Raw genomic sequence first — 288358 nt, 5'->3', positions numbered from 1 at the left:
CCAGTCATCTAGTAATGCAACAGTCGGTAACACAAGTACATACTGCAGTATTTGTACAGTCGGCTTCAAAAAACTTTTTTAGGCATAGAAATAAATTAATTCATAGTAATATTATAAATTACAAAGTGTATCTGGCTGTTTGTTACCTATTTAAGGCAAGGACCTAGAGCATAGGCTATCTTTTAACTTAAAAAAAACAGAATTCAGAATTCGCGGATTACAAGTTGTAAAATATATCTACAGATCAATTATCTGTATATAAGTGTAATATATTTTTTTAATAAACAAATTCTATACTACTTGTACTTACTCAAGTTTAAAATAAGCAATCACAATTTACATTATGTACGATAAATTTTCTCTCCAGAAACATAAAATAAAACATCAGTCATATTTGATCAGTACCTAGCGCAAGACATGTTCCGTTTACTTTTAATGAGTTTTAACGTTTCCGCAACTCGGTATGATTTTGAAACCAATCAAACTTCTTGTCAGTCGATATCGCAATAAAATGTCAAAATAATGATATATTTATATATGAAAGAAATAAATATTCACTGTAAGTACGTAATGTAACTAAACTGTAATCTTAAAAAGAGGTAGTACAAACTCTATCGAATCTTACGATTTATCATCAGAAAAATATAGTAAAGTTTAATCACATAACATTTTCATATTGGCCGGATTCTAAATACAATTTTTTGCATTTAATTAGAATGTCAAACGGGTTACACCTCTCAGGTGTAATCATCATCTACATATGTAGTCTATCATCATATACATGTGCTATGTATACAGTTTAGCCTGCAAAAGAATAAATATACAAATAATTATCTCTAAATTATGACCCAACTGCAAAAAATATTTCAATTTAAATCTCGCGTGAACTGTGTGTTGACAGTATATTTGGAAATATATGTAAAACGAAGAATTCTTGTTCATGTCTAATTCTTATTAAATTTTATATCTAAAATTCTCGTGTCACAATATTAGTTACTATACTCCTCCCAAACGGCAATAAAAAATTTTATTTTAATTTTATTATTATTTAGAATTGACAAGTTTTAAGCCTTCTAGCATGAACCCCAATTTTTTAAATGCGGTTTTAATTTATATTGCAAAACAACGTTTGCAGGATCAGCTAGTAATATATATATATATATATTATTTATTAGAAGGGATATGGTGATGGTGATAGAATTTAGAGTTGTATGTATTTTTTTATGCCACATTATAAAGATATAAATTTTATCCTAAATATAAAATAAATTTGGGGTGGACCACCCTCATCACGTGGGGGTACGAAAAATAGATAGTAGCCAATTCTGAAACCTACAGAACATGCATATAAAATTTCATAAAAATCGGTCAAGCCGTTTCGGAGGAGTATGGTAACTCACATTGTGACACGAGAATTTTATATATAAGAAATAGATAACACCTTCTCGAAAAGATAAATATATAGATAGATATTTGCAACATACAGTAAAGAAGGAGCACAAACAATATAACAAAGTATACATGTATCGTTACAATAAAACAAGTAACGTCTGAAAAAATATTTTATATTGTTATGTTTTTCTTCTCTTTTTTATAATTTTTGCACATTCTAGACCTGTAATACATTTTTTAAAAACGAATATAGTTGTTTTTCCGAATAGTATATAAATTTAATTATACACACAATTTGTGTTGTAAAAAAAAAACTTAAATTACAGCAATGCAAATTGAAATTACATTAGTACAATAGACACATTAGCAATAGCGTATAGACGTCCTAGTCAGTTAGTAGATGATTGATCGAATTCTGCCTCTTCTATATCGAAGCCATTGTGATCACGTAGTAGGCGGTAGGCGTAGAGAGCGCGACGTGTTGGCGTGAATGGACGTCAACGGTACGCGCCAGAACACCGTGCATTGCGGTGTTGCGTGTTCTGTCCTCTGAATCGTGTATGCACTCAAATGATGTCCGATTTGATAACTTTGCCATTTCGAATCTAGAGCTCTCATTGCGTTTATACGTTAGATAGACACATGCCGTACAATATTCATGCAGTAAACTTTACGTAGCTGATATTATGTTTGATAGTGGTTGGAATTTTTGTATTACAGCTAAGTAGGTGTACTTAGATGTTCGCAATATCGCTAATAGAAATGACATATACAATATTTAAAATAATGACCGACACTATAAGTGATAGAATATTTGGTTAGAGATTTCGTCAATTCCCACTAAATATATATTTTCTAAACTTTTAGACTTGTTCAAAATTAAGTAGCCTATTCTAATTAAAGCAATTTTATCGGCTGGGATTAGAAATAGGAATATTCATAATTTTTTCTTCTATAATATAAGTGAACATTAAGTTATAATGGGCAGGTACTTCTTTAGAAATAAGAAGTAACGATTTCCAGACATAAGCAACTGCGGTAAACAGGTACACGTAGTATATTTCCTTGTTTGGTGCAAATAATCCGCATACGTATCCAATATCTCCTATACAATTTAACGACTAAACCCCTCAGAAGGCCAATAATAACGAGGGTAGTATGGAACGTCGGTCGGCTTCGGTAACATTTATAAAGTCCGCAGACGAAATAACGATTATGAGCGTACATAGCGGGCGGGCGGCTTACCACTGACTGCTTAACTTTGTAAGTCTACCACAATTACTTCTACGATCGCTTAATAAGCCAACCTGAGAGAAACATTCAGAGGATTTTTAAAATTTTCCACGCAAGCTAACTACGTCCGGACTTGTATGAACTCAGTTACACGTACGCTCTCCTTAATCCTCTCAATGGGAGCAATAGTGCATTCGCTTATTGGAATTTCTGTATATATACGTTAATTATTTCAGTTTAGTCTTTTAGTTAGTAGTCTTTTACTAGTAACTAAAAGTATTAATAATTAGTAATAGTAAAATTCAAATTAGAATACAGATGGCACTAAATATTTGTTGACAGTAAAATACCTTTATTAACCACAAGGAAATATAGTTTTTTATTGCTATATACGAATGCATATAAGACCGTACTAATTAAGACATGAATTCGATAGTATAGGAACAATTATGCAATATCTTAGATTTCTAGAAAGTAACTAAGTAGAATATTTGCCCATTATAGTAACAAACCGTGATGTTATACATGTACTTAAACATGAGTTGTTCGTTTTTTATTTGTAGGTGCATATTTGGAAAAGTAACTTAATGTTCATTTATTAAAAACTGTCATTATAAACATATATTCATCTATACATATAAATAAAATTGGAGTGACTGTTTGTAATATTGAAATAACAGTTTTTACTACGTGCATATGAATATAAATGCGGTATATACACCAAAATAACATTTTTTACAATTTTTATCTGTCTGTCTATTTGTACCGGCTAATCTCTGAAATGGCTGGACCGTTTTTGACGGGTCTTTTTTTGGCAGTTAGCTGATGTAATAAGGAGTAACTTAGGATACATTTATTTTAGAAAAAATCTTTTATTTCAGAAACATAAGGTTAAATTTCACGCGGTAGAAATCGCGGGTAAAAATAAATATAAATTTAATGTTTATGATATTATTATAAATTGCAGATATATTTTGCTGACAATAATTTCATACCAATTAACAATTACGTATAATGTTGTTTCTGTTATACGTCTCTACAAATAATAACAATTAAATCTATCTCCTGGCCGATCTTCGATAGTAAATTTAAGCGGTTACTTAGTAAAGTCTTATCTGTCCGGGTCGAAGCAATTGCCTAGAGACCTCTTGCCCTAACGAGCCAGTGGCCTTTGTTGTTTCGACCACAACCTGCTTCCGATCTTGTTGCATGTTGCTTTGATAAACACGATATCTCACAATATAAATTGGAATGAATTGATTTAGAGACGCTTATATTATAATTCATTATTGAATTTCAAACCTCAAACGGATTTCAGTCTCTGTAAAATTAATGTGACTGATTTAGAAACTAAATATTTTCTTATGAAGATAATAAATTGCTTACCCAAAAGCTACTTGGGTATATTTAAATCTTATTAATATAATAACGGCGAAGGTTTGTGAGTATGGATAGATGGGTAGATGGACATTTGTTACTATTCCACCCAAAAACAACTGAATGTATGGATGAAACTTTACAATATATCTTATACATCAGAATAACTCGTAGGCTATAAATATCACGCATGTAAAACATCGAGTACTGTTAATTCAATATAGTTTTTGGTACTGGCCTGATACGTATACGACTCGCAATACGTATTTCGAATTAGGGTCGGAGGACCCTCTTAAATTATCTTTAAAAATAATTAGTGCCATTAAAATAGAAATTCGAATTTCTTCAATAAAAAGGCAGCAGACACTTAATACTATAAGTGAATTCTTGAATATAATCTGTAAAGAAATACGGCTATAACACAACAGAAACAACAACAATGTCAACTTGCAAATATTATAGTTTTAAATTAAAAAATATACTTGAATAGATAGATAACGTAAAGGTAGATTTATACGCGTTTAATACTGAACTGCATGAATTCAAAAACTATTTAAAGCTGTAGACAGTGCAGATATCCGCAGGTTTCATTGTCCCCAGAGAATACCGCTTTATTGCCTGTGAAACCACATAACTCCCTTTATATCGGAGTTTTATATCAAGCCGCCTTAATATTCAAGCGACATGATACAGTGTTCTCGATAAACAAAATATTCACTTTACATAATAACAAAAGCTCTTTGATCTCTCAACAATATCTTATAAATAATAAAATATAAAAAGAATTATACGTACATTTCATTAAATCTTGCTATTATTACAACTGTGAAAAAATAATTTATTTTACACATAGGTACTTCATTAAGTTTTGTATACACTTAGTTTTAGAAACTATGTAGTATTATCCAAGTACAAACGCTCATGGAGATTCTTGGGAGGTGTAAAAATCCCAAGTGGAAAAGCAAAACCTTAGATAGATATATTTTTTCATAAAGGAAAGTGCAAAGAAACAGATGGCAGTGCAAAGAAATTATAAAATAAGCTAATTGGCACCACCACCTATAGACATGAACTACCTTATGTGCCACTCCTAGGATCTAAGGTGTAATGACTCTGTGCCCTTAAATTTCAATACCATATATTATTATTAAAAGAAAAATAGCTCATAACGCTATCTTCTTGTCGCCTGAAATAGATGTTACAACGTTTAAGGAAATTATAACTTTCATAAATTTTCCTATAATGCAAAATCTTCATGCATATTCTTCAGACATATGCTTACCGATGAGCTGTAAATGTAACCAGCTACTAGTGTTATACAAAGCAACATTTTTACGAGTGAAGGTCCCCCTAACGCGTACAGCGGGCCCATATAGGTGCTTTGTGAAGGAGTAGAAACTAATGAGGCGTGTTGTGTGCCGCGATGCAACTACCGGAAATAATGTCAAAGCTTTCATTGTTTCCGAACGACCGACGGGTGGCGCACGCGCCGCGACCGTCTATGTACCGACATTCTTCCATGCATTGTGCACTGATTTTAATTGAATGGAACTAATCGACCATTGACAATATGTCTGTCTCTTTTTGTAATTTTATTGGAACAAAATATTTCGATTCGATATTTCCTTTTACATATTACGTAAAATATACTGTTATGAATTGAATGTAGTTTAATGGTATTATTTAATTAAATAAATGCTCACAGCCTATTATTGCAGTAAAGTATAACCACAGATAACATAATATATAACTATAAATTCAATATCCAAATTCAAAACCTTAATTGATCCCCCTATATTTAATTTATAATTTGATATGTATATTATAAAAAACGCATTTCTTTTATTTGTCAGTATATAAAAAGACATATTTAGCTAAATGTACCAACTAAGCATTAATAAACAAATTACGAATTATATTTAAAATTAAAAAGAAATTACAGTTAAAGTATTATAAACAACGTTTAACCCTAGCCGTATGTTTTATTTATTTATATGCAGAATACATTTACAAGTAGGTCTTACAATATGACTATTCGTTCAATGTATTCAGCCTGCTAACAGGCGTGCAAAATTTATATACATTATTACTTTTATAAATTGGATTAATTTTTAAAATATTTCTAATAATTAAATTAAATTGTTTATATATTAAAATATGTCAAAACTAACAATATTTTACATGCCAAAAAAATCCTTAATACTATAAAAACAATTTTCTAATAACTAATTATAAAGTCTAGATTTAAAAAGTCTAAAATTTTGCATTTTTATATCAGTTGGTAATTTATTGTAAATTTTAATCATCATGTTGTAACTATTTTTTTCAAAGATTGCACTTCTATATATTGGTTTTAACAATCGTGTTGGGTCTCTTGGTCTAAGTAAGGGATTATTAGATTTAAGTTTAAATATATTAGGGTGAGTTTTCACAAAACAACTACACTGATGAATATATAAACCAGATAGGGTCAGCAATTTATATTTTTTAAATAGGGGCCGAAATGACTCTGTCTGTTTCAAATTGGCTATCGCTCTGATGCATTTCTTCTGAGTTATGAAAACTCTGTTGACCAGAGTACAATTGCCCCATACAATTAAACCATACCTATGTAAGTACAGAAGCTACAAATCCGTGGTATGCTGTAAGAGCAGTTTTTTTCCCCTGCTGTATTCTTAAGACGTCTTAAGACATAAATAAATTTTTCTAATTATATATCTAGAAGTATAATTATATACTATAGGTATATTACCAAAGCATATGTATGCTCTATCGGTTAGTTCCAAATCGGTTACTTTTTTGAAAAACTAACCGTTATTGTTAAAGATTTATTCGATAGTGTTGATTACGTTTCCAAAGAATTTAATTGCAATCGATATTGAGATTAAACTGCAGGTAGAAAAAAAAATAATACTAGCATATTAATCCGTTCAGTCCCGTCTCTAATCAAGGTAGATCTGTAGTGTAAAGCATCATCTATTTACTGTCGAAGTCGACCCAATTTAGCCTCGAACTCGAACCTCGCACCATTACAGGGACCCTTCGACAGCACAATAAAAATGATTTATAGAGCTTCGAGATCGTCCGCTCAAGTATATAATACTACTTTATTTATCACAAACGAAACTGATAATAAACCGTCTGGTTGTTACTGCTATAACTTTGTAAATATATACCTGTACAATTAGAAAATGGATAGCACTCAAAAGATTTCTTCTTAATTTAGATATCTTTTAATATTCAGAGGTTCTGTGAGACAAAATTTGTTATCAAAGATTGACAACTCACAACCTAAGCGAAGCGACTAGAAACATAATTTTAAAGTTAGAATGGCTTTTTATATGAAGGCTAATAAAAATATTTTAATAACGACATACCTAAATTGAATTTGAATGTCTCTATATTCACCATTTAGCCTATAGTTAATAAATAAAATATTGATACAAATATTTAACATTGCTTAATGACAATTGTGCATTTTAATTAGAGACTACTATGCAAAAAATTATCTTAACAAAATAGAATACCTATGTAGAAATATGATGAAGCATCTAGAATGGCCATTATCGACGGTCATAGTGTGGTTATTATTGGAAGCATATTTTCGGCTCGGTGCGCGGCAAGCTCGGTTACTGAACAAACTAATCTGAAAATTACACGCACTCCCACCCTCACACCCTCTTCTTACCCAGTACTACATGAAGCGGCAAACTGAACAAAACATTGACAAACTACCGCATTCACTACCTATTTAGTAATAATGACAAGTACCTATCATATTGTTCGCGCGGATAACACTTCAGAATATTATGAATGTGAAAGCCCTTTCGTTCATTACTTTTAGAGACGGAATGTCTGAAGGGATATTTATGAAATTTGACGTGAAGATAGATTACGAGACGGACACAGGCTAATTCTTAACTGAAAAAAAGTAGACAAAGTCACGAGTAATAACTAGTTATGTATAAATGTGATAGTGAGTTCATTTGTTACTCTTTCACTCCTTAAATGTTTAAGCAATTATGTAATTTTCATTTCAGTAAGAGTCGTTCATTAGAGGCGAAGAATGACATCTACCATTCCATTACAGTCGCGTCACAGTCAGTCGTCGTCAAATTATTCACATTTCCGGTTGTTTGTCCTTACCAATATTTATATTTTTACCTTAAATTTATATTTAAACTTTCTTTACATCTTATAAGTCAGCAGATAGTAAAGCTCTATGCTTTTTACTTTTAATAATAACTACACCTAATAATGGTATACTTTACAAGCTAAATTATCATTGTTTTCTTTTCTCATAAAGCATTTTTCTAATAAAATCAGATAAGCAGCACCACAAAGTAGAAAATTCTTCGTTGTGAGGTTGAGACATTAATTTGCAGCAAGCAATAAAGGGGCAGCGAGTTGTCTTCACCGCCGCGCCGCCGTACGATATAGCGGCAGATGCGGCAACGGGGACTCGCACGGTGACGCTCTTAAACGCCGCTCTATAAATTTCCCAATAAAAACCTCATACCCGGGACAGTTCACCGCAAAATGAACTTTCTAGACCCAATCTAAGATATATTTCCGGGCTCTACGGCTCTAGAGAGATGTGCACTTTCACAAACGACGCTAAACGGGGAAATAATTTACTTTGATATGATTCTCCTTCCGTACATGCCAGTCATGCAAAAAGATAGCTTAACCCTTTCTCAGAGAGTATGAAGTCAAGCGATTAACATCCAAGTAAATACAATTTTTGGCAATTGATTTTAGCAAGGAGATTAACGCCGCGGCTTTAGCCCGCCGCGTCGCCTCGCCGTGTCGTAAAATGTAAGCGAGCCTTATTCAATTAAATTTGGTGACATTATAACGATCTCAGCCAACTCATTTGGGACGTGGTGACAGCCTTACCTTGTTCATTGTCCTGATTTGATTGGCTGATCAGAAAATTCAACCTTATCCTTAGAGTTCTAATAACGTCGAATTAATTTTTGCATGTGATCGTTTCTAATACATTCATAATATTAAACAAATTTTAATGAAAATAGAAAGATTCGTCATTCTTTGTTTAGATTTTTTAACAAGAATATTTTTCTTAATTGGATATTGAGCAATCCTACGTTTTGTAATCGGTTAAAAACCTACCGACACTCGCCATAGAAGACTTCAGGTATCAGGGAAGAAACTTTAGTAGCCTTCTGACACTTTAAAATAACAACTACCCATTAGGCAAGCCGTCTTTATCCTGTTGAAGGAAAGGGCTTGTTGATTTAGAACTCCGTACCTGCTTTAAAACCGCACCACCACCACGAATTTACCGCATTTTAAGAATTAGTGTATCTACGTATACACTACTACATAACTTAAATAATAAACTAAAATGGTCAATACTATCTAAATACAAAGTTTTATAACATTTTTTTATTTTGGAGACATTACCTATATGTTGCCAGCTCTTTGCGATTCTTAAATACTGTCGCACTATTGGATAATTTAAATTTAGTAGTTTTATTTTTAAACAATTTGTATTTTTAGTCAATTATAATAATGATAATAAACAGCTTTTTATTTCATCTCTGTATTATATTAAGATAACATTCTAGTTTCAGATTATATGATAATTGAGGGAAATCTGAAGCTCAAAATAAAGATAATATCCCTAACTAATCCAAAGCCTGTATATAATATACAGGTTATGGGTACTAAGCCTAATAATAACTATATTATAGTGTATAATGACATTAGTTTGAATAGATATTATATTATTAGATTTCTAATAAATATATAATAGTTCAAATAAACTAAAATTTCTAATATCACAATATTACGACATTTCTAACTGTATAAATGAATAGACTAAGCTAACAATAAACTGAAAATTAATGCAATAAGCATCTGCGACATTAGAACCACATTTTCCAGAAAATTGTTATGGATGCGACGCGACACGACGAACAATTGTTGTAATTTGCAGGCAGTCGGACCTGTGGGTTATATCTAATCGATTGCAATTGTGAGGCTTGCACTGTTCAATCTACCAATGCTCCATAAAAGTTGCACACTACTGATACCCTCTGGGCTTCTTTGCAATACCTACGAATCTCTCCTGTGCCGCCGTAATAGGCCATCGGTGAGCTTATTACCCGACGCCATCTATTGAGAACGGCTTTGCAGGGAAATCCCGAATAGGTTGTAGTCGACGCTAAAGTTAATAATACTTGCAGCGCATTTTCTACTTTCGTACCTGACGATATTATCTACCAATGAAATTATTATCTCCACTAATGCCAATATGACGTGAAATACTTTAATAAAATCTTATAGCATAGAAAAGTAAAGGAATATGCTTTAGATTTTAATTTTAGTATCATATTTTTTATCAATCATTAAGTTATTAACTTTACTTAGAACTATCTTCTTTAAACTATAGATATCAATAAACTTATATATTCCTTATAAATTTTGCTAAAATATAAATATATAATAAACTCAAATACATATTTATTAATTATAAATTACCGATTACTTGTTCACCAACAATTCTTTATTACTTCAAATTCTTTACGCGCCGTTGCGAAACTTTGTTTTGCAAAAATAAAAACACTGAAATATTCGATTTATTATCGAAAGATCCTTTTCTCCTTTCTTGGTCTTAGATTCAACAACTTGTGACTTAATAAGCGCAGTAAAAGGAGAGTAAATACTAATTAAAGTGTTGCGAAGTTCGGCAGTCGTTACGGCATCCGTGGTCAGACGCCGCCATCCCGACGCAAACTTTTATCCCTGGTGATGCCAGAACCAACTTCAGAACTAAGGAAATGGCTTCTGCTTACGAGCACTTAACTTGACGTATTCGTTAATGAATTCATGTGGATAGAGAATTATAATTAAAGGCTTTGGAAACTCACAAAGTTATAGCGGCTACTGCATATTTGTGTTCCGCTCTCCGTTAGACTGAACCGGACACAATTACAGGCAGCAATCGTCGTCAATGACCATTGCGGAGTATGGAAATATATAAGCTTTCATCTGTAATAGACGAGCTCTCTCATTATTGTGTCGCGTTGTGAGACCGGTGACAATGCACCTTTAGACTGCCAGGTTTTCTTGCTATCGTTTGAACGGGCAACCTGAACGATGTTTGAATAATTTATTATGGTAAATTTATAATACTACGCATTAGTGTATACGTACAGATTATAATAATTATGTACACTATACTAAAAATAAAACGGATAAAGCTATATTTTATGTAAAAAATTTAAATCGACGAATTCTAATTTCATTTTTTTATTACGACTTAAAACATTAGGACATGTACCTGCCTTCTTATCTGCCATGTTTATAAAGAAATACACTATTTATCACTTTGAGTCCTAAACAAGCAAATTCTAATTATCTGCATATACATAAATTATTTATAAATTTGTTTCTTATAGATAAAACAATTGAATCTCAATAAAACATACTTACTCAAATAAATATCTTAAAATAACAATAATCTGTAAAGTTAAATAAATAGATGTATATGTAAATACAATTCGCATTTGACCGGTATGGCATATACCTGAGTGTATGCTAAATCTACGCCAACACTGAACATATTTTTATTATTATTATTGCAATTTTGTGTGGAATTACGACAATAAATCCTATTGCAAGAATACCTAACTAATTTTGTTGCGATTGATCTTTTTTATTCATGGAACAATGTCATGTTGAGTAATTATTATAGATCTCGGGATTAAAGTATGGAAATAAAAATAATAAAGTAGTGGTGACAGAATTTCATCACATGTAGCTCAAATTATTGTGGTCAATTATATCAAGGTTTTACATTTGTATGCTGGTACACGATTCACTATCCCCATTTTATTGTAGTGGCCTTCATATGAAAGCCAACACACCACGCGTGGAGTGGTTAATGCGCCCACCGTAATATCAATAAAGAGGGGAGGAAGGCGAAATAGGGGTAGTGAACACCTGTCTCCTTCGCTTGGTGTCGCCTTCGTGTCGACTTTCCTTCGATACTTAAAATATGGCCGTGTCATCTTCCCGGCTCTAGTTACTCGTTTGTACAGCAAGATTTGTACAATGGCTGTTACATGAATATTATATTATAATTACACAGTTTTATTTTCCTCTTACATTTTTTCATAAATAGCCACTGTCTGGTGGCCTATGTTATTGAACAGCATAATGGACTTTACTTCGTCATATGACACCCGCATTGCCTCTTATGCGTTGCGATTCGCGAGGTCCTAGATATCATGCCTCTGAATTCTGTAAATACTTATATTGCCGTATATAATAATAATATAATAATCCAGGACAACTCACAACCACAAATAAAATTATCAAAAAAAAGGCTGTCTTAAACAATTACGATAAACTATTCCAAAAGACTATTTGGTTATAACTAAATAAGGAAGAAAACACCTATATGTATTAAGTTATGATTTAAACTATATATGTGCTTTCATTGGGTTATTATCTGTAACGATATTTAGGTATGAGTAAGAAAATGGATGGCTGAATGCCAACACGTCATTAAATAAAAATAAGTTCAAATGTTTTGCCATAGAGAGAAATAATGTTTTCAAAATAGTTAAAGTTTTACAACTTTATAATAATTGATACTTCATGATATTTTTATTAATAATTAGTATCTATTATTTATTTTATTCACTCATATTAGCGTTAACCTTTATAGAAACGTATATATAAACTGAAATATTTGTAAATGAGTAAAAGTTTCATTTATTTAGATTCCGCCCTTTTACTTGGTTCTTTAGTTCTGTTTGTTCTCACAGCTGTATTGTTTGCCTATTTAAATATGTGTCAGCGAATTCTCCCCTATAAAAAGGGTGATAAAAGCCTGCAATGTCAACACTGTACAAAAGTAATCTTAACATTTTTTTTCTCCTTTCTTTTCTCTCCATCTTTTCGGAAAATAGTCTAATAATAATATTAGATTTAAACTTTCACCTTGCATTGTTGTAGAAAGCTTATTATGTCAAAGTCTCTTTATTAACTTCTGTTCAATTAACTTTTCACAGTTTGTAATATATCTGTAAATAAACCTAATATTAACTTGATGCATATTTTAATGCATAAAATATCGCGAAAGGGAAATGAGAAAATTTCCAGAGCCCTCTATAAAATTACCATCAAATTTATCACGGCGTAATTAATCACTAAATGCAAATGCTTAAAAATAACTCGACGATATCCAATTTAAGTTTAATTTTCAAACCATAAATTCGGTTTAGCTCCCCGGTGCGGAGCGGGATTGAGCCGTGGCCTCTCCGTAAAATTGCAACCAACATTTTTATCCCTTTGTATTGTAGTTGGGAAATTTAAGAGAGATCCTTTAGTCTTTGTAATTTTGTAACTCGTTTTGATTGTCTGTCGATGAAACGCGGTGCTCATTGTGGTTTAGAGCCGCTCTTGTTGAAATTTAAACTTTTACAATTGTACAATTCGTACTGCTTGTTTAGAGTCATATAATTTTCACAAACGCAGAAACAATTTATTAACATCGTCAATAATATATCATCAAATAATACGAATCTACTAGATATACGAAAATTATTATCGCAAGAATCTTGTTTGTTCTGTCTGTCCGGATTTAATTTATTAATACTTGTAATATTTAACTGTTTAATGACGTGACGTATTGAAGTAATGACGATTTTATTTGAATTTAATTTAATGCAGCTGCATAGATAACAAGTACGATGAAGAAGGTTTTTCATAGTTAAGGTTTGTTTTAAACTGAAATGTACCTACTTTATATCACTAATCAAACACGTGTCGATGCTACCAGTACTTATATAACGGTTTTTGCTGTAACAATACAAGTGCTTAAGATACTTATAAAACATTCGTGAATAATGGCTTCCTCTAGATGTATACTGCTATATTCCAACAATAAAGTTCTATAGGAGTAATATGAATAATACGAGCTTTTCTCAAAGTCTTGTTACTATTAATACCTGTAAACTATATATATATATATATGTTTTTAAAGACTTAAGTATCCTATTCCCACATAAAAGACTCAAATTATAATACGTAAAACTTTTTACATCCTGTTAATCTAAAAAGAAGAATTTATTTGAAATTAAGTACCACAACACTCCATTATTAATAAAATAGATTTGTACATTTTGAAACGTGAAATCAGAAGACACCTAAATCTATACAATACTTAAACTGAATAATGTTATGTTACTTATACACAGTTTATCGGTAGTAGGTACCTAAGTAGTTTTAATATAATCAATTATGTTTCCTGGATTTGTTACTTATATGTGGTACCCTCCCAAAAACCTCTGTTTACTTTATTACGTACTTTTTGGTGACTCATTCGTCAAACCTAACTTTATCTCGGGTAAATGTTATTATTTTTTCATATGTGTTAACACCTGAATAAGTAATTAATCCTCTAGAAATGAGGCTTCTTGAGAGTCTTAATTCTCAATAAATATATTTTAAAATTTCCTAAATATTATACAGCTAGTACTGACTAAGAAAATTACCATATCGTCGCTGAACACATGAGTTAACACGCCGACTCACAGACGCAGCGTGACATTTAAATATGAATATGTCTCTGCATTGCATCGCATACGAGTAATAGCTAATAATCTCTGATTTTTCCGCACATCTGCCTCCACACTGTAATCCCAACGCCTCTTGCTGCCAGTAGCGAGTCGCAATTAGCCAAGCTGCAATGCACAACCACGCATCACTTACATTTTACTTCATTTTATACTTAGAAATTTCTAAGTATAAACAAGCTTTAGTTTATCGATATTTATAACAGTATAGCAGTTTTTTAGAAAAGAAATATGAGACATCGTAGAAAAAAATCTTCATTCCATTCGTAGTTAGGAAGTTTTGCAACATAGCACACACATTTCTTATAAACTTACGCGATAACAACCCGGTGACAGACATTTGTTTGGGAGTAATTCGAGTCACTGGGAGAAAGCATTTCACACAAATTGACGTCACCCCTCGATAAAACTTTTGATTCATATCCCATATGCGGGGTGACGAACACACAAATGTGTTTCTATATATATAAATATGGCAATAACTGAAAAATCAATTGCTAAATAATTATACTTCAAGTTAAGACTCCGCAAAAATAAAGTGGTCAAAGAAGTCCGATAGATAGATGAGATAATTAAACAAAATCATTTACAAAATTATTTTAATTAACTAATGGGCATTTTGTATTTGTATTTTATTTCAAGCTACTTTATAATAAATCACACATACTGAAGTCATTATGGTGAAATTAACTAACTAGAATATAATCCTACCAATTGATTCTCTGAATATATTTACATAAGTACATAAGGAAATTTGAACATATTATTTGTCTATATAATATGTTCAAATTTCCTTATGCACTTTTTGCTAGGTAATATTGCAAAAGTCAAGTTTAGTTTATTTAATTATGATACTTAAACAATTTTTTTACTATTGTGTTGTTTGTTATCCATCATCCTGAAATTTAATAGACTTGGTAATGTATTTAATAAATAATATATCCTCTCATTCCTTAGAATTTACAAAATTATCAATTCAAAAATGAACTCTTAAGATTTTTGCAACAATTATATATAAATTATCAATTCTAACTATATATCTAATATATATCTAATGTCTAAATTCCGAAGTAACAAATGTAAAAAGTACCTTCGCAACATCCAATAAACTGATTCCAGCCAAAGGAAGCAAGAAGATAACCTACTTACTGATCCGGCGTATTCTATTTGCCTGTAATAATCGCGATGACAATCTCATATTACATAAAAGATTTGCCCTCTTTTCGATCGAAATGCGATTTTCTCCCTTCAGAGTTATTGCCGGCTCGTCTCAATTTTTTCGCTATTGAAAAAGGAGCGCTACTACTATGCGAAATTTTTGAATGTATTCGAATGAATAAGAAATTTTGGCGCCACGGAGAATGCATAATACGAGGCGAAGAGTTGGGGTGGCGGAGACGGGGCGCGAGGCGGGCGTCTTGGCGGGAGCTGTCGGGCCCACCCGGTATCCTCCGAGGACCACACGATTAGCTAATAGATAATGGGCCTAATACGATTGTTCGTTCAAATAATTTACTACGTTTCCATAGCCGGACCAAATCGTTTATTTATATTTGTAACTTCGTATTGAAATTAAACCACTTGCAGAAGACGTTTTAATTTCATTCTGGATCTGTTTAGTGAAATTATACACCATCAATTAACTGTTCACAGAGCCTGCTAATTAATGAAATGTCTTCTCGGGAATTTTCGTTTAAATATTTGTTAGAAATTTTGACCTACCTATTCCTGAAGGCTGATTTCAGATAACTCTGTACAATTGTGTAATACCTACCTGCTTACATATTGTATAAATTTAATAGTTAATAAATAGATACATATTATGTACACGGTTATGATTAAATCATTGTTATAGTACAAGATATTGTAATAAAACAAACTTGACATCGATTACAATGTACGTGACTAAATTTACTTCTGTGTGTCTTGATATAACTCGGGTCCTTCGTCAAACAACCCTCACTAAATTGTGCTAATGTGAGTACACATCCAATATACTATTCAAACAAAACTAGGCCGATGGGTTTTAGACTATTATATTGTCGCGTCGTGCTTTTAATGTAGGTGCGGCGTGACAATCGGGAAGATAACGTAGTGAGCGAATTCGGCAGTCGGCATTTGTAGCATTAGCCTCGGGAATAAGTTTGTTCATTACGAGAGGGAACAATACGCTAGGCTCGACGGCTGCGGAGGAAACGTGCGCCGACGCCGCGACAATAGCTGCCGCCTTATCGCGCCGGAACGCGTCGCCCGTCGCTCCCCGCGCCTCCACCGCGCCGCGCCGCGCCTGTACCACACCCCCTGCCTTTCGCGCTACTTGACGTATGAGCACTGAATAAATGGGAAAACTTTGAGCGGTTCCCGTTATGGGAGAACGAACAATTGGTCATCTGTTGAGTGAGAATGTATGCTTAGACGTGCGTTAATCTTGAAGGGCAGACGGACGACAGCCAAAACAAACTCTTCGTTCGATTAATTACTTACAAGTGTTCTTGTTTTATGTTCGCTCTATACTATTAACGTAAAACATTTACAAAAGTAACATGCAACATAGGATTTCACAATTGCTAAAATTCTATTTCTATACGTAATCCTATCTTCTGAACGTAATTCGAACGACCATTTGCATTGTATAGTGAAGCTGATTTTTATTTAATTGCTTTAGAACGGAGTACTGATACTAACAGTATTTAAAAATATTTTTTCTAACAGTATTTATAGTATGTTATTTATTTAAATTATACAGAATTGTAAAAATTTCATATCTATTTCAGATCGGAATTGTTTGCTGTTGACATTGTGGTAAAATTAATATAAAAATTATATTAGGCATATTTATAAGATTAAGATTATGATACCGGATTTGGTACATGTAAGCACGGGTACCTCAGAATTAACGACAAGACGATGAGCGACGCTACTCCTTCACTGCCCAAAGTCGCCGCCAGCCAACACGACGCCGCGCCGTTTGTTTACTAAGCAAGGACAAGCCTAATTAATTAATTGCCCATCCATTCCTTAATTAAAATAAGGGTAAAGTATATTTTGCACAAAGACTAATCATAATTTTCTTCTCATAATTTAAAAGCTATGTCAACCTCTATCATTTCTTCCCATTTCCTAATTTTATGAAGCGAAAGTAATTATTTTTAAGCTTACTATTAAATTTAATAATAATTTAAAAACTTACTATAAGAATTGAATATACTAGAATAAAAAATCATTTATTCAAATAATTTTACATTGAAGCACTTTTGAATAGTCATCACATTTTTTTCAATAATCTACCGCGCATTCGGAAAGTTGTCTCATCACAAGATATGATTATGTAAGCTAGATATAAGTTCTGATAATATGTACTTAGAATTGAACATAATACAAGTTCATATAATTGAGACTACATAATTATAAATAGTTAATATGTATCTTTTACTATATAAAAATTTAATAAGCACTCATATCCTGCAAGCAATAATATCCTGGTCTTGTGATCCTTATTAATCGTAATTAGAAACTCATTAAGCAGTGGAGCATGTGAAGAAAATTATTAATATACAAATAAGTTACTCATAATTGTCTATAAGTAATTTCCATTTCTAATGATTTATTTGTTAACAATAAATATATTTTGATTTAATTTTTATTAATTAGAATAAATTAGTCTCAACTTACATCCAGCCACGTCACAAGATTGACGCTGAACAGTTCAAAAAGGTCCAGAAGAAGATACTTATTGAAAGAATCCGCACATGATTCGGGTTTCGGGACGATGTAACCGTGAAATTATTTGGTTCGTTGTCGACGAAACCTGCAAAATGTGCGGTGAACCTCTACATTATACTACTGAGTATGGAATTACCGGACAAGGCTGGCTTATGAAGACCGCACACGCCGAGTCAACCATCACACTATACTACGTTCATACAATCGTTCTACCATCATGAAGCCACAAATGTAATTGGATTGTTCAAGAAATAATAAATTGAATTCCATGTATTTCTAATTAATAAATTTACTAATATATCCTGTTATTTGTATTCTATATACTTTATAAATGTATTCTTATTATTGATATTTAAATGTAACGAATTGTTTTCTTTAGTGAAATATGTGTAATTTTTATATTTCTTTCAGATATTGCGGCCGCTACAAATTTTTCTTTTTTATTGTATAAGTATTACAATTTACAATATACATGATAAGTATAAATATATTATGTATTCCTTTCGTACAATGTGTAGGTATTGTCGTGTTTATTATTGTAATGAGTATTCTATTTTCCAGGAAACTATTGTAGTGAAAATTAATTATATCTATCTAAAAATAGCTATACCTAATAAAAAATGTGTCCATTTTATGTACAAAAGCTGTATTATTTAACATGTCCTAACATAATTCGATACGTTTTCTTTATTTTATTTTGAATATGCAAGTGCTTTTTAATTTGACAGGTGAACGAACACGCCTTACTCCATCTATTGTGTTGTAAAAGTATCGAAATTGAACGAGCGCAGTCCATTTGGACGTTGTATGAGCCGACAATAACGGCCGGCCATCCGTTTCTCGCTCTGTGAATATTCAAATCATTTTTACACGATTTCATTGCATTTCGTCTACGTGCCATTTACACTGATTCGCGCGCGATTTTCAACGTATGTTTCGTGATAAGTTAATTCATCATATCAATACACAGATGTGATGACGTAACACTTTGATATTTCAATTTCATTTCCAGATTACGATACAAGTAGACATAATCATTGTACATTAATACATAATGGTATACGTAAATAAATACTCCGATCATAATTTAATTAAAAATTAAAAGAGGATTACCATTTATGTTCCATCCTTAAATTAGAGTGTTTGATATTAAAATTCATAACACATACTCTTACTAATGATATGCAAACAATAAATTTGTAATTGCATCAGTGTCTGTCTAAATAAATTATGTAACATAGAGCTATATTATTTATATATGATTAAATCGCGGTAATTAATATATAATTAAAAATAGAAGTGATTTAAACAGTTGATATTCCAATTAGAGTCGGATGGTGTTTTAAGTTGATGATAATAATTACGATTTCCTAATGTTACAGAGTAGATATCAGGAGATATTTAGTAAATATTTTCAGAGTTAATTGTGACCAATGTTAATTATTACGAGCTACAATTGATAACATGGTTAAGAAATCTTCTTTTACATTCATACTGTCATAGAATAGCAGAACAATATTTTGCAAACTTGGAGTCAGGTCAGTTAGTCAATCTTGGCGATGTCTCCAGAAATTAACCACAATAGCTTTTGTAGTACATTGCCAGCGTCGGTGACACTGGTCTTTATTAAAATCTCCTCCCCCCTTCTCCATGCGTATAAGGTCAAATAAGCGTAGATTTAATATCGGCTTGAGCATATGAAAGTTTAAACCTATTCCATTCGATATCATTGTTAAAACGATAAATTTAATTAATCTGAACGGATCCGGAACCACATCTAGCATCCAGAATCAATATCTAAATGCATCTGAATAAATATTGCTACTAAAGCATTGAAATTGAACTCATACTTTGTACAACCACAGAGATTACATATTAGAGATTTTCAGGATCGAACGACGATCAGTCTAACAAACGAATAGTCCCTATATCAAAGTCTTATATACGTACTACTGCTTTCAAGCGTCTATCGGATATTTAAATTTAATGCAGTTCAATGCAGTGGCGATACTTCTATATATAGAAGCAGAAAATCCAAGCTTATGCCACTAAAGTACATAACATACCATAACCGGAATACAAATGTACATGTACATGTACAGCATTGAACTAAATAGATACTTTTAAATGTCGGATATTTTTATGACTGAAAAGAAATGCTGCATCCACCTGCGTTAACAGTATACACTGGCGGAACACAAGTAGAGAATGATATGATGAACATGAAGTCAAGGCAGTAATCCTATCGTAGTGTATCTACTACGGTACGAATTAACCACGGTAGTTTTCCAGTGAGCAACAAATTCCATAATGACGTAATACTTGACTTATTTAACTTATGTGATACGACTACGACCACAACTGATTTTCTCTCATTTAGTTAGTCAAACATTTGGTTGTGTATTTAATATTTTGACTCTAATGTTAGTTTCTTTTATTTACACATTTTAACTTAAATATTTACAATTATTTAAAAACACGCAAATTTCTTGTTCATTCTTCTTGTGATGAGACAGCTTTCTAGGAAAGAGTGGTACATTAAAAAAGTAAGTACGAGTGTTAAAAGTGCTTAAAATTTTGTTTATTTAAATAAATTATTATCTATTCTATTCTATTACCCACTAGATGTAGGTACTCATAGGCACAATAAGTTGAGAATAAAATAAAAACTTTATCCTGCTTATGAAATATTCATCGCGCTGATAATAGGGTATCTGATGGAACAGAGATTAAGTGCATAGCGGTTTCAATGTTGATTGTCGCATGTCTACTCTTATTTATTAAAACATTATTTAAAAGATCAAACAAGTTTCTTGCTCTTTCTTCTTGTGATGAGTCTGCATTCCGAATGAGCAGTAGAATAAAAAAACTTGACTATTCAAAAGTGCTTACATTAAATTGATTTAAATAAAGATTATTTTCGTTTTCTATTTCTATTTGTACATTGACTGTAGAGATTTTGGAATGAGTATAACATTAGAGGTAAACAGAAAATGTCACAATTTGAAAGGTTGTGCATGCATGGATACAACAAGTGACAAAGATGCGCTCTCGATACGCTCGCTTCAGCGGCTGTATTTCGACTAGCCAAAGATTTGACTCATTGAAATTGAACCACTGAAGGTATAATTACTTAATGGATTTATATCATTTTGTTGAATTGGGCTACAGGTCAGGGCTCCATACTGAATATTTGTGGTCTCACGCATGCTAATGGCGGCGGCATTAAATAAATAACATAAAACAAGTAATGAAATGGACTTCCGTAAAAAAGCACCTAATTCGACAAAAAAAGAATATTTAATTGAAATTATGTACGCCGACATAAATGTTAATAAAATGCCTTTTAATTATGTAGACCTTTAATAATATACTAAAACTTTAGTAGTAAACAGCAAAATATTGCTTCTAATATTTTCTGAAAAATAACAACGAAACTATTGAAGTTGCACTATTAATTAAAATAACTTAACTTTTTATTTGCCTCAATTTAGTGAATGTGTCCTAAAAAAATTGTTTGTTATTCAAGTTTGGTTATTTCCAGCGTAACTCAACTAATTTAATTCAGTTTTTTAAACAATAAAAATAAGGTGATCTCGTGGCGTTAAAATATCCTACGAATATATATATATAATAAATATTATATAGATATATATATATATATATATATATATATATATATATATATATATCATGTTGGTCTATGGATGAGGATGCACGGTTCATCTATACAATCTTCAACGTTTATAATGTTAGTAAGATACGTAAGATATTTCATTTTATTTACTTATTTAGCTGTTCAATATCTCGAGTACTCTCCAAGCTGATATCGAGTCATTCACAAACAAATCTACAGTTAAGTGAATTTTCAAATTATAGGCTCCTATCGTTCCGTTATCTAGAACCCTTGAAGTCCAATTTTATAAAGTATTGGATATCGAATAACATCAGTTTGTTTGCTATCGCCCGCAGTTTCACATCATCGATCTTATTTATCCGTCCAATTGATTTTTGGATTAAAAGCATCCTTTTACTTTTTCTTTACTACACAATATCAAAAGTAAAGACCTAAATCTAAATAAATATGAATCATCTTCTCTTAAAAAATATTTTATGCATATAAAATACTTTAAGACAAGATCATTCATATTAGTAAGAATTAAAAAAAAAGAACATTCAGATTTATTTAAATAAAATTATTTAAACTGTATTAAGCCGCGGGTACACTAATTAGGTGTACTATATATGAGCGCCCGTAACTTCTACCAGTTCCGTTAATAATTGTAAAATTAACTATTTAAAAAATTTAATTTAATAAAGTATTTAATAAATTTATTATATTTATTTACAATTTAAAAAATCTAATAGATTTTACTTAGTTAAAAACCATCTCAATCACTTTAGCTTTTAAAAACTGCATTAAAATTGATCCAGTCGTTTAGGACCTACGATGCCACACAGGCTACTAACATAAAATATGGCAAATTTACTGCATGGCAAACTGTAAAAAGGTGATGCCGATGAATCACCTTTTTACATTGCGAATTAAAAAAATACCTATCCAAAATCATATGACAGTAATTAGAACCAATGACAACATCGTGCTAAACGGTGTTTTCGTTTTATTAGTTGTATTAATTTATTTTAATAAATTTGCTATACTCTCATATCTATATATCATTACTCGTCTGTATCGAATCTGTATGCCTAAAACAATATTAAGTAAGCCTATTCTATATCAATATCAATCAAATGATAGCATTTCAATGCAAATACTACGAAATCAGTTAATAGAAGCTAATAACAATGGATCAATTCTCTATGTCTAATTGGTCTATGATCACCTAACTTACTTGGTCAGCTATTACTGCATTGATAAATAGGTGCTCATTGATAGTGCCTTGCGATCACAAGTAATAATTTGGGCGTACACCAATGCAGATCACAATGAATGGCGATCATTAACCTCTGGTCGACAGAGAATCGTCATTTACATAGACATTTGAAACGTTGATCACATGCTACACCTAATCCTGTAATTCAGTATCACGAAGATATGGTTCGCATGTAAATTAATAACAATGAATGTCGCCTTCGATGGTCTAGCGATTTAAGACGCTAACATACCTTCCAATAGTTACCGGATCGATCTCCGCGTATTATAAATATTTGTATTCGTTTAAATGGTTTTTCTACACGTAGGTGCATGGATTTAAAAAAAAGTCAATATTTTAGTATGTGTATGACAGGTTTGTATGACTTGTCCAAGTTTATTTGTTTAATGTACCTATTAAAAAATACAACTTATTAGTTATCAGCTATTCAGTTTTTACTACTCCCCAACATTTCCATTTGGCCCACACACTCCAAAAGCTAAAACAATTAGTGAGGTCTGTTATCATGCCAATCATTTTTTTTATAACAAGACTTTCACTTCTATTCGTACAACTGCAATGTCTCAAATTGATTACTGTATTTCTTTTAATTGATTGATCAAAGTAATCCCTTGTAGGTAAAATAATTTATGTCTCACCTATTTCTATTTCGAAACAGCAATAATTGTAAATTTATGTTCCGGTTTGACAATTTTGACATCACACCATAGAAATACAACTAAACTAAACATACAAGTAAACTAAACTAAAAGTTGAAAATTATTTTTTTCATTTTAATAAAAGGGCAGCAGCCAGAGTTAGCAAATTTTACTGAAAATATTCACTGTAAAGTAAATTTATTTACTAAATATAAAACAAATGTCGCTGTTTACATTTCCTTTTTCGCTTACTTCTTCTAAATCCGTAATGGATTTTAATACAGTTTACACTATCATTCAGAGAATTTCTATTACTATGCGACCTCTGTCACATAAACTGTACATCCGTACGAAGCCCAAATCGCTCACTGCAGTACCTACGAGTATATTGTAAAATTAAAATATAAATGATTTAGATTGGATTACTGTCGCAATATTTTATGATAGAACATTTGTTGTAAATTGACAACAATCATTTCCTCTCCAATCAACATATACAGTTTGAGTATTTTTTTAAAGATAATATATTATTATTCAATAATACTACATTCTATAGTGTAATATAAAAAAAATCGGTTATATTTTCTTCAATCAAACACCCGCAAAAACATTTTTTTGTTGTTGTTGTCTGATTTAATTAACTGTATTTAAATGTTACAGGAAGCCAATGGATGATGGTGACAGAAGATCCAATATTGTGACATGAGGTCGCCTAATATACACCTATGGATAGGTATATATTCGTTATTCTAATAACGGTCAAAAGATAATAAATTAACCCAAACTCGATGGAGTCGCATTATTTAATAATTGCATCCTTACAATATTATATAAAATCCAACTTAAATCATCACCATAAATACTAGGGATATTAGGGATGAAAGGGATTGTGATCTAGTGATCTAGTGTAGTCTCTTAAAAGCAATGTGTCATGTAAGATCAACCTTAAGTCATTAATTTCTGGTAAATTCGCCAAAATGGTGTAACTGACTCGACTTTATGCGAGTATCGAGTATTAGGTATCGAGGCTTAGGAAAACACGCCTCAATTTTTCGGGCAGAAATCTTGGTTTTAATATGACGTTTAGAAGTAATTCTAAGCCTTAACTACATCAATCAGAATATATACGAACTATGCTAGCACTTCACTCGAACGAAATGCGATCCAAACTCACTAGAAACTAAATCTTGCTGCTAAATAAAATAGAAAGCAGAAATAATATTACGTTGAGGTCCCTGGGTCACTTAAATATCAAAAAAGGTAAAGGCAAAGGCAAAGGTACTGGTCTGGATGATGAGACCCATAGGTATTTCATCTTATCATCGTTTCATTTAATCATATATACTAAATGAACTATATACTATATTTGGAACGAAACCGGACGATGAACGGTACAAAACCAGTCCAGACAGAAAATATTATAGAGATATTTCCATTGCTGATATGGAATTCGAAAATGTAATATTAAAAATAACTAAAACTAAAAACTACTATCAACTATTAAAATACATATTTCTTTTATTTAAAATCATTTTTCACTGCCTTGGTGCAATCTATCACCTATTTTCTGTAAAAACAAACAAATAGGTGATATATTGCACCAGGGCAGTGAATAAATATTTTAAATAAAAAACATATGTATTTTAATTGTTAGATTATAATTAATTAATAACTAGCGAGCATAATGAAGAATACATATCTCCATTTTCCATAATGACCACATGTGGAATTATGATTAAATAATTTTGATGACAACTTTATATAAAAATATCTTTTTTAATTTTAGTAAAAACGTATACCTTCATAATAGGATATAACCTCACAAATAGCTTAAGCGTAACTTTCGCTTAAAAGGTTTACAATGTTTCTCAGTTCATGAAAGTTACGTGTTTAGGAAGGCTAAAATTCAGTCTCGGGAATTTGCGTGCTGTACAGTAAAATAAATTAGACAGCAGATTTCCACACTTAACTTTCCAAATTGAATAAAAATGCAATTTCGTACAGATTGCCCTGTAAAGAGAGATAAGATTTGTATTCAGTGGGGGCGAGTTTAGTGATTCGCGAGCGTACCCACTCCGGTGCCATGAATAGGGTGCCATCTACCGTACATGCACTGTGCATACGTCGGCTGGTTGCATCACATGATTCACCTGCGATAGGCTGAATGCAGAGCATGCCGTCGTCCAATTTCGCGCGCTAAATTGTTCATAACGGAAGTTCATATCCGGACGTCGGGCCGCCTACGCTCCCGGCGAGATTAGGCGGTAATTACCATTTCCCGTAGCAGCGGACGCAGACAACGTTCGAGAAGAAACGCTTCTCCTCGACTTGTTCCGCATTCGGCGCCGCTGCCGGAAGGAAACACTACAATTACAATAACCTCACTCACTCCAATAAAATTGGATTTCACATTTGTAGCCTTTTATTCTTAGAATCAACCTTGTGAAAAAACAAAAGCTTCTAATAATCAATTTCTACTTGCCTAAAGATCATTTAGGCAAGTACATATGTACTTGCCTAAATGTTCTTTAGGCAAGTAGGAAGTACTTACAAGCCTATAAATTGAGTATATATAGCATTACCGACTGGGAAGAACTGATTATGTAGTACATACGAATTGAGTGGAGTGCAGAGTAAGGTTCCGTTGTTGTGCGGCGCGCGCGCCTCCTACGATATGATTGAATAAGCGAACGCGCTGTTCCCTAATGAAACATATTGAACGTGTATCGAATCACTTAGGCACCGGGTGCGCTTCTGCACTCGCTTTTCGGGGCACGCCAACAAGCCGTAGGTGAACCCTATAAATAACATTACGGCGGAGTCTCGTTTTAAGAGAGACAATAAATTGAATTAACTCTGACAACTTTGAACGTCAAAGGAGAGTAAAAAAATTCAACTTCATTTTACGGAACATAATTTCACGCGGCATCAGCGCGCCTTCCTTTGTGTCGCTTAGAAAATATTTACGCAAAGCTCTGCCCATAGCCACAAAAGGGAGTATCTTAATTAATTCATTAATGTCATTATAATTACGACATTTGTGGCATTTAACGTGCATTACTTTCAATCTTGTTTAATTTATTTTATACCGTCTGCATATTTCTTGGATTTAGATATCTAATTACACTAACAAATCCAAAGCATTTGCGTTGGATTTGTTAGTGTAACCACAGTTATAAAATTTTGTTATTATAAACTGTTGCTGCATTAACTTTGTTTAAATAATAAATATATAAAGTTAATTAGTAGTTTTATTTAATATTTAAATCACACTTTATTTAGTATAAAAGCAACCTATTGCTTGTATCGGTTTTCTGTATTTGACAACCCAAACGATTATACCTGATTATACGTTTATATGAGCCAATGATATCTTTTTCATATAAATGGAATGGCAGACAAGCTAACGGCCTACCTGATGGTAAGTGGTATCCGTCACATAAATACAAGAAAAGCACTATGGAAATCAAGTCTTCATGTGCCACCCGTGATCACGCATTGTCATTCCAGAGGACTATGATATCATGCCTTATATCCTGTTATTTCACTGCCTTATCAAACTTTCAACCGTAATACAGTTTACAAAACCAACTGCTTAGCAAGTGAGTTATTTATAGTAAGAAGTCTAACTAGATAAATGCTTCCTATCATTGACTTGCTATCTATGTGCCTATCAATGATCAAAATCAAAACGAAAATAGTCTTACATACGTCTTATATAATTTTCCTAATATATCAGTAAAAAAGGGATTTCGTTTAAATAAAATGTTCTAAACATACTGAAATAAATCTGAACTCTTTACATAGTTACATTTACATTGTTGCTAGAAAAATATCTCATCAGTAAACAACAAAGTTGCTTAATAACTAACAGCAGATAGATAAGGTAGAAAGAACTGAACTAGTGTTGTGTACCAAAATTGGCAAAATCGAATCACCTCGACGCTCACCGCTCGTCCATCTATTTAACCATCTCTTCTCACAATTTCCGCAAGATATATATTAAACTTAACGTAGTTATGACAATGAATTGGCCTATAATCAGTATTATATGAACCACTTAAATATTTAGATAAAAGTATGTATGTATTTTATACATATTTTAATTACAACTTAAAAATTTAAGGGTAATTATTTTTATTTCATACTATTTACTTAAATACACATCTCAGATGGAATAGTCAGGACTTTGTCAACAACCGTTGACTATATAAAACATGATAAACGCAACACTATACATGTTCACAGCACGCTGGTTATATTTGGGTCCTACCAACAACAATAAGTTATTAGCTCTTAAGATTTAAGATGACAAAGAGCAAGCCTATTGCCGTCTCTGGGATTCATTTAATTTTTATCGTGTTTCACTTGACTATTGGAATCGAAGCTTGTTTCTAATTAATTTATTTTAATAATTATTTTATTACTTTTTTTTGTCTCTACAAAGTACGGTTATATTTGGGTCCTACACTGAATAGGTACTATACTCATTCAATTACTTTATTTATTCCTTACATATCAACTTAAATAGTATATGTACGTGTTTATTAGCATACTAAAGCAACTTTCTAGCAATTTAACTTTTACAACAAAAACAAAATACTTATGAGATAAAAATCTACACATATTTTAAAATGTAGAAGTATATATACATATATACGCACCTGAAAGCTGATTTACTGATTTCCTAGCGTTTTCAATCAGGTTGCAGACTGTGTAGGCATAGCGTCACTAGAACAGCTCACGCCTGACGTACAAACGCTGCGGTCGACAGCAAAGCTTTGAACATGTCCGTGCCTGCAAACTAAAAACCCTGTACTACCTTTGTAAATAACTTTGATACGACAGTAATCAGTTCCTGTAGTGATGGTATAAATGAAAAACATTCAGTGTACGGATCTCGCAACATAAATCTTTAATAACGATATAATTTATTTCAACATGCTGTTCAATAATTAGTGTTACTATTTTGATTGAAGTTTGTCGCTATTTTAATCTAATCTAATATTCTAAAAAGAAAAGATTCAATTTATTTACGATAGTGGAATAAATGAAAAAAATATTAATCTTATTATAAAAATACTTTCACAAATAAAAAGCTTCTTATTTGGAAGATACACTGTTATATATCAATGACAAAAACAATTAAAATATTCAATTCACTATCTGTCCATTCATATCTATGTAACTGCAATAATTGCACCCTTAGAAAGCCAAGACAGATCGCTATCATAAAGTTCGTTCACTTTACGTTGATTGCGGGTTAAGACCATCCCCACTACATTTGTTTTCTCGTGAAAATTACAAAAACCTCTTTAAAGTCAGACAAAATACGTAGTAAAAAAATCATTCATTTCAGAAGGACACAGAGTTTCAGATCAAATATGTTTACATTGTAGTTAGCAGATGTGTAACTTCTATTATAGATGGAATAAATAATGGATAATATTATCTTTATTGTAAATTATAGGTACATGAAACTTTGAGATATTATCCAGGTATAGAAAAACTTTATATAATTTTTTAAATAAAATATTTTAATTTTTAAAAAAAATATTTTGACTAATTGTAATGTATAGTTGTCCTAGTGTTAGGCATGCTTAAAATTAAGTCTAAAGCAAAAATGATACAGTGAGAGTATTTTGTCGTGACTATGAGTTCATAGTAGTGGTGACAGTATACGAAGAAATGGATTGAGAAAACGGGGAGACAGATTTGTTTCGGGAACTTTCAAATAGTATTATTGTAATAAATATCTCATTTATATAATGTGTACAATTCTAAAAGTCTGGTCGTAGACACCTGGAATCCGAAGAGTACTAAAAGTTATGTCTTGATAAAAGCGTATTATTATAACAAAGTGACGGTCCACCTGATGATACTACCCTGATGACCTACCAACTGCCGCCTAGCTCCACAGACAAGCGTTTTCATTCCGGAGGACCACGATGTTAGGCCTCCGTACGTCTTTTTCTGTAATTGTTATAAATGAAGTAGGTATGTTTCCAATTTATACTTATATCCACGTATGTAGATCTATAAAATAAAAATATGACATTATATCTCAGAATATAGTAAACTAAAAGAGGAAAGTAGCCTTTCAGGAGATTAAATGATATCATTGTAAAGGAGGAAAATGAAAGACTAGTATCCTGAGACGTAATGCTGGCAGCTTGTCCACCATTTTTTATTATTTATTTTATTTTTTATATTTTAAGTTTGTTACTTTTGACTACTGACTTTTTCGCTGTAGGCTCTTTTGGGAACTATACACATTCATTACAATTATTAAAGATTTTTATTAATAGTCGTTCTGTTCCCGCTCTAGTTACAAGACGAAAGCTAAAAAAAGGCACCGATATAACCGCAAATATTTTAGTGACTGAATGTCAATGTATGTAAACAAAATAATTACTATAAAAACAGACAAAATATAAGATATATTATACAACATAGTTTCCAACAATGATAGATATGCCACCGACATAGTTCATTGGCCGTTTTATTATTATAATTAAAAGATTCCACGTAAAGTTGCAGGTATCTGTTTTACGCAGATGATCACAACAAGACACAATATTGTGAGTCGTGCAATATAAATTAATATTTATATTAGCGCGAGGACTGAACGCCCGAACGAAATCACCGAAATTCAGTAAGTGGCGTGTCGAGGATGGTGTTCACATAGTAGTAGTCATTTCGTGTTTACTACGTATAAATTTTATTGTTTTATTTTAGTGAAACAATAATAATATTTTATGGTAAGTCTAACCTTAATTTTTTTTGTAATTTCTAAACATAACAGTGCATTATTAATCTATCGATATATTAACAGTTAACATTTTATTTCATTAAAATCTATAGAAAATTCTTTATTAATTTCTTTAAATAGTAATCTGAATTTAACCAAATTACATTTATTTATCCCTTTACAATTATTTAGTATCAAATTATTTTTATTGATACGGATCTTTTACAGACACCTAATAAAAATATTTATATATGCAAGATCTTCATTAAGCATATGTAATAATTGAATGATATTAAACCTTAAAAATATATATTACTGCTACTATATAGGTATCACTGCTACTACATACCTACTTTTAATCAAAATTATATTTAACATAATAGTCAATTAAGGAATCGTAAACAGATGAAAATTATACACAAATCAGTTTATGAACACAGTACCTAATTTGAGTTATCGCCGACAGAATCACTGCACCTATTTAATTTTTTATGTACTTAAATATTATTCTATACCGGCATATTTTAGGTATTTCCTTGCATATACTTATTATTTAGATATATTATTCAACCTTTTTATTTGGATGAAGTCAAAACAAGTGGTAATCATAAATCAGTATTAGATGGAAATACTTAAATAATATTAAATAATTTGCAATGCATAGTAGATCTCACCTATATTTAGTAATATTAACTCGTCGACTCGATAACAATCATTCATTGTAGCTTTTCTAATTGTTTCTTTACTAACCTAATTTTGCTTACACTTTTTGTGTATCATTAACTTTATACTCTATTCATTTCAATGTGGCTAATTTGATAATGGCACAGAATTAGGCCAACGATAAATATATAAGTAATAAATATACTACACTATAAGTACAATATTTGTTAGGATATTGGTATTCGTTACATAAACAAATAAATTAAAAATAAAGTAGCTGTACTTGTTGACCAACCTGTACAGTTTATAGAGTTACGGCTTATAAAACTCGTAAACTTGAGAATAGATTCTTTATGAGACCTTTTTAATAGCCAACTTTTTAACTTTGAAGAATTATGCGCTTAACAGTTTGCCATTCAATATTGTTTGCCATTCTAGTTCCATAAACTGGAATGGCAAACTGTCCAACACGGACCGCTCAATAGCAAAAGTCAACCTTCATAGATATATATATATATAAATATGTCATCTATACATTTTATACATTTATGTATAAATAATTGATCGACATTAAAAATTCTAGTCTTTAGAGGGTGGACACACTGCCCCGTCCGAATTATAGACCGTTTTGTCTCAATTAATTACCTCTAAGTTATATTATAATCTTGTAAATAAGTAAATTAAATAGAACCATCATTTTACTTATTTCTGCTATGAAACCTGTACGCAATAGTGTAGATGGATGATTGTGCAATCTTTAACTACGTAGTCACAATACCTTGGTCCTCTACAGTAATAACAAAGTATGAATGATGCCATGGGCGACACGTTATGTACACGATATTATGATTTTTATTTTGCAGACTTATTTGATTCTTTATACTACGATGGTGGCAAACAAACATGCGACCCATCTGAAGGTTACCGTAGCCTATGGGCGCCTGAAACTCCAGGAGTGTCACATGCGCGTTACTGACCCTTGATAATAAAAACATTCGCTTTTCGCTGTCAATACATCGCCTCATTACGTAGTATAAAATAAAATCGCTGTCGCTGTCTGTTCCTATGTATGCTTAAATCTTTAAAACTACGCAACGGTTTCTTTTAGAGTGACTCATGAGGAAGTTATATATATATATAATACATGTACACCTGTGCGAAGGCGGGGCGAGTAACTAGTAAAAGATAAATGACCCAAACAGTTATTAAAGTGCTCGACTTTGTCAATTTAATAGAACTCAGAACAATGACTGCTAGAATATTTATCTGCTTGCACAGGCAAGCAGATAAATATTCTAGTCGCGATAATTGCAGAAACTTCTTAACCGCTAGTATAAAATAAATTGAAATACCTACCTACTTTATAGGCAATTTTCAATGTATTTATATTTATGTTTTAAGTTTATACATACGAGTAAGTACTGGTGTATGTTCGTATATTATTTATAAGACTTATTATAAGTCGGTAGATATAATATCCACTACTGTATTGATGCAAATTGGAACTGATCACGACTCACGGTGTTAACAAGTGCAGAGTGCTCTATGTTCAATTATGTTTAATATCACATAGTTATCATATAATAGTGTATAAAACACGCACAATGTTTTTATATTATGTAATTATACCATTAAAATCTAATATCTCCAAGTTTAAAACAACGATTCTAACATTTTAAATTTCAGTAGTCTATTCATTCATTCATTTCGTGACATACTATTTTTTTTTGTTGAATATGTCTTGCTGTTATATTTAAATTATTGTAATATTTTATATACTTAATTATTGAAGTGGCACACGATCTGATCTCCCACCTGATGGGAAGTGACGTGTACACTGGAACTGTCATGAAACACCACAAACATTAAGTGATCATATGACGCCCGCTGTACCCCACAATCGTTGCTATTCGGGAGGACTAATGTCGTATGCATACTCTATTACTTTCAGTGCCCACTTATATTTCTAGATAATGTTTTCTTTTCAGAATAATTTAACTTCATAATACGTTAAGGTCACGCTAATATTTACATCTTGCATAATAATTACATCATAATTTTATAATGAAAATTACTGGTTGAAGTTTAAAATAACGCCGAAATTTTCGGCTATTTTCGGGGAAATTCATGCCTATAATATTCGATCAACAGATAAAAAGGTCAGTTATTTTGGTAGGTATATTGGTTCTCAAAAAATATACTGCAGCCAACTTTTATTTTAACAGTTTGGATGAAAATGTGTAATTACTTATTGCTTAATCTTGAAATGTATCTATATTTGCTCAAATGTTTGAACTGAAAAAAAGATACCCTCCACATATCTAGGTACAAATCATCACTTAACATCAGGTGAGATTGCGGTCAAACGCGCTCAAATTATGATATAAAAAAAAAACTTAAATATTCGGCTACAATTTATTAGACGGCTTTACAGCTCATCGTTTAAAGACTTTAAATATGTAGTAGAGAAGGTACTACATAATTAAAGTTTTTATTGTTTTATACATAGTTATATATAGCATTTTATTATACTCACTATAATTAGTAAATAATAAAATAATAAATACCGTTTGTAGTTTAAATACGTTCTATAGCTCTACATTTTAAAAAAACTTAGTAAATGAGTAGATTACTTAAATGGAACATTTTAACAAAATTTATGTACGTTTATTATACTCGGTTTGACAATAATTTTTATTACAATTGAGTACGCAAATATATTAATTACGTTGAGCACGAAATTAACATATGACTACGTACTATAAAAAAAAAATTATTACCAACTTTTGTAAATGTCAAAATATATTTTTTTAAATAAGTATATTCATTTGTGAAAGTATCGCAACTATTCGAACTTTTAGGCACAAAATAGCGGTAAATGGTAAAATGGTGGACAAATTTAAATGTGAAAATAAAATACAAAATTCCAGTGGCCTGTTTAGAAGTTAGTTTTTACATCAATATTTGCAAGCGGCTTTTTGTTTACGTAAATCACAGAAGTTTAAAAGTTTAGAGTGCAGCGACACCGCGCGGCATCAGGTGCGATACATTCACGCAAATATTTTATGAAAATACCAACAATCTCAACCTTAGTGATGCTTTAATATCGATACCTGTTCGCTATGTTGAGAGGATGCAATAAAATAATATAAATAATAGTACTACAAAATTCTAAGACTTACTACATGATACTTAGTAGATGGAAGTACGTGCCTACATAAAATTTTAAAATAATAGTAACAACAGACAATAAATTTGCAAAGATTTCTGTTTAAACCATAATTAGTTTAGTAGAGTTTCCTAATATTATATTTATATGATTATAATTTGATGCAGTCCTGTGTAAAAGTTGTTGGACATGTTAATTATTCCAGGTGTTGTATTATCTATATCGATGAGAATAATAGGGTTAAACGAATAACACGAACTTTGCGTACCATAATAATTTTAATTAAGTACAATGCGAATAAAATATTATCAGGATAACTATTAATATTTACATAATTACTTGTCATATATGGTATTCTGAATTGTGACACAAAATCCTCTTACATAATTATAATGTGACAACAATAATAACTAAATATTAAGATACAGTAATTAGTTAATTTTCTTCTTCCAATTGCAAAGTATTAGTATTTAGTTTACACTGTTTGTTTATTAGTCAAGAAATGCAGTTAAGAAAGCAATTAAAAAATAAATTAGACGTTATCGAGCAAGTATAATATGTAGGGGGAGCGTAACGAGACATGAGTACGGCACTGCGCGGCGCACGGCGGTCGCCTGTACCGGCGACGCGACGCGGCCGCATCCCAGCCAAACGGTAAACACTTTGCTGTAATCTCGAGATGAGAAAACTTTCAGTTCTCTTAATTCAGAAACTTATTCAACAACCTAACAACCTTAGAGCGGACCAACCGACGGACGCAAAACAAACAAACTTACTCTTTAATCTCACTTTGTATACATTAAAATAAAAGTACTCTGCATTTTAAACTTCATATCGACGGCCGAACAGATTACATATAAATATAGTGTATGAGTTGTATAGATGTTTCCTAAATATAAATATGTAAATTTCATACATTAAGGATACTTAAAAATATTTTACTTGACAATTAGAGAAATATTTTATATTCTTTTTATCCTAAAATGAGATTACAATTTATAATATAAATATATATAATTATAGGATTTAACCTACTTGCCTGTGAACAGGCGATATATAATATTGGTTTTATTATTCGTTTATTTCTATTACATTAAACCGACTAATATCACATAGGATGGAATAACGATGAAAAATAGGTCATCCATCAAGAAACACAGTTTATTTTTATTTTATCACCCGAAGGAGAAATTTGATCAGTACGTTAATATTAAGTATTTCTTATCTTAAATAATTTTCCGACATAAACCTTCAGAGGATTATTGGATATTACGCAGATCATTCAATATCTAAGCTACATAATAAAGTCAGTAGGTATGTATCACATATACTGAGGTAAAGTAGTAACTCCTTAGGTACACAGAGCCGTAACGCGATAACGCTCAGTAGGCTCACTTCAGCCGAAGTCGCGTGTCTTGGCAACGAATAGCCTTTATCTAGTTTACCTTGCGACACAAAAATGGGAAAGTAAAATAAAAAACATTTACTGGAAGCAATTTGGATGTACCGTGTCAATTCAATTACCTACGTAGGACGCCCCAGTGCTGCCTCTGAGATTAGGGCAATGAAAAAATATTCCAGAAAAAAATATAACAAACATTTAAGGATTTTGATAGACAGGTACGATTTATAATTTTTAGACACACAAATTTCAATATTTTGTATATAGTGTAGCAACTAAACTCGTTAAAATATTTGACAATCAAATCTCTGAGAATAGTATCCTCGTATATATTAATCATAATACAAAAAGTGACCTCATACTTTGTAGCGGTTCAGTCGTAAAACATAATGAGTCACCATTGTTTGTGAGATCACAAACAAATTCCGTCTAATGAACGTACCGAAAGGCAATTTAGGAATTCAAAAGAGAGGACATGAAAGTAATAATGTGATTTTATATACTGGTAGATGAGTCCAGGCAAACGCGGGCCGCTGAGCGACGCAAACGAGTCGCGACCGAGCCTCACCGTCACAGATATGGACACAGTGCACGAGGAAAATGACAATGATAGGTAAGTTTTTCACTTATATATAATATATATGCTACAGTTTTTCACTGTGTATTTTGTCACATATTTTATTGTTTATAATATCTTACAGTTGTTTAAAAGAGCATAAAATAAGTTTCTTGTTCATGTTTTTTGGCTTATTATGCATTTTGAAAGGACGTTAACAACTTTTCTTATTATGTTACTTGGATAAATATTATTCCTATTTTAATGTAAATCACTAATAGTTCTTAGATTAATATAGTATCATGTTATCTGTGATTAAGGCACTCGTAATTAAATCAGTATTTATTACAAAATCTATTTTCACTGCTTGGCGTATATGCAAGATAAAATTGCATAATTAATTATTGTTACAATACCAAAAGAAGGATGTTGTCCAAGGATCTATAATAAGTTGAATACTGTAATGCTTACACTTAATTCCTTTGTTCTTTAATTTTAAAGTATTTTAAGCAGAACGGAATACTACATATTATAATATTTTTATGCATATAGTTGTAAGTGTTATAGGTTACAAATCGGAACTTATAATACATAATACGGTACAATAAGAGCCTACAGTGAATTGTATTGGCGGCTTAATGCGAAATGAAAAGCTATTCTTTGGAAAAACACGGGAAATTAATACGTCGCAACGCAGACGCCAGATAGTTGTCATAAACAAAGCGCAATACAGGCCCTAACCATTTAATTAAAGTTTCTTTTGAATTGTATTTTCTTTGTCTTCTTAGTTCAGTTTTATCTTAAGCTTTATCGTGTAATTTAACATATTTATGTGTTTAATCTATTATATTTTGTCTCTTCTTTTTAATATAGTCGTAGAAGCCTCTGCCCAATCCATTTAGAATTACAGCCATATATTTATTTCTCTACTCAATCGATACATTATCAACAACGTTAGACAAGAGTTGATAAAAATATTCCCAGTTTATTTATTTACGATATTTTAGAACTAAACATGTGATATACCAAACTTACCTAGAAGGTAAGTTTGGTATATCCCATGTTCATATATATACTTCACTATAATATACTATATATACTTACGCGTAGATATTGTAACTTCGTAATTTTGTAATAAATCTTTGCTATATATTACAAAATTAATTTATCGTGCTACTTATCTGAAACCATTTATTTTGAGAACAAAGTAAGAACGGTTCCTAATGTAATTAAATATACTGAAGCTTATTTGTGAATAAAATTAAATAATTTTATCTGTGTTTTGTACAAAATCCAAATTATAAAAGAAATTATTTTATATGATTTTCTTTTCTAAATAGTGTCTTTCGTAAATAGGTAATTGCGCAATATATCTTATATTATATTATAATATATTGATGACCAACATTATACTTTGAACATCGTCAATTCTTTCATTAGTTTGTCAACCTACGATAATGTAATATGAATATTAAAAATTAATTCGCGTCATTTTCATCTACATAAAGTTCTGTGTTCAATATTAAAGATTATAAAAAAATTATAACGTCTTCAATTTTATAAATATCTTTTATATGTACATGATTGGTATGATATGGTGATATATGAATATATGTTGCGAATATTTTGATATTCAGAAAAGGTTCGAGAGGATACAACTCAGCTTAGGGAGACATTTCCGGCGAACGGATGCACATTTCGGAGATTTTGCGCTCAACTATGCAGTCCAAATAGTTATACAACGCCGTTTCTTTAAATGTAGAAATCACAGGATGTTCCACTTATAGATTTGAAATTACTTCTAGCCACTCAAGTTTTTGCATGCATATTGGCTGTTTTATATACGCTGCCATTTATTATCAACAATATAAAATAATGGAAATTGATTTTAAAGATTCATCATAAATTTAATCATTTTCATCGATTGTAAATATACAAATAAAGAAGAAACAAAATACACACATAAAAAAGAAATACAAAATAAAGAAGGTTTATCTTTTTAATAAACCATTTAAATGAACAGCCTCGTATTTCATATAGGAATTGAAATAAATTAAATATGTAGATATCTTAAAAAATTGTACTTCACACCTAAATATAGCAAGTGTAAACAATACGAGCGGAATTTAATAATTAGATTCCAATGACTAACGCATCAAATTCTCACATGACTCATGGTTAATGATTTATTACACCATAATTTAAGAAGTACTAAGTTTCAAAATATTTCAGTAACTACAATCACTAGCTATTTCTCACTTTTGTATTTGTATACCGTGTCACAATCATTGCACTTCCTTAATTAGTAGCCTTATTCTATCTTTCATATAATTAAATTACATCGGAATTTACAGAACCAGTTTCCATCGGTACTGACCTCACACACACAACCTCACAAAAATAGATTGAATTAATTTATACTACTACTATACAAGTATAGTTTAATTATTTTATTAAATTATTTGTAAAACTTTCAACATACTGTATAGAAATATATACGGAAATGTAAAAATACATACCTACCCAGAGAGATTTCAGTGCAGCACAAGCTTCGACAATATTTATGACGTTTGATAGACTGCTTTGTGACGATGCTACAGCTTTCTGTATGTACGAGTATATAAAACAAACCTGCATTGCTCCTAATATTGGAATATATTTGTCACCTGCCAAATATTTATGCATTAAAATAAATCTAATAGAGTAGTATATTTTCAAATTGCTATTTTAAACTATAATGAGTTGAAAATAGGTACATTTTAATGGATACATTTATTAAAGATTTTATTTTTTTATTTATAATATTTTATTAAAAATAAAAAAAGAAATAAGTTCCCAGATATATCATAATACTTACGGTTTAACAACAACTTTCTCCATGGCAAATGGCTGTAACGGAAAAATAATAAACCGATCACATGACCGCGTACTCTATGAGAATTATTATGTTATTTTGTACATGTACTATTGTTATTATTGTATATTGAAACTCTAAACTTTTTTTAAGGAACTATATATTTCATTTCACTAGTAATATCAGAGAATTAGGGTATTAAATTTATGTATTTGGAATAGCAAACATGCTGACTGGCCACGTGATAATAAGCTGTAACCGTAGCCTATATGTACGAAATAGAACTACTATGTACGATACGTCACGACATGTGCCACCCGTCATACCGCTCATACTTTGCAGTACCAGAGTATTAGGACATCATACCTCTAATAATCCTGTAATTTTATTGCTTAATCAGCTTGACGACGCCGTCGGCTTTTTACAGTCTACTTTTAATAAAATATTTGTATGACATCAGTATTATTATGTTATCTGTGGTATTATCATTACTGATTTGTTACTTGGTTTGTTGTTAGTGATGAATCTTCTTATTCGGACCTGGGTCGCCTCCGGGATCGAACCCGCGCCATGTTGGAGACACCCGCCGAGCCATTGGTGCAGCATGCGCATTCACAGCCCAGCAGCCGCAGAATGTCTTCTGATATTGAAAGCAAACTAGCAGCTAACCTGAATACTCGGTGATTAAATATCATTTATTGAAACTAATATTCTAAGTAATAATATTTGATTCTTGTACATGTTTTGACATGATATATATCGTTTCAACAAGTCAAAAAATTCATTTTAAACCAAATAATCAGTTAAAAAGATTCTGGAACATATAGAAAGATACATTATCAAACTGTATTCTAAGCGGGTACACTCGCGACATAAATCTAGTTATGAATCTGGACACGCGGTCGCGTGTCAAGCCGAGTTTCAAGTAAGAGAACTGGCGAGCAGCACCGTGTGTATGTTTACACGAACCATTTGGAGCCACTTTTGACCCCCGCATAACTCAAAAACTCTTTCACATAAACCTGTCAAATTTGGTTCATATATTAAGACTTGCGAAATAAATATGTGTTCCAAATTTCATGTTATTTAGTTTAACGTCCAAATATCGTCATTTTTATCACTGATCAACTATCAAAATTATAACCCAAATGACCTAGGAAGTTCAAATTTGGCATGGAGACAGGTAATTAGGTGATTATAAAGGAAAAAACTGTAGTATACGAAATATACTGTATCCTTCGCAAGTTCTAAACATGTTACTTGTCGGTTCCTATTTTATTATTAGTAGTAACTAGCAATCGAAAGTAATAATTGGTATATGAGAACTGGCCAAGTTAGACCTTAGGCTACAGTATATTATCCTAAGTTATAAAAAGAAATGATGTTTTATATTGTTATAAATACATTTCAGGACAGACCATTGAACTTGGCACCCATTTAGACCTCACCTCTTTTGTCGTAAAAGTCAACAATCAAGGCATATATCATAATATTAAACTCGGCTATCATTTCACATTTATGCTTTTGATGGGATACACATTACTAGAAACTATGAAATTATTAAATTCTAATCTTTGTATCTCTAATCAGTTATTTTCCTATTCACAGAAAAAGTTGCAAATATATTTAACCTTATATAAGTACCGTAGCTCATGGTAAAATATTTGGTTGATGGTAAGATATATTTACTGAACAGATATAGCATTATGAATATATACTTCTTGCTTTTAAAAAATACAATCATCTGAATACTATGATATCGTGTTGTTGTAGACAGTTTCCAAACTAATATTATAAAATTCGTAAAAATTAATTATTGTATTTCTATCCACTTGTAACATTTTCATGACTGAACGAATATACATATATGAAATTATTAGAAATCCGTTCAGCCGTTTAGTCGTTAAAAGTCACAATCAGACACAGTTTTAAAGGTGTCGAAATGATCCCAAAAACATTGTCTATTCTGCCCCATCAGAACTCAGGCCATGAACCACCGCTTTACCTTCGTCCTTTACGATGTAAGTTCAGTGTTTATTGTCCTATATAGTTACAGTACGCCCGGTATCCTATTATTACTTAATTACTACATGTACAAGTAACTAAATGTCTAAACCAATATACAGGCGACCATCAGCAATCATCGCAGCGTTCCGACGACCATCGCAGGCGCTCGCATTGTGTGCCGCAACTCAACGCAGATTCCTGTCCGAACTGTCACCACATTCGCGTGCCTCCGTCGCTTCCACCGTACACGAACACCCGCCGTCGGCAGCAGAGATTTTGGGACAGTAAGTTTATTAGTTAATTCCTACCATTGGCTTCAGTTTCTATCTACACATTTACTGTGCTTGCTGTAATAAGATTTAATAGTATAGGATTATTGTAATACAATATTGTACAAATTGTGTTTCCTAGATGATTTCATCTAAATTTACTAATATATATATATATATATAATATAAAACAAGCACTCCGATCTGGTAATATATTTTATTTATTTCTTATAACTATAAGTCATCAAAACAAAGTTTCAATAATAAACACGTGCTACAAGTTTGTGAACTTGTCGACACAAGTAAAAAAGTATTATAAAGTGAAGCCATTTTTTCAATACTGAGTGGGATAAAATAAAATTAATGAGACAAGTATGGTAGGTAATATTACATGATAGATTAGATTTAATTCCATTAGAAAACCTGGTACCAAGTGTAACATTATATATAACTCATCGTTGTAAATATTAATAATTAACAATTCAAACACCCATTATATTTAATCATTCCAAAAGAGAAACAATAGACGCTGACCGTAAAATAAGATACTATACGCAAGTAGATATTAAATGTACAACAAAAAATAAATATTCTATATAAAGTTTATTAGAAAAATCAATGATGTGATGAAGCATTTAGAATTGTGTACAAGTAAACGACTGGAAAACTAACTGGAAGTGTGCAACATTCAGCTGAATAACATTACGGCGTCCTCATTGTACTGCTAACAATGTGTAGTCCCTACAATACTGTTCAAAAGCACAGCCTTTATTTGTTAATAGACAGACAGGTTGACAATACCTATGTGAACATTCAGTCCGAACACCTACACAGGTTTGTAATTAAAATGTGGAATTGTTTTCAATACCTACACTGATGGCGCATTCAAATTGCTATTACCAATGTCTGTAATTAATCTAATTAAAGCGATAATGATTTGTGGAGCACAGAGATATGTATTGTTCAAATTTATTTCATTGTACCGACGATGGGTAAGATTTTAAGAAAATATACACATTTCATTCAAAAATTTTACATTCATCAACTTTTCAAAATTGATGAAATGTAAAATTTTTTTCTGAATGGCTGCTATATATTAGAAAATAAGTATAATAAAGGCCTATCCTAAATTCGGTAATAAAACATAGTTATATAATATTTGATCATATACAGTTATATTAATAACTTGATTTCTTTAACATTTTAGTGCAATGGTATCATAGTAATAAAACATCAAAGAAATAGGTTATTAAAATATCATCAAAAAAGGCTCCTCAAAATCAGCGTGCGCTCATTCAGGAAATGTAAGAGAGGTGTACTTGACAAACATATGTAGTAGTCGTAGTAGTAGTCCCGTAATCTGTCGTGAAGATGGCCTAAATGATACGTTATTAAAGCAATATGAAACAAAATAATTTTGCAGTTCTAAACACAGTGACAATGGAAATCACTAAACGCTTCTAAGAATATTTCAAGTAGTTCAAGGGCGACCTATAAGTGCTTACGAAAGAACAGCAACTATAACTATATTTCATTGTGTTTAAAATAAATCGCTTTTATTATTATTCAGGGCAGTATATTAATTATATTAACATTTACAGCGAAGCTCTAAGCAAAGCGTTGTCAGCGCTCTATGCCAAACTTTTAGTGGTTCTGGGACTAGCATTTCCTGTCACAGAAGTCATTGCTAATGGTGTTCCAGATACATATTATCAGGTATACACACTCCTAAATATATACAATAAGATAACATAAATACCTATACTATTACTAAAATCTTTTCATCAATTATATGTTTTTTTTTTCAGGGTTTTTATCTATATCTTTATCTAGTTTCTCTTCTATTTGTAATATTTCAATATGCAACTTTAATGCGCCAAAAAGCAGTGACCCTAATTATACATACCCTAGGTAAGAGTCATAAATTATTTTAGCTCGTTTAATCTAAATAACTAAATAATAAAATAAAACAACTACACACTTTAGTAATTAGCCACATTTGCTTTACAAAATGCGACATTAAAATCACATCTTGTTTGCATAATTACGACTGCAAAGAATATTGCCTTCTTCTGTTTCCATTCCACTAACGTTTTCAGCCATTCGTATTAATGTACCGGAAAATTACTCAGTAAATATGTAAATTCAGATATTGTTAATTATACATAATTCAAACATTTAAATAATTTGCAGAAGACCCTGAAAAAGAAGAAAAAAATGGCAAAACCACGCCAGGTGAAAAAGCGAAGCCAAAAGAAAACAATCTCTCTCGTTATGGAAGTTTCTATTTAAGATTAGGTGCTATTGGTAAGTAATCAAAACTGCAATAGATTCACAGCGCTTCTTGAAATTTATACTAATTATAAAATATGTTTTTTCAGCATTCGGCATTGGGTCTATGGTGTACAGTGGTTTAGAGTTCGGTGAATATTTTGAAATGACAGATCGTTGCCGATCTGTTCTTGCAGTTATAACTCCAGGTTTGCGGATGGCGCTGACGTTAGCACAAATGCAATTTATTTTTCTAACAAATAAAGATATCGAAGCAAGTAGTTACAAGTTGATTCAGAGATTTGGATTTATGCATATGATCGCTACGAATTTGTGCGAGTGGCTATACGTTTTGGTTGAAGAAACAAAGCACGAAATACATCATTTAGAAATTCATCATATCTCGAATAGTACCCACCTCAATGACACTTTTGAAATACATTGTCGAAGAGCCAATATTATGGGAGCGCTCCTGCAGAATGCGTCACCTTTTCTATTTCCATGTACTATCGAGTATTCTCTTATTTGTGCTGTAATTTTGTATGAAATGTGGAAGGAGGTACTAACTCGTTTTCTATATTACTACCAATATATTGAATATACAATACATATATCTAACACTAGTTATAATTTTCAGGTAAAATGTACGCCAGAAGACTTTGAAAAAAAATTCAACTATACTAAAGCCAAGTCCCGTAATAACTCAATGACACCTGAAAAAATTCTACAACAATTCGGTAATATTATTATTATAAATTTATAAGACTCAGCATACAATAACACGACAATATCATGTAACCATACTGTAACCATTTACCTTCAGAGCGGCCACGTACACCTTATCTAACATGAAACATATAACCCTGTAATAAATATTCTATAACCCGGTGCCTCCCGGATTCTCTCGCCATTCAATTAAAAAGAAACGGCGGCTACCCGGATCCACCCAGTTACATCGTTTCGTCCGCTTGCGCTATTATTTAGTTTTCGTTAACTTTAGGCGGTAGCGTTAAATCGACTACCGTCTCCAAAAATTCTTCCTATATTAATCTTAACTTCATACGTAACAAATTTTTATATTCTGACTTTCAAAAATTTGTGCTTACATACAAAATATTCGTCATCTTTATATTATTGCTTAGTATACTATATATAATAACTATATACTATATATATATAACTACATATGTATATAATTATAATTAGATAATGCATATTAAGAGTACAGGGACTCGTTTGCATTACAAACTGTATACATATATTCCGAATTTTAAAATATTAAATACATAATAAAATTAAATCAGTTATAGTGATTAGAGCAGACCAGTCCCTACAAGTATTACTCGTCGGATTTTTCTAATTTTATTTACATGTTTGTATTTTGTAGCGGGCATGCTAGGAGTAAGTTCCCCACACGGAAGCCGGGCAGCACTTCATCACTTCTCTGTAGACTGCTCTCATGCACACCGTGGACTCTTTGCTGGAATTCTGCTTATAGTCATCACTATTATTTCACTCATCATGTTCTTCGTGTTAGTGAGCAATCCGGAGACTGTTAATGTAAATCACTTTTTTACTTTTTATTCTTATATATACATAAACAAGTAAGTTTATGTTAACACTAACTCTGTACATTAAAAATGAAATGAAATGAAATGAAATGAAATGAAATGAAATTGAAATGAAATTGAAATTGAAATTTATTTTTATTTGCGTATTATACAGTTAGATATTATAATATGTCCAGGTAATAATATTATTGGCAACTGTTTAATTGCCCCAATTTACGGGCATGCAAATTTTGGGTATATTAAAATGGAATAATTTAGAATATTATAATTTAAAATTAATGTCTTATGTACCATTCTAATTATATAGTAATAAAAAAAAAAAGTCAACAATCATCACATAAATATTCTTTGATGTCATAAAAACACTTGTCCAGCAACCAGTAATATAATCGATTTTTTAATTTATTTAAGGGCATTTTTCTCAAGTCCGGTGGTAATTTATTAAAGATTTTTTTTGCCATAAATGATACATTCCTTTGGTAAAGCGTCAAATTGCTCTTTGGTACCAATATTTTATTTCTTCTCTGTGATCTGAGACAGTCTTTTATCTGATCATGTGTGCTAAACAAGTTTGGATGTTGTTTCACAAACGTGCAGATATCAAGTATATACATACAAGGCAACGGAAGAATACCAAGTTTCTTAAATAGAGGTCTACATGATTCTCTGCATCCGACATTGCAAAGGGCTCTAATACATTTTTTTTGAGCTTTAAAAGCTCTATCTATGTCACATGAGTTGCCCCTGATTAGCAATCCATAACGCAATACAGAAGAAACAAACCCATGATACGCATTGAGCGCAGTTTGTAAAGTGGCCACTTGTCGGAGTCTGAACAATGCAAATACAAATCTATTAATTTTTCTGCAAATATTGTCAACATGTTTTTTCCAATTCAAGTTTTCGTCTAGTGTAATTCCTAAAAATGTAGTAGAGTCCACTTTGTCTATTTTTGTTCCATCATGCAATATATTTAAGTCAATTTTTGGGCTGGAGTATGTCTTGAAATGAATGCATTTAGTCTTTTGTAGATTAATTTTCAAGTTATTATTATTTAGCCATAGTATAACTCTATCCAATGCACTATTAATATCTTTATTAAATGTAGCTAAATTTGTACACTTACATAGTAATGTACAATCATCTGCAAATAGAATACACTTTTGGTCAACATAGTCTGGCAAGTCATTTATGTAAAGGAGGAAAAGTAATGGGCCCAGAATACTTCCCTGAGGAACTCCATTTCTATTAAATTTAAACTGAGAGTGTACTGATTCTCTTACATTTTTTTGCATACTCATTAATTCGGTATATTGACTTCTGTCTTGTAGGTAGCTTCTAAACCAATCCAATGAAATTCCCCTGATACCTAAATTGTCCAATTTGTTAAGTAATGCTTCATGTTCTACCATATCAAAAGCTTTTGTCATATCAAGGAATAGTGCTATTGTTGGTATTCTATTATTAATATTTTCACAGATATCTTTTATTAAGTGGTAACATGCAAGCGATGTAGATTTTCCTCTCTGGAAACCAAATTGCATAGGTTTGATGACATTATTCTTCACAATAAAATCGTTTATGCGGTTAGCCATAACTTTTTCAAAAATTTTCGCAAAGTTTGAGATTAAAGCTATTGGTCGGTAATTATTTATGTCTAAAGTATCGCCTTTCTTGTGAATAGGTTTGATCACAGATATTTTGAGACGGTCCGGAAATATACCTTTCTCCATCGATAAGTTAATCACATAAGATAAAGGTATAGCCAGATGATGTGAACATAATTTGATCATTTTTGTATTTATGTGATCATATCCTGTAGAGTTGGTTTGGTTTAATGTTCTGATAATATTATGAACTTCTTCTTTAGACACAGGAGCTAAGAATATACTATTACATACATTTGATTTATTTAATTTAATGTCACTTATTTTCCAATTACTTTTAAGATTATTATTATTATTCGAAATCTCAATGAAGTAGTCATTAAATATGTTCACAATGTTAAATATATTGTCTATATTCTTATTTTTGTGTCTAATTGTATTAATGTCATGTTTCAATATAGGCGAGTCAATATGTTTCCGTATTATAGTCCAAGAAGCCCTGCCTTTATTTTTAGAGTGGTATATATACCTACTGTTGATTATTTTTTGGGCTTTAAATATACATTTTTGAAGAATTTTTGAATATCGTTGGTATGATATTTTGTTGTTTAATTTATTATATGGTTTAGATTTTATATATCTGTTATAAAGTTTGCGTTTTTTATAGCAGCTTTTCCTAATGCCCCTAGAAATCCATGGTGATTGAGTCATTTTATTACTTAATTTAATTTTAATCAATGGAAAGCATAGATTGTAGAATAATATTACAAGGTCATGAAATTCATTAAACGAGTCATTTACTTCTGATTTATCAAATACCTCAGAGAAAGAGATATTTTTTATACACTCAACAAATTTATATATGTTCTCTCTGTTAAAATCTCTTCTAAATTCATACCACGTATGGAGTCCCTTGTAAAGTCTATTATGGAATGATAGGATTTGTGCTGTATTATGGTCAGAGAGTGCCAATTCGTCAGTTCGCCCACTGGCTCCATGTATGTTTGATGCTATTATGTCAATACATGCACTTTTTCTTGTAGGAGATAGTATATTCATTTTAATATTATAATTTTGTAATATACTTGTAATGATCTCTGCATGTTTATTCTGTTTGAGGAGATCAATATTCCAGTCACCACATAATATTATTTTAGATGATTTATTTTTTAATTTATTTAATAAAATATCAAGATTTTCAAAAAATACATAAATGTTTGCTGTTGGTGTTCTGTAAATGCAAATAATAATTAATTTCTGACTTTTTATTTCCACACCACAGGATTCAAACTCATATGGAGTAGAAAGGTTTTCTGCAATATGCAACTTGTTGTATAATAAATGTCGTTTTACAAATATGCATGTACCACCCCTTTTTTCTGAATCCCGGCAGTAATATGAAGCTATTATATAATTATTTAAACAAAGATTTGTTTCTGTCCCCTTTTTAATGAATGTTTCACTTAAGCAGATAATATTTATGTCCTGACCTTTATTTTTATAATCTTGCAATACTATTTCAAGCGTATCTTTCTTTTTTAAGAAGCTGGCAATGTTTTGATGAAAGATAAGAAAATTATGACAATTATCCTTGACTTTCTTTGGTACAGCAACTGTTTTATTTTTAGTAGTGGTGAGTGTCGCAGTTGGTTCGAAAAAAGGTGTGATTATAACCAGGATGCATTATTTTGTCAATTTTTTTAAAATAGTAAGGAATTGTCCCTTTCTTTATTGATGATTTGTCCGAATTAATTTGAGTTGTTTTAGTAGCGATTAATTTTGAACAACTTGTACTTTTCCTCGATATAGTCTTATTGAAATAGAAAGGTATCGTGCCTTTTTTATATACTTTTAAATATTCCTTAATTTTCCTAGGTACTAGGTATGTATCTTCATAGTCTGCTGAGTCAATGATTAAATTTATGGTGTGAGAGTACTGGTATCGTATGGGTAAATTACGTATCCAATTATTTTTAGGTAAAGAGACATATTTGCAATTTTTATGATTGTTGACTATTAACTGTATATGTGAATTTAATGTGTCTATGTTAAGAAACCTATTTGATGTAACTTCTAGTATATACACTTTGAGATCTATAGTTTTTGAAAGAAATATACTTAAGTCGGACAATAAGCTGTATGGTTTGGTGTCATTTGCACCAATTACAAGTAGCAATGAATCTCCCTTGCAGAGTTCGTCAGTGTACCCATTATTCCTAAGAATAGTGGAGCTATCAGCGCCAGGCCGTACAATTGAACTTATGATGTAGTTGTCATTCCATTTGTAAAATTGCAGGATGCCATATTTGAAGTGAATATATGCGAGCTCGTTCTCTATTCATTGACTCTCTTAGCTGCAGCGGCAGCTATCAAGCAAATGCGAGTGTTGCCATATAAAAGGAGGTCAGAAGGTACTTAATTTTTTTTCTTCAATTATCTTTTTTTGTTTTTGTTAATCTAGGATAATAGATTGAGTAATTCGAAGATATATTATGTATTATAATTTTAACCCTCGATGCAAAAAGATACCTACTTGTTATAAGTTCGAAATAATCCGTGTATTTCTTGGTTTCTAAATGAAATGACCTATTATGATGTCTCTTTTGGTTTAACGATTACGTGATCGATAAAAATCTCCAATAAAAGTTAGTTAAGGTCTAAACTACATTTTATTGGAGATTATTACCGATTCGGGGATTTAACTATTTCATTACTGATTTTTATATTTATTAACTGTTATTTATGAGTACACGTATATAACTTTGTATGTACGTTCTTATTTTAAAAATTAATACTAGGTATTATTATAAATATTTTATTCGTGTTTTGTTTTCAGCGGTACTCGGGCTTGACACGTCGCTCCTGATTCTTGCACAGTCGGGCATGTTCGTGTACTGCATGTTCAGTTTAATTGGATGCCACCATACAATGCAAAGCGATCAGGGCGCTGGTCTCACTGGCTTTTTTTCTGAATTTTTATCTTTAAATCAGGTATGAAAATTGTCAACATAATATGCAGTACATATATAACTTTTTCAGCGCCGATGGCGGAGAATCTTACTAATATTATATACGTGAAAGATTGTGAGTATAGATGTATAGATGGATGTTTGTTACTCTTTCACGCAAAAACTACTGAACTGATTTTGATGAAACTTTACAATAATATAGTTTATACATCAAAATAACAAGCAGACTATACTTTAAAAAGATATTATGTAAGTTGAGCGAAATATAATGATAAAGGTCAAGTACTTAAGTGTAATGCAGACGAAATTGCGCAAGTCAGATAGTAGTTGATAAATGTGTATTTATGCGGAAAAAAACTCGAAATGAAAATTAAATTATTCTCTAATGATATGACGCCCGTGGCAGCATTACCAGCGATAATTGGTTGTGGTTGTCATAATCTTGTTGACATTTATTTTTACTACTAAACTAAAACCTCATAATTGTAACATAATATACATACATTCTTATAATTATATCTTTAATAGTACGCAAAAGTAGGTACCATTTACCTTTTGTATTATGTGAATTGAATTATATAGGTATATTAATATATACATGAAATAATTAATATTTCACAAGAATACTTCTCACAATCGCAATATGCAAACATTTGTATTCATGAGTATGACTGTTTGTTCTGGTATGGGTGTGTTCTATTCTATGTACATTATGTATGTATTTACAAAAGAAATGACTGAAATACATATTTCTGTTAGTTAGCTAGTACCCGTAACACAGACTTCTTTTAGTGCTATTTATGTCTTTCAAATTGTCCCGGTTTATTAGTATTATATATTTATTTTCTTTGCAGACAATATTACAATCCTTGTTCATAATAGACGCTTGGTGGCGCCGTAGTGCCACTTCAGAACAGAGGCGGGAGAAGCCTGGTCGACAACTAGTCACATTTTTACTCGTCGCTAACATGGCAATGTGGGCCATTAATACACTTGAGAAAGTAATATATATTTATTTTACATCTAAACAACAGCAACCAACATTGTTCGATTTTATGTGAATAAAGTTACCATGTGGGATGACAATGTATCATATAATACATTGTTTAGTTTGCCATGAGCGGCATATTATATACGAGTACTTATTCTTGTAATGTTAGGGTTGTTCATGTCTATAGGCCTATTACCTTTTTCTGCAAGTTCCAGATGTGATTATTATCTATTCTGAATAGCTTATAAGAAATACGTAAGCACTTTTTAATACATACGAGTTGGTATTATGTACATGGTACGTCGGTACGTAGATTACGATACGTAGTTATTTACTATTATATTAAAAGTTACATACTTAAGTAGTAGTAAAGTAAATACTGTAACGAAACTCAATAATAATGACGTAATACATAGAGCTTGATAAATACTTTCTTACATTAAAGAACACTTATGCCCACGTTATAACGATGAATGAAAGTTTATACAGAATATAATGTCCTTTTAATTTTTATTATAATTGGTTTTAATATATACAAAAGTTTACAGATTATTCAAATAATATACAGAATTTGAGAGCTATTTATACGGATTCAGAAAATACTTTCAAGGAACTTCATTTACATGTTTTTTTTATTTACTGCAGAACCGTGCGGAGTTTAGGCCAGCTCATCTTTCATTCTACGGACCCTGGGCGTGGACAATCATCACACATGTGTCTATGCCACTCGCCATCTTCTATAGATTTCACTCTACTATTTGCCTCTTCGAAATTTGGAGACATAGTTTTAAGAATAAACCAATATATCTGGATGTATAATATCACAACATCTAAAAAAATAAATATATATATACATAAAAATTAAATGGTTTATTTTATTACTTCAAAATAATCTTATAAGAATATTAGATCACTCCCCAATAAAGTTTTGTTAGAAAGTAAATAATCTTCTTTATATTTCTTGAGGTATGAGTACCTATACATAGACTAGATCGCTCGTACAATTAACCTTATGAACTGGTCATACATTGTACTGGCCATTTCTCTCAGTAAACATCTATACCTACTCATTTTATTGTTTTCGGATTATGCTCTCTCTATATACTTATGATTGATCACCACATAAGTTATATAATCCGAAGTTTATTTTTTATTATATGCTATATAAAAATAAATCAAATTATTATATTATGATAGTATTACGTGATCATTATTTTTAGATAATTTTACTATGTACCTACTACAATCTTGCCCAAATTCTAAGATTCTTGACAATTGCAACCTAACAGTTTCAAGATAGGAGGATCTGTTATGAAATGCCAAAGATACATCAAATAAATCTAAGATAATAGTAATAAAATAAAAACAATATATATTTATAATACTTTATTGTAAAAAACATTTCACAAAATGAGGGTTATTTACGAGTCAACCAATCAAAATCTGAAAGGAATTGTGTAGTGATGGAAACAGAAGTTTAGAATAAATAAGAATATATAATAAAAACATTATACATAAATATATTAAGCTGAAATACCTGACCTCGTGTAGTAAAATAACTGTTTTAACCCAAAAGTATAATATTATGTCGTGTTCACTTTCACAGAAGAACACATTGTGTGCTTTTAGAAGCTGAGTCTATTCTTAGATAGATACTGTATGTAAATTCCTCATCAGCATCTTGCATTCAAGTCATCAGTCAAATTATTACTTGGCTCATGACTTCTCGTCTTTATAAAATTCAAGATACTAATTTGTAAAATTCACATTCTTATATTGCATCTTGATGAATCTACTTCATACATCAGTCAGTCAGTCATAGTTAAAAGTTTTATAATTTAAAACAAGTTTTTAAACGTTAAAAAATATCTTCAAATCGTATTATTATTTGCAGTAATAATACCGGTTGGTATGTTTTTTAATAAATTACTAATTTAGTTAATGAGTGCTTCCGACATCTCTAAATTCAATATCCGTGAAGGTGACCATAATATGAAAATTATCTCGAAACCCTTTGTCCAATGCGATGCTGATAATACGCTTGCAAACAATACTGCAAATTGTCAAAGTAGCTCAATATCCTATTATCTTAATAAACAATTAACTAAATGTAATTATGGTCATATTCCAAATAATTATGTCAATACAAAAAAGTATTTTACAAGTATTTATTCAAAGATAATTAGTCAACATATCTGCATTTATAGGTATTTTACAAATATATAAAAATTATTACAACGATTATAGTAATTTATAACATTACTTACTGATGGGACATGTCATATAAAGAAAATATATCATTAGAAATTTATTATTGAGGAAGATTATTGCCTAATTACATACATGCAATATATATATATGTTGACTACATAATTACATATATAAAAATTATTACAACGATTATAGCAATAATGGGAGTAACCATATAAAGAAAATATATCATTAGAAATGGTTTTGAGGAAGATTATTGCATACAAATATCAATTAGAGAAAGCCTGTCAAGTGCAACTTGTAGTTGACTATGTAGTAAGATAATGTAATTATTATTTAGTAATTAGGTAATTATGTGTTTCTGTCAATATTATATATATTTAATCAACAGCCTAAATTATAAGTCTTTAGGCTTCTAGCTTTAAAAATGACGACATTTCCATATAACCTTTCATATTCCCTTACAACCCTTTTTTCGCATTAAAAAGTAGGCTATGTCTAGACTCTCTTTGTAGCACATATTATTTAAATTGGTTCAGGAGTTTTGGCGTGAAAGCCAGATAGGCAGACAAACAGTCAGAGTTACTTCTCCATCTATAATATTAGTAAGAAGTAAGGATTACATAACGAAGAATATAAATACTTTGATAAATAGATTATGTTACTTGTATTTAAAAAATAAGCATCAGTTTTAGTGTAGTGTAGAGTTCATATAAACAAGTGAATTTGATTTTCAGTCAGCTTGTTGCGTACTCTTAATTAATTAACTACATCAAATATTTACTGAGTACTATCTGCTTACTGCATGGTCGTGGTTTGGATTACATCAATATTTATATCAGACTCTACGACGCCTATGTTAGTCATAGATAAGGGAATCTTATATCGGATACCGCGGTGACTTCACTTCAGTTCGCTTAAAGTTATTAAAAACAAGTGACGGAAAAAGCATTATAAAATTTAATTGACTCAGTTCGCGATTATTTACATCCATGCAAATATTGCAATTTAATATGGAAGACATTATCGAAGAAGATGAAGACTGGTTAGTGTAGTCAATAATCAAAATATATTTAACATAACGTAATTAGGATTTTTTAAAAAAACATATTAGTATTTCAAAGATTTCTATACCAGCAATCATTATTTCCTAGTATATAAAGATGGTATCTATTCCCTAAAAACTACTAGATAATTATCTGCCTTTAACAAAAAGAAAAGTATAAAATTTAATACAAAAAACTTATATCAAGTCTAAAAGGAAATATATCTATTACTCCATAAATTAATAAAGCACCATTATTTTTTAATGCTTAGTCAATTACAATTGGTTACTTTAAACTACTGTCCAACAAGCTCAGTGTGTAACTAAAAAAGTAATACAACGTAATAAAGGCAATAATCATTATTTATATAATACTAGTTACTCGACCCAGCTTCGCATGAGTGTACAAGTATTATATATATTTATAAACATTCCTCTTGAATCACTCTATCTATTAAAAAAATCCGCTTCAAAATCCGTTGCGTAGTTTATCATACATAGGGACGGACAGACAGTTTGTTTTATACTATTTAATAATGATATATTGACATTTAAAAGGTTAGCTGAGACGAACACGTTGAAACCGTCGACATCTTGTGAGCACTTCCATCCTGGCTCCCATCCCTTTCTACCTCATAGACAGCGTACTGGAGTATCAGAAAGCAGAATTCGTTATAACCGGTTAGTATACCCACTGGCAACATCTTTTTTCTTTTGTACAGTATAACGGTTTTACAAATTCATAATATCTAAATTTACAATACTACTGGTAAATTTGCGTGCAATTGATGTTAAACAGCTCGTTTTGATTACTATACGAGGAAGGCATTTTTAATGGAAAATTCTTTTTAAGAAAGGTACGTATAAGACCAGCAATGTCCAATCAAAATATCTATATTTATGTGGATCTATTACAGACTCCTATGATATGTCAAATTTACCAACATTTCGTAGTGCGATAGCATACAGCTTAGAAGAAGTGACAAGAAACTCAGCTCTTATTCTTTTCAAATGAGCTTGTATAAGTTTACAAAAATATAGATTCATTTTTAAAATAAAATAAGAGAACTGAGTAAATATAAATGTCTTTGACATTAATAATATTCTCTGTACGACAAGGCAATTTTAAGGTGTCAATATCCTGTGATAACGTACGATCAAAAAAAATATTGGTAATAAAATCAATGATGTTATATTAGTCAATGAAACAGCAACATTTAACTGCAGTAGATTAAAATAAAATAAAAATCTACTATACAATTGGTAAGTTAAGTTGATTTATTCCACGAATCATTTATTTGTCTAATAATAGGAGTTCTTAATATTAAAACTAAAATTGTTTATCTAAATATATGATCTATAAGTTATTATTAAATTCCACAACTTTTTGTTAAATTAATTTTATAATTTGAAAACATTTTAAATATAACTTAATGTTTTTTTAAAAAGCCTTGTACCAAGAACCGTTTAGAGTTAGACGTGTAATTAATCGCGTGGTAGACGAGGAGTGCAGGCGACGAGGGACGGTATATGTGGCTCGTTAGTACGGCCGTCTGAAAGTGACACCAACGCCGCTAATTACCCGTGAGGACAAGATCCTGACTACCGCCGATGCAGATTTATTGCAACGCTCAACAAATCCCTCCATTTCGAAGATATTTCTGCACGACAAAAAGAGAAAAAATCTCAACGTACTGCAATAAATTTGTTTAAAAAATATTATTCTGTTAATAATACTAATACTAATGACATAATTTTCCTGTTTACCAATTAATATACTCGTTCTTTTTGTTTGTTACTAGAAAGTATAAACATAAGTATATTAAAGACATTAAATAATATCTTACCTACTCATACTATTCTGTTATACTTTACAATTGCATACTCTCTCTATTCTAACAATTCGATAAATCAACTGTCGTGACAAATTTCATAAATAAATTATTATATACAACGGTTAATTATTCTTTTAAGACGTAATCAGAATATATATATATATATATATCTCGCTTTCAATTTATTTAAATAACAGTTTCTAATTTAATTCAAGAGACTTTTACAGTCTTTCCTTAAAACAGAACTGATTTGTCGAATTAAAAACTTGCTCCTTTTGGCAGTCGGTTAAAAAGGGATAAATAAAGCTTCCGTTGTTTACATTGTTGCAAGGTGAAATAATTTACTGCCTAGTGTGATATGACTCTCTAATCATTAGGTATGACGCATAAGGCAAGTTGGTAGTTGCAGGCGGACACGTAAGAACATAAATATCTTAACGTGACTGAACTGTGTGTCACTACCTACCATTGATAAATATTAATAAAAACAGGCAATAAAATATTACATACAAAATATTAAGAGAAAAACTATAAATAAAAGTTTTATTAAAATTTTTAGTAGATACTAATGAAATATATTTTATTAGCTTTTTCTGCTTCTTAGGGCTCCACAACATTTTGCTAAAGTATTACAATGTAATACTTTTTACTTTTATTTCATTATTAGTTTAAAAGAATATCCAGTCATCTTGTATGTTTAACCTACATAATGTATTGGCTCTGTCACAAATTATAACTAATTATTTACACACACCACAGCATTACTCACTTCAGCGGAGCATTTGCGTACAGTTCATGGTTAGCACCACGACTATCAACACTGTATATTTATACTGAAGATTTAAAAATTATTGTTACGATCTTTAAGCTTTATTATTTTAGTGTAATTAAGAAATTTTGAGCGAATTGATAATGCAATCAAATAGTAGATTTCAATTTAAATCGGTGGACTCAATCTAATTATTAAATAAAAAAGGGGATATCTACTAACAAAAATGAAAAATAAAGAAAAATCTAATCAAAATACAGTGAAGGAGCGACGTGATGGCCGAGAGAGGTCTGAGCCGCTACTCGCCGTGCCTGAAGATGAAAGGTGAGACCGCCGAGCGGTTCATTAAAACGCACTATTAGTCGATAAACGTTCACTGAAACAAAACAACTTCGCTCCGTTGTAATGATCATCACTTGTTTTACTGTAAATTTCATTTTCCGCTGTCCTAACAATTTCAATTGTTATTTCATTGGAGCGAAAATAAATAAAATAAATTGGTACACTTTTATAGTCATCATATTGTATTGTAGGTACTAAGTTTATGGAAAATAACAGTAGATCCGAAGTAACTTATAAATAAACGTTAAAATTTCGCACGCTCTTCAATGCAGATCAGTATCATTGAACTGCAATTTAATATTAAGCGTGCAATTTCTTTCTGTAACCGTTGAATAAATCCATATAATCTACATCTATTCTTAATTATAAGTACCTATCTGAAACTTGTATTTATACCAAATTAAAAAAATATTGCGCAATCTATGAAAAGTTGATCAATACGAATTTCATACACAATATATCTATTAATATAATTAGAAAAGAAAAGAAATTTGTAGAGATTGCATTATCAGTATATAGGTAACAAATTCCGCTCTTGTTATTATTAGTAAACATATTGACCATGGGTTCTATTAACACATTGTAGGTATATTTTTCATAGTACCTAATAGTTATGGATTACGTGCGTCATACTGTTAGCTTATAATAAATGCATGATACTAATTAATAAAATAATGACTATAGAGACATATTCCTTAATAACTAATCAAAGTGTTTCTATATTCTTAAAGTATAATAATGGCATAAGTATCACTTTATTACGCATTTAACATATATATAATTATTCTCCTCTATATTATTTAAAATAGTTTAGCACAAAGTTTAAATGATTACTTTATAAAAAAAAAACCAATACATCAAAACATTTAGTGCGAGACATCATCAAATGGTTAATCACTAAAATCTACATGCTTCTAGAGTAAAATATGAGTACTGTTGAAGAATGAGTAAGTAAGAATAATCTACTACCTAAAAAAGAAGTAACAATGTAAGATGAATAACGTGGTATGCTTGATGTGCAGTTCAAACTCTTTGACAAATAGTACATTAGAGTACAATGACTGAGTATTCGGAAGACGTTGACAATATTTATGAAAAAGTACCAAACATTTAGCTTATTATACATAATGCCACAGTAAGGCAAGGGAAATTACAAAAAATTGCATTGAGCCTAAGTTCAACAATATTGACATATTTTTTTATTTGGTTTTACTCTAAATAAACTCGGTTTTTCTCACCTCACAATCGAAATCAAAAACAAGATAAGAATCTATATTGGAGAGATTATGTATATAAACAGATAATATTTAAAGGGTAAAAAATAATTATCTTATAGTCTTCTAATATTTACCTAATAGTAACTGTATGTGCCAAGTATACCTATTGTCAATTCCAAATAAAATTCCAAACATTATATTCTTTAAGAGTTAATGATTAATAATATTTTCAGCGAACATCCTCCACATTCACTGCCTCGGCTAAGCGTAGTCCTACCTGCAAGCACCTCTTCTAGTATTGACAACATCCCACCACGACAGTCTCGAAACCGACCACTATCACAGGGCGAGTAAGTTCCAATTCTATCAAATACGCTTTTAACCATTTTTATTTATTTTAGTCATTATATATAATGATTATCGAAAGACGAAAACAGTGAAATATGTTCTAGGCTATTTAAAGGGCTTCATTATCATCCTTCATATCGTCGTCTTATCTTCACCCTTGAATTCTATTTTATTCTAGTGTAGAGGCATGAATTTCGCCCGGTTTTTGAAGCGCTGTATAAAGGAAACAATAAACATTTTTACTATATTTTTTTTATCATTTGTTTATTGAAAACTATCAAAACAAAATTGGCAGAGTTATCAGCAGTCAAAGTGGTTGTCACCCTCCTGATGAACTGAAAAATAATAAACAGACGGATTCTTAGCTTAGCACGGGTGTACCTGTATTATACATATAAACCTTCCTCTTAAAACACTCTATCTATTAAAAAACGCTTCATAATCCGTGGCCTAGTTTTAAAGATTTAAGCATACACAGGGACAGACAGCGATAGCGACTTTGTTTTATATTATGTGATGATACATGGACCTTGGATAAATAAAAATATTTTTTTTCTAAAAATGGAGACATTTTGTAAAAAATTTTTTTTAGCAAAACCGATTTTAATAGTACTAAATGAGAAATTATAGTTTTGATCAACGTTCATGCGATAAAGAGATTTGTAAAGAACATCCTCTTCAAATTTGAAGTAAATTGGTAAATTAGAACTCGAGATACCGCCAGCTCGAAAAAAATAGTTTCGAGAAAAACGCGTTCAACGTTTTGAATAGTCATATTTTGACAATTTTAATGCAGATATAGAAAGAAGTAAAGAATATTGTGTGTCTTTTTAATCGGCGATTTTATATAAATAAGAATCCTACAGTATACAAGTAACAGATATTCCTAAACAATATAAAGGGACATTCATAATTAAGAACTCGGCACTTACAGTCTTTTTTTAATATGTTCCGGTTGACCGGAACCGATGCCACGTCACTAAAACAGCCTACAACTCATTAAATAATAGGAATTTTGAAAAATCCTTTTAATGGCATATTCTTGAATATCTAAATATTGGAAATATGAAATCAGATATCAAAACAGAACTTTTTTTATAGTTAGTAACTCATTTCTTTAAATACATATCTCACTAAAGAAACGCAACTTCATTCCACAATTAATTGCTTACTCCGCATTTTATAACTTTGGTAGACTTTATTAGCAATTATTAATAAGTGATATTAAGTATATAGACAGTGTAAACGTAAAAGTCTTAAATTAGCCTAGGCTTACATGCCTTTGGTAATTAGTGTTATATTCAATTTCTTTTATTTTGTATTTGTGTCAAAAAACTTTCCGTTAGACATTTGCTTTAATGTAATGTTTTATTTTATGTAGATCTATATAGATAGCAAGCAGCGAAAAAGATGTTTTATGACAGATATATTTTAATGTTTCTGCAAGCCAATACATCGGGCCACTTATATCTATACTAAATGTATCAAATTTACTATAGACACATACTATAGACACATATGTAACTAAAAGAATATGTATATACTTGTACATCGATGAAAGTACAATAGATTTTAAAATCTATTCAATCAGTGTTCTAAATATAATAATATACTTTATAATGGTTAATATTAGTGGTGTCCAAAACTTTAATTTAACATTAATTTAATAATCTGTCGAGCGCTTTTATTACTTGGCTCAATTTCATGAATTTATCCAACACACGAATGTCGTTACTCATTTGAATTAGGTGCATTTGCAGATTAGGCAATTTTAATAATTAATCCTATATTTCGCGTTGTTTCAGCGAGTCAATGACAGTGGTGTTATCAGCGTTCTATGCAAAATTATTAATAGTTTTAGGGGTAGCTTTCCCCGTGACCGGCACTATTCAAAATGAACTTAATACAAACATTACATCTGATGTAAGTACCTATTCTTTTTCAATATATTAATTAGTATTATTATTCAAAAGAAAATACACATTATAGCCTTAGTGTGTATGCGCTTATAAAATTATGGATTTGCTGTAGAAATTTAAAGCATAGGTATAATAGAAAATACATTTACTTATTATTAATATTTGTTAGTCATAAAAGATAGCATAAGTTCATCATAGATAACGATGATGAACTTATGCTATCTTTTATCACTATCAATCTACTATAAAATTTTAATAATTACAGCGAATATAAATAATATTTCCTATTCTATTTTACAGATTTTCACAATGTATCTATACATTGTTAGCATGGCATTCCTTGCTTACACTTTTTATCATCTTAGATTGGCGAAAAAAGATAAAAACGGTATGTTACTACATAATATTTGTGATATTTAGAATAATTCCTAACAAAAACTATCACTAACGAAAGCTCAAAAATTTTCTTAACTATCTATGTATAGTTCACATATAATCATACATATTCTAGTAATACTGAAACTAATACTATTGAAAAGGAGAATAGATATTTTACTTGTTTGAGTCTACCTAAACTTTGTAGTACTTTGTACAGAGTCCACTGCGTGCCATACCTATATATTTCTACAGACAAGCAACTTGTTTTATTATTTTGAAAAATAAGTGTGACGGTGAAATTAAACGGTACGAAGACATGAAATGTACTAAGTATATGACTCCTACTAAGTATATGTTAAGGGATCCTGTGGTGTCACGTAACATATATATATAAACAAAATATTTGATATCGTCTAATGTTTGACCAAACTGATTTTTGTACCTACAGAAAAAGCGAGGCGTACGCGCTATGGCAGTTTTTATCTTCACATGGGAGTGGCTGGTTTTAGCGTAGGTTCGATCATCTACTCCTGCCTACAGTTTGGGGGATACTTTGATCTCACAGGGGATTGTCAACTAATAATCGTTGCCGTCAAACCCTCACTTCGTATACTGTTCATGATTGCGCAGACAGTTTTTATCTTCTCTTATACAGACGTAAGTATTGTTTCATTTTAGAAATATTTATACATCATGAACTGTTTGCCCCATTACTAGCAATATCAATCTCAGCTATATAAGGTTGACATTCATACAGTCTCCTCTTCAATCCATCCTGATTAACTACTAGTGATTTGGCCATGGCCATTTCATCTATAAAATAAATTGTAACTACGGAAAATTTATAATATTTTATGATGAAATAATTTATTAAATATATTTATTGTATAAACTCTATAAAAATAAGTAATGGGTAGGCACATAAGATATTTCATTGAACCTGAATTGAACTATCTTCGGATACAAGGTTCAAAACAAAACGCAGGAGCGATAATTTTTGTTATTTGTATTTTGTCTACAAGTCTGGTTTTCTAAATATATCAAATAGAAGTACATATTGATCTAGAGGTTTACTGGTCCATCGTTCAAAGAATAGACAAAAAAATTATTGTCTCTTTATTTTCAAAACCATTTAAAATATTATGTGCCTAATACATTTCTGACTACAAATAAAAATACATAAGTATCCTTTGTAAATGACGTGGAGGTTGACTTATAGATTTTATTTAAAATACACATGTACTTTGACTTGTCTATTAATTTCATCTCCTTACTGTTGATCTTATTATACTGTATTATATTCGAGATTCAAATATGTTTGACTAAATTAACGTAATCTATTTCGTAATATGCCGTCTACATTTTTTTGTATTTGCAGCTTGTAATACGTTGACAGAATAACTCAATAAACACAAGTAGTCAGTAACACATTATCATTAACGTAATTACTCCACTAACATAAAATGAAGTTGGTAATAATAGTACCTCAGCTAGAGCAATGAAGCAAAACAGCGCTGTTTTGAAATGTATCAAAAACATGACAGTATTATGCCAGCCTCACAAGCGATTTCAGACAGCTATTTAAAGTTGCTAGAAAACAGAGACCTCGATAATGCAGATATTTTAAATAATAGAGAAAATTATTTAGGGTATACCCACAGGCTAGACCCATTGAACAAAAGAGATATAAGCTAATACAGTTAATACCTCCCATTGTTCAATAATAGATACATTTAGTTGTCACACTCTCTGAGACCTAATGAGGGGAAACTACAGTTTATGTATTGTTAATTGATTTAACTACGTGCCACATGTCATTACCTAGATTAATAATAGTAATGATAATAACCCTGTCCAACCTACACAGCACTGTCTAGCTAAGCAAGCTCGTGGTATGGGTCTAATGACTACAACTGATATAAATATTTTTTTTATAAACACTTACATAGAAAACAGACCTAAACAAACGATAATTATCATTAACAGATGTGTTTATGTGTTATATGTTAATGAGTATGATTGTTTATATTGGTCTCGGTGATACTCATTGACATAAACCGTGCGAGCTATCAAACCCGCAAACATTGAATTATACATATATTTTTGTTAACTTCATACTCCATATTGATTGATACTCTTATAGCCGCTCCGGCTACGGCAACTGCTTTAAGTATTCCTTACATGTGCCCTAATTTGACTAACATTTCCTAACTTATTTATAAAAGTTCGCGCACATTTTGGCACGTCAGGTCATACTATTTTTATAAGTGTAATTTATAGCCGCTAGTGGACAGGCTTTTATTTCATCACATCAAGCTGACAACAACGATGAGACTCATAATCTTATATTCCAAATTTTACTAAAGGTCGTCAATCAGAACGACTATCTGCCAAACTCTTCTACTTCTACTTTGTCAATATTGCCATGTTTTGCACCGAAGAATTTATACTTTATTCTCTTTTTACCGACTCTTATGACCTTCTAAGGATGAAAAGGAGCGATGCAATTTGGATTTTTGCTGCGTCATCACACGGAAAACGAATTCATTACACGATAAATTATAAACGTAATATAGCATTTATCAAGACTAATAAAGTGATCACGTCCATTTATACTTTACGCATACACCCAAGTGCTAATGGACAAACAATTTATTCAAATCGAGAGTTAGACGGCAAAAGCCGATTCATAAAAATCATAAACTTAGATTTTATAAATCGATAAGACATAGATTGTATAAGGGAACATCATATGACATTGAGTGACCAGGGGTGGGATGGCACTTAAATTTCGTGACGTCATAACCTAACATAAAACACGAAATCTATAGTATTAACGGAAAACTTCAATAATATTTATCAAAATTACAAAATATGTGACATAACACTGCGAAGGGTGTGGTCACCAATATGATCAGCTGTGATAAGAACCGGGGCAGGCGTAAAAAACCTAATGAAAAAAGTATATGAAATAATTTGATAGTACTTGTATTATAACTAGTACATAGTTGTATAGTGTATATAATACATAAATAAGTGCATACTCGCACCTTATCTAATGAGTGGGACTAATAGCAAGTTCTTTGAAACAAAGTCAAAAAGCAATCGAGCGCTGATGTAATGTGATCTATACATTTACAAAATTGAAAATATTAGGTATTGCTTGAACATTCATTAATTTCTTTGGTCTTATTTAATATCTTACTAAAACATGGTTAGGAGGTGGAATCGATTTAAATAAATTATTTTGTTATACTCAGATAATATCCTCGATTACTACATGAGGTAGGGAATTTTTGCATCCTAAATTACGTAGATACTGCTACAAATCCATTCAATAATATTAATGAAATTTTTATACAAAAAGTTCATAAACGGATTACATAGCCATATGTTTTATAAATAACATGTAATATGTTCATAATAATATAGTTACATATTAATGTTTTTTCTAAAAAAAGACCGACGCGGAAACGTAGAAACCGTGACTTTATTCCTTAACACCATGGGCAAAGACTTTCTAAATTTAAATCTTACAGATACTGGATCCAATGAGAGGTGTGGTAGTGGACAAGTTTGGATTGATGCATTTGATCGCAACAAATGTATGTGAATGGTTCAACGTGGTCATTCAAGAAACAAGAGATGACATAGTCGCAGTGGCGTATGATAGACCAACACTTTTCCGATATGCTAACATTAGTGGAGCATATAAGACTGTAATCATAACAGATGTACTAGACAATATAACTTTTATTGAAAAGCCTGGAGGGCTAGGTTTAAAAAATGGCAATGTTCTAAATATGTCCATGGACAAACTGAATTGGAGCTGCAATGTCTCAGACATGATTACGCCTTTAATAAGAAGCGTAAACCCGTATTTAAGGCCTTGTGGTGTGGAGTACAGTCTTTTATGTTCTATTATTATTGTTGTCATATGGAATGATATATGCACCGTACCTGGATCAGTAAGTTATATTTTAATGGCAGTGTGTTATAAGTGTTCTATGGCTTTTACCATATTACAATAGGAATATAATTAATAAAAATATTCAGTGCAATACTAATTGTTATATCGTCTTAGAATAACTGTTTTTTTTATTTCAGAAATTTCTCAAAGTAGCTCCTAATACAATATCAAACAGAGAAATACGACAATGCTGCGAACGTATAAAATCAAACAACCATTTCTCAGTAGATTGCGGTAGTGCACACAGGGGACTTTTTGCAGGCATTGTAGTACTAGCTGGCACTATAGTCAGTCTGATGTTGTTCAATGGTCTCTTTCAAAAAGAAAAACATGTGGAACTAGCACTACTACAGGTACTTAAATCGCAATTAAGACATTGATAACACTATATATAGTCTCTTAGCCAGAGCCAAATCCAATCAAACATTTTCTCTCGACCAAAAACTTATCTATAATATCATTAACATAGTTTAATATTTAATGTGATGTGCATTAAAGGGCCTAGTGAATGTCAGTTACATATAGGGTATAGAGACTACCATGTCTCTATACTCTGTATGTAATTAGTCTTCCGGAATGTCAACGCATGAGAAGTAGCAGTAGCATCAAATCAAGGCGTTTATTTATTTACAGATTATTAAAATAATCAATTTACATCAAGTAATACAAAAGGTGGTCTTATTCCTAAGTAATCTCTTCCAGACAACGTTTGGATACAAAAAGTAAATATAAGAAAGGTGACAAAGGGTTGTTGGGCGTTGTAACATTTGTTATATAACGTTGTTTGTGTACATATGCATGCATGAATAACGGTTCTTCCATAGCATAAAAAAATACGAGAGAAACAAATATGAGTAATGTATGTTTACTGATTAAATTCTATACTTACAGATAAACGTTTGGGAGACAATACTATTTATTCTAATGACCGTTGGATCTGGTGCCTGTCTTCAACGCATACGGTCACTCCCTCTAAAACGAACCATGACAGCCTTGCCACTAGAACATGCATTATTACTGGTCACTCAGTTTGGTGTATACTTATACTATTTATTTCAAATTATTGGTGCTGGTTTCTTGGTTCATAAATACCCTGAAGAGAGGCGTGCTACTCGGTAACTATATCTAAGTGGCCTTTTTCTATTTACTACTGAAGAATCAAACCTTGTGTCTAGATATGTAACTACAGTCATTAATGTTATTATAATATTGATTAGTATATATAATATAGAAGGACATAAAAATAAGGTATAAATATAAATATGTAAATATCAATGTTTGCCTTTGGTCAGCATTTTATACGATTCATTGAAAACTAAGGTTCTGTAACCGTACTTGAAAATTAGTAAAGTATAGTATTAGTACAAACTTGTTCTAATGGCGTTTATTGTTCTTTGTTTATGGTTCTAATGTTGAAAAACCATACTACCTATTACTAATTTAAAAGTATGCCCGTCTGCTTGTATGTTTGTTGTAATTTCACGGCTGAACGAATCTTATCGTTTGACGTGAAGATACGATTACGATACGATACGATTGTATTACGAAAACGCACATAGACCATTATTTATATAAACTAGCTGACGTAATTAAAGGTAACAGCTAATTTGAATATCTAATACCTAAGGATTATTTCATTAGAACGTAATATATTGAAAAGTATTATAAAATTTAATTAATATAGTCAATACATTACTTTCTTAATTATAAATGTAATTATTATAATAGAAATTATACGATTTTCGAATTTAATCATTTAAATTAATATATAATTCTAAGTGTATATACCTAGTAGGTAGATCATAGAGTACTTTATTACCTGTAGGTATTTAAAAAAAAGGAAAATCAGTTGAGTTTCCTGTCAATTCTTAAATGAATATGATACTGGACTAAAAAAATCGAAGAAAATCGACGTTCATAAAGGGCTACAATGTCCTACATAAATGATTTTTGATTTTATTTTATTTATGCCGCTAATTGTTATCTATATATTATAAATTAATTAATTAAATATATATAATACTCAAACGAGCTGTTGTACTGCAGCTGCTATTAGCAGTTAGTAAATAGATTTTATTTTTTTACTTTCAGTATTTTAGTGCCTCTATGTGCAGTGATACAATGCTCCTGTCAGACACTTCTGATCTTAGACGCGTGGTCCCGTAGATGCGAAGAAACAACAGGCCGTCGCCCAGGACGCCAGCTAGTAACCTTCCTTCTCGTCGGGAATTTTGCGCTATGGCTTTTAAACCGAGTTAAGAACGCAAGAGCGGAATTTCATCCACTACAGGTACATAGCCTAATAATAAAAGTAATGATTTTTAGTTTTAATTAACTTGTGACCCGTTCTACCTTTGCTGGAGTTATTTACAATATACCTACTTATATTTGAAATTGTAAAAAATAGACAGAAGTACTTTAGCATTTGCATTGCATGCATATTAGTATACCTACCTACTCCTACCTAATATGAGAAATGTGATTGATATGAATATAAATTGTATTATGGGTAGATAGACTATATAATAATCTATACAGATTTAGTAAAGAAATTTAAAACAATAAAATAAAGGTATGTTCTCAATGCGACTGTACTATTATCTTCACAAAAGCGAAAATATATATATACATATTATACATACTAATATTATACTAGAATATTACTAGAACGTCGTGGCCTACCTGACTTCGAACGCAATGGTCGTGAGTTCCAATCTAGGCTGCACCAAAAACTTTTTCATAATTCGATTATTAGGTATATCTATATTGCTACATCACAACAAACTAATTTAAAAACCTGGCAGTAATCTTGCCTTAGATCCCATGTACCACGTGAAAAGCGGGCATGTCAAGTTTTATATTCATACCATCAACAGTTGAAAACGCCTCTGGGATACTCCATTTGGGATACCAATCATGAAGGCATATTATTACCTATTTATTGTTTTTGATAGGGAACTATACTATTGCTAATCTATGCCAATTTAGTTCATTATTTTTACTTATAATAAGTCACTGCTGTAAAGTATAATGCATATTTATTTTCAGATGGAATTTTTCGGCGTGTGGGCATGGACGCTAATCACTCACGTCTCCGTACCACTTCTTGTTTGCTACAGATTTCAAGCTACTGTCTGTTTTTATGAAATTTGGAAAAATTCATATAAAAGAAAAAAATATACTAACGATATCAGTTTAGAGGAGCAAGACTTTGAGCCGAAGAATCATGTGGCATAACCATATAATAAAAATATCTGTAACTACATTTCTCGTTTATTTTATTTCTTATACCAACAATACTAACAAATATATAAAATATATATATGCTGTTATTAATCATAACATAATTATTATTCGAATTATTTGTATCCATGCGCATAATATAACGGTTTGAAATAACATTAAAAAAATATCTTATTATTTTACGCCTAAGGACTGTACTCTTACTACTACTTACTCTACACATTCTTAGAAACTGGCGTGAAGATTGATGTTTTTAACCCGTTTTGCTATACATGTACTAATAGTTCCTTAATTAAACCTAAATACCTAATTCGGTTTATAAGGGCAACTGGTTAGATAAAATGTTCGATTACTGATGTTTTCAGAACATTGAACACTAAATTATGCCCAATTATTTTGGATTACAATCAATCTGATTTTAGATAAATCAGCAATTGCCGAATCAGTGAGTGTACGCCAACCTTAACCTGGCGATTTGAAAGTAGTAATATCTAGCAACTCTTTCTGTCACATTGACAAATGTCAAAGCTGTCAAGCATAGATCAGTCAGAGACTAGAGAGGCCAGTCGCAGTCAATAAAAATTATAAACTTACTACTACCATCAAATTAATACACAAATTAAATTCATTTTTAATAAAATAGGGTATAAATTTTATATAATATGGCATCTGTAATGGACGTTGATGAAGATGAAGTTGAGATGGCCTCCTCAAGTAGCGGCAAAGGAGATAAAAAAAGATTTGAAGTTAAAAAGGTACTTTGTTATTTTACGCATTGTCATGTTATCCATTCAAATGCTTTATTGTTATTTTTGTTTATTTACTTGTTTCTTTTTTATTTTTACAGTGGAATGCCGTGGCTTTGTGGGCATGGGGTATGTATATTATTAGGGATAATCTCAAAATGTAAAGTTTAACCTTAAACATCATTGGAAAAGTATTGCTTTAATGGCCCCATTTTTAACAATGTACTTTTGTACGGTCAACATCCATGCGGTTCTTCTTAAAAACTATTGTTTTTTCCACCTGATTTGAGTCCATCCTCATCATTCCATTCTTCATTACACTTCCTAGAGGTATGAATACTAGGTTTTACAAGCCATGTATTTATAAAAGCTTTGGCAGTATAATTTAATAATAACTGTAATTTTAAGTATATTTCTAGCTTCGAAAATTAAGTACTCACATATAAAAGTATTTATATCATTACAAGTTTATACATTACACTTCTTATAATTTAATTTTAAATATCTATATGATTTAGTTATTGTTACAAAGCTGACACTGTTTTCACTATTAAAGCTTTAAGTGTCTAATGTTAAAAAGGATATGTTGAAGAATAAATTATTTTTTGCAGTAAATAGTCTTCTGTTTTAGATATTGTGGTGGACAACTGTGCCATTTGCCGCAATCACATAATGGATCTGTGTATAGAATGTCAAGCCAATCAAGCTTCAGCCACCAGTGAAGAATGTACAGTTGCATGGGGAGTCTGCAATGTAAGCTACACAATAATTATCAAATTATTAATACATGAAAAAAAATATGCCACAACTATCTACTACTATATTTCATAGAACATACACCCATTTAAAATATTTAGCTATTTAAATAATATTAAATACAAACTGACAGTGATTCTATTGTATTGACAAGTCTAGGTGTCGTATAATACAATAACAGTATTATACAACACTTAGACCTGTCAATACAATAGACAAGGAAACACCAGTAAAGTAAATTTTGAAAATATGTTATGTAGAATATTAATATGTTATGTAGTATATAATGTTATGTAGTATGTTAGTTTTATGTTATAAACTTCATATAAAACTAAAAGTAATATTCTAGAATAAAAACTTGCAATTAAAGGAATCAGTATTGTAAATACAGCACTACCCTTACTCCAGCTGGTAACATTATTTGAAAATTTGATATGACCTGTCAGTTTAGTCTTTGTGATAAAAAACAGACTATACTAACTTATAAGAAGATGCCCAATTGAAACATTTATAATCCTAATTAAAATAAATTGTTTAACGAATAGTTAAACATGCTGTATTGGACTCTCTTTAGTTTACTTTGGTCTCACATATTTCGATTTTTGTGTGTTGAACAATCTATTGTTATTATCTTATTACTAATTTCTATCTATACACTGAGTCTTCTAAATATTTTAAGCATATTATTTAGCTATATAATCATTTAAATAGAGGCTAAGTGTTATCTACTCACTGCACATTTTGCATAGTAGAAATAAAGAGTAATAAAAAATATTAAAATCAGTTCTACAAGTTATATTTGTATTGAATGGTGTTCATGTGAGACCAGATGAATGTGTACTTTGACATATCATTGAAAACCATGTGTCTAAATCTAACATTTGAGAATCAATAACGCTTTGTAATATCTGTAATTTAAATTTATTACAAATTGATAAACAATACAAGTTTTGGTTACAAACTCTGTAAAAATAAAAAAATATATTGATAGTCTCAATTTATTCAGGAATCCTTCTATGCCAATTATTGAAAATGAATGGTCTTTTTATTTCATATATAATAATTATTATTATTATTAACATATTTTTCAGCATGCATTCCATTTCCACTGCATCTCACGTTGGCTGAAAACAAGACAAGTTTGCCCTTTAGATAACAGAGAATGGGAGTTTCAAAAGTAAGACATTATTTCTTATGTTAGAGTACTCATAGTAGTGTTATAAATGAAAAAGTTTGAGAGGATGGATGTTGCTCTTTCACTAAAGTTAATGAACAAATACCAATTAACTTGGTACACAGTTATGTATTATTCTGGTTTATGAAATTTTATTAACAGATGGGAATATTTTTACTATTTTCACCCCATTACATTGGGTTAGAGCCGCAAGATACCTATAAAAATTTAAACATTAGTAAAATAGATATAAAAAGCTCATTAATCAATGATTCTTGCAATGCATTATTTTATGTATCAAATGTGTAAGCTGTAATCTTCAACCGGCCTTCCCGAGCGTGGTTCATCTTCGACATCAAAATTGCCGAATTGAAATTTAGCGAACCAATTCTGTCACAGGCGTACTGTTAACATACCTTCTCCAAACACATTGGTCAATTTCTTTCTGGCTTGAACAGCATTTTTGCCCTTTCTGTAGTAAAACTGTAAGATATGTCGAAAATGCTTCTTATCACTCATATTTAAAAGGGCAAAAACTACTGCGTAGAATTCATTGATATTTTTCACACAAGCCTTGTTATATGAGCTCTCAAACCATACTAAAATTATACGGCTTAAGTGTGAACAGAGTGCAAAAAAATACAATTAAATCCTCTGCCAGGAAATAACGAAAATACTTTCTGAACAACCTAATATAACTGTAAAATTTTAAGAAGTCTTCAATTATTCAATAAATAATTGAAATTTGTTTTTGCAGGTATGGACACTAGCGATCTCGGTCTCGTGGCTCACATGAGTTCAACCATCCGTCATGTTAATGTCATAATTGCATTAAGTGTTTAATAAAATAACTCGTATATTAAAATTTTCATTATTAATTTTAAAATTGCGACATCCAGTAAATTGTTTTATTAACCTGTAATGAGAAGAACATAAAAATAGTAAATGTTTTAATAAACATCATGAAATGTTTATTTTTGGGATAGTTTAATTTTTAATTAGTCTCTTGTGTATAAGTAACCAATATTGTATCGGCAAGTCAGGTTCCTTAGCAGACAAGGTATCGAAATTACAGGGTACGGGGGTTTGACCTTATTCTTCCAAAATAGCAATATGTGTGCTACTGTGGAGTCACATATATTATTATATATATATTGTTGCACCGATGGGGGTGGCATAATCTGCGGAATGAAAACATCAAGAACATATAAAATTAAAAAAATATATACTTATATATATATATATATATATATATAGCTGAAGAATTCTATTTCCGGAAATTATTAGCTTTACCATTAGCCCACTTGTCGAGGAACGCATCATGACTCGCTACGACCGGCGCGACCGTAGGATTAGGAACAATGAAAATTTTGCACAAGTTAGGAAAATGTAATGAAATCGAAATTGCGTGGATCAACTAGTATCAAAATATATAGTCGAAAATAATAGTACTTAAGCCGAAAAAAACTAGTCAGATGATCCTACTCGTTCTGTGTCGCCGTTAATGTAAACAACATAAGAGTTGTCATCGTCACATTTCGCATAATATGAATAGTATTGAAATCCACAATAAGAGCAGGAGGCATCAGTTACGTTTTCATAACAAACTACTAATTGTCATTCAAATCGTTATAGCCAATGTCAATAGTCAAGACCATGCAATTCGAGAAAAAAATAGTTCATTTTAAAAGTATTGGGATTTTATTTATGCAGAGGGCAAATAAGGAAACACCATTTTATTCGCAGTCGTCTTTTTTATTAATATGTTTTCTCTTTTTATATACAAATAATATATGTCAATATATCAAAGGAGTTTTATGTCTAACATCCCCCCTCAACTTCTAATCTAGTAAATTTGAAATTGTTACTATGATACATACGAACATACATCGAACATCACCGTATATAATATCGATAAATGGTGTAACAACACTAATCTTAATTTGAAATTTATACAATACAATAGAAGTCGAGTTTACATTATATTCATTTTAAAAGTTAAATAAGAATGTTGGTTGAAAGATAGAGCTTTAGTAAATACATCGGAAATATTTTTGTTACTTTCTACATAGGATAAATTAATTATTTTCTTAGCAATAATATCTTTTACGTAATGAGCTTTAATATCTATGTGTTTTGATCTTTTACTATTTTCGTAGCTTTCAATTAATCTCAGAGTACTTTGATTATCAATCAATAATTTACAATTTATATTTAGTGAGGTAAGATCTGACAAGACGCCCTTCAAATTAACTATCTCACAAACAGCAAGAGCACCGTCTAAGTATTCAGCCTCAGCAGTCGATAAGGCTACAGAAGCTTGTTTCTTAGAATACCAGGAAATAAGTTTTCCAGCATAAAATACAGCACAGCCACTAGTACTTTTCCTATCAATTTTGTCAGATGCCCAGTCTGCGTCTGAAAATGTTGTTAAATCTTGACTAATCCTCCTTCTGTATATTAGACTTTTCTCTTTCGTCCCCTTCAAGTACCGCATTACTCTTTTAGCTGCCTTCCAAACACCCTCTGTAGGTTTATCTAGAAAACGGCTTAAATATGAAATTGCAAAAGTGATATCTGGTCTACTGTTAGATGATATAAACAGTAAAGAACCTATTAATTCTTTATATGGAACCTTAATTATTTCTTTCGTATCTGCATTAAATCCTGCCTCCATAGGTGTAGTAACTTCTCTGCATTCTTTCATATTAAATTTTTCTAATATTCTCTCTATCTGTTTTGTTTGATTAATCTTAATACCATCCTCTATTTTCTCAATTTACATTCCCAAAAAACTTTTTATTTCGCCTAAATATTTTGTATTAAATTCTTGATATAACAACTTCTTTATACGTTCTACTTCTTCCTCCTTCCCCATTAATAAAATATCATCAACATAAACTAATAGTTTTACATCTTCATTAAAATACAAACAAAAATCGTAGCCTGATCTTTCAGACCTATTTTCAGCATAATAATATTAAATTGTTTGTTCCAACATTTAGGACTTTCCTTTAAACCATATAAACTACGTCTTAGTTTTAATATCTTGTTTCCTTTAATTTCAATTCCTTGTGGTACTTTAATATACACATCTGCTTCTAAAAATCCGTTAAGAAACGCTGTAGGTACATCCAGTTGGTAAACTGGTGCTTGTGTTTCTACAGATCGAGCTAAGAATGCTCTTACAATTGACATTCTCGCAATTGGTGCATAATTTATCTCAAAATATTTATCAGCTATTTGGTAACCTTTCACCACTACTACACCACCACTTTGATGCCATTATCTTTGATAGTAAAAATCCATCTTGTATCAATAGATTTTAAACCTTCTTTGTTTTCTACAACTGACCAAGTTTCTAGTTTCTCTAATGACTCTACTTCTTTATTTATAGCTTTTTTCCACTCTAAATCTTTAACGGCTTCTTTGTATGTTTGAGGTACATCATTTAGACAATTAGTTATTAAACAATATGCCGTATATATTTCATAATCATGTAAATTTCTAGGTACATTTATTTCGCGCCCAGGACGTGTTCTTACCTTTTCATCTTCTTCTATCTCATTATCTTTTTCTTCATCTATTCTTTCTTGTTCTAACTGTATAGGCTTATTACTCATATTTTTATTATCCTTTTCATCATCAATTATTATAATCTTCTCATTTTCATTTTTGTTATCCTCAAGTTTTTCTTTAGGGCAGAATATAGTATTCTGTTCATCAAAAATATCATCTGTTGAAGTAATGATTTTGTTATTTTCAGGGCAGGTGAAATACAAATTAAATACGACAATTATTGTTATGTGACTGCAAACGCAGACAATCTGACGGTCATAAAATCATATGATTTCCGTGATAAGTATTTTTTCTTTAATGGATGATAGTGGAATACTGCCTGCGCTAAAGGTATACACTAGCGGGGCATCAGTGGTGAATAATATGAGCATGACTTCAGCTCGTTGAAGTTAAACTGACAACCCCTTTCTCCCGTGGTACCCTTTTCTCATAACAAATAATAAAATCTTGCAAAATCTTTCCACACAGAAAGGCAATACGTTTTACAAAAACATGTAAAAAAAATTTTTTTATCTTACTTGTCGACTAGTGTGCTGCGACGCAAACCCTATCTCTGAAATTAAGATAGCGACTAGTTAGGACGCAGAAGAAATGTAAGAACGACAACGTCACGGAAACGCAAGTGTTTGTGTGCACAACATGCAAAGCTACAATGATCTATCCACTTTAAACCGCGATCCACTGCACCGCCCATGGGTAAGAAGATTGTTTATAATGTGGACTAATAACCACATTGCTAGCAATGTACTATGACTGGTTTACCTCCACGTAGATCCCCCTAGAAACTATCGTTATAAATTCGTGATGAATTTACCACGATGAGCTAACTGACCTGACCTCATATTCACCTTATCATCCTCCACTGGTGTCGCCAGCGTAAACAGTTAGTGCAGACGGGTGTACCATTCCATTATTATCCTTAAGAAATATAAAAGAAAATGAACATGAAATCAGTCCCGTCCCGCCCATCGTATCGAAATCACAGGTATCAGCCATAATGGTGTCTAGGGGCGTGAGGTGAGTCTATTATTGGTAGAATTGCTAGCAAAAACTTCACCATTTAAATTTCTAGTTAAGAGGTAAACTTAAATATACATAAATAATAAACATGACCGAAACTTGAGGCATTTTATTGTGATTATACTTAATTGAAAATATTTCATAATAGCTTATATTTGTCAACAATATGCAACTTGTTTCATCTAATTTATTTTTACATACTATTCCATAAAGGAATATCACAAAAGCTAGTTCATTTACTAGCTATTTAATTTACAGATACATTACAACCTATGTCATACATACATACCTCACAAGTTTACGCATTCTGTTCATTGAATGATGCGCGTAGTTGCTAATGTGACCAACCAACGTTTATCAAGTAGTACTTTGAGATCAACTAAAATCAGCGCTATATATTTATAGATATTTTATCCCAATAATCAGAGTAAAAGAAATCATAAATTCTCCCCATAAGTAAATATAAGCAGAATAGCGAAAGCAACGGATGATTAATACGACATTAAAAATGTAATACTATCCGATGCATCTTTGTCAATATATTTATTTTGAGTTAACAAACGCTGATGACTACCCTGGGCGTGCAGGGGTCATAGGCTACGATTATACTACACCGCTTACCAATAGGTTAGCCAAACGCTTATTTTCCCACCTTTCCCTTCCTTCAACTCGTTACGTGCTTTCATTTAAATTAATTGCGTGCAGAACAAAGCCTTTACAAGCTTTGTTGCAGAGTTGAAATTGTTATATGGGATATAGTTGTAATGTACTTCGGAAGCAGTCAGTATAAGCTTCTATAACACACCATTTACGTACATAATGGATATTTGCTCACTTATGTGTAAAGTTTCATTGAAAACTGCATTTTTATACAATATATTTGGTAGATACCACTAACAATTACGATTAAACTAACATTACTTTCATACTTCATCTGCTTGTCAGCAAATATTATATTATTATGTACATCAAAAGTTTACATAATTATACCAAATAAATTTACAATTTAAACTTCGACTGCCACCTCAGAAAAGATACACACGCAAATGTAAAAAACTACCTATCTAGTATATTAACTATCTGCCGAACACTGGTGACAAAAACGTCAAAATTATAAAACACATCAAATACTACGCCAAAACTGGATATTTTCTTTTCTCGGCATAATATTATGTTTATATAAGATAATAAATCAGTCACTCCTTGTAAAATTTACTCAAACACACTTCATGCAACCATATTCAGTTGGACTGAACTTATTCCAAATATCAGGTAAATTATCTGGAAGCAGAAAAGCGGAAACTATTATTTATTCTTAAAATATTAAAATTAATATTGATAAGTACCTACCATATCACTTTAACTATTGTATATATGGTATCATTTCAACAGTTCTCGAGATACAATACTACAAACATTAAAGCCTAATGTCTAAACAATCAGTATAGCTTGTACAACATGTCAACGGTAAAATCGGTAATAATACACAAAGGATTTCTACAAAACATCTAGTTTTGGCGTTTGTATGCAACTATTTGGTGTATTTGATTTGAATTTAATTTCATTCATCACATTAAAATAAACTTCGGCAGCACAAAATTGTACTAGAATTATATATCGGTCAGACTTATATCCTACTTGCAATAAGCAATGACTTTATCGTGATTATAAATAAGAAAATTTAGTCTTATAATCCATGTTATGTCCAAAGGCCAACACTATTTTCACAGTAATTAATTGTTACATCAAGTCACTGTAATGTATTGCAACACATTATAATAATATGCAGTATAATAAACTCGAAATTATTGTTTCAGGCATAACAAACCAATTCGAATTTCAGATTATATATAATAATCTGAAATTTTAATTGGTTATTATTATTCGAATTGTAATATAATAAATCTTTCAGTTACAACTGCATATATTTGGGTCCTGTTACATATTTTGACTTTGATCATAACATATAGTGGCTATTTGTCAAAATAGGTTGCATAAAAACGGGAAATAATAAATTAGTGCTAATGAAATAACAAACTTTAGTTTTCGTTTTAATAAATATTTCCTTGGAATCATCAAATAAAAATATGATGCCTATCACACAATACTCAAATCAGAATTTCACATAATGAAATAAATACTAGATAAAATATCCTAGTCAAATGAAAATTAAACTAATAATTGAATTATAACGGTGGAAATATAACCATAAGGTAGTTGCGGCTGTCAGTCCGCCGAAATAGCAGCAGGTAAATCGATAGTACGACTTTCATTGCCGAAAATTAATCTTAAGCGTTTCATAGGGGGCAAGGGACGGATCGGACTATGTTTTCGATGACGCTCTTTTGACCGACGGCGTTTTTTTATACGTCTTACTGTCTCAGGATCAACACCTTCCAACCGCAATACCTCATATTCGGGCACCTCTGTTGTGGCACCACAATCCATTACTTCCTCTACTACAGGACTTCTCTTAACTCGCAATGTCAACTTTAAACCTCTGCGTGGTGGTGTACATGGACACTCACTGCTCTTATTAGAATTATCTGCTAACCAAGGTGGTCCAGTGTCCAATTCCTTTTTAGGTTCCTCAGTCCGATTATTTAAATCTATTTTATTATTTTTGTTCAATTTGCATTCTTTTGGTTCACTTGGATTAACATTTTCTCTAAAGTCATAAATTTCACTTTTAATGTATGTATTACCACTTCCACAATCATCATTGTCTATTTTTTGTTCTTTAGTATCTGAGCTGTTTGAGAGGCTATCGATTTTTACTTTGTTATGTGAACTCAAATCATTTTGCAGAGATTCTTTTACAGTACATTCACTCTCAGTGTGCCCTAATTCTGTTTTACTTATATTTAAAACATCTTCCAAAATAAAACTATCTTCTTTCTGGGCATTATGTATGGGTTCAGTTTTAACAATAACATTATTAGGTTCTAAAGAATCAGGTAAATCAGGCTCTCCTTTTGGTGTATCAAGGTTCCTTTCTTCCTTAGTTTCAGGTGCACATTTTGAAATGTGTTTAATTTTAGCACAAGTAGTCTGTGCCTGTGCAAAATTATCAAGACGTTTATGGCTCCTCAACACTATTCCACTATGAGAATCTCTACTACTACGAGAACTGGCAGTGCTACAACACCTTGAAGGTGGTGCTCGACGTTTAGTATTACCTACAGGTGGCATAATGCCATTTGAAGTACGACCACTATCTGTCCTACGACGTAACCTATCACCTCTGCTTGAAACAGAGGAGTCCCTACTACCTTGTGTATCTTTATCACCTGTACCATCTACAACATCTGCAATACAACCTTGGGCTATTAAAAGTTCAGCATCATATTTTGTCAATCCTTTCTGTTTCATTTCTTTCATACTTAGTGGAGATATTATATTTGAATTTTGCCTACCTGCCAATCGTGACTTTTCAGAATTTTTCCCATTCATCTTTTGACTCTGTTTAGCCTTTGTTCTATTAATTCTATTATCTGTTTCTCTAAATCGATATCTTGTAGCCTGTTCATCATTGTGTGGACTTTTGACAGAAAATGCACCTTTCCCACGCCTTTCACAAGTTTCACATTCACAATAACAATTACCATTTCCAAAGAAATCTTCTCCATAAAAACAAGTTATCTCCTCACCAACCTCAATATCCCTTAAGACACGAACAAATGCCTTACCACGATCAGTAGCCTCAAAAGTACAATTCGGTCTACAGTCATGATTTATATATGCTGCAGGTCCCAACCACAACTGTGCACAATTTTTCCGACAGCTGTACATGACAGAAAAATCATTCTTTCCTGGATGAAGGAGCTGTTTTTCTTCCTCCTCTGTCATTTCAGCTATACAACCCACAAGAAAATCTATTCTCTCATGCTTAAAAAATTTCTTAGTTGTTGAAATTTTGGCTCCAACTCTGCCTTCTAAAGAATATCTATAGCAAGGTTCTATAACAAAGCCTGCCTTTTTATCAAAAACCCTTAAGTAGCGGTATATCTGAAATAAAAACACAAAATTTATCACTAAGTAGAGATTTGCTAACTAAAATGAAAAATAATTAGACTGTAGGTAATTTACTTACATGTTCTCTAAGTTTGCTTTGTTGATGTTTATTTTTACTAAAATGTCTTGGCATCCATTCACCACTTGCTAGTTTAGAATAAGCTTTATTGTAATCTTGAGTTTGGACAAATTCCTTAATTATTTGCTTAAGATCATCTTTATTAGTTTTTATGGGTCTGTAGCGAATGTTCATTTTGTGTGTAGTGATGGTCAAGTAAGGATCCACGATAAGTGCCGTCGCCAAGTCGTCGTATTCCGAGAGCTCGCGAGGGGTCATTCCCATCGGCTGCATTTTGTGGAGTACTTGCCTCCCTGGGTAAGCTGCTGATCCAACAACCATTCTGAAATTACCTGTACACAAAGAACGCAAGGTTTTTTTTTAACAGCAGTTATCAACAAAAAATTCACAGGTACACAGTAAACTATCTTAACAGAAATGAACAAACACCTACTAAACAAGGCATGTAATGATACAACATAAGCCTAATACTAATTCTCATAACATTTTTACGGTTTTTAATAAATAAAATGACAAACATGGCCGCCTAACATGAACTCAAAAAACGACACGTCAAAACTTGACATTATTTTTGGTAGATATAACGTGGGAAAGTATTATAAAATACAGTAAAGTATATAAACTTTTTAAAACACTTACATAAATCATTTATAACTAATAAGAATCATGTTTAATCCCAGTAACAACTTTGAATATCTACTAGCAGGCTAGCACTTTCGAGACGCTAACCTCTCAAATAAAATACATATCGGGTTTGTTAACTTTAAATTCGATTTATATTCTTCATTCTTAGCTAATGTAAATTAATATGTAATCAAAGAGACTTCAAAAATAAGTCCCAAAGAAAGCTGAAAAACAACCATGTTTTGGTTCGTGAGTTCAATTTTTTTGTTGGGTAGGCAGTGTTGCCAATTAATTTAATTTTAAAATAACTAGTCCAACAATTTCTGTAATATATTAAGTAACTTAATAATTCGCAGCACTATATCAAATTATCAGATAGTAACAGAAAATAAACAAAGAATTGATATTTTTATAATATTAATTAATAATAATAATATTAAAAATGAATAATAAAAAATACACTTTCTTATTTCGTGTATAAATTTGTTATTTAGAAATGCCTTACGTGTTTTAATTGAAATATTTTATTTCACTATAATCAATAATAATATAGGATTAGGTAACTGACTCAAAACATCATCAGACATCATAAAATTTTGTGATGTCCCTGATTTATATTTATCGGTAAGGGTTACCATTTTCAGTAAGAGAGACTGAGTATAATTTATTGTCACAACTATCGACGTTATAACGATAGGAGTTTATAACGGCGAGACTCCTTTATAATAGCCACGACGGAGTTATAAACGCACAACAAGCACTGCGACACGACGCGACGCTGTTTGATAGCCCGGCTAACTATACATTATTACAGCCAGTTTTATCTAAATAATATCTTATATTGTATCATGAATCATATCGTTTATTCTCAGTCGTACATAAAGTACCGGCTCCTTTTAATACTTCCTTTAATAAAAAGACTTGCTAGTGGTATTACTAAGTAAGTAAGTAAGGTAAGTACTGCTATAAAGATGTTGAGAGCTTAAAAAATATTTTATTTTTATGTATTATTTGTATTTTATGTAAATAGGAAATTGCATTTAGTAATAGTATTTTAATACAAAATTTACAAAATGTTTTGTTATTTATAATTAAAAATACATAAAATATTCGTATTATTATTTTAAATACATTTGGTAAATTATTTTGCACATCTGTGTAAATTACAACTTTAGACAACTTATAAATGGCTAAGGCTAAAAATTGTAATTATATATTATATTAAAAATAAGACATTATACGAGTTGCTTTAGTTAACAGTTACTGTTTGTAGCATTGGCATATTTAAATAGTGCTGTTCTGTCTTTTGATTGATGTATTTTAAATATACGATAAAAATATATTCCTTAACAAAATAACGTGATCAACTTACTTACAATAGTTTTCTTTAACGATTGAAGTTTTTTGTAAAACTAAATTTATTACAATTTCGTAGACGTTGATAGATTGAATGTTAAGTATAATCTGCGAGTTTATTTATATTCAAATTGTTTCGTTCTGTATAGAAGCTAGAAGAAAGTTTTAGGTATTCAGCAAAAAATATGACCCTTAATGGCAACACTAAATGCTGGAGCCAATAAATAGGCTGAAAGGAGATTTCCAGTGCCGTAAAATACTTAATAAAAAAAATTCAAGCCAATAAAAAAAGATACAAGGTATGCGACAATGAAAAAATATTGGCATTCGATATGTAAAAAAAATTGATATATCAAAAAACCGGCGAGATACACTGGAATATTGGAATACCATTAATGTATTAGCTTGTACATCATCCGTAGAAGTATCTAGTAAGGTACAATAACTTTGCATTACATTATATTATCAAGTAATATAAAATAATGTAGAAATTATTTTTAAGGTTACTTTAACTTTATTTATCTTCTGTTTCACTTTTATGTTATTATGTTTATGAATTTTCGAGAGTGTAATATCGTGAAGTATGATGTTATCGATGACTTACTAGTCAATTCATCGATATTTTGACGTATTTGGATAAACCGCATCCTTAGTGATAAGTTAATTACTTTATCAGTCAGTTCATTATTTTGTCAACTTTGTTTATTGCTCTTTTGGTATTGCTGGTTATGAAGTATTTGTGAATTTGGATGCAAAATATAAAAAAATTACTCTTCACATAGTAGGTAAGTAATATTATTTTGCCGTATTTTTTATACATAGTATTAAAATAAAATCATTTCAAATAGTTATGTGTTATTATTATAGGTTATAATAATATAATTACTTTTTTCCATTGACATTCTATAGATATACCAGGCATTCTATATCTTTATACTAAATAAATATGATGAATGACAGAGGAACAGAGGAATATATATTTATGTTTGAATTTAAATTAATACAGTAAGACTTTTATATTAATAATATATATATGCGAAACTTTTCAGCTTACTGAAATGGTAAAATCCTTCGTATTATATTTTGAAATTTATAAATCTAGAATAATTACTTTATAAAAAAGTGCATTTTCGAATTTCTAAGAAAAAACAACAAGTTTGTAATTAGCACATTTTTGGACAATTCTCTAAACCCTTCAACATATAGGTAATTTTGTTGTAAGAGTATTATAAGACATTGTGCATGCCTACACAAGTGATTTTAAATAACCTAAATATTTGTTGGAATAGTTTGAAATAATAGAAATTAACTTTTACAATACAGAACTAATGCATACAATTATATTAAGTTTTATTATATATCAAAATTAATTATCAATGTTTGTATCATATGATAGTGTATTTTGGACATAATAATTTTCCAAAGTCTATGTCATACATACATAATAAAAAATATTGTATTTGGTCTAAATAGGTAGGAGTTCTAAGCAAGCAACTTGATATTAAAGTGCTTAAGATTTTACATCACAAGGTGTCTACTATGCCAGACAATCTTAGCTTTTTTGATAATTAATTGTAAAATAACAATCACTAGATTGTACAGAAAGCTTTCTATGATACAGATAATAATTTTACAAACTATTAATTTTATCATGGTATTATAGTAATATTGTGCACAAATTGTTGTTTCGAAATATATTTTCATAATATATAACATATGATTTTATATTTTTATTATTAAAAAAAATTACAAACTTTATCACATGTAATTGAAGTATATTTTTATATTATACTTTTCTTCTTTATTATAGGATAGATACACAGTTTTAAAATATGGCACACTCTAATTCATCTGGAAACTTCAAGAATGGTATCATTGACTTTACTGCGGGTTCATTAGGTAAATCAAATATTGATTTAGAATTTATATAATATGTAATTACATAAAAATTACAAGATTACAGATAACTACTATGTTTAAGTAAATCACTCTAAAGAGTGATTTAAAAATCACACCCATTTTTTCTCTATCATTCTATTAAATAGTACAATGAGCAGGTTAGTTCCTGGTGACATATGAAAATTTAACATGTTGTTTGTGTCAAATAAGCTGACGGCATACCTGATGTCAAGTGGTAACAGGCGCCACTGACCAGGAATGACAGCAGACATCACATTATTATGATACCGCTCATTATACCACTCATCCATTGTCTATCTGGAGGACTAGGATGTTATATATTTTGCCTGCTTTCACTGCCTTATCTCACTCTTTAAAAACTTCTGTGATACACAGTTTATGAATATAGCTGTTTGGTGGCTTGATTACAAAGTCTACCTCCATAATATTCATATTAAACGACTTTTTTATAATCTTGTATTCCTACCGCAGGTGGTGTTGCAGTTGTATATGTCGGTCAACCTTTAGATACCGTAAAAGTTAAAATGCAAACATTCCCACACCTTTATACAGGAATGTATAACTGTTTAAAACAAACGCTAAGAAGTGATGGCATAATTCGTGGATTATACGCGGGAACAACGCCTGCAATCTTAGCTAATGTAGCTGAAAACTCAGTTTTATTTGCTGCATATGGTTATTGTCAGAAGTTTGTTTGTACTTTAACTGGAACTCATGTAAGTACCAATATATACATATTACGAAGGACAGATTCCTCATATTATTCTTAACATGTTTTATTATTAGCAGTGGCCTTATTCCTACATTGAAGATTTTTTAAATATATATATTGTTACTAGAATGTTCCGTAGAATCATATACGACCATATGTTTGTTACATATGGTCGTATACAATTCTACGGAATAAATATTAATTTGATTCAAATATACTATGGAAAATGTGTTTTTAATATATTCTGTTGGCCGTAGCTGGCCTTTACACATTTGAAAAAGCAGTCGAGTTGCAAATCCTCGAAAAGACTTATGAAGTGACTAAAACCAAGACCTGCCTGACAGATACCACTTTATAGACCATATTTCTGATGAACAAAAAATGTATAATTGAGTAATATCCTGTATGATCGTATACTCGCATGTTTGACTAAATGGCTATCAAAAGACAATACTAACTATGACTATATTTCAACGAATTGGATGTTAATTTAGTTAATTTATAAATCAACATCCAATTCGATTATATAAATACATAATAATAAATAATATAGTAAGACAACTATTTTAAAACTACAAGATTGTTCTGACGTTAAAATTGGGTCTGGCGCAATTTTGTCCCCTGATAACCATGGGTAAGATCGTGAAGTATGGGCGAGAAGGATGTAATGTACAAAATTAATTCATATATCAAAATAAGTAGTTATTTTATATACTTTTGGCTAAATAGTTTGTAAGTTATGACTATAATAACAAATATGTCCAGATGCGTGGACACAGTTAGGTATAGATTCTCCCGATGCGGCATTGTTAATGCCACGTCACAGCGTTGGAATCACGTGAATTTTCGTAACAGAGGTGTTTGTTCTTATAGTCATAACTTCCAAGCTATTTATCCATAGAAAGAAGATTTCTATTATAATCGTTTATATAACATTACCCATGTTCTCCGAACCGCAAACAAAGTCATCCGATATAAGTCGAAGCATGTTTTAGAATGTAGAGCAGCTCTCAGCATTGGGTAATGCGTCGGCAGGTTTCCTCGCTGCTTTCTTCTCGTCGTTCACACTGTGCCCGACGGAACTGATCAAATGCCAGTTGCAGGCCATGAGGGAGGTCAACCTGCAAGGTTCTCAAACAGCTGTAAAGTTTGTTCTATTTGTTTTCCAATTATACTTCAATGATTACCTACTTATACTCCTAGAAATAGGTAGCATCACTTATGCTCCCTATTTTGTATTGTTGCACCGATGGGGGTGGCATATTCTCCGGAATAAACCCTCAATATATAATAGAATAAAAAAAAAACTTATGCTACCTATTTCTAGGAGTTCATTGTCATTAACCAGAATCTATAGAAACTATAGTTTTTAGTAAAAGCGACCTTCGGCAGAAATAGTTATATTTTAAAAAGTAACAAAAAAAAACTAAGCAAGTTAAAATTTTATTAAATCAAATCATATCATTTATTTGCAGAATATAGTGCTTATTAGTTGTTAATAAGTAAATAGTCATTGTACAACGTTGTCTTGTAGTCCGTGGGTAATTCTGTCTCATCTATTTCTGCCACCGTTCATCAGCTTGCTTTGTAAACTTTTGGTTGAAGGGTATATGGCAGTGAAATTACAGGATGCGGAGGTATAACGCCTCCATGACCGACGACCAGACGTGATGATCATGCTGTTGTTCATGTATATGTCGGTAGCCATATAGGTACAATCAAGTGATTTATGACCCTGTTTGTCCCTGTAACATAAAAAAAGTAACCATTCTAGTTATATACTTGAAACAAATTATATTATTGCATAAATATAATTTGTTTCAAAGTTACGTTAATACAACATAACAACATTTCTACCCTGCTTATCACTTGTTTATATATTATTATTGTCATTACTAATCCTATTACGATACTTACATCATTATTGATAACTAGTTAACTATTACCAGGTAGTTAGTAATAACAGTTAACTAGTGGCGAACCCCGGCTTGGATCATAACTTTGAGTTATCTGTAGTAACAATATATATGTAGTAATACGTATGTCACTATGGTAATCACAACTCTATTTCTCATTATTCTATTACTATAGATTATCTTGTAATTTTACAGATTAAAGTGACACCCCTACAGTTGACTCAGCAAATTTTTAGACAATATGGAATACAAGGACTGTTTAGAGGTCTTGTACCTACTATAATGAGGGAAATGCCCGGATATTTCTTCTTTTTTGGAGGATATGAAGGTACGTGTGGTACTTAAACTGGTGTTGCAAATTTTAATAAAGATTTTATAATCTTTATTCGGTATAATAATAAAGGGCCGAAATCAAGTGATTTCATTTTCTTAGAAAGTATAAGAACTAATATAATATAAGAAAAAAACATAAATTAATAAAAAAAACTTAATCGCAGACTGTGCGATCACGTAATCAATGTAAGTTCTGAAATACTTTCAGAATTTCTGTTTTGTAAGGGTCGACTAGATTTTTGACTTGCTATTTACGTGTAAGTCTAAATACACTTACAGTGTAAAAATTGTGTAATATTATTTTACCCTAATGCAAATAAAAATAATATTTATTTAAATGAAGTTAACAGACTTTATTTAACTAAAGATTATTTTTATATGCATTGCATGCATTTTCAATTGCTAATTTTTGTAATTTTACCGCCATATTCGTATAATGTTATGAATTTGCATGAAACATCGCGGTGTTGAAATGGAAGATCAATTTTAGTCTATAATTTTATTTGAAATCTAATGTAATCATGTCCTTAATCATGTCCTTACCGTTATTAGATGGAGGTCAGATGATAGTCAGTACCTAGGCTCGAAGGGATCGCGATAGGCCTTGTCAGGGCCGTGCAAGTTCATGTCGGTCGCTAGACTCAAAGTCCCTTTAACGTAACTAGTACTACAATTTGATATCTATGTAAGTCATTACACGAAAATGATTGTAGTTTGAATATTAGATGCATGGTATTCGGATTGATAATAAATAATAGTTATTTTATTGGCAACTGATTTGAGTGAAGTAAACATTGAATATTGTATGGAACATGCAACAATACATCCGTGAAAATTGTGTTCAAGCTGATGGTTGTTTCTTAAATTAACGTGCATAAACATACTGACAAGAAATGAAAAACTAATTTCATTTTGAGATGTACACGACATCATGTGTTAGGTATATATCGTAAATAATTTAATGTATATTTTTTTATTAACTATTTAATTACTGTTACATTTTATACTAGCGACCCGACTCACAGCTTCCCACTAGTATTTCAATTAATTCATATAAAATCATCGAAACCTCCCGGAAATAACTTCATTGATGCATGAAAAATAGTTGAAAAGCCGTTATTTTTAAATGAGATTGTTGCGAATATAAAAGCAGCCCCGACGTTCAACTTTGTTTTATAATGTGTATAGGTACTTATAGATATCATAAATAAATTATTAATTAGTAGTGCAGGTCAAAATGTTATGTAATTAAAAGTGTCTATAACGAGTTTGTTACGTCAATTGCTTTGAAATAACTGGCTAAGAACAAAGTGATAACTAACTCTGTATAATATAGGTAGGTAAGCTATTACTTTTTCGTACTATTCTAATGCTTTTGGCTACAGCTGGCCTTTACAGCTTCACCGAATGATAGGCGGTGAGTGCAGATGACACTCCAAAATCGCGGATTTTTGTACTCCAATATACTTACTTATGAAGTGCCGGAAGACCAACTCCCGCCTGATGGATAATACTAATGTGAGGGACATTGAACCTCGGCTCAGGCCAAGGTAATTTCTATACCCGTTTGAATTGGACATGCGATCGATTGGGAGGGTAACGAAAGCTGTGATCTTATTAAGATTTTTTTATGTCCCCGTAATATTGTGAACTACGTGCGTTATCTACCACTCGAGATTGTAAACTGTGGTTAAAAACAATATTATAATTAATTAAAGGACATTCCAATTTTCGGTATTTGATAATCTGTAATCTTTCATCGGTCGATCAAATTTACTTATAAAAAACTAAAACACGTAAATTCTATATTCGACTATGCTTACTGTAACATATACAAGTAAAAAGCTAAGTACACGACACTAAGGAAACAGATCAAGACGAGACGAGCAAAGAAAACAAGGGTATAGTCGTAAAATATTGTAATGTCTTATGTCACATATGTTAAAACAAAATAGTAGTATTTTTATAAAACATAGACAATATATTGGTATATAAAACAAGATATAACTTTTGTTTGTAAAATAGGAATAAAACAAATACTAAATTTGAAGTTCAGACTTTCAGTTTAGTCTAAATTTAAACCCAAATCTTTTAAACCATTTCTGAGTATAAACAAAGCATAAACTCACAGACAAAACAAAGCAGAAAAATTAATTAAAAAAATTAAAACATGGTATTACGTTGATCAGAGATTTTTCCCAAATATAATAATTAGTTTTTCTCATGCACAACAGCGATAGTTATATTTTATTACATGTAGGTATAGTGGTTTTGGTGCATGGTAATTTTTACATTTAAATTTAATAAATGCTAATGAGTTTCATAAAGTTCACAATAACATAAATATAAGTTATCTAATTACTATAATTAACCTATACACAGGTACAAGAAGTTTACTTGCAAAACCAGGTCAGTCAAAAGACGACATAGGTTTTGTTAAGACTATGATTGCTGGAGCGGTCGGTGGATTGGTTCTGTGGACGGTTATATTTCCTTCTGATGTTATTAAATCTCGAATACAAATATCGAATCAAAATCAAAAGTTTCTAAACATTGGTTACGAAATAATTAAAAAAGAAGGTTTGTATAATTAATTATTCTTTACATGTCATTATAGATTATACTAATATAGAATCATTATCTGTATTATTAACCAAAAACAAAGAGGAGGTTCTAATTAGAGTGTACTTTTGTGTGTTTACTGTTTTGAATATAAATATCTTCCGTGTTGGCATATGTATAATATCTAATCGTCACTTTTAATATCTGTATTTGAGTTTGATTGTTCCAAAAACTCTCGCTCTCTTTCTCAATATATATATATATATATATATATAATATAATATATATATATATATATTTATATAATATATGGTATATAAGTGCAGAGATTACGAGATTTTTTACCTGATACAAATTTGAAAATCCTAAATAAATTGTTAAATGAGATTCTATTGTCGCCATATATTAATTTACCGAAATTGCCTTTTTAAATGATTTAAATCTTTTAAATCTAAGAAACACTTCCCGTATAATATTATTACATTAGAAAGTCAAAGTAACTATAGTAATAGTTCAATTTAAGTTTTATCGAAGATAACAACAGTTATCTTAGATAAAACTTAAAATGTTAGAATGGTAAGAATATGATGCACCCTGTCTTCAGTAATTGTCGTAATCTGTTAATTTGTCGCGAACATATAGCGTAATAAATAATTAGTATTGTCAATATCGAAAGCAGGTTGTTTTTGTATGTCCTATTCTTCCTAAATTTGGCTTTTTTATGATAATGGATAGGTGAGCCCGCCTGCGCTAACGTTTTCCGCCGGTTTGGCATCACTGGAGGGTGATGGTGGTGATGATGGAGGTCCATAATTATGAATTCACAAAGTATGAAAGGCTAGTTTTCAGGGGGAACTGCGTGAAGGTCAAGCTGACATGGTACATTGCTAGCGATAGGGTCCTTAATCCACATAACTAACAACCCTCTAATGCAATTTGCAGGGAAGACCCTGCAAATTGCATTAGAGGAGCTGGTTTTTATAATATTTCTGTTCTTTTCAGGAGTACTAGCATTGTATAATGGACTGAAGCCCACACTAGTTAGGACAATACCGGCGACTGCTACTCTATTTGTTGTATACGAATACTCAAAAAAGTTTATGCACAAAACGTTCGGCGACTGAATGAACAACTTTTGAAAGTATATAAGTAGTTAGTTATGCATTTATTGTTGCTGTTGACATTGATAGTATATTGTTAATTATACGTTTTTGAGTTTTTGTTATATGTAATCAATCTATTATTAATATACATATATCTACTACTATAAGAACCATATGAATGAGAGAAAATTATTTTATAATATCCAGACCAATTTCTAAACGTACAGTATGTGAGAGCAATCTGAGCACCAGATATATAAATTGTTCGTAATGAAATATTATGATTATTCACTGGGCACGAACAAAAGATGTCAGGATATATTTTTTATGCAAGTTATCGGAAAATAAATTAACGGACCATTACGTGAAAGTAGTTACAGCTATATGCAGCTGTTATATAGGTATGAACAGCAACGCGTATAGACGCAGACAATATCTACATATATAATAATATAACAAACCTCAAAGTAAATAATGCGTCATGTATAATATTATGACGCAGATGACGACTCCTATCGACAGCAAGACCCGACATTTCTAAGATCTAAGAACAAGTTATTGTTCTTAGCTTAAGCAGTATTTACTCATCATTATAAATGACGTATATTCTAAATGATAATACATTTGTGCTTCCGTGACTACGTCAATTCGCCCTGATTCGCATATTGACCCGTCTTTGTATAAACCCTACAGCGTTTCAATGTTATTGTTATCGTAGCAGAGAATAATTATCTTATTTGAAAATTTGTTGCGTTGAGTCTCTTACTGTTAGTTCTCTAGTTAATTTCATCTTATAAATAACGACCCTAAACAAATTGCACAGCGCCATATAGTCTGAACTAAGCAAAAGGTGTACTGTTGATAAATGGGAAACATCTGTTAGAAATACTTAAATACATAATATATGGGTAGGTAACATAGAAAACACTCACAAACAGACGTACAAACAAAAAACTCATTAATAAAAATATTTGTATCGAGAATCGAACCCACTAGAAGTGAGACCGTGTACCTACTAAACAGTTAGACCACCGAAGCCGTTAAATGATAAGAAATTTGTCTCTGCGCCACTAACTTGGTCTAAACAGATTATAATAAACTTGTCTTCTTGTAAACTCAATACTGTTTCAATGTTATTATCATTCGTAGTACAGTGATAATAGTTGGGTATCTTCTTAGGTAGAAGATAAAGCAGCTTGTTATTATCCTCAATTTTTAATTTTTATATTTAAAATTTGCAATCCATTCTAATATTTTATAATGCTCTATTGCACTAACTTTAAAATTGGATACAATAAAAAGTAAAACACATCCGCATCGCAATCCCTCGCCTCAACTACGTGCAATTCTAATACTAAAATAATATTTTTGATAGAAAATAAAACTGCTCTATATGGACCTATTTATAAAACTGAGCTGCGTAGTATGGAGTAGATATAATAGTAATAGAATATATTTTAGTATGGAGAACACTGAATGAACTACTGTTCTGCGTTGTTAAACGCAGACTGGGCCACAACTAACGCTAAAGAATGAAAATGAACCAGCACGGTTTCGAAAAAGTCGCGTGGAGACTGATCAGACTATAGAGTCGTTATCATTAATAATTAACACCGTTATTTACCCCGGATACGCTAGTAAATGAAGTACCTACCCACAATGTCTTATCTATGGTATATACTGTGTTCTGCCTGTAAACGGTGACTTTATTTTTAAATTTTACGAATAACTTAAGTTGTCAAAAAACCCCTCTAATCATTCTTCTCAGATACCTCTACTATATTATAGATATAATTTTCTGATATTGAAATGTCATCTAATGATTATCAACTACAGAATATCTATCGATACTCTAGGAAAACTTTAAAAAAGAATCGCAGTAGAGAGCAAGAACATGAATTACATAGAGAAAATTTGAATATTGAAATGACAGAGAGATCTCCGAGAAGTGATTTAAAAAACGACGGATTCATAATTTCATCCCCCGGCTGCAGTTGTGATACAGATCAGGAGGTGGATGTGGCCAATATTTTACATAAAAAGTGCCCTGTTAGTAGCTTGGCTCAACAGCAACTAAAGAAGCTCATAGACGAGACTGATCAATTACTTAGTGATAATCCAAGATCTAGCAGGTGTATCTAAATAATTTAATTAACCAACTTGAAAAAGTTCCCAATTTGTATTTGTAAATAAATTCAGTAACAAAAAAAAACTGAAAATATCTAGGTACTCCTACAATATATTTATTTATAAAGATATAATTCTTATAGTTTAGAACTTTAGGATCACAACGTACTTTATTGAGGCTTCTAACTATAGATTGGCTATATGGCTTATAAAGCATACCTTGGTAGTTTTAGTATATAATTTCGCAAGTTTCACATACTACGAAGAGCTACTTAAGGGTCGGTAATTCAATATTGATGATGTGCAAACAGATGCACTGTTTGCGCATCATTAATATTGAGTTATGTCCCGCGTATATGGTGGAACATACGCGCGCCTGCAACTCCCTCACGCATGTTTCATTTATTATTTTTGCTTCCAGACCTCTCCATGAATTATTGTGTTCCTGTAAAGAAATTCTTCTGAGACAGGATAAATATATGTTATTGATCTTCATTACGGTTGCCTTTATTTTTGGTATATTACTAGGTGCTGCTACTTGTGGCTCCTATCTTGGACGATTTAACAGTCCTATACTAACATGTATAGATAACTTCTTTATTTCGGAGATATACCCAATGAAAGGCCATGATGGTTTTCTTAGCATTGTATAAAATTATATACCTAGCTAGTTTTAGAAAACTATTATTTAAAAGTTTTAGATGCATTTTAGCACTTAGTACATATAAGTCTTAAAAATATAAATTATCAATGTAATATTTCCGTTTAATTTCCTATTATAGAATATTTTGATAGAGAGACGGAATTCTGAGCATTACATGGCAGAGGGAAACTCTGATCAGTTCCTGGGACTTGTAACCCAGGTTTAGGTTTATGGGGTTATTGCCGACGTACGTGAAAACTCACCTTCACCGCTCGTGTTTCTCTCTGACAGCCAATTAATTTGCTTATTAATTCGAATATTTATTTGTTTTTATTGCATGGTCTTTACATATATAATTTCCCACGGTACAGTGAGCTCTACCGGTATTATATATTTTGTTTTTTTTACAAAATAGGAATATATCTGGTGTAAATGATGAGACATCTACATCTGGGATTTTATAATGATTTTCATACATTCTCATGACTATTTTAATTAATATAATTAAAATAGTCATGAGGTCAGTCAGTGATATGTATATAAAGACACATATAAAGCATACATGCTAAGTTGATGACGACAAATATACATGTTATTTTTGAGAAATATTCTCAATTGTAATAAGAGACCAAAAGAGTTATTAAGATATTTATTTCAACTCAAAACTAGTGAGTGATTACTAAACTGCACTTTCAAGTTTTACAAGCAAAGTATATTTAATATTCTGTTATACAATAGTAAATGAAAAGCTTCCTTATCATAATATGGGTGAAATGTTTAATTTCAATTAATTAATCTTCAAGATTTAAATTAAATTGAAATTAAACAAATAAACAAATATAGAAGAGAACAATGGTAATTACCTAGTACAATACATTGAAGCAATATTTGGGTATAATGAAATATATTTCATTGTTATGATGATTATTTAATAAAGGCTACAAGTTTTATTATATATTGCGAAAATTATCAATTTGCATATTAGCTTTCAATAATAAAAAAAATAGAACAAATATCTAATATATAAAAGTATTCCTTCACTTTTGAAAAAAATTGCATTGGCATAGGCATAGGCAAATGCCAATAATTCTGTTAGGTTCATTATTCATTTTATTAGATTATAATTAGTATGACCCAAAGAACTGCTTTATTTATAGGTTTTTAATGGTAGTTGTTCATAGTTTATAACAATGTATTTAATCACAAATTATACTTCATAAACTAATTTAAAGAAAACACATTTTCATCTCAGTAAACATGTACACATGGAATAATGCATTTATCTACTATTTCTGACATATATGTCATTTGGATGGTGGATGTCCACTATTATGGTTTCTTGTTAACATGTTTTGTTATATTACAATACCCAAAAAGTTAAGAAAATTATAGTCATAAATTGTTGGTTCAGGTTGCTCCAAATTGACAATTCTAACAAAACAAATTCCACAATCAATATTTTATTCACTTTTATTTGATACAAGATATACATGGATTTCTTTCATATGATTTTCTAATATAAAAATTGGGAATTCAGAAATTTTATATTAACATGAATATCCTGCAGTGAGATTACTATAATAATGGCTAGAGTAGTTAATTATTATAATAAGTTGTTATTTAAATACTTAAAATCAAATATACAACACTCCTTTAAAACAAATGATACAATACAACCTAGTAGATTATTTTTATTACTTTATCGATTTAATACTCTTAATGAGATATAAATTTAAACATACCTATTGGTAAAACACAAATGTGCACCAAACACATGTCTACCTCCTGGACACAATAATGTTGTCTATTCAAGTTAATACATGAATGTCAGCCTGTGTTCCAAATTGGCTTGTGTCCACAGTGGTCATTTTCATTTTAATTCAAAATACAAATTAAGCCTAAAATGTTTTAATTTAAAATTACGATGAAGTTAATAACAATGAGTGTAGGTGATTACTTCTCCTCACACCATTCATTTTCTTTGCGCACCTGATCCTCTTCAGTGGCTGTGAAATCATTTTTAATGTTGAATGTCTTTCGAATTTCTTCTGGAGTTTTACCTTTAATCATATTTGCTACTGTCTTACAAGTAACATCCAAGAGTCCTTTGATATCTAAATAATTGGCGGCTAGGATAAGTTCAAACAGTGTGCCTTGATCTACTTTTAAGAAATCGGCATCCCAGGATGAAATGTCATCCGTTCTCTTCTCTTTGTTTTCGTCATCCTCAGGCAATGGCGGATCATCTTTGTGATAAGTAGCCCATTGAATGACTTTCTTGAGAATAGCAGAGTTTACGTTGGGCAAGGGAACGACTTCTTCTTCTTCATCATCCATCCCAAGATCCTCCAACATAGTCTTGATTGTTACCGAACATTTTGCTATTTCCACATCTACAGCAAATACTTCATTGTCCGATGACTGCAGTTTGATATTCGGCATCTAAAATCAACAAAGCAGATTAAAGTTAGGCGCCATGTTTTAGTTTTTTGGACAAACTTTGGTCTATACAATACAATATTTCAGAAATAAATTATTACCTTTACTTGTATTTATTAAATAAGGAGGATATTAGTCAATTTAAACTGGTAAAATTTCTCAAATACCGAATCAATGAAACTCAAAACCAACCATAAAGATTGATGATATTAATTATAAAATATAGCGAGAGTATAGATTGCATTACCAGCACAATGTGTGACTGAGTATCTGTGGTCTGGTTATTTAAAGTAGGGACGCAAAGTACTAGAATATTACAAACCTTTATGGAGTACTGTAATTATTTTTCTTATTAATTATTATTATCAATTCCTTTGACGATGCAAACATTTGTATTCATGAGTATGATTGTATATAAAAAATTCAAATATATATCAGTTGTCTAGTACCCAAAACACAAGTTTTGCTTAGCTTGGAACTAGATGTGTAATAGTAGATTATGTATATTAAGAAAACAATTTTTTTGCTCGTACTATGAAAATTTCATTTTCGACAAACAAAACATAAATACAATATTTATGTTTTTTAAGTAAAGAAGCATGATATTGAGCATATCATATCAAATTTAATAAGCTAAAAATAATGCTATATATTATTTTTAGATTATCAAATTTGATATATTTGAAATGGCATAAGAAAACAAAATATAAACTGTCATAAAACCTCAATACGTAACTAGTTGTTTGGTTACATCTCGGTGGAATACTGTGGATAGTTTTAAAAACTAGTTAAGTTAAATTTTGTTCATGTCTATTTTAATCTGTCAGTTAGTCAGTCTGTATAGTTTACTGTCACTGTCAGTTTACTTGTGTAAATCGATAGGGATATAATACACTCGTCGATATTTACTTTAGAACATTTTAAATAAATAAATTACCAACAATTTATTACTTTTAAGAAATATAACTGCATTTCACAAACCTAATTTTTGTTTTGTGAGAAAAATATTAAAATTCTTACTATTTATGGAGGCTGCAGAAAGCCCAGCTTTAGACATGTCAGATAAAAATTCTGAAACATCACGGCTTGTGTCTCAAAATGCTAGTACAAAACCAAGTTATATAAACGTATTTAGCAATATTATTGCAGTTTTGTTTTTGGGGATAGTAACGTATTTCAGTTTTGATAATGGAATTACTATTTTCTCATTTCACCCCATACTGATGACTCTTGGTGTAAGTATTTTTATTATTAATAAGATAATAGATGATTTTTAGACTATTTCTACCTAAATATACATATTTATATATTTATACAATGTCTATCATATACACTATAGGTCACAAGTTGTTTATTGATATTATTAATATTAATAAATGTATTTTTCTGGCGGAAGGTAAAGAAATAAGTTTAGAATCCTGCTGTAAACCCATGCTTACACCAGACTACCCTTTGCACTGTTAATAACTTAATACTAGATTTTAGATTATTCCAGTGCTAAAAGTATAAATTTAATTCCAGTATTTGTCTATAATGTTGTTGCAGTGGCTGTTGATTATGACATCAGCAATAAATGCCATCACTCCTGGTGATTTGGCTACAGAATGGATGCCTATACGACTCCGAAGTGCTCGTCATTGGGTTCTCCAAGTACTGGGTGGTATTATAATCACAATTGGTTTTCTTGTGATTATATCAAATAAAATAATTAATAACTCCTCTCATTTTACCACTTATCATGGAAAATTTGGACTAGCATCCTATATTTTTATGTTGATTACAATGTTAGGCGGTATCGGTGCACTATATAGTCTTAAGCTCAAACAATACTTGCCACCTATTTATACGAAACTTATGCATGCTTCTGTTGGATTACTAACATTCTGTATGGGCATAACTTCGATGTCACTGGGCTTATTTTCTGGCTGGGGAGCTAAAAAAGGAGAAGTTTTCCAGTATGTTGGTTTATGTATGGTATTACTGGTTATGTTGTTCACTGTATTACGTCCTACCTTAAAAGTATATTTTCGGATGAGGGAAAGACTAGAGAATGCAAGTTAAATGTTGTCATCCAACTATTTATAAAACTAGGTAAACTATGATGTATTAAGTGCTTTAGCTACTCACATTATACATGTCGCCTTGCATTGTAACAGTAATAAATTAATCTTTTTTTTCGAATGATTAGACTCCTAAACAGATTATATTGTAAATTGTTATTAAATACTAATCATCATGCCTATTATTATCATAGCAACACAATAATAAATTAAAAATTCATTAGAATATTATAATAGATAAAATGACTACATAAATTTATTGTAAGGAATCAACAGATTCATATGGCACAGATCTGTTTTTAATTGCAGTGTTTGTGGTAGAGATGTTTGTTCCAGAGTGGACAATTTATATTGAAATTACATATAATGAAGTACCTAGGTTCACAATGAGAATCCAAATAACACTTTTCCACTTAGAGAAATTATCATGGATGGGCACAAATTAGTGTTATATGGTTACAAAGGTACCATGCATAGATCTGGAAAGTAATATCACTATTAAGTTATAAGTGCTTTATGTTTGTCCAACATAATATATTCTATATATAGGCAGTAGTTCTTAATCAAAACAATCCATTATTTACTAAGCATATTTGTATGTATATTGTTGTAGGTTTCACTGTCAATGACCAAATATTACACAGAACTTCTATTATTTTATATTGATGATACAGTTAATTGCATTATTTGTTGAATTGTTTATATAATTGTATATGTAATATTTCCTATACAGGGTACAAGATCTCTTCACAGCATAGAATATAAGTTTGTTAAAAATGTTCTTATCCTTAGTAATATTTGAAAATTTAAAAAACCGTTATACTAGATTAAGCAATAGTGGGTTATGTATGGTATGTCTGGTTGTCATCCGACGTGCTCACAAAATCGGCATTTTATTTGAAGTATTCATAATGAATAATGATATGTATGTATATAAATATATAGCGTCCATATAAAAGAATGAGTCAGACGTAATGATATTAATTCATATTGAGCTGTAAATTAATGACACAGTTGAACAACCTTTTCCTGATATACATATATAAGATTATATAATCTACATATTTGCTACCTACATACCTACATATTTATTGCAGTATAAATACATATATGCAATCATATCGTAAGTACTATAATCGGTTTTCAGAGTTACAAACCAAAAATGTAAGTATAGTTTGTGTAAATATAATCCGAGTTTAAAAATGTGCCACTTTCATTCAAGTTATTCTTGAGTGTTATTTTTATTTTCATTATACATAAATACCTAATTACCCATATATTTTGTAACAATACCTATATATATTTTTTATAACACCTTTATACCATTAATTTAAATCATTACATTATATCAAAATGTAAGTGAAAAATTTTGCCAAATATAGTTGTAAAATTTATATATTTACATAGATTTATACATATGTGTCGTCGTCATAGGTATATGCATACTTCCAAGACTACAGTATTTATTACATACGAACAATGGTCTTAGTTTGTAGATATTTTTAATTTAAAATTAAGTGTATGGATAATATAAAACGGATGTAAGTGATCTCACAATTAGTATATTAAAGTATTAATTTAAAAAAAACAAAGTAAAATCAGTGTTCATTAATACATTGATATTCATAACTAATTTCATTCATATTAAAATAACATGAAAGACACATGCATTATGCTGCTGATAATGATGACATTTCTATCTTGCTGATATATGTTTATAATTTTTTTGTATTACAATATTTGGATAATAGTAACTCGTAAGGGCAACAGATGGTATTTTAGCTTCTTTTACAATGATGTTTTCCTTTCTGTTATCCATGATATTTGAACTAATTTCAATTATTGATAAATTTTATATTTTGTTAAGTAGATACATTAATTAAATCATCATCAGATATTACATATCTATGGTACATGCCTATGAAGTTTCGAAGTACATTACATATCTTTGTTAACTGTGCGGTCAAGTGCAACACTGCAGAGTCTTTATCTAGAAATATGTTTGTGTTCCTGTTGGTTTGGGTTCCAAACAACTGAAACCGTTCTGAAAAAAAAACACAAGATAAATCTGTCTTTCTGTCTTCACTCTCTGTATTATCTGTATAGCAGTATTATAGTAGAATCTGTGTAAAACTTGAAATAATCTAGTTAGTACATAATTGTATTAAAAACAGACCACTCTTTATAATACGTCAGGCTCAATAACGATAAATACCAAGGCCATGAAGCTATCGTTTATATTTTTATCTGTTTCTGTTTTTCTTCATATATTGTACCTACTTGCTTTGTGGCTATGTACCTAAGTAATGTACTTTTATTCATATCTGTAGTATTATTAATATACATTACTGTAATTATTATAGTAACCATTAGTGTCTGTGAAGAAATGCTTAACTTGAAATGCATATGTTGAATATTTAACACTTCTTCAAACTTCTTTTGAATTACCAACACTTGAAAATAACTACAGACTGAATGCTTTGTATTTTTTCTACATGGCAACTATTATGTTAGGTGCGGTATTTAAACTTATTCATATTTTTTTTTGGTTCGTAGGCTGAGCTCGGTAGATGCTTCCTACTTCGTGACTAAAAACTAACCACTTGGATACTTGTTGAAATTGTAAAATAAATATAGAATATACTATTGATACTTATTAATGTGAAAAGAAGAAGTAAACATAATCGTTTGTGATTTCTTAATGTGATAGTGCTATGATTTATTCAGACCAAAGTCTGATAAATCTTAATTCCCCCAATATAAGAATATGTATATACATTTTCACATGCCTAGATATTATAGCAATATAAACGAAAATATATTTTATACTTGTTTATGAATGTTATATTTGATTGGAATATTTGGCTAAAACCCTATGTAGGTAACTATTTATAGTTTTATATTTTTGAAATGTCTTTTTATAAAAATAGAAAGTAAACGCTTGTTTAGAGGAAAAACAAAGTAATGAATATTATGACTGATAACCCTGTGCGAAGTAGGTACTACAGGTACAGATTACTAGGTTTGGGGCAACAATTATGTTTGTAAACAATATACATTTTATTAGTCTTAGGGGATTATTACATTATCAAATATATTATTTTATGAGAGCATGTGTTTTGTTTCTGTGCAATGTATTGTAAAATTTTGTGATATTATTAAAATTGCAACGATCATGACTATTATCCCAACTATTTGATAATCTAATAGCCGCTCAAAGACCAAGCCATACTATCAGATTGTTTCAGATGTGACTCGTATGTTAGTATACTAAATGTCTTTGTAATAATGTATCTGTAATCTATAATTCTATATCACTGTATGTCTATATCTATCAAAATATAATTGCTATATAAGCAAGTATATATTTGCTTTATTCATTGACCCGATTTCTGTTCACTGAATTCTTATTAAGGTCCAGAAGTAAGTGGTTTTGGATCACATTTCGATTTTTTATTTCGTTATTTTTATTGGCCTATGGAACAGCATTGTATGTTACATTATAGTAGGAAACAGGTATTATAATACTATATAGTAATATCATATATTCTCATCCTGGAAAATCTTGCTAAAATAGAAAAATAAATTGCTTAAATGAAAATTTATTTAATTAAACTTATCTATACTGTCTCATACAAAAAACGAGCAAGCAAGTTGCGTATTACTCTCTTTATAAACCAACCGAAACCAGCTTATAGTTCGCCGAAAGTGATACTTTGGCTGACGCGGATTGTTCGTCTCCAGCTGTAAAATTTGGCCGAAACAGAAAGTTTTAACTAGTCAGAAATTCCATAATATCGCCTAAAAGTCTAAAAACATTTGAAACCACATCTATGCAAATTAAACGGAATCGTGCCTGACAGTAGTAATAAAATCAAAAGACAGTAAGATGTATATATTTTTTATTGAAATAATTTTACAAATAATATAAGTTTAGTTACTCGCTACCAATACCATCGGCATGCAACGCGCGAGTTTATTCGTCCATTCTCGGAGATTCTCGCCGACTAATAGATAGAAAACTTCGGTCAAATGGTCAAAAGTTTAAGTGTGTTATTGTCGAAGCCGAAAAGATTAGGTAGATATTGAGTACCAAAAAGGAATTATTTATAATTCAGACTTTGCTTTTAACCGAGCAACAAATGTTTTAAACTCCTCGATGCCTTTTCCATTGGTCTCTTCGTATCTTGGTGCTGTAGATTTTATGAGCTCAAACCATCTGTGTACAAATCTTAATCTTAATAATATTATTAACGCGAAATTTGTAAGTATGGATATTTGTTACTTTTTCACGCAAAAACTACTGAACGGATTTTGATGAAACTTTACAGTAATATAGCTTACGCATCAAAGTAACACACAGGCTATATTTTTTGTTGAAATTTAACACGTGTGAAAACGCGGGCACTGCTAGAAAGCTATAATAACTAATAGCACCGACTAAGTGATATGTATGTAATGAATCCATACTCCCATATCTAATCACTAGGTAAAAAAGTTCAAACCGTAATAGGCAGATAGGTACTTTGTATTTATTTTAGATATCGTTGGCAAATAATTTCAAATTATGGATCTTGCACTGGTACATATTATGTTACATTTTCATTGTAGATATTGTTTTATTGTCTATAGAAGAACCTATCATGGGAAGTAAATATAAAATTTTGTAGGAGTTATATTTCCTAAGTCTACATTTGGCAGTGATTCGGAATGTTGCATGCCTTTTTCATACGACTGAAAGGATAAACAATCTGACAGGACCTGAGGGTAAGTATGGGTCTGAGGATTTCACGGATTACACTATTATATCCGTAGCTTTTATTATGTCAAGCCTTTTAGCATCAAGGAGTAATGCCTCTTAAATGAGTCATTACACTCTTCGACTAAAAGATTTTGTGATAGTGGTCCAACCTATATATTAGAATTGCATCTCCACATTATAATATATAGGTAATATATGAAATGAATGAAAAACACTTACTTTAATATATTAGGGTAGGGTTTCAGACTGAAACCAACAGCGTCTATGGTTGATACTGTGGCGACAAGACTCAGATCTGCTAAGGTCAAATTAGAGCCTGCAGCATAGTTGTGACCTTCTAGGAATGTATTGAAGAATAGTAAGGCTTCATCCAGTTTCTTCACTAGCGCCTCGTCTTCTGGTGCACCTCCAAAGATTTGTGGGTACTGTTATACAATTTAAAAAGTTTTCAGGTTTACCAACTTAATCTATGCTAAATTTACGTTAGTGCAAGAGGATGCACCATTCTATTGTCATCATTTAAAAAAGAAGCTGTACTAAATAAAATTTAATACCTATAAGTAAGCGATAGAGAGTATATTTGTTGGTGAGTTACTCTTTCGCAATTTACTCACAATCACCATAAAAATTTAAAATATCTATTTCCAACAGACTGGCATGAGCTTTTATTGCGGCCAGTCAAATCGGCACGCGCATAAACACGCAGGTAAAAACAATTTATAAATAGAAAATGAAAGTGTTAATTCGATTGTCATGATAACTTCGCTGCCTTATCTCATCCTTCAACCGAAGCACAGATTACAAATAAAATTGTTTAGTGGCTGAAATTAGTAAGACTGGATCAGGTATGCGCCGCCCAATGGCAATATGAGCTCCGGATGAAATAACAGCGATTATTGTTGAAATTATTTTTATTAAATAACATATTCATTACAGTCCAGTATCCATAAGAAAGCAGGGCATCGATGAATTGTAGATATTTTAGTCAAAGTTTGAGAATAATTGCCTAATACAACGCATCGCATTTAGGGTTACTCAAATCACAAACGCTGTCGATGGTCAGCGCTAGACTGAAGTGCATACGATAACAATCATACATAAATTATGATACTTACATATAAATTTCCAAATCTTGAATACAGTGTACCCAAATCGAAGTCCAATCTTTGATCAATAACAGCCCTAGTTACCGGGTCTTCAGGATATAGAGTATTTCCAGGTGCATATTTATTAACGAGGTATCTGCTAATGGCTCGTGATTCCCACAGAGAGAAATCGCCGTCCACTATAGTGGGCACTGTGTGTTGTGGATTTAACTGAAAAATAATATCGTATCTTCATATTTGTTTCAATCTGAGTAGTTAAATAACAAAATGAACATGTCGGGTGATGTGTGTTTTTGTTTGCCTAAGAGTAGGTAAAATAAATCTAAAAATATAAAGTGTTTGAAATAGTAATATAAATAATATCATATTATAAACTACTTGAAAATACTTTAAATGTCACTTTTTGTACATTGATATATTCTATATTTATAATATTTTTACCTTCAAAAAGTTTGGTTTCAAGTGTTCTCCATTAGGCAGGTTGAGTAAATTTAAATTAAGTTGTATATCGAGTGCTGCTGCCACCAACAGTACTATTCTACAGGGTGCTGACCCAGGAGTATAGTACAAATCAATCGCCATTACGATTTCTAAAATAAACATATGAAATAGGAATTAATTCATTATCAATTTAGTACGATGGTTTGGTATAGCAATAAAGTTCGACCTACTCACTGGTCCTCTACGAGCTATATCAGCCTACCGTAGGTGGTTATTTTCCTAGTTGTTAGATAAAAAGCTTAGTATAGAAATGTTAGGTTGTGCCTACACTTGTAATATTTCTGTCGACACTTGAGACCCTTCCCTTACTTTACGTCTTCACTAACATATATTATATAGCGCCACCTCATCACAACATATGTAACGCTACAGTGATGAGGATACCACCGCGCTACAAGGTGTACCTACTATATTTTTGTAATTATGACTGTCTTAAATTTCTCAAAGATGTTATTGCAGTGCAAAAATTACGAAAGTTGAATACCCTTCCGTAAAATATATTCACAACAAAATTAAAACTGAACTTTTAATATCACTCGAATCGCTTTCATTTATATAAATAACTAAAATAGCCCTATGTTTTCCAGATGGAAAACAAAGTCACCCGATATAATTTTAAGTTTGGCGCCATTATCTATGGCTATGTTTTGAGTTTGACAAATGACAATTCAGTTGTTACGACGCCGGCCGACGCGACGTGCCGGCACATGAACTTACATATTACTCAATATTTATATTATTTGCATCATATTCTGATTCCGACCATTGACGACCTACTATGAGGCCAATCAACGATTGTACTTTACTTATCGGATCTTTCCAAGTCGAAAGACGTACAAAGGTATAGCATAATTGTGAGACTACGTTATGCCAAGAATAATGATTTTATGATAAAACTATGATACTAATTTCTTTAATATTACATACGCATCTTAAACGTTAGGACGATGATAACGTTGCAATTAGCAAGATATTGGCAAGTATCCGTAGTATTAATAGACGTTTTATTTTGTAAATCGAATAGGAACGTAGAAAAACATACGAACATTTGTTACATATTGATTTCATAAAATGTATATATTTAATTACCTATAATGCAATCCTGGCCGCAATTCTTGGATTTGGGAAACGGGCAATAAAATCGATGAATAAATTTCTTGCCAGATGTCACAAAGCTTCGTTAAGCAATTTCAAACATTACAAATTAATATATTAGTTCTGGAGGTATACTACAACAACAGAACTGACGTGCATTAAAATGTGTAGTTTATAAAACTGACTGAGTGTGATTGATAACAAGAAAGAATTATCTACGTAACGTAAACTAACAAAAAAATCAGTGTCGCCAGCAGTTTTAACTAACCCACCTGCTGAATCATCGCCGAGTTAAGTTAATTTTACTTAGGTTTCTAATTCATTTTTGTTCTTCAACTAATTATTGAAATGTTATTTTCACAATTTTCCAATTAAGAATATAGTAAGTAATAGTAAGATTTCTTGTTTCGTGGATTGTATCAGCACAAAAACTGCAGAAATACACCTAAGAACAGCATTGTTACATTGTTTTTATTTTGTAGTAGGAAATTCAGAGCATTTAATTTTGCATGTTATACCCACCCCTGACGCCATATTAATATATTTTTTTTACTCCATGCAGTGTACCAGATAGTATTCCCAGATTTTATACTATAAATAGTCTATTTTCAGTTGGTTTTTAAGCAGGTTCTTCGATTTGTTCACAATACTGATACCATTATTTGCAATTTTTTGTTTGTTTTAATTGTTTTAGCCAGAAGGTGTGTATACAAGGTGGTACATGCCGATAACGCCTTTTCTCAGTGTGACCATTAATGGCAAATCTGCCACAGACTGGGCAAAAATCTGACATACATACATTTTTGACAGCGAGTGTTGCATATTTTATGCAACACTCGCTGTCAAAAATGTACAAGGGAATGGAAATAAAATTACTAACGAAATCAATGAAATTTCTTGGCTATGGCCAAAAGTATTCTGATTGTGCTCAGACGAACTAATCGATCGCCTTTCTGGCTATATACCTTTCCTCAGAATCAGCAAAATTAATTTTTATTTTGTAAACCCATTTGTAGGCTTTTCGTAAATCAGCCAAACCCCAGGTTTAATTCTGTTCAAATGAAGTTATTAAACTCACACTTGTCATTTTTCCCTATAAGATGACGAAATTGCTTTTTTAAATATTACAGGTTTGTATTGGTTTCTTAGCGAAGATGGACCAAAATGTAGGTGATAGAATGAGTGGACTGTATGTGTGATGTAAATCAAACAATGGATAGAAAATGGTAAATACTTATACTGAAGATAGGTACAAACGGTTGTAGGCAAAAAGTGACAATAAAAATATATGACAATTCTAAAAGAAAATACATTTAAAATTGGTAGAAAAATAAATATATAAAAATGTGCAAAGAGTTTGCAACATACCGACCTCTGGTGCAGAACTGCACAAACTAGCCAAAATAAGGAGAAACCGAATAATCTAAGTGTTTGATATGACTTTTTGAAGAGGCGGCGAAGCAAACCCCTGCAGTAGCTACGTCCACCACCCTAAAAACACTGTTGTTTCCTTGGAAAAGTCGCTGTACTGGATCCACGAAGTTACTCTCGGTAAGTTTTCATCCACGATCACAACCAAATCGCTAATGTTTAGGATTGTGCTCTGTATTATAATTCAATTGTGGTTTCATGGAGGCTGAAATCTTCTATGGCTTACCGAACGAGTCTCTGTCATGTAAGGCTTCAGTTTTAATTCGGTTAAATGACGATCCAAATAAAACCTGTTGGGATTTCTTCATCATCATTTTCCACTAAGCCATGACTGAGGATGACTGACTGTGGCTTATGCTTCGTCAATAGATGATCAATCAATGGATGGTCAATTTGTAATTTTGAAGCGACTTTTGTATAGAGACGAGTCTCTCTCAACAACCTCCAAAAGACGGGGCAGCTGTTGGTATATAGCTCGGTTAGTAGCAAAATTAGGAACGGGAGACTGGAACTCATGGTGGCTGAATCTGCAGACAGGTTGTGGACGAACAGTAAATAAATAAAGAGCTCTAGATGTTAATCAGGATAGAGCAATATGTTTTTCATATCTTCAGGCCGACATTAATCTTACTGTGGCTGTGTCTGTGAATGGGCAGTGATGGTGAGCAGGCCGTTGTGGAGGAAGATTTCCAGTCATTAAGCTTTTCACCTTTTCTCGTCTTCTATGATAGTTATAGCAACACCGCTTCGTATGGTGCTGCGTAAGTAGTCAGTACATCCTTTATACTTCCAACTGAGCGTACGAGATTGTTTTCTCCAGGTGATAATTTTAATTACGTCACTCGTTTTCGCGATTGGTTGTGGTCTCGTGATACACTGGATTTCTTCTTTAAAGCTATCTTGTTGAACGCGATGTAAGATATGCCTTTCTGTGCCTTTTATCAGTTCTGCTGTCATAGTTGATAAAGTGGTGGAAGCAGACATCTTACGTTAACGGTCGCGAGCAACTATTTTTCAATTGGAATCACGCGATCTATAAACGAACGAAATTTAAAAACATCAAAAATACGAGAAGTGGCGTAATATAAAAGTGACCAGTGGGACAGAGTTAGATGTAATGACCTGATGAACAGCCAATGAATTAATATGTTGTTCATGGTCAGTTTGAATAACGGGCTGAAAAGGATTAGATATACAGAACCATCTATAGGCCACTTTTTAGGACACTGCATTGACGGCTTCGTATACCATCGGTGTTTACTTGTGTTGTTACTAGTCGAAAATCAGTAGGTTTACTTTTACTACAACCCACTCCGTATGAAGTCCAACCCAATAACGTACGACAGGCTACAGGTTCATTGCACTTATCAGTACGAACTTCACGAGAAATTGACAAATGCCAATCTTCGGCACCAATAAGTATTGTAGGTGTAACATTATTATGTGACATAAACTCGGATAAATCGCGCAAGTGGTTATAAGTTGTTAATGTCTCTTTGTGCAATGACTTGATGTAAACCAAGTGACGTTATAGCCCTAGCATGTTTTACTAAATAAGTATCAGGTTCATACTTACCTCTTATATAAAAATCTACGTAAATAATGGTAGTCTTTTTTGTAGGCCACCTATACCATTGACAGTTATAGGTTCCTTGGGTCCAGTTAGTCCGATTTGAGTGGCAATGACTGAATCAATTAATGTGGCCGTACTACTATCGTCCAACAATGCGTATGTGTCATAACTACCAATTGGTCCGAAAAGAGTGACAGGTACAATTTTTAATAAAACATTTAGATATGTTGACAGGGTTCGTTCGGTTTGTGAAATACCGGTGTTACTGACAAAAACCTTATCTTTCAACATGACATTAGGAGATGGTGACGTAAGCATCTCATTTTGAGTTGCAGTGGCACACACTGTATTATTCTTGAGCAGTGTATCGGGTGCCTGGGACGACACTGACGTATCCTGTCTACCATGGAGAAGATGATGACGAAAGGAACAGCCGTTTACTCCAGAAGGATTTACCTTGCATGATTTCCATAAATGTGAACTCTGTCGGAGACATTTGTAACAAACCTTACATTTTCGTATCCAACTCCATCTGTCATAGACTGACAATGACTTAAATTCGTCACAAGATTGAATGTTGTCACTTCTTTTACAATAAACGAATTCCACCTTATTTATTTTTAATTTGGAATGAGACTTAGAATGTATATTTTCACGTTTAAATTGTTTATTAGCAAAATAACTTATGTGCGTCTGTTGTGTTGCTAAAGAAAGTGCCCCTTCGGGAGATTGGCAGAAACTAATATGTGTACTCACGTGTCAAAAATTCAGACAGTTACTCTCCTCTACCTCTAACTTAGATAGGTTCAGGTTCGCTTGGCTAAACTCAGACGCGTAATCTGTCCACCTTATTTAATGTTAGGATTTAATTTTTCTAAAACAGAGTAAAATAGTTCTGGAGAATGTAAATACTCCCTACGATTTAACAGTTTTATAGTAGAAATACTATTTCGTACCTTGTTAGCAATACTACTTAATTCTTTAAGTTCGTTACCCAACCGCGGTAGCGACTTCAATGATTGTACCTCGCCGAAGACGATCATTTCGGGTGATGCAAAGCTTCGCTCGAGTGATCTCTCATAAACTGAAGAGACGGCTTCTTGTGCGGGACCACGTAGCGCGTTTTGTAAACGTGCAACGTTCTCTACAGGAGAATAAAACGGTTTAGAACTATCGTACATTTTTTTTAACTGTAGCCACTGCAATGCGTTCTCATTAAACGGAAATAACTCAGTCCTACAGTGTTTCCGCATGCCATGAGTGGCCAAAGCATTGGCTGCATCAGCCATGTTGGCGGTAATTTGTAATAATAACTGTGAGTTGTCATTATTACTGCCTAATATTGGCATATGCTGTTGTTCACCCGCTACATTTGCCAGGGAGTGTAAGGTCGGCCGTGGCATGGCCGGCTGTCTGGATGTATGGGGAACAGAACCTGCATGTGTTGGACACGAGAGGTGTGCTGCTGCTATTTGCGGAGCAGCAGCCTGAAAGCCTACCGGTGCCGTAGGTGCCGGGTAGCTAGGCTGTGGCACCTCTCGTTGTTCCTCACTGTTGTCACGTACCTTAGTATTAGAAATATTTTTTACCCATTGCTGTGTTCTCATATGAGTAGAAATGCTCCTACTTCGCCTGCTATCTTCACAGTCCGCATCCGTATTGATTTGCTCGATCTCGGCACGGAATTCAGCATCTTCAACTTCCGAAAGACGTCGTGCAAGCATAGCCTCGCGCTCGTACTGCCGTCGCTTGTAAGCGGCCTCAACAGCAGCCCTATGCGCCTTTACGGATGAAGATGAAACCCGAGATTTGGATTGTGCTGAACGCAAACTACACGCGGCGTCGCCGCCGTCTACACAAACCCTATCAATTACGTCTACAATTGATGAACCGTGACTATGACAATGGTCCGGCGTAAGATATAGTAGTAACGTTATGTGATGCCATGATTTTACTTCTACTGCGAGTGATCATAAAGAAATGATATGGCACTACAATATATGTATGAAAACTATGTACTACGTATGAAACACTAATTGAAAATATTGGGATGGTATTTTTTTTTGCGTCGAAGGACATAAATGTATTGGTTTCTTAGCGAAGATGGACCAAAATGTAGGTGAATTCTGGTTCATCCTCATCAAATGAATTATTAATAATCTATCATTAATTTCAATTATCTCTCTATGATCTATTATAAATTTAAATAATTAAATTTCATTGCAAAAATACATTTTCGTTCCGATCAATCGAATCTAATTGTCGAAATTCTTCCTCATCAACTCCATACTGATTTGTTTGCAAGGTGTTTCTTGCAATGAAGTTCATTGAGGTTATTTATTTTTTAAGTCAGGATTGCTAATACTAAGGACTTCTTTATTATTTGGTTTATCATAGAACATACTCTTCATGACTCTAACATCTTTTGAAATAAGTATTTTGTTTTTCGAAGGTATGAATATTCTAAATGCTTTGCATGTTTCAGAGTATCCTGCAAACGTACCAGGTATTGCTTTGGATGCAAATTTGTAACCATTAATACCTTTGATAATAACAAAAGTCTAGCAGCCAAACACGTACAAGTAATTTAATACATGGTTTTCTTCCAACCAATCGTTCAAGTTAAGTTTGGTTGTCTATGGTGCTATTAATACTCATATTAGATAGGTAGTTTGCTGTAACAATAGTTTCACGCTAAATTTTTATAAGTGTATTTCCGTCAATCATCATTGGTCTTGCTTTTTCCACAAGTGTAACAGCCGAGTACCTACTCGATGAAGGTTTGCTTGGATACAAGTTTCACACTCATCCAGCATTTCAAAAGTATCAAAGTTCAAGCCTATTAACTTTTTATTTGTAAATGCAAGTTTAAGATCTTTGACATTCATGTGACCAAGTCTTCTGTGTCACTCATAGATGTTTGATAATGTTTCATTTTTAGTATTACTACCATAGACCATCTTCTTGTGTAAATACCGTGAGAGTTATTCCATCTTTAGAATTTTTACCTGTAGCTTTATTCTTATTTAACACAACAGAGCAACCGGCATCTGTCATCTTACTAACTGACATTAAATTAGTACACAGGCTTGGCACATACAGCGTGTTTAATGTCAGTCAAATTTAATAAACATGCAATGTGTCTTGTTTTTGCAACAATACCACCTTATTCTCCAAACATAACGTTAGTAGTATCAGCCCCAAAAACCAATAATTAACCAAAAATAACTTTTGTAATTCATAATCATGATCTACCACAGATAAAATTAAGAAAGAAGTGTGCCAAAATGGCTGGAATCTGCCACAAATGCTCACACTGCCCCTTCCCTCTCCGAATAAAAGTCCCTTATTCCATCATTTCGACCGCCAAAATATCCAATCGCCATAGCCACAAAAAACTAACACTACATAACCACCCCTAATTTGGGTAAAAACTGCCAGTCAGAAAACCCTAATCTTTGGGGGATTTTCTTGCTAGGCATGACAAAGGTTTGGGTTTATTTGTATGAATAAATAATAGAAAAAATTACCAAAAAGGATGCCCTATTACTATACTATACCTATAGTATACCCTAACTGCTTAGTAGTACTAACTGCTAATTTTTCTTTCTGGGGTAATTATACGAAAAGTTTAAAGCATGACAGTTAACTGGCAACACTGTAATCAGTAAGAACACTCATACCTACTATTAGCTAGGGATGTAACATTCTGTGTAAAAATTTGATTAATCAATCGATTATTTTTGGTATTTAATAATGTATTTATTATTAATTGTAATCGATTTTTCCACAATCGATTATTTTCGTACAATTCGGTTTATTACTAAGTCACCTCCAGATCTTGAATATTTAGGCCACTAGGGTAATATGTTTTTTTTTATAATATTAATTATTGTTATGCCTCGACCAGACTCAGTCTAATCATTCCTCTCCATCTTAAGGTTGTCTGGAAGAAATCGCTATTTATTAATTTTGTTATATTCGATTTTTTATGTATAATTAATAATTATGAGTTTGTAATTTTATTATGTTATACCTATGTCCGATTTTTATGTTTACTTTGTTAGTAGAGGACAGTTTAGAACTTAAATACTATCATCGTCGCTGATTTTTTATTGTATAAATTGATTATTTTTTCCATAATCGATTCTTTATTCACATCCCTACTGGCTTCTATCTCGATGATTATACTGATAATAATAATATAATAAACATTTTCATTTGGTTTGAAGTAGTACACTCATACACATGTACATGGAAGTTGATACTTACTAGATGGATTATTGTATTTGAAGGTAGTAGAAATAATAATTGTGACTGTGCCCTTTAGAGAAGTTTCATTTATAGTGCTGTGAAAGTGATTTGTGCTTTGTTGTTTTCGTCGTTTTTTCGTATTCATGATGTTGAACTGGTAAGTTTCTTGAAATAACAACATCGATTTGATAGTTTGAAGTTTTTAGTGTATGTATTAAATTGTGAATAACTACTTTTCAATAGATCGTTATGAAATGGTGCACTAGCTTATTCTAATGGTATATAAGTTAGCAGGGCCCAGTATAGTATGATAGTATAAGGATGAAGTCAGGTCGTTAGTGCACCACTTTACCACGACAACCAAGACTTAACCATTATAGTTTTCGGAGGGATCTTTTGGAGGTCGACCTTATGGGTACATATTGCCAGCAATGGGGCCATTAGTCTCCACAGCCAACACTCTTCCCCCTTTCGAATTAAGTGGCATCTTCGTCTGCGCCTTCGTACGAGTTATATTGGGTTCAGAATAATAATAGATTTGTCTGGATTTGTTTGTGTAATATGAAACAATTATTAAATATTACGAGAAACTTGACAGAATACATCAATGAAAATCGAAATATTTAATGATCGATTCGATGAATCGAAAACGAGCTGTGTTTACAAACACGGCTCGTTTTCGATTTTCTTATATCCCTATGTCTGATCTGAAAAAAGTTCGTATGCTTTTAGAGCACTGGTGTTGATTTTAAGTAGTATTCGTCTGTGTATAAGGGTACCAATTAGAATATATTAGAATAATCTATACTAATATTATAAAGAGGAAAGATTAGTATTTTTGTGCGTATGTATGTATGTTTGTAATAAATAAATTCAAATCCTACTTTACCGATTTCAAAAATTCTTCCGCCATTAGAAAGCTACACTCGCCCTGAGTAACATAGGCTATATTTATTATAGCTAAAAAAGATTAGGGATCCTTACTTAAACATTAGTAACGTAACTCAAGGTGAAAAAAATACCATAAAATATCTTTCGTCGCGTGCGCTTCGGAAACAATTGGTGATAGAACAAAAGTATGTTACAATATCGAAGAAAATATCAATAACTTCAAAATACTTCGCGATAAAAATGTAAAATGTTGTAAAAATGTCTACCCGTGCGAAGCCGGGACGCTAGTATAATATATAAGAAGTACTGTTATCTTCCATTCAATTCTGCCTTCATGCGGGGTCTTCACAGGACAGCACAACAAAACGCTACCTGTAGTTCTGAACACGTTGTAACATGTTTGTACAAGTACAAGAAGGACTGTTGTTCTGTTTTTGAAGTGAAAAAGTGAATGGAAACTATATATTAGGATAAATTGACGTGAGAATAATTATTACAGTGCATTTTCAATATTAAGTAAAAAGAGGTAAAAAATAAATGCCAACTTTAAATAAAAAAATGAATGTGTTTGGGACATAACAAATTTCACTGATTTTCATAATTTTTGTTTTTATTTGAAAGTTAAACATAAAAAGTTTGATTATTTGAATTGTACACATAAATTTGAAGTTGTGTGAAAAAATTGTAAATACAAATAAAGTTAGTTAAAAATTTTTCAATGACTTTATCCTACTATTATTATTTTTGGATTAAAAAATTAATGCCCCTGGTCTAGCCAAGCCATTAAAAAGAAAAAAAAAGGTACCAGTTGTAGCGGTATAATGTATCGGCGTAATCGATTACGATTACGATTGAACAAATCGTAATTTTTTATTTTAGGCGATTGCTGTAAAAAGCAAATTATAAGAATGTTTATTTATTTATTAAAAAACAAACAGCTTACAATCCACTACTTTAAATCTATATTACATTTCTAGAGAAAGCTAAAACGTAGCCTAAATAAGGTTTCAGAGATTTAAGTACAAATCAATTAATATATCTAAATTTTACAATAAATAAAAGTAATAGAACGCTTACTTTAAGAATTTGAGACTGAATCACAACCCCATCAATCACCCACACATGAGACTTCTTAGTCTCATGTGTGGGTGATTGTGTGTAAGAAGGAATGTGTATATATGTGTATAATTATAGAGTATGAAGATAATTATAGGTTATGATTAAGTAGATATATGATAGACTTTCGTTTTATGTTTTTTTAGAATCATATCTAAATGGATCTACGTCTTTAATGTACTTACTATATGTTGACATTATACGTGAAAATATAGCATTTACCGTAGTTTGTGCGGGAACACAGTATCGAGAATAATGGTGCTCCACGGCGGGGAATGGAGAATGTAAGAAGGGAGTTATACAATAAGAGATCGACAAAGTGAACAAAAAATAACAATAAATTAAGCAACTCACGTACTCTAGTGCACTACATAGATATGCAAAATATGCAGACTTCAGGCATCGTATGTTTTTAAATTGTCAACAAACACGCTTCACAAAACCTAAGCTATTGAACGCCTTACCTACAACAATGTCTACATGTCTATAAAGTTGCTGTCAAAATATATACACTACCAAGATCACGACTGATAATAAAAAAATAACATAAATTTATACCGCTGACAATATTATCTGATAGTACCTACGTAGCGATTTCTACGTTGATTATCACATGCCTAATCCTTGTTAATGTGTATTTACTGTTTTGGCCACACGCAACTTGCTCATTGTTCTTGTGACGAGTCTGCGTTCCGAAAAAAAAAGTATGACTATTCAAAAGGGCTTATATTAAGTTTATTTGAATAAAGATTATGTCTATTTCTACAAAGTGTACAAAATGTATTAGAAAAAAATTCAAAACGGCATGGCATGACCGATTTTTATGAAATTCTGTTGTATATTTAGTAGGTCTAAGGATAGAACATTTTTTATACGCCTCGGTGATAAAGGTTGTCCTATTAACTAATATTTATTATAAACCCTAACAAAATGAGTATAGGGTTAAATAGCCGGTTTGCCGAGCGCTACCTGTTCGCGGATAGTTTTTCGACTAACTCCGGTAATAAACGTATAAAAGCATGGTAAGAGTTTATTTTGAGTCCAAAACTATTGATTCTATCATTGTTCTTTGTAAATGATCAGTGAGCCGATAAATTTAACTCTATTCGATGATACCAGTTTTTAAGTATAAAATATTTTTATGACAGTTTAAGTTGATGTTGGGTTTGTAATATTAACGCACCTATAGTTATATTTCCATCTTATTTAAAATTTGACTGGAAATAAGAGTAATTGAAATAAAACATGGGGTAATGGTGTAAAGGGTAAAATTAAAATTATTTCTGTTTACAACCATCTGTTCATAAATTGGAAGTTTTATTATTATATTATAGCCTTTTATTCAGACGTAATATTTTTTAATTGTTTTTATACTATATCTATAAAACAATTTATTGGTCATATACTTGCTTGTTTCCTGTGCAAAGGCCTTCTCTTAAAAAGTTTGAAAAAGCAAGAGCCAATCTGTTTCTTCCTATTTTTTTGAGGCTGCTATTCACAACATTATAAATCCTATTTGTATGTAAAAACCGACCAAATGCGATGGGGTGTAATGTTACAATATCTGTAGAATTTGTTTCATTTTTTTTAACATGAACTACAAAAGGTGCTACATCTTTAGTATTGTACAAAATCCTATTTACTGAAGTGGGTGAAGGAGTGGCTTTTATGGATGTATTATTATTTTCAACTACTAGTATTACATCTGAAGTTTGTTTGTCTACTATATTTGTTATTTCTGAATTTTGATTGTCAATTACAGGTATTATTTCTAAATTATTTTTTTCCTCCTTGACACATGGACAGTCACTGTCTTTTAATTTTGTCTCGGTACCTTTTTGATGTCTCCTACACTTTTTATTGCAGTGTTTGCAAATACGGCGTTCGCCCCTTACTCGCTTACGTTTTGTGGTTGTAATATTAGACCCATCAGTATCCATACTAGATTCACATAAAATATCAAAAGAATTGTTAAATGGAATATTTATAGTTGCAGACACCTGGGGGACTGTTCCCCCAGGGTCTATATCCATTGAGAATGGACCCGCCGGTCCATTCTCAATAGATATTATATATTAATAAATATATAATTAAACAATTAATCTAGTCTACAATATATAAATAAAAACTAATCCTTATATATAGTAAAATTAAATTAAACAAAAAGAAATCCAAAAAACACTCCCGGCGTTTCGAACATTTCCCGCGCTTTTTTTTCAACAAATGCATTGGCTTTTGAATTTGTGAAAAAAAAAACAAATGATACTCGATTCTTTTTTACAACCAGCCAGATGTCCTCTAGATCAAAAAAGTTTACATAGGTGTTAGGGGTTACTTGAGGTGTTTTTTTTAAATTTTCTGTCCCTCCCTTCCCCTCTGGAGATTTTATTCAACCCTCTCCCCCATCCCTCAATCTCACATGAGATTTTTCAAAATGTGGGTTTCTTACGTAAACGCGTTGGATTGTTATTGTAATAAGAAAAAAAAATGCTTCGTGCTTTTATTTACGACTACTAATCTGAACAAGTAATTAAGTTATATATGATAAGTACCATTTAATATAAACTGGCTTGATGCATCATTTAATTCTACGCACGTGATTGAAAAGGAATGTAATAATTTTATTATGCTTAAGAATCTATCTGAGCTAACCACAACTTGCGTGTGACAAACAATCGGTTCTCTAACATTTTTGCACTATTAATTCTTCTAATAAATTGTTTTGAACAAATTAAGTCACGTTTACTTTCCTTAGTGATGTGATACTACAAACAGCGTTGTGAATTTATTGATGAATTAAATTATTTTATTTACTTTCAGCAAAGGAATAGACTGAAGGGTAAACGTTTGAGTAAAGTAAACTTTATTTCGACAAAGTTTGCCTAACATAATTTATTTTTCTGGCCTGATTTTCAATCCATGCTGGTTTTAAATCAGAGCAGAAAAATAAATTATTATTGATATGTACTTCAGTATTTTATGTCCTATTTTGTAATATATGATGTAGTAATAAAATATTTCTATTCTTTTTGTTTTACTTACAATACATCGACAAACTTACAAAACATCGATGCGGGGTTATGATGTTACCAAACGATTAAAAACATCGATGTATTTTTAAAATGGACACCCCTAGGCTACACTGTACCGTAAGCTCAGATTAAATTGAGATATTTGGTATAAAACAAATTATGGTGGTTTGGCAGTCAGTAGTTGTATAACGTCGAAGTATGAATGAAATTATTTTCTTTCGAACGAATTAGTGAATGATCTTAATCGTATTACGATTACGCTTAAGATTAAATCTTAAGCATGTACAATCCGGATTAAATAGACCAAAATAGTATATATATTTTTTTTGTTTTAATAAAAAAAAGTTGTGAGATATTAGCCGAGACCCCCCTTCCCCCCTCTCTCCAACGTAAGATTAGATGAATTTGACTCGACCCCCTCCCCCCCTTAAACATCTCACGTAATTTACTGACTGCCCCTTACCTACTTGGTAAGAAATGATATAATAATTGATTATAATTTGAAATAGTATGTATTGCTTAGACTTTTTTGATGAGTGTATTTCATCTTCCCATGTTCCATTTGGTCGTACTCTTTTCCTTTATCCTTGTCTTGTTGTAGGTCCAGATAGTTATAGTCTTTCTCCATTTATCATTTCCACGTAATGTAGTTTTGACATTTATATACCTACTATATGTTTTACTTATCTTTCTAATGGTTTAGTGGTTTATCTTTTTTATTTTTCTCTTTCCTGTCATACTTCTCTAGTACCATACGTTGGCAAGTTCTTAATTTGATTTCTCATTATTTGGTGAGTACTGAGTACCCATATTTCGCATGAGTAAGTCAGTATTGGGCGTATAGACAGTAATAAAAATTAAATAGTTGTCGTTTACTCATAGCTTTTGTCTTTTGTAAATTTATACTAAGGTCGACTCCTTTGGTCTAAGATCTGTAACATATGTTGCAATTCTGTGGGAGATTTTGCAAGGAGCACTATATACTCGATATAGTGCTCCTTGCAAGTTCCCCAGTTTACGTTTCTAAAATCTCTTCTAAGACTGCCGTGAAAAGTTTTGGGGATAGAGGATCCTAATATACTCCTATTTGGATGCTAATTCTTTCTCCTTCTCTTTCCGATTTTCATACTTTACTGTAATATAATAGTGACCTTGACCAAATAATGAAAAAATATTCAATAATCTAACCCAATCAAAACCAATTAAAAAATTATATCATTCTAGCTTCAACATTAAAAAATTACAATACTTCCATACAAACTTTCATCTACCCTTTCAATACCTTACAACCCCTTTTTCGGATTAAACCTCTCACAGGGTCTAGACTATCTGTACTAAATTTAATTTAAATCGGTTCCTGGTTTTGGCGTGAAAGCAAAAGAAACAGACAGTTACTTTCGCATTTATTACATTAGTAAGGATTCAAACGTCAGATGGCGACCGGCTAAATGATTCAATACCTAAAAGCATTTTAATGATGAGAAATCAGGTGATCGTAGAAGGACCAACCACTAATTTTCTAACTTCTTTCATAGACAATTATTTTTATGCCGTGGTATTGTGGTTACTCAGCTATATACACATATATATCTATAGTTTGTAGTGTGTTAAATTTTAAATTTCTCTTTTTATGTAATGTACCTATTATTGATCTGGATTGTTTTTATCTAATCAAATTAAAATATCTTCATTCGTGTGGCTCTAGTGATCTGTCAAATCTACTCTACTCGCTGATCTGTATAGTTGTTAATTTTGTGGACTTCTTGTTGAAATCATTTTATTTGATGAACTTTCTACTGTTCATTCAGTATGACGCTATTTCTAAAAAGTATTTGTTTTATGAGGTGTTTTCTTATTAGTTTTATAATAACAGATTATGATTTTTTTTGTTGTATGACGGAGGCATAGTATGACCGAAATCTGTTCCTTACGAATTTACAATGTTATAAATATCTACTGTTTCATTTCTTATTATCTTTATCACTTTTTATTTAAATTAGTTAAGTTAAAGACTTATTGAAGTCAAATTAACAAAGTTGAAGAATTTTGCTGTGAAAACTCACCACATTGTTTGTAGATTCGACTCCTTGCACAGTATAAATATTTGTAATCATGAGTATGATTGTTTGTATCGGTTTGTGTGTTTCTTATGTATGTTAGAAGTTCACTCTTCTACTTATTGTTTGGTATAGTATATTGCCACTATTATATTTAATATTTGTTATGATTATTTTCCAAATTAAGGAGGAAATAAATACATATTTATATATTTCTCTTTGTTTCAGGACATCATTTGTTTTATTCTATTTTTCTTTACTGGGACATTCTACAATGGCTCAAGCTATACAGTGCCAACAGAATGAGCATTGCGAAATTGGATACTGTTGTAGTGAAAATTACACTTGCGAAAACTGCGATTCTCATTCAAATCAACAAATGATACCAAGTTCGAAGCCTAAGCTAAATATAAATTACGAAATATCGGATTCTTATAAGTGAGTAACTCTATACATCTTTTTTAATATATTTATAATTATTACCAGCTGTGCCCGAGGTTTTACCCGCCTTAAATTTCAATATAAAATGTAGCCCTATATGTGTTATTCTGATGCAATAGCTATATTACTATAAAGTTTTTGCGTAAAAGAGAAACAAATATCCATATTTACAAAGTTTCGCGTTTATAATATAATTAAACCACTAAAGAATGTTTAAGTCACTATTATTATAACAGTACTCTATGGGTTCTCATTATACAGTACAGTTTATTTTTATTTTTTTACTATTTTAGGCACGAAATCGGAAGTAATGGAGAAGATACGGAGAAGACTGATAATTTTAGCTACTATGGCGTGACTATAATGGTAGTCTTTTTAGCGGCGATCGGTTGTTTCCTTATTTACAAGATATTTGTATTTTGTAAGTATTTAAACTATTGTAATACTATCTAATCCATCATATAACATAGTTAATTTTTTACTATTAATTATATTTGTAAATTAAATTCTAGCCAAAAAATAATAATAAAGTGAAATACATTGTTATTTCAACCTTAACTACTCTTACCCTTTTTAATGGGATAGTCAGAGGCATTGTCGATGTTGTTTCAAACACAACACTCACACAATCCATTAGAATTAAAATAATTGATTTGGGACTCCTAAATTATTGAATGGATTGAATGGATCCCAAATTGAGTCAAATGTTTAATATGACTTAATTTTTAACTACTTTTACGTATTTAAAAACTTAATCAGCAATTCACATGACCTGTTTTACCTATTTTATTAGTATTATAGTTTTCTTAGCGTTAATGTTAGAAAGAAATGTTGAAAGTATACAAAACTAAAAATATTAATACCAAAAGTAAAAATGAAATCGAACTAAAATAAAAATATATCTAGGTAGGTATATTTAAGAAATCTTTCAAAAGGGTTCTCAAAAGTATTGTTTTTCATGTTTTTTATATGCATTTGTGGAACAAACTCTGTCCCACATACAGAATTTTTGTATCTTATTCTGTTCAGATCGCCGGACTGATGACATCACCCCTATTATAAAGACTGCCTCTGCTCCGTTAGCACCGCCACAGCCGCCGCCGGCTTATAATTTCCACTACAATAGAGACATAGCTAATGTAGGATACTGTTCTGGTAAGTTAAAGTTGTGTACCATATATTCACTGTAGCTGCTTTAGTGTCTGTTAATGTGTAATTTACAGTAAAATAAATAAGAGGTCCATCTTAAGGTACATCTTAATCCTTTGGGAGGGCAACGCATGAGCAGTATCACGGGTGTCATATGATAATGTCATGTCCTTATTCTATGTATATAGGCGACGGTTACCTCTTACCATCAGTTTCGTCGGCCAGGCCGTCAGCTTCTTTGCCATTCCACTTACATAAAAAAAATATTGTTTTATTAGGGCGTTCGTTATAAGTTAACGCAACTTAAAGTATTTTTTTATTATCGATGGCTAATGATAGAATAATCCTTTAGGAAAAAAATATTTTATTATGGGAAAAATATATATAGTCAGATTTGTTTTAGAACATTATATCTCACATAGTACATTTATATAAAAGTTATGTCAGCATAAATCGCTCTATATGGTTCGTCATACTTTAAAACTGAAATAGATAACTTTCATTAAATACACTGTGAAAAATCTCGTAAGTAGTGAAATCTGAAATTAAATGTTGGAAATGTCATACAAATTTTTCACATTACCGTGCTACGAGTACAATGAATATATAAAAATATTGTATTTGGGAAATTTGCCCAGTTTAATAAGAAACTATTATGATGAAATAATGTATATCCATATCCGTATAAAATAATGATCCTAACTTTCAAATGACAGAAAAATTGCCGTTGGTCGACTTTCCACACGTCGCCCAAGAGAGGGATGGTTGCCAGATGGCAAGTGGTTATAACCCCCCGAATTACGTTCGAATACCCAGGTGAGTTTTTATTTTTATAATATTTACAATAATAACTACCGGATATAGCGCTTAAGAACTACAAGTGGCGACTATCTCTATTTCACTTGTATTTTTGCTGCAAACAGCAGCGTCGAAACTTTGAAACTAATTCTGGAAAGTTGTAACCATTGTATTTCTATTCACGATAATTATGAACAAAATATTTAAATGTTGTTGTTGACTGTTCTTAGTAACAATACGCTGCCCGAGATCCGCAATGCATTAGAAAGTTTACCGCCGGACACAACGGGTGAACAAAGGGCAATTCCTGTCGTTTATACTGGCCCCTTATTACCCCAGGTTAGTACTTACTTCTTGTTATTAAACCAAGTTTATTTCTAGCTACATAATGTATACATAACATGAGGATGGTTAATACCATATTAATATACATGATACGACCCGGGTTTTAACTCGCCAAATTTCAAAATCCGAATTAGTCCATTAACTTAGCCGTATATGTGAGAAACAGATAAATTGACCTTTGTATTATTAGTAACGGTTTTTATACTGAATGAACAACTATTTCAATGCCGATTCCTTCAAATAAACGAGCCTTTAATTAAAACAATGTGGAAAACAAGCCCCGTAAAATATAGGCTGAGTTTGTACAAATGTGAGATTAATTATATACTTAGGTTTTCAAAATACAAGAATACCATGCTTGAACAATATACATATATTGATAGTATTCTTTTAAACCAACTTATAATTTTTAAACAGGAAAGCATCATCGATCTTACAACAGCAAGCACCACAAGTCGGGAATTAATAGCTGATGAAAGTATACAGGACAGTGAAGCAAATACAGAATCGCAATCGGCACCAGAAAACACCCGTCAACCCGCATCAATTTTAGTAAATATGAGCAATACGATTCATATAAATAACGGAAATGTTAAAATTGAACACAGTTAATGATAGGTAAATAGAATTAAAATGTTACATGAACACAGTATACCTATCGTAGATATAATTTCCTTTAAATATGTATGAATGGAAACGTTTCTAAAAACAAATGTTATAAATGTAATAGCTTTAACTTCGCGTGATTCTGACATAAATGCAATGTTGCAGAATGCTAAAAGATGTTTAAAGCTAAAAGATATAATGGGTTTGACAAGTGACGAAACTGTACTGTTACTTGTAATGTAAATACATTTTTATCATGTACATGTATATATACTCGTTCTCATCTTTTTTCTGACTATAAATTGTCTTTATTAAGAAGAATTGGAAAATTAATATTTTGTTATCCTATTTATTGTACATACATCACCTACAAAGTGTCTGTTTACGTTATAGAAACAGAGAAGTGTAAATTGTTACATTATCTAACTATTATAAATGTAGACCTTTCTAATAGTCCAATAAAATTTTTAATTGAACCATGATGTGACCAGTTTTGGCGCAATATATATATATATACGCAAATACGTGAATAATAATATTCAGAAAGAAATTTTGATTTAAGTTGACGAGTAAGTGTTGAAAAAAATAAAATCGAGTTGAAAAACGCAATTTTTCAAAATAACTCCATAACGATAAGAAATATGAAAAAATATTTTAAACAAAATTGTAGAGAAAAAAATTATTCACAAAACAGGTTCTCTTCATTTTTTTATCATCTGCTGTTGTTTAGCCTCAAAAAATAAAAAAACTAATTAACTAAAACTAACAACGATCTGTAAAAGGGGAAACATGTGTACCTAATAGTATTAATGCCTATTTACGTGATTGCGCGCGCTGTATTATACAAGGCATTTACTTACTTTTTACTATTTTTTCAGTTGAGAACGAGGCAAATTAGTTTATAATTTTTGTTGCTAAACAACAATTTATTTTACAATATAATTTGAAAATAAATGTATATTATCTTAGTAATCTCAAAGACAGATCTTGTATTATCATGATATCATATCATTCACGTCACTTAGTTTCCATTGTAAATTATGGACGCTGGCTACATTAGATTTGAATTTTGCGATGCCTATTTTGGCTCTCAGAAGTCAAAAACAATTTCATATCATTGATCTTGTAGATCGATCGATTTATAAATATCGGTCGTTCAACAAATGTACTTTAACTTGATTCATATCAGCGATCATTATTTTAAAAGGAGAAAATGAATTTGATTGTCGATTAAAGTGATGTTTGATTTTAATGCGCTTTATGCGTGAATGATTCCTATTGTTGTGTACAGTATGGATGAGAATTGCATCGGTGACAGCGATTATATTAGATACAGATGAGTATTCTCTGGTAAACTGCCTCAATGCAACCTTCTGTTAGAGCCATATGGCTGGCTTCTATTAAAGAAGCGCTACTATGCGTTGCAAGCGTGTTTTCCATGATGGGGCCATCCGCAGATGATCCCCATGGATCCGCTCAACATGTATCTATGTATAAAATGTCGCAACCAAAGATTCTCAGGTGGGAAAATTGATTTTAGTACCTGTCCACAATTCTTCAAGATTCTTCAAGAACCGTACGCCGACACAATGTTAGAATAATAAGTTATTCTAACATTGTGCGGCGTACGGTTCTTGGGATGGATAGTCGTATTTACAGCTTCTCCCTAGTATCCTTTTGGCGCATCATCGAATTTTCGAGCATAGATTAATCTTTCTCTATTGTAGTACTATTAGCGTGGTACCCTATTTTGTTGAGGAGTATATGGAAACTGTCGTTTGGTATACAATGTCGTTCCTTCAGAATGATGTTCATTTGGTGTGTAGTGGGTATATTTTTTTAGTATGGCACCCGCTACTTTGGAGACGTTATTTATTAACGATACTCAAACGAGAACAATGATATTTTAAAAAATCCTTGTTGTCATTATTATAATAATAAATTATAAAAAATGTAGGTGACGTATTGCAAATTTTAACAAAATTAATTGAATATTCCCTTTGAAAGTTGTTTCTCAACTTTGTTTAGCTTATATATTTTTCTGTCTTTAACAACATATTCTGTGAATTTTTTATCTTAATTCCTCTAGCCGTTTTTACACGAACAGACCAACAAACAGATGAGGGTAATAAATAGTCAGAGAAAAGATTGTTTAAAATTATAATGACGGTTTACCACATTTGCGCAGTAATGAAGTACTAAATTTTACTTAAATAGCTATGAATGGAGACTAAGAAAAATAAGATTTTAAAATAAGATGTGATAAAGGTTCGTGGTTCAAGTTTCACGAGTAGCAAACTTTGAATCCAATAAAAATAAATGAATTTTAGTATTCAGTATTTAATTACGATATCGCAAAATATAATGTAATTAAGTTTTATGAATTTATTTATGATTATTATTATATTTTTTGGATATACATAGATGAACAAATGTTCTGCTAAAACTGAAATACTTATTTACATTTCTAAATATATATATGTAATGGTATATTGCCAATGAGTAGTACAGGACCCTTAATAGCTTAAGACCTCATGAACCCTTCGGATAACGATCACTCTGTAAGTAAGATTAGTAGGTACTGAGGTTAGTGATGAAAAGTAAGATTACCGTCTCCTAGGCTGTTTCACGAGCTATTAGGCTATTATGTACTAGTGGAGTGGTTCCGCAGTGTGGACTGGTCTGTGATACTATGAATATCAATCTAGATATTATTTATAATATAGTATTTTTTATATTTTTTTAAGATATTAACCAAATGTTTCTATTAAGTTTGATTTAGTGAGAGATTTAAATCTTACACTTTTATACGTATACCTGTAAGTTGCAATTATAACATTGGGTACGTTTTACCATTACGTATAATAAACTAAGATTACGACTGACTCTGACGACGTCACGTAAACATATGTGCGTGGAGTGTATCAAAATTTATTATGATATATCGAAATTCGTGTCATACTCATTAATGATTCAGATATGGTATCTGCACAAAATTTTGATTAATGCTGTGCTACCGAGCACTGTCGCGGCTCTCCTATTATGCAACACTTATTTTCTAAAAATCTGATGTAAATCCGCCGATTTAGACAGAAACATTGTTAACTCTTAAAGGTATCGTAATTGTTTTCTTTATGTATAAGAATGGCCACACACCATTTTTCAATGTATGTAAATAGGTTTTTTTTTAGGTCCGTTGTATTACGCAACAGCCGTTTTTAAAAGCCAATTTACACAAAACAGAATACATATGTGCATTTATTAAGGATATCTTTTGTTTTAAAAATAATGACATTAGGTATATAACATTGCATTGCTATCGTAATACATCTAGTAATATATGCTCTATATGAGAATGCAGATATTTTCATAAAAGACCGAAACAAAAAACATTATTTATTTTTAGTTCATACTTTAAATTTTTATTGTGATCTAATCTAAGTCACTTTGACAAAAATCTGGTATTGTTACCTAATTTTATATATGTGTTAATCAGCCTCGGATCTAGGGCGCAACACCATCTGCGTGGATATCTCTGTCTTGCTCATTCCTGCCATCAAGTAGCTTGCTTTGTAAGATGTGCTTCGGTGGAAAGGTGAGATATGACAGTGACATTACAGGGTACACAGGCACTACAACTGCTTAGGAACAGTCCTCGAGATTAATTGAGGGGTACCACTTATATAGCGTTGTCATGGTGTCCGTGATTGACGACATGACAAGGTGATACGTGGCGCTGTTCATTTATAAAGGCGACGGTTGCAAATTTCCATGATAGCGCTTCACCTCATGGATAGTCGTTATACAAGTTTTGTATTTAATATTGTAATAGAATGCATATACCTATATATACAGTATACTGATATATGCGTATTACATATATATAATGGTGTTTTATAATAATATTTTTTGTTTATTATATATCTTTATCAACAGTATATATAACATTCTTGCAGTATTGTAAAAACGGAGATTAAAAAACATGCATCAATAAATTTTTATTGTATAAATCCCTACTGTTTTTATTAATTCAATTATAATTATATAGATTTTTATTTTTTGTGCTATTCATTTAATTAAATGCCCAATTTTTATAACATCTTTAATTTTGTCGATCTATCAACGCTAATTTACAATAAGCTGTTTAGTCATAAAATGATAAATATAATACAACAAATCGAAATAACAGAGAAATATAAATATTTCGCAGTTAATTGAACTGAGTTATCAAATTTAAAAGAATATTGTACAGCGCTATATAAATGCACAACATAAATACTGCACTATATAAACTCTAAAATACTTTAACTTGTTTTATTTATACTGTTACACTGATACCTTTGTTGCCATGGATCTGGTGACTTAGACGAAGGTACCTACGCGATATTCTCGATATCATAGTACCCATATCTCTCCTGATAGTATAATAGTATATAGTGATATTAATATAATATAGATAGGTATAATTTACCAGAATTAATCAGAACTTCCATTACCTCTTTGTTCTAAACGAAAACAGTTTTCTGTAATTGTGTCATGAGGAAAAAATAATTAGGTATAGGTATATTATTTTGGAATTTTTAGAGTAAACTGCTTAAGAGAGTGTGATTTTCTGGTGTGATAATAAGTATTTGATGTCTATACTATATTTAGAAGTACATACCTATTTGCCAAACACATAGATGTCTGTACAACATATAGATAGATATATACAGATGAAAAAAAGTTCTAAAAATTAACCATACCTGTTTATGGGTAAATCATTACAATCATTTACCTGATATTGAAGGGGAAAACGCAATAAAATACTAAACGTAATAATAAAATATGGCAGTGTACTAGAATTAGATTTTTATCAAATATACGATTGCCCCACTCGACTCAATATATAAATAAATACTTTTTTTACTTTACTTCATTATAGATAAGTACAGGAAAGTTTAGCAACAGAAGAATTGAAATACCTCGGTAAAGTGAATCTAATAAAATCTTAAGTTCTGAACATGTTCAAACAAGTTCGTGAGTTTGTGAGCGTTTCTTAATCGACCCACAGACGTACTCCATATAGCTAAGAGAAGAGCCGTCTTTGCGGTTTTAGTCATACAAAAAAAAGATTGTGTTGTTGAGTCACAAATTCACTTTTCTATTCACTGGGTAGTGTTGTGGGCCTGTGCCTGTCGAGTGTGTATTTTTCATATTTAATTTAGAAGATACAACTATTATTGTAAAATGTTTCGGTAAGTAAATAACTGCCTAATTATTCGTTTGAAATAGATAGATAGATTACAATAGGTATAATAACATTACAGTGATAACGAAGATGAATTGATGAAATTAGATTATTTTTTCAAACTATTCAAAAGCAGCTGGCCTTGGCAGCTTCAGCGGGCGATAGGAGGCGAGTGCAGTTGGCACTACAAACCCTCGGAAGGACTTATGGGGGGTAGGGCAAGGTGTAATAAAGGGCGGCCCCCTACTCCAAAAATTCTATATTAACTTTTGAACAAATATTACCTCGGACTAAAATCTGCCTTCCTCCTCCTTGGCCAGGAAAATTCACTTTCATTATTTTACCAGAAACATGTCTGATTTAGTATAGTACTCATATCGTTAGCTTATCTATTACTTTTTACTATACTTATCTAATTTGTACCAAAACCATGAATAAAGACCAAAAATAAATTGCGATTAGAGAGTGAAACACTGCTAAGGGTGGAATGGCGAATCAAATCCTGATCATAGGACATAGGATCATAGCAGGACTATCATGGATAGTCCAGCTTAATACCAGTAAGTACCTACCATGACGTAATCGTCATGGTAGGTACTTACTGTACCCTACTTACACCTGGCAGGTACCTACTACGTATTGATTATTAAAAAAGGCCTTACTCATGCACTATCATTTTTAATCAAAACATATTGCCATAAATTATTGGGTATCATTTAAGCTATCGCTAATTTAATTAGTTTCATGTTTCTTAAATAATAGCGTTTGCTCCCAAATTAGTAGATTTGTCACCAAAACGTAGTCACCAAACAATATAAAATCAATTCCACAATAAATCACCTAAAATCATAGAGATATAGGGTCTAGTAACAAATAAATGTTTTTGTATGTATTATAATAGGTTTGTGCTGTTAAGTATGCAAGCAAACTAATTTAAAGACATCACCAATAAATCATATAATGTCATTAGAAAAATTCATAAAGTTCCTACTACTTAACTAGAAATATGCCAAGGAACTTAATTTCCACACGTAGTATAAATATATTTTAAAAAAAATTCCAGCAGAATAGTAAATAAAACTCTTAATTAAAGTAAATAATCAAGCCTTATTGTTAAAAATAATAATTACTGAATAATCAGCGCTGGTTTGGATTTTGAAGGGCGCCCCCTTTTTCTTTTCTGGCCGATAAGCACATTTTGTTTCTGGTGGGGTGTTGGCCAGCTTTAAGCGTATGGCTAATCCGATAATATGTTTGCACATACATTTTTTGAGAAACGCAGAGCAGTTGTATTTCCATCATTGAGGCCGGATTGGTAAATTTTTATGAGCGCGCCAATTTGTCTCCGCCTCTTTGAACATATTTTCATTAAAAATATATATTGATGTATTAAATTAGTAACGAATACTATTATTTTAATAACTGAACGAAATAAAATGTAACTACTGTATTAAAAAAACACAATAGACAAAATAACAAATAAAAAGTAGTCGCATTCAGGGATCGATAATAATTGATTTATTTGGTGACAGCTCTACCAGTCTGAGCACAAAACTATTATTTATAGATAAGTAATAAAACTGTAATTATAAGAACGAAGTCTAGATATATTCATTGCACTACAATTTTTTGGTAATCCATCTCTTATTTTACACATATATTAACATTAATTCGATAATTTATATCTGGGAACACTTTTTGTTTATCTGAGAACGAAAATATTTCGTGGCGATAGATCTATTTATTAAGTGATTCAACTTAATGACAAACATGAACTTTGGTGACAAAAAATATAGTTATTAAAAATAATTACACAATAAATAGTTTTATTCACAAATATATATTATTTATTATTTAATACACTGCCCATCACCTTATTCCTTTTCTATTATAATAGTCGTGACCTTATTAGCATTCCATCGAACCACCTGCTGGTGGAGAGAAACCCCTAGTAAGATGATGAGTAATATTTGTGTGTTAAGTGACAACATCTTCTAATATTTAATAACATAATAATAATAGTATATTAATTTGATTCTGTTTCATACTTATTACCTGTATTTACCAGTTCGTTTAATATATATGTATATACACTAAAATGTGACGAGATTATGTACGTTGTTTACGATAGCGATATCAATTTTTATCAGTAGTATTTACTGGAAATATAATAATGTATCTACTTAGTTTATTCGAACATTCTAGATGATTCTATTGAATATAAAACCTAGATTAGTACACCTACATTCTGTTATCTTGGATTTTCGTTTGCATATTACATGAATTAATCAATTATAATATTAAATATTCGACAGACAGACACATACATATGGTTGACCGCCTAGTAAACTGCTAGACGGAGGTCTAATGGTTTACTATCCCATCGTTTCTAGCGTTGCATAATTTTCGCCTGTATCTATCCACGGTTGGATGCCTTCCCCAATGCCTTCCACCATATGACATCCTCCGGCTTCCGCATCCATCCATTCCCGGCCACCTTCGTGATGTCGTCGGTCCATCTTGCAGGATGGCCGACCTGAACTCGGCCTCCACTCCATAATGCCTTTCCTTTACGAGTAGGGGAATGGTGTGGTGGACCTCCGCGCGGTTCTAAACCATCGTAATAATAAATCTTGGTGAATCTGGCTGACTGACGTAACTTCATGATCATGTTATTTTCTGCGTAAATCGCTAAAGGGTTGCGCCATTATTATTCATAATATTATATACATATAAGTATATACATATTTGTGTGTGTTGGAATAATGTTTAACTTACTCTTTTTATTAGTTTACTGTTGGTCCTCTTTCTGCATCAACCTTGCCGCAGTGCAGAACTGGCTGCTTGCAGTGAAGACTCTCAATGTCCGAACGATTTTTATTGCGAAAGTCATGCATTTACCTGCCGTCAGTGCCTTCAATGTGAATTATTTCACCGATCGCTACCACTGTCATCAACACTGTGTGTAAAATCAATTGTCGAGTGTGGTCCTTGTTTGAAAGGGTAAGTAATACAACAATTATACATGAATCATAAAAATAATGTATAAATTATACTAATTGACTATTTTGGATACGCTATACATATGATTGATTTGAATATCTGAAAATACAGTACAAAGTTCCACCCTCCATGTATAGCGCGGCTACGCACAGTACATGTTTTACAAACTATATTTATTGTCAGATATGTCCTTTTGTCATTATAATTAGTTTTTTTAATCAAATAAAAGTAAATTATTCAGAATATGATATGATATGATAGACGATAGACTATTTAAAATTAAGAATATGAAAAAATATTACGTGAGTGAGCTACATATTTGAAGTATGGTCTATGCCTCTCTCAATACTATTTGAGTAGGTATATAAATTACATATCTCCCTTATTATCAGATAGTAAATACGTAGATACACTTATATTCTGTCTTCTATAGGTTGTAATTATTGGTGTTATACATACTTAGATACGTTTTTATACCATAAATCATCGTTATTGTGTTATTTGATTATGTGGGGTTGGTACCATAGAGTAATCATAACATGGGCTTATGTGCTAATTGACAGTCGCAGATGAAAGTGTTGTTTAAGGGTTAAACTACATACTGAACGAATACTATAGTACCCTATACTATAGTGTCAGATACTAGATATGTTGTCCATAATCTGTAGCCTAATTGCATCACTTAGTTTATTAATAATATAAATTCGTGAATTAAAATTTGGTCCAAAAAATAGAACTTTGAGTGATAATTTACATTTCTGACTGATTCTCCGGTGAAAGAAACACCGATAACAAATTCAAACATTCATCAGAAAACTGGCGGTAGGTTCGGCTCTGCAACCCAACCGAATGAATGAATTTATTCAGCGAAATGTGCACATGTAAAGTGTTGCGGCCACCGCGTAACATAGTACATATTATGATTATGATAAGAGCTATTTTGTCTGGAGTTCGGAATTGTGCCAATATTGTTTTAGTGACAAAGTTGCTATGTCCGTACTCACCCTGAAGAAGCCTTTCCGATGAAGTCGAAACAATTATTGCTAATGACTAAAACATTGTAAGTTCATTAAATTAATAAATAGTGCCATCTATTGATTTTTTGAGATTGATTATTACCTACATTAAATTTCGAAATTGGAAAAATGTAGTTTGTGAATGTAGTTACGGGGAAGGCATGGATTCAAAGCTATGACATTACGATCATATAGTCCGTTTAATGTACCTATCGTGTACTTATATGTATACCGAATTGGATGAGTCATATTTACCGTTCAATTTTATTTATGTTATTCATCATGTGGAGGGTTGATCTTTTTACAGTAGGTAGGTATTTTCAGACAAAAATAAAATCTCTTTGTAGTCATTGTAGTTGTAGTTTGCCTACGATTGTTCTCCAGACTCACCTTAAATTGGTAGGTCCTGAGTGACCTATTATGTTTTTTTTTATGGATGATAATGAAATAGTGCACCCGCCTGCGCTAACGGTTTACGCTGGCGGGCCACCAGTGGACGGTGATAAGATGAACATGAGGTCAGGTCAGTTAGCCCATCGTGACAAATTTAACAAGAATTTATTACGATGGTTTCCAGGGGGAACCGCGTGGAGGTCAACCTGACATGGTACATTGCTAGTAATGGGGTCATGAGTCCACATTACTAACAATCCCTTTCCCCTCTGACCAATTATGTTCAATTTCTATTTTAAACTTTCAGTTTTAATAATGATCAAGAATCACAAGATAGTTTGAAAGATAAATGTACAATATCTGGTGTAAAACAAAAACAGCTGATACCGATCTATGTTTGGATTATAATCACTGTGTGTGTATCTGCTATAATATATCTTGTGGTACATTTGCTGTGCAAAACGCGTGTACTCACCAAAATAATCTACTGTGAGTAACATATTACATATGTCTATCTATACGAACAAATAGTATTGAAGTGTCTGTTTGTAATTTCAAATTAACAGCTTTTTATTAAATGCATTTGAAAGAATATAATGCTATTTACTTGCATCAAAAATTTAATATAAATCATTTTTATCTGTCTGTCTGTTAATCTGTATAATGGCTGGACCGATTTTGACGGGACTTTCACTCGCAGACAGTTTATGTTATAAGGAGTAACTTAGTGTATATTTATTTTAGAAATTTGTTTTATTTATAAATGAGTTACATTTTACGATATTACCATTATATGTACATACAAGTTACATTACATTACCTATACCTAACGTGAACAGACGTCCCATTTTAAACGGGACTGTCCCTTTTTATAATTACGAGTCCCAGTATCCCTAAAATGTGTAATCCAGCGGACCGGTTGTGATGTTAATTATTCTTGATAATAAGTTATTTAAAAGATTCACTAATAATACTTAACTTTCAAGCGAACTTGTTCTAAATAAAGCTTTAAGACATCGATTTTTTCAATGTCTGTGTATTAATTAATATAAATAAACCAATATCCCGTTTTGAGTTAAATAATAAATGGTCACGTTACCTATACCACAGCTTATACTGTAAGACAAAGACTTTCAGAGTTGTTTGTTAAAAACTAATTATATTTCGTAGCTATAACCTGTACGGCAGCGCAACACACACAGGAGCAGCCACAGGGACAGACAAGGAATCATGTTGTGCCCAGCGCACCTTATTATTCGGCTGGCACTCCTGAGGATCCGTATCCCCGTTCACACCAACTACAAATGATGTCTGTAACGGACACTGATCATCCCCCTTTCTATAATTTATTGTATCCGCCATTGGAAAGTAATCCTCTGCTGCTCGATCAAGATACGTCTCCAAAAGGTAAGTATTCTATGTTTGAATGTTTGTTATCTTTATTATCTATTATTATATTATAAAGCAAAGTCCCCGCCGTTGTTCGCTTATATTTTTTTCAACAATAGATATAGTGATTCAAGAGGAACGTTTGTATGTATAATAATACATGAATGTTATACTATATAAGCCGAGGAATTCAAAGATTTGTACTGCATCCGTGCAAAGCCAAGACAGGTCGCTAGTAATTTTATAAACTCTTGATTGATTGTAGTAATAGTCTAATAATATCACTGAACAATTCACACAACGTTATCTAGTCCCAATGTAAGCAGAGCATATGTTATGAGTACACTATACAACAGATATATATTTTTTTGTAAATAAATACATAATATACATAGAAAATGCCCAGATCGATACATTTATACTCCTGAATACAAATGTACAGTGCAAGGAATGGAACCGTCAACCATAGAAAATAAAACGGTGTGTTAAACCGCTGGGCCACCGAGGTCATCAAAAATTGATCTTTATATAGGTAACTTTGAACTCATTAAAAATGATTAGGTACCAAATTCATACGAACCAAAAATGGAGGTGACTTTTTTGTTGACTCATGTCAATTTAGTTGAAGATGATTAGTCTATATTTAATTTTGTGATGATAAACAAACCTAACAACAATTGCTATATTTATTACGACTTATGCTACCAATTACTTGCTTGCCCCCAAGTCCTAAACATTATGCTTTTTTTTATAACAAAGGGAACAAACGAGTAACTCACCTGATGGAAAGTGATTACCGCCGCCCATGAGCACCCGCAACACCAGGGGAATTGCAAGTACGTTGTTGGCCTTTTAAAAAGGAATAAGCTCTTTTCTTCAAGGTTTCAATATCGTATCGGTTTGGAAATACCATTGCTGGAAGGTGATTTCACAATGTGGTTGTGCGAGGCAAAAAGTTTCTAGAAAACCGCACTGTGGAAGACCGCCATTCATCTAGATGATCAGGATGGTATTTCAGTTTCTGGCAGGTGGTACGGTGGTGAAATTCAGCAGCTGATATTAATCCGAACAATTCCTCAGAACACTCAGATATATGCGGCGTGAAAATGCACAGAGATGCAATATCTCGCCGCAAAGCCAATGGGTCGAGTCTGTCACATAGACGTTGATTACCAATGATTCTGGTTGCTCGGTACTGAATGCGGTTAAATGGAAGTAGCTGATATTGTGGTGGTCCCGCCCAGAGATGAGAACAGTATTCCATGTGCGGCCGGATCTGCGCCTTGTATAATTGCAAGCGATGGGCCGCCGTGAAATACCGTCTCACTCTGCTGAGCACACCAAGCTTTTTTTAGGCTATTTTAGCCTTGTCCACCAAATGACCGCAAAACTGAACGTCATTGGATATATCAACGCCAAGGACCTCGAGATTTGGCTTCACATCAAGGAGAGTATCTTGAAACTGAGAAGATACGATAAATGGATTCTTTTTAGCGGTAAACGCGCAAACTTGTGTCTTCTTGGGGTTGAATTGAATACAATTTTCCTGACCCCAAACCGAAACTTGATGGAATAAAGTTTCGATTTCGGACACAAGTTTGTTCCGGTACTCTATAACTTTTGCCTGCGACATATTAGCATGGCCGCTGTACAAGGCATCTCCGGTACTGTCATCCGCATAGCAATGAATGTTGTTGATTTGTAACATGTCATTGATATGCAGAAGGAACAGCGTCGGAGACAGCACAGAGCCTTGTGGAACACCAGCATTCACAGAGTGTGGGTCGGAGCAAGCACCATCGACAACGATCTTGATGCTCCGATCAGCGAGAAAGCTGGCGACCCATTTGCATAACTTCGCAGGCAAACCGAAGGAAGGTAGCTTTGAAAGAAGAACTTTGTGCCAAACCCGATCAAAGGCCTTCGCAATATCCAGACTAAGAGATAGGGCCTCCCCCTTACTCTCAATAGCCTCTGCCCATCGATGTGTCAAATACACTAGAAGGTCACCAGCTGAGCGACCCTGGCTAAAGCCATACTGACGATCAGAAATCAACTGGTTCACTTCTAGGTATCGTCTCCTACGATACGGTTGACAATCGACTCCATGGTCTTTGAGAATAAGGAGGTGATGGCTATGGGTCTATAGTTAGCTGGATCTGAGCGATCTCCCTTCTTAGGGATTGGTTTGGTTCATCCGCCAAAGCCGTCTTCCAAAGTTTCGGGACTATACCTGTAGAGTAACAGTACCGGAAAAGACGCGTTAGTACCGGAACCAACTCAGGTGCACACGTCCTGAGCACAATAGCAGGAATACCGTCAGGCCCACTCGACTTGTGGATATCTAGGGAGAAAAGAGACTTACGTACCAGCTTTTGGGTAAATTTTACCTCTGGCATAAAAGTCTCACACCGCGAGATGACCGGCGGTGATTGCTCTAGAATAGAATAGAATAGAATAGAAAATAATTTATTCCAATAAACTTACATTGAAGCACTTTTGAATAGTCATTACATTTTTTATTCTACCGCTCGTTCGGAAAGCTTTCTCATCACAAGAAGAACGAGCAAGAAACTTGCGTGTTGCTCTTTTAAATAATTTTATTATTACTTTACATTTTTAAGTTTAAGTGTGTGAATACAAACCACCAATTAGCACTTCAATTAAATACTCAAATAGAAAAAATATTTAATATATAACCAACTGGTTAAACAATTAATAAGAGGAAATCAGTCATAGTGATTAGAGCAGACCAGTCCCTACAAGCAGCACCCATTCACGAGTATGACGGATGAGCCAGCCATCACTGCGCTCGACCATATTTTAGGGAGCCCAATGACCCGGCCCACCACGCCGCCACAAGTCTGGACATTTTAGTGAGCATGACTACTCAAAACACTAGACTACGTCAAAACTACTTACAATTGCCATCTGATAGTTATAGTATTCACATTTTACATAAGAATGCATGCGGCAATCAATACAAAAACCGCTACGCTTTCATATTTCTAAAATCAATCCATTAAATCAAGAAAGCAATGAGAAAATTAAATTATAACGTTGTATGCTAATAAACTAATTATTTACTTGATATGTTGTCATCTATGAATTCGTCTATCCTGTAATAGGCTTTCTTACATAAAAATTGTTTAATATAAGATTTGAATTGCCTCTCTGTTAGATTTAATGCAGATTCTGGCAGTTTATTACAAAATCTTACGCAATTACCATAGAATGAGTTACTGATTTTGTGCAGACGGCATTTAGGTAAAATTAGCTTATTTATATTGCGTAAGTAGAAACTTGTACAGTCTTTGAGTTTTTTAAAACTCTCTAAGTTCTTCCGTGCATACATGATATTTTCATAAATGTATTGTGAAGTAACGGTGATATTTGATTCTTTAAAGCACTGACGTAATGACTCTCTTGAACCCATACCATAAATAGAACGTATGGCTCTCTTTTGTAAAATAAATATAGTATTTATATCGGCTGTTTTGCCCCACAGCAGTATGCCATAAGACATTATGCTATAGAAATAACTAAAATATACAAGTTTAGCCGTCGCCACGTCTGTTAATTGCCTAATTCTTCTAATTGCATATGCAGCAGAACTGAGTCTACTGGCCAATTTTGAAATATGGGGCCCCCATTGTAATTTCGAGTACACTGTTATACCTAAAAAAACTGTATCATTAACAAAATTTACTATTTCGTCATTAAGCAATAACTGTGTATTAGTCTTACAATAGGAAGTGTAAATTTTATACACTTTGTTTTGCTGGAATTTAATAATAGGTTATTACATGTAAACCAATTTAATATTGCAGACATAGCACAATTTACATGGTCTAATTGATTTCTTTGACGTCCAATTTTATACACTAACGAAGTATCATCCGCAAACAGCACTATATCTGCAATTGTCTCTACCATAAAGGGAAGGTCATTTATGTAGATTAAAAAGAGAAACGGGCCTAAGATTGACCCTTGTGGAACGCCCATCTTAATATTAGCTCCCTTAGATTTTACACCGTCAATATCTACAGTTTGGACCCTGTTTGTATTTGCCGGTTCTTTTATATATTATACATTATTATGTATGAAATCAAAGACTGTTGTCTGTTGACTTATGTGAATATATTTCAATTGTTTTTTATAATGTTTTTAAATATTTATGTACAAAAAAGGTTTTAAACATACTCCACCTTAGAAGATGTGAATATTAACTAACTAATTGATGGATAAAATGAATGATATACAGGAAATAATGAATTTAACATTTTTTTTTTTCATTTTTTAATAACAAAAAAAACTAACAGTGCTGCAGTGGTATGTGAATAAGCTTGCTTATCGGTCTTTGAAAGTTTCCCTTTACTGTTTTTATTAACGCAGATCTGACAAGTTCGTCGTCTTTATTGGGATATGTTTCAATGACTCTACCCACTAACCAAACACATGGAGGAGTGTCTTCACCTTTAATTATGACAAGATCACCCGTCTGTATATTCCTTCTGAGATGCATCCATTTAGGACGACTTTGTAACTCTGATAAATATTGTAATTTCCATTGATGCCAAAATTGTTGTTTTAACACACAAATTCTTTGAAATAATGATAGTCGATTTGATTGAATATGCATCATGGTAGGTTCAGGCAGATCCATCAAAGAGTTGCCTATCAAAAAATGAGCTGGAGTAAGACAAGTTAAATCATTTGGTAAATCTGACATAGCACACAACGGCCTAGAATTTAAAATTCCCTCTATTTGTATTATTATTAATGTATTCAATTCTTCGTAAGGGAGTTTTGTATCACCTAACTGTCGTTTCATCAAATTCTTAGCTGCCTTTATTCCTGCCTCATATATGCCTCCCATATGACTAGCTAACGGGATTGTAAATTTCCAATTAATAGATAAATCTGTGGTAAATGATAATATTTTGCTATATAACTTATCATCCTTAAACATTTCGTAAAGACGATTGAGTTCATTGTGAGCACCCTTAAAATTAGTCGCATTATCTGAATAAATTGTGTTGCAAATACCACGTCGCGAGATCATACGTTTCAATGCTAATATAAAAGCTTCTGTAGATAAATCAGAAACCAACTCTAAGTGGATTGCACGTGTTGATAAACATATGAATAAACAAATATAACCCTTAACAAAAGTACTACACCTTTTACGATTTAGTTTTATCATTATGTGACCTGTAAAATCAATACCTACATGTAAAAATGGTCTTTGTTGAGTAACGCGAGCAAATGGTAAATTAGCCATCTTTTGTTCACAAGTACGACCCCTATATCTTAAGCAAATAATACATGAATATATAACAGATTTTACTTGATTTCTACCCTTTATGGGCCAGTAATTCAAACGTAAGTTAGCAAGAGTAGTTTGTATACCAGAATGAAATAAATGCCAATGTAGTTTACGGATTATGAGTTTGGTGACATGATTATTATTCGGCAAAATAAGAGGATGCTTTTGGTTGTATGGTATATCTGCCTTAATTAATCGTCCACCTACCCGTAATAGTCCCTTATCATCAATAAAAGGGCATAGTCTTCTTATGGAACTACTATTAAAAATATCTTCGTTTTTTCTTAAATTAGATAATTCATTCTTAAAACACTCAGCCTGTACAGCTGTAATAATGAAATTATGACTTTCTTGTAATTCAGACACGGATAGATAATCTGTAATTTTAATTCTATTACGTAAGTTATATGTAAAACGCTTACAATACGCAATTACTCTTTGCAATCTATTGAAACTCGAAAAGGTTTTAAACAAAGAATTAAAATAATTATACGAAAAGTAAGAAATTTCTATAGCAAGAACATGTGAAGTTGGACAATGAACAGTCTCAACTTCTGTTAAATGAAAAGGGTGTTTTTTAATTGGCCACGAATTGATATCCTGATTTGTTAACCATATAGGACCTGACCACCAAATGTTAGAACATTGCAGCTCCTGTACTGATATACCCCTTGTAAGCAGATCGGCAGGATTATCTTTAGTGTTACAATAAGCCCATTATGAAATATTAGATAAATTACGTATTTTTGCAATTCGATTCCTAATATAAACTTCTTTGTGCTTTGAGTTTGAATTAATCCAATATAATACTGTAGACGAATCAGTGAATAAATATGTATTTTTAATCTGACAAATTACAGAAAATATATTTTTTACCTTATCAATCATAGTACATAAAAATAGAGCACCATTGAGTTCTAATTTAGGGATAGTACTACCCTTCATAGGTGCTATTCTCGACTTAGCAAATATCAAAGAACATGTAGAGTTTTCCTTGGGATAGTGTAAAAGCATATAAATGCATGCTCCGTAAGCAACAGAACTACTGTCACAATAACCAACTAAATCAATTTCAAATGGGATGCATTTAAATATGCGTCTAGGTATACATATGTCACTAACATGACGTAGTGTATGTTGGTACTTTATCCAATCTTGCTTAAGTGTTTCAGGCAAATCCTCATCCCATCCTAATTTTAATTTCCATATCTTTTGTAAAAATAATTTGCCCTTTATTAAAACAGGTCCTAACATACCCATCGGATCATATATTTTGGCAACAAAAGCAAGAATAGACCTTTTAGTATAAACATTCAACTCATTGAAAGAAATGTTCATAACAAATTCGTCAGTATTTCTATTCCACGCAACGCCTAAAATATTAATTATATCCTTATCTGTAGCAATAAGCGTTTTACTGACTAAATTGTTATTTTTGTGCAATGCTTTTATATGATCATAAATTTCGGGATGGTTAGCTGACCATTTATGTAATTGGAAACATCCCTTAGCAAGTAACGACACTAATTCAGAAATCACCTTCTTACATTCGTCCAGTGTGCATGCACCGTAACAAACATCATCAGTATATGTATTATGAAAAATAGCCTTAGAAGCCAATGCAAAATGGTAACCCTCCTGTCGTGCCAATTCTAATAACGTGCGAAATGCAAGATATGGCGCAGATTTAGTACCATAAGTGACTGTTGTCAACTCTAAGCACTGTAATTTCTCTGTGGGATTGTCACGCCATAATATTCGTTGTAGTGATGTTTGCGATCTGTTTATGTTTACTTGCCTAAACATCTTTACAATATCACAACAAAAAAAATACCTTAATAAACGTATTCTCAATAAAATATCTACAATATCTGTGTGAATGTCTGGGCAATCGTATTGAACATTAAGTGACAAACAGCTAGATGTTTTAGCACTAGCATTAAAAACTACTCGAAGCTTTGTAGAGATTGCTTCGGTACATATTACTGCATGATGTGGCAGATAACACGCAACTTCTTTTTCATTATAACTAAAATTAGGCACAATATATGCATGCCCTAAATCAATGTATTCATTGATAAATTCTTTATATTGTAATTTTAAATTTGGTAACCTATTAAACCTAGACTCTAATCCAAGCAAATATTTATAAGCTAAATTAAACGAATTGCCTATCTTTTGTAACCTTTCTTCGTCGATAGGTAAATTAACAGTAAATCGGCCCCTATTATCTCTAACCGTAGTGCTCTTGAAAATATCCTCACATTTCTGTTGCGCTGTTGTCGCAACTAACGGTGAAGGATCTTTAATTTCATCTTGCTCCCAGAACTTAGTCAATAAGTCCTTGCAACAAATATCATTGTAAGAGCAAAGAGAAACAACCTTATTATTATTATTACCCCTAAGCTCTACCGGACCAGATATAAGCCATCCTAATGTCGATTTAATCATAGATGGACGCCTAAAGCCTAAAGATATAGTTTCTCCATTTACAATATGAAAGAATAACTCGGTTCCAATGAGCATATCAATATCTTTACTTATAAAAAACTGTGGATCAGCTAATATAAACTCCGAAGGTATATTCCACCTAGCAATATTAATATCCATATGAGGAAGTGGAACAGTAATTTTATCAGTAACGTTGCAATTAAGTACATAAGTAGTATTAGAGAATGTTGAATATATTTTTAATGTAGTATAATATTGTGTAATCTTAGGAGAATTACCAATGCCTTGTATTTCGCAACTGTGTGGGATCAATTTTGAATTTAATCTATCCCTTAAGTTTTTAGTTACAAAATTTACTTCGCTGCCCGAATCTAGTAATACGCGAGCGTTTATCCAGTCGCTCCCTTGAGTACGCAACCTAACTATTGCGGTTCTTAATAAAACCGTACTTGGATATTGAGTAGGCCTGGCGACAAGAGCAGCTACATGTGGGACTGATGTCTCTATATTACCCGACATTGTATGTTCATTTGTGGACTGAATAACAGGACTAATCTCGCTTTGAATGGATGTACCTGCCCTAGGATGCACATTCATATGTAAAGTATAATGGTGACGCTTTCGGCAGAACTTACAAGTAACCTTGCTACATTTATGAGGTATCTGAAAAGGATATAAACAATTATAACAAAGCTTATTAGCCTGTACATAGTCACTACGTTGTCGCGGCGTCATTGCTAAATACTTTCCACATCCTTGTAAATAATGTTTTTCATGACATAGTGGGCAAGTTTCAGAAGCTTGAGAAGTCGATACTTGAGACGTCCTCTTCATATGAGTATGCGGCATTGTATTAAATGTATTAGTATTCGTATTCTTATCCTTAACGTTTTCGAAAGCAACTGATCTGTAGTTTAAGAAATCTATTAAATCCAGCAATTTTGGCAGTTCAGTAGTTTGTCTGCTCAATTCCCATGCCATTCTTAAGGAATTGTCCAATTTATGTGTAATTAAATAAATCAATATTACTTCCGTTGTATCAACTTGCATCGTATTTAATGCATCTAAAGATTGTTGTAGATTACTAAGAAAATGTTTGATATTGTCTCTTGTAATGGTATTGTAATTCAATATTTTCAAGTGGTGATTGACAATCAACATTTTGTTTTCGTAGCGTTTCTCAAGTGTCATCCATGCGATGTCATAATTATCCTCTATAATTGGTAATGAGGAAATCAATCCTGCGGCTTCACCCCTTAGAAAAGACTTCAAGTAATAAAATTTTTCAATTTTAGTTAAATTGTTGTTGTTATTAATTACAGATAAAAATAAATTTTTAAAGTTATTCCAGTCCCTGATCTCTCCACTATATATAGGTATATTTAGTTGGGGTATAGGGACATGTATTGATTTCTGTATAGGAATGCTATTAATATTAGAATTATCGTTTATTTTAATGTTTGTGTATTTCTCGTATATAGCTGTAGTTTCATAATATTTATTCTCAAAACTTTCTCTCTCTATTATATCTGATTCTAAATCTTGTAGACACTCTATTTCTAATTGAATTTCCATAAAATCATCCAACATTTTTTCTAAATTTTTATATCTAGTTTTTATTTCATACATTTTGCCGTGATTGTTGACATCACTAATAAATGTATAATGGCGTGTGAGATTGCCTTTTAATATTGCTCGTTTGCTAAGCAATCGCTTCAATTCAGCCATGCTGATTATTATATATTGTAAATATTAATGTATATACTTATATCGTAATTTACTTACGGTTTGTATGTTGTATTGTAAGATCTGTTGATCGGACTTCTGTGTTGTCGAAGTCTTTTTGTATTTATATGGTTACCTGTTGGTATATTCTGTTGAATATATATTTTGCCATATGTTGGCTTTAAAAATCTCGAAGGACCACTAAATGTTTGTATTTGCCGGTTCTTTTATATATTATACATTATTATGTATGAAATCAAAGACTGTTGTCTGTTGACTTATGTGAATATATTTCAATTGTTTTTTATAATGTTTTTAAATATTTATGTACAAAAAAGGTTTTAAACAGACCCTATCCTCTATTTAGAGGATAGGATAGGTTATTTAAGTGTTGTAACATTTGATTTAACATTATCTTTTCAAACACCTTACTTAGAACTGGCAAAATAGATATAGGTCTATAGTTCCCTGGCTCAAATTTATCTCCTGATTTAAATAGTGGGATTAATTTGCTAAATTTCATGAATTGTGGAAAAACGCCATTATCAATACATTTTTTAAAAATAGTGGCTAGATATGGAGCAACATTATCTATGAAAGAACTAACTACTTTTACAGACATGCCCCAAAGGTCTTCCGTATTTTTTAAATTTAGCTTTTTGAATATTTTTATGATATGAAAGGGGCTAATATATGAAAATTTAAATGTTAAAGAACAACAACCGATATTAGTCTCTAGTAATGCTCTCTATCGTCCAATGTCGAGTTGGATGCAAAAAGAGACCCAAGGAGATCGGCCTTCTCTTTAGCATGTTGGGCCAACGAGTTATCCTCTCTGCGCAGTGGTGGAAAAGATGGCTGAAATAGAAATTTCCCTGAGCAGCTTTGGCAAGAGACCAAAAAGCCCGGGATCCAGATGGAAGACTGTTTAGTCTCTTACCAATTCTGCTGATGTGCTCCGACTTTGCTGTGGCTATAACTCTTTTGAAGGACCTGGAAGCGGAGTTATACTTCCTTTTATGGGCACTGGTATCTGGATCACTTGACTTCCCAGCTGCAATCCAGGCACGGAAGCATTCTTGCTTGTGGCCAGACGCCGATTTACAGGATCCGCCATACCAGGACTGAGATCTACCACCGACAGGTTCCTGGGAATTTGGAATAAACATCTCCATTCCCTGAAGTACTACATCGGTGACAAAATTCAGCTATTACATCAGGATCGTCCAGTGCGAAGCAAACTCGCCCCCATGGGTAAGACGTAAAAAAACTTCGCATCTCATCTCAATCTGCCGACTTAAAATGCCAAACACGACGTCGACCAGTAGATCGCGGCAAAGAAGGACGCGTGAGAGGCACTTCGCTCCGTATCAGACAATGATCAGAGGATCCCAGTGGGGCTTCCACAGAGATCTGATGTCCGTCTGGATGAGAAGTCAGCAGAAGGTCCAACAGTGAAGGTATATGGTCAACAACATCAGGAATTCGCGTAGGCGAGGATACCAGTTGCGTCAAACCATACGCCAAAGCAAAGCCATGAACAGATCTCCCCGCATAGTCGGTGGTACGTGAACCGAGCCATTCAGCGTAATGGGCGTTAAAGTCACCTAGAATCACGACCTCAGCGGAGGGAATCTGTTGGAGCAAACAATCTGTAGCCATTTGGACGTGTTCAATGAGTCGGTCAGTTTCGGTGTTACCGCTATGGGACCTGTATAAGCATGCATAGATGCGGGGGTGGTCATCGCAATCTACACGCAACCATAAAATGGATAGGTCAGTACCTTCAAGTGTACCAAGACAGCGACAGCAAATATCCTCTCTGACATAAGCGCACACACCGGCCCGTGGAATAAAATGGTGTTCCAATTTATATCCAGGGTAGGTCAGGTACGAAATTTCGTCGGGACAGGATATTTGCGTCTCCGTAAGGAAGAGCAAAGCTGGCCTCGCCGTTTCTAGGTGGTGGTGGACGGCGTTGAGATTGTAATGAATATCCCTGATGTTGCAAAAACTGACTATGAGCAAGGGAAATGCCAATGGAGATTTGCTCGGTTTCCTGTTGGCCAAATTCAGCGGAGTATTGCCCACCCCAGGGCAGCCTGAGTGTGATATCTCAGGGTTGGATTCTCCAGTAACACGGTTACTGGTACCACTCTGGGGTAAAAATCTCTTATATTCCGCTGCCATGGTATTTAAGAAAGGGGTGGGTAGGGGAAGGAAGTTGGAAAGGGATAGGGGGAGGGGGAGGGACATCCGGAACCTACAGCTCACCATGTGAAACGCGATAACATTTAACGCCGGTTTTCTGCCGAGGTGTGGTATTTCCCGGTTCGAGCGGACCAATCGAGCTGAACAACCACGTATGGTCGTACAGCTTGCTCTACCACTTAAAAATGCTTTTAGAGGCTATGGTGATAACGCTAATATTTATATCGGGTTCCTTTGTAGCAGCCGAAAGGAGAAAGGAAATGAGAAGATATATTTACATTTGTATATTGTAGCGATATTTACAGATGGAAGGTATATACATATGGAGGATATTTACAAGAAAATTCGGTCCCGAATGACAATGCTGTAATTTTTTTTCTTCGCGTAGTAGTTGTTACGGCGCTAGTTTAGTAAATTCGCTATTTACTATGTGACACGCTATTTATTATACCTATGTAATATTCTCTTATGTGAGCTCTAAATATCTATTACGTAAAGCACATACCTAGACTTGAAGGTATAATAATAATAATAATAAGGTAAGGTTAAATCATAGGTTTAAAGCTCCCTTTGAGACACTTCGAACAGGTGTCCATTAACTTCATTGCCATTCGAGCAGGGTTGATTTAGTTTGCGATCAAATCGAAATTAAACAAATATATATACATATAAATAAATATACTCCTAAGTATATATCACGTCATTGATTACAGTCCATTCTTAACTTACATATATCTATCGGATATGTATTATGTATGTATTCGACGCGAAGCATGCGAGTTTATTTGCTTCCAATTGAGTTGAGTTATGAATTAGACACAAAAAAGTACCTATTATATATTTTTTATGATGGATGCTAATGGAATGATCCACCCGCCTGCGCTAACGGTTTACGCTGGCGGGTTTCTTTTATGCATGATAATGGAATGGTGCACCCGCCTGCGCTAACGGTTTTCGCTGGCGGGTCTCCAGTGGAGGATGATAAAATGAACATGAGGTAAGGCCAGTTAGCCCACCGTGACAAATTGACCAAGATTTTATCACGATGGTTTCCAAGGAACCGCGTGGAGGTCAACCTGATACGGTGGATTGCTAGTAATGGGATCATTAGACCACATTACTAACAATCCGCCTCCCCCTCACGCTGGCAGGTTAGCAGGATAATAAAATGAGTATGAAGTCAGGTCAGTTAGCCCATTTTGGCAAATGGCAATTTGCCACGATGGATTTCCAGGGGGAACAACGTGGAGGTCAAACTGACATGGTATACATGATTGTTAGCAACGATACTAACAATCCCTTCCCCCAAACCTACTACAATGGATAGTCCAAACAACCACAGTAAGTTTCAAGTGTAAATTCCTTGATCGTCATAAAAGAGGTACATTAAAATTGCGACTGCGCCAGTAGAAGTAGGTATATATAAAATATATTTTTAATTTTAGAGATGGACATTTTTGTTTCAGAGCCATATAAATTCAAACCAATTATACCTATATGTCCAAAGGATGCTTATGAATCTATGAATCATCATTCTGCTGTGGTCTTCAATAGAGCCATTTACGATACTAACGCGCCTGCCAAGTAAGTCTGGGCATCTATAACAATAATTTTATTTGGTTGCAATACATATGTAGATATATAATGCTATTCCAACAAAAACCTTATAAAAATAAACAACATATACCACAACCGATAATTTTTTTTTTATCAGCTGCCCGATTTCAACGAAACTTTATCATTAGCCTTATTCAACAAATAACATTTAGTTAGAATACGATATTCATCATCATCATTTCAGCCCGGAAGACATCCACTGCTGAACAAAGTTATCTAAAGACCTAAGAACATTACTTACTTTCTTACTTTAAGAATATTGCTAAACTCATATATTTTTTTCAATTTGATTTAATTTCATACCAAATACCTACATTTTATTTTCTTGTTGTTAATTTATTCATTATACATTGGTTTTATTATCTAATCAATCGTTGGCTGGTACATATAGTATATGAAAACTAAATTATTATATACCCATGTCTTTGCATTATAGGTATGTATATTGTTAGATCATCATACCTGATAGTAAGTTCATGTATAAATATTTTGTTTGTAGTACCGTGCCAATACTAGATAACGGAGTTACAGAAGACACACAAACCTCTCAACCCGATGGAATCATTCAAACCGTCATCTCGTAAGTATCTCCTAACTTATATTGTATTATGCCGTTGCAACAAAAAGACTCCACGCTGTGCATATTAGTTGAAAATAAAGTACTTCCCTACTTTATTGTCAACGTCTTTATAATATTTATATTATGTATCTTTCTTTTCTTTCTTCAGCATATATTAGTCCACTGCAGGACGTATGCCTCTTGTATAATTTTGCACCGAATAAATATAAGTCCATAACATTAGCATACCCAATGATTAACAGCCGCAGTCAGTCTGCGGTGTAACTTGTCTATTTATGTATAGTGAATGATATTTTTGTGAGTCACTGAGTATACCTTCACTAATGTTACGGTTTTATATTTATTTATTAACAAGTCAGCTGTATTTATTGATTTTTTTTTTTGTTTTTGTTAAAATAAATAAAAATTCTAAAATAAATGGAGGCTAAGTTACTCCTTAGAACAATAGCTTTCTGCGAGTGAAATCGGTGCAGCCGTTTCAGAGATTAGCAGAAACAGACAGACAGACAGAAAGCTTATTTTCAATTATTTTTTTATAAACTTTTCAATGCATATTTTTTTATAAAATATTGTTAATTTGTAATTACAAACAGACAATTTTATTTATTTGTAACAACAGAATAATAATATGGTTGGTCCATATTTCATCACACATTAATAAAATAGAAATTGTCCCTATGGTCACGGCATTGACGACGGTAATCTGCCATGGTAACGCCGATATATCACCCCCTTCGGTCTGTAGCCTTCCTTCATGAAGGTGGGCACTGAGTATACCTATAAGTTTATGGCATTTCTTGTAGAGGTGACGTGGGGAGTAGCTCCGACGGTCAGGTTGCGGTAATCGGACAGAACGGGGGCACACCTACTATTTTGGATACAGCCTCGAATATATCCGTCATACCGCCATTGAATACATCACAATTGGCTACTGAGTTACAGTCAAGCCCACCGACTTTATCAGAATATTCGAGAAATGTGGTAAGCTATCAACCCTCCTATAACGCGGTGAGTTCGTACCGCGTTATATGGAAACCGCGCTATAATGTGAATTAGTATAAATGACATCATTCGTACCACATTAGATATATGGAGACCAATAAATACAAGATAAATTATAAATTATTTTTATTAAATTGTTAAAAATAAACAAAAACTAAATTAAGAGCCTTGTTTTCCAACAAAACAATGAAGACTTTTGAAAAATTAAATAATCTTTCAACACTCATCCTCGCTGTGAGATATGAGTCGCTTAACTCGTCTTCACATTGGTTTTCGATTGTTACTAGAGTCATTCCTGCGCTGCGCAGAAGGAACTTATAGGATGCTGTTGAACGGAAACCGCGCTGTAAAAGTACCGCTTTATAGGAGGGTTGAGTGTATTTGATAAAATGTTATCATAACATATATTACCATAACTAACAATCATAACTATATGTTATCATAACTAACTGTTATGATAACATTGATATATACCGCGATTTTTAATTGCCATACAAATAATGCAATGTTAACTTTCATGAAAGGGGGAAAGCTGATTGTTAGCATTATTAGCCCAATCGTTAACATAATGCAAGGTGCATTGTTACCGATGTGGTCAATAGTCGACCACCAAGCGGTTTCGCCTAAAACACCTTCATTAATTTATGGTGAATTCAGCACGATTGGCCTGACTTCATGCACATGTTACCATTCTTTGGTAATGTCCCTCTAGAAATTCCGCGTAGACGGATGCAACATTCCGTTGTAATCACTAAATATGTGAGGTGATGAAATGAAAACCTTCATTTGAGATGATAATTTTGATATATCTAAAACATTCAACAATTAAATATTCATCATCTAAATATATTTCCAGGTAGTGCCAGTATGCACCGATAACGCACTAGTCAACCAAGTGACGTGTACATTTTCAACCTCCACAACCGACCAAGCTTGTCCGTCTACAACATAGCAGGTGCCAAGTCTTGCCGTAAAGCGAATTTTACTTTGTATTAAAACTGTATCAGTACTATCAGTAGGCACCCAACTACCTGTGGATCTTAATTATTTTCCTTAAGCCAATTAAATAATTTGCACACTTAACAACAAACAGCATTAAATAAAAACTGAAATTAAATTATAGAAAATCGACTTTATAAATTACAATTTTAAAACGAGTTTCTCAAATTTGTGCAGCAGCTTGTTTTTCTTTGACTATTCGTGGTTATTACCGATAAATAATATATAAGATACAAACTTTGCTGTTTGTTATCGTTGCAGGACGCCTAGCAAATATTGATCACAGAAATTATTTTGTTATAACTGTGCTCCCGGTTTTATCCACACAAAATATATAGCTTATGTGTTATTCTAATGTATAAAGTAAATTTTTTTAAAGTTTTAAATATTAAAGATGTTTCATATTACAATATAATAGACGTTATAATACAGCCAATTAAAATTTCTCATCAACATAAATGCAATGCAACTAGCTAGTCTAATATAATTTTTTTTACATGTAGGTATACGAATGTTGCCATAAGTATATATTCATGAAAAGCAATATAACATGATAATACTAGCTGCGTAAACAAGATAATCAACAATGTCAATTGTACCTGGAAAGGACAAAATCTGACTCAGTTTACAAGTTTTCCTACAAAAATCAAATTAAGTAAAATTATTAGGTAAGTATTTTTTTTTAACCATAGGAATAAAAATTAAAAGAATTCATCTTTTAAACTGTATTCACTGAGTATTTTGATATATTAAAATCTTTAGAACTTCCATGAAGCATTCTGTTAAATAAACAAAACAACCAATATTAATATCCGAAACCTTTTTATAATTAACCATAATATATATTTTTAATATTTTTATATTTTGGCCTTAATCTCATTATCTGGATTCATGCGACATAATGTATATTCCTAAACTAGAGAATTTTGCTTTATTTTATTATTAGTACTATTTTTTTTAATTCTTGGTAATAAAAATAAAAATGTCCGAAGTATCAGTATGAAAACGAATTAATATGAAATCTTGCTTGAAATAGCGGTAAACACTAGCGACGTTCAGTTGAAATTGAGAGGATAAGAATGACGTCAGATTTTTTTTATGGTTGATAATGGTGTAATGAATGGATAAATGGAGGAATGGCGCTAATACAAGGAATTTGCTACTAATTTTTATGATCTATCCTATCCTCCCCGGATGGTTAAGATATTAACATATAGTAGTTAATATTGTTATGTATTTAATTTAATTTTACGATATACATTTCAATATTGTTTTTATAAATATATATGTTTGAATTCACAAGTTGGTTAATTACTATGTACGTAAGTTAGATCTGTTTAAGTTATGCCTCAAATTCTAAGTAGGTATTTACAATTAATTAGGTATATTGGTCCGTGGTTAATTTAATTTTTAAGTCGACTGAACTTGCTAACCCCCTGCCATATGCTCAATCGATCTGAGTGGTGACATTTGAATCTGATTTTATTGTTATAAACTAGTTTATATAATCTGATATTTTGTAATATATATTTTAATACGATTATGACTTTTATTGAAAATTTACATATAACTCAATACCCGTACACCTTTATATGCCAGCAGCTTTTTTATATGCTGTGGTGCTATGGTAGAGTGAAATTACAGTGTACAAAAAATTATCTTAGTCATCCAGAAAGGCAACACACGAGTGTACTGTGATACAGCCAGGTTTTATTTATTCAAAATAGCAAATAAACAAACAATATAAATTTAATCTGATAGATTATTTCTTATTTTACATCATCATATGATGAGCCGAAATATAATGTTGAAGAAGAAATATATATAGCCATATAAATTGAGAACAATTTAAATCAAGAGGAAATGACTGTTTTTTTTATATCTTTGGGAAGATCAGCCGAAATTCACTAGACTTCATATAACATTCTGCGTTGGCTAGGGGACTATAGATCGGTTGTATCAGAGGTTTATAATAAAATATAAGCAAACAAATTCCAATGTTTTAATGTTAAAATTAAAAATAATATGAAACTATACTTAAAGTGGTTATTAATCGACTGGCGCGATGAACAGTGCGACCGCGTTGAGTGTCGCTTCGTCATAGTTGTAAGTACGCGCGAGCGGCGCCTGCACTGTGAACACGAGGTCTTCCCGAGCCTCGTTGTTGTACACGGGCACCTCCAGCACTGTCTCCCCCATATCCGCATCAGCAGCGCGTGTGGATGTCATCCGCGACACACCCGTCTCCTAATTGTAATATAATGATAATCACCTTTATTTGTCTCTAATAATAAACTGTTACAATTGCTTAGAATAAAATTAAGAGGTTTTCGGAGGTTAAAATTAAATCGAGACAAAACAGTACTACTTATAACGGGCAGTGAGTCCAACCTCTCTGTTATTTTGTTATAGCCTTTACCGGCATTTACCGGTAAAGGTTTTTATTACAATGAAAATCAACAACGATAGCGTTTAACTTTAAAACTGTCCTATTCTGACAAATTAATACATTAATAATAATTACTTTATGACAGTCCAATTCAGCCGATATACAAGTAACCGAGGTAGACTTTGTAAGTTATCTGTGATTCCAAAGGTAAATATGTCGAACTGGACCAGCGACTTCAAATCTTAAAGGGGAATAATCAATTAATAATTGATTACTATGCTAGAGGCATTGTCAATTGTATATGTCGTGGTAAATCCAAAACTTGTTATGCCTACATTCGGGAAGGTACCTACTATATATCTAATCTAAATCTAATTCTAATCTAATCCAATGTAGCAAGGAATGAGCATACTGCCATCTCTTGGATTAATTTTAGGTTTGTCATGGGTGTTTCCTTTACTGGACAGTGAGATATAAATTTAAAATGATCACAAAGGTTTTTGTTTTGTATCCACCCGATTTTTACTAATGCCCTTTTGTGTGTGGGTCAGCGTAGTAAACCACTACGATCCTTAAATCCAATTGATGTTTGTTGCGGGGTAATAATACAATGTTGTTGGTTGGGACGATGTATATTAAAGATGATAACGTAACTGTGTATCTGTGTCCCATAATATTAAACACTGATTTGAAGTTGAAACAAAAACACTTTTACCCTATAAATAAATACATGTATACATAAATAAATATCTGTAACTTATTATATCCAATTATAAATCATATCGTTGTACGTGAGGAGCGCCACAGGGCGATATGATTCAGAGAATGATTATCTCACTAAAACCGACGATAATTTTTAATTATTATTAAGACAATCTTACGTATAAATATGAATAACATTTATTTCTGAAAACTTGAGTAACATTGTATCTATGATTGCACACTATGTAACACAGTCGAAGTAACATTGGTATGGCGATCAGACAAATAATATTAATAACAATAACAAAAAATATATAGGTATTTATTACTACGCGAGTGTTATCAAATATATTATAAAGGGTGATAAATATAGTCTAAAGATTCGAGAACCTCAAGAGTTACTTAATTTTTCTAACAAATAAACTAATGAACCAGATAGAAACGCTGTATAGCAGTAATGAGATAAGTAGTAAGCATCACATTTATCCATGTATGTCGCTGCTGGTATGGTAGAATTTGTGTATAGGAATTGAGAGGTGGCTTCACAGACCTGTGGCACGTAGTACAGCAGCAGCGGCGGCGCGGCCGCGTGCGCCGGAGAACGCGCGCCCGCTGCCTGCAGCCCGCGCCCCGCGCCCCCCGCAGATGCCGTACCCCCCGTTGCGCCCAAAGCCCCGGCGCCCCCCGTGGAGCCCGGAGCCCCCGCGCCCCACTCCGCACCGCTCAGCCGCAGACCCGTCACCACCACGCCCTCTACGCGCCGGCTTTCCTCTGTATACCGAAACATACAAGATTAAAGGTCTCGTCACGACGCCCGACCCTTGGGAGGTAGAGGGGAAGGTGATTGGTAGTAATGTGGATTCATGACCCCATTACTAGTAATGTACCATGTCAGGTTGACCTCCACGCGGTTCCCCCTGGAAACCATCGTGATTAATTCCTGGTCAATTTGTTACGATGGGCTAAATGACCTGACCTCATGTTCATCCTATCATCCTCCACTGGTGACCCGCCAGCGTAAACCGTTAGCGCAGGCGGATGCACCATTCCATTAACATCCACTAAAAAAAAAACCCTTGGGAGGTAAGGATAACCTTCTTCTAAAAGGGTGTTGAGGGTCCTAAGTTAATACAAACTTTGAAGCCTTAGGCTTCAAAGTATACCATAATAATTTTTCCAGTAGGTATGTTCCAAGAGCCAAAACAGTGCCAATTGTTATGCTTCTAGAGACTAGTCACAAACTATCGGCACCTAAGTTATCGCAGGCCATATGGCCCGCTTGCAGCACTGACGGCCCGCGGGCCATAATTCGAAGACCCCTGACACACCCAAGATACAGTCATTATTTATATGCATGTTCGGCACTCACACATGAAAGGAACATCAATGTAAAATTATAAAAAAGGGTAAATAACTAAATTGAAGTCACCAGGTGTGCAGTATATATATAGCATGAAAAGGCTTGTTTATTGTACCTGAAAATGTAAAACATGAATATTTGGTCTTGACCGAAAACTAGTCGGTATAGAGTGGAGGGCGGCGGTACCTGCAGTCGGCTGCCAAATGGTAGCGAGTTCGAGGTCATGTGGTGCACACTGCAGGCAGCAGGCAGCCTGCGCGCGCGCCGCGCTCAGCACCCGCGCCGGCTGCATCCACGTGCGCAGGTCCGTCTCTCCGCTTGCACCCGTGCCTGATCATACAACAAGCACATATAACAATAAACGATAACAGTTCCCAAGGCGCCATCTAGATTCAAACTTGTCAGGCGTTTTTACTATGAGCAATATACACTGATAATAATATTTAAACACTCTTTTTATGCACAAGTTTATACTCATGAATATGTCTGTATTGTGTGAGAATTCAAGCCGCAACACAGTGTGGTGTGCTAAATCACTAAATCATCGAGACCGTAAATGTTCGTCATATCATTATTTTATCCACCTCTTGCTATTTGAATAACAAATTATTAAAAAGCGTTCTCACCGACACCAACGCGCGCGGCGGCAGCTCGAGCACGCGTGCTCAATTCGCGGAGATACTGTGCAGGCACCTCAGGACCCGCCCATACCGCCTGCCACTCCTCCGGCACCTGCGAACGTACATGTTATGTATACACATTGCAATTATAATCCAGAACCATAGTACAACAATAAACATCAGCGCGTGCAGCGCCGCACTCGCATTCACCTGGTGGTAGCCGCGGGAGCAGCGCCTGCAGCGCCACACTCGCACTCACCTGGTGGTAGCCGCGGGAGCAGCGCGTGCAGCGCCACACTCGCACTCACCTGGTGGTAGCCGCGGGCGCGGCCGCGCAGAGCAGCGCGTGCAGCGCCACACTCGCACTCACCTGGTGGTAGCCGCGAGAGCAGCGCGTGCAGCGCCACACTCGCACTCACCTGGTGGTAGCCGCGAGAGCAGCGCGTGCAGCGCCACACTCGCACTCACCTGGTGGTAGCCGCGGGAGCAGCGCGTGCAGCGCCACACTCGCACTCACCTGGTGGTAGCCGCGAGAGCAGCGCGTGCAGCGCCACACTCGCACTCACCTGGTGGTAGCCGCGGGAGCAGCGCGTGCAGCGCCACACTCGCACTCACCTGGTGGTAGCCGCGGGCGCGGCCGCGAGCTCGCGAGAGCAGCGCGTGCAGCGCCACACTCGCACTCACCTGGTGGTAGCCGCGGGAGCAGCGCGTGCAGCGCCACACTCGCACTCACCTGGTGGTAGCCGCGGCCGCGGCCGCGAGCTCGCGAGAGCAGCGCGTGCAGCGCCACACTCGCACTCACCTGGTGGTAGCCGCGGGAGCAGCGCGTGCAGCGCCACACTCGCACTCACCTGGTGGTAGCCGCGAGAGCAGCGCGTGCAGCGCCACACTCGCACTCACCTGGTGGTAGCCGCGGCCGCGGCCGCGAGCTCGCGAGAGCAGCGCGTGCAGCGCCACACTCGCACTCACCTGGTGGTAGCCGCGGGAGCAGCGCGTGCAGCGCCACACTCGCACTCACCTGGTGGTAGCCGCGGCCGCGGCCGCGAGCTCGCGAGAGCAGCGCGTGCAGCGCCACACTCGCACTCACCTGGTGGTAGCCGCGAGAGCAGCGCGTGCAGCGCCACACTCGCACTCACCTGGTGGTAGCCGCGGCCGCGGCCGCGAGCTCGCGAGAGCAGCGCGTGCAGCGCCACACTCGCACTCACCTGGTGGTAGCCGCGGGAGCAGCGCGTGCAGCGCCACACTCGCACTCACCTGGTGGTAGCCGCGGGAGCAGCGCGTGCAGCGCCACACTCGCACTCACCTGGTGGTAGCCGCGAGAGCAGCGCGTGCAGCGCCACACTCGCACTCACCTGGTGGTAGCCGCGGCCGCGGCCGCGAGCTCGCGAGAGCAGCGCGTGCAGCGCCACACTCGCACTCACCTGGTGGTAGCCGCGGGAGCAGCGCGTGCAGCGCCACACTCGCACTCACCTGGTGGTAGCCGCGGCCGCGGCCGCGAGCTCGCGAGAGCAGCGCGTGCAGCGCCACACTCGCACTCACCTGGTGGTAGCCGCGGGAGCAGCGCGTGCAGCGCCACACTCGCACTCACCTGGTGGTAGCCGCGGGCGCGGCCGCGAGCTCGCGAGAGCAGCGCGTGCAGCGCTACAACCGCGCGGGCCGCATCTCGCGCCTCCGCCGCCGCAGCACTGCGCCACCACCGCGCGCCCTCGTGCTGCTCGCTCGAACTCTACGCACACACAACGCCTTCAAATTGGGGTACGAGTTTTGCACGCGTTGTCTCAGTCTAGAGTCCAAGCTGTCCAAGGTAATTATTACATTACCTTTACTGAACCGTCGATTGACATTAGAGAAAGTATGAAAACTACTTCTGTTCGGATAATATTTCTACAAAGAATTAAGATGGAGGAGATTGCTACACGTTTTTACCACCCCCAATTTTTGTTTAGAGTTGATTTTCTAATCAGCTATAAACATTAGATATTTTCAATTTGTATTTTTTAGTTAATGCAGTAATACATAAGTCAGTAATATGGGCACACAACTCCTCGTTCCCGTTTGTACTGGTATCAATACCAAAATTTCAGTCTTACTTATCCCATGAACAAATGCATAAAAGATGATTGAAGTCAGGAAGAGGCCCGGTTGTAAAAATGTAAGTACGATGACGTAAGGCAAATTCCAGATTGATAAGAAAGAATAAGAATAGCGATAGAATATGAGCCCAAGTAATAAATGACTACTATGAACAAAGCAGGCAGCCATATTTATTTATTTACATTTAGCATTCTAATAACGGAATACTACTTACAGTTTCCTCGATATAGTCTCCTTTTAGAAGTGGATTACCAGCCATAGATTTCTTCCAAAGTGACAACAAAGTTTTCAATGACGATACATCTTCGGTGCTCTCTCGACTAGTGCTGTCTGTTGTACTGAGTTCTGTGTATTATATTTTTTATATTTACACGACTACGAACAAGTTCATAGTGATAAGGTTTACGCCTTATGGTAAAAACCATGACTAAATGTGGACTGTCCATTTCTTATATTCAGGTTAACAATTAATAATAATAATATAATAATAATATTTTATTGACACCAATTTAAGTAGTTACAGTTATTCTCCTTATAAACTATTACATTTTTGTTAAATACGCATCATACATATAATTTACCAGTAGCATCTATACTAGGCCGAGCCTGTATCATAGATACTACCTTCTTCCAGCAACAAATAGGTAAAAATTAAAATGTTGCAATTGCGTGGGTAGATTTACATTTCAACTTGTACAAAATATGAATAACTTGCATTGGCATCAATCCATTCGCAGCTCGTAAACAGGCGGGCCGCACAAGTGACTCAGCCGACCACAATAACCATGCGCGCCCTAAACAATATAATAACGTTAGTTAACAAACTAAAATAATATAGTTTTAATTTTATCTCTTTATATCTTAATGTACGCTTAATCTTAAATGTGTTTATAATAACAGTATATCGTAGATGTATATAAATTCGGATATATATATTGCTTGTTTAAGGTGTATATTTTTAATGTTACATTTTCATACTATTTAATAAAGAGATGTATATATAATGGTGTGTATAGTGTTTACGTGTGTGTGTATGTGTATGAGTGTGTGTGATGTTTGTGTATGTGTGCGGTTGTATGTGTATGTACTACATGTTATTTTACTGCTACAAGAAGATTTTCAATGTCATTGTAATTTAATGATTTTAGCCATATTGTTAGAATTTCTTTACATTTTAAGTAATTGAGGTGATATATATCGATAATTTTATTAATTTTATTATAAAGCATAGGACCGAAGGTACATTTGAAATTTATTAATAAAATATAAGAATAGCGATAGAATATGAGCCCAAAATCTTTTCTACGAAGTTTCATCAAATCCATGCTAAATGGAGTTTTTTAGGTTTGGGACAACACTGTATCTCTTACAAACATTTGTCTAATGGTTAGCACATCAGTATCTGCATATAATTCTATAGTGGGATATCAAAAGGTTTGAAGGTCATTACTTTTAGTATTGCTCTCTGTGCTCGCTCTATTTTTAATAAATGGGTTTTTCGTGCTCCACCCCAAGTAGTTATACATTTAATATTGACTGGACCAATGCAAAATAAACTTTTTTAATTAATTTAGAATCTGCTATATGTCGTAATGTTTTAAAAATATAAATAAGTCGTCGTGTTCGTGATGATTCAGGTCAATATATGAATTAAAAGACCAATCAAGAATAAAAATCGAGAATAGATAATATTTGCCTTAAACTATGCTTTTCTAATTCCACTCAATATTATTAAATTCTTTTGTATCTCTATATATCTAATTAAACAAAATACTTTATGACTGTGAAGTAAAAACATTTTAGTGTGGAGTGTATATATACATATGTTGGTACATAAGGACAAATTTGTCCAGATTTTTCTAAGAATACATACGGGGGAAACAAATTTCATACATAAATAAATATATCATTGGGTATATGCACCAGAAAATTTCTAAATATCGGAACAGAAAATTGCGATAGAAAAACGAGATATAGCAAGCAAGACCATAGTAGAGACCAAAGTTGGTCTTTGGAGTTCGATGGTTCTGATAATTTTTATAAATTTTAAGCCTCTAGTAATAATAATCAGTCAGCATTATTTTAAGCTAGTTTCTACAAGTTCGGGTTCGAGATAAATATATATATACCCAACTGGATCACTAACCTTTAAGTCCAGCTATAATATCGGTGGCGGCTTTATTTTCCCAAGCGATGCCGCAGTTAGCAGGCAGTCCGAGCAATTGCGGTGTGTCGATGTCGGGCAACGCTTCGAATGCCGGCACGTACGCCTTACCAATATGATGTTAATATTTAATACAAATACAAGCAAACAGTAATCACAACAGTAGTTTAACACAAAGTAGGTTTACGTGCAAACTCTGAAAGCTTTTTAAAAAATTGCGCAAGTTTTTAAAAAGCTTTTAGATATTAGTATCCAATTCTGAATAAGCTATTTTGTATAACCTCAAATGGCTGCTGCGAGAATGATTTTGGTTGAAACAGGGATGTGATGTAGATGTACCCGTATGAAGTGTATGTGCAGAGTGCCAACATCGGGCAGAATAATGCAAGATGTAAATGCAGTGTTTCGCTACTGGGGGAACTTAGATGAGACGAACGTGCTCGTGTTAGGTAGAATTTTGGTGAGACGTACCTCAGTGTCGACACTGGGCAGAAGAATGATAAGACTGCTCTGTGTGTTTATGTGCTCTAGAGAGAATTCTTATGAGACGAACCTGGAGCGTGCTCGTGATAGGTAGAACTTTAGTGAAACAAACCTGCAGCACGCCCGTGATAGGTAGAACTTAGTGAGACGTATCTGCAGCGTGCCGGTGCTCAACGGAACTTTGGTGAGACGTACCTGCAGCGTGCCGGTGCTCAACGGAACTTTGATAAGACGTACCTGCAGCGTGCCGGTGCTCAACGGAACTTTGATAAGACGTACCTGCAGCGTGCCGGTGCTCATCGGAACTTTGCCGGTGCACGCTGCGGATACGTGTCATCGGAACTTTGATGAGAGGTACCTGTAGGGTTCCAGCGCTGGGTAGCACGACGGCGGCGTCCCGCGGGCGGTAGTGGTGCGCGAAGGCGCGGTCGGCGAGGCACGTGCGCAGCAGCGCGGCCAGCAGCGCGCGGTCGGGCGCGGCGGCGGCCGGCACGCGCGCCGCGTACAGCGCGCCGCACAGCGCGCGCGCCGCCGCCTCCGCCCCGCGCGCCGCCGCCTCCGCGCACGCGCGCACCTCGCCCCACCCCCACGCGTACCACCGGCTCCAACCTGACACCCACCCCCATTACTTCTTCTAAACGATACTCGGTACATAACAGATACTATATGTATGTATACATTGTACAAAGGTGTCTTCGCAGGTATCTGTATCACTCATTTCATCCGCCAAGCAACTTACTAAGTTGCCGGTTGAAAAGTGAGATGTGTCTATGATCACAAGTTATATTTTGGTGTTCACTTTTACACGCGTCTTTGTTTCACGAATGCATTTTCAATTATAATTGTACATTTTATATACTATTAAAATTTTATTATTTGCTATGGTCATTGGTCATCTACCAACACTAAATTATTTATTACAAAAAGGCGCAATAGCAGGAATAATTGAAGTACGCGGGATTGCGAGCGCTCTCTTTGTCCTCTCTTTATCTGCCTTTATATGCACATTATTGCTCCCGTGAAAGTAGAATACCTAGTGTAAGAGCGTACCTACAGGTAAAAGCTGGTAAAAATAAACAGTACATTCTAAATATGAATAACTCGTTGAAGAAATTGGTCGTAGTAAACACTACAAGTTTTGAAGTTTTGACAGTATCGTTCATATTTAACCAGTGCCTCGCCGAGGTATATAGTAGCATAATTGTAGAGACGTAGAGCGGTACCTTGCGGGATGTAGGCGCGGCGTTCCTGCGCGAGCGCATGGAAGAACGCAAGCAGCGCGTGCAGTCGCACGGCGCGGGGCGGGCCCGCGTACTGCGCCCACGCGGCCAGCGTGCCCAGCACGTTGTGCTTCACGCCCGCCGGCGCCTGCGCACACGCACCCGACTCAACTATTTTATATATACTGACCGAGCTACGCTTACTACGGCTTGGATCCTTGGGATTTATATACTTTTAAAACAGACCATTTGTATATGATTTACGCGCTATATGATGCATTTATACTGAACCGATTACGATTTCATCTTAAATTAATAACTTGTGGATCCTATATTAATTTCGTTAATATATACACTGTTGTATATTTATTTAAATAAAAATCAACTTAAATTATAAACTGAACCTTATAATTGGCTAATCACACATTTTTTGTGCACACTACTTTATATCTCCTAGTCATTTTAACTATCACAGCAGATATATATAATACATCAGACATGTTGAATATAATCATAATGGAATATAAAAACATAAAAAAATCTATTACTACACCCATGACCCATTAGAAAATATAAATAGTTGTGAACATACCTCGAGAATAACATTTATGCAAGCATTAGATATGAGTGGCGGTATATCACGCTCCTCGGTGATTATCCATAACCGGAACTCATCGCTGAATTCCTCAGCCTGAAAGAATATATACACGTAATCATATTTTTGAAATAAAAACTATCATTTACTTAATAAAAAAATATAAGTACTAATCACAAACAAAACACCCCCTTCAACTACCTAATCGTGATTTTCGCAGTTCCGAGTTGGCTGTCTTATCAGTCGGCCACAAAAGTAAACAAGTTTTTGGTTCATCAATGCTGTACACATAACATATCACACCACATCGAACTACATCGCGTGTCTTGCCACCTCACTTCTTATCTTACTCTACAGAGAATTTCTGAAAAGTCTAGAAATAATTTATCTACTGTCAAAGAGTGGAGCGATTATTTTTTTATCTATACAAAATTAAATACGTAAAATAGTGACCAAACGAATACTGTCTGGCTGTCTATTTATCTGTTAAGCCTTCATGTCAATAGCTCAAGGTATTTATATGAAATTTTACAGCATGTGTTGTTTATATGAAGTTTTACATGAATCAATATAGGCTTATACTCCCACTCCCACATGTCTTATGTGGGAGTATAATTACGTTGATATAATTATACTTCCACTCCCAGTTGATAATAAGCAAATAGGTAGCACATTATAGATGCTTTATTTAGTGTCGTTTGTTTGTAGATGTAGGTACAAGCATGCGTACACCTTGCGGGCACAACTAGTATCTAAATTTATAAATTAAACGTGAATATATATTATATACATATGGTTAAATGTAGAAATTGCATTTATGTCGATTATAAAAATCGTAGTTAACTTTAAATCGTTATATTTGAAAACATACTCTTCTATACAAATAGGTATACGTAATTCTTTGTAATTTGATTAACACGTAAATAAAAAGAACGATAAAGACCGCTGATGATGATGATGAACGATGAAGATGCGTGCTTTAGTGCATTTTTTAATAATGAATTATATTTTTATTGCAAACTGGCTGACATCTGACTCCCATATCCATACAAACAATCGCATTCACGAATGGTTGCATCGTGCGAGGATCGAACCCGCGACCATCGTAATTAAAGCGGTATGTTAGACGACCGTGGACGTCGAAGATATAATTATAGAGTTATTCATAATTTAAAAATCTGAAATATCTCTCTGGAAAATAAAATCTCAGAAGAGACTGAACTGATACGAATTATACGAAAGAATAAAAAAAAATTGTTTAATGCTTTTAAAATGAATCATACGCACAAACACGCGTGAAACAGTTAACAATAAGAATAGTTAGACATTAACATTTTTTTTATACGAAAGAATACGTATGATTGTCATGACATGAATCATACGCGCAAATGTGCGCGAAAGAGTGGACAAAATAAAAAGTTAAATTCTATCGCTCGCATTATGCATGATGACTAATTTTTAAAAACATATAATGTTGTTAAAATTACAATATCTTCATAGAAATGTACTCATATATTTTTTAAAATTTAACAAATGGAGGTGAAAATGCCTTTTAAAAAATAAAATTTAGATTTCGCGGAAAAATGCTAGAATAGCAATGGCGTCGCCTATGACGTCAACCTTTTATAAATTATTTTTTATCAGGTTTTATCAACAATACGATGAGTTTTATTTAGAAATGGCGCGAAACAACTATGTGAGTACTTTGTACAACAGACAAAATACATGACTGGCATATGTTTACGAAAGGGTCACGTCATGCGCTCCTGATTGGTGTTCGATCTATCATGGTGGATTGATATGTTTTGCATTTTTAATTTGACTAAAATAAATATAATCTCGCAAGTAATCTAAAAACAAATATTGAAATTTGAATCAACCTATCATTGAAAATATCATAGAAATCGTGATTTCAGTCATTCTTAGTTAGTGTCATCATGCCTATTGCGCGCGTCGGTTTCAGTTATTTTGTAAGCATCGGTTTCAAATTCGAATGCGGAAACTGTGGTGATATTGTACATTGGTATTCTGTAAACTCGATAGCGACTGCAGTGCCACTCGAGAGCGGGATGGTGGTAAACAGGCACCAGTGATTGTTTTAGAAATATAAGCGAACTCGATAGCTCCGTAGGAACCGTATACTTGCAAACGGATACGAGTGCCTCGAGTGAAACGAGTCGATAAAACGCTTACGGAATATCAATGCCGATCGCGCGCGAAGCAATGTGTCGCGTAAAGGCAGCTACTGCAATAGTATACAATATATGGTTTACGCGGTACCGGGCGGTGCAGGAAGTCGTCGATGAACAGTTGTAGGTCCGGCGGGACGGGCGAGGCGCCGACGAGCAGCGCCAGCCAGCCGCCGCGCCGCGCGCGCCGCACGCCCGCCTCCCACGCCGCGCGGCCCTCCTCCACGCCCACCTTCCGACACCCATCAATATAACTACACATTCATTTCAAACCAATTGTCACTTATAAAACATTACTTTAAAAAAATGGCAATTATTTTATATTTGCCACGCCGTGTCCGCGGTTTTAGCCGCATGAAATCCATAGGTAATCATGATCAAAATCCGTTCAGGACTTTTAGCGTGAAAGAGTAATAAACATCCAAAAACAAAACAAAATAAAAAGGATGTATTTTGTATAACAAAAATAATTAATTATTACACATTATTAGTACACTAGTATAACTCGGCGATTTTTCCTTCACTTACAATTTATACTATTTTTAGCAAACTTCGAAAGATATTTTTTTAATTAGCGATACATTAAGGTTATATATACAAACAAAATTATATCTTTTATGTATATAGGTAATTTATACTAGGTTGTATATTATTTTATTAAGAAACCTAACATTCTTATTACAGATTATTATATGATTATGAATTATATATTAAAAACATCTGACGTATCGTAGGTACCTGAACTAAATCCTGCGCGCGTGCAGCGAGCATGTCTGTTATATGCGTGCCCAACACTAGTGCTGGTCGCGCTATTCCGCGTTTCGCTCGTACCACCGCCGATATGGGATCTACGTTTATTGCACCAATTCCTGCGTCAAAAGAAAACTATGTTAAACTATACAGTACTACATATTTTAATACTACATATATAATATCCTGGTGAATATATTAACAATTCGTCATATTATAGACCATATGATACGCCAAATCCATCCTGAGTTTGGAATAAAGTCTGAGCATTGAACTAAAAGGAACCAGCAGACCACCAGCAGCTACATTAGATTTATGTCATAAACAAAACAATTTGACACTTGTTAGTTAACAGTATATTTATTTACCAGGTAAATTAATAGTGTCTCAATAGATCATTATCTATATTATAACAAGTAAAAACTGCATGAAGTTAGTAACAATAAAGAAATAGAAGTGAGTATACATGTTTTAATTCTTTACAAAGTAATAGTGCCAAACTAAAACAAGCGAAAACATACACTATTGGTAATATAATTAGGAAGTCGATGGTTACCTAGGAAGTGGTCGACTACTGCAACTATAGCTCTATAAAGTGACTCGGGCCTCAGGGCAGACACTGCAACAGCTGTTTCGAATGGCGTAAGTTGCAGACGAGCTATCGTGGACGGATCGCCCGAACGCAAATATTCCCGCCAAAGGGACTCATCTTTCAGGTTCAATTTGTTAAACAATTCTTCACATGTTGCCTGGAACATGAGTATTATTCATTTGTTATCACGTAAAAAGGCGACATCAATCATTGAGTAGTTCAAGTGGACTATTCTAGTGACACGTAAATACGTATTCCACTTATTTTGTTTGCAATAATGACACTACTGAATCGTTATTTAAAGGAGTTAGTAGGAGTAAGCTGTATATTATATGTTATACTATCCTTTCAAATAAAATAGTGAACCTCTGAAAAAGAATCGTAATTTGTTTTAAATGACAGAGTATTAAGATAACAAATATAAAAAATATGTATATAACAAATTAGATATATATCTTTAAGTTAAAAAGTATAATTAATAGCAAATTAAATATAACATACCTTTAACTGTGCGATTTTGTCCACGTGTTCTTTAGGTATCCATGAATGATTCCTTTTGATCTCATCAATAGTAGCTTGATCTTCAATAACAAAATTTCCAATAAATACTTGCCATAACTGAAATACAATTATAAAAGTCATTCTCATAGATTATGTAGTTTCTCTAGATTATAATACCAAACGAATATACTTACACTAAAATATTAATACAAATAAGGGGCAACACGATACCCAATACATAGATATCTAAGATCATAAAACCTCGCAAACAGAAAGCACTATATGTATGAATGCAGAAGAATTGCCAAGAAGATAGACCAATTATCAAAATTTGTGCAACTTGGACAGAGAAAGCCTTCAATAATTTTAAAAAGTTTGTTCGTGACGTTCATATTTAAAGGGATCTACAAGGTTTATTGTAAGAAAGATACCAAACAATTTTATATGATATAGACTATTGCTAATAACCATAACATGTACCTTATGAGGTATTTCTTCATCGTACACTTCTTTTAGAAGATACAGTATCACAATATATTTGTCTTTCTTGTGCACGGCCAGCGACACTCTCTCTATGATTTTTTTCGTTACAAATTTGATGACTTCATCGTCATTAATGTTCTTCGGATCCTTGAAGTAGAATTAAATAATTATAATTAATACATTTTGAATTGATTGCAACTGTATTTTGAGTGACAACGGGAAGGAACATATTAGATTTATTTTTGTATATCCATTATTGCACTATAAAGAGTGTACAAGAGGCGAGCTTAATGCCATATGGCATTCTCTACCAGCTAACCTCTGAGTAGAACTAGAAAGCGTTGTAGGGCAGTGATGGTGAAAAATAATAATGAAAAATTATATTACAATATATATCCGACTCTATTTTCCGCGTTTAGTTGTTAGATATATTAACATTATAAGAGAATCTTATTACATTGCTGGCATTGAATACAATCTGTTCTATTAATTGATAATGTAGTTGTAGTTTCTATAGGTGAATTATTAATAAAATCATTCTAGTATTTTTGAAATTTATTCATTATAAATATATAAAAATATAAAAAAAAAAGAATTTAAGTTAAAAAACATATCAGTAGTGATGATGTCATACTATCGAATCTCAATTATATGTACTCATTATACCCTATGCATTGAAAGTTCAATGTTAGAGTTAGAGTTGTCACTATTGCAACGTCCAGTACTCTGCAAGCGTACACGTTTGTGAACATGTCTGGCAGATATTTTTTTTCCTGACCTACCGTCAGTTTTTAATAATTATCACTGCAAACTGGCGGACTATGGAGAAAAATAAATTCTTTAAAATAGAATAGTATTTTACAAGGAAGTGAAATGACATGAATCCTACACGCATTAACGAAAGATTGAATGAATGAATTTTTATTTGAAATAAAACTTGTGTACAAAACAACTGTTTCGGTGTTTTCTGAGCGGCTGAAGGCCAACTTCCGCCTGACGGATACGACTTTAGTCTGAGGGCACAGCTAGGGTTTCGAACCTCGGCTCAGGCCGTCATAATTTCGGTGTCGATCGGAGGGGGTCAATAATGTGTCGAGTAAAGGTAGCTATTTAAAGTTATGTTCGGTGTGGGGGTACCGCGTGTACAAGATTAGTGAACGGACCGGTCGAGTGCGCAGCGCGTCTGCATAGAGACGAAGCGCGTCGTCGAGCGGCAGCGCGAGCAGTGGGCGGCGCGCGGCCAGCCGCCGGACGGCGAGTGCCAGCAGCGCCACGCGGCGGGCGCTCCGCTCGAACGCGCGGCACGCGTCACGCGACGTCGCCTCGTGGTCGCGCGCCGCCTGTAACGCCGCCGCGATCGTGCCGCTCGTCGACCGCGTCTCGTTCAGCGACGCCAGCAAATTGGCGTCGTGTAAGATATCGCTCTTCGTGGACAGCTCGCGTAGTAGATTTTCCTAAGCATGTCGTTATTCGACATTACATACATAAATGTAATACGACTAGCGTTGAAGTACAAGCATAAGGAATAATAACTATCTTTAACATGAGTGCGTCAAAACATAATGGAAAACGATAATGTAAAGGTGTTCTAAATTTATTAATAATACATATTACGAAATAGAAATAGACATAATCTTTACCTTTATCTTTTTGTACTTGCTTCGGCAGTACATATACTAATATATAATATTTATTGATATAAACTCAATGCTAGTACTTTTGAATAGTCATATTTATTTATTCTACGTAGATAAATAGTTCATATTAGGTAATTATGATAACATCACAAGGCAACACTACATAGTGATGTCATATAGACAATTTCGGGCCAACCGGCATACTTATTATATCACACAATTTGATTTTTAGATAAGAATCAATCAAGGCCTGTGTAATATTACAATCTAAGTATTTATGCATAAACTATCATAATTTTTATATGATATATCCTCCATTATCTGAATTATACCATATATAGCGGAATCGTATCCTATGGATCAATACAAATAAGGCAATAGATATACCTGTAGTTCGTGTTGCTGCTTCTGCAAAACAGCTTTGGTCACCTTGATTTCTTTAGATTTTTCAGTTACTTCAGGATTTTGCTGCTGTAACGCGTAGTAAACTAATCGATCTAAAATTTAAAAAAGTATGTTTTATAAACAAAATAAGCTTATTACTTATTTGAGTATTTTAACAATCTAATAAATTACCAATTTATTTATGTTTGTATATATGTCTCGTACAAAAGGCAAAAGATTTTTGGATCTCTAAGACAAATTTATCAAGGATTTGACTTTATACAAATTTGTGAATAGATAAGGCTGCGAAATTACAGGGAATGGACGCGTTATATCACAATCCTTCTGAACGAATGGTAGGTAGAAGTTACATGACGACGTGATGTCCGTAATGCTGTTCTATCTACACCTATAGAAGGTACATGCGAAGATAAATAAAAAAAACTAATTTCTTGTGAGTTCTTCTCTATTGAAGCAGTTGGACAAGGATAGTGGTAAATAAATTAGAAAATGTTATAAAAATTAGATATGGCGGATTTCATGCCTGATTTCATTCTCTATCAGTCAGCTCGCGCTGATTAGATATAATAAGGTGGTGCAATAATAGATATTCAGACATATAAACAGATAAAAAAGTGTGGTGTGTTTATATTTATATAAAAATACTATTATAATATACCTATATAAAACATAAATAGATAAATATTTTTTACTATAAAGACATTAACGACTGCCACTGTTCATCAAGAATGTTTGGAATTCCAGTTAGATACAAAGTGATAATATAGATATATTTGAGCCTGGCACAAGCATTTTTATGCTTTAACAACTATATAAAACGAAATAAATATGTGTTAAAAAAATATTTTTTAATATTTTATACAGTCAAGTCAAGAGTAGTACAGGCACTATTCGAGTTTCCATGTAACAGCTTAGACGGCATCAGATGAGATTGCGGTCAAACGCGCTCAAAAGGAATAACAATAACGTGCGTAGGTACCGGTGAGGGGGTGTAGGCGCGCGGCGAAGTGTAGTACGGAGAGCGTTGCGGCGACGCGCGGCGGCATGCGGGGCGCGGCCGTCGCGCGCGACACCAGCACCAGCCGCGCGCGGCCCGCCGCCGCCGCCGCCGCCGCCGCCGCCCACGCGCGCGACCACCGCTCCGCCTCCGTCACCACGCGCGCACCACCATCACACTAACACCACCTCCGTCAAAACCTCTCACCAGGATGAATATGTATGTAAATGTAGACAAAGAGAACGAGAACGTGGCGCGCGCCGCCAGGTCGTATGTTCCTGAATCATCAATCGTGAATGCTCTAGCGCCTGTTTGTAATAATTAATTATCATTGCAAAATGGACAACATCTGACTGAGCAAAAACATAATTATAAAGTTATTGATAATTTATTAATCTCATTGAAAAATAGAATTTGTGTAAAAATCTAAATAGAAATAGAAATAGAAATAATCTTTATTCAAATAAACTCATTACAAGCACTTTTGAATAGTCATATTTTGATTCTACCACTCATTCGGAATGCAGATTCATCACAAGAAGAATGAGCAAGAAACTTGTGTGTTGCTCTTTTTAATAGATGTTTTTTTTTATATAAATAATTACAGTATAACAAGTAAGAGGCATGCGATAATCAACATAGAAGTCGCTACGCACTCATTATTAATGTAATCAGATAATATTGTCAGTGCTATGGATTTAAAGTTTTTCTATAAAAACATTATTATCGTTAACGAATTCTTCAATTTTATAGTAAGCTTTTTTGCAAAGGAACTGTTTTATTTGACATTTAAATCTTTTTTCTGGCAGATTTATAACATACTGTATTTTATTGTAAAACCTTACGCAATTGCCATAAAACGAATTACTATTTAGCCAAACGACATTTAGGTAAAATCAGTTTGTTATTGTTACGTAAGCTTTATTAGTACAATCACTAACTCTTTTGAAACTGTCTATATTCCTTCTGGCATAGATGATATTTTCATAAATGTATTGAGCGCCCATACCATAAATGGAGCGAATGGCCCTCTTTTGTAAAGTAAATATTGTATTTATATCAGCTGCTTTGCCCCATAACAAAATACCATACGACATAATGCTATGGAAATAGCTAAAATAGACAAGTTTAGCCGTTGCCACGTCTGTTAATTGTCTAATTCTTCTTACCGCATAAGCGGCAGAACTAAGTCGACTCGCCAATTTAGTAATATGAGCACCCCATTGCAACTTGGAATCTAAATACCTAGAAATACAGTATCGTCAACAAAATTAATAGATTTATTGTCCAATACGATTTTTGAATCTACCGGCCTTACATTGGGGAGAGTAAATTTGATACATTTAGTTTTATTTGCATTTAGTAGCATATTATTTGCCGTTTAACCGTAACCATTTTAAAACATAAGAGAGAGAACCGTTTACTTCGTCAATATCATCAATATGTCGATTGACTTTGAATTAATCATCAGCAAACAGAACTATGTAGCTATCTTTTCTACCATATAAGGAAGATCGTTTATGTAAACTAAAAAAAGAAAGGACCCAGAATAGAGCCCTGAGGAACACCCATTTTAATACTAGTTCCCTCAAACTTTACACCATTTATTTCAACAACTTGCATTCTATTATTTAGATAGGATTTCATCATGCATAGTGCTTCATATCTAATACCGTAATGTTCTAATTTGAGTAAGAGTGTTTCATGATCAACGCAATCAAATGCTTTTGAGAGGTCACAGAATACACCGATAGCATCCTGAGACCTCTCCCAACAGTCAAAAATGTTTTTTTTTATTAAAGCCAAATTTTAAAAGGAAGTTAAATAACTTGAAATATACCCACTAACTATTTTTATCCAAGACAATTATCAACGGCAAAAAAATCGTTTACTTTCAATGTATTAAATAAAACTCAAGTAGTTAATGCTATAGCTGACACTGTTGTAAAATCAAGTAAACAAATAAGTGGTCTATACCTGACTGCATACTGGACCGCAGTTTGTAGTTTATCGCTATTTTGCGATACAAACTCGCAAGAAGTATCGGCCAAAGTGTTCTTCAACCATGCGAGCGCATCGCCATCAGGGTCAACGATCAGTGGCGTAAACCCACAATTATGACCTTCTAGAATCTAATTCATAAAATCATATTAGAATTAATGAAATTACTACTACATTTATTATGATCACAATTTCGAATAAAGAATCACATATAACGAGTATTGTCTAGAAACGACGACTCTAAGTAACTCTTTCATCTCTTTCCCTCCCATTCCAAACTGTCGCAACCTGTAGGTAAATATACCTACAAGTTGCAAGTTGTAAGACTTTAATACCAGTATTGATTGCAGTACCTTCATAATTTACTGGGTACTACCCACGTTAAGGTAATTGTAAATTATTGGGTACTCTCATCTATATATATCTATTTATACATACATCTCTCAAATTAAAATAGTCAAATGTTTTCCTGTATTAACTCACTTCATCGATCAAGATTGCATTTTTGACAGCGGACATATCCGACGGCAACCCCTCCGCTTCCCATTTAAGTTGTTTTTCAGTCGTTGACAAAAAGTTTGGAACAGAAAATGTAGGATCATCAAACCCGATGAGAGCGCTCCATTTATTGATGTAATCCCTGCAAATTTCAGTATTGACATTGATAACATTTGCTATTTATTCTGTAAAACATTTGACGTAAATAACAGGTAGAATTAAACCCATTTATTAATTATTTTATAATATAATATACGACAGTCGTAAATAATTTTACCTGGCTTGTGGTTCTGTCATATGTGGCAAGTACACAATATAGGCAGCAGCCAGTAATGATCGTGGATTTAGTTCAGTTATTTCTTTCGAAATATGTTCCAGCTGAAATAAAATACATGATAAATTCAATACAGTGTCATAATATGTGTAAATATTAGTATGTCATTCCAAAGTCACATACAACTAGATAATCTATCAATAATATATTGAAAAATATATATACGATTATGAACCCATATACGATTACAACGCACTCTGTTTACAAGTTCGCGATAATCGGATTTTATTAACGAATTTTTATGATATTTTCATACGTGATTTCTGATGAAGGTGTAAACAATTCGGTGTTCTGTGGTAAATAACTGGAAATACCCGTGCAAAGCCGGGGAACTTAGTATTCGATAATACATTACGCATTTAGCTACGATATCTATGTAATTTAAATCAAAAATTAACACGTAAAGTATGTGCATGTTTATAACGACACTTACAGTGAATTTTGACATCCATCTACGCGAGGGATATTAACAAAAAGTATTGTTGTCATATAAACAAATAACAAATAAATCATAATTTATATTTGTATACAAAATCTTACTAACATCACAAATAAGATAATATTACATACTATCTTATTTGTGATGTATACAAATTTCGTTATACAGAATAACACATATGCTATAATTTAAATAAGATATTATTAATATCTATTTGTTCATTTACTCGGTGTTTGCAACTCCGTATATTCGTACGGCGTACGGCGTAACTCCGTAGGTATTCGCAAAATAATCAAGACTGCGTCACAGACTACAAGTTGTGCGGGTATGCACACTGCGTGTGTGTGTGTGTGTGTGCAGGTGGAGCGGCTGCGCGGGCAGCACGCGTGCACTGTGTGTGTGTGTGTGTGTGTGCAGGTGGAGCGGCTGCGCGGGCAGCACGCGTGCACTGTGTGTGTGTGTGTGTGCGTGTGTGTGTGTTGTGTGTGTGTGTGTGTGTTGTGTGTGCGTGTGTGTGTGTTCGCGCGCGCGCTTGTGTGTATATGTGTTTTGTGTGTTTGTGTGCGTGTGTTGGCGTACTGACGTCTCGCTGCCAGGCGTGGTACTCGTCGGCGAGGCGGTCGAGCAGGCCGGTGGCGGCGCGGATGGTGTCGTCGGCGGTGGTCAGCTTCAGCTCGAGTGCGGCCGCGTCGCGCGTGTGCTGCCCGAGCTGCTCCTTGAGGGCCGCCACCCGCGACTCCACACTCTCCAGCCCGCTCGACAGCGCGGCCAGTTGGGCCTCGGCGTCTTCTAAGTTCCTAACAAATGTTTCTACTATATTGTGACTTCTACCGGAGAGGTTGCAACTGGTTAAAACCGGTTATCACAAATAAATATAGAATTAATTAATAGAGGTTTCCATAGAAACATTCTCGCCGTCTTCAATCGTGCGTGCTTTTGGGCTTTTTTTTAAATAATTAATTATTATTGGAAATGGCGACATCTAACTATAGAGCAAAAACATACTTACTACAACTTATAAAATTATTGATAATATATAAAACCTTAAACATGTCTTTGATAAATAAATCTGATGAAATAAAATATAAATTTTAAAAGAAAATGAAATGACATGAATTTTCCGCACAAACACGCAGACAAATGAGAGGTTCTTAGAACTGCTCGCGCTAAATCGCGCGCTCCTGATCGCGTAAAATAATATATCATGTAAAGGCAGCTACTGATAAAGACGGCTGAGTTTATATTAATTATATGAAACTGTTATTAGCGTATATAGTGTGGTTGGTCTATACCGGACCGTAGCTATAGTTGTGTATGTATCTGCCGGCCGGCCATCTTTAAGTATGTTTTAATCAGTCGCTACAATACAACTATAGAGACACAACGTGGTTTTATTGAAATTTGAATACAAAATTCCACTTCTTCCAAAGCAAAATAAAAGCAGCCTTAACACAAATCAAGTTCAAATTCAAATTATCTTCATTCATGTAGGTCTATCACAGACTCTTATGATATGTCAAATCTACCGTCAGTTCGGAATGATTCGAGATGAGAAGAACTGACAAAAACTCAGCTCGTATTCTATTAAAAATAAATGTTATACATGTTTACAACAATGCAGATTCATTTTTTAATTAAAATTTGGGAGAATAGAGCGACCACCGGCACATGCTACTGCAAAAACAATAGTCTAATCGGCGTTCGTAACCCCACAAGCGGCACCCGTTCACGAGTATGCCGAATGAGTCACAATCAACATAGTGTCTTTTGAGTGATGATGTAGTGTCTTTTCTTCGAGTCGAGCGTGCGGTTATGGAGTATGTTTTAAGATGAAAGGTGTGTTAAGTGTACTTGTGCAGGTGTCGCTGCTGGTCCTGCAGCGGGCGGACGCGTGCGAGCGCGGCGCCGTAGTCGAGGTTGGCGCGCACCCACGCGGCCAGCGGCGCGCACGCGGCCGACGCGCGCCGCGCCGCCGCCGCCGAGAACGAGCCGCCGCGCGCCGCCACCAGCCGCTGCACCGACCCCAGCGCCTCGGGCCCGATCCGACTCGCGTCCAGGCATCTGCACCCGCACCCACCACACTTTATGGCTCACTGCCTGTGCCCGCGGTTCCATCCGCGTCAAATTCTACAGTTTAGCTAGCTAGCCTACTAGATTTTACCCGCGGCTTCGCTCGCATTGAATGCATTAAATATTTTTTTTTAATAAAAAGTATCCTATATTCATTCGAATACCTTATGTATATAATAATATACAGAAGTAAATAGTATATAATAATAATATGTGTACAAAATTTCATGATGATCGGTTCAGTAGGTTTTGAGTGAAAGCGTAATGAACATCCGTACTTTCACATTTATAATATTAGCAAGGATTAAAACTTATTCATTTTTGGTGTACGTGGCTTTTCTGCAGCTCCGGTGACGACCACCGAGTAGCTTGGTAGTTGTCATTGATACCGATCCAAGTTTCAATTACATAAAAGAAAAAATTGTCAATTATCATGATTATAAACGAATAAAATAAATTACCTGATATCTTCTTTAACTCCTCGTTTAGATAGGAAATTCTTCATAGAATGCCATGAAGTGTCAGCGATGCCCATTAGTCGTAATACGCCTTCCAGAACGTCCCGCACCACGTCAGGCGGCGCTCTCAGTGAACGAATCTATTAACATTAAAGATAAAATTTAACACAAAAATGTTCATTTCAAATAAAATCAATTAATGCTATTTTTAAACATAAATAATGGAATACTTTCAATACCCATTTTTTTAAATTTGCGTAACGGGTGTTAATAAATTAATAAATAAACAACGTATTATAACTGATTTTTTTTATGTTGGTATAAAAGTAGGTATACTTATTATACATTATATTATACATACTTCGCTTAGTGATTCTGGTCGTATATCGCCAACTGCTGCACGAGCCGCTGCTATAACAGGCTCTACAGAAGCTAATTCTGCCTCTATTTCTTTTTTCCTAATAAATAATTGAAACAAAAAACATCACATTTTAACAGAAAGTAACATATTTTAGTACAGACGTTTCGGCTGATTATTCCGATCAAAATAATGAAAATAATTTAATCTATATTTAAGGGAGGGTCGCATGAAAGCCCGGGTAAAAGCGTTCCGAACTGAAAACGGGACAATCAGGTAAAGTGGGCCAAATCATATAATAATGCTTATGAAGGGTTATTGAAGTGAGAAAGATAATTAGTGCTTAATTATTGATGAATTCATGAGGATGGCTTAAGTGACTTCTGTGCCTACATGTACTTTTCTGTCAACACTCGGCACTCCACCATTTGTTTATGCCTCCACATAACTTACATTTAAGTGAATAGTCAGTTCGCATTATGACTATCGAATAAATTTACTAATGTAGTACAACAATTTCATCTGCATACTTGCTACCCGGATACAACAAGAACAAATAAGTTAAGTAGCGACACCTCAACGCATCTTAGATTACGCTACAGTGGTGAGGAATATCGATCGCGCTAAAACTTAATAACAATTAAGTCAATCGACATACTCATGATTTAATCACTGCCTGTAAAAAAAAGTGATAGTGTACCTTATCTGCAGATTGTCGTTCTCCGTCTGTATGGTGCGCTTGAGTGCTTCCATCTCGTCCTTCTTGTCGGTGGTGGCGGTGACGGTGGCGGTGATCTGGTCGAGCGCGGCTGCGGCGGCGGCGCGGCGCTGCTGCAGCTCGTGGTGCTGGCCGGCCGCCGCGCGCTGCAGCGTCTCCACCGCACTACGCGCGCGCTGTAGCGCCTCCACGCCCGCCTGCACGCAACACACTCCGTGTACACCACACCGCACATGCTGCTTACGGTGCAATATACAATTGCCGACATATGTAAATTCACCTCGTAAAGCATTTCACTCATTATATTTCTTTTCAATGATCGAGTCGCATTCAACCGAGGTGATTTTAGGGAGGTGAGTGTAGATGGCACTCCGAATCTGAAGGACTTTTGGAACAGCTAAATACCAACTCTCGCCTGACGGAAACCACTTTAGTCTGAGAATTGCCGATCGATCCCCCGTCCAATTCAAACGGAGATTGAAATTCCGTAAGCCTAAGCCCAGGTTCGAATCCCTAGACTAAAGTGCCCTCAGACTAAAGTCGTATCCGTAAATTTTTCGATTTTTAAATCAATATACTGATTAGTTATTTTAGCTGAGTTTCTTGCCAGTTCTTCTCAATTGAATCTGTATACTGAACTGGATGGCAGGAAAAACATATTAATTCAAAAATATTAATAAAAATTACGTTCATAAGCGGCTAAAATGTACTACATGGATAAATGATTTTTGATTTGATTTGAGTATTACACAGAGTATTATGATATATACGTTTCGATCTGTAAAAACCTGTAAGTGACTGTTCTGATTTAATTTTGTTTACCACTATGTTTGTAAATAGCCTTGGTTTTCCAAAAAAAAAAACAAACCTGTAATATCCCCTGCCTCTGCAATAGAGCATCTCTCTTCCTGCTCAAGATGCGGTAGTAACTTTTGATAAAGTTGACATATCTGCAGGGCGCGCGCATCAGTTCGGATTCAATACTATAGTAGATACTGACGAACCCATCAACAGGAACTGGTTCAGATTCTTCTTTGTTCGATTGCGATAAACTCTCCTTTATCAGTCTGCAATAAAAATGTTAAATTGGATAATACCATTAATGTTCCACTGTTATTAATGTCTTTTATACAGTACCTAAATTAAATTGTTCGGGTATTAACGTATCCTACGTTAGTCAATGGGGTTAAACATCATTAGCAATATCAATTAGTTCATATCCACGTAGTTCCACATGGATTGTGATTATTTTCTGATGATTTTGCCATGATTGACTAAATGACCTGATTTCGTTCTAACTTTATTAGACTATACCTATACAACTTCACAGAACTAAAAAGGGAGGCGAGTATAGAGAACATTCAACCCGTGTAAGGATTTATAGCGGCTGACGACCAACTCCTGTCTGACGGATACGATTGAATTCCTTAATTTACCAAACTTATATATCCAACATAAAATTTACGAAAATAAAACAATACATATAGGTTTTTCCACTATATATATAAGAAAAAATAATACGCGACTACCTACCTGTCTTAGAAACAAGTGCATGGTGCATTTTAAACACTAAGTGCATACAAGTAGTGCGGCAGGCCGGGTACCTATTGATAATCAGCTGGGGTACTTCGTGCAAGGTCTCGGCTGACCAACTTTCAATCCATATTAGATGACTCTCTTCGTACAATAGTGGGTATTTTTCTAACAGTTCAGAAAGATTTTCTTGATTCTTGTCGATACATATCACTATGCCTAAGTTTTGTTTTATATCTGAAAAACAGTGAACATGAAATTCATTATTAAGTAAATGCACCTAGAGGCCATACATTATCACGTTAAGAGCAGTTATTAATTCCTAAATCATGTTTGCCTGCAATTTTATACATTTATGTATGCTTCTTCAATTCATAAAATATTATGTCGCATTAGTATTCGTCTAATATAATTATAATTACAATTATAATTATATATACATGATGAAATTTAATGGTTAAAGAAATGTATTCAAGTAGGTATAAGTTGAGGCGAGTGCAATACCATGCAACTGGTGGGTGGGAAGCTGGTGCGGTCGCAGGTGCGGCGGCAGCGCCAGCAGCGAGCGCGCACGCCGCAGCGTCTCCACCGCCGCCAGTTCCGCCTCCGCCTCCGCCTCCGCCTCTGCTCCTGCCTCGCTCCCCACCCGCACCACCAGCACCGTGCGACCCTCGCTCGCAGAACACAATGCCTAAGGTTCCGATTTCATATTAGTAACTAAAATAAGCTCTATAATAAATTTGAAGCTTGCATTCGGTTTAAGTAATAAGATTCGTATCTTGTCATTTCTATAAGTAATGGTCATACACTTTGGTTTGCAATATTTGCCATAAAAACTGATATACTTTTTATTTACAGTTGATTTTGCGATTTACGCAGGTGAGGAGGCGTATAAAAATTAGTAATTATATTATCAATATTGATTAGTTTGAACTCCGATTTAATTTACATAGATTTAAAACCAATTTACTGTTGTTATACATTTGCATTTGGATTATTACTCTCGTATAAAACAATGCAATTGAAGTGGATACAAAATCAAATTTGTGGCCAATTTTAAATATTAGAATAACTGTTTCTTCGAGAATAAACTTTAACAGCATTGGCAAAGAAATTAATTGTAATTGTCAAAATAATATATATAGATAATATAGGCATTACGTTTTTGAATACAGTGTTGAACTGGTGGTGGTGGTCCACGCAGTGACCGGTCGCGGGCAGTGCGGCGGCTACGAGCGCGGCGGCCGCGCCCGCGCCCGCGCCCGCGCCGCTCACGCACGCTACCAGCCCGCCGCCCGTCTGTAACAAACACCCATCCTCACGGCTATAATACCGCGGCAGACTGGCAACATTCACTTTACGGCAGGTACATAAACTAAAAGATAGAAGCAAGTAAATGTCGATTATGGATTCAATACATACATTTGGAATACTAATTTGTCTAATTTGTAGTTTCACATGATATGGATGGCGCCACCCTCGAGAACCCATCAATACGCATACGGTTTAAAGATGGAAAGGAGAAAGGGATAGGTTCTTTCCGTGCAAGGCTGAGACAACGATACGTGGAATCTATATTATTATCAGTTACGCAATTACTGTGTAGTATCATTTGAAAGTTGAATAATGATTAAGTGCCGCTGCATGAACGTATCATTTCTGAAACTTCCCAATACGATGTAGTGTTACAACAACTGTAGTTAATAACTCGACATTGATCTGTAATTTTACTGAACACTACGATATCCATTTTTTTTTAACGTTTTACTTTATATTTACCCTAGGAATAGTAACATACGGTTCACTAACGTTGAGAATATATGAGTAGAAACTCATATATTTTCAACGTTAGTGTACCATATTATACCGTATTCCTAGCTTTAACTAACTAGTTTATTATAGAAAAGAAACACTCACCGCTCGTGCTATAGCTGGACATAGCACAGATAGTTCAGAACAAACTTCTATACCAGTCTCGCCAAATGCATTCTCGTCATCGGTCACTGTGAAGCAAAACGTTAAAAAATGACTTGCTGCCTAAATAATATGGTCTATAATTATATCGACAAACTTTACTTGCTTATATACTTTGACAATCTCAGTGATCTAGCGGTAGCGATATATTCAATTCCATTTAGATTTCTAATTATAGGGTGCATTTTCAAGTACGATCTACGCTTTCTAAAAGGTTACTAACTTGTTAAAGGCAAATTTTGGAAATTAATACTTACGACATTGATTAATAAGCTTCTGTGTCCTCTGATACCATTCTTTTTTATCCACCATTTCCATATAAACGCCATCGCCACGTAGTTTAGCCGTGAAGTATGGCTTATCATTAGTCATGCTCTTCAAATATTTCCTACATATGGTAGTGAATTGGTCTTTCTCCACATTTGCCACCAATCTATCTCTGAATATTGCATCTGCTTCAGTACTTAAAGCCTTGAAAAGGGAAAACAATATTCAAATTAAAAAGCAATTCCTACATACTACATAACAAAATAAAAGACACTGTTACAATAAACTAATAAATAATCGAAATCGAAGTTTTCAAATACTTTTTTATTTTATATGTGTTTGTTGCAAACATAATATATAAAGTAGCAAAATTTAGATTGGGTTTAGTGAATGTTTGAAGTAATTATATGTTTACCATTATAATTTCTGCCATATTTGACGGTGAATACCACTTGACGTTCTCAGTCCAAGTGATTAGGTGAGATGTGTTCCATTTGTAATGAATTCTTGATTGAAAGCACTCCGTTACCTGAAATCATACAAATGTAGATACTGTATTTATAAATAAAAACAAAAGATTTTAATTTTGATCATTTCTCAAAAACAATCAGTAGTCAAATCCTCTTCTTTAAAAATAGTCGGTACGAGTGGATTAGAAGTAGTACCATGGCGTATATATCTTTTGAAAATAGTAAAAAATAACAATGATGTTTATAACATTCACTATATTATTTATCACATGTTAGTAAAATTAATATACCTCTTTGAATATTGAAACAAGATCATTTGCGAGGGCTACGACTTCATTCTCGGATATGTACTTGTCAACACAGTTTCTCAATGAATTTTTTGTTAGTTCAAGTAACTCCTCATCATCAGGTTCTCTGAAATGATTATTTATTTAACATTAACATTTTTAATACAGTTCAAGAGGTCTTATATTGTTTAATTATTACACTGAATTCGGGTTTTACTTTTATGGTATTATAATTGTGAATAAATAAATCAATAATGTATTAACATGTTCGGGATTTATTTTAACAGAATGTGAATATGCACTCATTAGTTGTGTGTAGCTGTGTTGTGATAAGTATGCTGAATGTAGTTCAGAGAATGATGAGCAGCGAGAGGTCATGGCATGGCGTATGTGCGCGTGTACACACACGCTTCCATTGAGCATTGAGTAGGGCGAGATAGGTCACCATATTTTTTTTTATTGGGGAGGTTTGGGATATTTTCAGTTGCTTGGACACTGCGACCTACATCTATTGTGCTCACCCTTTTTCAGAGTTCACTTCCTAGATCCGTTAGGGAATTGAAGGATATTCTTCGGATCCAGGATACAGTGTAAACTTTCCAAAGGTGATATTACAACTACATATACAGGCGTTTCCTCTTCAGTTTGGCAAAATCTGCAGATTTTTGCTGTGCATAGGCCGATGGTTTGCCATATGTTTGTTCAATTTGCAGTGTGCGAGGGTCCCGGTCATGATTAGGTACCCCACCGATGGTGCCTGCCCTACACCATTTACAGGGCGGCTCAACGCCGCCGGAGATACGGTAGAATGCGAGCACGCCACATACAATAGGGAGTTCAGAAGGTACACCAGGCAATGGTGAGTATATATCGTGGTGAGTGTGAGTACGCACGGTAGAGGGCAGGGCGCGAGTGCGAGCGCGAGGCGCGCGTCGGCGAGCGGCGCGCGGGCGGCGGCCAGCAGGCGCGCGCGCGCCGCCCACCCCCACCACGCGCCGCCCTCCTCGCCCTCCTCGCCCGCCGCCCAGAACCCGCCCTGCTGCACCACCTGCCGCACGCACACGCTATACCACACCTCGCGCACCTCTACACACTACTCTACTATATACCTATAAATTATAGGTATATGGGATTTATTATAGCCTATAATAAATCCCATACATCATCGTCTTCATCATCAGCCCACTGCTGGAAATAGGCCTCTCTCGAGGCACGTCACGGGGCACGATCTTCAGCCGTTCTCTTCCAGTTATTACCCGCAACCCTATATATGTCGTCGTTCCACCTAGTTGCGGGGCGTCCTACACTACGTTTGGCAACTACAATGCATCTACTTCAACGAGCATCGGTTCCGCCACAGATATGACCACATCACATACAACCCTCATAATAACAATGAATGCATGTAAATATATGTCACATTTATACTTCGAGCACTATCATGTCTGGCACGATTTACCTAGGCTTACTTTGTAAAATATTCTCTCCGTGATCTCATTTTCACCCCCCAAACAGCTTACACTATAGGCTGTGTTTCGTTTGTAATGTGAGTTTAGGAATGAATATATAATAAACAGATATAAATATCAGGTTATTTGCTATTACAATTACAAATAAATTAAGAAAAACGACGGATTTCACAGGATTAAATAATGGAACGCTGTTAACTTTTGTGAGACAATATTTTTCCAACTAATTATAACGAGAAGAAAATATATTTATCTATTCTATATATTTATATAGTCTATACATTCACTACCTTAGGAGATACACAAAAACGGAATGCAGTGATAATGTAAAGATGTCGTAATATCTGTTGATAGCCTCCTTGGGTAGTAGTCTAAAAAAATATATGTCACATTACCTGCAAAAGAAACTGTTGTACGGCACAACTACCCCAACTGTCGACTGGGGCGCGATGCAGCGATCGCACTACTAAAGTAACACGCATCTCTCCACCGGTAGTTCGTCCGCTAGTACCTGCACCCGCTCGCACTACATTATTCTGCGAGTATATATTTAAAAATGTCATTCTATATATATTTATATATACTACTAAGCTTCGACTTCGTATGCATTTTTTTTTAGTTTAAAATATTATGAATATCATTTATTACATTTTTGAAACACAATAGGAATATTACACAGATTTTGCATTTTTAACATCAAATTTAAGACTGTTATTACTTGAAGAGGTTTTTTAATAATTGTAAATTAATTACCCGTTTTAGTTCCTCAATGATATGCACTGGTTCCAATATAGGTGTACAGTCAATTGTTATGACGGTCGTATTAGTTTCCTTCAGCACGTGATCTATGAGTAAACTGTAGAGAAGATTAACTATTTATTGTCTGTTTTTAGACATTATAGTAATTCAATGTATGTTGTATGTAGGTTATTGAAATAATTATGATGACAATAAAACAGATATATAAGTAACGTAAAATTCAATAATTTAGGTTACGACTAATAACACTATACATTGTCGATACTTTCAATCTAAAGAAAATTGTTATTAAAGAGGAAAAAATATATTTTATATTATATACATTTCATTGTAATGAAAAAAGTCCATGAATACTTGTTTAATTCTTTAAACTCTTTCACGTATACAAAGTTACGTTACAAGTGAATAAGACTGTCTGTACGTGGATATTGCTGGAATAAAAACAGAAGACAAACTTTTTAGCGCAGGCGTCTGGTCCGAGTACGAGTAGGTGCGGGTGCAGGGCGGATGCGGCGTCGAGTGCGGCCCGCAGCACGTGGTGGCGGGCGGCCACGCGCGCAGACACGTGCAGCTCCCACGTGGCTGCTCCGCCCCACCACGGCTCCTCCGCCACCGGTGCCACCCGCAACGGCGACTGCAGCTACCGTTATCGATATCATTATGTTAATACATGTATCAAACACAAAATGAAACAAAATGAACTTAAGTTTTAAAAAAGAAAAATACTTGGTCTAATGACTGACAACAGGCATATATTTCCATGTTGTACAATTATTTCCTTAAAATTACATTAAGCTTAAACATAATTAAAAAGATAATATTATATGTGATCATTTTGGTAGTATAATATGCAAGTATTTGCAAATTTATGTAACACTTGAAATGTTACATGAAAATTCATGTAACATTTCAAGTGTTACATAAATTTGCAAATACTTGCATATTATACTATATTGTAAATACAAATACTAATAATTGAAAGTACCTATTATACGAAATATTATATTAATTGAGAGTAAAAGTGCAAATCCATATATGTATATCAATACCTCTTCAAACAAGTTGTCCATTGAATTTTCCTTTAATAATCCCGTAAGACTACGTTGTATAGCTAAATAGACAAGGTCTTCTGGAACGTGCGGCGTATTCGAATTTACATTTTGGGCAATGTACGTAAATTGTGTTAGAATCTGTTTGATCTGAAAACAATTTTGTAACTTTGTTAATACTAAATAATCCCAGGTATTTATGTATACTGAGGGTATCGTATTATCATTGATTATTGGGTTAGGTACTTATATACTTGCCATTGTTGTATTGGAGATTTTTATTACAATATCACTTCTGTGCGCATCAAGCCAGCGTAGGCATTTCTCTATTATATCTTCAAGTAGAGGTAACGCCATCTTCGTTGTTTCATTGTCAAATTGCAATTCTTTAATCGAGCAACTCAGTGCTTCTTTAGAGCAAATATTTTCATCGCTGTAAAGTATAATTAGATGAATCAATTTTTGTTAGTGTCTCCTCTGATTAAGTGTTAACTACTAATCAACTACTACTAATCTAGTACAGAATTAGAATATATAGTTAACATTATACTTTGTTATGAAAACAGTATTAGATCGAAATCGAGTAGTATTCATGAAATTATGTGTATGGGGTAGTTGTTTGGGTATGTGATTGGAAGTCCTCCGTCTTAACTATGAACCTTTTTTAAAATGTTGTTTTTTTTCAGTATTATGAAGGGAATTGCAATTTTGCTTGATGATCTAGGTATTCGCGGACTGAAAATAGTTGCGAAACGCTGCTTTAATGGTACAAGGGATGCAAAACATCCCTTGTACCATTAAAGCAGCACCCTGACTCCGGCAAAGACGCTTGTACATCGTGTGGCTTTTTAGTAGGTACAAATCCCACATACCACTTCGCCATCCCTCCGGCGCGATGACGGTCTTTGTGATGATTTTTCGTTACGTTAAAAAAAGGGGTATAAGGGAGAGAGCGGCGTGCACGCACCCGAAGAGTACGATCCCGAGCCGCGAGACCGTGGCGGGCGAGGCGAGCCGCAGCGAGTGCGTCTCGAAGATGAAGTTGGCGGCGCCGAGGTGCAGGCGCCCGCCCGTGGGCAGCGTCAGCAGCCGGTTGTCGTCCAGCACTGAGTTCAGCGCCTCCACCCACGACGGCTCCACGTCGCCGTCGCACACCACCCACGACCACACGCCTGCACCGCCATCGGATAAAACATATATATCTAAAGATTATATTTTTACGACGACGCGGGTTTACATAGTTAATCTAAACTTCTATACTAATATTATAGAAAGGCAAAGTTTGTATGTTATTTTTCACTGTTAGAAAGGTATATTATCCCCGAGTGCTATAGGCTATATGTCATCACGCTACGGCCATAGTTATACCTTATTATCTACCTTATTATTCGGAAAGCTGTGTCATTATAAGAAGAACAAGGAAGAAACTTGAGTGTTGTTCTTTTAAATACGAGTAATTGTTGTAACTTCATATTTTTAAGTTGAAATGTAAGCATCTAGCATTGTATGTGCATGTAACTATCTAGCATTAATTCATTATCAAAATATTAAACACACAATCAACTGGTGTACAAACCGGGTGGTTGATTTGATACTTCTTGGGCAATCGATGATATGACTCCGTCTGTCCACTGCCGAGTGTCAAGATCTATGTGGCCAAGCAGCCATTTACGACTCATTGCCTTAGGAGAAATCACATACTCTACGATTGTCTTGCCTTGCTGTATTAGTGCCTGATAAAAAAATGTATACATCTTGTAATATATCCTATTATTTGACTTTACTCAATGCTAACTTAGCTGATAAATAATAAATAGAGTGTGCTCTTATAGATATAGAAACTTTATATGTCTACTCTGTTAGATCGATCTATATGTTTTGTGAAAGTAATTATATTATCAGTTTTGACTTCGATATTCTAGTCTTCGAACACAAATAGCGGTGATCAAGGAAAAACAAAGTAATTCCTGAATTCCGCCGTATCCAATAGCGACACAGGGCCCTACAGGTTGCACACCATAAAAAGCCCGTAGACAAGAATTTGTACCTTCATTAAATTGAGTGGTATCCAAATTGGCTGATAATATAATTAAGCAAGTACGTACAGCTTTCAATATTTGCCTGACAGTCGTTTTACCGGAGGCGGGCGGGCCCACGATCGCAACGCCCATTCGCTGTTGCAACTGCTCGTATAACTCCGAACACTTTTGTAACTGTAAAAAGATGGGTATGTATGTCAATACTAACTGTCATTTTCCAACTCCAATACAAAGTAAAAGGTTGTTAATAGGTTTCATCAGTAATTATAATATATGTCTAAGACGTTAGGTGTTACTTATGAATAAATGTATGCAACCTCATTTTGCTATATTATATAATTTTTTAAAAAAGAACACAGAACACTAATTTTAAATTTGTCATTCTGAGCTAATTCATTGGAGGGAAAATACAAGATCCTTTACATGAGTACAAAATATTTGTTTTATTTTCAAAAGAACAAAAGGATAGTACAAACAATATAGGTACAGATTAAGAGTAACGGCGTTCGTGTAATGAAAACTCAATAAAATTAATTCTCTTTTTACAGTTCGTCTAATTACGTTCACTGTATGTCAGTTAGTGCAATAAAATAGAATAAACGTCTTTAAAACGTTCATGTTTATAATATTACATAATCCAACTAACAGTGTAATTTCAATATTTCTTATATTTTTCACCTGCAGTTCATTAGCGACGAGACCTAATGATTGCACACTGTTCTCTAGTGCGCTTTTCATTGGATTTTCACGTTCTTCTTCCGGAGAGTCACCGAAAACGAGAGATAAAATATCCTCGAATCTGCAAAAAGGTCAACAGATAGTTTCCTATTCCCGTCCTTAACAATAACTTTCCTTAGTACAGCCTTAATGTGTTATTACACCAACAGATACAACAATTATACATGAAAACATAAGTGTAACCGAGGGATTGATAGTAATGTGAACCGATACCCCTATTGCTAACACGATTTCCCTTGGAAGTCATCATGATAAATTCCTGTAGAATTTACCACGATGCACTGACTGACCTGATCTCATATTCAACTTATCACCCAAAAATAAAAAAAATTGTCGAAAAAATGAAACAAAATTTTTTGAGGTAAGCCACTCTTTATACTCAATAGTAGGAGGTATAAAAAGTAGTTCCTATTCTCAGACCTATAACATTTCATCAAAATCGACCAAAGCCGTTTATTTATTATAGAGTGGTAACCTGCGCGCGTCATGCGGCGTTAGCTTGGAGATGTTGTTGAGTGCGAGCACGGTGCGCACGGTGCGGAGCGCGCACTCGTGGTCGGCGGCCGGCCGCACCGCCAGCGCCGCGCTGCAGCTGCTCACGGCCGCCTTCAGCGCCCGCAGGCCCCAGTCGTAGTGCCGCTCGTTACTAAGCAGCGTGCTGCACACGGGGAAAACTATTTTTATACGACTGTACAATTATGCAAAGACACTAACTGTGGCGGTTATCAGAGTAGGTACCTATATACACCTGGTATATCAACGTGCGTATTTTCGACTTTCTTAACATAATGTATTAAAAATATAATGTGTCTAATCTGTAAATACTAATAAAGATAAAACATACCACGATGTTATTATGCTTGAAAATATAACATTTTTCGCAGTGAACCTCCCGTTACCTCCCGAGGTCGTGCAGGCGGCGGCGGCGGTCGCACCAACCTCGCGAGGTGGAACACGTCGTGCAGGCGGCGCGCGGCAGCAGGCGCGCGGCGAGCGGCGCGGGGCGGGGCGGGGCGGGGCGGGCGCACCTACCTCGCGAGGTGGAACACGTCGTGCAGGCGGCGGCCAGCAGGCGCGCGGCGAGCGGCGCGGGGCGGGGCGGGGCGGGGCGGGCGCACCTACCTCGCGAGGTGGAACACGTCGTGCAGGCGGCGCGCGAGGCCGGCGGCGCGCGGCACGCAGGCGGCGGCCAGCAGGCGCGCGGCGAGCGGCGCGGGGCGGGGCGGGGCGGGGCGGGCGCACCTACCTCGCGAGGTGGAACACGTCGTGCAGGCGGCGCGCGAGGCCGGCGGCGCGCGGCAGGCGCGCGGCGAGCGGCGCGGGGCGGGGCGGGGCGGGGCGGGGCGGGCGCACCTACCTCGCGAGGTGGAACACGTCGTGCAGGCGGCGCGCGAGGCCGGCGGCGCGCGGCACGCAGGCGGCGGCCAGCAGGCGCGCGGCGAGCGGCGCGGGGCGGGGCGGGGCGGGGCGGGCGCACCTACCTCGCGAGGTGGAACACGTCGTGCAGGCGGCGCGCGAGGCCGGCGGCGCGCGGCACGCAGGCGGCGGCCAGCAGGCGCGCGGCGAGCGGCGCGGGGCGGGGCGGGGCGGGGCGGGGCGGGCGCACCTACCTCGCGAGGTGGAACACGTCGTGCAGGCGGCGCGCGAGGCCGGCGGCGCGCGGCACGCAGGCGGCGGCCAGCAGGCGCGCGGCGAGCGGCGCGGGGCGGGGCGGGGCGGGGCGGGCGCACCTACCTCGCGAGGTGGAACACGTCGTGCAGGCGGCGCGCGAGGCCGGCGGCGCGCGGCACGCAGGCGGCGGCCAGCAGGCGCGCGGCGAGCGGCGCGGGGCGGGGCGGGGCGGGGCGGGCGCACCTACCTCGCGAGGTGGAACACGTCGTGCAGGCGGCGCGCGAGGCCGGCGGCGCGCGGCACGCAGGCGGCGGCCAGCAGGCGCGCGGCGAGCGGCGCGGGGCGGGGCGGGGCGGGGCGGGCGCACCTACCTCGCGAGGTGGAACACGTCGTGCAGGCGGCGGCCAGCAGGCGCGCGGCGAGCGGCGCGGGGCGGGGCGGGGCGGGCGCACCTACCTCGCGAGGTGGAACACGTCGTGCAGGCGGCGCGCGAGGCCGGCGGCGCGCGGCACGCAGGCGGCGGCCAGCAGGCGCGCGGCGAGCGGCGCGGGGCGGGGCGCGCGGCCGGCGGCGGGCCGCAGCACGCGCTCGAGGGCCGCGGGCAGCGCGCGACGTCCGCCGTACCCGCGCGCCGCCGGGTTCAGCGTCGCCATTACGCCGCACCACGCCGACACCGACACCTATGGCCTCATAATTTTACATCACTGCAACACACAATAGACATATAAAAGTATCCTTAAATTCTATATAAAAAAAAGCTAAGGTTTGAAATTGATTGTATTTCATAAACTAAACAGAAAGTCCACGTAAGCGTTTTGCACAAGAGTAGGGCGTAGGGACAATAATATAGAGTGTACCAAGTTTACACGGAATAACAGATCCAGTATGTCAGTCTAAATGTTTTTCAGTGCAGTCAGCATTCTTCGCTGTATGCAGCTCGACAAATCTAGTTTTAACCCGAATTGTTGAAATATATTCATTACGACTTGCTTTTTTCCCGTTGAGAATTGCAACAGGCACGCTCTCTGTGCTGGTGGGTGATGATGGGGTGCGGTGTTGTAGCAAGGCCGGCAGAAGCGAGGAGAGCTGGTGGGCGACGGCGGCAAGCGTTTCAGCAGACAACCGGTTGAATTCGTCGAAGCAACCCCATGAGCCGCTCAAGGCTAGCCCCGACAACAAGCGGCCCATGCATTCCGCATCCATTGCCTGTAATCAATACTGTAAAAATGAAACAAACGCCATATATAAAAGAACAACCCATTTTCAGGAAATAGGTCACCAATTTTCGCAAAATTAGTGATTTTAATATTGTATGTGAGCATCATTAAAAACAGTAAGTTCAAGTCATCGTTTATTTCTTCTTTTCTTCATCACTAAATAATAAAGTTGTATAAATTGTAATAAGTATTGGCCGTAACAGTTTACAGTATGAAATACTAGATGGCGCTGTGTCAATTCTAAAACGCGCTATAGTTTCGTTTTGATCATTACATGTATTCGTTGTAATGCAAAAATTAAATTGTCAATTAACCATAGTACGTCTTTTATTTGTATAAAACTTCTAGAGTGTTAAACATTGTGGTCCTTATCGAAGCGCAATTTTGAGTGGCTGGCAAGTTTTTGTGTTCGAGTACCGACGCAGTGGTGGATTGCCGCTTATGGTGCGTGGTGTCGCCGGTCTACGAGTGCATCGAGAGCGCCTGTCGGATATATCCGATAGGGGGCGCTGTAGCAGCCGGGAGAGAAACCACCAAGGAAAGTGAAGTTAAAGTATGAGTGAGTGCCATAATAGTGAGAAAATAAAAAATTGTAAGTACTGTGAAATTATTAACTTAGAAAAATTTCCAATAAAAGTAGTGAAATTGGACTTAGAATAATTCGAGAAAAAGTGAACATACGGGGAATCCATGCCGGTTTTCAATCAGAATTAATACAGTTTCAAACACTTAGAAAAATAATTGATATTTTGAACTTAGAAAATTAACGCAAAATTACTCAATCTACTGGACATAGAAGAATTTGTGCATCAGTGCTATTATAGACTTTAAATAGTTTTAGATAAGTATAATAGTTAAATAAAAATATTGTTTTTATTTCAAAGTTTGTTTATAAATTAATAGGTGTTTCAATAGAATATTTGGGTTGTTTATTCATTGTATTGGTAAGAGTTGGTAAACTTTGTTTCTTTATTATTTCTAAAATTGTATTCTTTTATAATGGAGTCGTTAATTAATATAAAGGATGATATTAAAACTAAAATTGTGTAAGCCAGAAGTAATTTTAAAAAATAGCCAAAGGAACGGTTAAAACAGGCGTATATCGAAACTAGGTTGGAAAATTTAGAAAGATCTTGGCTACAATTTACCAACACTCATTCAAAAATTATTAGTGACATACCTAAGTCTGAAATTGCAAAGTCTTCTTATACTCAAACTGATATGTATGAGCAAACTGAAGAGACTTATATAGATTACAAGACTGAATTAAAGGGGTTATTAACAAAATATTTAACTGGTACCGATACAGTGTCAAGTAAAGAAAAGGAAAGTCAGTCTCTCACAGTAAAATTATCTAGAATTTCCATTCCTGTATTCTCAGGACAATATTTAGAGTGGGTTAGTTTCAGAGATTTGTTTCTGTCTTTGGTACATAACAATAAGACGTTAGACGATGTACAACGTTTACATTATTTAAAAAGCCATCTCTCTGGAGAACCAGAACAATTACTACGTCACGTTCCTATCACACAGAGTAATTATAAAGTATGTTGGGATCTTATTGAGAAACGTTACAACAACAAAAGGTATCTTGCTAATTGTATTTTAAAGAGGTTCATGAGTCAAAAAAATGTAACGTCAGAGTCATCTACTGGTCTAAAAGAGCTTTTGGATACAACAAATGAGTGTATAAATGCATTAATAAATTTAGGCATTAATGTAACTTCGTGGGATATCATTGTAATTTATATAGTTAGTTTAAAATTGGATACTGAAACTAGAAAATTATGGGAAGTAAAAATTAGTGAAACTGGTGATGACTTACCTTCTCTAACACAATTTAAAAGTTTTCTTGAGAGTAGATTTAGATCGTTAGAATTTTTAGATAACAGATCTGTAAAAGTAAATTATTCTAATCGCACTCAATATAATACAAAATCACTTCATGTAACTACAGTATTTTCATGTGCTTATTGTAATGAAAACCATAAGATTTACAAATGTAAAAAATTTGCAAAAGCAGACATAGACACGCGGCGTAATTTTGCTCAAACCAACAGTTTATGTTATAATTGTCTAGGTTCTAAGCATTCGGTTTACTCATGCCAACAAACCAGTCGTTGTAAAATATGTAAGAAAAGACATCATTCATTACTACATCCTAGAAGTATAGTACAATCAGCCGATAATGAAGTAGGTAGTGATCAATCGGCTAATAGTGATGTCGTCGTACCAACGACATCAGCAACACAAGACGAAGCTAGAAATGTCGTAGCATGTTTTTCTAGGGTTGACACCCAAGTGTTATTGGCCACCGCTTTAGTTAAAATTGTTTCAAAGACTGGAAAGAATATCACCCTCAGGTCGTTGTTAGACCAAGGTTCGCAGGCTTCATTTATTACTGAAGCAGCAGTTCAGCTTCTTGGGTTAAAGAAATATTCAAGCAGAAGTCAAATATCAGGGCTAGGAAGTGATCAGGCTGGTTCTTTAACCTCTAAGTCTGTAGTGTTTTTTAAAAATTCAATCACTCCATGACCCCAACTTTGTTGTTGATGTAAAGGCTCATGTTTTAAAGAAGCTAACTACTTTTCTTCCAGAACGAAAAGTTGTCTTACCAGTATTAACAGAACTGTCTAAATCAGATTTAGCAGATCCTACGTACACCACACCCAACAAGATTGACTTGTTATTGGGTGCTAAAGTTTATGGAATGATCTTGGAAGAGGGTCTTATTAGGGGATCATCTCAATCATTAGTTGCTCAAAAAACCAAATTAGGTTGGATATTGTCAGGAGAGATAGAATCTTCTGGTAACAATGAGAAAGAGTGTTGTTACTCAATTGTTAGTTTGCATTCTCATTGTAATGAAAACGAACTCCTACGTAAATTTTGGGAGTTAGAATCAGACAATTCCAATCTGAATCGTAAACATCTCACGCCTGAAGAGCAGAGATGTGAGGAACTGTTCGTCGCCACTACCAAACGAGATTCATTCGGTAGGTATGTTGTCAAATTACCATTTCGTGATCAAAATCCAACTTGTATGTATGGTAATTCTCGAGATATAGCAGCTCGTAGGTTTTATTTGTTAGAAAAGAGATTATTAAAAAATCCTAAGTTAAAGATGGATTATTCAAATGTCATAAAGGACTATTTAGATTTGGGTCATATGGAGCTTGTACCTGATGATGAACGTGATAACAAAAACGCTGTTTATTTGCCACATCATCCGGTCATCAGAGAAGATAAAAGTACTACTCAAACCCGCGTTGTGTTTGATGCTTCGTGCAAAGATTGCAACGGTGTATCCTTGAACGATGATCTAATGGTTGGTCCGACTCTTCAGTCCGATCTGAGACATCTTATCATGCGCTGGCGATTGTATCCTATATGTCTAGTGGCAGACATAACTAAAATGTATAGACAGGTGAAGGTTTTTCCTGAAGATACAAACTTTCAGCGTATCTTGTGGCGTAATCCAGATAATCAAAAAGATGACTTACAACATTATAGGTTACTCACAGTTACTTTTGGGACTGCTGCCGCACCTCATCTAGCGGTAAAGGCCTTACAGCAGGTTGCTATTGATGAGGGTAATAAATATCCACACGTTTCTGAAAGAGTCCTCAGGGATTTTTATATGGATGACTTGTTGACCGGTTGTCAGAACGTTGAAGAAGGTCAAAGGGTCTATAAAGAAATGAAGATGTTACTAGGCTCAGCAGGATTTCAACTCAGGAAATGGTGTAGCAGTAGTGAACGTTTGCTAGAGAAAATAAAGGAAGGAAACGAGGATAAATTAGGTAATCTAGAACTAAAAATAGATTCAGTAATGAAGATACTTGGACTTGCATGGAATCGACGCTCTGATGTCTTCGAATATTCCGTTCAGTTGCCGCCACTGAGCGAACCTGTCACTAAAAGAAAGGTTATATCGGATGTTGCACGATTGTTTGATCCTCTTGGCTGGATCGCACCCACCATTATAACTGCTAAAGTATTCATACAGAAGCTTTGGCTTTCTGGAATCGATTGGGATGAAGAACTTCCATCTCAGTTATTAAAAGAGTGGATTATATACAGAAACGAATTATGTTTACTTACCAATTTACAAATTCCTAGATGGATTAACTCGAGGGCTGATGACAAGCTAGTTGAATTACATGGTTTTAGTGACGCGTCGAATGTGGCATACGCTGCTGTAGTTTATGCACGTATAGTTAGTAGAAATGGTGTAATACATGTAAATTTACTTACCTCTAAAACCAAAGTTGCTCCGGTTAAACAGATATCCATTCCCAAACTCGAACTGTGTGGCGCCGTCTTGCTCGCGAAACTGCTCCTGGAAGTGTCAACGGTTCTTACTGTACCTAAACAAAATATTCATGCTTGGACCGATTCAACGGTTGTACTCGCTTGGCTAAGAAGTCATCCGAGTAGGTGGAAGACTTTCATTGCTAATCGGGTTTCAGAAATACTAACGGTTCTTGATAGTAACCAGTGGTCACATGTCCAATCAAAGGACAACCCTGCGGATTGTGCCTCCAGAGGAGTCAAGCCTCAGGATTATCAAAATGATTTGTGGAGCACAGGACCACTTTGGCTGAAATCAGAAAATATTATTTATAAAAACAAAGAGGTAAATGATACAAACTTAGAAGAGAAAACAAACAAGGTATGCTATGCAACTACAACCGAGGAATTTAGTCTATGGAATAAATACTCATCATTGCTCAAACTTGTCAGAGTTGTTGCTCTATGTAGACGATTTCTTCTTTCACGAACTGCTCTCCAACCTGAAAAGAAAAACAAATATGTTAGTAATGAAGAATATACTGAAGCTTTGAATGTATGTATCCGACAACATCAATCTATATATTTTCAAGAAGATCTGTATAATTTAGAAAAATCTGGAAAACTTAATAATAAAAGCAAACTTACCTCTCTCAGTCCATTTGTTGATGATGTTGGTGTCTTGCGAGTTGGTGGACGATTACAGTATTCTCAAATGTCTGAAGAAATGAAACATCCTATCCTCATTGCTAAGAAATCTCATTTTACTCATTTATTAATTGCTGAGGCTCATTCCAGAACTCTTCATGGTGGACCTCAGCTCATGATAAATTACTTGCGAACCAAGTATTGGATTATAGACGTTAAAAATATGGTTAAATTGTACGTTCGTAAATGTGTTGTCTGTATTCGTCATGGATCTATTGTAAAACATCAGCTAATGGGTCAACTTCCTTCGGTAAGAGTTACAGCTTGCCGACCTTTTTTTCGTAGCGGTGTAGACTTTGCCGGTCCTATCAGCATTCGTACTAGTAAGGGTAGAGGTCATCACTCCTATAAAGGTTATATATGTCTTTTCATCTGCATGGCTACTAAAGCTGTTCACCTGGAGGCAGTGAGTGACTTAACCACTCAGGGTTTCTTGGCAGCTTTTAAGCGCTTTGTAGCAAGGCGAGGACATTGTGCCGATATATGGAGTGATAACGGTACGAATTTTATAGGTGCCGCTAGAGAACTTAAATCACTTTTTTCTACAGAAAGGTCTGCTATAGCGACAGAAATCGCAAATTCACTTGCTTGCAATGGCACTAAGTGGCATTTTATCCCTCCCCGCGCTCCAAACTTTGGTGGACTCTGGGAAGCAGGGATAAAGTCCACAAAATACCATCTTCAGCGCGTAATTGGAAACTCCACACTTACATATGAGGAAATGGCAACAGTCCTGACCCAAGTGGAAGCTTGTTTAAATTCCCGGCCACTCTCTCAGATTAGTAACAACCCTGGTGAACCATATGCACTTACCCCAGGGCATTTTTTAGTGGGAGAGCCCTTAGTTGTAGCTCCTGATTCAAATTATGAAGCTTGCAACCTTAGTAATCTCAAACGTTGGCAACTAACACAAAGGATGTTGCAGCATTTCTGGCGACGTTGGTCGCAAGATTACATTACTCAATTCTTTCATCGTCGTAAATGGAAACATCTCATTCAAGAACCAAATATTGGTGATGTAGTGTTGGTAAGGGAGGACGATTTACCACCTGCTAAATGGTTGTTTGGTATAATAATTGATAAACATGAAGGTTTGGACAAGATTACACGCGTTGTTAGTCTTAAATGTAAGGGTAATATTATTAAAAGACCATTATCTAAGATATGTTTACTGCCTGTAACAGAATAAGTTGATTTGCAATGGCAGTCTATTTTCTAAGTAAATCTGTCAATTTGTCAGAATTTGTTATTGTTTAATTAAGCTTAAAGTAATTTTGTTAAGTATGTAAATTTCTACTCATGTTTTGTAATATTTTTATAGCATTTTTGTTTGTCTATTCGCTCACCTTTAATATTGTTGATTTTGTATGTTAATTTTATTTTTTTTGTAGTGATGAACAACTAAAGTACTGTAGTTGTCCATGGTGGGCGGTATGTATAAATTGTAATAAGTATTGGCCGTAACAGTTTACAGTATGAAATACTAGATGGCGCTGTGTCAATTCTAAAACGCGCTATAGTTTCGTTTTGATCATTACATGTATTCGTTGTAATGCAAAAATTAAATTGTCAATTAACCTTGGTATGTCTTTTATTTGTATAATACTTCTAGAGTGTTAAACAAAAGTGTTAACAATATGTTGTCGAGATCCGTAAATGAGGTCATAAAAGGTGCGCAAAAAATAATTTAGGTTAATACAGTTTCTGTTCAATGAAATAAAATCGATATCTTACGTCATCATACACTTAGTCGTTAATCAATTCTGTTTGTTGATGTATCAGTCACCAAGCATATTGTACGTTTTTTCTATCAATATATTTCTAAGAGCAGTTTTGAATTGATGATTATTACTCAACATAATGCCTTAGGATGTTTATTATATGTATATTTTCGGGTCTTATCTAACCATACTATGTTTAAAATTTCTAAAAATAAAAATAAAAGTCCTATGTATTATAAATTGGTTAAAAATAGAACATTTAAGAAACAAAACACACAATATACAAAATATGAGAAGATTACCCACCTCATCACAGTTGAATATCAGCACTAAACGTCCAACTAAACCGCCGAGTGCTTTGACAGACTCCGTTTTGCCTGTTCCGGCGGGACCGAAAGGATTACCAACCAACCCAAGATGGAGTGACTGGAAATGTATATATATTTTTTTCAATATCAAAAACAAGTAAATGATACCATGACACGACTATAATACCAAAAGGGGAATTTCACAGGCATTGTCAGTTGGCATGCCTGCATTTTAGTATATTTGGAAACAACGTGGCGAGAGGAAACTTACTCTTTTTTATTTCATTTTATCTTTTGGATTACGTTGGTTTGTTAATGGTAATTTCTACATTGGATAGTAAATCAAACGTAAGTAACCACTACGCCATGACGCTTATAACACAAAACCAATCTCAAACTTAAATATATATTTTAAAATCACAAATATTGACCTGCGTTAATATCAAAAAGCACTCATCGGCGATATCCGTCCGTACAAACTGGCCAGTATTGACGCCGAGATATTCGTATGAGTAGGAAATTTCTGCCAGGCCCATTTTAGCTACAACTTCTTTGGTATTCAGCAAATAAAATCTGTACATAAACAAATGAAAAGTATAAGCACAGATAACATAATATTACATAGTATAAGCAAGTATGAACACCTTCAATCTATACATATTACTTCATTTTACGCCTATCTCTCTTGAACCATTGAAAAGTACTATTATCATCGAAACTATGGTTGAAGACAATACTAGTCAGCAAAATGATAATGGTAATACCTCAGCTGTTTCTGCCATACCCAGTCATTAGCGGATACCACGTTATTTTCTATCAATGTTTGTATAATATCTGCGTAATGACCACATTGTAGTATGAGAGCTTGTCTCTTCTGTCGTTCGCATTCATCCTCTGTTTCGGCGGCAGCATAATACGCATTCTCTTTTTCTATATCATCTTTTAGTTTATGCAATTCTTTCGACGCTATGGCCCTTTCTGCTTGCTCAGTGAACCGTAGGTTTTGAGCGAGGCAAAGTATTTGCATTGGCAACGAAAATGGATCTTGGTCTTGTAAGGAATTTGTCGCGACGCATTTTAGAGCCATACTTTTTAAGGAAGAGCGCATCTCAGTTTCAAGGTTTTTTAACCATACCTAAAATTCATATTTTTATTATTTATTATTTTATAACACATCATAACATATTACAGTAAAAATAAGTCTATGATACAACTTACACGAAACAAAAGTGTAAAAATAAAATTATAATTAAAAATATGCTAAATTATATGAGTGCTAATCACTCAATTGATCTCTTAACAAGTATAAAAGTGTTCTACATTTCAACTAAGTTTTTGTTCCTCTTATGCATTATCATTTCAGTTTGATATGACAAGATCGCTTGCGAAGTTGTCTGGTATTAAATAAACTGTTTATATTATATTACATCCATACAAAATCATTGTAACCTCCACTTCCAGTATACAAGTATAACAATAATATAAGATCTCTATACTTTTGTAACTAGAAGTCGATGAAAATGTGCCTATTAATTAAAATAATTACCAGTTCCTAAACATTGCTATTACAGTCTAATATTAAGATCTGTGAAATAAAGTACATTTATTATGGACCATCACCTCTACAGGGCAATCTATATCGACTGGATGATCCAATTGCAAATATTCATCATGATGACTGCATAGAGCCGTGATTGACATGCCACCAGGTCCCAGGCGCACCCCTGTGGTGCCGGGAAATAACTTCTTGAGGTGATTCTGCATCACCGCCTCCCTACCTTCCGCGCCAGCCCTCGCCTGACCCAATAATTCGAGTAGGTCGTCGTCACTCAAAAAATACAGTCTCGGGAATATGGAACGCTTCTCCTGAAAGAGAAAAGAGAAAGCGTCGGAATGCTTATATTATAATAACAATGAAATCAAACACATACTCATAGGATCATTGTAGCTATTATTTGTACTTCCAATTTCGAACAGATATTTGGAATAGATTATACAGTTATAATCGAATAAAATAACAAGGTACATATTTCTCAATAATATGCTTATTGTGAAAAATACCTTTTTGACATACACCTATTGATGATTTTAATCATTCTTTTTTCATTATATAGGTAGTATGTTTTTTTTTAATTTTGTGTTTATGCGGTGCCTAAGCACGGTAATATAGATTTTACACTTAACTGTAGTTGTTAATTGTGTTAACAGTTGTAGAATATCCTTCTATATGAGAAATACAGAGGCCATTTTAGCGGTAACTTTACAAATTTTATTTCAGAGATTTTTTTTATTATTTCTTCTTCTGGTCTAATATTTAATCTGGTCTAATTTCTTACCATCGATACTAATACTTCTGAAATAATACTCACATCTATGTACTGGTTCAGCGCTGATTGACAGACGAGTAGTTGATCTGATATAGAGTCGAGCATAGCCTGAAGCCTCGATGACTGCATTAGTACGGATAGGCGAGAATCAGCCTCTAAGATTCGAGATACTTGTCTGAATGCCTGATCCACCTTCCGAAACTTGACACCTAGCTCACCTTCGTCGTTTGAGAGAATGGCCTCCAAATATAACCATCTGGAATGTGTTTATATTTTTATAATTCACATTCTCTGCGATTTTCGTATTATCTATCTATTACGGAATACGATGGCAGTTCTGAAGTTCCTGAATAAATCAATTTGAAGGAAATAACAATGCCAAAATGGGATAGTACTCGTACCGATACATGTACATGTACTATGTGGGAAGGGAAGCATAGAAGACAGGTACCGGTAAAGATCTATCATCATCAGACAGCGTGTTTTATCAAAGTGTCAAAACACTGTGGCATCGCGTGTATGTATAAGAGAGTGACTGTGATTGAATCTGTATAGAGTTCGGTGTAACGATGGAAACTCCATAACTGTAATATGGAGTAATTATTATCAATAGAAATGAAATGAGACCCACGTCCATGGAATTTTATTGTTTTATTACAGAGTATTAATTTAACATTTATTATAGAGCTGAGGGATGACTACTTCAGCTCTATAATAAATACAGCATTACTCATTGTTATTTGATTTTCTAAATGTAATTAAAAAATAATAATTCAGGACAATCTACACAACGGCATCTAGCAAACTAAGCAGACTTTGTACTATGCTAAAATGCATTGCCAATGAACCGGAAAGAGCGCCCTTCGTCTTTGATCTCCCGTATTCTCACCTACCAAACCAAAAAGATTGCCGTTTTGGTAAGTGTGAATGAGCTGAATTATACATTCAACTTCCTACTACATACCTACAACTTCCACACATACTCGTACGGTTCATACCAACTGATATTACTGTAAGTAAAAATAAGTGGTCAGTATATGTATAACTTACAGACCATTTTTTTTGTTAGTGACGACTCTTTATGTCAGACATTTTTGCCCTAGCTAGGTACAAGAAGACAAACAACGAAAAGCGGGATGTATAGTATAGACATTATTGATACACTAGTTATTAAGTTAATAGAAATTCTAATAAACACTATTACACATTGTTGAAATCCTTTCAACTGTGATAAAAGGATATACCAAATATTAGCTGATTAAGATTCTCTTGCATAGGTTAAAACACCTATTTACATATGTAATTTTCGTCAACAAAATTTTCTTTTATAAGCAATATAGTTAGGGCCAGGATTTAATAAATTAAAAGCAATATATATATATAATAAAACATTTTTTTAATTTACGTACTGGTAAATAAAATATTAAAATAGCATACAAAAACACTATGGCAATTTTTTCAACCCGCGCAGGCGATACATCGGGTTATATGTTTATCAATAATCAATTGTAAAATATTATTGTTAATAATTTTGGATAAAAAAAAACTATGAAATGGGACACAACTTCAAAAGATATCATCAACAATTTTCAAATGAGGAAGTCACAACAACAAATAGGGAACTTCTGTAAAATAATGCGAATGGTCACTATAGTACGCCAGTTAATGTACCGAATACGAATGAAATATTTAAAGCTTTAGTCTATATTGATTATTTAGAGAAGTATTTTTTAACAGAAAAGAAAATACATTGATATTAATTAAAAATGTAACTCGCCTGCGAAGTTTTTGATAATCAGCGATTTAAAAATATATTCTTAGGTTTCTATTTACATCTTTGAATAAAATATAGGCATATACAAATGCCATGTTACATTTAACATAAAGGTATCAGTTTAGAAAACGGCTAACCCATGTCAAATTACAATTATAAAATGTTATTTAAATTTATTTTAAAATATAGATTTACATATAATATTTATTTACACAAACTGGATATAATATAGACACTTAAATGTTACAGTATCTTAAGTACTCACTATTTTTATAAATTATCTACAAATTGTTAAGTTATTACTAGAGTACAGACAATACCCATTGAGGTATTTGAATCAGCAAATCATAAGTTAGTTATTTAATGACTTTGCTTAGATATAAAGATTTAAAAAAGAGCTAAGAGTAATAAAATTCTTTGGAATAATAGTTTCAATAAGTATCTATTCTAAAGATTTGATAATGATAAAAATATTGTCCACAAAATAATACGAAGTATTAAAGATTAAATTTACTTTTAAATCGGGATTTGCCTTCGCACATTACATATTTGTTTAATGTGATTATACTATTTAAAAATATAGTTACATAAAGTTTATGAACTTTGTATAATTTTATAACGTTAAAGTTATATTTCCATTTCAAATTTATTTGTACTTCAATAAAACCTAAGGATGTAGCTTAAAATATACAGTAGCTTCTTTCACCTCCCAGTTCATTAACTTCATGACAAAAATACGATGTTTAAAAATCAGTGAGATTGCAATATGGATGCAAATCCATATTGCAACTAACACATTTTAGTTACACACTTCATATTTAGATATAATAATTAAAAATGCATAATGTTATGGCACTTATGGAAATTACAATTAGTAAAATTAACACAATATTTTACAATCTAAAATTCATATCGATCATGGATTCAACGTGGTCCAACGAAAAAAATGTATAATGCAATCGTTTAAGTAGTACAAGATCTGTAATAATTAGACCGTTTCGTTATCTCAGATAGATAGTATTTCATGTCATTATTGAGATTACCAATTTTTTTTTCTAATTCGTCTAACTGCATCTTATGGTCATTATACATATTTTCCATGCTTTCAAGTTTATTTAGTTGGTCGTGAGTAACCGCAGTTAGATTTGCAGCACGATCAAACAATCGTTGTGCTCGATCTCTCGAGTTTGATGTTTGTTTTGCACGTTCTGCTAGAGACATATTTGTTTTTTGAAAGTCCCGTCTCAGCTGACTCGCTTTCTGTTCAGCTCCTTCAGCCTTATTAACAACGTCGTTTGATTCATTTTTCACTTGTTCAGCATCCCTTTCAATAATCGATACATTTTTTTTTAATTTAGACAGGCGTTTTCTTAATCTATCTACTTCTTCTTTTGTTTCATTTGCTTTTTTCTGAGCTTGTTCTGTTTCCGTAGAAATAGGTATCAAGTCACTTTTAGCTGCATCGATATCACTCTTGGCTTTATTAATAGCGTTCTCAGCTGCGTCTTGGGCTGCTTGTGCCTCATCCAAAGCTTCTAAAACTTTATTTGCTGTTTTTAATGTGAAATTGGCTGACTGGTTTACAGCTGTAGCATTGCGCTTAAGAGCTTCAGCGATATCTAAGTCTGGTTTCGTTTCTTCTATAATCTTATCTATATTTTTAAGGTGCGAGACGGTTTCATTAATACGCTGTGATAGCTCTGTTATTTCTTTAGGTTCTGTGCTTATAGTTAAATTTAGTATATCATTCGCTAAGGTTCTCACATCTGCTGGAGTATTAGAAGTATTAGATAAGAAGTCTTTCAGTTCAGTAGTTAAATCTTGACTTTCATTAAGAATACGTTCCGCATTTATTTGAAATTGAGATGCTCGATCAAACAAATCTTTAGCTCTAGATCGAACAGCAATAGTATCATTTTTAACTAAAGAAACTTGTCGATACATATCATCAGCTGTGTGTTCGTGATCTTTTATTCTTTGCTCTGTTTTATTTGCAAAGTCTAATGCTTGTTGCGCTTTTGTTACTGCTCCTTTATCGCATGATATTCCACCACATTTGCCGCAACCAGCTCCACCACAAATATCACAACTATCACTTTCTTGACCACACATCTTTTCATTTAATTTGGGTAATCGAGAGTCTAATTCCGATAGTTGTCTTTGCATGTCACTTAATTTTTGGTCATTTTCATTTTGATTGCTATTAAAATGAGTATATTGCATTTCAATGAGGCGATCAGTATTCTTAATTTGTCTGTCAGTATTAGCAATTAAGATTTGTACAGATTCGGTTTCCTCTGCAGCTTTACTTGCTCTTTCTTTATATTCACGCGTTAAATTAAGCGCTCCTTCCAAATTCGCTTCCTGTAAATTAGTAACATTATTATTCAAGTTATCAGTTTCTGATTTTAGATCATCAATTCTTTTTCCCAGTGCACCTAGAGTAGCAGTCCCCATGTTTATTTTAACTGTAACATCATTCAAATGGCTTTTACTATCGTCAACCTTTTGTTTTATTCCAGTCAAATCATCTTGCAAGCTAGTAATTTCAGACTGCAAATCGTTTACCGTTGTTTGGCCTAACTTAGCAGTCTGAAGCATATTTTCTACATCAGCAATTTTTTTTGTCATTTCTTCAAAATCTCTAGTGTATGCTCCTGTTGCACCAACAACTTTTATTTTACTTGCATTGCCAATAGCATATTCCGTTTGGATTTGTAAATCATTTATAATGCGATCCCAGTTGTCGAAACATTCACCACATGTGTAACAATTCGGCGCCTGACCAAGATAACCTCTAGCACACTTGTCACAGTTGTATCCACCGATTCCTGGTTTACAGATACATGAACCGTTTTCTCTCGTACATTGTAATGTAACCGATCCGTGTAAATCACATTGACATGTATGACACTCTATATTAGGATTACCCCAGTAATTTTCCTGGCATTGATCACATTGTCTACCACCATGACCGGGTTTGCAATCGCATCTCCCGATATAAGGATTACACTGAGGTGAAAGCGAACCGATCGGATCGCAATCACAAGAGTCACAGCCAGTACCTAAAGCAATTCTCCAATGATTCTCAGTACATTGGTCACAATTAACTCCCATAACATTATTGAAACAAGGACATTGTCCAGTTATACCATCACAGTTACCTTTTGTAAAGTTAGTACCTAAAACAGAACAATTGCATTTATAACAAGCTTGTTCCAAAGCATTGCCATAATATCCATCTTCACATACTTCACAATGATCTCCAGCAGTATTAAAAAGACATTGCAAACATTTACCGGTATACGGATCACAGTTTCCTGGTTTAGTAATATCAATATTTCCATTACATTCACATTTTTCACAAGTGCTCTTAGCAGGATCGCCATAATAATTATCGGCACAAACGTCACACTGAGGTCCTGCATACCCTTCTTTACAATCACAAACTACATCTTTTGTTTCTGAATCTAATTCACAACGGTCAGCGTGACTATTCCTATTTGTATCACCTTTTACGCCAGGACAGGGGCAAGACCGACAAGGAATGTCTACACCAAGCCGTGGATCACCATAATAGCCCTCTATACATCTTTCACAACGATGACCTTCAGTATAATCGCTACACTCTCTGCAAGCTCCTGACTTGTCATCACATTCTACAGCATGTCCATTACAATCACATTGTCGACATTGCGGAAAATTGAAATATCCTGGCTGACATAAATCACAGGCACGGCCATAAGTATTCGCTCTGCACTTACATTGCCCACTTGTTGCATCGCAGAAATTGTCTAAAGATCCTATACTATTACAATCACAACGTTTGCAACCAAATTTACTGAAACCATATGTACCAGGAGCGCATCGATCACACCTCGCTCCTACAATATTTTCTACACACTGACAATACCCTGTGTATTGATCACATTGATAACTTTTGGATCCAGAAGGATCGCACTGACATGACTCTGAACCATTTCTTACATAAAAACCAATACTAGCATGATATTTTCTACAAATTTCAGGGACTGTATCTCTATTTAGATCATAATAATACATATCTCCACAATTAAATCGATCGAATTCTTCTTTCAGAACAGTTTCATTAGAAAAGAATGGCAAGTCTTCAAAAGATGGTATGAGAACAATAGAATCTATTAATACAGAAGCTCGAGGATTTGATTTACGTTTGTCTTGAAGGCCTAAATAAATACGAATTTCCGTTTCTTTATTTTTTTCTAAGCACACTGGTGGCTTTACCAAAACACTTCGTTGATTTGAGGGCAAATAAGTATTAATAATATCATCTTCTGGATTAATATTTGCACACGGTGAATCGAGGTCTACAGGCGTAAGTCTTTTTACGAGTACAGTAGCTTCTTCCCAATTCAAATTAGATTGAGGCTCATATCTAATTAACACATTATAATTCATACTTCTTTTTAGATTATCTATAATGAACACTAATGAACTACCTTCTTGAATTTTCATAAAACCAGGGCCAGTCCAAGTTTCTTTTCTGCCATCTGGGAAATTCTCCCGAATGACAACATGACACTGTGGACTTTGAATAGCATTGTCGTCTATTTGAGAATCACATAGACTAGATTCACCTTCAAATACGATTGAATCAAGAGCACCAACGAAAAAGTTTTGTATTGGTTGATCGCAACGACGACCCATCACATTTGGTCGACATTTACACTGTCCGGTTATGACATCACAGTCCCTGTCAATTGACCCCCCAACATCACAATCGCAAGGTGTACAACCATCGTCACTATCTGAGAGTCCATAAAATTCTGGTAAACATTGATCACAGTTCCTTCCAGTAACATGTCGTTTACAAAAGCAATTGCCAGACAAAGGATCACAACCTCTTTCATTAATAGTGCCCAAACCATTACATGTACATAATGTGCAACCTTCAACACTAAAAGCATCAAAATTCCAATAGCCGTCTTTACATCTATCACATCTAGCTCCGTCAACATTCAATTTACATAAACACCTACCAGCAGTTTTATTATTCACAATATCTGTTTCATCATCACATAGGATCTCATCATCAGTGGTTCCCTGCGGATCACAATCGCATGGTTTACATATATCTGCACTTTGTATATCTAAATTAGGGTCCTTATAAAACTTTGGTTTGCAACGTTCACAATTGACACCCATAGTATTATGTTGACAATTATCACATACACCGCCACTTATCTTTCCAGTTTTATTATAAACTGCAGCATCAAAGTGACACTTTGTTGCATGATTATTACAAGTGCATCTTTTACAAGCGTTAGATGTTTTTCCAACAGCTGGTTGCCACGGAAGGTCGTTAAAGAAATCTTCACAATATTCACAATTCAAACCACGAGTATTATGAGTGCATTCACACCGCCCATGCACCATGTCGTTTTTAGATTCCACTCCAGGCATAGGCAAGCACCGAGATGCGTGGCCGTAACATGAACAAGAACCACGTACGGTCATTTCGTATATAGCATAATAATATTTCTCTTGAATCTCGGCTCTATTATCTAACAAATCATCACCAAGAGTATGGAGTTTAGTAAAATTTATTCTCAAATTAGTCATGCGTAATAAATTTTGCACTTCTTCCGAGTATGGGTTGGTAACATTTATATTAGATGGTAAAATTCGTAGTATAACATCTCCCTCCGTAGATGGTGCGACGCCTGAATAACGAGATTCGCAAACAATTTCTGTCAAAGTACGTTGCGTATGCTTTGGAATTCCGGGGAAAGCTTCATCGCAGTTGTGTGCGAAGTATCTGTATACACGCCAGGTTTTGCCGAAGTCAAAAGACCTCTCGACTAACATAGCAGCTGGACGAAATGTTTTAAACTGTATTATCAAATGTGTTAGATGAAATTCAGCTTCCATATCCAACTGAACAGATACATTTTCTTTTCCATTTTCGGATTGCCACCAGGACTTATATCTCGTTCCTGGTGTAAATTTATAAATGATATTTTGAATTCGATGATTTAACATTGGGTCGTGTATTGTGTTATTAGTTGAATAGCACCAAAAGCATTTTTTTCGATCTTGAAGATGTGATACAATGCAGTACCGTTCACGTTCATAGGCGCCACATGTGGACGAGGCAAAGAGCCGTGCTTCGCGTCCAATAAGCAGGTTTCCGGTGGCAGGATAACAAGAACTTAGTTCACAAGCACGGTCCAGGATACGAGATTCAGCGCGAAGACGGTCGCGTTCTCTATTATACACTGCGTCCCCGGCGGCGATAAACACCACCACGATAAACAAAGCGCGTAGAGCCATGTCGAAACGCAGGCTCCCCGTGCGCCACTCACTGCACTGTACGCGCCTCGACTTGCTCCGAACAACTCTCGCGCTGCCTCGCGCTCCCCTCCGCCCCGCTGTCCTACATATACAGGGATGTATTTAAAATGTCTAATGTAGGCTATAAGTTCTAATCATACAAAAGATGATTTAGATGTTTCCTTATTGATCCATGCATAGTCTATATTATTTGTATTTAAGAGACGTCACATTAGAAATTAAATTAATTAGTTATTAAATTAAATTTATTAGTTTAGTTTGTAGAACTGCAAATATAAATTAATTTAGAAATCAGTGCAATATTTATTAATGTATTTATTACATAAATTACCTCATATTTACATAATAAAAAGTAAAGGTTAAGATAGATTAAAATACTACAATACATATAATAAATTAAATTATGTAAAAATTCTTAGTTCGTGTATAAAATTATGGACATTGTTAATAGTTAAATAATTTATTTCATATAAAGCTTATAATTAAACAGTTTCTGGAAATGTGGACTAAACATGAGATATCACTTTGATAATAACGTTTCTTTATATACATTGTTAGTCCAGATTTTTATTTCCTACTATAGGTAATAATTACAAATGTAATAATAATTATTACAATTTTTTTTCATACCTACCTATTTTACTTGTTAGTTATCTTACTAAGTGTTATTTCTTTTATAATGGGTCAACACAGGTGGATTGTAAGTAGAACGGACAAGTGGTGCCATTGTACGATGTCCAAACAACCTCCACGCAGTCTGCTCCAGGAAACCACTATGGTTAATTTAACTAATGAATTTTCCACGATGGGCTAACTGACTAGTACTCGTGCAAATCCCTATCATCCTCCACTAGTGCCTCACAAGCACACACCGTTAAAGCAGGTGGGTACACTATTCCATTATTACTCATCTATAATATAGGCAAAGATAAAAACCGTTACTTGGCTTTTAATTAAAATCTAATGATTATATTTTAAACCTATCTATATTATATCATCAGTATGAATAGTAGTAACATTGATTGTATTTTGTTGTAAGAAATTTTAGGTCTTACATCATTATTTACAACAGTGCGATGCGGCCATGGGGCAGTTTAAAATATAAAATCACAAAAGCTCAAGTGCGGCCCTGTTTGAGGCGACGACCGCTTCCGCCCGCACAGCCGCACACCCGCCTGCTCGTGTCGTTCTCCGAAATGGGCACTAGGCAACAAAAATAACACTGCATTTTCGGCGACTTTGGGATGCGCTTTTGTTTCAGCCTTTTAACATCGCAATCCCATTATGAGCTTCTTAACATCTGCTAAGTTCTATAAATCTTACTTATACATATCTTGTATAGAGTATATTTTATTTTAACCACGTGATTAATTAGTTTTATATCTTTTTTATATATGTCTTTATAAATTCTACCATGGAAATATTTGTTGTTCAAAATAAAGTTAAGTTTTTTAATTAATTAATTCCCTTATCAATTTTTAAAGCTGTACCTAGGTAGGTACTTATTGACTTTATTTTCAATCATTGAATCAAGTATTTATTTAATTAGTTTGAAAATATATTGTAGGTTGTATTATATTGTAGAATAGGTGTAATACAAGTTATTTGGGCTATATTTATCACAAACAAAAAAGTTGCGTTGGATTGGATCGTTTATTAACCATCTGCAGACCCAAACTATGTTGTATATGATACGTAATTGCAAATGGTCCATAATTAAATGCAATACTAAACCATAATAAATATCGCAGGAGATATGTAAGTTCTTGAAGGATAACTGCCAATATCATGCTGATCACTTCAAAAAAACTAAAGGTGCCCTTACTGTCTCAAAAATAAATAAGAATAAGGTTCCATCAACTCCTGTGGTTTTTTGTCCCTTGTCCTTTATCTCTCTCATACATACACGGCACCGGCCCCAAGTTGACCTTGAGGGTGGTCTGTGCTCTCGTGGGAATAATTTATACCTAATAGATTTCATTTTTAACAAGATGCTACTAGTAGCTTACAACGGGAAGTAAAGTAATGAAGATATTCCCCAGTGGCGTACCTTTGGAGTATGTTCAGCTGTGGGCTAAAGTGGGCTTGCTTATTTTAATTTTAAGGTTTAAATTATTTATATGAGACAGATTAAAGATACTTATTAGCTAAAGTAATTAATTATCGAATAGACGATTTCTAAGTCAAATATTTTCAGACTGAGTGACAACTCATTACAATCAATTATTATTTAAGACGATAAGTACTTTAGTTAATTAAATAAAAAAAACAGTAATCATGCGATAAAATATCTATCACTAAAATCCGATTTCGACAACAAAAACGTACAAACTTGGAAATTTTTGTATATTTAACGTATTAGTTCATTACAAGAGCACGATTTACGCTTACACAAACAAAATGTATTTCTACTCTTCACGAGTATCCGTCATACTCGTGAACGGGTGCTGCTTGTGGGGACTGGTCTGTTCGGGTTACAAACACTGATTAGACTATTTGCTTTAGCAATAGCATATGCTGGTGGTCACTCCATTCTCCTAAATTTGAATTTAAAAATGCATCTGTATTTGTACAACATTAATTTGAAAATAATACGAGCTGAGTTTCTTGTCGGTTCTTATCTCAAAATCATTCCGAACTAACGGTAGATTTGACATAGCATAAGAGTCTGTATTACAGACTACATGAAAAAAGATATTTTGAATTTGAATTTGCCTCATGAGAACATACATGGTGATTAGTGTAGTACTAGTACATAGATAATCTACACAGATTTACACATAATCAAATTTTTAATTTGTTTTTAAGAATTGCAGCCAGTATTTATTACTGACCAAAATTATTTCTAATTTGAAGATTGGTTAGGTTAGGATTGAATACACTATACTATACTAATAAACATTGGAAAAAAAGTATGTCAATTTTTATCAATAATTAATGAAAATTGACATATAACAGCTTGTATCAGTTTTAGCACAGATAACATAATATGTTTTAGTATGTTAGGCAATCTTTATACGATACGTTGTAAGACCGCTCGTATGTTCTCGGTCAATCATGATGTATCGACAGATTCCGATTGGCGAATCGCCTAAGTAATCGAAGTTTAGTAACCTAACTCATTCAGGCAACGTGACGACTTATCGACTGTATATTAGCAGCCTAAAAGCGAGAGTAACCAACATAGGGTGTCATATCAGTCACGCGGTACCCGGTGGATAGATACGACGACCGACGACTGCGAGCCGCAATGCGCTGGCTGGCCTTCCGCCCTACACATCCGGCTGTGATAAAACAGTCGCAATCCTAATGGACGTTCCATCTCTTGAAATAACTGTCTCACTAGCATTTTTAGGATTACCCATCAAAAATGCGATGCGAGTTGTGAATACGACAAAGGGTAGACCATTTGTCATATTCATGGTTTTATATTTCAGAAACTACTAATACAAGTTAATAAAAACGTTTGAAATAGATATTCATTAAGGTATTGTTTCAATATACATAATATATTGTCCCCATACCACAAAGTAATACACCTAACATATGACATAATACTATGAAAGGAGCTAAAATAAGCAAGTCTCGCTGTCGCTACATCTATAAACAGTACTATTATTCTATCTGGAGAAGCAACAGCGCCAAGTCTGTTTGCTAACTTAGAGATACGAATCCCATCTGTATTTTTAAAGCTATTGTTAGGTACATGAACAGAGTGTAATTTCTAATTTGGTCACATGCCATTATATTTTTATCTGTCCGTCTGTCAACATTTCACAAAGTGAACACAATACATTTTTTTTGCAGCATATGGTGGTTGATCTACGTCGTATTTTAAATCAATCTACTTTTTAAAACCATTTACTTAATAAGACAGAGGTAAGACAAATCTGGGTCCATAATTAAAGGTCTCTCAAATAGACTCAAATATCAAGAATTCTAATTTTTAAGGTGATAACACACTTTCGCAAGTGATTTTTAAACATTACTCACTTCACTTCACCGAAAAAAAGCCTTATTAAAGCTTGTAATTAAGCTTTAATAAGGCTTTTTTCCGTGAAGTTGCTTTATTTGTTTCCGTAGTTACTATGAGTAATGTTTAAAAATCACTTGCGAAAGTGTGACTCTTAAACATAGGTTCTATACAAAACAAAAAGAGGGTTCGTAAAGGGATAACAAAGGAGGGTTCCCTTTATTCTCTAATGAACTGTAGTCACAGATTTATGTTCTCAGATGTGAAATGAGTTCACTGAGTTCACTTCAATAGCAAACATAGACCTATTAACAGATAATTATCGAATATTCCCCCAAATGTTACAAGTAATAGGTGTGACCTTTAAAACTGGGGCGATAAACATTTTGTAGCCAAGAACTCATTGTTGGAACTGTTAGTAGCAAATTAAATTTCCTTTGAGGGAATTCAAATGTCAGCCTAAAAATATGGATAAATACAGACACGGTCGTAATTCACCCTACTCCAGGAACTTTTTTCACTACAATAATGTAGTGAAAAAACATCTTGTAAACAAAAATCAAAACAAAAATCGATCTTTCATGTCACTCACTGACCGTAGCTCTAATCCAGTACAAATACAAAAATAAAACCCTGTAGCATATTATACTCGCTAAGATAGATATAGTAGTATATTGTTGTTGATTTTGTTGTGGATTCCTTAATATAATAAAAAATGTATAAAGCTGTAACAAGCTCTTACTCTGACTCTTAATGCCCGGAGACATGAAAACAAAAGTTAGAGATACCTATGTATACAGTTACAATACAGTAATAATACATAGCATATTATGTTAATTCCGCAGTTCTTTTCTGTGTTCTTTCAGCATCAATGACATTATCATTAAACAAGAAATCGTATACCTACCACGGTATTTTATCGTCAAGTAAATATTAATGTATACCATATATACAATGCCAAAATTTGATATCCCGGCGGGTGTGTTTTATTTCAAAAGGGCTTAGCTTTTATAGCCATAGACGTGCCTATTATGTTTGCTAATTTCAACTAAAGGTGTGGTGATATACATGATGTCACTATTTGACGAGTTAAAACAATAATAGTGTGGCCTCTTTAGTGTTAGATAAATTGTTAAAATTTCGACAGTTCATAGATAACCCCTTATCAGTGTCAAGTTGACCAGAAGCTAACTGAAAATAGAACTGTAACTCTATTTGGTAGGTAAAGTTAACCCAATTAATGGTATAACAAGAACTGTACTTATAGGCTTAATTTAATCGGGCGATTCACACAAAACTTAATAATAAAACTGTCCGTTTACATAACATCCAATATCGTATGATTGCTTGTTAAAACACTCCCATCATTTAAACAATTGATGAAATTGCATTAGTATTACTTTATGCCAAATACAAACGTAGACAAAAGATATAGTAACATAAAATACATCCCATCCATACAAATATTATAATTGTGGAAGTGTGGACTGTGTTATATTTTCACGACATAACGACTGAAAGGAACAGACGGCAGTACCGAACTAGTGTTCGTCAATCAAAATAGAAGTTTACGTCTCCTCAGATCCAGTCGGGCCATTCGATGCAGTTACAGTCACGTAGGCTATTTTAGACCACCCTTCCTGTTTGCGTGCATGTACCTACGCCGATCGTGATATATTTGGGTATTTAGTTATTATTAACGCTGAATACTATGCCAGATTTATCTGAAACCCGTATTATTAGTCGCAATCTCGTCTGTTTTTATAGGTAATAGATCGTTTACGCGTTCTCCCGATATATCATACACATCACTCATCACGTTTCATTAAATCTGCAACTGTTTTGTCCTGAGAAGGTTACAAACAGACAGACAGACTGGCACACTTTCGTATTTTTAATATTACTATTAAAGACATATGCGTAAATTGGAAGGCTTTATCAATTTATAATATTATAATACAACCCAAAACAATAATGTTAACATTTTTTAATTTGTGTTCTGAATTTTGTTATTCGTATTTTGTTCGCACAGACATATATACATCGCAGAATCGGATAAACCGAAGTACGAGGTCACGGGCTCAGCTAGTATTGCATACAATTCTAATCACAAAAATAGGTTTAATTTCTGTCATATTTTTTCTGTAAGTATACAAGTACTATTACATTTAATATTAATGAACCTGCTAATAAACTATCATCATATTGTGTGTATTCTTGTAATTAAATATTACGTAACAGATGCTTTTTAATGAAATATATTTCAAACATCATCAACATCAACTACTACTAAACTATACCTATATTAACATGAGTGTTAATATAGATACAGTTTAGTAGTAGTTACTATCTTTATAGTTTCTTGCCTCATTTCAGATGATATAAAGTTTAAATCTCAGGTTAGTGAACCCGCGTTATCTACGAACTTAGATAGTTTACATGTTGTCACCATGTTATGAATAACCTTTATTCATCTTTTATTACTAACATACATCTATAATGGCCTGAGAATGGCCTATAAATTCTTGATAAAGAGTTGTAGGTATAGCAAAATGTTAAAAAACGATTAATCGGTAATTTTCATTAGTCTTACATGTTCTATTTGTTCTATCCATCTGTCACGGCATTATGAGATCATAAGTTTTTTTCGGACCTTCGAAGACGAATAATACATCATACGTTGGGATAAAAAAGTGCGACGGACATGTTCTACCAAATTAATTCCTCTATAATTTTAATGATCATCTTTCGTGTTTCAATTTAATCAATGACACACAAACAGAAAAAAGTGTATAACATAGTATTCAAAAATATTTGCTGATACTACGATGTTAATTTGATAGTTAATGAGGACACCATTTGAAGGTGATGGGATGAGTCTGAGATAACTAACTTGACCGCTTAGTTAGCATATATCGTACGACCTCATAGATTCCTAAGGAAACCGCGTGGAGGTCACCCTGACATGGTGCGCTATTTGCAATAGCTCCACTAGTCCACATTAATATGTAACAAACTTCACCCCACCCATAAAAATAGGTTTAAACCATACTTTTGTTACGGGATGATAATAATAAAATAAAGCGAAACAGTGGTATATTGCTGGCAGAGATAAGATAATAATATACCACCTACTGAGTATGTAACAAACTGTTAAGAGAGATCAACGTACTACAGAAGTTAAAAATCTAACAAAAGCGCGAAATGGGCCGAGCTACTAGGTATATCGAATAACCATTTTTGTCGTAATCAGTAAATGTATCCTGTTGTTATTGTATATCCGTATAATGAACATTCTTTTCAAATAGGTAGCTGAAGGAGTAGGTACCTATCGCGTTGAATACTGCCGACCACGTCATAGTGTGTCCATTATCTGGAGAGATCATTGTAATCAACCGTGACGTTTCTGTATATTCATTATGTTTATAATACACTAACTGTTTTTAACGTCTGCTTTTTTTGAGATAAAAGACAGCCGACACGAAGTCGGTTATAGGGCTTCGTGGTACAATCTATATTCATGTCAAATATCATTATTACCCGTGCAGTTTTCATAAAAAGGTAATAAACAGACAGAAAAACTTTCAACTTTATAATATTAATAATATGGATAATCGTACTATATTACGAAATACTGTATTACTAATTAATACTGTATCTAATTACATATTTGTTTGTCTTTTTTTAATTACTTAGCCTATCTGTTAGTAGGCGCTAGTCATAACGGTAACTTGAGCAGTGTTTTATAAAATAAATGAGGTAAACAAAATTAAATCATGACTGTTTCATTTTGTTACTCAAGTAACTATTTATTTACTTTTGTCAACTTTGGCAGTTTGTATTCAGACGAACGTAATTCTGAAGAACATTCATTTAAAAGAGTAGATATACTCTTTTAAAGGTAAAGTTTCTTGCTAATTCTTCTTGTGATAAGACTGTGTTTCGAATGAGAGATAGAATAAAAAAATATAGTATTCAAAAGTGCATAATATTAATTGCATATTTATTTCAATAAAGACTATTTCTATTTCAATACCACATTAGTCTTGTAGGCATATTATAATAAGACAGCCGTGTTTCTGTGGACTAAAGGCTTATTTATCGAAAATGTTTACTTTCATATAAACCAAGAAAAATAGGTGACAATACCTATAACACAACGGCGTGAACAAACAACTTTACTACTATGCCATAATAAAAAATTCGGCGTTTCTAAACATTTACAAACCGACTAAATAGATTGTTCTTGCGACAACGTACAAAAAGTATCTTATACAAATTTAAGACTAAAGAAATAATAAACTAAAGAGCACATTTAATATAGTATACGGATCCATACATCTGTGGCACATATGTATACCGTCATACTAATAACAATCCCTAAATACTCACTACACGTCTATTATAATACCAAATTAGTCAACATTAAAGATATAATGAAATGAATGAAGTAATAATAGGCCCCAGCAGAACACGCTAGCTTCGGATATTAAAATATTTCTTATACGCTATATAGTATATGTATAAGCATGTCCCTAATATCAATATTAATAGTCGAAGTGTATGCAACTACCTAAGTAAAAAAATTATATATAATACACACGAGTTTTATATAAGTCAATGGAGCGAAACTGGAGTTAAAACTTGATCTTTACCGTGTACGATTATCATGAAGAACACAGAGGTTTTGTTAATGATTATAATGAGCATTGTCTATTTCATTTTAAAGATAAAAAAGAAGAAAAAGAGAAAGAAGGATTTGAGGTACAAGTTCTTAGTATAATTTGCAATATATTTATACATGGCTCTATGTGATTTATTTATATGTAATATAATGATTAATATCTCTGACCAATTTACACGCCATCCAGCCCCAAGCTAAGCAGAGATTGTATTTTAGGTACTAGGTAACTGATATACATATTATTTTGTAAAGACATACACTTAGAAAAAATATACTTAGAAAACACACAGACCAATACAACCAATCATATTCATAAATACAAATGGATGTGCCATGCGAGGAATCGAATTCGCGACAATCAGAAGTAAAGCTATGTGCTATACCGTTATATCACCGAGGCCGTCAAGAGGCCGTTAATAAAAAGCTATACAGGTTTTTATTTCACACCACTTAAAAGACACTATATATTCTAATAGCAGTTTCAAATGATAAAGACTACTGTTTTATCATTCATTAGCTGACTACAAGGCACATGGTTTCACGCGCGATCAGGAGCTATCAAGATTGGGAGAGCTAACGCTCGTAATTATGAGTGATTGCATATTTTTAATACATCTGATTGCGCTTATGTGTCGTTTCAATTCAATTTATTTTAAATTCTTATTTTTTATTCCGCAGATTTTATTTTCCAAAAGACACGTATAAGATTTACAAGTTATAACAATAATTCTATAATTTAGTCTTTGCTCAAGAATTGCCATTTTGTTATTATAAAAATGCGCTAATTAGGCGCGTGGGTCTTTCTTGTTCTCTTTGTCTATATTTACATGCTCATTATTTTTTGCGAGAAAGCCGATTGAGGCACGAAAGAACGGACGTGTATAGGCAGATAATGTATGTGGTCGCGCACTATTACATAGGTACTAACTGACCTGCGTTGTACGTGATGCGCAGCACGCAGCAGCTGACGGGCAGCGCGTAGTCGAGCCTCCCAAGACGAGCTCGCGGAATTTGCAGACGTGCCCACCGACGACACCACCCACTGGTGTTCCTCCACCTAATGTTTATGTTGTACTACATATGTATTTGTTTATTTCTAGACCATTTACATATGTAATAAATATAGACACGGAAAATATAGTGAAAAATATATTATTTTAATTTAGACTATCAACGTAACTAAACTATGTTTGGACGTCATAACGATTGAATGGATTTTAATAAAATTTTACAAAAATAGAACTCAACAAATATACATCAGAACACAGGCATATAATTTACGTTGGTGAAACCGCGGGCACAGGTAGTCTACCATAGCCTTAGAAACGGCTTACTGACCTTGGTAAGTATCTCTTTGAAGTCCTTCACAATGGGCGTGGGTCGTTTAGATTTGTCACTGTAGTATATTATAGCAAGTTTGGCGCCAGCGTACCACAACTCTAACTCGTTGAGAGCGCTCCTGATGGCCGCCTCGCTTGAAGCACTCGTACTAATTTTCTATTAAAATATTTTTTAATTACAATATACGTCAAGACACAGAATAGTAGAGTTCACAGAATATCGTAAGAGACGAGTAACTGAATAAATCCTGTACTACCCTAGGGAAAGAGAATAAGCATATAGGTATTGCAATTACGCTATAACTATCGCAATATAATCTTAGTATTAGTAATATGCTATGCAGTAATGATTTGAATGATATATAAGTTACCATAACCAAATGTCGGCGCACGGTGGGAAGGGAATTATTATTAACCTGGACTGATGATCGCATTGCTAGCAATATACCATGTCATGTTAACTACGCGGTTTCTCTGAAAACCATTGTGATAAATTCCTGGTGAATTTAATAATGAAACCGCCTCAGGCCAGTTAACTGGCCTGACTTCATGCTCATCTTATCAACCTCCACTGGTTTCGCGCCAGCGTAAACCGTTAGCACAGGCGGGTAAACCTTACCATTATCATTTATAAAAAAAATGTCGCCATATACCTGTAAAGCTTTTATTTGTTTTTTAATGTTGTTTGCCACATTTAGGAAATCCTTCACTATTAGGGTGTCGGGTTTCTTGTACTCCATGTCCAGTAGGCCGTAAACTTCGCGCCAGTGTTGCTCAGTAAAGTCATTTCCCCGTAGATATTTCAGCAATATCGTTAGATCCTATTTATAATTAACTCAAGTCAGATAATTATTTCCATAGAATATAGAAAAGCAATCATATAGGTACATTTTACGGAAGCAATACTGAGTTGATGTGTAAAAAATATTTCTTAAATGGAGACTTTTGAAGATTTCTCATAAACAGCCGTGGTTAGAATTATTTCAATTTCATAATTGGGAATGGTATTTTCGTCATTATAAGTCAAAACGTACAGTTTTGTTTCATATTTTATGCGATACCGAACTTATAATATATACCACCCCCCAAAAGTGTAACCATTAACATTATATGGTCAACAGTATCTAATATATTTCAAACTTCTAATCAATAACTGTACTAGTTTCTGAAATATAGCACAGTGTAGCAAACAAATACACAAATCCACTGAGGTAGCCAAGTAAAAATTTTAATGTAATAATCCTAGTAAAAGTCTCTAATCCCAGTAAATAATACGCGATATTGTTTGCAACACACATCAATTTTTTATGACTTTAAAAATTACTACACAGGAGAATGAAAATATAAACAAGTTAATAGAAGATTAATGGAGACACGCGGAAATTCACAACATTCTTAACAAATGTGGTACCTATAACTATATCGCTCTGTATACCATCTCGTACGACGTATCCGGTTCTGTCGAGTGTGATATCATCTTAATGATAACAAGTAACTATACAAATAAATTTGCTTACGGAATACTTCTCTAGTTCTTGTTGTATATACAGAGTGATCATCGTATACGGCTCTAAACGTCCGTTCCAATTAGACACGAACTCATCTAAAATGTGTAGCTTTTTCTGGAACACTATCCATTCCTGCTCAGCAATCGAATCATATTCTAAAAATTACATATTTACATTATTAATTATGTACCTGTATGTAAACTTAATACTTCAGATGATTGAAATTAATATTATATGGTAATGTGTGGTAAATGTAGTAATCTAAAATTTTGTATTAATTCGTACAATAATTTCAATTACAACTACCGAAAGTACGAGTATGTACCTACATATTAGAGAATCTGTGATCACACAATAAATAAAGAAAAAATACCTTCATTGTATTCTTTCAGCGGAGTCCATAATTCAACAAGATTTTGAATAAGTTTTTCAGCATCATCCCAAACGTTACTTGGTTCAAGTTTCATATCGAATTTTTCACATTCTTTGCTGTTGAAAATAAAAAAGAAATAAATTGAATTAATAAACTACAAAAATCAATAATCACATAATAGATGTATATAATCTATTAGAGTATATTACAGTAACCAATATATATCTTTTCTATTAATTACCCAGGATAATAACTACTAGAATGTGGTATTATAGTATCTGTAATGGCTAGCTGTGAGTAAGCCAATTTTCAAACAAAAGTATCAACAATTTTCTAATAACAGTAAGTATGTAACTGTATGATGTCAATGTCGATTTATAATTGAAGGTTTAATCTAAACTAATTTACACTGAAATGGTTTGTTAAAGGTTCTAGGCTTACAGTAAACGATCTCGGTTGTCGCAGAGTGCGCTGTAGTGGTCACGTGCTGTGAACACGTCGCCGCACCTCTCGGCTGCAGCCGCGGCCCCCGCGATCCCAGAGCCCCCCGCGATCCCAGAGCCCCCCGCGATCCCAGAGCCCCCCGTGATCCCCGCGCCCCCCAGGCCACCCTCCGACCAGCGCGCCGTCGTCGCCTGCCACCGAGACACCCACGCTTCCACGCTACCTTCCAGGTTTTCCCACTCGCCCTTCAAACTCGATTTCACAATCTCTGCCTGAAACAAAGTTAGATCATTATTCATTTTATACAACATATTCAAAAACACAGCCCGCCTCACACTTATATGTGGAGCAGAATGTTGGTCTCTGAAAAGGATCCATGTCAACAAAATGTAAAGAGACGAAAAAAGTCATGTGATCACAAAAGTCTTCAACATTAACACCGGCCTAAAGAGACGAGGAGACCCCTACTTACTTAGCAATCCGTTATCAATAGCGTCCTAAAGAAAACTAAAGTACACGACTAGACGTTCCAAGATAGAGGATAGGATAGGATATATAGGCAAAGAGAAAACACAATAACAGAATATATTTACCTGCTGTTCAAACATCTGTTGTTGACTCTGTATTAAGTCTCTCAACTTGGCCCATTCTTTTATAGTTTCATCAACTGATGCATCTCCTCCCCATGTTCGCAGCATGTGCCCTTTATGTTTCAATTCCTGTACTGTAATTTCCATCTACGAAAGAAAATTAAGCCAGAGCCATTCGCACACCAACGATTTCAATAAAATAATGTTAAAAAGTTTACGCATGAAGAGATTAATTACATAAAAAAATAAAATGCTTATAAAGTAGATAAATAATTTCGTCAAAAAGTTTTAACTTCGATATTACCTCTGGCATACTTGACCGCAGTGCTTGCTGTTTAGCACTTATTTCGGCAAGTTCCTTTGCATTCTTGGGCAAGTATTTATTATCTAGAGCAAGCTTCGCACCAGCGATAAAAGTGTCTACAGTTTCAATGTCATTGCGGCAACTTGTTTGGAGCGACGACATAAGCATTGTCCATAAATTTCGCGCTTGGGCCTCGAGTTCACGTCGGAGAGTAGCTGTTCCAACTGTTATCCACTCGATTTTTTCATCCTCACTGTGATCAATCAGGTGCACATTTATAATCGAAAATATCGAAATAGCCGACTGTCAAATAAATACATTACCGAAATTTAAAGGTGTCAATTTGAATGACTATTAGGTGTTTATTTATTATGCCATATTTTCTCAATAGCTAACCAAAGTCATCTAGTTTAGGTGGTTACCAAATATATACCTAAAGTGATATTAGCTGCATAAACCGGATAATTGGATACGGAGCCGAAACTGACTGGTAAGAATCTCAATAATATAATAACCCAATATTCAATAGTGGTAACAGTACGCGTGTAATTACAATGTCCTCCACATTGTAATTACACGCGTACGGTTGCAGAGTGTGTAGAGCGAAAGAAGGCTTAGTGGTTAGGTGTGTGTACGTACAAGTCGATCTTGGCGACGGCCTGTCCGGCGGCCTTGCAGGCCTTAAAGTTGGCGTCGAAGTGTTCGGGGCGCGTGAGGCGCGCGCACAGCTGGTGCAGGTGCGGCGTGCAGGCGAGCGAGCCGCGCCGCGCCCAGCGCCCGCACGCGCCGCCCAGCGCCGCCAGCGCCGCCTCCACGCGCTGCGCCGCCCGCCCGCCCAGCCACCCGTGCCTGTACGCATTACCTACCTTTAAACGACACTTTCTTTTACGCGCGATCAGGAGCGCGCACAATCGTGAGCGATTTTTTTATACACTCATTGGCGCGTGTTTGCGCATATGATTTATTTTAATTTCTTTCTTTCTTAAAATGTTATTTATTATATCACAATTATTGTTATCTCTGGGTACGTTTAAGATGCATAAATTATCAATAAATCTGTAATTACGTTTTTGTTCCATTGTGGCGGATTTGTTCCAAAAATGGCGGTCATCTGCTGCCATTTTTCAATGATAATTACTTATAAAAAGGCGTCAAAAAATGCACGGTGAAACTGCCGTCGCTCGTGGTCATTCTCGTTCTTTTAGTCCACATTTACATGCTCAGAATATTACAGTACTTTACACATCGCACACCTATTCATGTCTCTACATATATACAATAGAATATAGTATAAAAAAATATTTCTTCAGCAAAAATCTTTCTACTCGCATTCCATTGTACTTCCAAGGTCAAAATCATCGCCTCTTACGTCAGATATTGCAAAGCTATAGTATAACGGTAAATAAATTTCCGTACTTGTCTACAATATCCGCAAATATAGGTCGTTGAAGATGTTTCTCGTCGCTGAGGCCAACAAAGTGTTGCGGCAACGCGACCAGCCTCCGCAACTGGTGGTAGTGCTGCACGCGTACCTCCTCGAGCGCTGGTTGCACGCACACCTTGTGACCGCTGTCATACACCATTTTATTACATTACGGCTTAGCACTGTTTCTTTTATATGAATAGAGCGACGAAAAATTAAACGGACCAGCAATGGAATAAAATTGAACGAATGGTCTCTTATCCTGCAATTTCACTATATCTTGCTGCCTGCTGCCTATATCTTCCTACAACCGAAACACAGTTTTTAAAGCTAGCTGGTTAGCGTCTATACTAGGATAGAATATGATACTAGGTACCCGCACAACATTTTAGTCTCCCTCAGTGGTGACAAAATTTCCTGTACGCGGCATTTTAAAGTCATAATACTCTAAATAAAAAAATGCAGTACTTTAATGTACTAGTCTTATAGCTTATATACATATGTACAAATTATATGTATAAAATAACCAACGATGTGTTTGTGTGTGACTGTTGCCACTTGGCTTTCACTTGTCTACCTCGTGCGGGACCTATCAAAAAGAAATAATAACCGGCTCATCTCGTTGAAAAGTTTTAAAAAGTATTTTTCAATTACTTACCGCAGTACTAAATCTACTTTTACTTGGGGGAAGTGTTTATGTAGTGAAAGCAATGTCTTTATGTACTGACACTCCAACACTTTGTACAGTTGCCAATCCCAATGCGATCTCCACAGTTCTGTATTCCTGTATCCGTTAGATTCAACCTATAAATATATTTACGGCAACGTTTAAACCTTGTCTGTGACAAATGACTAACTAAAAAAGTGATGTAATATATTTTGTATCTAATAGTTTAGTTGGATTTATATTGATAGATGAAAAATATATTGGTAAATATGCGATTACTTAAATTAACAGTCTTACAAATGTTATGATTAGTAAGACTTAAATTTTTAACAATATTAATAATAACATGTGTGTAACGTTCCGTTGCCTCCAAAGATCGATAAGACAAATAAATACTGCAATTGGAATTATATTTAAAAACTTATTAAGTTTATGTTTGCGCAACAACTAGTTTACTAGTAACAACTGGTTTAGAGTATTGACAAAAAAACCAAGATAATCAAGACTTTGTTATTTAATAGTGGTTTAAGTATAATTAGTAGATATATTTTTCAAGAATACATGCCTTGTCTATTATGTCTCTAATGTCCTTTATAGACTTCTTCCATTCGGATTGCTGCGACAAAAGTTCCGTATCTAGAAGCTTCTCGATAATGCTCCGTATAGCTACATGCTGACTTGTTAAATATGAATTCTGGAAATAAAATAAAGTTTTCAAATATCATTTTCTATTGTGAGATATCGCTTTCTCTGAATAGATCCCATACCTACCTGCGATTCGAGTTTTAGGACAATTTTCTTTAATTTATCTGTGTAACTTGCTAACTGATCGACGTCATTCCAGTAAACAGATTTTTGGTCTTGTACGAGTGCAGATAAGTCAAGTGCAGCCTGCAACATCATCGGTCGCGTCGACGGAATCATGCGCTCGCCCAGTGTATTGTGGAATGATGCCACCTTCAATCAATTATTATTAATTACTGAACGTGTTGCATCTATTACATACGTCATAAACTATACATGCAATAAAAATAATAGAAATGATTTTCCCCTATGAAAAAACTTTGTTCCAAACGTACTTTTGAGTGTGATGTAGTAAAGTATACAATGTGATGAAAGTAGATAGGTCGGTCACTTTTTAAACGAGGGCGACACGAGAACTTTAATGAATTGGTTAATCCACATTACAAACAATTCTATACTATTCTATACTGAGTTATAGACCGTATTGTCTCCTTCATTAGTTTTAAATTTTATTATTGTATGGGCAACAATTGTATTAGTTTTTGTTTGAGACAAATTAATATTATTATTATTATTGTTATTACTATAACCCCAAACAATCGTATTGGTATCCTGCAACAGCGTACCTGCTGGAGAGCGCGTGCGTGTACTAGGGCGGCTGCGAGCGCGTCGAGAGCGGCGGCGGCGGGCGGTGGCGGCAGTCCGCACGCAGCCAGCGCACGAGCCTCTTGCTCCGCCCACACCAGCCGCGGGTTGAAGTTTACGACCATGAGACGACTGCTACTACAAAACTCTACCACCGGCTTGTCCAGTGACAGCTGCAGTGACCCGCTCTTAACTTGGGCCTCAAAAGAAACATATAAAATAATTTTAATAGATACAGTAATAAAAAACGCTAGATGACCCGCGCAAATGCGTCTTCATCATACTTACTTGACGTTTATCATTATATTTAATCCAATTTACATAATATACATTACAATCATAGCCTATGTATAATTATAATGTATTAGGTTTATTACTGTAGTTTTATCAAAATGCGTTTAGTAGTTTTTCGTAACAGAGTAACAAACCTCCATCAATACTTCGCACGAATCTACTTTAATGCTTCATCAATAATATTACAATTTACTGACAGAAATAAAAAAGACATAAATTTATTCATCGGATACAATTTCTAGTATCATGCGTGAAGTTACAGGATATGGAGGTCTGGATGGCAATGTATGAGCGAGCATAACATAATAACGTCATGTTAATAGTAGATACTTTTCATGTATACAGTTGACAGTTACCACTTACCATCAGTCCTGTCTGAAGTCATGCCATTAAATTATACAAAAAAAATAGTAACACCTGAGCAACAATAATCCATATTCACAATTGATTATTTTTGGAATGTATAAAACAATATATCGTTAACATGCCCATAAATATATTTTTATTAAGAAAATATAGTATTTTATTAAGAAAATGTTATAAAAGAAATATTTTGTAAGTATAAATCTTACAATAAGTATAACGTATACTTGACCATTAGAGGACTATCAAAATACCTGTAAGTCTCTGCACCATTCTTCGTGTAGTTGTGTATACAAATCTTTGAGGTCTTTCAGCACGTGGACACATAGTTTAGACAATTCAATACTGTTTTCATAGTCATTTAGATAATTTTCAACGCATGCTTGAATATCTTTTACCTAAAATAATATTGAATGGTTTAAATATATTTTAGTCGTACGTACATTTATTTAGTATCCTTTCAAATTTAGATTATTACATCCACTTTTTGATAATAGAATTACTCACTACAAATCTACATATATTAATAGGGGAAGCAAAGACTTTGGAGGAGTATGAAATTTCGCATGTTTATAATTTGTATAGGGACAGAGTGTAGAATACTGTTTTTTTTTATTATGCATAAAGAATACATTAGATAAAAAAACACACTACCATGTATTTGACAAACATACGCATATATACTCTTTTATTTATTGTTAAAGTCTCTGGTCAAATTAAGAATAGATTAATATTGTTTATCTCTAAAACAATTTGTTTATTATATATATAGTATTCATAAGTTTCTTTACTTTAGACTCCATCTGTTTAGCCCACTGGACTTTTTGCACGATAGGTGACATTTCGGGAGGCTGGTACATTTTGACATCTGTTTCATCTGAGTCTAGTTGACTTTGTATTGTCTTCAGCATAGTGAATAGCGACGAAACAAATGTATCCAATTCATTGTTCAGGGCGCGTTTTACAAGAGGTCTTTCAATCAAAGCCTTATAACGCATAAATTCATACAGCATCTGAAAACACAGAACTTAATTAATTATAAATGTAATTACGTAGACATACAGATTACTCTGCACATATCAATTTTTTTTTTTCATCGTTAAATTTATAATGCAAATATAACCCTGAAGAAAGAATAAACAGAGGACTCTGTTGCTATCAATATTACTGGCCATTACTTGCATTTGAAATAAACATCACAATTATGTCATATCAATTATTTTTACACAATGTATTATTAAATATCAGCATGATAGTGATAAGCTCACCCAAGGACTTATATTATTTTAGTCTTTTTGTATTATTCGGGAGCATTGAGAAATTTCATCACAGTGCAAGTATTTTAAACAACAAACAAATAATTCATTATCTTCTTTAATTGATTGTATTCCCATTACAAAATAGATTAAAACTAAATGTCGTTTGTGAAAACTATTTTATTAGATCCGTCTAAATATATCTACCTGTTTAGTCGATGTATTATGAAGCCTGGGTTTCAACTTTTCAGCTATTTTGGATTCAGCTGGTCGCAACGCTGCCGAAAATTTTGCCATAGCAGATTCCCAAGCTTGATTTGGACCGTTACATAACCAGACATTGACACCTAAATGTGTAAATACATTTTTTATTGAAAGCTAGAAACTTGCTTTTAGAATAAAGTATAACAAAAAAGAAAACATATGCCCAATCATTGCCAACGAAGATTCATTGATAAATGTATTAAAGTTAATTTCTTAATGACAATTAATGATTCCGTTTTAATTCAATGGGTAGTTAGGTAGATATGAAAAAATTACTTACTTTCAAATGATTCAAATAATATGTGGGTTTTGAGATCATTTTTCTCATTATTGGTCAAAAGCTTATTTAATTGGGAATACGTAGATCGTACTTGATAAATCTGTAATAAAATACAAACATAACTTAATAATATAGATTAAATAAAATATAATATTAACTTTTTTATGAGTTTGTCTCACCTCTTTAAGTCTATTCAGAAAATTCAAACAAAATGGTGATACGTAAGCCTTTCCACTCCAAGTATGAAGTGCATAATTCGCCCAATAAGTTTCTGTTAGTGATTGACATGCACTAATCCAGGTTTGTATAATTTTAACACTTTCTGATAGATGTATCAAGATCTCATTTTCTTTAGATGCACACTGAATTTTCCATAATTCAAGATTGGTGCAACTCTTTTGAATAGTGGTGCAAAGTGTGTGACCTGTGAAAAACAAATAATTTGGACTAACAAATTTCATTACCAAAAGTATCAAAATTAAATGCCCGTTTTGTTTTGTTAAGTATTTATATATTTATATGTGAAGCAAAAATGTTGTACCCCTTTTGATGAAAATTGCACGGACGACGGAATATGAAATTTAACACACTCAGGTAATAGTTTACATAGAGAAGGACTTCAGAATGCTAATATTATTTTAAAATGATTATGACTTTTGAAAAATACGATTTTAAACATCGTTATCTAATAAACATACCAATAACATCAAATATATGCATCATTCTATCTTGTGGGTAGAGTAATGTTGTGAAGCGCCACACGTCGTCCAATAAACCACCAATATTTTCTGTGATTTCACGAATTTCGGTTGTAGCGCTGGATTGAATTGACCTGCAATATAAAATCGATTTAACAACACACAATTAAAAATCATTTAAAAAATATAGTCATAACGTTTTGAAATAAGAGAGACAAACTTCTTAGCATTCCATAGATTCACACGGTTGGAGCCGCCCATCGTGTGGCAGGGAGGGAAACTCTAAGCAGTTTCCTGAATTGGTGACCCGTGTGTAAGTTAGTTAAAGGACCACTTGCCGACGTACGTCAACTCTCATCTTCACAGTTCGTGTTTCTATCCCTGCCCAGCCAAATCTGCTAGGAGCTGATAGTGCTGCTTTAGATACGCATTTTAGTATAGAACTTACTGCAGTTCTAGACAGGCCAAGATCTTTTATAAGATTGTAAAAAGATATTCGCTGGTATACCTCATGATCCCGTTTCGATCGCAAATAAATTAACCTAACAGTTACGAGCAAGGTTTAGCACACCGCATTACGTCAAGTGGTGGTTCGATGGGTTATTGTGGGTTAATATTACTAGAATGATTTAGGATCTAGAGGCAGATCTTAATTAGGTAGATAATATTTTCATTGTAGACTTTTATATTATCTGTAGTTTTTTATACCAGTATCTATGTGGGAATGCAAATTCCTAATAGTTACCTTAATTCCTCTGAAATGTCCTCAAAGAACTCACAAATAGTCGATGCAGACTCTTTTTCCTTCTTTGAACTACCTTCCTTACGAGCAAGCATATTCCAGTATTCCACTTCATCCTCAATAGACACGATGACTAAAAATATTTATTTCTATAATAAGATATAATAAATCAATGTGTGGAGAACCTATTGGACAATATTCTTTTATAGTTTCTATGTAAAACCTTGTAGCAAAAGTGGGTTTAATTTAAAGTAGCGTAAGTGACATCATAATAGAGACGTATTTAGTTTTCAAACAAATTGTAGTAATTTTTACTACGACAAGCATCTCTGAACTTAGCAATTGGCAACACATTCATTAAAATAATTTAATAATCTAACTCACATTACCAAATTATTTGAATGAATTGCTGCTAAGTTGCTGGTTGGCTGATCGGTTTAATCGATTCTCCAACTCTAAAGAATTACTCAACAAATAGATACGTCAAGAGCGTGAATGTAGGTATTGCGGTAAGTTGAAATTGGACCAACTGCCGATTGTACACTGTGTGTGTGTGTGCTCGATCTAAATTTAACCTGAATGGATACCAAATAGTAAAATTTGTTAAGAATTGTATCAAAACTGCTTTTATTGAACAAACTATTACAATAGAAGAATATTACAAACATTTATCAGCATAATCGGCTATTTAGCAATATACCAACCATATACTTTTTTTATATCATTGGGTTGACATTTGTACCGATTGATTGAAATATTTGTTTCTTAAAATTAAATATGAGGCAATATTATTTTACTATTTAACATTTTATGAATTAAAATTATTCTGTTTTAATTATTTATTATCATGAATCATTTGAATCAAAATGTCTTCCAAAAAATATTTTGAAACCTAGTATTGTGAAGTTCAAAGGTGTATATTATTTACATACTTATTAGAATAAATACTCACAGTTCAGTGTTTTGTCATTTTTCCCATAAGAAAGTTGCCGCAGATTAAACTCCAGCTCTAAGAGTACCTTTTTTAGTTTATTAGAATAAAGGTCATTTTCCTAAAAAATATATTAGGTATTAAATATTATTTTCAAATCATTTTCATGGCCTTATTATAAAGTATTTTTCATCATTTTGAAATAATTTCTACTTACTAGATTTAATAATGGTGAAACTTGTTGTAAGATGTGATACAATGATTCAGGAACATTGTTTGTTAATGTTAAAATGTTGATATATTTTATGGATTCCTCATGCAGCAAATCTTGTGGATATGTTTTATAGAAAATTACAGACTTATTTTTGGTAATACATATCTGAAAAAATATTTGTTACAAAATACAACACAAAAAATATAATTATATAAATAACTGGCTGTTACCCTACTTCATTTGTTTTATTATAAAAGGTGCCCTATATCTGTTCTCGATACATAGTCTGCTACATACCAAAATTCATGAAAATCTGTTCAGCCATTTAGTTGTAAAAAGATTACAAATACTTTGCATTTATAATATTAGTTATACATTACTAATATTTGTATTTATATTAAACACTTTCTTTTAAAATTTCACTTAAATTAATCTTGCTATTTATAAGTATGATTTACCTTTGTATTAAATACCAAAGTATTTCCATCTGCAATCCCTTGCAGTAACAATGTATGTGAATTTTGCAAGAAATCTGCTAATTCCTGTTCATTATTTTCATTTACTATTAATTTGGATTTACTGTGATAGTGCTCTGTAAATATTACAATTTTATATTATGTGGTATAAGTAATTTAAAGTAATAATTTGAGTAACCATAATTTTTTGTGTTTATATGATAAAAAAAAAAATTGTAATCTATTTTCCTAGATACTCATCTAATATTCATTTTGTATTACATGGTGTTGGTGTCATACTATAGCCAAGACACTTTTTTATCCATAGCATTATCTATCAGGCCATAGAGATTAACAATTGTTTCTTTGAGTGGCTATTTCAGTCTACAAGGAATATTTTGGTTAGCTTTGCAAGCTGTATTTTGGTTAGAGGGGGAGATAAGGCAGTACACTAGTACTACAAGGTAAAACCATCAGGTGATCAGTAAGCTTGTATGCCATTAAAATTACTTAAAAAAAGTTAAATGTACATATTCATTTATACATGATCAAGTTATAACTTAATAATATATATACAGATATATATTCATAATAATACAGATTTAAATTCATTGATCTAAAGAGACAGTATTATGTTACTGAACACATATTATTGTCTGTTAATTTCTTAAACCACAAAACAAATTTGAATATTTTTCAATAAATACAGCTACCATAGTGAACTAAAATATTAATACTATAATAAGATTGACATTAAACTATCACTACAATTGTATTTTTTATTATAATAGTAAGAAAGTGTTTGTAGCTTCTACAGCAAAATATTAATTTATAAAACCTCTTATAAATTAATTATATAAATTTAGTAATTTCTTGCCAGCCCACAAAAGTAATTAATAATTCAGAAATATCAATGTTTTCTTCATAGACTTCAAGTAATAGAACTTAAATAAGTCATTAGTTTACAATTTTTTAAAAAATATACTCAAAGCCATAATCTCCGGGGTAGGTAGTAAGAAGTATATATATTAACGTTATACTGAAAGCACATTTCATTTGCCCATATTTAAAAATAGGCAAGTAAGAATAACTCCCTTGCAAAAATACATCAACGATAACATTTATTAAACATTGAGGTGGCAATACTCCATCTTATTCCCTTACCTGTAATATATATTATATATTCTCGTGCAGAAGACATATTTCAATATCATTGAATCTTTATTAGATGTGATAATATAAACTACAAGACTACAATTAGAAGTGAATCTACTTTAGTCTATCAAAGTGATGACCGTAATCTTTATTTCCATTTATTTTCTTTAGTGTACACATGCAGTTTATTAAAAGAAAATAACATACTTCATACTATAATTAATCAATAAATTAAGTTTCGGTGTTTTGGTTACTCGTTTAGTTAACTCACAATCACAACTGTCACAACAAACCCGTTACTATGGAAACCACAATTATTTTTATTTAATGATCTTGGAATCACATATTTTAAGCAGTTTCAAAATGCACTAATTGGGTATAATAGATATCTTGGAAAATATAAAATATTCAAAGGTAACAATACATAATACTTATATCATTATTAACAGTACATAATACTTTAATATATTACATGACATTGATGACACTAAAGTTAAAACGGACATTATCAAATGTTCATTTTAACTTTAGTGTCAAACGATCTAATAATTTTACCGTGATTTCAAATTGGTAATTTGTGAAACAGAATTTCATTCTTGTATATACTTTAACTTTAATACTTTTTAAAATGTATGTTCTTGCGTGAATAAATGATATTACATTTATCATGTAGGATATATTAATACCTTCCAGATGCATGTCTTATATAATTTCTAGGCTTTCTTCTACAAGATGTTAGTGACTAGGCATTTGGGTCGTGTCCTTCGCCTGTCCGAATAAGGCAAGCAAATTATAAAACAACAATATCAGTATAGATTTTTTGTACTAAAACTCATTCTTTTTTTTTAATATTTATTAATATTTTATGGTTCTGGATACAAGACAGACCCGACAAGTTTAGTTCTTTCAAACTATCAATGTCAGCACGTCAGTTAAATTAATATTGACGTACAATTTCTTAAAATATTATTATTTTTGTTCGTAATTAAATTGAGCTTATAAAAAACACTATTGCTCTAATTTATAGGATTATAAACAATATGTTGCGGCTACGATTAGTGAGTAGTTCAATAGAATTTGATGCCTTTGATTTTCTAATCCAACACATTAACACTCATGACATATACTTTAAAAATATTTTCAGGTTTCTACTAGCCTAATAAAAAAACTTGAAGGTATAGCATGTTATAGCGATACTACGAAACCTCTGGATACTACTTACTTAGAAATTCCTGTTTATGATATAGATAAACCCCAAACTTTGGAGAAACGTAAAGCTAGGTATGTAGAATTTGCATACTTTCCATCCAAAGTTTATTTTAGAAATATCTATTTATGCATATATCTATTTCTGCTGTTATTTCAAATATGAAAACGAAAAGTACACTGGATTATGGCATGGTCCTGATAACAATCATACAAGTCATTATAACAGGTAATTTAGATTTGAAGTCACCATCATTTTGTTGAACACACAAAATGATGGTGACGAAAGATCAGTTATATATAAACAACTCAGTTACGAAAAACGTCGAAATGAATTTTTTATTTTTATTATTACTATATGGATTGTGGCCAATAAACAAATAAAGTCTTTTAATTATATCCTTTCTTAATCAATTTAAATACAATGAAGTTTTTGTCTTGAATACAGATACCTATTTTAGATTTTACACTGATTCAGTTTCGGAGACAGTTGAAGTTGAACTGTGAAATTAAAATACTGTAAAATTATATTTAACATTGTATTATTTTTATGTAAATTTCAGTTAAAAAAATTATTATTTATTAAAAATCTAAAATTATTCATAGTACTTTATAATTTCTTACTTACTGTACTTGTTTTGCCTTATCTAGCATATATTGTGTGCATCTATAGAAGCTAGCTAAATTATTTTGCTTCTAAGTATACATAGAGTTAGTTTACAATCCATTTTTGTACCAATTACATGCTTTTAAACAAATGCTTGTACTGTATGGTAATCTGTTTTGGATGCTAATAAATTAATTAAAAGAAATACTCTCTTATTTCAGACTTCACTACCAGTCTCGCAAAAGAGGAATGTTGGAAAATGATCTTCTTTTGAGTACATTCGCTAAAAAATACTTGGATGGATTCAATGAGGAGCAAACCAAGATGTACGACCATCTTATCAATTCACCGACAAATGATTGGGATATATTTCATTGGATTGTTGAAAAGAAACCCACACCTCAAGAATTTGATAATGAAATTATGAATCTATTAAAGAAACACGCTAAAAATGAAGAAAGAGTGACTTTGCGTCAGCCTGAATTACTTTGAAGAGAAATATGCTTATTATTTATTTTACTGATAATATGCAGTCTTTCATATAAATATTGATAGATAAATTATTAGAAAATGGTATATTGTAAATTTCATTTATGTTTATATTATTAAAGTCTTTAATTTTGTATTACAAAATTTAATCATTTTTAATATCGTTCAAGTACTTCATTTGCAAAAATTTATAATTAAATTTGAATGGGGTTGTCAACATAGCATATTAACTAACAACAAATGTTTTGAAACATATTGTAATATGTGAATATATAGGGGATATTTATATATATATATATGTATGTTAATTTACATCTGTTGGCCATGTTCAATTAAATTGCAACACTGTAATGCTTACTTTGCGATATTTTCTTCTGAGATTATAGTGTGGATCCTCCAAAAAGATTTTATTAAGGTTTCTTCAGAGTCACCAACTGCATGTGACACTCCCTGGTTTTTCAGGCATCAATAGGTTATGGTAACCATATAACTGTTGAATAAGCTGTATGCTAGTTTACTACTATTGTGGTATTAAAAAAATCTGGTGCCCATAAGAACGAAAATATAATTTTATTTTGCTTTTTTTTTGTGTATATTGTAATATTTTTGGGTTGGCTTCATTAAAAGAAGAAAGAAAGAAAGAAAGAAAATTGTTTAATTGGTACCAAAATTAAATTCATATATTATATTATAAATTAGACAATTACATTCATTGACATCAATAGAAGTGTTATTGGTGCAGAATTAATTATTGCGTTATTCTAGCGCCTGAGTGAGATTGTCTGCAAGAGTGTTTAATGCCTCCAATACGTTAAAGGTGGTTTTGTCATCTCAGGAGATATATTATGTGAACCTACATTATGCCTAAGTTTTCAGTACCCTTTTTAAGTATTATTCTTGTGTTACGTATTAGTTAATTTGAAAACGGCAACGACATTGCGCGCAATGCTGACTTAGGGTAGAAATAGGTAAGACTCTATTAGTACCTACTTGTCTATACGTACAAATAATTAAATTGAAGTTTTTGTTTGGAATTTCAAATTAACAGCTTTTCACTAAATGCCTACGAAAATATTTAAGTCAATAAAAAATCTGTCTGTTCTTACTAATCTCTGTATGGCTGGAACTATTTTGATGAGATTTTCACCCGCAGATAGCTAATGTTATAAGAAATAACTGAAGCCACTTTTATTTTAGACATTTTAACAAAAATAACTTAAATTCCACGCAGACGAAATCGCGCGTAACATTTAGTAAGTTGTAAAAGTACAAACAGTCCCAGTACTATTTCATTTCTTACAATCTACTGGATAACAAACTGTAAAAACAACCTGTATGAGAACAACTGTTAGAATTATAATGGCTCTATTTATTAGTTATTTTGTAAGTATCTACCCGTCACCGTTACGTATTATCGTTTTCAAAAGAAAAACTAAGATGCCTAAAATAAACATGCTGGTTTTTGGGGAACCTACTCTTTTATCAGTCCAAATAACTAACCCATTATTATGCAGAATAAATCGTAATGTAAATTGTTCCCCATACCAGTGTGCGTAAATAAGCATTGAAACGCTTCTGGTATTACCATATTTATTTAAATGTGTATGAACAGTGGATGCTCAGCGACCTAATACAGACATTTCAGTCGACCTTACGGTGACACCACGAGTGACGAGGAACGACGCAGCAGAGCTCGCTGCCACTCGGTTGCGTCCAACACTCGTAGAACTGTACATCTACGTCGTATCTACGCACATCATTCCGCCCAATAAATAATTATCTATAAAAATATTTTGATCGATTTAATCAATATTTTATTTTGATTTGAATTAGATGTGCTACGTCATTCCCAATTAACACAGCAGCAGGGTCAGTCCGGCAATATCTTATCATATGTCGTTATATGTTTGTGCTTCAGATTCAGTGAAGCCAGTTGACGCTCTGCGACTTGTGAATGAAGTATCTACAATTGGAATAGTGGTCGATATTTTTTTATTATCGGATCTCATTATATATACCTACCTACAATTACATAGAAGAGACTTAAAAATTTGTAAAGTTAAATTTAAATATTTTTCGTAATTTCCGAAGTGAAATATAAGAAAGTGACATAAAAATGCCGATGTATCGTGGCCAGGTAAGTCTTAGTGGAATAATAATACAATAGTAAATATTAATTTTAAAAAAATGTCAAAGATTTTTAAAAGTAATCTTCGCCTTGAATTATTTTCTGTTTTTGCACTAAAATTCTAGAGCGATTTGCCTTGAATTTATTTACAACTATATGTACTTACCTATATAAATATTAAAAACAGGTATTATTATAGGATTATAGGTAATATACTAGTGACTCAATTGCTACCATTGTACCTGTATATAGGTAATGTTCCATGCGGTTCCCTTGGAAACCATCATAGTCACTTTCTGGTGAATTTACCATGATGGGCTAACTGATCCTTATTCATCATCTTCCACTGAGCAGGCATACCAATGTAGGTATATCAATTTGTTGACACTGTGTATACCACAATTCAGAACAGAAATCCTGTTCTGTGGTTTATACACGGTTTCTTATCTTGCTATAAAAGTAGTACATATACATATATCTTCCTAATACCTACCTTTTTAATAAAAATAAATTTATATCACATATCTATCACTGGTATAATCATTTTAGGTATATGCAATACTTGATACTACCTACGGTGTTAGTTACCAAATCTAACTTTGCAGCCAGGTAATAGAAAAATTCAATTGGTATGAGATATATATATTTAGGTATATTATAAAATAAACACGAATAAAATAATAATAAACACGAAATAAAAAGAAAAGATGGATGGATTGTATGAAAGATGATATGAATAAAAGAAGAGTATGTTTAGATATGACGACTGATAGAGAGCAGTGGAAGAGAATGACATACTGCGCCGACCCCAAATAATGGAATAAAGGCAAGGCAATGATGATGATGATGATGATGATAAAATAAACACCATATATTCATCATCTCATTCAATTTTAACTTTGGCCTTTTTCCACTTTTGTGAGCACACAAATTTACTCAATAAAAAAATGCCACAAAGCATAGTTTTTTACTTAATAAGTTTTTACCTGTTTTAATACTTATCTACATATGTGACTGTTTATCCCACATGCTAGGACGCTAGGAAGTTAAAATTTTGCTTATTATTTCTTTGGATACATATATCTAATAAAATGATTACTAAGCATTGTCTTCAAATGGAAAATATATGAAAAAAAAACTATTATTGGGAGCATTCATTAACTTAATATGACCCAAAATAATCGATTCTAAAGTTTCTGTCTGTGCGTTTGTAAGCTTTAATCCCAGAAACGGCTTAACTAGGTGCGGTATTGACTAAAATATTATAGTGAGTTTCAATTAAGTCCAGTGTTTGTTTTATTTAAATTTTATTTAATTTTTTTATACGGAATACCACTGCACTCGGGTACGTATGGGGTCGTGGTGTCAGCTAGTCTTAAAAGACATACATTAAGTATCTGTAATTATAATACCTTAAAAAGTAAGAATTATTAATATGATATTAACTACCAGTCAATTAAAGTACCAGATTAATTCTTAATAATAATTATAATTAAGATAACGAAATCATTTGCATTTGTATTTGTAAAAATCCAGAAATTTCTTAACGACAGTTTTCATAAAACAGGAAAAATACATCATACGTGAAATTTGTGCCACATTTTTCTTCTATTAATGCAGTCGTATGTGAGTCGTACGTGTAGTATAGAGCTGAATAAAATTCCTCTTTGGTTGATTTTTACTCGACTGACACCTTGAGTAATAAATAATACTGTATAATATTCAATATTTATTTCCTCTATCGATAAATTTATTTCCGTATAATTTATGTATGATTTTTATTCGGTTTGTTTTGTTTTTTTTTGGAATTAACATGTCTGAAATCTAAAATATGTTTTAACTATGATCACCTTATAATACACAAATCTCTATATACATAGGTAGGTACTTACATAATTATAGTTAAAGGCGACTCCATACAATACATAGTGTACAGAGGTCAGCTGTATTTAATGTTTCGCTCGTCGGATCCTGATAAAATAAGTTTTTAATTTGGCCTAATAGTTTTATTTATGTGTCTCCATTCTTGCCATCTCAGTTTAAAAATGTATGTAATGTATATCTTACTGTCAATAATTATCGGACTTCTAATTTTCTTAATTTTAGATAAGTAGACACATATTCTAATAGGTTTTATAATAATTTACATACTGACTATATGATGCACAAAACATCGTCTTTTTTTCATCAAAATTATAATTAGAGTAGTGTGCATAAAACAAATATAATCGGATTGAACTTCCTGATACGTTTTAAAGTGAGGTCACGGTTCACCTCAATTCTTCTCACTCGTAACATGGACAATCACAAATTAATATAACACGAAATAACTTCATAATGTATTTACAGATGTTCGTTAAATGGGTGTTCGAGAATCAGCACAAATTTCAAACAGTTCGTAGGTGTAGCTCCTCGCTACGTTACAAGGAGGTGGAAGAAAGTGCAACGCAAACACCACCTGAGCACGTGGCGTCCCCTGTGAACACAGCTACACCTTCCGTCAACCCACGTCCACAAATCACCCCAGAAATTTCTTTCAAGGTAACGCAAATAAACATTAATCCAAACATGTGAATGCGTTAAATGTTTATCTTCGTTGACTGATAGCTTCCAACATGTTTATTAGCTTTAAGTAGGTGGTAGGTACCCATAATTTTATATTATTATTACATCGTATTATGTGATCGACAATTTCACACGTTTATGTATATATATTATTATTCAGTAGTAACAATGATAAATATTTTTTATATATTGTTTTGAATTTTTGTTCACGCACTAGATAAAATGGACTATATATAAATGGCACCGGAGTAGTGATTTCATAATAACATTTCTGTTGCTGATAGGCATGCAAGTAGATTTATTGTAAGATGAAACGACAATAATCGAAAAATGGACCCTTACCGACAGTAATATTATTAATTATAACAAAATAAGCGTGCTTTCGATACAGGTCGTATTGAAAGTACTTTGTACCCACTGATTACAAAAAGCTCATTGAAATCCGTTTTACTACGAATAATAATAAACTTTTTTCGTTAGTAAGTTTGACTACATTAATATTGACTACCTAACCTGTCGTAATAATAATTGTATTTGCAAACAATTTAGAACTCATAGATTTATTTTAACAAACAAATGAGTTAAGTTGTTGTTTACAACCTAACTGCGTTTCGATCTCTGCGTCAGTTGCCACGCGTTTGATTTATTTGTATAGAACATGCTGATAAACACGTGATTAACGTCATACATAGACTTGAGATGTGAACAATTAGTTGTTACGATTGTTACAGTATGACGATCTGCAAGTTACGCTGGCCGCGCCCTATCAGCTTCAGCCCAAGCCTGAAGTGACCGACCTTGGCTTTGGACGATACTTCACCGACCACATGCTCAGAATACACTATCACAAAGATCTTGGTGGTTGGCAGAAACCAGAAATAACACCATTCGAAAATTTGAGCATTCATCCCGCTGCTAAAGCTCTACACTACGCCGTTCAAGTATGTTGAAATATCGTATTGTGACTGAGTATAGGGAACAATTATTTTTATGGACAAATAATTATTTAATAAGTTTAAGTTTATATCTGTGGTTTCCATAATCTTATTTAAATATAAATATAGACACTAACATTAACTTATTGATCTTAATACAGTGAGCTCACGTAGTCTTGTTATCAATATACTATAAACAAATTTATATCTTGGATTACAATATGAATGGCATAACACATTTCTATTCCTAGAGTTCTGGATCCAAAGGGCAAATCAGAGCCCAGCGTAGTTTTCTTTTACCGTAATTATTTACTGAAAGTTAATTTTACTGTTTAGGTAGCGACTTATCAACTAATTAAATTAAGGTATTTTTTAATGAAACTATATTGGTAATCTTTTTTTTATTAATGTACGTTTTAATTGCAGTTGTTCGAAGGATTAAAAGCATATAGAGGAGTAGACGACAAGATTCGATTGTTTCGACCAGACTTGAATATGGAAAGAATGAATTTGGCAGCACAAAGGTCCGGTCTCCCGATGTTCGACGGCGACGAGTTAGTGAAATGCATGTCGCGGCTAATCCAAATAGACCAGGAGTGGGTACCGCACTCTGAAACCTCTACACTTTATATACGACCGACATTAATAGGCACAGAGGTAAGATTATAATAATATTTACATTCGATAACCCTTTTTGTTCGCATGAGCATACTTTTTTCTCTGTAATGTGAATAATAACAGTGACGAATAAATTTTTTTGTAAGGAATGATAAGTAGTAGCAAATACTTATTATCTTCAAATTCTCAGATATCACATCATGGGTGGTGACTGTATTATAATTAGGTCTGTTGATATACTTCGACACGGTGCATAAAACATATATATATTATATGTTTTCGTGTTAATGTAGTAAACAACTTTGGTTTTATTCCTTAGGTCCTTCAATGCTCTACAGAGGTTGAGTGTAATCTCATCACTAGTCTCTAGATTAGGTATCTAGTTCGATATAAAACTTTCAAGATTAAATTTTAAATTTTACAGTTAAATGGGTGAGACAGAGGTACCAGGATGAAATGAGTGACGCAAATCTTTGTATAAAATTTATCACGGTTAAACTACATGTATTTGAAAAGAGCATTTTTTTCTTGTACAGCCAACATTTGGAATAATGGCTCCAGATTCGGCTATGCTTTTCATCATTTTGAGCCCTGTAAGCACGTATTACAAAACCAGCGGTGACGGTGCAGTATCAATTTTCGCCGATCCAAATGTTGTTCGGGCTTTCCCCGGTGGAGTGGGAAACAGAAAAGTTGGCTCCAACTATGGACCTACCATAGGTGAGCGAGCAATCTATAACATTTAAATTACCTATAATAATATTATAAGCAACCTTCGTATCTGTTATACATAAGCAACGAATTTTATGAGTTGGCGTCATCGTCAAAGGTTTAATTGATGGGTCATATCGAAATTGTTGTGGAGTTCCAGAGCGTTGCAACAACGATTTATTACAGCACGAATTAAATGTTTCCGTAGAAAACATATTACCTAATCATAATAGGAAGCAGGCAATGAATTTCAGCGAGTGAATCAAATAATGTATCAAGAGGGAAAGAATTATCTCTTTGTCTCTTGACATATTATACACCCTATCTCCACAATATGCATATTAAATAATAATCAAATACAGTTATTTATTATTATTATTTGTAATCAATCATAACCAAATAACTGTATTATCATTTATCTATTTCTTCTCTAAATATGTTTACTCAGTATGCCAGTGACGTAGGAGATGAGTTAATAATAATAATACTAATAATGTTATATACCATAGGCATACAATACTGCAATTACAATATATCATAATCGCAGAATAAGTTGTTCTAGTATTTACTTACTTAGTTAAGTGTTTAAATACTAGAACTACTACTTAGTTAACTAAGGGTTTATCTTTTAAGTTTCTAAAATTTTCTTACGTATTTTTATTGGCCATGGTATCTGTTTTATTACCATGAATTTATAATTAGAATATTTAGAATGGACGGGTAAATTTACTCTACTTTCTTCGGCAACGTGGTAAAAATGGTATTGTATATATTTGCAGAGGCAACGGCTCGTGCAGCAAAATTGGGCCATCACCAAGTACTGTGGTTATTCGGACCCGAGCACGAGCTTACTGAAGTCGGCGCTATGAACATATTTTGTGTCTACGTTAATGAACATGGAGGTAAACATTTTAAAATTATTTTAATTTACTTATCCAAATATTCTACTCATATTTTCGACACGCCGCTTGAGACAACCGATTTTCTTCTCAACATAAGCGTCGTATCTTATAATGCGGTATAACAATTATTCAATATGTATTATCAATATCATGTTAAAGCAAGCATATTTTTAATGCCTATTGATAGCTACATGCCATTGTTTATTATCCCTACATTTACCACTATTAAGTACCTACATAGTCTTATAAAATAATATTATAAACGAGAAAGTTTGTGAGTATACACGAATGTTTGATACTCTTTCATGCAATAACTACTGAACGGATTTTAAAGAACATTTACAGTAATATAGCTTATACATCAGAATAAAACAAGCTATAAATTTCATGCGGGTGAAACCGCGGGCACAACTAGTATTTAATCTTCAAGCAATATTTAAAAAAATAGAATAACCAAATCTGTGTTAATTTAGAAGACTATCTCTTTAAAGACTACTCACATTTACCTTAAGAAGAAATAAGAATCAATCTCAGAAAATATAGATATTTGACTTACTGCTATAAATATCGATAACTTGATGCAAGAAGTTACGTTTATTAAAACATTGATATTACTATCGTGACTACACATTTTATAAAATGTTAATTGGTTTGCGTTGGAATCATACGGTTTATAACATGATATCCATGTAGCGGCCGATATTGTTATAACACGTTATCTGGCGCGACGTTGTCTTTTGACCCTGTGACCGGTAAATTCTCGATTATATCTGAAGCAACAATTAGGGTCAGTAACATCACAGCTTTTTAATCATAGTCATGTTATATATTAGGTATGTAGTTAAATGGAATTTAAAAAAAACATGTATGTGTAACATTTCAGATAAACAACTGAGTACACCGCCATTAAACGGGCTCATTTTACCGGGTGTGACGCGTCGATCGATTCTCGAGCTCGCAAGCCAGTGGGAGGATCTCACTGTCAAAGAAGAAGTGCTGACCATGAATCGTATTATAGAACTTAATAATAGTGGACGGGTAAGTTTACATTAAATAAATATTTAGGATCTTATATTAAAACTGCGAAATGTAATGAACAGAATGAGTAGACATTATGCCGTAGTCGACAACAATTCGGTAGTGACAAATAGTGTTCATGATATAACTACATTCCGATACTAAATACAACATACAATACAAATAAATTAGTGCTTTCCATTTACAGAGATAATTCACACAGATACTTTACCTGCGTTCTCAAACTAGGATACTCAAACAACTAGATTCGATCAAGTTTATTAAATAGAGTCTATAATTAGGAAAGATGATTCCTACCTGGGATCTCAGAATAATTGCAAAGCAAATCCTTTTCATCGCGCCCCGAAACTAGTGAATTTTACCGTCAATCAAAACAAAAATGAAGACATTTCATACAAATACCCCATTAAAAATGCATAATTTCTTTTTTACTAAATTTTCTGTTTTCGAAGCTTGTATATTATCTCAGAGTAATCTGTGCTATTGCATACTCTCCCAGCGACAGCTAGTTTTTGAGATCTGTTTTAAAATAAGCAGAGTTGCTACCTATTGCCAGTATAAAAAAGCGTTTGACCACATATAATTAGGTAATAATAAGCAAACACGCTTTATCAAACATCTATTATGTATAGTTTAAACATTTGGGACTGTCAATATGATTGTAGAAAAGTACCTATCAACAAGTAAAATGTTTACAAACATTGTACACGCACCAATAAGATGTTACTTAGTCGAAAGTACATCTATAGCGATATATATATATACTTACTTAAGAATCAGTCGAGATAAGCTATATTTTATATTATTATTCATAATTCACAAATTTTTATTTCTCGATATTCACTATTATATCGAAATAAAAAAAATGGAAACAAAGAAGTTAACATTGTGCGCAGAGTATGCAATAAGAAATATTTTTTTTATTTTAAAGTGAAACAATTAGCATAATGATAGACCGCAAACTATTTGTGATTAAGATTACGCCCTTGCGATTCATAGGCATTTGATATTAATTCTCCAAAAGACGTAGGTAATAATAATATAATATATATAATAATATAATATATATATGTTAAAATCTTAGTCATTATAAATGCAATTATACTGCGGTACATCTTAGGGGGAAGTAGGTTTTGTTGCGTAATCATGTTTTGAATCTAAATCGTCTTTACAACAGATAAGAGACAATAGACGTATTTGTTAGGAAAGTAATTCTATTGTGTGTATTGCTAACAATGAAAGTACTAAACAAATATCGATATATCCTCACACATATCGTCACGATGGTTATCCTAGATGTGGAGGTCAGAGTCAAATGAGGTAATGAACACCTGACATGCCTGCATTTTGTTGGAATTAAGCCCAACATGGCAGAGGTCAAGTCTACCGGCACCGGGTTAAATTTCGGATTTAATATCAGTGTTTCCTTAACCGAAGTGCCATATATAAATTGACAGACAAAGTTTTTATTTAATTTAAATATTTTCAGGATAAGCGTACGATATGATCACTATTATTTATTTATATAGAATGGACAAAATGTACATTTCATAATTATTTTCCTCATGTATTTCATAAATATTTTTTATCCCCTTTATATTTATTGAATTAATCTTATTTTCAGTTGCTGGAGATGTTCGGGGCAGGTACAGCCGTAGTGATTAGTCCAATTAGCAGAGTTGGATATCTAGACCATGACATCCGGATCCCAACTATGAAACAATCTCAACCAGTGTTCCAGCGAGTGAAAGACACATTGCTAGCGATACAGTATGGCCACATTGAGCACCCATATGCGACAGTCATCTCATAGTGCTCGCTCCTTATTTAAGAAAAATACACTGCGAACGCTTTTTTCCATAAGTGACATAAGTGATTCTGTGTGCTGTGAACAATAATGTCACCCCACGAACGGATTACAAGAATTTCTGTGGCTAAAACGTTGTGTATGAACAGTAAGTTATATGAACTGATAACATTTGATGATATAAGGTTACATATAATGATGGAGCAAATAATTGTATGTATATACAATTAATTTTATATATGGAGCACTTAATTTTAAAATTTTATATTGTTATCATGTTAACATTATTATTTATTTTGATATCGCTATGTAAATGTTTAATTTATGAATTATCTATTGTCGTAACCAAATGTTTGTACTTTGATGCATAAGCTTAATTATTTAAAACCACGGTACAACCAAAATTATTTGGCATATCAAATTAAATAATTCTGCGTATACATAATTATGTATATAGGTACGAGTAGTTTAAAATTATTGTGGATGAAACGACGCTTGCAATTGTTATGTTGTTGCATTGTTTCATTTATTATAGGTAGGTATAACAGGTTGTGTCGTATCTATCATAGTTTAACATTCATCTTAAATATTTTTTAGTTATTGTCTGTGATTGTAATCATATTTTTAGCATAAGGAAATAAAATAAATCCGTTCTACTCGAACATATTCCTAAAATTTGAAGACAGTGTATGATGACATACGTATGTATCTTGTCATGTTTTATCTCAGCGCTTACGGATATTGATACTTGGTGTATCTATTTGATAACTTATGGACAAAGTATAATTATATAATAAAATAGGTGGTTTTTGAATTAATAAATATATAAATAAATATGCATATATCAAAAGCAAAAATAAATAAAATCAGCTTTGCACAATGCTGTACATTGGTTCTGCCGTCATAGAACTTGTATGTGTATGTACTCATGTTATTTTACTGCTACAAGAAGATTTTCAATGTCATTGTAATTTAATGATTTTAGCCATTCGAGAGTATTACTTTAACAGTGAGCTTTATGGTGATTTGTTGTGAAGTAGGTATAATTTTTAGTCTAATTAAGAAAATATTCAAACCAAAGAAATCTTGGCCTGATTTATCTCAGATAATTAAATAATTCTGCGTATACATAATTCTGTATATAGATACGAGTATGTTGCCTTAGTTGTAAAATTATTGTTAGGAAAAAGAAAATGAAACGACGCTTGCAATTGTTATGTTGTTGCATTGTTTCATTTATTATAGGTAGGTATAACAGGTTGTGTCGTATCTATCATAGGATTTAACATTCATCTTAAATATTTTTTAGTTATTGTCTGTGATTGTAATCATATTTTTACACATTTGTTTCATATCAGACTGTAAAATATTTTAAATAATATTAGGTATCTATGTATACTCAGTAAGTAGGCACCCTACTACTTAGCCACTATAGGAATTAAATATATACATTGTAAATATTGACAAATATATTTTATAGGCATAGTTATTGACATAGATAACTATGTTTTTACGTTAGTTAGTTAGGTTTACACTATCACTATTAGTAAAAAGTAGTCTATTCAAATTAACGTAGATCTTTGTCAACTACCTATAGAAATAAGTAATGTCAAATGATGTTCAAATTGTTATACAACCGCACAGTCTTCCATGAACAGAAATATTGAATCGACCCATGAATATCTGCTCTAGGCCCTCTATAGACGCTGTTATTAAAGCATTTCTACCTTTTAATAATTAAAATAATTAATTCCTTAAAATGTTGTTTTAGAATACAATAGTGTGCTGATTTTGTATAATGTATTTGATAGTCAATAATTCTAATAATATATATTCTTATTAAAATAAATTTACATAAGGAAGAGAAAATTTCAAGTTGTATACGTATTTAACGTTAATAAGACAAGCATATAGGTAAATGTTTTATTTAAACATGCATAAAAAGTGTATACAAATACATTCCAATCATCACAGGTTGTAATTCATTGATGAGATCGGTATGTGATCCTAACTCGAAATTAGTTTAAAGTTATGCTATATAATTTGAACTTACTACTATCTATATCGTTAATATATGCCTTTCTAGACAGAGTTTTAATGGTTTGGTTATTGTAATAATATCATACGATTAGTTACCATGATATAAAAAATAGTGTTTGCATTGTTGTAGCACTCTCTAATAACAACAATTTATAATATGTACAAATTATTATTATTTGTACATATTAGTTTGCTATATTTTATTTTTTACTTGTATGAGATTTAGAGAATGGCTCTAAGAGGACATAATTTGGCCTACTTTACTGTATTAAGTTTTTCTAGTCTAAGCATGTAATATAATTGTAGTATTTATAAATAATATTGTTCATTGTGATAGTTGTTTTTGATATCAGCGATTATCACTGTCAGAAAACATATCATAGTGTAATATTTATTTTACATGTAAGTAACGATTAGGGAAAAAATCAGTGGTTGAATTAAAACAAATATTCTGTTTTCTGGACTATTATTTTATTCATAAAAAGTATTTAAAAACAACTTATTTCCTCTAATATATAATAAAATTAGTGTTATTCCGGTGGCAGAGGTAGATCATCGTATTCTTCCACGGTTTTCCTCCTACTTTCACCGCGGTGATACGATTGGCTCGTCGATGTTGTGCTGTGTTGCAGTGTACCGTCACCAGAAAATCTTGGAGATACAATTATAAAGTCAAATTTACTATAGTTAATAAAGTACTATAGATACTAAATAAAGTACTACATACATAGGTTCATGGGTTTACAATATGTGTACGTAGTTTAATTGACAATATTGCAAAATGGAACCCTCACTTTAGAAATGTTTGAACATACGATAAAATTAATTTCATTTTCGGCTGGTACGGCACTTAACTTCCGTTAAAATTACAATCGCGTGGAATAGTAATTTAGAGCATGTCTTTAGTGACATTATTCGGGGTTTATTTTAAAGTTTGATTCAATTATCAGTGGTGTAAGAATACTATTTGATATATTTTCCACTTCGTTCGATTGTATAAAAAATCTGTTTCTATTTCGTGAATATATTGCATGCACCAAGTAAAAAAATGTAATTTATATAAATAAAATTAATACCTACCACAAACCTACATAGTTTCATTATGTTAATCAGTTTTCAGTGAATAAGATATTTACTGCGCATTTAACGGTAATATTTGGATATGCATGAAGAATTAATCGATGAATGAAATCTAATAAATATTCAGATGTTTGACCCGTCGACACAAATGACGCCACAGTCTTGACTTTTTTCGATAACTATCCACTGTCTGGTAAGTAATGCGTAATAAGTAAGTTCATTAGCCATGTTAATGACACCCACGACCTGAAAAGTCGCTGATTACAAACGCTGGTCACTGTATAACTAGCTATGATGATTTATTCAAATACATTGTAGGAATACTCACACAAATGGGATCAACTCAAATGTGCCACTTGTAAATCTATTTCTGTTAATTTTTAAATATAGACTTATAAACTTAATCCTATCTTATATCTTTATCCTATAATAACATGTACTACATAAAATTAAACGTTAATTGTCAGCGTTAAAACTCAAGATTCTCAATTTTACTTTATGTATTTTTTTGTTATGTTCGCTATAACTAAAATAAGGATATTACAAGATTAGAAGTTTTTTTTTAAGTTTCAGGCAGTAAATACTTTAAAGATTACAGTTTAAAAGTTGATTAGGATTTATAATCGCTAATCAGTTGTAATAAAATATGTAGTAGTTGATACGAAGTTCACTGGGTCACCTAGTAGTAGATAAATTAGACGCGTATATACTATATAATAATATAAATTGTATCTTTGCAAAATAACCTTTCAGAATCGACCGCAATGTAGGTTTTTTAAACAAACTTCAAAACTGAGGAGGCTCTTAAATCAATCAATGTGCATATACTACGTAATATCTTCATTCTGAGGCAATACTATATTTATCAGGCTAGAGTAGGATAAATAAACAATGTTAGTAAAGTTACCAGAGGAAATACAGAATCTGTCCTCAAGCAAGCTTTACAAACTGTATTCGATTTGAAGAATAACATTTGTAATTATTTGACACGGTATCTTAGTATGGTATCTTAGTCTCACAAAAGAAAATACTTACGTATTCCGTGTGAGGGCGCTGTCGACTCGCCCATCGCTGGCACTAGGTCGCCGCGCGCCGCTCCCCCCGCGAGAACCTGCAAGTTACATATTCATAATTACTAGTGGTCGAAATCGACCTTAATTTAAATTATGAGTTTGACCATTAATAAGGTTCTATTGTTAAAAATTATACTTCTATCACAGACATTGGCAGTCGCATTTCATACTCCTCCCTCCGAGCATTTTTGTTAAAAATTGGTACAAAGTTTTTGCCTCACGTATTATGTTAGATAATAAGTAATTATCCTTGGTAATATTATAAATGTGAAAGTAGGGATGTTTGTTACGCTCTCACGCAAAAACTACTGAATCGAACATCTTGAAGTTTTGTACACATGTTCTTAGAGATATAATAATAAAAATAGAATATTTTTTCTTTAATTTAAAAAAATATATAACAGACAATAAAATATCAATACTTTGCTACATCAGCGCCATCTAGCAGCCAGTAATGAAGTTATACGAGCGAAGCCTCGGGTAAAAGCTAGTATAAAGTAATTGTTTAAGAAGTTTTAGGCAGACTGCAAAAAGTCGTCAGCGACTTACCTATGTCACCCGCAAAGCAGCTTGCTTTGTAAGCGGTGAAAATGACATTTAAACGTAGATAACGGCTTAATTAATTCTTTTAAGAAAGAAAAGAAAAGAATAAATTAAGCTATTATTTTTTAAGTAGACAATAATAAAAATATATTATCTATTTTGCTGTAAATATACATATATTGTTTTAATTTTATTATTCGTCGTATTGCCATCATGTAATTTTTTTCGCTGTCGTATCTTCGAAAATACTCACCTATTGTAGTGCTTCGAATTTGGTCTGCTATAGGCGACTGGCTGGCACCGGATGAGCCACTGCCTGCGGATGCTACTGCAACTGGAAAAAAGTAAAATAATGATCCATTAATTAACAAAATGTTATATTTAATATGATGTAAAGATTAATATTATATATAGGGGATACAGTATAAAATTGCCGATTTGTACTGAAAAATTGATACCCGTTTTTTTTTTAAGATATTCATTTAATAAAAATATTTACCCTCATTATCTATACATAGCTGCCATCTAATCGGAAGTTCATTTATGCCTTTACTTTGGGCATCCAGATTCAACAAACTGTGTGTATTATTATCTACATGTCATGTGATATAAAGGGAATTAATTTCAATAGCAGTGAAATTATAGTCAAATTCACAATAGCGTATATTAATTAATTTTCTAAACCGCGAAGACAGTCGTTACTCAAACAAGATTCTAATCAAAACATATACAAATACAAATGTAATTAACCTGTTCGAATTTAAAAAGAAACATAACATTTGATATTTGTTCTATTAAATAAATAGTGTTGATGTTCTTACCGCGCTCAATTTGTTTGATCCTAGCCTGAGCACGTTGCAGCTCACGAGTCCAGGCATTCGTTTCTGACAGCCCTTGGTCGCCGCACAATTTTACTATCAGTTTTAAACCTGAAAGAACCAATATTTGAACAGGGATTATAAAAGAAAATATTTTTTTTATTGCATAATTTTTTAGAAAAGGTGAGCTTCATGACGTATGTCATTTTCTACCAGATGATCTTTAGGTCTAAACAAAAATAGTTATGACACAGTACTGGCGACTGTACTGGTGTGTGTTGTGCCAAATTTATAAATATACATAAATAACATATATAAATGCATAAAAAATAATTTACTTTAGTAAATAAATCTTGATATAATGGTAAATATTGCTGAACATTTCAAATAAGATCCACTTTGTTCAAATATCAATATTCTGTAATTATAAACATTTATTCATTTCGTTTTAGTATATACAGAAAATACAGAAGGCGGAATATTTTTCTCCTACATTTGTATCGTTGAATATAAATTATTATTGTTTATACCTCTCTCTCCTCACATAACAATGGCTTTTTTAAAATAATATTAATGTATCAGATGTATAAGTGCATAGAACTCACATTGAACGTTGTCAGGAAACCTGGCATTCATTTTCTTATAGAGAGCGAGCGCCTCTTGGTAACGTCCGCTACCACGCAAACACCCGCCCATCAGCAAACCCCACCGTGGCTGTTTAAAAGTTTCATAATTTGATTTTTTGTTCTCTTTATCCTCTAAAGGAAAGGCAAGGGAATTGCGCCCATACAGCCATGTCTGCATGTTTTAGAGTTTTCTTAATTTATTTTATATGTCCTAAATAATGCGATAAAGGCAAGGCAATGATAATTTTATGTCTTGAATTTTTGACATAATTTAGTCGTATCATTACATAACTTAAAATTTTCATTTATATGTCGTGTCCATGTCCACCATAGTTATGTAATCAGCAAGCACAAGGAAAAAATAGGGAAATAGGTAGTTTTACTTTACTGACATTGGTGGGTTGCAGACGGGCGGCGCGCGCGTAGTATGAGAGCGCGCGGTCGGGCGGCGCGTCTGCCGCCAACCACTCCAGTGCGGACACCTCGCACGGCCACACCGCCTCCACCTGCACAAAAACAGCTACGCTAAGACTCGATCTTTTAAGCACGATCAGAAGCGCGGGAAAGCCAGCACGCACAATCGTGGGGGATTGCATTAAAACTATTTTTTGTGTACACTCTTCTGTGCGAGATAGTGCGTATGTCATATTATTTCACTTTCTTTTAAAACTTTACTCAATATTTAATAATTCATTATTAAAAAGGCGTGCTTTAGCACGCACGAAGAAGAATTATTTAATAAGCTCTCCTTTCCTTTATAATTCAATTATAAATATGTATGCAGTCTTACATCTTGATAGTGGTGTTTGGCAGTTTGAGTATCACCCATTTCACTGTGCAGTTCCGCGAGCGCACATGTGACACCGACATCCCAGTTGCCAATCATGCTGTACCTATTTTGAAAGTATGGATATATAAATATTACGTCACAAAAATAACTATTATAATACATTCGTATATTACATAGGGTTGTAACTCAAAACAAATAAAACAGGGCCATAATATAAAAAAACATGTAGAAATTGGCGGGCTGTATGGCCATCCCCGTCGCCAGAAAGTGCAGGCTGGCACCGACACGGCTCTGTACACCTACTCGGTTAGTTCGGAAGACCGTTCCCATAGATAAACAAAGTAAACAAGTTCGTATATTTTTCGTTCTTAATTTCGTTTGATAAAATACCATACCATATCTTGGTAAATAAAAATAGAATAGCTACCTAGAGAGGTTAACTAACCAACAGTCATTTTTTAGATTGAATTTGATACGAACTTGCGAGCGCCACGGCCCGGCCACCAGCGAGCGCAGACACCCCCGCCCGCGCCGCCCGCCGCCCCCGCAGCGCTCCGAGCCGTGCACCGTGGGCTGTACTAGTGGTGGGCACTGACCAGTGGTCGGCGGCGGCGGGGTCGGCCGGGCGCGCGCGTGCGAGCCGCGCGAGCGCCGCGGCCGCCAGCGAGCGCAGACACCCCCCGCCCGCGCCGCCCGCCGCCCCCGCAGCGCTCCGAGCCGTGCACCGTGGGCTGTACTAGTGGTGGGCACTGACCAGTGGTCGGCGGCGGCGGGGTCGGCCGGGCGCGCGCGTGCGAGCCGCGCGAGCGCCGCGGCCGCCAGCGAGCGCAGACACCCCCCGCCCGCGCCGCCCGCCGCCCCCGCAGAGCTCCGCAGCCGCGACCACCGCGCCTCCGCCGCCGTCACGCTATCCTCGGACTCGCTTTTCTCTAGTGCTAACGCTGGATACCATAAAAGTAATCTCATTTACACCACTGATAGATGAATAATAAATAATCCAGGACTCATCAATTAAGATCCATCCAAGACTTATTAATACGCAGAGCCAACTAACTACTACAAAGAACATATGACGACTGCTAGAAATACTAATATAATGTATAAGCGGTTGTATGTAAATAATGTAGGTTCGTCGGTCGGCTCGGTCAACTTGTTCACCTTTACAGTTACAAATTTAGATAAAAAATTCCGTTGTGAAGAAAAATTATCTAGCTAGATTAACAAATTTATAAGTACCTAAGTCATGCATGGCTACGAGGTCAGCAGGGTCGAGATGCGTGGCGGCGGCCAGTTCCTGGGCTGCGTGGGCCCAGGCCCGGCCGCCCCCTCCCCCCGCCCCCGGCCCGCCCCCGCGAGTGAGTGCGTCCGCCCCCGCGGCCCTCGCGGCCGCCAGCGCGGCGGTGACGCGCGCCGCGCACGAGTACGGGTCGTCTCGGGACGCCGCCTCGCCCAGCGCACGCGCCTCTGACCAGTTCCCTAGCTACAAGTTTTACACATATTTATTTAAAAAACATTGTGATATTCACACTTAAGCGAAGTTTAGACCATCGTTAGCAGAAATCATGACAAAAGATTGGCGATGATGGAAGAAACGATGATTACGGACGCTATACGTTAGCGTCCGTAATCATTATTTTTTACATCATCAACGATTTGTGGACAATTACATCCGAAACATACATTAATAGGTATTAATTGCAACCTTAACAATATATAATCTGCAAAAATCGTTGACTACACAAGTTGATCACACACTTTCACGTAAAATTGGATGTAAAAATTAGTTTGAAATTTACACAGAATAAGTTTATAGTTATGAGTCAACATATAGGCTTAAGAAAGCTGATAAGAGACCTAATATGTATGAAATTATTAATTAAATGAATAGTTTCAATACGCCACAAATACAACACACTCCAATTTTATTAAATAGCTTATTAATAAAATAATAGGTTAGACAATAGACAGACAAGCGCATGAATTTGTTCATACCACATATAAATAAAAATACTAACTGCATAAGCGACGAAGGCTGCGTCAGCGTTGGCCTCTGCTCGAAGCACGCGGTCGTTGGGGTGCGCGCGCGCTACTGCCTTCAGCCGCTGCAGCGCTCGCAGGCCGGCGGTAGCCACGGGCGCCCGCGCTGCACGCAGCGCTGCCAGCGCTCCGCCTAGTTCCAGCCGTGCGCCGGCCCCGCCACCGCTGTAGCCGCGCAATGCCTCCACGCACCACGACATACCGCTACCACAGACATTATTTGTGAGACTTAGATAATCAATGCCGGGCGTATGTATTTACACTTTGGTATGCGCTATAACGTATTAAAATATGTTTCGAATGGACAGCTATTCTAGTTATCTAGTGTATTAAACATTTGAATACTTTTTAAATAATACCGTAGCATACTTCATACAATCATGGCATACTTGCCGTAATTGCATAAAGCGACGTTACTCTTTTCATCGATCTGTTTCTCTGCTTACATCGTACACACCACCACAACGTATTTTGTTAGGATTTTCATTATCAATCTGAGGTTTCTTCCGGAAGATTTATAAGTATAACACAAGCTGTTTAATTCAGGATGGATTATAATTTACTTGAAAAATGGTTCTAGTACGTGATACTCGTTAAAAGGAGCAACCCTAAGAGGGACTCATAAAAATTCTATTTAGTAATATGCGTCACCCCGAGTCGTCGTCGCGGGAGGCGGGCCGCACGAGCGCGGCGGCGGCGAGCGCGAGGCTGCGCTCCGCGTCGGCGGCGGCGCGCCGCGACCACCGCGACAGGCGGTCGCCGCGCACCACGTCGCGCACCACGCACTCGTACGCGTCGTTCTCCTATTTTTTAATGTCATTAACTTTTTACTACTATGGTGGCAAACAAGCATACGTCCATATGATGGTAAACGGTTTCCGTAGCCCACGGACGCCTGTGACACCAGGGGTGTCACGTGCCCGTTGTCAACCCTAAACTTATGCTGCCTTTACACGACACATTCATCAATGTATGATCAGCAGCGCGCGCGACTTAGCGCGGGAAAATCAACGCGCGCAATCGTGAGGTATTGCATTTAACTATTTATTTTATTAACTCTTACGCGCGTTAATTTCACTAGCTTTAATTTATTTTTTAATTCACAAAAATTATCGAAGTCGCTATTGACGCAGGAACGCACATTGAAGGGTATAGAAGTGCTCGAGCTGGCGCGCGCACGGTCTTTCGCTCTCTCTTCGTCTACATTCTTGCGAAGAAAATGAAATGCTCTTTTGTCAAAGCCTATTCACGCGTCAAAGAGTGTACGTATAAAAGCAGGCATTGGAATGGCAAATAAGCTGACGTAAAGAACATTACAGACTTCACGTTAAACAGTAATGCGTGATACCGCTCGTTTGTAGCCATTTCGGATAATGCCTCTTATCTTGGAATTTGTTACACGTTACAATTACACTACCATGAAGGAAAACGGATGCTTACTTCATCTATAGTGATGTCTTGGTGATAACTAGGAGGTTCTACATCGAGCATGGCATGGAACGCTGCTTTGCCGCCCTCAGCATCATTCAGTGCGGCCGAACACAGTACAAGGTGCAGACCTTGTAAACAAGTTAAACACTTTTTATATAAATCGCAATTTACTGTTGACGATATAAAGTGGTAAATTCAGAACTTTAATATAATGTTAATTGGAATATACTCGTCACTCAAGGATATAATTTTAAAAAAATCATGTAGGAACTTTGGGCCTCCTATGCACATCACATTATTATCAGAACTGAAGTAGTCGTCCGAACTAGACTGTAAGTACCATCTAGTTCGGCTAACCCCTTCAGTTGAGGAAAACTGATACGAAACTCAACCAACTAAGAAGCCAACTAAGTTATTTTCTCTAGATAGTTGACTTTAATAATAATTATTAGTTACTAACAATATTTTTAATTATTATTATATTTGTGAACTTTAAAGTATTTTTAAAAATTTAATAGCACAATCCATAGGAATAGATGAAAAGAAACCTGTTTGGAAATCTCCTTGTTCGTGCATAATATGCTGAAAATTGGTGACAGCATCACGAAATTTCCCCATGCGAACAAGAAGTAGACCGATGTTGTGCATCACTTTCATTCTATAAACAAAATAAATCTTATTCATCGAAGAGGTTTTTTATTATGTATTTAATGAATATATACATGTATATGACTATGAGTAGTTATAGTGGTGAAGGGTAGGTAACTATGAGTAGTGACACGGTGATTAGTCAGTCAAGTCAGTCAGAATAAATCAGTGCATAACCAATCGTCTCTCTGTTTGTTTCTTCTACTCCAGTATACGCTATTAGATAGAATAGAATAGAAAATCATTTGTTCAAATAAACTTACATTGAAGCACTTTTGAATAGTTATCATAAGAATAAGGAGCAATAAACTTGCGTGTTGCTCTTTTAAATATTTGTTGTTACTTTTTTATTTTTAAGTGAAGTGTATTAATATAAACTACCAACTAGCACTAGTTCAATTAAATACTCAAATAGAGATCATATTAAATATATAACCAGCTGGTTGGGTAAATCAGTCATAATGATTAGAGCAGACTAGTTCCTACAAGTAGGACTCGTACACGAGTATGACGTATGAGCCAGCCATCACTGCGCTCGACCATATTTTAGGGAGCCCAATGACCCGGCCCACCACGCCGTCACACACAGATAATAATAAAGTATTAATTTATTTATTAATTATAATAATATATTTATTCACATGTTTTGATTATCATTGATTCCTACACTAGGCTGGGCCTGTACTGCATGAACCAGAATATGAAATTTCGTGTACTACAAAAATCGTGTGATTCTATTCAATGAAGGTAGTTACATTATATTCTTAACTGATGATAATTTAAACCAAAATCACCTTAAATCTTTTTCCGCTGTTGGCGTTTGGTCGAGAGCCATTCTGTACAATTTCAAAGCTTTCGGATGTTCACCCATTTTGAAATAAATGTTACCCATGTTGACCTGTAAATATAAAATAACCAATATAAAATTAATTGATACTTAGAAATTGTAAAAGTATTATAAAATATATTTACCTTGAGTCGGTTGGCATGAGGAAACAACTTATTTCTGGTAAGTAATTGATAAGTGTTCAAAGCTTCTGTGTACATTTCATTTAATGCATACTGTCCGGCTAAATTGCACAGGACCTACAAATAAAATTATATCATTAATATATTTTATGATGATTAAGTAAGTGGAGAGGGCTTGTTGGTAAAAGAGATTATTGGCGACGTAAATTGCCAAAACTGTACCCCAAAAAAATGACCTCACACGGTCTTAAGCGAAACCATCGTGATAAATTCCTGGTGAATTCACCAAACTGAGCTAACTGATAACGGGCGCTAAGGTTGGAGCAGCCAACGATGGTAGTAAATAAGGGCGTAGTAGAAGCTGTAACAGAATATTATAAAAATATAAGCTAAACAAACTATATCAATCGTAGAATAAGGCTAGGCTGATAAACAACACCATGGTTGAATAAAAATATTATGAAAACATAATTCGGTATGTCGTCTGTCGTATGTTGTCGGCCAGATAACGGCCCAGATGCAATGCATCTATATATATACATGTACCTATAAGTAAGTAAAAAATAGAAATAAATCGATTAAATAAAGAAGTCAACAACTTACAGCAAACGTGAGGTCCAAGTTATGCGTGTCACCAAGGTTGGCTTGCTCTTGCATTCTAATCAACTGACGCTCTAAAGTCGAAGCTTCCTGGGCTTTTGCCAGTGCCTGTCGAAAATATAATTTAGTCATTTAATAGTAATAATTGATCAGTCGCACGGTAGAAACATTTGTATTCATAATCGTGAATACAAAATTTTCTACAGCACATGCCATACGTGCCTTTTAAGTTGTGTCGTTTGAAATAAGTATAGATAATCTAATAGATCATTATCATTTATTGTTTTTCAAAATATTCTCCGCGATATTTAATACACTTTTGCATACGTTCAAACCAGTTTTTAAAACATTTATTCCACTCCGAAGTTGGGGTAGTCAAAATAGCCGATTTGTACGCGTCAACAGCTTCTTCGGGTGAGCTGAAACGTTGACCACGAAGACTTTTCTTAATTTTGGGGAACGTAAAAAAATCGTTAGGGCTGTAAGGCGGATGATCCAAAATTTCGACATTTTGGGTGCTCAAAAACATCTTTGTTTGACGGGCGGTGTGCGAACTTGCATTGTCATGGTGCAGTATCATACGACGTCTTGAATTGTTTTTTCGAATTTCGGTAACAACTTGTGGCAAACAACCAGTGGTATACCAGTCAGCGGTAACCGTCTTGCAATCTAGTACAATAGTGGCGACATGACCACCCTTTGCCACAAACGAGGCAACCATTTTTTTTATTGCTCCGTGAGCGAATGATTTTGGTCGGTTTTGGCTCCTCCTGGAAAACCCAAACAGTTGACTGCTGCTTAGAATCTGGATCGTAAGCATATATCCAAGATTCGTCACCACTAACCATATCATAAACATGCTTTGACTCTCCTCGGTTGAATCGCTGCAGAGTTTTGCGACACCAACTAACACGGGCTATTTTTTGGTCGTCGCTAAGCAAATGTGGTATCCAACGAGAGATCAACTTTCTTACGCCAAGTTCTCCATGCAGGATTTTTTGGACAGTGGTCACTTATGTATGTCACATGACGATCTTCGAGGATTAGTTGCCGCACGGCTTCAATATTCTCTTGCGTCATGGCGGTTTTTGGACGACCTTCACGTGGCTTGTCACTGAGGCTAGAGTGCCCACGTTGAAATTCTAAATACCATCGTTCTATAGTCCTAAGACATGGTGCTACATCAGCAAACACAGAAGTGATTTCCTCAAAGCACTGAAGTCGCGATAATCCCCATTGATAGTTGTAAAAAATTATCGCATTTTTACAACTGACTTGTCACCTTTGAATAGACGATACAATAAAACTATTCGACCAATCTGAAAACATTCTTTTGTTTTCGAATTCTAAATTCAAAAAGATGTAAATGCCATATGCCTTTTTTTTAATAATCGGGAGGTTGGCAAACGACAAGACTTAAAAGGCAGCCTAGGTACAAACTCTATCTACGTGCGAAGAATTGAACTCGCGAACACCGAAAGTAAAGCGATGTGCTAAACCGCTAGACCACCGAGGGCGCCATGAATAATAATGGTAGATAGAAATCATACATACATAGCAGTAGTAATGTACACTAACTTGTCCCAAATCAAAGTCTCGTTTGATATTGGAGTCATCATCAGGATCGGGTCGGACACTCAGCATGCATGACTCCTCTACAAGCGTCATTATTTTTGCTTCCACCTGCTTGATCCTGTCCTCCACACTAAAACATTGTTAAGAATATTTTTTTCTATTCCTCGTAAGGTCTTAATGTACTTTATAATGCACAATAGAACATTTAGCATTCGCCTCAGACTAAAGCCTTTCCTCTTCCAAAAAATTCTGTAAAATAACTCGAGTTGAAGTTGGTAAAAAAATCGACAGATCGTCGTAGGTCGGAACTATATTAAAAGATATTATACATTATCTTGTTTATTGGGCGTTTCGCTTGTTTTAACTTAAAATAACTGAGCTTAGCTACCTACCTCAGCTTATTATATCATCGTCCACTAGTGCGCTACAGCGTAAACCTTACTTCATATCCTCAAAAAACTCTTTAAAGCACATTTTTTAATGCTGCAGACTCACCTATCCTCCTTTTTATCCTCCCTACTGGGCGTGTCTCTGGCTGTGGAGGTGTATCCTGCGGCGCGGACGGCGGTCACGGGCCGGGCTGCAGCCGTGCCTGCGCGCGAGCTGCCACCGCGCATGCTCACCGTGCCCACACGAAACATCTGTAAGAAGCGTACGAAACCGAAATATGTGTCAACCGTAACGTGGATTTTCCGAAAATATGTGACGAATTTGTTGAATGCCATACGTACCGTATCTTTTTTATACTACGATATTTATTTTTTTCATACAACGATAAACGATTACCGTAGTCTATGAGACCTGAAACACCAGGCGTCAGTTACGCGTTGCCGACTCTTAAGAAACCTTAAATTTGTGGTAAGCGTCCGATGACACCATGTTCGCCACTGTTTCGCCAATTAAAGATACTCACGGTCCCTTCAATGTACATACTTGAATGCTGCCTTTTTGTTAAAATGCATTCATATCTATTTATAAAAAAGGGTGACTTCTATAAATTTTCTGTGAGAGATCCTGGAAAACTTGTGTTACCAAAAATGAGAACACGTTTGTATCACAGTAATAGTTATACCTGTTGCATAAATATATATAATAAATTGCCAACTACAATTACAAATCTTTGTTTAAAATGGTTCAAAGACAAATTAATGAAATGGCTGATTATAGTGTTTTTACTCAGTGAAAGATTATGTTACATGCAAAATAGATGACATTATATAATTTTTATTAATAACTATAAATATTGACATTAATTAATTAATATAGATATTTAAATATATTTGTGGATATTCGTAATGTAATGACATAATTTTATATTAAATTGAATATGATTTAATTTGATTATTTGCATACCTCTAAGGGGTGCTGCATGTCATGTACTTTTATTAGTTAATAAGATCCGAAACTACCATGTAGCAAGCAAATAAATAAATTATTATTATTAATATACCCTTCTTGAAAAACCACAGATAAGAGTATATAGTACCTAACAAACGATCTGCGTTGTGATTGTTTTAATATGATCTTTTTTTTAAGTAATTGTTATTTCCTGATAGGTCATTATTTCACCATTAATTCTTATTTCTATTAAACATATGACCAATATAATATGATTGTAATAATTGACAAAATATCGTAATCAGCAATACTATTGAGACAAGTTTGTGTATACATACCCCAGTTCCCATGCGACTTGGTACTTTTCTTCCTATGCCAGCGGTTTTGAGAGTCTCTTGAAAAGCTTGATCTTCACGCAGGTTACGCGTGTCCAAGGCGGGAGCCACTTCATTGAAACCAGTATAAAGTTCATCGTCATCATCCACTACGATTGCAGTACGAGGTTTGGCATCTGTTCCGAGACGAGATGCACTATAATAGCGTGAACTTATCATTACTTATAATTTTGTAACGTACACAATTTATGCAATTGCGTTTTAGTATGATTTGTTGTGACGCTGTTTCTATAGCAACCATAATGTCACGTACGTCAACCCTATATACTTAACTAAATCAATAAATTGAGATGATTTACATCGGCATTATTATATATTAAATACTTTTTATTTTGAGTGTTTAAACATTTTTTTTTCTTGGATGCTCTGCTCTGTATGTAGCCTTTTAGAACCGCAATCGTAATAATGCAATTTTGTCTACCTATTAGAGATAGAACTTTATATTTGAGAAACTATTCATGCTATGAATTAGAATGGTTTAAGATAGCAACTTTGGTTCTAAAAAAAATCGTATTTTCACTATTTCGAGAGATTCTGCACAGTTTGCGATAATATTCAATTTTAATCTACCAGACATTGTACAATAATACGCCAATAATCACGATCAATATCTTTATTTTATGATCTCTAAAATCAATACAATCAAAGTCCCTCTCATAAACGTCACACCAATGAAACAACTAAAATAAAACAACTGACTGGATCTGACATCACAATTAAAAGATCACGTATTCCGTTTTACAGGACAGTGCTACTGGAAGACACTGAATTGTCGTGGATAATTTGTTCATATTAACATAATATGTCAAACACTAACTTAAAAATACAGTTTACGTCTACAAATTCATAATATAAATGAATGCTTACAACTTCAATGAAGCCCACTCCTCGAGTCAATAGTATCATTCTTATAAACATTCAAAATGGATATAAAAATAAATGTTTGTCAAAAATATTAATTTTCGTCAAAAGCAATAGCAATAACAATGGTATTATTTTATGTACAATTCATGCTTTTTTTAGTATGCCATGATTTACTAGAACACTTTAATCCTGAAAAAAAAAACAATATTCGTGACCCTAAAAGACTAGTAAGAAATGCAAGTATTTATATTTTTGTACATTTTCACTTATCAATAAGATAACACCAGATAAAAATAATAGAAAAATCTCTATTAACGGAGATATGACTTAGATGTTAATATTTTATATGATAGTTATATAAATTTACTTGTTACTCAGATATAATTTTATATACATTTAACATGTCACAGACACAAATATTCTTTCACTCTTATACCAAGACAAAAGTAAGCCAGGTCCATATGTATGATAATTTTTAAAATTCGTTTATGTCTTAGTAGAGCTATTGTTGATTGGCACGTAACTATATTAGTACTAATTATAATAATGATAGTCAAACCATAACAAAAAAGGTATAAATTGAGCGTGGTACAATAGTATCTCTATATGTCGTGGTCAGATCGCAGAATTAATCATACAGTGTGTAGTATAATTTCAAGAAACATGTAATTGAAAGATTAACGTAATTAATATAGATAGTTTCAAGATATAAACAAATAGATAGTTTTTTAAATTATTATAACAAGATATAAACAAATGAGTTTATACCAACATTATATGTAAATACCTGTTTTTTAAATTATTATAACGTTATTTCTGAAGATAAATTAATTTATATCGTAAAGAAATATTAATACTATTCGAAAATGACTTAATGATTGCAGAAGATTTCAATTTACGGTTGCACAAACTAATAAATCGTCTACAAGAAACTAGTTATTCATTCACACGAGCTTAGCAAATTAGAATCTACCATTAAAAAAGAAATGGATTTGTTTGAGTAGAAACAATATTTTTGCAATATTATATGCGCGATACAGATTATATCGTTTTTCCTAATTCCCTTGAAATAAGCTTATTGTTTTGATTACCTAATTTAACGTTAATTTCCTTACAACCTGATTATTATTTAGTTGGTAAGATTAAAGAATAAAGGTTTTTATTTTCTTTCGAGTAATATGTTATTTTAGTTAACATTTTTCAGTCATCTGAATTCAACATTTTTTTTAAATTTAGACGGGATATTGATATTTCTAATCCCGACGATCCCGAAGTATTCCCTAAATAAGTTATAGTAAAATGTCAATAAATAAGTTCCTGATGAATTCATAAATTTAGAAACATTTTTTTGTATACATCTTAGGACTGTCTAAAGTAATGATATGGCTAAATATCGATAAATAAATTTACAACTTGGACGTTAAAAATCAATAAAAATGTTATAGAATTCCACAGTTTTACGAAACGGTCGAATAGGTACTTTATGGTATGATGGATTTTGCCATTTGGCCATTACAGACATTTATTATGGATTGCCAACAAATTGTAGTGTGGATCCGACTTCCAATTCTCAGCGTTATTTATATAATTGATTATACTCACCTGACTTATTGTATTTAGATACATTATAACAATTTCGGTTATCTACATAAATTAGGTACTCTCTTATTGTAACATTTCATAGCCTCTTTGTTATAGTCTTATTTTTCTATTAAATTGGTAGTATCAGTGAAACAAACTGAATCAGCAGGCATAAGTATAACTTATTAATTTGAAATAGTAAATTATTTTGATTTTTATAGAAATTAGTAGATTGTAAACTTTATATAATTGATTACATCATTCTGATATTTCATTCATTTAATTAACACTGCATTTCTATGAAATTTGTTAGCTACGAGAAACCGATTTCTTTTCATAATGTTCAATTAATTAAACTATATCATACATATATATTATTCAGCTGCTTTATGTTTATATCTTAACTACTAAATCATGCGACATGACAATACAAAAAATATGGCTTCTTATCAAGTCAAACTTAACTACATCATTTAACTTTTTCGATTCATTCATACATATTATCATGGTATCAGTTTCATACGACCACATACAAATGTCATTGTCTGTTTTAAAACAAGAAGTAGACTGACACGATCATTAACTGTATCAGACGTTATTCGGCAACATGGAGTTGGCTCATTGTAATCACAAACTAAAGCACCAGTGTGGGCCCGAGCTCACTTCGATACGCAAGCACACTCAAATTTACACAACTCGATGAGATATTCTAATTTCAACACTATTTTTGAAGATCAGGACTTATCGTTACAGAGTTAACGAAGTTTAACATAGGTAAGGCGAGAGGTCTGAGCAAGAAGTGCCGACTGTAGCTAGATCTGAGTAGAGAAACGTGGGCGCGGTAGTTCGAACACGTCGCCGTGTACAGACCGGGCCAATGCTTTGATGCTAGCAGCTATGTCCTGCGGCTCCTCCTGAAGAATTTAATGTATTACATTATATATATGTAGGATATCTGGATGAAGATAAATTGATTGAATATTGATTCTATGTCAAGGTGAAGTTCTTAATTTCAACATATTTTAGGGTAGCTAGAAACCAGTATTTCTTGGATTAATTCCATTTAAATAATACACATGCATTTTATACAGGGTTTGCAAACTGATGAAAAAGTAAATAAATTCGATTTCATTCCCGACTGCGGAATGTTATACAGGCTTAGTTGAAATGATATATACTAAGATGATATATACGAAATCCAACAATAAATTTTATTAGACTGAATAACTTTCTTTCCAAAGAAGGAAAGTGGTAAATTTTTTACCAACTTCATATGAACTATTTATTTTACTGCGATCGTCGAAAAAAGTCGAGTAAAAGAAAAAATCAGAATCAACGTAAAGTAATAACGAAAATATAACACCAGTATGAAAAACTTAAAAGTTATTTTGAGATATGGACCTATTCCTTTATGAAAGTTGTTCATATTCATGAGTAACTTACCATTTCTTTATGTAATTGGAATGGCAAACTAGGTGCCGGTTAACCTGATGATAAGCTGTGATCTATGTCGTCATACCTCTTATCCTGTAATTTTACTGCATAATCTGCACCCTATAAACGTAACACAGCTTACAAAGTAAGCTACTTGGCTGCTGTCCAATAGGTCCAATGGGGTACTGACACATACTACTTTTTACAGTCTACCTCTAGTGAACCTAACTTCCGCTGACCCTTTATAAGTAACGCTGTTTAATTAACCGCCAAATAGTAAATAATTCATAATACTTACATCGTCATCGATTTCTCTGCGTGTGGTACGGTCGTCGGGGAATTTTGGCATATCGATTGGCAGCGAGTGGGCAATGTCTCCTCCAGCGGCGTAGGGGCGGCGACGTGCGATATGGATACCCTCGTCGTTGCTGCCTTCTATAGAAACTAAATACGTTTAAGATGAAATAAAACTATTTAAGTACAACTTAGATATTATCAATTTCATAATTAAAATGAAGCATTTTGTTTTCTGCGCATTATAATTTCGTTTTATGTGTCCAAAATAAAGCATTGGAATAAATATCTCGGTTTTGACGTAATAGCTTATTTTATTTACCCACCTTGTCCGTGGGTGTTCACAATTAAAGAACCTCTGTGATACTAGACTCACTCACTTCGGGTCGTCCGCTGGTCCTTTTGAGGACCGCTGGGTACGGGCTCCGAGCTTGCGCTCCTTGCCCGGGCATTCTGCTGGGGTGAACCACCCCAGCGTCGTTCTTTTACCGGCCGGCCGGAGGGCGGCTGCTTCTTGGTAACCGCCTGTGGGCGTCGTCTGGCGGGAATCATTCTTTCGCTCGCCGAGCCGATTTAACGCCGCCACGTCACGTAAAAAACGAGGACGCGCAAGTGCGCTTCGCGCCCGCTGTCCGCGCGCGAGTCAGATATCGCGCGCGTCAACCGAACGACGAACTGCGCGCGGGACCTTGAGGTCGGCGTCACGTCATGGGCGCGCTTGGAGGGAGGGGGCGGCGTTTTGTTGTACGCGCAGTCTCCGCCGCTGTGACGCCGAGCACAGTGCGTACCATGCGGGGGCCGCGCGCGAATATAGTCAGACATCCTGCAGTCTAGATTGTAAGACCGGTCGCAGCATAGCACGGGCTGCCTTGGCTTGGGTAACAGCCCGGTCCACCTGCGGCGTCATACGCAGCGACCGGTCGATTTCTACCCCTAGGTAACGCACTGTGCGTTCCCACTGTATGGGCTGGCCTCTCAGTAGAAGGGGCGGCGGGTATTTGCACCCGGGGCGGGTAAGCAGTGCCACCATTTTACCCACATTAACGGTGGTGCGCCATGATACTAGATCACAGAGGTTGTTTAGCTGTTGTTTAATACTTCCCATAGGGAAAATTTATCACGCACATTATATAATAGATATAAACATTTATGTTGAAGAATATGATTGTTTACATAATCTACTAATCTTTTACTATAAAAAAAATATAATCAATGCTTAATGCTTATTTTTTACGTCAACTAAACTATAGCTTAGTATTTTAGTTGACTATGATTAATAATAATGAACTAATTGTAACCAATTATTGTGCGGGATGTTTTTTTATTTTAATAATAATAATATTACTTTATTTATACATATTTTTTTGTATAAATAAAGTAGTGGAAAGTAGTATAGTACCTGGAAATTAATATTTTCTTTTAAATTGTGCTGGATGTTGGATGGCATGCTGTTTGTTGTGCGGGGGGAAATTATTAAAGCAACCATTGCCATTTGTACATGTTTATCTAACACTTTCTGGACAATAACAAATGATTGGACATCGTCGGCCGCGCAACTGGGGTCTGCGAGCAAGCCTGCGGCTACTGCTACTTAAGGGGGCATGAATGGCATCAGACTGGCCCCACTTCACATCTCGCCACCGAGAAACGACTCGCGCGTCCTTCACTTGTATTTTACATCTCGTTATTTGTACAATATAATATATGTTAAAGTATACAAAAATACAGTACTTGAAAATCCATTAGTGTAGAACCCTACTATAAGACTGACGTAATAGAGAAACAAATATAGTGGCTGGCGCTTTAATTAGTTTTCTATTACTATTAGTAATATAAATGAACTACTTACGGTCTGAATCATAATCGTCATGGTCCGATATCATGTTGTTGCGTGAGTCCATGCCTTCTAAATCGAAAAGATCTTCAGCGTCCAAAGAATCTTCCTCTTGAGGGACGTTTCTAGCCTGTTAACAGTAAAATAACGATTATTTTACAATTTTTATTGATATACGTATAATTTGTAAATATATATAAGTAGGTACGTAAACATAAATTGGTAATGTTTAAATACATATTAATTCTTTAATTAATGAAGGCCAATAATTCGATGGATCTGTAGCCTTTATTCCGCACAAGGGTGGTTCTCTATGCATACGGAAATTACCGATAGGAATATAAAAACGCGAAAAAGCATTCCGTCTGAGACACAGCATATCTAGTATGCTGTGTCTGGTCGTAATTATATTAGCATAACCTATCAGTTTTAGAATGAGCCGTGATCTATAAGCCTGATATGTAGTTCGTTTAGCCACAGACGGTTCAGTAAGCTCAATGGCTCTTAATTTCTGATATTCTCATTGGAGAATGAGCGGTGAATGATGTTGAACATTCACCGCACATTCTACAATGCCATTTTTGCCCTTTCTAAAGTAGTAAAATAGTAAGATATGTCGAAAATGCTGCTTATCTCTCCATATTTAAAAGGGCACCAACCAAAAACTATTGCGTAGAATTAATTGATATTTTTCACACACAAGCCTTGCTATATAAGCTCTCAAACCATATAAAAATGATACGGCTTAAGTCTGAAGTGGGTGCAAAAAAATACAATTAAATCCTCTGCCAGGAAAAAACGAACTTATTTTTTTAACACCCTAATAGTTATAATTTTTTAAATTGTAACTATTAGGGTGTTAAACCTTTAAAATGTTATTTTAAAGATAGTTAAAACGATAAAAAGCGTTATAATAATAATTATTTTATTCATTTGTAATCCTACTGTAAAATCACTATGCAAAAAAGGAAATTCCAAATTTTAATGTCTATAAAAATGGCTTATTTAGTTACATAATACTAGATAATTAATATATTTAATAATTATTTTAATGCATTTGTAGTAATTTGTATAGACATTTTTTGACGCAGACTGAAAAAGAAAATCAATGTTCTGTTTTGAATATTCAAGCTATCACAAATATAACTTGTACTTTTACCTTAACAATATTTTGTGAAACTTTTTTGGCATCTTTGAAGGAGGACAGTCTTCTTCTCTGGAGTGGAGGTAGCTGTGGTGATGGCGGACCATTGTCGAGACTTGTGTCCACTCTCCAGCCATCACTGTCCACAGTAGATGCGCGCGCCTTGCATACAATGCTGTAAGCATAAATTTTCTTTTTAATGATCATAATAAAAACATTAATAATTATTCCTCAAGATATAAACACTATTAAATGTAATTAAAGAAATATCTACAATTATGTTTATAATTATATAGAAGTAAAAATAAAACTATAATAAACAAAAGTCACCTAGCTAAAATCTTGTGATCTCTTTGAGCTCTATCTTTGTATGCTTCATATTCTGCATATTTCTGATCTCTAAATTGTCGTACTGAATCCTCGATAGCTTCTAGTTGAGACTCCAGGGTCTGGTTGAGCTGCTTGTTAAGGCTACCTATCATGTTCTGTGTTGGCAACACTTTGTTATCACTAAACATGCGATTATTTGTATCTATGTTCTCTTTCATTTCAATATCATTGGTTACTTCAGGGACCAACAAATTGAAGACTGGTGAGAAGTTATTTGATTTCCTCAGAGCATTTACACGTTCTATAGTAGTCTGGAAACAAAAAGACAATATATGATCCTAATGTAAAGAAACTCTTATTTAAAACAATAAGATATATGCTAGAATATTGTGGTATATAAATATACAAAAGATTGAAGAAATAAAATGCACTACCACTTCTTAAATAGCCAAAATTATACACTATGGTTCAGAAAGACCAATTCAGACATTGTAGACTAAAGGTCTTCAAAGGGTCTCCTATCTAATGTATAGTTTGCCATTAAGTCTATTTGTAAACATACAATAACAAATCAAGTTTTGTTAATAAAAGTACTGCCTTCATATATTATGTACTTGTAAAGTTGAGTTAAATATTATGAATTATAAAATCTGCATCAAATTTCTAATTTATAATGTATTCATCATTAATATCTGGAATAACTTATACAGAAACAGCTACTATTTATAGTAGCATTGTAAGATAAGATCTTTGTCGTCACATGTAACCAATAAAGACTTTAACTTATAGAGGTCATTTCTAATGTTACAATACAATTGAAGTATCAGGGAGAGTAGATTATTGGTAATAGGAATTAATTAAATAAAAAATTAATGCCAATTTGAAAGCAAAATACCATCATAGGTAGGTAGTACTTCCATGAGATCATCCTTGAATCTTATTTATTTCTAGTAAATTTGCCATGATAAGCCAACGAATTTGCATCATTTTACACTTGGCATTGATATAGGCAGGTGCAGTATTACATTATGTTTTTAAATGACTCTAAAAATATGAAAAATCTATTTTAATACTTACAAGAGTAGACTTGGCAATGAGAGCAACACAAGGCCCATTAGATTTGTCCTTTAATACAGCATAAGTACTTTGATTGCAAGCCAGGCATGTATGAATATCCCAGCGACCCACAGTGCGAAGACCTAACAATGCTTGCTGTGTGCTTTTTATCTTTAAAGAACTAATAGGACATGACAGAATTTTCTGAAATAATAATATAAAAAACCTATTATGTATCAGTTAGATAAACTCAGATATTTAACTAATCTTTGTTAACCTTCAGAGATAGACAACATGGAATAATATAGAGGTAATTAGTATAAGATAGCTGAGCCTGCAACTTAATATATGTATAATTTTTTGTTTGAAAACCAATTGAAATAAAACACACAGAATTTTAGGTGAAGCTTATAATACTGATTATGTATATTTTAAATGCATTTCAGGCTAACATATATCATATATGTATATTACAGTTACATGACCATCATTAAGAAGTAAAAACAGAAACAGTCACCTTAAATCTGTAGACACAAATACTCAGATATAATAAATATAATTTAAAAAGCAGCAAGAGTGGTTATCTCTGCTTATTCAGAAAGAGCCCAGGAGTGAATATAAGGTATATATTCATGATGTGGCAACAATTGTGTAATATTCAAATTATTGCAATAGTCAATACCATAACGTATGGGAAATGAATGCAATACACAGACAAACAATACACCTGCAAGTCTACTCTGCAAACTAATTTGAATCCAATGTCATTGGATTTCATTGTTTCATACTTTTAAATTCCAGAATCAATCACTATTACTTAAGTGTTTTATTTAATTGACATTGATCTGAATTTATTTTTTACTCTTGATTACGTTTAAAAAAAAGAAATTGGATTAAATTGAAATCAAAACTATTATTATACTCCAGAGTGGGCCTTCTGTATGCTATTTCAGTTGTATAAAAATAAAACACTGCACTAGATCTGTCTGAACAGACAATTTAAATTGATTATCTTTATTTAATATGAATTGCAAAATTATAACATCTGTTATTCAGTTGAGGGATAGATGATCTAGAAAAACAAAACAAACATGTATCCATATATATTATGAATGCTAATTAGTGCTGAATATGTATTATTAGCACAAGTTATTACAATAGGTCTGTTTTGTTTTATCTAATGGACGTTCATGGATCAAATATCAAACAATATGTACCTATTTATTGTTTGAAATAAAGCAAATGTGAACAGAGAAAACTTAAAAAATAACCTGTAATCATATTTAAGTGTGTATGTAGAAGCCGAATCCACATGTACCCAATATTATTATGTACAAAGACAATAATATACACTACAAAAAAATCGAGCATCCATTAAATAAACAATAGCCCTTTTACAAGTCAAGGTCAAGACATGTTTACTGATGGTAGGTACCTCACTGAAAAAAATATCCCTTTGTTCGGAAGTTGATAATTCCAGCTTCTCAATATCGACATTATCTTGAAATTTATCACTTTCCAGAGTTACATTCAAACACTTACAAACGTAAAGAGCCATTACCACAATAATGAACTGTTTTGTTGATAAAACACAAGAAAAATAACGAGATGAAAAATGTTAAAATTGTCCAATACCAATACATACAATAGTTTCAGTAAAAGCGTATTTATATCTTCAATGGTACAATAAAATACAAATCGTCTAGAAATAAGTTTGTGTTGGTATATTTTTACTCTTTCTAATACACGATATATAAAAAAGATAGACAATAAAGTAAAAATGAAGTAGTCGTGAGTTTTTTATTATTGTACCACAGTCTGCTTGATAGCAGTGTTGTCCATTTACCGGTTTCCTTTCCACCTGATTTTACTCATTTTTCTGTTCCACTAAAATTTAGGTTATGATATATGACTTTGTACCCACGTTTTTAATAAATTCGCTTTATTATTCTTGTACTAAGGACTTTGTTTTTTGTACTTCAATGACTCTTATTTCTCTTTTAGTACACTGTAGGTACATGACACTACACATTGTGCTCTTATTTATTATTCCTGCATTAACGACTGAAAATTCATAACTGTTTCATCATAGCTTCAATTAACTACCCATTAAACTTTTTACTAAGGTTTTTAGGTCGCTGTCGCCATATAATGTTCCTTCATTTGGGGAGAGTACCTCCCATATGACATCACTGTCTCACAATGTTGCCAAGTCACAATGCAGAAATTAAAGAATATCTCTGTTCAGAGGTACAGATTGTCTCTTCAAAAATCAGAATATCTTACATACTTGCTATTGTCAAAGCCATTGACAATTGACAAATTGACAAGAAAATTTGAATTCGTACTTCGTATGTTCGTACGTAATCGTAGTTTTTGATTTTGATTCTAAAGTTTTGTGTCGTGGCTGCTTAAAGTTTACGCATTGAATTTTTCCAAATAGATGTAATTGCAATACACTTTTGTTTAAATTGTAACCTTATTTTACTTATAATTATTTTGTGGCTTATTTCATTATCGTATAGATATTTCTATTAGTGGTTTTCTTGAATCGTGAATAATTGAGTACCAGTGAGTGTGAGGTTAGCGGTCATTAGATGTCCAAAAAGTTTTATGATGTCCAAAAGAACACAGCCTAATTGGTCACCACCCGCAAAATCTGAAAAGCGTCCTGTTTTAAAGCTATACAATAGCTTGACACGCCAGAAAGAGGAGTTTGTGTGCAATAATGGAAACCATGTTAACTGGTACAGTTGTGGCCCAACTGTGTACGATGCTTCGCATATGGGACATGCTAGGTAATTCTATAATTGTTTACAAATAGTGTGGTAAAGAAGCATATGGAACCCCTTATATTAATTTACAGCCTATAAATACCTCTTATACGGGAGGAATCCCTTGAGACCATTATTTCAGATACCAATCTTACGGCATAATCACCTAATAATTTGTTTGTAACATAGTTTCTATCTTTAGATGAAAGACAGAATAAGATTAGAATTATTATACACTGTATACCATCTGCTGTTGTGTATAAATTCTTTATCCCACTTTAATCCTGGTTTAATACATTTTCTGTAATTCATTATTATATCTATAATTCTCAAAACTACCCATTGTCAAAATGTCTCTAAAAAAGTTTTATTATGATTTCAGATCCTACATATCGTTTGATATCTTGAGGCGCGTAATGTCTAATTATTTTGGTTATGATATACTTTATGTTATGAATATCACTGATATTGATGACAAAATTATAAAAAGAGCAAGACAGAACTATTTGTATGAAAAATATGTGAAAGAACCTCAAGATTTAAATAATACAATAGATGATGCAACAACTGTAGTGGATTACTATGAAGGTGTGGTCCAGAAAACTACTGATCCAGACAAAAAGAATACAATGCAAAAAATGTTAGATAAGTAAGTATAGTAATATACAAAACCTTTGATGATTTTTATAATAATTTCTATTTTTATTTATATCACATAACTTTGTTTACTGTGAGGTATAAATGTGGCATAGCAATGTGTAGCTACTCGATTTGATTGATATTTATAGACAAAAAAATACTTTTTTATTTGGAAGAAGGCTATTTCGTTATTTAAACTTGGTAATAAATATAATGCTGTAATATTATTTGACAATTAATAAAAACATAATAGTTTACTATAAATTTTTAAGACATAGTCATCCTATCCTACCTTTATGTATATATATATTTCTAATATTTTTAGTGTTGCATTAGCTGTCAAAGAGCTAAAATTAGCAGTAGAAACTAATGATGTTGAAAAAATTAGGATAGCAAAATGTGAATTACTGAAGTCTGCAAAGGATCCTATATCAGACTGGCTGGATAGTAAGTATGGGTCAACAGTGACTGATAATGCAATATTTGAATCACTGCCTAGATATTGGGAAAATGAGTTTCATAAAGATATGAAAGCACTTAATGTGAGTACAATTGTTTTTTTAACACAATATTTCTAAAAGGTGTATTAGTTTTTTTCCACTGTCACTACACAAGTTGTATAACACTTAATATATATCATTCACATATAAAATCACTGATTTTGACAAACATGAAATTAATTCCAAATATTTTATAATGTAAAAACAACTTATTTCGCATTGCCAGCAGAATTTTCTAAAAATTTAACTACATATTAGATTAAATCTGAACAGCATTTAAAATACTTAATATATTATTTTCCAGGTTCTACCTCCAGATGTATTAACAAGAGTGAGTGAATATGTACCTCAAATTGTAAAGTTTATTGAGAAAATATTGGAAAACAACTTGGCCTATGAATCTAATGGCTCAGTTTACTTCAATGTCGGTGAATTTGACACCAGAGATAAACATCATTATGCTAGATTGGTTCCAGAAGCTTATGGCGACACAAAGTCGTTACAAGAAGGAGAAGGTAATTTTTATGCATTAACTTTAAAACTTTGTGTAATTTGGATAGGTGTTGCATAATGTTTATGGCCATAAGTTACATTAACCTTCCTCTCTCTCTGGTCTAAAATAAAATCTGACATGACTCCCCTGTGGTAGAACCACAGGGCAGGTATACAGTTCTAAGCCATTTAACAGGCTGAGGATGGGATACTAACTGATGGGATTATAACTGAGAGTAGTTATTATATTGAGCATAATGTATAACTATAAATATGTATATACCTATAAAATATTCAGGTGATCTGAGTGATGATACAGCTGAGAAGAGATCGCCGAATGATTTTGCTCTGTGGAAACGGAGTAAGGCCGGTGAACCTTCATGGCCATCTCCATGGGGTGCTGGTCGCCCAGGTTGGCATATTGAGTGCTCGGCTATGGCATCTGATGTGTGTGGATCTCAACTAGATATACATACTGGAGGTGTAGATCTTAAGTTTCCTCATCATGATAATGAGCTAGCTCAGAGTGAGGTAAGTGGACATTTAAGTTTTATTTAAATTTTTATTTTAAATCCTGCATTTGGTTCTGTCCTTAATCACATAATGTATTCGTGCTGAGGGGTAAGACCTACTCCATAAATCATCTTTTTAGTACCTCAAAGATTTTTAATATTGTGTATTATATTTAAATATATAGGTATAAATTATAATATAATTTTATTCTAGTAAAGACAAGGTTTCTACATGCTGTTTCTTGGTTTAGTAATTGCATATTTGACAATAAATTAAATACATGATATCTTACTACACCCCCTCCTCACTTGTGATATTTCGCAATTTTTTGCCGAACCCACCCCCAAGTCTCATATGATTATTAGACGACCCTTATTAAAACTGTAATAAATTTCGGTAAGTGTTAAAAATAATATTATAAATGGTCTACAGGCTCATTTTGATCAGCCGGGTTGGGTGAAATACTTCCTACACACGGGTCACCTGACGATCGCTGGCTGCAAGATGTCTAAGTCACTGAAGAATTTCGTAACAATTAACGAAGCATTACAACGACACACTGCTCGACAACTGCGCTTCGCATTCCTACTACATGGCTGGAAGGATACACTCGACTATTCTGATAATACTATGGAAATGGCAATACAAACTGAAAGACAGTTTAATGTACGTGTATTATATTTATTATTAAAACGTCCTCGATGGTCTAGCAGTTTAGCTTACCACTTTATTACCGATGATGGCGCATTTAATTCCTCCCACTCAATATATTCATGTTATATATGTGATGCAAAAAAGTTCTTATACAATTCTATCAGTTCTTTAGTACAAGTTTTGATAAGTTCACATTTGTCTTGGATTAAAAAAAATCCAAGTACCTTGGCTTTGCGCGGGCCGAAACCTACAGTATATCCCATATATATATATATATATGTGTCAAAGGCTTCTCATGGATTGTGTACATAAACATTAATTAAGAAATTATCGAAATTTTGTGAAAAACTTATATCAAAATTCATTATGCGATTTAGAAGAAGTAAGCTAAAAACAGCCTGTGGTGAACAATGATATTACTTTACTATTTATGAATATTCTTAGTATTCCACTTCGAAAATAAACACCAATAACAAACTTAAAAAGTTACTTCGAGAGATTGTGATGCCATGTTGGATTCTGATATACATAGCGATAAATCTTTATAATTAGGATATTCTATCTTTCAAAAAGCAGACTAGTTTAAGTAGAAGCTAGTATTATCTATTCGTTATTATTGTAGGAGTTCTTCCTGACTGTGAAAGATGCATTGCGTAGTGGATACGCTGAAGGCAGCGGCGGCTGCTGGGGACCAGAAGAACAACAGCTATCCACTAAATTCACCCAGGTCCAAGAACAGGTGCATGCTGCTCTCTGTGGTTAGTACGTTTTTCAAAATTTACTATTTTACCTTTATTTCTGTGTCATTTATGCCATATATACTATATACAAAGGCTTGTATGTCTGCGTGACTACCTCTGGCTCACGTATTTTAGCCGCTAAGCAGCTTATTATTTTGTACTGTGTTTCACTTAGAGGGTGAAATATGGCAGTCAAATTACTGAATATGAGGCATAACATCTTAACACGGCTACATGGTACCTCGGGCGTATATGATGACGTGGATGTTCATGGTACAGTGTTTAATTATATTGCACGGTTTCTACTTACAAGCTAAGTACTATTAATCCAAGTACTATTTTTTATTCTTAGCTTCTAACAAACTAAGATGTTAATCATAAAACAAGTTCCTTATTATTACATCTATTGTATAATTTGCTATCGAAGATGCTTAGGAAAATAAGAACTATTAAATCTTTTAAGAATTTACTGACAATCACTCATATATACTCATAACACCTTTTAAGGAGTCCATTTTATTAGAGATAGGCTGTAAAACGTCATATGTGATCTATATCATATCTGTGGTGGTTCGTCAGCCTGTTTGCCATTCCAATTACATAATAAAAAGTACATAAGTATAATGTTCGATGGGTGTGCGCGCGCAGACAACATAGATACGCGTGGGGCGCTGGAGGCGCTGCGCGAGCTGGTGGGCGCGGTGCACGTGTACTTGGGCTCGTCGGGGCCGCGGCCGTCGCCGCTGCTGGCGTCGGCCGCGCGCTACGTGACCGACGTGCTGCACGTGTTCGGCGCCGTCGCCGGGCCCCGCGGCGGCATCGGCTTCCCAGTGTCCGACGACGACAGTGTTTGCGTAAGTGCACCTTTCATTTTGAATTGTAATTTATCCAGTATATTGTCATATACTGTCTTCATAGGTGGTGGTCGAAGACGTCATTGTAATTTAGGCCCATTTTATTTAGTCATGACACATATTTTCCGTTTGGTAGTTTTCAACACGGGGCCTTAGTCCGCCCCTGATTTATGAAGGACCTATGATTTTTTTTCTTCATTATAATTTATTATGCCCGTTAATTTATACATATATAATTAAATATAATTAAAATAACAGGATCATTAAAAATAAACCTTGGTAAGATCCCGTAATTTACTAATTATAAGTATATACCCGATAAATTGCAGAAAGATAATTTAGACTTCGATTAAGCAATATAGATGATGATAAGATAGGATTTGGCTGGGCAGGGAGAGAAACACGAGCGGTAAAGGTGAGTTTGACGTACGTCACCTATATACGTATAACGAGTAACATGTAACAGTACATCGAGCGTCACAAAGCATTGCTATATGTTGTAACTTGTTATGCTTCCGTACTATGTAACTGCCAGATATCTGTACAGAATAAGGTGGGATGATACGAATCATCATGAAATTAAGTCAGTTATACAATCGTCACTCAACAGGAATTAATCACAAGAATTTCCAGGGGAGGTTGCGTGGAGGCAATTTCTATATATATTTTTTAATAGATGTTAATAGAATATTGCAACCGCCTGCGGTTTACGCTGACGGGGCCAGTAGAAGATGATAAGAGCATGAGGTCAGGTCAGTGAGGCCGTCGTTACAAATTGACAAGGAATTTATCACGATGGCCTAATAACCTAAGCTAACCTGAAATCGTACATTGCTAGCAAGGGGATCCATATAATTAACAATTCCCTTCACTCCTACATTTTCTATATTTGAGGAACATGGTTCCTTAGATTCCTCACGTTCGTTTAAGGAACAGGTTAGATGATATGGTGCAGGTGGAGGAGAAGGTGATGCCATATCTGGAGGCGCTGAGCTTGTTCCGCGGGCGCGTACGCGAGGAAGCGCGCGCGGCCGGTGCGGCGAGTGTGCTGCAGCTGTGCGACCGACTGCGCGACTACGACTTGCCGGAGCTCGGCGTCCGTCTCGAGGACAAACCCGGTATGTTGCTCCACAAACAATAGTAGTGGCCAGAGGAACTGCTGCTGTAAATAAAGCAATGTACAAACATCATGTTCGGACAAGTCGTATCCTTATGGTCCTGAAATGAGACTGCATTCCCGATAGCGACGGATGATGTGTGGCTTTGCTATTTTAGTTTTATAAAAAATAATGTGGGATTTGTAGTATTTAACAGCCACCTAATACAGGGTATTACTTTTTAACTACTGTTCCATCTTTTCATGCGAGGAATATAAAATACAGACATTGATAATATAAATTATTAATATAGTTAACGGGTTTAACACCAATAATTTAATGGCAAAATAAATATTAAATGTATAGTTCTTCATCGAAATAGATTAACGGTGATTTTGCTTATTTATCTTGGTAATAATATTTTAGTTATATTAAATTATATATATTTTAGATCGTACCGTCGTTAAATTGGTTAGTAAAGAAGAATTAATAAGAGAAAGAGAAGAGAAAAAGAGAGTGGAAGCAGAAAAACTAAGGAAGAAACAAGAAATTCTGGAAGCTCAACGGGCCAAAGAGGAACAGAAGAAAATCCCGCCTAATGAAATGTTTAAGCTAGAATCGGACAAGTACTCCAAGTTTGATAATCAGGTAACATATTTGTGTCCTCCTATCTATAAACCGTTGTCTCACTCATTGTCAACGAAACTATAAAAGAATACTCGAATGGTGACCCCGTAAAGGTCCGCCGACAAGTTGTAGTAATGACTTCAAATGTGTTACAGAAAGTGAAGTACTTGAGTCACGGGCCGATTTGTGTCCCGTATAGTCGAAAATTATTTCAAATAAGTTTAAAATTGTGTATTTTAAGATATAAAAAAATTTACAGTACAGTTATAGTTAATATCTTAGCCTCCCCTATTTCAGTCACTAAGTACTTTGTAAACTCTGTTTCGTTTGAAGGGTGGGATAAGGCAGTATAATTACAGAATTAAAAAAAAATGCATAATTTCACATGACAACGTGATCTCTGTAGAAATGTTCATCTGTATAGAATATGGTTACCACTTACTGTCAGGTGAGTCAGCAAAGAAAATGTTAACTTATGAAAACATGTTGTAACTGGTGTATCCACTGTTGTAGGGGTTGCCAACACATGATCATGAAGGTAAAGAACTTAGTAAGGGTTTGGTGAAGAAACTGCAGAAACTACAGCTAGCTCAAGAGAAGAAATACAATGAATATTTAACATCCATAAATACTTGCTAACTATTGTGTAATGGGAAACGTAAACCTTTGTTTAACTAACTAAAAAAAAAGCCGTTACTTTTACGATGATATTATGTATATATATAGACACAAGAATAGAGTGGTTATCCAAATTTATTAAGAGATATTAAAAATGTGATTGGAATTTTACATACGAGTATAGATGTGTCGTACTTTATTATAAATATTAAATATCTACGCAAAGTTATTTGATTTGATTTGATTTCTAAGTTGCGTGATTTTTATTAGAATGGTGCATAATTAAATACATAATTAGTCTTAGTGCATACTGGTCGAATGTATTAAGAAATGCACAAATTTTCTCAAAAAACAAGCAGATATTTACTTTTTTTAATGTTTGTACAAAAAGTCTCGTGGCTAATTTGGTATGACAGGTTTGTTTCTATTTCTATTGACTTAACGACTAATTACACCTATCCCGTATTAGTAATAATAAAAATATATTTATTGAACTTATGTTTGTTTTTGATTTTCAAAAGTATAAGTTTATTTTTATTATATAGATTTGAAACAACAAATGTCTAGTATTTTTTATTTTTTTTTTATATTATTTTTGTATCCTACACAGTAACGAAGATATTACTTAAAGTTGTTTTTAGACTAAGTGAGCGGTAATTTTAATTGTTAATCTAAGGTATTATATGCATTGCTACATACAAATAAAAACCTAGTTCTATTTTCCTTATTTGCATTTTGCAGTCAGTCAAAATAATGTAAGATAGTATTAAAATTCATGCATATTTTATTGAAATAGACTTGCCTACCCGTTACTCCTTGTTGCAGATGCATTTTAGAGTTCATACATGAAATTACTTAATAAATATGAGTAAAATACAAAAATAAGACTCCAGTTTATTTATATTTAGATGGTTTACATAATTGGCAGATCAGTATTAAGATTCATCAAACATTAATTTATTTAATAACAACTGTAATGTCATAATAACATTGTATATGCATTGTACACATTTTTAATTAAATAATATTAAAAAATCTTGGATTTTCTATCATGTCATCTTTACCTTGTGATATATGGCTGTTATACAATTAAAAAGTAATTAACAAGGCACAGTATGTGAATCTTGCAAATACTTGGAATCGCGAAATATTAATTACAATATATTATAATAATTTATCGTCTTTTTTGAATACGGTGGGTTTAAACAAATTAAGATAATGGAAAATATTATTTATATATGTCTTTACTTATTAATATTACGCACTTTCTCAAATTCATTCACGATCACTTGTCCTTTTCTCTTCATTTTTCATTGTTTTAGTTTAATAATATAAATAAAAGAAATATATATTTACCACATCTAATAAGATAAATTATAGCATAAACTAATTGAGCTATTAAAAAGAGGGCTGTACTAGAATCCACCGATTATCCACATTTATCTAAACATTAAAAAAGAATTACCTCGATGTGGATCGTCAGTCATAACAATAGGGCCTACTATACGCATGAATAAGTACTCTATAAAAATGGAAGCCGCGCGGAGCCGCGTGTGCTGTGACAGAAAATGTATAAAAAAAATTAACACCAGTTTAAAAAAGGTAAAAAGTGAGGTAAACAATTCGGTTGCGTTTTTTGTGTAGAAGTGCCGACAATAGTGTTGTTGGTAGGGTGTCACAAGTACCGCACGCGAGTGGCTCTTGCATCTGCGACTAACGCCTTGCCATTTAAGAATTTAGTTGTTAACAAAATATGGTTGACAAGCATGCGATTTTTTTTTATTTTAGTACCTTTATATATATTTTTTAATGACGGAATATTTAGTAGTCAATATTATAATATGTTTTATTATTCTATTCATTCATATTTTAATTTCGAAATTTATTAATTTTATTCATTAACGTTTCGACAAACATATAAAGAAAGATTCGAAAATCATTTATACTAGGTTTCAATATCGTTTGCTATTTTTTTATATTGAGTAGTATCAGGTTCTGATGCGAAAAATAATTAGGGTCATAGTTAGGTAATAAAAAAGGTCGAAAAAGAAAGTGATAGAAGGTAAATCGGATATTACAAAATTCAAAATATCTTTATTCATGTAGGTCTATTACAGACTCTTATGATATGTCAAATCTACCGTCATTTCGGAATGATATCGAGATGAGAAGAACTGACAAGAAACTCGGCTCGTATTTTTTTTTCAAATAATAGTGGAACATGTTTATAATAATACATAGTCATTAAAATTTAAATTTGGGAGAATACAGTGACCACCAGCATATGCTATCGCAAAGAACAAAAAATTTAATCAGTGTTCACAACCTGAACAGACCAGTCCCCACAAGCAGCACCCGTTCACGAGTATGACGGATGAGCCAGCCATCATTGCACTCAACCATATTTGAGGGAGCACATCGACCCGGCCCACCACGCAGCCACAAGTTTGAACTTTATAGCGTGCATGACTGTTTCAGGTTACTCCACTACGTCAATTATATTATTTACAGCATAGGCTGTACCGATCACAGTTTTCACCCATTACAATATAAAATTTAAATTATTTAAATTACAATATGTCATTACAAAATTTATAATAAGTTTCTTTACTGTTATTATATTATCCATGTCAATGGGAAAATTTTATACCTCATAACAAAAGTTAAAATTGTAATTAAGTCCACACATTGTAGTCATTTAAGTAGTCGTTTATTTTATAATAAGCTTTAGAGCAAAGTGTATTTTTTCATGTATCTTAAATTTGCCTTCACTTAAATTTAAAACACTATCTGGCAATTTATTATAAAAATGAATACAATGTCCCATGAAAGATGTTAATTTATTTTTATTCTTTGCATTAAAAGCGTGTAAGTGACTATTTTTTGGAAATAAATTTAAGTTTTTGCGTACGTACATAATATTTTCATATATATATTGAGAGGGAACAGTAGTCGTTACTTGTTTTACATTTGGTAAAGAGAATTTAACACATTTCGTTTTCATTGAATTAAACGCTAGATTATTCGATGTAAATCAGTTTAGAACATCCTCAAGAGCAATATTTATATTATTAAAATCCTTTGTATTTCTTTTCACTTTGAAAATAAGTGATGTGTCATCAGCAAACAATGCTTTGTCAAGTATGTTTTGAAACTGTTTACTAATATCTAAGCGCTAATTAAAAAGTCATTCGACAGTATAGACAGCCTGTAAAGTTAATCCGGCAAAAATAAGTAGTACTTTGTGTCTATTCTGACAGAATATTTGTTTCTGTTACTATTGTATAGCATGAATTTACATAAGTGGGGCGTATCGGACCTTACGGGTTATTTGATGAAACTGTCCTAGCCGTTCCGGCTACGGCGACAGCTTCAAGGACTCCTACGTCTTTCATATGCTCTCATGTAACTAGCATATCCCAACTTATTTTTAAAAGTTCGCGCACATTTTGGGCATGTTAAGATATTATTTATGTAAATGTAATTTATAGCCGCTGGTGGACGGGATTTTATTTCCTCGCGTCTCAATTCAAGCTGACGACAACGATGAGACTCATAATTTTGTACTCTAGACTTAACTAGAGCTATCCAATCAGATCTCTGCCACTCTCACCCACTTCGAGGGATCAATCTCACACTTTACCATATGGCGTTTAAGCACATCTTTGTAGCGAAGGAATTGGCCACCTCGTTTTCTATTACCTTCTGCAAGTTCCTAAAAGACGCGCTTCGTCGTGCGGTTTTCCGACATTCCGCACTCCATTTGGAGAAGTTCTTGTGACCTCCCGGACTACGACAGAAAAGTATAAAGCGAACAGAGTAGGTGCCAATACACAGCCTTGTTTAATACCACAAGAAACCATAAAGAATTCGGTCTGATCGCCATCCGACGTAACACAATGGGTTATTTACTATATCATCATCATCATTACGTAGTATACCACAAAGTCGTTGTCGCTGTCTGTCCTTAGATAAATCTTTAAAATCTTTAAAACTACGCACGGACTTTAAAACGGTTTTTTAATGGAGTAATTATAGAGGAAAGTTTATATATATACGGCGAGTAGCTAGTATAGTATATATATATATATAATAGTATATTAGGTTGATCTAAACACAGACAAGCAAAGTTTTTGGTAACAATTTTTATTTATTTAAAAATTCCTAACTGGAAAATTGATTCTTTACTCGGTATTAAAAAAATCTGCCAATTCTAAATCCAACTGAACTGGCTGGCACATGTCTGAGAGTAACCGTTACGAATAACTTTACCGAGGCGAAAACATAATAAGATTTAAATAGGTAGTTTCCAGATTTGATAAAATCACTTTGATTGTGGTCACACTTAACAATAAACTTTGCACGGAAGTTGGAAGGGACGATTGCTTGTGAAATGTATTACTTGGGTAGCGGTTGACCGCCTGGCGAGATGTCAATCACAATCATTTGAATATACTACTATCGTTAGGTAAGTTTGCTGAATATGTACATTGTTCGTTCACATATTTTGAGATTTGAGATTTTGCGATAACGAAATTTTATTATAATAAACTCAATGAACTGAAAATTAACTTCTAAGCAAAATTTCGTTAATTTCCAGAAATGTAAGTACTTATCTACGTTAAATTTGACCATGCGTAATGTTATGCGTAACGGTTTTTCATTGAATTTAATACAAATGTCGAAAGTACAAAAGTACATAGATTCACATTTTTCATTTTGGACATTTATAAAGTTATTTGTATGCAAGTAAGCTACCCAAACAAAATGCCAGATAAAATTAAAGCAAGTTAAAGTACCTACGTTTTGAATTATATTTTTTTATCAATAGGTAACTGTCTGCTGAATCTTAATAATACACCTACTTACGTATCTATGACGCAAAACGATTTTCAAGTAGGTACACTTTCTTACAGTATACCTATCTACACAGCTTTAACATGTATCTATTTCATTTAATTTGATTTGGTGAGATCGTTTCTATATCGTATTTCAGAATTCTACATAATTTAACAGTATCTACCATATCTTAGGTTATGTGTTGAATTGAAGTACCAATATTTTTTATTATTTTTTACCTAGTCAAACAATAAAACAGGATCATCGACATCTTATCCAGCCTAGTTTGAAAATCAACAAGAAAATGAAATTATTGTCTTGACAAATTCCGTGGTAATGGCAATTAAAACTTTAATTTATGAATTAAGGGTGGGATCGTAGGGGATGGGTAATATCGTTTTTAATCTATGGTGATATATTATAAAAGCGGAGAGACGAGCTGTTAGCGAGCTTGTCCCCATCGGACGGGGTTGCAATTATGGCTTGTTTTTCATCACGACCCCCGAAGCACTCGGCAGCCGCTGCTGAAAAAAGAAACCAATTTTGCACGCTCATTAATTATTTAAATCTCATTAAACAGCCGCAAGTTTCCCTCTCTTGTTTTGTAATTTTGCGACGTTGTTCTCGATGTCTAATTCAAGTTGTCGGACAATGGAGAGATGGGAATTCCTTCTATAAATAAATTTAAAAAGTTTATATTTCATATTTACATACAAAGAATTAAGTATTACAGTTTAAAAGCAGTGACATGATATTGTTATATACTTATTACTAAAATATGAAATTAAAACTTGTAGTCCATTCATAAATTATTTTGAAATTGTTTTTTTTTGTGTCAGCGTTAATTATAAATTTAATAGGTAGGCACATAATAATTTCGAAGAAGCCGTTAAAAAATCCATTTACGAGCTTCAAAGCCTGTTAGTTAAACAGGAAATTATCCAACGTTCTTGTATTGCGTAGAAACGCTTTTCTTTATGACACCAATACAAACACTTGAATGTTCGTGCTGACGGTTGCTTCCGATTGGATGATAAAGTCTCCGAGTACTGTCTTGTTTATGGATAAAATTTGAAAATTAGGAAATTAAACTGCGTTGTTTGTGAAAGGTGCGGAAACGCGAAGTTCAGTAAAATTCGTGGAGGAACGGTGTCCCCCGGATTATTAGGATTTCAAAAATGTAGTTAATGTAATGGTAGGGATATGTCGATATCCGTTAAAGCATTATTAGGTACTTGTAAAGCGTACTGATCTTTTAATTTTAATCTTTAGCTTAATGCAAGATTACTATGAAGATAATATGTATATATGTCTATTGTAGTACTATGTCTATTTTTTATATAGTATTTTACTCATTATAATGCCTCGATGATGTAGCGATTTAGCTCACTGCTTTATATCGAATGATGGCGGTTTTAATTCCTCGCGCTATACAAACATTTGTATGATTATTTGTATTGGACTGGATGTTTTTATGTATATTAAGTATATATTTTTAAATAATGTTACCAAGTGTTTTTATTAGTGTCTAGTAGCGATAATACAAGCTCTGCTTAGCTTGGGCCTAGATGACGCTGTGTGAATTGTCCTGGGTTATAATATTATTATAGGTAATGATTTGTATTCAAAGAATTTCTGAATTCAGAATAACTGGCTTATTAATTCGACAAGGCATAGTATTTAACCTGGCATCCTCGCATTTTGATATACCTATTTACCTATATATAGGAGATATAAAACTCTTCTAATGTATATGCACATAAAAATTTTTTTATGAACCTATTCAATCAATCTCCTGAGTAAAGTACTTAATGTAATCACCAAACACTAGTAATTTTATAAAGATAAAATATTAAAAAAAACATAAATTACTCAATAACAATTTAGTTTTATAATTGTCGATATTATACCAACGATGCACGAACAGTCCACGCACACATAGAACTATAATGGACTAGGTACCTATCTATACTAATATTATATTATACAATTAAATACCAAAATAATTTAATACCTTTATTAATATTTAATTTATATACCTACAAACTAACTAAATAGTTCAACTAATTGCTTGCTTACATGACAGTGACCGCGAATATTTAATACATTAAAATCATGTTTATTATATTTTTTGTTGATCAAGTGAGTCTCAAGAATGGGGTGGTCCCCCGAGGACGGCAAGGGATACGGGGTGCGGGGGTGAGATCACTCGCCCGTGCTTTAATTGCTTTTCACTTAGCAACCGCTCATGAACAGAGAACGCTCGTGAAAATGAAGAAAAAATCATTACATCAACATCTTTTAGAGATTGCCCAGATTTAGGACGTTCAGAAAGACAGCGACTTTCTTATACAACGCTTTCCTCTTTCTTGTTTTTCCAGCGCGCCTCATTTCCGGAAGGGGGTCGCGAGGCGGCGAGGCGCGGGCGCGGGTGGTAAGGGGCCTAAGTAATTTCGCTTAAGAACTCTAAACGTAATTAGTGTAGGGCGTGCAAAGGGAAGGGCTTGAAACTCTGAGAGGGTTGCGTCCCGCTCCTCGCCGCCTTTGCGCGCCGTCTGAATATTTGATCGCGCTCGTCTCGCGATAATATTTGCCGGAGGAGGTTTCCGTAAACACGAGCACATTTCCCCACCTACTTATACTTTCCTTCATTCCGCTTTTCAAAGCTGTCGCACGCTTTTAATTGGAGCCCACGTTATTTATAAGTAGACTTGTGATAGAATTAAAATCGCGCGCTACGTCGCTCCTGAATAGGTGCCTACCGAAAATGTTTCATAATGTTATTAAGTTTTTTGATGATTTTTCTTTTAAGAAAATCCTCTTTGTAAGACTTCAAACATATTTAGAGCATCTCGAATCAGCAGCTTGTATAACTGATAGGTTTTGAATGTAGATATTTTTAATTTCCTCGTACTTATTTTATTTTTTTATTAGTCTTTTCAGAATATAAGAAGAAATAATGTCCATAGAAATGAAAAATACATTCCCTAATTTTTTCACAGTAATATTTATAGCAGCATATAAGTACTTTCATCTTACACGTGCCACCATTGGACCAACAACAAGCTTACAACAACTTTTATTACCTATATTGTCAATTAGACCCGATAGATTACAAAATGTGTTCTTAGTATGTTTAGGAAACTTGTTAATTTATTTAAAAAATTTAGAAATCTATGCCTTTTTGTTTATATTTTAAAAAGAAACAGAGGCTATATACATTGTATATACCTAATAGGTAGGTAAATCCCTGCAATAAATGATAATTAAATATTTTCTAATCATTCAATTGGCTTTAGTAAGTAATGTAACATTTAATTCCTTCTATTACAAGTGGAGGGTCTACTTATAATAGATGGGACTTAAAGTACAGCCAGAAATGACTAGGAAGCCGCCCTTACAGTTACTGCATGAAATTAAAATTTATTTGATAGTCTCAAACAACAGCGATAATTCAGAAATTCAAAAGGCCTGTGAAACAAGAGAGCAAATTAGAATTTGTAATTAGTGAGCACCAAGGCTGCGGCTACTCCTACCAACATTTGATTAGCAATTATGGTAATTTGACTTAGAGCAGGGTAAGATTTCTTCTAATTTGTTAGTTAAATTATTGTCAAGACAGCCAGGATATATAAATTACAACTTAATGAGTTAGAATGTATTAAATTATTTATGAATAAGTAATTAGAATGAAATAATAAAGGCACTGTTATTTGAGAGGTTCTAATAAAAGTAAATAAAAATAGAAAAATAGTATTAAAATAGACCCAAAGAAACTATTGTAAATATTATTGATTTTAAATGTTTTTTTAAAAAGTTACAGTTTTTTTTTTCTAATATGTGCAAATGGTCGTCAAAGTTATATAAGGGTTGGTAATGTAATGACATCATAGATCTAAGATAGAATGCCTGCGATTCTGATATGAAATAAATAGCAATAGGAGAATTAATTTATTTGTCGTCTATTACCTATGTGCATTAATTTATATCATAAGTTGTAGTTATATTGTTTATCTTCTTCTATACATTTAATAAATCTGTAGAGAGGTCAATTCTGTACATGAAATATATTTCCGAAATAACTATCAGGGGGTGATTAGTGATCGATACTGATGCCAAAAATGCAATCAGTAAAATTGTTGTCTGTCTGTATGTTCGCTATAGAAACAAAAACTACTCGACGGATTTTAACGAAACTTGGTACAATTATTCTTCATACTCCTGGGCATATAACTTATAAGTATACTATTATACTATTCACCACGCTACGATTAATAGGAGCAGAGCAGTGAAGGGCAATGTTAGGAAAACTCATCAAAACCACTAAACCGTGAGGAAGGACATGGGCTACTTATTTTACGAAAAACGACGGATATGACTTCTTCTGCATTTCCGTCATTAGTTTAAAATAAATTCCATCAGCATAATTGCACATTATAATTAAAAATAAAGGAGAGGCTGCTTTGCGTTTGCTTTAAATAACAGGAATTATATATACATGATTATCACACAAATGAATATTTCGAAAAGGTCCTAATCAAATGTTTACACTACACATATATAATATGTATAACTTTATTTATGAATGTCAAGATTTGCCACAGGAGGCATTATTTAGATTATTTATTATTAGAGATTAATCTTTTATAATGACAACCTGATCAATTTAGTTTAGAAACATTTGACTCGACTGATTGTATGCCAAATTGTGACGATTGTAGAGATTATAATATTATCAAATTCAATTGAAGTCGGTCCGCTTCTAATTATAATAATAATAATTTTGTTCATTATTGCTAATGTTACATACAGTGTACATGTCTACATGAAACTGTTAAAGTATTTATGGTGACGTTAATTTGACAGAAGGTATAATATCTTATCATAGCATAACTTTAATATAAATAAACACCAGAATTTAGGATTCAATTGATACAATTATTATATTATTGATACAATCCTTAAAAATGTATGTTTTGAATATATGCACATGAAACTGTTAAAGTATTTATGGTGACGTTAATTTGAATATATATAAATAAACACCAGCAATTGATACAATTATTATATTATTGATACCATATATATATGCAATAATTCAAACATTTTTAAGGAACGAGACTTTAAAATTAAAATTTAAGTGTCGATTTGTATAAAGAGTTACTTAAGTAAAACTTAATAATAACGTGAAAAATTAAAGGCGTAACAATGAGTCTTGTATGAAACCGACACGGCTCGTCAATAACATAGCGTTAGCTAATCACATTCGCCCATTCAGTATATTATATATGTAGTTAACAATTATACATTCGTATCTACTTTTCCACAAAATTACTTCACGTTTGTAGGTATTATGAATTTAATAGGTAAGGCGCAGTTACTTTACTCTCGCACGCCGCGTTGCAATTTAATTATCGTAGCAAGCTCCCGCGCTTTACCCTTTTGTATCTTAACCCCCGGATGAAAAAATACTCTCCCATAAAATAGAGGACGGGTACGAAAAAAGGAGCGTATGCAAATTCAGGATAAAATATAGCCCGTAAATGCCACCGTTTCTAAAAGAATATTAGAGACGTTTTTCAGTGGGTGGATGGGGGTGCCACTTTATACTTTGTCTCCGCGCGCTAAGTACTGCAGCTACGGGTGTCCACGCAGCGGAATCCGCCTTAATTTGCGACTGTTGTTTGGTAATAAATCAACTTGCACGCGTAGCTATAATGGCCGCTCTGTCCAAGCACACACTATGTTATAGTACATGAATTGTTATTTTATTCTTTTTATTCAATTACATATAAGTAATAATTTTATACATAATTACTACTTACTCATATACTTTAGGTACTACAGTATAATCTTTCCATTATACTAGCAGTACCTGCTCATCACTTCATTTGTATTGCCTATTGTAATATTGTCTTATCTGCAGTCAGATAAACAGGTTAGATATTTTTATAGTTTTGTTTATACTAAAACTGGTATGACTAACATCATTTTAATTCCAAATAAATGTTTTTTTTAATTTGCCATGATTATTATTCATTCATTTTGCAGTATGTTCTAATAATTTCTCTTTCAATCTTCAAAAAGTTGTTAGGTTTGGCTAGTATCTATTGGGCATTTTATAACTTCTTCCAATGGTCTTGTTTAAAAAATGTATAAGTACACAAACTTGTATTTGTTTAAGTATACCTTGGTTTTAATTATGCTGAACAAAATGAATATTGCTAGTGCAACTACTCCTTAGAACCCATTAGAACGTATATTAAAAAACCAAACAATGTGAATGTATTCACTATCGATTGATTAAGGCCCAGAATAAATTAACAAAAAAAATTAGATATTATACAATTTGTCTCTCTTGAAGTATTTTATTCATACTTGGAAAATAACAGGGAATTAATACTTGCTTAGTACTGGTAAGTACGTATGTTAATTAGAGAGCTTGTAGGTTTACATGGTATGGTTGGAAGCTTTTTTATTCGTAAAGTAATGAGGGGTCACCTGAAGAGGAATGAGTTAATAGGCGTTTTAATTATTGAGGACAGGACGCGGCGGAGCGAGCGGCGAGCGGCGGCCGGCGGTGAAAGTACAAGAAAGAGACAACATCAAATATTTAGCGCGTAATGCCGGCCGCTCTCTCACTTGTAATTAAAGCGTCCTTTCCTTTTTTCAGCGGCCTGATACAATATTCAGCATGAGAAGGAAGCGCTCCGGTGGCGGGGTGGCGCCTC

General features: G+C 33.6%; 19 protein-coding genes and 1 pseudogene across 25 annotated transcripts; 11 read left to right on the top strand and 9 right to left on the bottom strand.

Annotated features, from left to right (window-relative positions):
• Window positions 1–35990: 35990 nt before the first annotated feature.
• On the top strand, window positions 35991–51770 carry LOC131853237 (proton channel OtopLc-like). The gene is made up of 14 exons (XM_059204078.1): window positions 35991–36074; window positions 36366–36469; window positions 39785–39946; window positions 41393–41557; window positions 43144–43258; window positions 43351–43453; window positions 43736–43849; window positions 43924–44372; window positions 44451–44550; window positions 45201–45373; window positions 49288–49402; window positions 49828–49982; window positions 50815–50961; window positions 51597–51770. Exons 2-14 carry the CDS (start codon window positions 36366–36368, stop codon window positions 51768–51770), a joined length of 2076 nt encoding a protein of 691 aa, XP_059060061.1. The 5' UTR covers window positions 35991–36074.
• Window positions 51771–56853: 5083 nt separating this feature from the next.
• LOC131853263 (proton channel OtopLc-like) lies at window positions 56854–68236 on the top strand. The gene is made up of 10 exons (XM_059204107.1): window positions 56854–57135; window positions 58604–58720; window positions 60524–60641; window positions 60938–61025; window positions 61464–61672; window positions 64555–64983; window positions 65123–65338; window positions 65877–66100; window positions 67077–67275; window positions 68034–68236. Exons 1-10 carry the CDS (start codon window positions 57038–57040, stop codon window positions 68220–68222), a joined length of 1887 nt encoding a protein of 628 aa, XP_059060090.1. The 5' UTR covers window positions 56854–57037; the 3' UTR covers window positions 68223–68236.
• Window positions 68237–68773: 537 nt separating this feature from the next.
• On the top strand, window positions 68774–71786 carry LOC131853227 (RING-box protein 1A). Its single transcript, XM_059204066.1, has 5 exons — window positions 68774–68983; window positions 69076–69103; window positions 69606–69727; window positions 70822–70907; window positions 71662–71786. The coding sequence occupies exons 1-5, from the start codon at window positions 68891–68893 to the stop codon at window positions 71672–71674; spliced, it is 342 nt and encodes a 113-aa protein (XP_059060049.1). The 5' UTR covers window positions 68774–68890; the 3' UTR covers window positions 71675–71786.
• A 29-nt stretch (window positions 71787–71815) lies between these two features.
• Window positions 71816–73611, bottom strand: LOC131853364 (uncharacterized). Its single transcript, XM_059204231.1, has 2 exons — window positions 73167–73611; window positions 71816–71820 (listed from the first exon to the last, which is right to left on the bottom strand). Exons 1-2 carry the CDS (start codon window positions 73609–73611, stop codon window positions 71816–71818), a joined length of 450 nt encoding a protein of 149 aa, XP_059060214.1.
• Window positions 73612–77588: 3977 nt separating this feature from the next.
• On the bottom strand, window positions 77589–80484 carry LOC131853220 (histone-lysine N-methyltransferase KMT5B). Of its 2 annotated transcripts, none has more exons than XM_059204054.1 (3): window positions 80236–80484; window positions 79597–79928; window positions 77589–79511 (listed from the first exon to the last, which is right to left on the bottom strand). In XM_059204054.1, the coding sequence occupies exons 2-3, from the start codon at window positions 79915–79917 to the stop codon at window positions 77730–77732; spliced, it is 2103 nt and encodes a 700-aa protein (XP_059060037.1). In that variant the 5' UTR covers window positions 79918–79928; window positions 80236–80484; the 3' UTR covers window positions 77589–77729. The 2 variants fall into 2 exon arrangements, with proteins under 2 accessions (XP_059060037.1, XP_059060038.1); XM_059204055.1 differs by lacking the exon at window positions 80236–80484 and adding an exon at window positions 80030–80127.
• A 1379-nt stretch (window positions 80485–81863) lies between these two features.
• Window positions 81864–90249, top strand: LOC131853221 (mitochondrial ornithine transporter 1). Of its 2 annotated transcripts, none has more exons than XM_059204057.1 (7): window positions 81864–82012; window positions 83387–83475; window positions 83968–84212; window positions 85204–85350; window positions 86320–86452; window positions 88840–89037; window positions 90022–90249. In XM_059204057.1, exons 2-7 carry the CDS (start codon window positions 83409–83411, stop codon window positions 90141–90143), a joined length of 912 nt encoding a protein of 303 aa, XP_059060040.1. In that variant the 5' UTR covers window positions 81864–82012; window positions 83387–83408; the 3' UTR covers window positions 90144–90249. The 2 variants fall into 2 exon arrangements, with proteins under 2 accessions (XP_059060040.1, XP_059060039.1); XM_059204056.1 differs by lacking the exon at window positions 81864–82012 and adding an exon at window positions 82208–82361.
• A 1551-nt stretch (window positions 90250–91800) lies between these two features.
• LOC131853225 (uncharacterized) lies at window positions 91801–92944 on the top strand. The gene is made up of 2 exons (XM_059204064.1): window positions 91801–92254; window positions 92671–92944. The coding sequence occupies exons 1-2, from the start codon at window positions 91932–91934 to the stop codon at window positions 92900–92902; spliced, it is 555 nt and encodes a 184-aa protein (XP_059060047.1). The 5' UTR covers window positions 91801–91931; the 3' UTR covers window positions 92903–92944.
• A 1129-nt stretch (window positions 92945–94073) lies between these two features.
• LOC131853226 (S-phase kinase-associated protein 1) lies at window positions 94074–95517 on the bottom strand. The gene is made up of 2 exons (XM_059204065.1): window positions 95433–95517; window positions 94074–95334 (listed from the first exon to the last, which is right to left on the bottom strand). The coding sequence occupies exon 2, from the start codon at window positions 95332–95334 to the stop codon at window positions 94846–94848; it is 489 nt and encodes a 162-aa protein (XP_059060048.1). The 5' UTR covers window positions 95433–95517; the 3' UTR covers window positions 94074–94845.
• A 669-nt stretch (window positions 95518–96186) lies between these two features.
• Window positions 96187–98365, top strand: LOC131853222 (transmembrane reductase CYB561D2-like). Its single transcript, XM_059204058.1, has 2 exons — window positions 96187–96566; window positions 96877–98365. Exons 1-2 carry the CDS (start codon window positions 96357–96359, stop codon window positions 97390–97392), a joined length of 726 nt encoding a protein of 241 aa, XP_059060041.1. The 5' UTR covers window positions 96187–96356; the 3' UTR covers window positions 97393–98365.
• A 2906-nt stretch (window positions 98366–101271) lies between these two features.
• Window positions 101272–105495, bottom strand: LOC131853224 (glutathione S-transferase 1-1-like). Of its 4 annotated transcripts, none has more exons than XM_059204062.1 (5): window positions 105378–105495; window positions 103701–103849; window positions 103269–103469; window positions 102373–102578; window positions 101272–101610 (listed from the first exon to the last, which is right to left on the bottom strand). In XM_059204062.1, the coding sequence occupies exons 2-5, from the start codon at window positions 103839–103841 to the stop codon at window positions 101499–101501; spliced, it is 660 nt and encodes a 219-aa protein (XP_059060045.1). In that variant the 5' UTR covers window positions 103842–103849; window positions 105378–105495; the 3' UTR covers window positions 101272–101498. The 4 variants fall into 4 exon arrangements, with proteins under 4 accessions (XP_059060045.1, XP_059060044.1, XP_059060042.1 ...); XM_059204061.1 differs by lacking the exon at window positions 105378–105495 and adding an exon at window positions 105128–105149; XM_059204059.1 differs by lacking the exon at window positions 105378–105495 and adding an exon at window positions 104850–104930.
• A 3403-nt stretch (window positions 105496–108898) lies between these two features.
• LOC131853363 (uncharacterized) lies at window positions 108899–109806 on the bottom strand (annotated as a pseudogene).
• A 9664-nt stretch (window positions 109807–119470) lies between these two features.
• LOC131853362 (uncharacterized) lies at window positions 119471–121619 on the top strand. Its single transcript, XM_059204229.1, has 4 exons — window positions 119471–119647; window positions 119944–120071; window positions 120680–120805; window positions 121516–121619. The coding sequence occupies exons 1-4, from the start codon at window positions 119484–119486 to the stop codon at window positions 121617–121619; spliced, it is 522 nt and encodes a 173-aa protein (XP_059060212.1). The 5' UTR covers window positions 119471–119483.
• A 6014-nt stretch (window positions 121620–127633) lies between these two features.
• Window positions 127634–147496, top strand: LOC131853360 (uncharacterized). The gene is made up of 6 exons (XM_059204227.1): window positions 127634–127785; window positions 130569–130781; window positions 132498–132679; window positions 133361–133597; window positions 146762–146879; window positions 147412–147496. Exons 1-6 carry the CDS (start codon window positions 127778–127780, stop codon window positions 147494–147496), a joined length of 843 nt encoding a protein of 280 aa, XP_059060210.1. The 5' UTR covers window positions 127634–127777.
• A 3997-nt stretch (window positions 147497–151493) lies between these two features.
• On the bottom strand, window positions 151494–230473 carry LOC131853358 (cytoplasmic dynein 2 heavy chain 1). Its single transcript, XM_059204226.1, is given in 81 exon segments — window positions 151494–151740; window positions 153135–153207; window positions 153283–153355; window positions 154131–154274; window positions 154571–154676; window positions 155180–155292; window positions 155583–155764; window positions 155868–156103; window positions 156153–156290; window positions 156873–157003; window positions 158805–158928; window positions 159664–159914; window positions 160529–160673; window positions 161118–161216; window positions 163401–163541; window positions 164048–164178; window positions 164616–164808; window positions 165153–165269; window positions 165633–165782; window positions 166799–167089; window positions 167660–167769; window positions 168657–168862; window positions 170652–170806; window positions 171159–171315; window positions 171451–171551; window positions 172530–172743; window positions 173798–174007; window positions 174478–174614; window positions 174836–174932; window positions 175533–175747; window positions 176419–176617; window positions 177155–177320; window positions 177588–177774; window positions 178245–178382; window positions 179001–179086; window positions 179315–179528; window positions 179740–179853; window positions 180085–180208; window positions 180975–181129; window positions 181946–182086; window positions 182304–182406; window positions 182765–182949; window positions 183359–183508; window positions 183617–183791; window positions 184326–184530; window positions 184935–185091; window positions 185464–185571; window positions 186076–186196; window positions 186611–186793; window positions 188203–188426; window positions 188737–188952; window positions 195992–196111; window positions 196425–196566; window positions 196758–197128; window positions 197614–197859; window positions 198363–198576; window positions 216017–216141; window positions 216423–216581; window positions 217078–217245; window positions 217942–218087; window positions 218306–218421; window positions 218747–219021; window positions 219343–219486; window positions 219644–219896; window positions 220283–220492; window positions 221060–221212; window positions 221725–221870; window positions 222299–222427; window positions 222505–222690; window positions 223104–223322; window positions 224034–224177; window positions 224571–224792; window positions 225243–225382; window positions 225580–225679; window positions 225759–226003; window positions 226278–226411; window positions 227023–227152; window positions 227972–228071; window positions 228168–228329; window positions 228623–228756; window positions 230461–230473. Coding segments are annotated over 81 exon segments (13035 nt in total). The 3' UTR covers window positions 151494–151542.
• LOC131853377 (laminin subunit beta-1) lies at window positions 200897–206458 on the bottom strand. Its single transcript, XM_059204245.1, has one exon. It carries the CDS (start codon window positions 206404–206406, stop codon window positions 201058–201060), a length of 5349 nt encoding a protein of 1782 aa, XP_059060228.1. The 5' UTR covers window positions 206407–206458; the 3' UTR covers window positions 200897–201057.
• A 234-nt stretch (window positions 230474–230707) lies between the features above and the next one.
• On the top strand, window positions 230708–232222 carry LOC131853336 (succinate dehydrogenase assembly factor 2-A, mitochondrial-like). The gene is made up of 3 exons (XM_059204202.1): window positions 230708–230832; window positions 230919–231055; window positions 231809–232222. The coding sequence occupies exons 1-3, from the start codon at window positions 230815–230817 to the stop codon at window positions 232077–232079; spliced, it is 426 nt and encodes a 141-aa protein (XP_059060185.1). The 5' UTR covers window positions 230708–230814; the 3' UTR covers window positions 232080–232222.
• A 1570-nt stretch (window positions 232223–233792) lies between these two features.
• LOC131853249 (branched-chain-amino-acid aminotransferase, cytosolic) lies at window positions 233793–243194 on the top strand. Its single transcript, XM_059204091.1, has 8 exons — window positions 233793–234213; window positions 236554–236745; window positions 237501–237710; window positions 238131–238361; window positions 238859–239042; window positions 239813–239935; window positions 240819–240973; window positions 242598–243194. Exons 1-8 carry the CDS (start codon window positions 234193–234195, stop codon window positions 242784–242786), a joined length of 1305 nt encoding a protein of 434 aa, XP_059060074.1. The 5' UTR covers window positions 233793–234192; the 3' UTR covers window positions 242787–243194.
• Window positions 243195–244595: 1401 nt separating this feature from the next.
• On the bottom strand, window positions 244596–258945 carry LOC131853361 (intraflagellar transport protein 88 homolog). Its single transcript, XM_059204228.1, has 20 exons — window positions 258687–258945; window positions 257506–257651; window positions 257014–257140; window positions 255439–255543; window positions 254839–254952; window positions 254661–254764; window positions 253767–253876; window positions 253228–253346; window positions 252439–252590; window positions 251766–251991; window positions 250987–251230; window positions 250586–250691; window positions 250347–250460; window positions 249751–249853; window positions 249353–249466; window positions 248940–249048; window positions 248338–248445; window positions 247770–247850; window positions 246936–247011; window positions 244596–245471 (listed from the first exon to the last, which is right to left on the bottom strand). The coding sequence occupies exons 1-20, from the start codon at window positions 258900–258902 to the stop codon at window positions 245351–245353; spliced, it is 2595 nt and encodes an 864-aa protein (XP_059060211.1). The 5' UTR covers window positions 258903–258945; the 3' UTR covers window positions 244596–245350.
• A 1951-nt stretch (window positions 258946–260896) lies between these two features.
• LOC131853219 (uncharacterized) lies at window positions 260897–269060 on the bottom strand. Of its 2 annotated transcripts, none has more exons than XM_059204052.1 (7): window positions 268716–269060; window positions 267302–267484; window positions 266225–266535; window positions 265910–266069; window positions 264766–264880; window positions 262921–263066; window positions 260897–262102 (listed from the first exon to the last, which is right to left on the bottom strand). In XM_059204052.1, exons 1-7 carry the CDS (start codon window positions 268836–268838, stop codon window positions 262001–262003), a joined length of 1140 nt encoding a protein of 379 aa, XP_059060035.1. In that variant the 5' UTR covers window positions 268839–269060; the 3' UTR covers window positions 260897–262000. The 2 variants fall into 2 exon arrangements, with proteins under 2 accessions (XP_059060035.1, XP_059060036.1); XM_059204053.1 differs by having other exon boundaries at window positions 262921–263057.
• A 477-nt stretch (window positions 269061–269537) lies between these two features.
• Window positions 269538–277114, top strand: LOC131853207 (cysteine--tRNA ligase, cytoplasmic-like). The gene is made up of 11 exons (XM_059204041.1): window positions 269538–270078; window positions 270437–270703; window positions 271019–271235; window positions 271498–271708; window positions 271984–272216; window positions 272631–272864; window positions 273475–273610; window positions 274241–274446; window positions 275402–275564; window positions 275995–276191; window positions 276684–277114. The coding sequence occupies exons 1-11, from the start codon at window positions 269894–269896 to the stop codon at window positions 276807–276809; spliced, it is 2175 nt and encodes a 724-aa protein (XP_059060024.1). The 5' UTR covers window positions 269538–269893; the 3' UTR covers window positions 276810–277114.
• The last annotated feature ends 11244 nt before the right edge of the window (window positions 277115–288358 follow it).

The sequence above is a fragment of the Achroia grisella genome, unplaced genomic scaffold (assembly GCF_030625045.1).
Source record: "Achroia grisella isolate CSIRO2021 unplaced genomic scaffold, CSIRO_AGI_Agris_v1 utg900, whole genome shotgun sequence".
Lineage (NCBI taxonomy): Eukaryota > Metazoa > Arthropoda > Insecta > Lepidoptera > Pyralidae > Achroia > Achroia grisella.
This window is presented reverse-complemented; position numbering and strand designations above follow the sequence as displayed.

Bases quoted from the DNA above. Each gene is read 5' to 3' on its own strand.
- LOC131853220 (XM_059204054.1), bottom strand. From the start codon at position 79,917: ATGGTTGTTGGATCAGCAGCTTACCCAGGGAGGCAAGTACTCCACAAA. The intron at 79,512-79,596 runs GTAAGTAAATTA...TTTTTATTTCAG, and splicing joins AAAGCAAACTTAGAGAACAT to ATATACCGCTACTTAAGGGT.
- LOC131853263 (XM_059204107.1), top strand. From the start codon at position 57,038: ATGAAAAATAAAGAAAAATCTAATCAAAATACAGTGAAGGAGCGACGT. The intron at 61,026-61,463 runs GTATGTTACTAC...TTGTACCTACAG, and splicing joins GGCGAAAAAAGATAAAAACG to AAAAAGCGAGGCGTACGCGC. The intron at 67,276-68,033 runs GTACATAGCCTA...ATTTATTTTCAG, and splicing joins CGGAATTTCATCCACTACAG to ATGGAATTTTTCGGCGTGTG.
- LOC131853360 (XM_059204227.1), top strand. The intron at 130,782-132,497 runs GTAAGTAATACA...TTAAACTTTCAG, and splicing joins TGTGGTCCTTGTTTGAAAGG to TTTTAATAATGATCAAGAAT. The intron at 146,880-147,411 runs GTAAGTCTGGGC...TTTTGTTTGTAG, and splicing joins GATACTAACGCGCCTGCCAA to TACCGTGCCAATACTAGATA.
- LOC131853225 (XM_059204064.1), top strand. From the start codon at position 91,932: ATGTCATCTAATGATTATCAACTACAGAATATCTATCGATACTCTAGG. The intron at 92,255-92,670 runs GTGTATCTAAAT...TTTTGCTTCCAG, and splicing joins GATAATCCAAGATCTAGCAG to ACCTCTCCATGAATTATTGT.
- LOC131853224 (XM_059204062.1), bottom strand. From the start codon at position 103,841: ATGGCGATTGATTTGTACTATACTCCTGGGTCAGCACCCTGTAGAATA. The intron at 103,470-103,700 runs GTAAAAATATTA...ATTATTTTTCAG, and splicing joins TGAAACCAAACTTTTTGAAG to TTAAATCCACAACACACAGT. The intron at 101,611-102,372 runs GTAAGTGTTTTT...ATTTGTACACAG, and splicing joins CCCTACCCTAATATATTAAA to ATGGTTTGAGCTCATAAAAT.
- LOC131853336 (XM_059204202.1), top strand. The intron at 231,056-231,808 runs GTATGTAGAATT...CTCTTATTTCAG, and splicing joins TTGGAGAAACGTAAAGCTAG to ACTTCACTACCAGTCTCGCA.
- LOC131853362 (XM_059204229.1), top strand. From the start codon at position 119,484: ATGGCTCAAGCTATACAGTGCCAACAGAATGAGCATTGCGAAATTGGA. The intron at 119,648-119,943 runs GTGAGTAACTCT...TTACTATTTTAG, and splicing joins GAAATATCGGATTCTTATAA to GCACGAAATCGGAAGTAATG. The intron at 120,072-120,679 runs GTAAGTATTTAA...TATTCTGTTCAG, and splicing joins TTACAAGATATTTGTATTTT to ATCGCCGGACTGATGACATC.
- LOC131853227 (XM_059204066.1), top strand. From the start codon at position 68,891: ATGGCATCTGTAATGGACGTTGATGAAGATGAAGTTGAGATGGCCTCC. The intron at 68,984-69,075 runs GTACTTTGTTAT...TTATTTTTACAG, and splicing joins AAAGATTTGAAGTTAAAAAG to TGGAATGCCGTGGCTTTGTG. The intron at 69,728-70,821 runs GTAAGCTACACA...CATATTTTTCAG, and splicing joins TTGCATGGGGAGTCTGCAAT to CATGCATTCCATTTCCACTG.
- LOC131853226 (XM_059204065.1), bottom strand. From the start codon at position 95,334: ATGCCGAATATCAAACTGCAGTCATCGGACAATGAAGTATTTGCTGTA.
- LOC131853207 (XM_059204041.1), top strand. From the start codon at position 269,894: ATGATGTCCAAAAGAACACAGCCTAATTGGTCACCACCCGCAAAATCT. The intron at 271,709-271,983 runs GTAATTTTTATG...TAAAATATTCAG, and splicing joins GTCGTTACAAGAAGGAGAAG to GTGATCTGAGTGATGATACA. The intron at 275,565-275,994 runs GTATGTTGCTCC...TATATATTTTAG, and splicing joins CCGTCTCGAGGACAAACCCG to ATCGTACCGTCGTTAAATTG.
- LOC131853361 (XM_059204228.1), bottom strand. From the start codon at position 258,902: ATGATAAGTTCACGCTATTATAGTGCATCTCGTCTCGGAACAGATGCC. The intron at 254,765-254,838 runs GTAAATATATTT...TTATATTTACAG, and splicing joins CTCATGCCAACCGACTCAAG to GTCAACATGGGTAACATTTA. The intron at 249,467-249,750 runs GTAAGACTGCAT...GTTTTTGTGCAG, and splicing joins CCAAACACCACTATCAAGAT to GTGGAGGCGGTGTGGCCGTG.
- LOC131853219 (XM_059204052.1), bottom strand. From the start codon at position 268,838: ATGGCTCTTTACGTTTGTAAGTGTTTGAATGTAACTCTGGAAAGTGAT. The intron at 263,067-264,765 runs GTAAGTAGTTCA...AAACGTATTTAG, and splicing joins TGACGATTATGATTCAGACC to TTTCTATAGAAGGCAGCAAC. The intron at 262,103-262,920 runs GTAAGTATTATG...TAAATTCTTCAG, and splicing joins GCAGAGAAATCGATGACGAT to GAGGAGCCGCAGGACATAGC.
- LOC131853377 (XM_059204245.1), bottom strand. From the start codon at position 206,406: ATGGCTCTACGCGCTTTGTTTATCGTGGTGGTGTTTATCGCCGCCGGG.
- LOC131853237 (XM_059204078.1), top strand. From the start codon at position 36,366: ATGAGTCCAGGCAAACGCGGGCCGCTGAGCGACGCAAACGAGTCGCGA. The intron at 49,403-49,827 runs GTACTTAATTTT...TTTTGTTTTCAG, and splicing joins ATATAAAAGGAGGTCAGAAG to CGGTACTCGGGCTTGACACG. The intron at 49,983-50,814 runs GTATGAAAATTG...TTTTCTTTGCAG, and splicing joins AATTTTTATCTTTAAATCAG to ACAATATTACAATCCTTGTT.
- LOC131853221 (XM_059204057.1), top strand. From the start codon at position 83,409: ATGGCACACTCTAATTCATCTGGAAACTTCAAGAATGGTATCATTGAC. The intron at 86,453-88,839 runs GTACGTGTGGTA...ACCTATACACAG, and splicing joins CTTTTTTGGAGGATATGAAG to GTACAAGAAGTTTACTTGCA. The intron at 89,038-90,021 runs GTTTGTATAATT...TGTTCTTTTCAG, and splicing joins CGAAATAATTAAAAAAGAAG to GAGTACTAGCATTGTATAAT.
- LOC131853364 (XM_059204231.1), bottom strand. From the start codon at position 73,611: ATGAAAGAATGCAGAGAAGTTACTACACCTATGGAGGCAGGATTTAAT.
- LOC131853222 (XM_059204058.1), top strand. From the start codon at position 96,357: ATGGAGGCTGCAGAAAGCCCAGCTTTAGACATGTCAGATAAAAATTCT. The intron at 96,567-96,876 runs GTAAGTATTTTT...ATGTTGTTGCAG, and splicing joins CCATACTGATGACTCTTGGT to TGGCTGTTGATTATGACATC.
- LOC131853249 (XM_059204091.1), top strand. From the start codon at position 234,193: ATGCCGATGTATCGTGGCCAG. The intron at 236,746-237,500 runs GTAACGCAAATA...CGATTGTTACAG, and splicing joins CCCCAGAAATTTCTTTCAAG to TATGACGATCTGCAAGTTAC. The intron at 239,043-239,812 runs GTGAGCGAGCAA...ATATATTTGCAG, and splicing joins CAACTATGGACCTACCATAG to AGGCAACGGCTCGTGCAGCA.